At 45.0% G+C, this 256,999-nt stretch overlaps 11 protein-coding genes, 1 long non-coding RNA gene and 1 other non-coding gene across 17 annotated transcripts; 7 read left to right on the top strand and 6 right to left on the bottom strand.

Annotated features, from left to right (window-relative positions):
* The first annotated feature begins 29,084 nt into the window (after window positions 1-29,084).
* LOC133366434 (carbonic anhydrase 4-like) lies at window positions 29,085-48,292 on the top strand. Its single transcript, XM_061589513.1, has 9 exons — window positions 29,085-29,148; window positions 31,108-31,198; window positions 33,957-33,986; window positions 38,075-38,239; window positions 39,769-39,914; window positions 43,596-43,685; window positions 44,723-44,795; window positions 44,895-45,058; window positions 47,919-48,292. The coding sequence occupies exons 2-9, from the start codon at window positions 31,114-31,116 to the stop codon at window positions 48,072-48,074; spliced, it is 909 nt and encodes a 302-aa protein (XP_061445497.1). The 5' UTR covers window positions 29,085-29,148; window positions 31,108-31,113; the 3' UTR covers window positions 48,075-48,292.
* On the bottom strand, window positions 46,326-46,424 carry LOC133368133 (small nucleolar RNA SNORA8). Its single transcript, XR_009758596.1, has one exon. It is a non-coding gene; the product is annotated as a small nucleolar RNA SNORA8 (small nucleolar RNA).
* Window positions 48,293-49,555: 1,263 nt separating the features above from the next.
* LOC133365925 (carbonic anhydrase 4-like) lies at window positions 49,556-62,500 on the bottom strand. 2 transcript variants are annotated; one of them, XM_061588384.1, is made up of 9 exons: window positions 62,434-62,500; window positions 59,988-60,081; window positions 59,712-59,741; window positions 58,813-58,977; window positions 56,453-56,601; window positions 55,135-55,224; window positions 53,992-54,070; window positions 53,344-53,507; window positions 49,556-51,093 (listed from the first exon to the last, which is right to left on the bottom strand). In XM_061588384.1, exons 2-9 carry the CDS (start codon window positions 60,064-60,066, stop codon window positions 50,875-50,877), a joined length of 975 nt encoding a protein of 324 aa, XP_061444368.1. In that variant the 5' UTR covers window positions 60,067-60,081; window positions 62,434-62,500; the 3' UTR covers window positions 49,556-50,874. The 2 variants fall into 2 exon arrangements, with proteins under 2 accessions (XP_061444368.1, XP_061444369.1); XM_061588385.1 differs by lacking the exon at window positions 62,434-62,500 and having other exon boundaries at window positions 59,988-60,850.
* Window positions 62,501-65,821: 3,321 nt separating this feature from the next.
* LOC133365924 (tigger transposable element-derived protein 1-like) lies at window positions 65,822-72,704 on the bottom strand. The gene is made up of 2 exons (XM_061588383.1): window positions 70,467-72,704; window positions 65,822-65,910 (listed from the first exon to the last, which is right to left on the bottom strand). The coding sequence occupies exon 1, from the start codon at window positions 72,300-72,302 to the stop codon at window positions 70,509-70,511; it is 1,794 nt and encodes a 597-aa protein (XP_061444367.1). The 5' UTR covers window positions 72,303-72,704; the 3' UTR covers window positions 65,822-65,910; window positions 70,467-70,508.
* ARMC5 (armadillo repeat containing 5) lies at window positions 72,050-85,709 on the top strand. Of its 2 annotated transcripts, none has more exons than XM_061588382.1 (6): window positions 72,050-72,696; window positions 76,314-76,421; window positions 78,064-78,898; window positions 79,927-81,203; window positions 83,330-83,462; window positions 83,973-85,709. In XM_061588382.1, exons 1-6 carry the CDS (start codon window positions 72,660-72,662, stop codon window positions 84,763-84,765), a joined length of 3,183 nt encoding a protein of 1,060 aa, XP_061444366.1. In that variant the 5' UTR covers window positions 72,050-72,659; the 3' UTR covers window positions 84,766-85,709. The 2 variants fall into 2 exon arrangements, with proteins under 2 accessions (XP_061444366.1, XP_061444365.1); XM_061588381.1 differs by lacking the exon at window positions 72,050-72,696 and adding an exon at window positions 73,504-74,004.
* A 4,418-nt stretch (window positions 85,710-90,127) lies between these two features.
* On the top strand, window positions 90,128-126,784 carry TGFB1I1 (transforming growth factor beta 1 induced transcript 1). Its single transcript, XM_061588751.1, has 11 exons — window positions 90,128-90,348; window positions 98,783-98,940; window positions 100,999-101,078; window positions 103,698-103,840; window positions 106,278-106,374; window positions 107,767-107,866; window positions 109,709-109,963; window positions 112,361-112,534; window positions 115,111-115,192; window positions 119,659-119,807; window positions 125,285-126,784. Exons 1-11 carry the CDS (start codon window positions 90,336-90,338, stop codon window positions 125,549-125,551), a joined length of 1,518 nt encoding a protein of 505 aa, XP_061444735.1. The 5' UTR covers window positions 90,128-90,335; the 3' UTR covers window positions 125,552-126,784.
* On the bottom strand, window positions 126,216-138,626 carry LOC133366069 (zinc finger protein 501-like). Its single transcript, XM_061588753.1, has 2 exons — window positions 138,409-138,626; window positions 126,216-132,339 (listed from the first exon to the last, which is right to left on the bottom strand). The coding sequence occupies exon 2, from the start codon at window positions 132,299-132,301 to the stop codon at window positions 130,937-130,939; it is 1,365 nt and encodes a 454-aa protein (XP_061444737.1). The 5' UTR covers window positions 132,302-132,339; window positions 138,409-138,626; the 3' UTR covers window positions 126,216-130,936.
* Window positions 138,627-139,500: 874 nt separating this feature from the next.
* LOC133365918 (uncharacterized) lies at window positions 139,501-153,330 on the bottom strand. The gene is made up of 3 exons (XR_009758331.1): window positions 153,096-153,330; window positions 145,507-145,645; window positions 139,501-140,012 (listed from the first exon to the last, which is right to left on the bottom strand). It is a non-coding gene; the product is annotated as an uncharacterized LOC133365918 (long non-coding RNA).
* Window positions 153,331-156,985: 3,655 nt separating this feature from the next.
* LOC133365910 (integrin alpha-M-like) lies at window positions 156,986-163,831 on the top strand. The gene is made up of 7 exons (XM_061588364.1): window positions 156,986-157,307; window positions 158,254-158,359; window positions 159,179-159,282; window positions 160,443-160,507; window positions 160,672-160,786; window positions 162,043-162,173; window positions 163,556-163,831. Exons 1-7 carry the CDS (start codon window positions 157,271-157,273, stop codon window positions 163,796-163,798), a joined length of 801 nt encoding a protein of 266 aa, XP_061444348.1. The 5' UTR covers window positions 156,986-157,270; the 3' UTR covers window positions 163,799-163,831.
* Window positions 163,832-165,357: 1,526 nt separating this feature from the next.
* LOC133367499 (integrin alpha-D-like) lies at window positions 165,358-192,439 on the top strand. The gene is made up of 23 exons (XM_061591595.1): window positions 165,358-165,507; window positions 166,884-167,034; window positions 169,627-169,700; window positions 170,345-170,477; window positions 171,627-171,775; window positions 172,858-172,992; window positions 174,295-174,501; window positions 174,908-175,038; window positions 175,691-175,848; window positions 178,300-178,451; window positions 179,552-179,683; window positions 180,651-180,724; window positions 182,031-182,172; window positions 182,303-182,416; window positions 183,909-183,988; window positions 185,815-185,898; window positions 186,064-186,142; window positions 187,892-187,999; window positions 188,222-188,302; window positions 188,930-189,043; window positions 189,607-189,699; window positions 190,578-190,688; window positions 191,801-192,439. The coding sequence occupies exons 1-23, from the start codon at window positions 165,358-165,360 to the stop codon at window positions 191,933-191,935; spliced, it is 2,787 nt and encodes a 928-aa protein (XP_061447579.1). The 3' UTR covers window positions 191,936-192,439.
* A 12,643-nt stretch (window positions 192,440-205,082) lies between these two features.
* Window positions 205,083-206,918, top strand: LOC133365914 (cytochrome c oxidase subunit 6A2, mitochondrial). The gene is made up of 3 exons (XM_061588368.1): window positions 205,083-205,355; window positions 206,122-206,264; window positions 206,744-206,918. Exons 1-3 carry the CDS (start codon window positions 205,259-205,261, stop codon window positions 206,837-206,839), a joined length of 336 nt encoding a protein of 111 aa, XP_061444352.1. The 5' UTR covers window positions 205,083-205,258; the 3' UTR covers window positions 206,840-206,918.
* An 87-nt stretch (window positions 206,919-207,005) lies between these two features.
* Window positions 207,006-214,159, top strand: LOC133365903 (zinc finger protein 501-like). 2 transcript variants are annotated; one of them, XM_061588340.1, is made up of 4 exons: window positions 207,006-209,789; window positions 210,420-210,809; window positions 211,843-211,892; window positions 212,012-214,159. In XM_061588340.1, the coding sequence occupies exon 4, from the start codon at window positions 212,526-212,528 to the stop codon at window positions 214,011-214,013; it is 1,488 nt and encodes a 495-aa protein (XP_061444324.1). In that variant the 5' UTR covers window positions 207,006-209,789; window positions 210,420-210,809; window positions 211,843-211,892; window positions 212,012-212,525; the 3' UTR covers window positions 214,014-214,159. The 2 variants fall into 2 exon arrangements, with proteins under 2 accessions (XP_061444324.1, XP_061444325.1); XM_061588341.1 differs by lacking the exon at window positions 211,843-211,892.
* ITGAX (integrin subunit alpha X) lies at window positions 207,473-256,492 on the bottom strand. Of its 2 annotated transcripts, XM_061588319.1 has the most exons (30): window positions 256,330-256,492; window positions 245,942-246,056; window positions 245,698-245,810; window positions 242,971-243,035; window positions 241,968-242,082; window positions 236,851-236,981; window positions 232,224-232,369; window positions 231,662-231,815; window positions 230,459-230,609; window positions 230,274-230,347; window positions 229,428-229,557; window positions 227,243-227,385; window positions 224,244-224,387; window positions 223,259-223,465; window positions 222,597-222,727; window positions 221,598-221,755; window positions 220,626-220,786; window positions 220,346-220,477; window positions 219,332-219,405; window positions 218,743-218,884; window positions 218,502-218,615; window positions 218,283-218,362; window positions 217,555-217,638; window positions 215,497-215,575; window positions 214,698-214,805; window positions 210,982-211,068; window positions 210,655-210,768; window positions 210,163-210,255; window positions 209,499-209,609; window positions 207,473-209,158 (listed from the first exon to the last, which is right to left on the bottom strand). In XM_061588319.1, exons 1-30 carry the CDS (start codon window positions 256,388-256,390, stop codon window positions 209,039-209,041), a joined length of 3,537 nt encoding a protein of 1,178 aa, XP_061444303.1. In that variant the 5' UTR covers window positions 256,391-256,492; the 3' UTR covers window positions 207,473-209,038. The 2 variants fall into 2 exon arrangements, with proteins under 2 accessions (XP_061444303.1, XP_061444304.1); XM_061588320.1 differs by lacking the exon at window positions 245,942-246,056.
* Window positions 256,493-256,999: the final 507 nt, after the last annotated feature.

The raw sequence follows: 256,999 nt of genomic DNA, 5'->3' as shown, positions 1-256,999 counted from the left end.
ATTCCAGCTCAAGTTAAGCCTTGCCTCTCTCCCTTCCAAAAGAACACAGGAACTTCCCAGGCTTTCTGAGCCACTTATTTATTTAATTAAAACATTGATATACCGCTTTGCATTTCTAAGTGGTGTGTGTGAAAATAAGCCAATCATAAAATAAATAATAAAGTAATAAAAATAATGATAAAACCAAGGAAAAGCAGGGAGAAAAAGCACCCTTAAATACTCAAATGTTCTGTCAGATTTGAGGGGTTTAAACTCCTTCTCAAGGTCTCTCCAGGAAAAGGCTAATATCTCAAGATGAGGGAGACAGAACCACAAAGGTTATTAGGTTTGCTGTATTCATCGTGCTATATTCTGACCTCCTGAGCCACTAGGCCCAGCCAGGCCGGGCTGCCAATAGACATGGGAGAGAAATTAGATCCAGTTTGCATTAAAGGGGGAACCTACCTACTTTCTGAAACAATCCAAGAACCAAAACAGCCATCCTTCTAAATTCATTACTTCTCTCAGCTAGAGAACAATGCCTTTCTCCAGCTAAGTAATGTGTAGGAAAAATGCACACACTGAGGTAAGGTGTGGATAAAAATGTGCCTATGAATAAAAATAGCATTAAAAAGGCATTCTAAGGGAAAATTGCTTAGCAAAAATGTATATGTTAGGCAATATTGCATACAAATGTGTAAATTGGGAGATATTTTTCACTAAAATTCTGATGAATTTTCATCAGGACTTTTAAAAACCCCAAATATTTGCAAACTGATAGGGAAATGTGGAGAACTGAATTTAAGATCAGAAATAATGAGGAACCCAGATTGACAGATTTGCCCACCCCTATCCAGCAGGTGCCACTGTCTGACAACATTAGGCCCAGTTTTATCTCACCAGACGGGGCTGGCCCTGTCATTAGGCTGAGGGAGGCAGCAGATGCTTGGGGGGTGGGGAGAGATTTGCAACGTATTGGAAGACTGAGCTGTGGGTACCACAGAGCCTGCCCTGCACCATCTAATCGAACTTGCCTCTGTCAGGTGTGGTAGTAGAGTAGATGCTGTCCCAACACCAGGACCAAATTAAGATTGAACCACCAATAAATGTTGAAAGCATGGGTACCATCTTGTCCTTTGCCTCTGGAAGCAAAATGTTGTGGATCATGCCTGGTACCCAGCCCCACTCCTGATTCGGGATGGGGGAGAAATGCGATTCCATTTGCATTTAGAGCTGAATCTGTCAAATCCACACTTTCAGAGACAATATGAGAACCAAAACACGGCCATCCTTAACACTTCACATATATCTACATGTCTACAAGTGACATGGAAATAGTTCTCCAACCAGCCAATGTTTACAAAAACGCTTATATTAGGAGAAAGCGTGCATAAAAATGCATATATTAGTGAAAATAATGTACAAAATGCATTTTGTTGGGAACAATTGCTTGCAAAAATGTCTAGATTAGTCAAAACTGCATACAAAATGTGTTTATTAGGAAAAATTCACACTAAAATGCTGGAGATTTTTTTTAATCACTAATTGCTGCAGAAATTGCTAATTGCTGCTGGAGAACTGGATTTAAGACTGGAAAAATTAGAATTAGAAACCAAACTGATATTTACAGATCCTTCCATCCCTACTCCTGACGTGTGAGTCCTTGACTGTTGGCAATTGCGTTGTTATAAATCTAATATCTAGCTTACACTGCACAGGTGCCACCACCAGGGGGTGCTCTATACCCATCTGGTACGGTGCAGCCATTTACTTCTGATAAAATACCAATGAATAATATTTTTAAATGGCTTTTCCTATTGTAAGAAATCAAAATGACATGGAAACAGAGATAAAAAAAGCAAGCAAGCCCCAAAACATTGAAAACATATTAAACCGTTAAAACAACTATAGACAGCTGGTGGCTCTCCAGATGTTGCTGGACCTCACATCATCTGATCATTGCTCATTCTGGCTGGGGCTGGTAGGTGTTGGAGTCCATCAACTTCTGGAGGGCCACAGGTTCCCCATTCTTGTGTTAAAATCTCTGAAAAAGCCAATTTAAAAGGAGTGTAGGAGTCAATAATTAATAAAGGCTTTTAACAATTAAAGTTTATTAAGCTTCTGGTGAAACTAGAGTTTCCTAGCCAATGAATTCCATAGGGGAGGATGTCACAACTGAAAAATCCCAGCCCTTGTTGGAGTTTTTCAGCACTGTAAATGATGTGGGACAGAGGTTGGCCCATAAAGCCATCAGATTCAGCTTAAGTGTGTGCAGTGTTAGGACAGAGAGACACAGCCTTGTAACCATGCATCCCATCATCTGAGTTATGGTCTCCTAATGTGGGGTATATATACTGGTAGTGGTATGCTGTGTGATTGGGTGTTGTGGCAATGTGACCCAGTGTAATGATAAAAAAAAAATCCCATTAATGGATTAATTAATGGAATTTATTGTAAGGGGTCTGGAACTGGCCCAAAGTTCCACTGTTGACAAAGGTGTCCCTGTGATCTGGAGCAATGTAGGATACAGGGTAACGATGTTTCTCCTTTAGGCTGCCTTGTCGTACCCCCAACTCCATCCCGTTTTATTGTTTGTTTATTTGATTGACTGATTAAGGTGCCTCCAGACTGTCAGTATTTTGCAGCGTATGCCAGGAAACTTAGGTTTGTGCAATTAAAGCAGATGAAAGCGCTCTGCTACCGTAGGGCCGCACATCCATTAAAAAAAGGAAACAGGCTTAGGAAAATGCAGGAGAAAGGCACTGTAAGGTGTGGGATGAACAAATGATTAATAGGAAGGTGCATAAACACTCTGCAAGCAAATCAGGATGAATGGCTTATTCCTGCAAACACATCAGAAAAAATGCTCAGTAAAGATTGAATATAATCTAACCTCTGTGCATGTTTTGTGGAAGTAAATTAGCATGACTGCTCGATAAATAGGTCGTCTGGGGGAGCCCTTAAAGTCACAGCCTCAAGGTGACTTACAGTAAAATCAACCAATACACTTCAATGGCATTCAAATATATATTTACATACACATATATTTACACACACACACATATATATATACATACACATTTTTTCTCTTCCCTAGGTTATCTGAGGTGTTCTGCAGGCCTATGAGATGGGGTCACTGGAGGGGAAGTGTGCAAACCTGAAGCATGCTTTGGCTCCTCTTCATAACTCATCTAAACCATGGTTAGCATTCAAATAAATAATGGTTTAATAAGCCACTGTTTAGCTACTAACATACGAGGCAGGCCAATGAGTATAGGAATTATTTGGTTCACTGGAATCTGTATTTGTAAATTATTGGGCAATTAGCCAGGATGTACCCATAGAAATATCTTTTCTCAATCTTCTAGTAGATCATTTCCACCCCTGTCCACTTTTTGTGTGTGTGTGGGGTGGCAGCTATGATTGCTTTGAAATTGCGATGTAAATATTCAAAGACATTCAGAGATAAAGTATTATGGAAAACATTCTTCATTACATCTTTTTGCATTTTATTGTTAAGTGCTAGGTAAATCATATGTGATTACTGTCAGGGAAAACATTGTTTAGATTTATGCTTTAGAAGAAGAATGAGGTAAAGACCCCATTAAAATTTGCCTCTAGGCTGGCAACTGGCTATCGTGGATATGGACCCAATGGTCTGGACTCCCTTCAAGGTAGGAGAAGATTAACTGTTCTTGGGACTCTGAACTCAGAGTGGTTTAACAGTCGATCCCTTTTCCCGGGGAACTCTGGGAATTGTAGCACTGTAAGGGGAATAGGGGTCTCCTAATCGCTGTCTGCACCCGTAACAAACTACAGCTCCTAGGATTCTTTGGGAGAAGCCATGGCTGTTGAAAGTGGTATGATACCGCTTTAAATGTATAGTGTGGCTGGGGCCTTTGTGTCTTTACAAAAAATGGCACAGCCAAAGTGGGGCGAAAGTGATGCTAAACAGGTGTGGCTCAAGAAAGACGAGCGGGTACCCCTCAAGACCAACAGTAGAGGTCTGCCTTTTTATTTTTTGTGGTGCTTACCCAACTAGCTAGGGACAGGCAGCACTCTGCAATGCCATCTCTTTGGTGATTAAAGATCAGCCTTTGTTTTGGGGTGTGTGGAAAATGCAGAGCTTGGAAAAGTTACTTTTTTAAAACTACCACTCCCATCAGCCCCAGCCAGCGTGGCCACTGGAGTGGGCTGATGGGAGTTGTAGTCCAAAAAAAGTAACTTTTCCAAGCTCTGGAAGTGGGTGGAGATGTAAAACAAAGCGACTGCGAGGCTGGCCTTGTCAGCCAGATGGAATGAAGCCCAAGAGATAGTGCAAGGTGTGGGCTACTGCTGTGAGGACCAGTAAAATTCTTGAAATCAACCCTGGACCCTCACCCTTGCATGGACCCTCAGATCATTTACTTTCTCTGCTGCCATCTTCAGGCAAAACCAGTTCAGCCTATTCCACCTCAGCCGGATTGTACAAACATTTTCAAAGATCTCTTGGCCTTTCAGGCTCCAAATCCAACTAGGAAATTGCCCCAGATCCTCAATTCTTCCCTCCACAGACAGTGCACACATCTAGACAGAAATTGCCATGCCTACATGTCTTGAATAGGTAATAGCCAGAGGCCAGAGAGGTCTTACTTTAAACTGATCTATACTCCCAAAATAAGCATTGGGACACTTCTGCAAGGACATACGCCCGTTGTGTCAGGAGACTGACATTGGTTTATTTTGGAGTGCAGAAGTATAAATGCATTGTGTTTCTGAACCAAATAAGGAATAAGAGAGCCACTGTGGTGTAAGAGTGTTAGACTAGGACCTGGGAGACCAGGGTTTAAATCCTCAGCCATGAAGCTCTATGGGTCACAGTCTCTCAGCCTGACCTGCCTCAAAGGGTTGTTGTGAGGATAATGTGGAGGAGAGAACCATGTATGTCACCTTGAGCTCCTTAGAGGAAAAGTGGGACACAAATGTAATAATAATACTAATAAATAAAAATAAATAGAGAAACCAAGAACCAGCATCCCAGGCTTTAAAACAAGGGTAGGGAACCTTTTTCAGTCTCTGGGCAGCTTTCTCTTCTTGACAACCTTCTGGGGGCCACATGCTAGTGGTGGGCAGGGCCAGAGGCAAAAGTGGGCAGAGCAGCAAATGTGAATTTTACCTATGTAATATCAGGCTTGCTTACACACGCACAGAGCACATGGCCTTATCAGAGTTCAAGGATGCATTCCAGCCAGGCAATACCATTTAAAGAGGGTGTGTAACATGGCCAGTGACGGGTGTGGCCTGAGGAGAGAAGGGCCATATTTGCCTCCGGGGCCTGAGGTTCCCCATCCTTGCTTTAATAGCTAAGTGCTGCAGTTCAGGGGTGAACACACTTGAGGTGGCAAAATGTCTCGTGCCAGCCCTGGCTGGACCCTGCATTCTTCCAGGACAGCTCACCCTTCTATTTGTGATTCAGAAGGTCCCTTCCTACGCTGAGAGCAGCGATAACCTTTTGCTAACAGCGGGCAACCAAGGCAGGCTCCCTCTGGGCAATTTTCCTGTCATCATCAGCTTTGCCAGGTAGCTCCTTCTGTCTCCCGGCTCTTTCCCCCGAATGTAATTAACATACTGATAAATTATGAAGAGCTCAACACACCACACCGATGAATAATGCAGAAAGCCTGTTGGCCTCGAGTCAGGGATCCCGAGTCCCTCCTGCACGCCCCGACTGGCCTGACATCAGGTAGCTTTGGCAGAGAGATGAAAAGGGAGGCAAAGGCAAGGAGTTGTGAGGAGAGAAAAGGAGTTGGCAACCAGAGTGGAATTAAAAGTTATTCCCCCCCCTCCCATTCTTTCTCTTCCTTTTCGTAATGGAGAGATGTAGCTGATAGGACCCCTCCCTGTTAATTCTTAGGAAAAGATGTCAGGAACAAGATTTTCAAGGGGCCTTTTGGAGAACAATAAGAGAGCCAGTGTGGTGTAGTGGGTAAGGTGCTGGACTACGAGACCAGGGTTCAAATCCCCACACAGCCATGAAGCTCACTGGGTGACCTTCGGCCAGTCACTGCCTCTCAGCCTCAGAGGGAGGCAATGGTAAACACCCTCTGAATACCGTTTACCATGAAAACCCTATTCATAGGATTGCCATAAATCGGGATTGACTTGAAGGCAGTCCATCTCCATTTTTTTTTGAGAATAATAGATGGTCAATTTATTCTGGTTTAATGCTCTCAATGTTTGCTTATTTTTCTTTATATCCCATCCTTATGTTGGGGAGCTCATACAGGTTTTATCAAGGGCTCTCGTGGCCTGATTAAAGTTTTTTTGTGTGCTGATTAATTGAATGTTAGTTGATTCATTAATAAATCATCTTGCATACAAAGACAACAATTGTTTTGAAGAAAAAAAGTATACACAGGCTGTGTACACACCATACATTTAAAGCACGTTTAAAGTACACTCTCCCCCAAAGGATCCTGGGAACTGTAGTTTGTTAAGGGTGCTGGGAATAGTAGCTCAGGGAGGGGTATGGTGTGGAAGTGACCTTGGTCTAACCATTGTGTAAGCTTCATGCAAACAAATCAGGATGAATGCTCAATAAACAGGTTGTATCTGAAGAAGCCCAGAGGAAACATAATGCTGTCTTCTCTTGCCATAGGACTGAAGATGTGGGTACCCAAAACCCAAATAACCCAATAGAGATGATAAAGGGTTTATTCATGCTTTGATGCCATCTTTTTTCTCCAGCCACCACTTATCCATGACAAATTATTTGTGTTTCCAACTCTACTGTTCAATGGTTCTGTGATTCTATGATCCCCTTACCAGTTGATTTTCACGTTTTATGTGATCTTTCACATGACATAAAAGACACTTCTAGGAATCTAGTGAAAGTTTAGCGCTCATTTCTGTATGCAGAAAAAAATTGAAACCTTGAATATTGGGGGGGGGAAATGTGTTGTAAGTTTCCCAGTTTTCTTTTTTTTTATCATTAATTTTTATTCAGATTTTCAAAAACAAAACAAAACAAAAATACAAATTAAACAATAAAATAAAATGTTGACTTCCAATTTGTCGCAGATCAGTTATAGGTCTACAATATATAACAAACCTGTCTCTTAAATTATATTACAAAATCACTTTCCTCCAGTAGTTATCTTAATTAATCATCAAATCTCATAAACATCACCTTATTCTTTCCACAAAAAGTCAAACAGAGATTTCAACTCCTTGAGAAATATATCTATCAATTTTTCTCCAAATAAACATGTCAATTAATCCATCTTATCAAATCTGTTAGGTCCAATAATTTCAATAGCCATTCTTCCATTATCAATGCTAATTCCATCTTCCATCTTCCATCCTTGCACCCATAATAATCCTGTTAGGTCCAATAATTTAAGTAGCCATTCTTCCATTATCAGTGTCCCATAATAATCTTGCTGTCATAGCCATAGTCATATAATAAGAGTCTGATATGAATTTCCTTTATCACAAATATTTCCTTGCCATCAATTCTGAATGTGTTGCTGAAATATTGTTGTAAAGTCATATCTCTATTCTTTTTTTTTTAATAATTTTTATTCAAATTTTTCAAAAAACAAACAAAACAAAGTCAAACAACAAAAACCTAACAATACAACAAAATAAAAAAAAATAAAATAGTTGACTTCCGATTTGTCGCAGATCAGCTATAAGTATATAATATACATCAAACCTGTCCCTTAATATATACATACAGGATCACTTTTCTCCATAGGCTATCTTAGTTAATCGTCAAATCCCAATATCATCATTTTATTTTGATCTTTCAAATATCTCTATTCTTCTTTTTTACGAAATGCACTGGCACATCTCTTGAAAGTTTTTCCATTGTCACATATCTGTAATTAATTCTATAGATTTTTTCTATGTCAAACTCCATCACATCATTCCAGTCCAGAAATTTATCCAAGACATTGATAACTTTATCTCTGATATCTTCATTAATTTCTTCGGAGACAACGCTGAATTCCAAACAGTAAACTTTATCTCTAATATCCATAAACTCCAAGTCTTTTTCCAGTTCCACATTTGTTCCAATCTCCAGGGCTTGCATCTTCCCTTTAATTTTTCTTTTTTTCATCTTCTAATGCTTGACCATTTGTATCTCTGATCTCATCAACCTCCTCTCTCACAAAATCCCCTATTTGTTTAAGCTCCTGCTTCATTTTGCCAAATTCAATTTTCATCTCCTGTCTACCCTGTCTCAGGGTTTGTTTCATTATCTCAATCTCATCCATTATTTTCTGAAACATAGTTACTTCCAGATTCTCAGTCACTTTCTTGATTGCCATTCTTAAGACCACGAAGAAAAAAACCCCACTTCTTATTCCAGCAACAAAGGGGTTAATATTCCAAGCCTGATGACATCACAGTGTAGCCAACACAGCCTTATCTCTTATATGCTCAGGAATGCAAAACAAATTTAGTTCACAGCATCAAAACAGTTAGTGGCATCCAGAACAAGCAGATTCGTCAGAATGAAATAGACCAGAAAAAATAGTCCCAGACATATAATACTCAAAAGCTCATAAATCAGATTTATTATTATTTTTTTTCTCCTCGGAATAGAAATCCCTCATCCATTTGTATCTTTAAAATGTACAATTCCAGGCCAGCTTTTTGCAATAAAAAACAAAGATAAGCTATTACGATTTCTTTCCTCCTTAATTTCGTGAATGAAAGAGAAGAGTTATAACTCACCCAGAGATTCTTTATAGCTGATTCATTGACAAATCTCTTTTTGTTGCAACAATTTAAGCCAGATGATAAAAATAGAAAGAAGGATGCTTGCCTGTTAAAATCCGTTTATCTTTAAAGAAAAGATAAACGTCTCACTTAATCAGTTAGAGCTTGGTTGGAAGTCCGTCCGGCGTTGCTGGCTGAACCTTCTTTCATAAACTAATGAAATCCAGTCCCCCCAACAAACACAAGCTTTTGTGGTTAATCTCTAGGTTTCTCCCTGCCCGGGAGAAAGTCTTTACCAGTCAAAAAAAAAAAACGTTCTGACTGATTTTAAAACTGAAAAAGCTTCTTCTGAGACGAGAGCTCATCTCAAAGGCAGGCACAGGCGAAGTCACCCTTCCCAGAAGTCGTAAGTTTCCCAGTTTTCATGGATGACACCCTCACTGCTCACGTAATGAAATTTTGGGCAATATTTTGGCATACCACATGATGAATCATGAGGGAACAGAAGCGCACATGCATGGAGAATGGTGGGGGAGTGGAAACAGGTCTGACCAGAGCTTGGAAGATTACTTTAAAAAAAGTAATAAATTACAGTTACAGTTACATGGCCCCCCAAAAGTAGTAATTACTGTTACAATTACAATTGCTCTGAAAGTAACTGATTACTTTACTTTTACTCAAAAGTAATTGCTACAATTACATTTTAGTTACTTTTAAAAAAGATTGCCTACAAGGTGCTGGCCTTGGCTGCTGCACATCTAGGTAGCCTAAAACAACATTAAAAATAAGCACACACACAGAGAGGGTAGTAGAATATTTTTTTTATCCATAAGATTAACAGAATGGCATAACAGAATCTTACATCCCCTCACCCCACCCCCAGCAATGATGATACCCCAACACACATTTTTTTGTATATATATATTGCCTCCAGCTCTTTTCTCCTTCCGCTCCTGTCAATTTTTAAACAATTGTTTTCTCCACGCCGTCTCGCTCTCCACCTCCTCCCTCGTTGCCTCTTAAGCACCCATACAGCATGAAGGAAGAACAATGCTGCACAGAAGCCCAATTTGAAGCACATGAATTTTATTCACAAATCAGAGGAACAGAAGACTTCCCCTGCTCCCCCCCCCAAGTAATGCACAAAAGTAATGCTGGAAACATTACAATTACTCCTCAAAAGTAATGAAGTTACTACTCATTCTATTACCAGCAAAATGTAATGAAGTTACCCACTCATTACTCAAAAAAGTAATAAATTACAAGTAATTCGTAACTTGTAACTAGTTACTTCCAAGCTCTGGGTCCGATGAATGTGTTGTTGTGTCGCACCATGCCCACTGGTGTGAATGAAATTAAGCATGACATGGGAGTACACTGATGAGAAAGCCACAGTTCCATAACACAACAGGTACTGCAATCTAAAGTGAGCGTCAGAAATCTGGACAGAAGTGCTAATATTATAACCAGTAAAAGTAATGCAATAAACCCCATGTCTGAATGCAGCCTAAGTCAGACCATCTAGACTATTTATTATTATTATTATTATTATTATTATTATTATTATTATTATTATTATTATTATTATTAAACTTTATATCCTGCCCTTCCTCCCAATGGGAGCCCAGGGCAGCAAACAAAACCACTAAAAACATTCCAAAACATCTTTAAAAACATCTTTTTGACATGGAAAGAGTGAGTATCTTTTTACAAGAATCCAGAGGTCTTCCATTTTTGATTCATATAAACAAAAAACTACATACTATAACTAACTCATTTCTGAAAAGCAGCTTAACAATTTGGAAAAATATGAACTCAAAATTAACACACACCCCCGACCTCACTTTTGATCCCTATTCTCAACCATTCCGTTTATGAAGGTAATAAATTTCAGCAATTCAAAGAATGGAAACATGCGGGTCTTTACCTCATTAGGGATTTTTACATAGGTAGCAATCCCAAAACAGCTGACTAATTAAAAACCCAGCTCAAGGAATTAAAACATCTTGTTGATAGCTGCTACCTGGAAAACACTTGACTCACATATGATTCATAAATGGTATCAGGAAGTATGGGAATTAGCACTTATGGAAAAACTAACACACAGTTTAAAAGCAATGAGACAAGGAACAGAAGCAGATAAGTTTTATGAACAATGATATAGCTTTTTTGTATTTGTTTGTCAAAGTGATGCGGCTTGCAAGCCTCCAGCCTCGCATGGTCAGATTTGGTGCTCCACATTGGGATAATCTCTGTAAAATAAAACAGGACAATAATTAATTTAATTCATACTTACCTCCCTAGAACATTACATGTATAATGACTCTTATTGATTACTATACTATTTTCTCTCACTGTTGTATAAGTTATGTTACATTTGTTTTGTATTATTCAAAACCAATAAAAACATTATTTAAAAAAACTTTTTTAAAAATAGCATTAAAAACATCTTAAAAAGCAACTCCAGCACAGACGCAGACTGGGATAAGGTCTCAACTTACAAGGATTGTTGAAAGAGGAAGTCGCTATCTATTTCCACCAAGCAGGAGATCTCCACGGTCCCAGGCTGAGGTCTAAAGTGTTTTTAACTGAAGATCTTGGGGACAACCAAGCATGTGCTCCACTACCTGAAAACAAAATTTGTAAAAGTCCATCCATCCATCCATCCATCCATCCATCCACCAACAGTAGTTCCATCATAATTTGAACCTGCAACAACTGAACGAAAAAGTAAGGAACTGCCAAGGGCCACTGATTCTGCTGTTGCCTGATCTGTGAAGCTTCTTGTTTGAGCCTTGTGGTCCCTGACCCAGAATTTTATAATCAAACTCAGGGCCGTCCAATGGAGCCAAATGTTGGAAGATTCCGGACAGACAAAGGAAAGTAATTATTCACGCAGCCCAGAGTTAAACTATGGAATTCTCTCCCCCAAGATGTGATGATGGCCACCAACTTGCATGGCTTTAAAAGAGGATTAGACAAATTCATAGAAAATAAGGCTGTCAGTGGCTACTGATCCTGATGGCTACTATATGTTCTACCTCCTTTGTGAGAGGCCTCTGAATACCCATTGCTGGGAGTCACAAGTGGGAAGAGTTGCTGCTTGCAGGCTTCCTAATATGTGTCTGGTTGGCTACTGTGAGAAAAAGAAGCTGGACTAAATGTTATTTATTTATTAAATTGATATGCCTCCTTTCTTCCCAAAGGACATACAGGGCAGCAAACAAGTGATAATAAAAACATATTAAAAATGATTCCAGTACAAATTCAGACTGGGAAAGATCTGTATTTGAAAGGCTTAAGTAGAAAAAACTCTACTTAAAATGTTCTTATGTCTTGATCTCATCACATTGGGGATTACCAAGGAACTGTCTCAGGTCGGTATATACCCCTGAGGTTTTGCCTTCTACTGCAGAAACTAGAATACTCCTGGTCTCTTCCACTTTCTTCAGTGGGTGCTTGTAGACGGTTTCTATTTTCAGGTGGGATTCAATCACATATCAGCAGATTCAGGCTGGCAATTAAAGTTGATTTGGAGCTCTTGCATAACAAACTTGCTTCTCTCCCAAAGTGGACTTTCTTTGTGATAAGGGAAATGATGGAAAAATGCACTGGAAAGTGTAGGATAACCTTTCCTTAATGCAACAGCATCTAATCTCCCTGCAAACAAATCAGGATGAATGCTCAATAAATGGCTGATGTCTAACCGCCACGCAAAGAAATCAGGATGAATGCTCTATAAACAGGTCATCTGGAAGTAGGGATGGAAGGATCTGCCAGTTTCGATTATGTCCGTTTCTCATTTTTTCAGTCTTTTATTCAGTTCTCCATATTTCTGCAACGATTTGTGAACTTTGTTTTTAAAAATCCTAACGAAAATTCTTCTAGTGCGAATTTCTCCTAAAAAACACGTTATTGTATGCAGTTTTGACTCATGTACTCATTTTTGCAAAGTATTTCTCCTAATAATGCATTTTGTGCGTGTAGTGTATATTTAGTGAAAATAATATATTCAGTTTTATGCACAATTTCCCCCTTTTTGTGTGTGTGCCCATGTGAATATTATTTGGCTGGAGAACTGCATCACAAAATGTAGATAAGTGTGAATTTCGAAGGATGTGTGTTTTTTGGTTCTCACAGTCTTTTGGAAAGTGTACATTGGATAGATTGGGCTTTAAATGTGAACTTAATTGGATTTCTCCCGCAACCCCTATCTGGAAACAACCAGCATCCCTGCCTTTTCTTTGTGGCATGATTGCAGCCTGGATTGTATTAGACAGAGATTGCCTCCTGGCCACCTGGCCTTCTTCACAATGACAACCCTTTTCTTCTCCAAGTTTCTCCATGCCGGCAAGTTCACACTTCCCCAGCAAGAAAGGGCAGATTTAATTAACATATGGTTGGCTATATGCCCTAAGATTAATTATTCACTACTAGTTCCAAACTAAATAAAGCCCCACAGGGCAGGTATAGAAGGTGCAACCTATAACTTTGGCGATCACATCAATAACTTCTGCTTAAGAATAATTATGGTTCTGGATGTAACTTCAACAATCATAGGCTGTTATAACCTCCTGTACCTACCTTATTAGGGCATTTATATTGTTTGGCAAGTAGATTTGATTAAAACTGAAAGAATAATGAGAACTAGAAGAGTTAAAAACGGAATATTAATGAGTTTTTAAATAGCAGCTGTGAGGAGGGGATCTAGACTGGGATGGTAGTGTGGCAGAAGGTGGGCTTTAACCCCTTGCCCTCACCATGGTCCCAACTGGAGTCCCCACCACTCCGCCTGCTGTTCACCAATGGGTGCTTTCCCCACATTGCAAATAGCAGGCAGAAGGTACCATGGGGGAGGGAGCTTAAAGCCCTCTTTCTCTGCAGCCCACTCCCACCAGCTGGACTTACCCTCCCTCACTAGCTGTTTATTTAGAGGAAGAGGTGCAAGTGCAACTCAGAGGCAGAACACCTGCTTTGCATTCAGAAGGCCTCAAATTCAATCCCAGGCATCTCCATGTATGTCTGAGAATGTCCCTAGCAGTCTGAAGTCCTGGAGATGCGCTGCCACTCAGTCAATATAGACAATACTAAGCTAGATGGACCAATGGTCTGAATCAGAATAAGGCATATCTGGTGTTCCTACTTTTAAAAAACAACAATGCAAGGGCAAACAATGTGACAACTCTCATCTCTAATTTGGCCATAAGACTCAGAATAAATATACTTCAATAAATTGGGTTGTATTCAGAAGAAATTACTCACTCTTTAGTCCCATTGGATTCAGTGTAACCTAAGTTAATTATGAATGCATCCCATGAATTTCGGTAAGACTGCCTTCCCCTCCATCCAGCCCACCTTGTTTAATCTGACCTTGAGGGAAAGTATACTTCACTTTTCTGAGGAAATTTTGAGGAGAGTATGAGAACAGTTAATTTGGGGTTCACTATATAGCAAATCTACAAAGGTTATATCATTTACTCTTGTCTTCTACAATCCTTTGTTTTGAAATTTATTTTTAAATGAAATCACGGATATCCTGTGAGGAAATGTAGGGTTTTGGTTTGGGGAGGAAAAAGCAGTCAAGTCACATGTAGTAAAAAGCTCTGGCTGCAGCTTCTCAGGGTGTAATGTATCAGATTTGAAACGTGTGCCATTGTCAGAGGCAATGATCTACGTACGCCCCTTGTGCTTTTTCCCCACACAGAATGTCTGTTTGTGTAGAAAATGTATATGAAGGTGCCCCTCAGCACCTCTCATTTTAGAAACCAATCACTGGAGCCAGCCAGTTGCCTGACATTGCTTTGGTCCCTTTGTTGTTTTGCCCAGGGGCCAAAACCCAGGTTGGAACTGGCTTCCATTTACATCCTGCTTCTTACTGAGTTTGAGCCAACTCCTCTGGGTGACAAAATGATGCCTTGAGGTAGTAAAGAGGAGAATCCCTGATTCTCTGAGGTGTGGAGTGGTGGAAGAAAGAAACCTAGCAATAGTCAGAACAAAGGACAGTAAGGGCTGGTGTCAGAGAGGTAGGCATCGTTGGGCACTTGCTGAGGCCCACACACCTGTACAAAGGGGCCAGTGTTGACCCCCAGAGCCTCCTTGCTGTCACTCCCTGTTCACCTGCCCTCTTTGAGCATGCAAGTAGTGACAAGAGTGAGGAGATGGGGCAACATCATTCACTTGCCTTGCGCTCTTCTTCTGGGTAGTTATATGGACTGGGCCAAGACAGCAAATGAATAGGCAATAGGGACATCAGTGAGAAGGCAGGGGAGACATTCAGGGAGGGAGCTTCACTAAGGGTATCTTGCCCAAGGGTCTTCAAAACCTGGAGCTGGCACTGAGGACTGTAATTCCATCTGTACCACAGGATGGTTGTAGGAGTGGTTTCTTCTTCCTAACACATGCTGGGAATTGTAGTTATGTGCAGAAGCTAAGGATCTGAAACACGGAATTCTTAGCACCTTCTCCAGGTACTATTCCCAAGATTCTTTGAGGGAGGCTATGTAAGCTTGTAGTCAGTGTTTTTTTGGTAAAAAAATTAGGTGCTAGTACTAATATCTTGATAAAAGGCCCATGGGTGCCAGCACAAAATGGCTGCTATGGGCAGCAAAAAAAAGGTACTGGTACTCTATGCTGATGAGTACTGTCACCAAAAAAGCCCTGCTTATAGTATGGATAATATGCCTAGGGCGATCTAATGTGGCAGTCTCCCACCTTTTCAGACCCAGAAGCCACATTTAACCCCAACATGAATTTGGGGAACTATTTCTTATTTGTTTACCATATATTCCTATGGTGATAGTGCTGCTGTTTCAACCCATGTTAGATCAATCTGCAACCGAGTAGTAGGTCCACCCACCAGCAGAAGACCAATTATCTAATGCAACAGAGCAATATGTTTTCGGCTCAGTTCTGAAGGTTCCTCAGAAGCTTATTAGCAGTTCCTCAGAATCTGTGATGACACATAACAAGATTCTCTAAAAGCAGTGGTGGGAAAACTGGCCCTTCAGATGATGTTGGGCTACAACTCCCATCATCCCATACTGGCTGGGGTCCAACAGTGTCAGGAAGGTCACAGACGACCCTGTCCCCACCTAAAAGACAACTCACTCGCCAGAACCAACATTTCCTTGCATAGAACAGCAAGGAGAGTAGTGGGTGCGTTCTAGGGGCAATCTCAGATCATATAAGGCAGTGGTGATGATAAGGCCCAACAGACCCAACCAGTGCCCTGAGTGAACCAAATGTAGTCTTTAGGACATGGCCCAGAATCCTTTGTGCCATGCAACGACTCTGTGGCAGGCAAGTTGGTGTAGAATGTGTTCCCTGAAGGCAGAAAGTTTGAAAGCCATTGCAATAGAGTAAAGGGCTCTGCTATTTTAAATAGGTTGTGAAAAGGAGGACATTTCTGCAAGTGTAGCTTATCACCTTAACGAGGTGCACTAATTGGTTCCATGGATGAGTCTCATTGGGCCTCTGGGTGAGCCCAATTGATTCTGTGAAGGGAAAAGACAAACCTTGATAAAGGAATAAGAAAGCCGTGAGAGAAGGAAGGGCAAACAAGAGGCAGGTGGCTCAAGAGCTGGTCTTGTAAAACATTGACATGGGGGATGTTGATTGACAGCCCTATTTTAAATGTAATGGGATGAATCCTAGACAAATTTGTGCTGGACCAAGGTTGCTTCCACAACAGGGCCCTTTAGCACTGTTGAGGCATTGCTTTTTCTGCAATCTGCTGGAAGCAATGTTAAAATCAGTGGTGGGTGGTGGCTCCCTCTCAGTGGGGCAGTGGAATCTGCTCTGGGTGGCTGGAAGCACCTCGGATGGCTCCTTGAAAGTTCAGACGAAAACCCAGAGTGGATTCCACTGCTCCACTGACATGGAGCCACCAACTGCCACTGATTAAAATGGTGATTCCACATGACTCTTAGCACAGTGCTAAATCCCCTGTAAACTCTTAACAATGCCCATCCATGCTGGCAAGATCCTAATATATGTGTACTCAGTAGTAAGTCCTATTTGGCAAAGGTTATGCTTTCCCTTCCAAATGGCCCTTAAATTAGCAGTTTGCTCCTTGCTTCTACAGCAGCTTTTGCACCTTTAATCAGTTTAAAAGAAAGGGGCCAGGGGGGAAACCACTAATTAAAGGGCTAGTTGCTGGGAGAAGCCTTAATAGCACTTTGCCATGCCACACTGGGCATTGCAATTGTATTTTAAGTACAATAAACCCCAATAAATTAAGTCTGAAAAAAAGATGGGTGGATAACACCCATCAGAAACACCAGAATGTAATCCTGAGCTATGATTATGTCAACTGATCCGTTTTTTCCTCGCTTTGTAGACAAATGGACAAATGCAAGATGCTCTGGAAAGTTGACATGGTCTTTGTAGTCCTTGGTATTCCTTTCCAGTTGGAAATGTGGTCTGGTTCAAAATTGCGGAACATAATTTTGTCTGGAATTTGCTCAGCCACGCCTCTTGGTGTCCCATCAGGAAGCTACCTTCCTCCTGGCACTTCCTCCCCAAAGGGAAATTTAAAAGGTCGATGGAGCAACTCTGGACTGCAAATTGCAATGCTGAAATTGCACTTGAGGGTTCAGGGTGTAAATTCTTGAGGAAGGTAATGTGACAGTGTGACCTACTCTGGAGACAAATTAGGAGAATTGGGGAACCAAGACATGCTCCCCTCCAAGCTGCTTGCATCCAGCAGATCAGTGGTTCTTAGCCTTTTTTGGGTCACTGACCCCTTTGAGAATCTGATGAAAACTATGGACCCCCTCCCCAGAAAAACACACACACACACACACACACACACTTGCATACAATTAATTTTATTGCACTGAAAATTGGTATTTATTTTGTTGCGCCTGGTTCACCATGAACCCCCAAGGGGTCCATTGGCCACAGTTTAGCAACCTCTGCACTAGATCCCTGCCCATGCTAGATGTGGGGTTATCCCAGAGTTGTTTGGTTTCCTCCATGTAGGGATGGACAGATATGCCAGTTTCGGTTTCTCCCAGTTTCTTATTTTTCCAGTCTGAAGTTTATCTCTCCACATTTTTACATCAGTTTGCAATTTAAGGCCTCATGAAAATTTGCCAGCATTTTAGTGCAACTTTCTCCTAGTGAGTACATTTTTGTATGTAATTTTGCCTGATGTACACTTTTTTTTTTTACACATGTATCACTGAACACTAAAGTCAGGATCATTCAGACCACGGAATCACAGAATAGTAGAATTGGAAGGGGCCTATAAGGCCATCAAGTCCAACCCCCTGCGCAATGCAGGAATCCAAATCAAAGCATTCCTGACAGATGGCTGTCCAGCTGCTTCTTGAATGCCTCCAATGTCGGAGACCCCACTACCTCTCTAGGTAATTGATTCCATTGTCGTATGGCTCTAACAGTTAGGAAGTTTTTCCTGATGTTTAGTCGAAATCTGGCTTCCTGCAACTTGAGCCCATTATTACGTGTCCTGCACTCTGGGACGATCAAGAAGAGATCTCGGCCCTCCTCTATGTGACAACCTTTCATGTACTTGAAGAGTGCTATCATATCTCCCCTCAGTCTTCTCTTCTCCAGGCTAAACATGGCCAGTTCTTTTAGTCTCTCCTCATAGGGCTTTGTTTCCAGTCCCCTGACCATCCTTGTTGCCCTCCTCTGAACCTGTACCAGTTTGTCTGCATCCTTCTTGAAGTGCGGAGACCAGAACTGGATGCAGTATTCAAGATGAGGCCTAACCAGTGCTGAATAGAGGGGAACTAATACTTCACGCGATTTGGAAACTACCATATTCCCGATCTCTATGTATGGATGTGAAAGTTGGACAGTGAAAAAAGCGGATAAGAGAGAAATCAACTCATTTGAAATGTGGTGTTGGAGGAGAGCTTTGCGCATACCATGGACTGCAAAAAAGACAAATAATGGAGTGTTAGAACAAATTAAACCAGAATGATCCCTAGAAGCTAAAATGATGAAACAGGTTATCATACTTTGGACACATCATGAGAAGACATGATCCACTAGAAAAGACAATAATGCTTGGAAAAATAGAAGGAAGTAGACAAAGAGGAAGGCCAAACAAGAGATGGATTGATTCCATAAGGGAAGCCACAGACCTGAACTTACAATGTCTGAACAGGGTGGGTCACAACAGATGCTATTGGAGGTCACTGATTCATAGAGTCGCCATAAGTTGTGATCAACTTGAAGGCACATAACAACAACACATTTTTTCAATTTCCCATACTATAATCTGTTTTTTATGTTATTTTAACAGATCTATGCATTTTTATGCACACTTTCTCCTTATGCATTTTTGTGCAAATTATTTAGTTGGGGATTGGGAACTGCATCACAAAATTTGGAGAAGTGCAAATTATGCAGGATAGCTATGTTTCAGCTTGCATCTTATTTTGGAATGTCTGAATTCAACAGCTTCGCATTCAGATCTGAATCAAACTATGTTTCTCCCCCATCCCTGCCTCTGTGCAAACTCGCTTCACTGCAGTTCTCTTCCTGATCTTCTGACCAAACCCAGCGGTTGTGATTATGCCCAGTAACCTCTGGTGTGACCAAGAGAACTCCCTGTCCCTCCTTGAAGATGCATGGACTCTCTGCCCCCTCCTGTTCTAACCCTCAGAGGCACAAGATTAATTGGAACCAGAGCCTGCTGGGTAGGCCTCATCCCAGATGTCAGTGCCAGAAGACCTGAAGTGATGATAAAGTGTAAACATTAACACAAAGCCTGTGCAACAATTTGTGCAGTTTTGGTCTCAAACTTTCCTGGAACCCTTGACTTTTAATAGCTATCTGGAGGATTGATTAGAGTGGATGACATTTTTACCCTCCTTTTCTCACTGAGACTCCAGAGCCAATAAAATATCCCTGCTGCAAACGAATGCTCTGAAACTCTATATTGTCTTCTGAGGGTGCGCAGTGTTATTTTTTAAGACGTAGCGTGTTTCTTCTTTCATTGATGTTGCTGCCAGCTTTGTTTGCTGTTATCTGAGTGCCTTTGCAGAGGCTCCCATAGACAGAACTACCTGTTGGTTAAGATGGACAGCCTCCAGGCTGGTGAGGGCAGAGGGGTAAGGCAGAATCAGGGTAGCTATTGGGGCTGACCCCAGGGGCAACTGGAATGGCAGCAATTGCCCCCAATTTCCTGGAACTCAGCAGTAATGGGCTAAGCACACTTTGCTCACCCTCAAAGGTAGCCTTCTCCAGCCAGAGCAGAAAGGTTGAATGAGTGTTCCAGTGATTGCACCATCTTACAAGCTCTGTTTTGTAGCCTCATCATGAATCCACCCCTGGACTGCAGACCAGCCCTACCATTAGGCAGAGTGAAGTGGCTGCCTTAAGCAGCAGTTGGTGGGTGGCAAGGAGTCGCAAGGTGTTGGAGGCCAAAGGTATGTGTGCCACATAGCTCTCCTGTGCCTCCTAAGCTAGCCTCCTGCCTTCAGTTGCTGGGAAGGAAGTTGTCCTGCTGCTGGGATTGGAAGATGAAGATACAATTTTGAGAACAATACCAGACACACCTAGGCAGCACTTCCTCAGTCTTCCTATAAGCAGAAACTGATACCCTTCTGGTTCATATGAGGGTCTCTCTTTTCCTTAACACCGGGGTTAAGTATTGGTTTATTCCAGAGGAAAAGTTGCCAAAAAATTATTTAATGGAACAATCTGATGTTCCAACTGAGTTTAGCAAATGCTGCCACTTGGCACTGCCAGTGTTAGTTGCAGATAATCCATTCTGGACTCTTCCTCTTTCTTTCTTTCACTGTTTTGATGGATCCAGGATGCCTGTGTGGAATTCAGAACCAGACTGAATGAGCTTTATATACACACCATACATTTAAAGCACATCCCTAAAGCATATGGCTTCCCACAAAGAATCCCGGGAACTGTAGTTTACTCCTCACAGAGCTACAATTCTCAGGATTCTTGGGGGGGGATGTGCTTTAAAATATGGTGGGTATACAGTGATCTACTGTCTCTCTGGGCTAGGTATGGGGAGCACTTTGATTCAGTTTGCATTTAAAACCAAATCTATCAAATTCCCACTTTCCAAACAGAAATTTGCAATGCAGTTCTCCAGCCAAGTAATGTGTACAAAAATGCATATACTGGGGTAGAGTGTGCTTATTATGAATGCATGTACTAGTGAAAAATAACATCCAAAAATGCCTCCGCTATTAAGGAAAATTGCCTTGCAAAAATGTGTATACTAGGGAAAATTGCATAGAAAAAATATGCATATGGGGAGAAATTTGCATTACAATACAGATCAATGTTCATGGGGACTTTTCCCCCCAGTGCCAACTGATGTGGAAATGTGGAGTATGAATTTAAGATTGGAAAAATAAGCAACTGAAATTGACAGATTCGCCCATTCCTACCCCTAGATTCATGACAGGACTTGGTGGACTTGATTTAGACCAGGGAGGAGGAATCTGTGAGCCTCCAAATGTTGCTGACAGCTCCCATCAGCCTTGACCATTGGCCGTGGTGGCAGAGGCTGATGGGAGCTGGGGTCCCAACAACATTTGGAGGGCCCCAGGTTCCCCATCCTTGATTTAGACAGTGAGAAACAGTGGTTTCATGCTTTTGGGAAAGCCATGCCCTCTAACCTGGAAGCTGTTCTTTCTCCTCTAGATCACTGGTCTTCAACTGCTGGGTTGGGGCCTGCTACTGGGTCACAGCATGACCTAAAGTGGATCACACAACAGCATGTGTGGGCTAAAAGGTGTGTCCTTGCTTTGAAAAAATGGAAGACTCCCATTCTATTTTTTTTATTGTACCTTGTGTATTCTATTGTAAACCGTTTTGAGATCTTTTAGATATTGCGGTCTATAAATGGAAATAACAACAGCAACAACAACAATAATAATATGTATAGGTCTCGTATGGGAAAGACACAGCACGTGCTCAAGAAAACCACCCGTCTTATTGAATTTCACATCTACCACGTAACTTAGAAAACAGGTTCAAGGTTCTAATCCTTAATCTTTAATACTCCCTGCTGATAAACCTTTGCAGTTGCCGGGAAGGGCATAACACAACCTCAGCCAGGATTTCCTGGATACTTTCTTCCCCCTTGGGTACTCTGCAGAAACCAGCCGTTTTCTGGCAGTGTCACTGTGTGTGCAAACATGGGTGTTTTTCTGTGGGTGGCTTGTACTCAAGGACAATTTTGGGATTGCAGTTTCTCCTCCAGTCTTTTCTGCAAAGCCCAGGGGATTAAAGATTAACGCATTGTCTTTGAATGACGATGCCCTGAGGTTTCAGGGTTCTCTTTTGTTTTAAACGAATGACCTTGGGATTCCGGCTGATTCTTGAGGGCTGGTTTTTAAGGAAAGAGGGGGAAAGGAAACAGCCATGGTGCTTTTTTTCTTTGAAACAATGGGTAAGATACAGAAGCATTTCTAAATCTCACAAATTTCAGTAAAGAAAGTTAAAGCAATCGCTTGCCATGGCTCCAAGGCATTTTGGTGCTTGAGGCAGAAAAACTCAAAAGGCATCCCCCTTCCCACCAATTAACATGTGCCTAGTTTCCAGTCCTCTGTTGGAAGGGCTGCCCAGTTCTGCTGAAAGGCAAAGAAGTAAGAGCTGGGACCTTGAAGGTGCCCATAATGACCTAACACCAGAGCAGCAGCCTGAGTAGGTTCACATGTTGCCCTGTCCTGGCCACAGTCTTCTGCGCTATGGTGAGACACATTGCATTTCTTGACAGGGCTGTGGAGTCGGTACGCCAAACCTTCGACTCCGACTCCTCTATTTTTCTATTGTCCGACTCCGACTCCTTCATAAATGGCAAATGTATATTAACTAGTAATAACAAATTTACTGTAGTAAAATGGTAGCACAAGGCATTTCATCACCACCATGTGAACCATCAGGCTGTCAGCCTTTCCCAACGAGTGTGCCTCCAGATGTTGTTGGACTACAACTCCCATCAGCCTCAGCCAGCATTGCCAATGGCCAGGAAAGATGGGAATTGTGGTCCAGCAACACCTGGAGGCACACTGGTTGGGAAAGGCTGGGCTAGATTGATAGAACATAAAATATATTTATTTGATTAACATTTCTGAACAAGAAAACTTTCCTAAATTCCTATGAAAGTTTTTATTTTGAAGCCAGAGTCGGAGTCGGTACATTTCTACCAACTCCGACTCCACCCAAAATTGCTTCTGACTCCGACTCCACGACTCTGACCCCGACTCCATAGCCCTGTTTCTTGATGAACCACAATGATTTCTGAATGTACAGATCAGCAGGTGCAATTGGTATACACATTTTTGCCCTTCTTTTTTGGTGTCGCAGTTCTTCTTTGCTGGTGGCACGCTATGATTTAGCTCATTTATGAATCGTCTCTGATGAGGCACCCCAAAGCGATTTTTGATATAATAAAAACATTTTATATGTAAAGCAGTTACATGTATAAAAACACTTAAAATAATTGCATATAAAGTAACCCTCCACACACAACTGCATATATAAAAACAATTAAAAAAAACAAACCATTTAAAACAACAACAGCAATGCATAAAATCAATACAGACACCAACTGGGATAAATATCTCAATTTAGAAGGAAACGGAAAGCCAATAGAGAATTATTTAATCACCCTGCGTGGAGCACAGTGTAGTTCTCCTGTGCAAACCCAATTGAAATTAATGGGAGTTACACTTCAGCGGCATTGTAACAGGGCTTGCTTGCACTGGAGAACTTCACTGTAGAACGTGTCCCATGTTAATTAGTAGTATGGGGGTGCCATTTGGATCTTCTCCCTCAAGCGCTTCCCTGTGGATTATGCCCTATGTGCAGTGGTGTAGTCGTCCAGGGACTCAGGGGGTCTTAGACTCCTTACTTTTTTAGGAGCTGGGTCCCACTAGGGTCCCTATGTCTCCAGCGTCCTGTGAGCCAATCACCAAGAAAGGAGAGTGGGCTAGCCACTGAGAAGAGTCTTCTAACATACTACCTTGTCCTTTCCTGATGATTTGGAGCCAATCAGAGTGAAAGGAGGTGAGTAAGCCACTGAGAAGACTCTTCTCAGCAGCTAACTCTCTTTCTTTTCATGCTTTTTGGCCCCTAGGGACACCTGCATTAACAAAGATCTCATTCTCAGGCAAAAAAAGGTGGAAGAGGGCATGGCTATGACTATCATGAAGGGACCCTGCACTTTCGAATTTGCCACTACACTACTGCCTATATGTCCGATATTTCTGTCTCTCCTCTGTGGTCCTCCTTTATGGTGTCCAAATCTGCCTTTATGCATGAGCCACCTTATCTCATTGTTGGCCCACGTCTGCCCTTGGTTAACGCTCTCCTACATAGTGACACGGCCTTACATCAAGGCAGACCATTGGTCCATTGAGCTCTGCATTACCTATATAGACCAACAGTGGATCACCATGAGTTCAGGCGAGGTCTTTCCCAGCCCCACTGGGAGACCCTGGGAATTGAACTGGGATTTTCTGCATGCAAAGCTGATGCTTTAACCTTTTCCGGCCTGAGGGCCACATTCTCTTCTGGGTTGCCTTCTGAGGGTCACGTGCAGGGCTGGCCCTAGGATAAATAGCGCCCTGAGCAAGGAGTGCCTTAAGCTATGCAGGGCCACCCAGAGGGTTCTTGGGGCCTGGTGCTGGTGTGATGTTGGGGGCCCTGCTACTGCCCCCTATAAGGACCCATGCATGTGCGTAGAAAGCTGGGGGCCACACACAAGAATTATTGCATGGCCTACATGTGAGAATTCTCACCTGCAGCTCCTCCTTGCCCTGGGATCAAGCAGAATGACAGATGTGCTTCATTTTTTCTTACATGGAGGTAAGGGAATAGGGCTGTGCTTCTCGTTAGTTGCTCCTCCAAATTCCAGAGCTTCTTTCTGCTTCCTGGGGCTCAGTCTCACAGTCACTGTCAGTCTCTTCTGGCCCTGGCCTGCTGCTGGGCCTCTCCACTACGGAATGATGAAAGATTCCTCCCTTAAGGTCTGGCCTCACACCCCTTCTATGCTTTTTCCTGTGGTAGCTGCCACAGAAAATTACTCTCCAGTGGCACCTTGCCTGGAAATCTTTGGTGGTGTTCACTCACTCACTCATTCCTTGAATTCTTTCCCCGGCAGACCTGGAGTTCTTTCCGTGACAAGAACAGGTCGCCTGCTCTGCCACAAACTCCCTTCTTAAAGCCTTTCCTGTTCCTTATCTCTGTACAACAAACTTTGCAACTAGGGCTCATTGCTGTGTTCCACTTTATCTTTACCTAGTGTAAAATGACATCAAAGCAAAAATTGAGAAAGTAACATACTTTAAAGCTAACTGAAGGAATATCGTTTTTGTAGTTAGAACCCAAACCTGTGGAACCTTGGGAAAAAAAGTGTACAGATGCTTTTTGCCACCCTACCTCCCTATAGACAGCACATTTAAGAAAACACAGCCACTGAACTCAGCTCGGTGCCCCAGGCGACCCCCCCCCCAGCTCGCCCACCCCTAAGGCTGGCCCTGGTCACATGCTATTGGTAGGCAGGGCTAGATACAAAAGTAACCAGAAATTCTAAATTTTACTTTTCTATAATAGGCTAGTTTTTACACACACACACACACACGTCTCTGTCTTCCATCCAGACAAACGAGAGGCATATCAGAAATCAAGGACATGCTCCAGCCAGGGGAAAACATGTGGGGCGTGAAGCAGGGCCAGTGAGGGGCATGGCCTTGATAGAATTTGAAGGGCAAGACAAGAGACTTGGAGGACCGCATTTGGCCCCTGGGCCTGAGGTTCCGCACCCCTGCTGTAACCAATGAGCTTATAACACTTCCCCAAGAAACGACATGTGTAAAAGGGCTGTACTCAAATTAGCTGGATCTTACACATTTTTAATGAACAACCACTTAACACATACTCTATTTTATCTCAAAATGTCAGCTTCCTGAACTAAAAAAGTCAAAATGAAACTCCACTGCTCTGAACCGTAAGTGGAGAAGAAGAACAGGGAAAATGAACTCTTCTCTGGATTCTGTTGCCCCAAACTGTTGTTTCACAGTACTTCATGGTAAACCCGGACCTGCCTTCATATTATTACCACCAGCTCCCTAGTCTGCCAATAAGAACATAAGAAGAGCCTGCTGGATCAGGCCAGTGGCCCATCTAGTCCAGCATCCTGTTCTCACAGTGGCCAACCAGGTGCCTGGAGGAAGCCCGCAAGCAGGACCCGAGTGCAAGAACACTCTCCCCTCCTGAGGCTTCCGGCAACTGGTTTTCAGAAGCATGCTGCCTCTGACTAGGGTGGCAGAGCACAGCCATCATGGCTAGTAGCCAGAACAACATCTCACCTGCACCTAGTAGATGGTCTTAACAGGGAATGCTGTATATCTCAGAGTCTCACCCTGATTAAAAGTAAAATATCAAAGATGACTTTATATCCCCTCTTCTTCCATTCCTAGATCACCCCAAATTTTGTCACATTGACAAATATAGGCAATTTGAAGGTTGGTAGCAGAGGAGATTGCTAACGATGCAAGTTCTGTTTGATCAAGGACATCCTTTACAAATTTCTCAATTAGAAACAAGCTTCTCTGGGATAAGAGTCAACTGGTATAGAATCTTACAAGTATCTCCTTTATAAACACAATTTACAACGCAGCAGGTTTGCCATGTTCTTTGCTATTGTATGAAGCCCTGTGTAAACAGGGAACTTCTAGCCAAAAAGGCACTATCTCTGTAATTTATAGTCTCCTATTAGAGGACGTATCCCCACAGGAGTCTAACCTCGTACTAAAGAAGCTGCTTTTACCATCGCAATAGCTTTTGAAGGTCCACACTTCTTGCTCAATGGTAGCTTCCAATCCGCTGTTTTCCTTTCACACAAGTAGGCGTTCCTCTGGAAAGGTTTAGTATCGCTGTTTCCTTGTGGCCCAATCCCAATTTTCCATGTTTACTCCCTCTGGAGTATCCATATTGCTAATGGAGAAGGGGAGGATTTTTTTGTCAGTTTCATTGTTTCTTGTCAATTGCATGCTTCTCCAGGCAGGAGAGCCCTTGGGATGCAATTGACACAAAACTATATGAAACTGATTAGAGGAGAGAGTGAATGAAAGGCAAAGTAGGCAGCGGCTGCGGGGGGTTTTGTGGGCAGCAGAGAGAGGGAGCAGGCGATGGGGCATAAGGGAGTCTGCCCACTAAAAGAAATCAAAGCAAAGCGCCTACACAGAGGAGTGTAGCGAAGCTGAGACGGTTTTTCCTTTCCTTTTTGCATTATAATTGGATTGGGTTGATACGGGTGTTAGGGATAAATTGAAACCCCCAGTGCCTGTAAAACTATAATTCACTTGTCTTACCTAAACCAGCTTGGGCTTCATGGGAAATAGAACCAAAGTGGCCTTTATATGACTCTTAATATAAAATGTCGGTTTATTTCCTGGTGACCTGACCCTTACCTACATTCCAGTGGCTCGCATAATAAAAGCCGGTTTAAGCTGGAAACTTCCCTACTATGCATTTCTGTATCACATTTATGCTTATGGCCTTGCTTATTGTTACAATGCTCCTTGCATAGAAATGTCAAACGCTATTCCAATGCCCCTCATATCCTTGACTTGTGATACTCCTTTTGATATGTAAGCAGAGTAATATCATGTCTGTCTCCAGTTTAGGGGGCGCCCGGTTGCAGCTGGGCCTCCCTCAATAGTTGCCTTTGTCTGTTCCTGCATAGTGCTTATCTCAAGGACATGCGAAATATGCAGACATAGAGTCTGAGAGATAGTCTTGATGTTTCTACTTTGTCCTTCTCCCGGTACCCCTTTACCTCCTTACATATGCCCCAAAGCTATGACAGTTGGCAATTGCTTCTTTTGTATTTTATGATGTGAACCCGATATTGTAAACTTCGGGGTAAGCCTATATAAACCATTGAACACCAATAAACGAGGTTCCCATGCTGGCCTGCTTCGGCTTGTAAGTATTGGGTCCCCTTTGCAAAGGTTTTTGTCTCGTGTTACTTGATCTCTGATAGTGGGTTCATTTGCACTCAACTCCGCACTCTTCCCGGGTGTAATAAGCGAGTTGGGGTTGACAGGGCGGCTTGCGTGTTGGGTTTGGACCTAACACAGGTTTAAAGGGGAAAACTCCGTTATAGCTTCTACTTGCCTGCAATGTCATGTGAACCATGCAAATTACAAAGGGATGCAAGTAGCACCACACACACACTAAATTGCCGTGTGAATGAGCCCAGAGTTTAAATACAGAAAATAAAATTCTGCACGTAAATCTTGGGCTAAAGATCTGGGGAAGGAAATCACAGAAGAGGAATGGAGTGATATATGGGTTGGCCCACACTCAAGAGCCACCTCAGCCCTCATCAAAGAAAATGCTTTGAAAGTTATACATCGGTGGCACCTCACTCTGGTCAAACTGAGCTATATCAACTCCTCCCTCTCCCCCCAGTGCTGGAGGGGATGCCTAATCTGTAGCTCTCATCTACATTTCTGGTGGGACTGTAGTAACGTGAGACAATTCTGGAGTGATGTTTTTCAAATTGCTAGTAAAGTTCTTAAAGCTACAATTATCCTGGATCTGGCCTTGGCACTTCTTTTAAGGGGGTTCCATTGTTCCTAAAACTCAGATGTCTCTCCTATCCAGATTCTACTTGCAGCGAAGCTTGAAATAGCCAAAAATTGGAAGGGGGCAGAACATTTATTGATAAAAAATTGGTTTACCAGACTTTGGCAACTTGCACTAGATGAAAAATTAACTCAAGAGTGAAAAAAAGCTTTGGGGGGGGGAAAACATCCTCCGATAAATTTACTTCAATATGGTATTCCTTTATATGTTATGCTATCGACAATGGGGCAGAAGCTAGACCACCCTCATAATTAATTTCCTTTTGGTGGGATGTGTACCCTGCTTTTTAATTCTATTCTGCTTTCTGGTATTCTTTCTATTTTATATATAAAGCTTCTGTTGCTGAATGTACTCTTTTTCTATTTTATATAGAGTGACATGTTTATTGTACGTTGATTGTTTTTGTTGTTACATTTACTAGAAATCCCAATAAAACACTATTCATAAAAAGATCTCTCTCTTTCTCTCTCTCTCTCTCATACACACACACACACACACACAGATTTTGTTTCCCAATTAAAAGTCAGATGATCAATAACCTAATTTTTTAAAATTAGTTGGATGCCCAAATGACTTCCTTGTGGTATGCAAAGTACATAAATAATACATTGTCAACCTGTTCATCACCAGACATTGGCACCTCCCCTGGTGGGTGCCTGTTTGTCTGGTCCAGGTCCCTCTTGTGCTGCAGGGTGTGTCCAATTGCCACCTTTGAACAGCCCATCCTTCTCACCCATTGCTCCCCTCCTCCTTGGGGAGGTGGCCCATAAAAAGTGTAATACACTCTTGCAAAGAGGCAGCTCCAAGAGGCTTCAGCAACAACAGTCCAGGGTGATTCTGATACAGAAGGTAAGAAAGGGGAGGCATTCCTCCAGAGCAGAGATCAAAGGCAGGAGGATCTAGGCATCTTCTTCCCTGGATGAGGTGGGGGTGGGGGTTGCTAAATTTCTATAGAACCTCCTTACTCTCCTCTTTTGTCTGTCATGAGTAATCTTCTCCAATTCTTTGCTTTGCAAGGACCTCTCTGCAATCACCTGCTCTCACCTTGAGACACAATGAGGTCTAGAACCATGGCCAGCCTGATTGTGTGTGTGTTGGGGGTGGGTATATGATTCTGACCTTGGGTAAGTGTAGGACTAGACTAGAGGACCTTTTGATACCTTCCAAAGGTATTTATCTGGCTAGAAGCCACACAAGACAAGTCGAGGGATGGGAGATCTGTGTCACTCCAGATGTTGGCTGTGTACATTTGAAGCACATTCCCCTCCCCAAAGAATCGTTGAACTGTAGATTATCCCTAACAGACCTATAATTCCCAGCACCCTTAACAAACTACAGTTCTTTGGATTCTTTGCAGGGATGTGCTTTAAAAATGCTTTCAGTGTATTATGTGTATGCAGACATTGTTGGACTTCAAGTCTCATCAGCCCCAGCCAGCATGATTAATGGTCAGGGATGATGGGAGTTCAAATTCACCAACATCTGGAGGGCCACAGGTTTCCTATGTCTGCTGTAGATCGATGGAGGGGTTGTGTCTGGGTTAGGGATGGGGGAGAATATAAGCTAAATGGGATTTAGTACCTGATTTTAACTGAATCCAACAGTCTGCTGTCTTTTCGGATCAGCACTGATTTCTTGTGGCGGGCTGCAGCTGTAATTGGCACAGGGATTTTCCCCCGAATTCCCCCCTATTTTATGTAATTATCTTCATAATTACAATCGCTATTATTCCATGGAAGCATTTATGTTAAAATTACATAAAAAAAGTTTGCTGCCCAAAACCCCCAAAACAGAGGCAAGCGCCAAAGCAAGGGGGAACAAAAATAAAGGTGGATTGGGACTGAAGGACCGACTACCGGGATACAAGCAGATCAGAACTACGCACCGAACCCCATCCCTAGTCTAGGTGGGTTGGCATCTTAATCTTCATCCAGCCCCGCAGTCTATCTGTGTCTCCTTTCCTCCCTTCCCTCTGAAGAAAAGGATCAGGAACCTAGACTAGGTCATCATCAGAAAATACACTCACCTGGGTGCCCTTATTATTTTGTACTGGACATCTTTTGAGGTGTTGTTTAATTGCTATAGGCCACTTTGGGAACCAATCATGGCTGAAAAGCAAGGATTATTATTATGGTTGTGTTGGTTGTTGTGGTTGTTCTGTGGTGTCCAGATCTACCAGAATCACTTAGGCGGTTCACCCAAGGATCCTGCCAAAACTTCCCCTCAGCCTGCTGCAAGTTATATAATGGCATATGGGAAGGTTTAGCTAATACATTTCTTTCCCCTTAACCGGCAGTGTTTGAAATGTGGTTTTGTGAAGCTTACGCAGCCTTTGAAGTTGCATACTTAATTAGTTAGGCTAATTAGCATGCAGCAAGGTAAGCGGACAAGAGACTTAAGCACGGAAGGCATGGCAACACCCAGTGCATAGATGGGCATCAGATTTGTAGAAATTTCAGGGGGAGGTAGGAGACAGTCCCACCTTCGCTGTTAGTGGCAGTGTGCCAATGAGTCTGTAGATGGGCTCTGGGAATCACCCATAAGGAGAGCGCGGTTACACTCAGGGCGTGCTTGCGGGCTTCCCATGGGCATCCGGTTGGCCACTGTGAGAACAGGTGACCTTTGGCCTGATCCAGCAGGAGTCTTCTTATGTTCTTATGATAAATTGTTATACTAATCACAAAGCCAAGGAAAGGGAAGGGGCTGTGACCATGAACAATTTCACACATACTGTTTTGGCACTGAAGGAGGGATGAGGTTGAGTGGGATGGGTCTTTGGCCCTCTGCTAATATGCCCCTTCTGTGCAGGTGGCAATGGAAAGCGTGGCCCCCACACTGAAACCAGCAATACATCTATGGGTGCTGCTGCTATTGGGAGGATTCTACGTTAGCTGCGAAGGTAAGACTCCACACCAAGGTCAGCAGTGCGCTGGTAAATTAGGAAGTGCAGGCACTTTTCTTCACAGCCCCCATAGTCTGGCCCCTTCTAAGACTACACAACAAAAATGGATCTTTGGCCAATGCAGAAATTATGGCCTTAATACCAAGCCAGCTTTTTTTTGTGCTCACCCCACCTCCTGCTTTGCTTAACACCCAGTCTGATGAAGACTTCTGTTGAACACAAAAGCTTGCCCCCTATTTGGTGAAAGTGTAATTGGTCATAATTAGGAATAGAGGAGAAATTTGCTATAATTCACATTTAAAGGCAAACCTACTGAATTTACACTTTCCGATGCAATATGGGAACTGAAACAAATTCAAAAAAATTCAAAATTCACTCTTTTCCAAATTTCGCAATGCAGTTCTCCAGCCAAGTAATGTGGTACTAGGTAAAGTGTGTGTACAAGTGCATATATCCGTGGAAATAACATACACATGCATTATATTAGTGGCCAGCGCTGTGCAAAAATGTGTATACAAATTGCATACAAACACGTGTATGTCAAGAGAAATTTGCACTAAAATGCTAAAGACATGATAACTTTTATAATTGTTTTCTGCAAGCTGATGTGGAAATGTAGAGAACTGAATTTAAGGCTGGAAAAATGAGAGAAACCAAAACTAACAGATTCGCACAACCTTAGTCATAATAAAGGGACGTTGGGATTTTTCAGAATAAAAGTGGGTGCTTAACCTTGAGCCCTGCATGCTCATATAATCTACCTCTTCGTCTGCTTCGCTTATTTGGTGGGTTTCTCCCTCAGACAAGCTTATTTATCTGGCTTGCTGAGATGATTACAGCTCCAGGAGATTACATCATCATCCCTGATGTGAAATTAGTGGTGGTGCTTCCTGCTTGTCCGTCCCTGCTCCACTGTGCACCATATCATAAATAGCTTAATTAAAAATAATATAGAGAAAAGAACCTACCCCAGGGGTGGAGAAACCTTTGCCCTCCAGATTTTGCTGTTCAACAACTCCTGTCCAGTAGTGGATGGTGTGATGGCAGAGGCAGGGCCAACACCAGAGGGCGGCCAGGTTGGGCCTTGGCTAAGGGCCCCTGTGGCCCAGAGAGGCCTCTGAAGGGTCCCTCCTTAGGGTGGGAGGGTGGCACTCCCGTTCCACGATCCGTGGCAGCGTCGGGTCCTGCAACCTAACCCTGCTGCAGATCACGGAGAGGGAGTTCTCAGGCACTGCCCCAATACAGAGTTAATCTAAATAAGCCCACCCACCCCACCTACCTCTCCCATCAGTGTGAATGCCATGTGCACTGTGCATGCAAGCCTGCCATCACCTAACATGGTGGCCAGGGCTTCCCTAAGGGGCTGATGACCCTGCTGCCATCTTGGTTGAGGCAGACATATGTGTCATTCACACAACACGAGGTAAGGTGGGGCACATGGGAGGGCTTATTAGCCCCTTGTTGCCTGTATCGGAGAGGTGTTGAGTTATAGTGGTGCAGGCCTGGGGCAGGCTGGTGCCCAAGGGCCCAGACATTCCTGGCCCTGGCCCTGGGCAGCGGCACTCACCTGACTCTTCCTCTTGGTAAGCAGCAGCAACTACACTGCCAGGAGGTCAGGGGAGTGCCATTGCACCACCACGTCATCTGCTACTGCTTCTGTCATTCCTGATCATTGGCTGTGTTGGCTGGGGCTGATGCGTGGTTAGAGCCCAACAACATCTGGAGGACCACCCATTCCCCATCCCTCATCTACACCCACTCTCAGGGACATGGAGAACTTTGATGTTAGTTGGCTCTGGCTGGAGAGTCATGGCTCACTATTTCTAGGTCTGCCACAGGCTAGTCATTAGGGCCACTAGGCCAGAGAACTGGGTTAGTTTCCTGGAAGAAAGTGTTGCATTAGTCCTTAGGAATTTACTGAGTTGTGTAATCTATCATCTCATGTTAATCCGGATCCAGAAAAAGGAAAAAGGAAAAACAGCCTGCAATGAGATATATTCAGTTGAACTCCTATGATTTAAAGGAAATGCTGAGATTAAAAATATCTGCATTCTTTTTGCTAAAAGCTAGCTTTCTAGTGATTTGTGAGAATGAGTCGTAGGGATGGACAATGTATCAGCTTGTTTTCTCTTAGTTTCTCATTTTTTCCAGTCTTAAGTTTGATTCTCCACTTTTCTGAATCAGTTTGCAATTTTTTTAAAAAAGAGCCCTCATGAAATTTGTGCAAATTTATCCTAATATACAAATTTTACATGAAAGTTTGTCTAATATACAAATGTTTGCAAGCAGATGTTCCTAGTATAATGCATGTTATGTTGTTTTCATGTGTGCATACTTTTTATGCACATTTCCCCCTAATGTACACATTTTTGCACACATTATTTGGTTGGAGAACAGTATCACAAAATCCTGAGAAGTGCAAACTTAGAAAGCTAGCTGTGTTTTGGTTCATGTACTGTTTCAGAAAGTGAAAAATAGGTAGGTTCACATTAAGATTCTAACCAAACCAAATTTCTCCCTGACCCCTGTGTGTGCCTGTGTAGGTATAGACCAGGAAAAGTGGAGGCATGAAATGGCCATACTGGGTCCCCAGAAAGATGCATGAGATGGACTGTTCTCATTTGATGCTGGGGCAACCATGGGCACCCCCAGTCTTCCCTTGCCTAGGGGAAGGAAATAAGGCAGATGGGGGGTATTTGTAAGTTTCTTACATAATATAATACAAACTTCTTGTCCTTGTCTCTTTCTCTTACAGAGAGCTGGTGCTACGACAAACCAAGCTGTGGTAAGCAAAACAGGCATTCCCTGGTTTCGCTTGCAAGGTCACGGGTACCTCCCAAAGTGGAAGGCAAAGACTTTTTATCTCCAGTAGGGTGATCAGATAATTGGGGCACAGAAAGGGCATCAGACTTGTCTAATGGAGCTCCTGATGGCCACATACCTGGCTCTTTGCTAGAAAAGGAAGATTAGGTGGCAGCTCTGAGCCATATTATTCAGCCTGAGAGATTCCATAATGCCTGCTGGGCCACCCAATCCAAATAATACCAGTTGGAAGTTCCTTATTGGTTCTTAGTTCCTTGTTGGTGATTCCATGTCCTTCATACTGAAGAACGGCAGCTGAACAGGAATCTGAGCAGGTCTTCAATCTAAATGAATGTTTAGGGCATGGGTGGAGAACTTCTGGTTTATGGGACAATCTTGCCCAATCAGGGGGCCTACATTGACCCATGAGTCCATTTTCCCCCAAACCATGCGCACCTGCCCATCAGCTGATATCATTTGTGATGTTATCAAATGGACAGGAGGGCAAAGATGCAGAGCCAAAGCAGCAGGGTTTAACCCCCTGCTCATCAGCTGATGAGGAAGGGGTTTGCATCAAAATCTCCTGCTAAAACAAAGGCGAAAAGACCTTGTTTCAGCAGCACCCTGCAAAGTGCTTTGAAACCCCGACTTTGGGACTTCCAAGTCCCTTGCACCCGATAACATTGTGAAGTCAGGTGATTGACAGGTGGGTGGCCCCACCCCGTCAAATTTGGCCTGTGAGGCCGGTAATGATAAGGATTTGGCCTGCAGCACCAAAAAGATTCTCTACCCCTGGTTTAGGCCATCCCAAATCATGTATCCAGCCTCACAATGCTGCCTGAGGGTCCCTTTTGCTTGTCCGTATAGCACAAAGGCGGGGAAGACTTTTCAGTCCAGGGGCCACATTCCCTCACTGGCAACCTTCTGGGGGCCACATGCTGGTGGTGGGCAGGGCCAGTCAAAAGTGAGTGTGGCCAGAGGCAAAAAGTGGGTGGAGCAACAGATATGACTCTTACCTTTGTACTGTAGGTTACATTCCTGACCCACAAAAGTCAGAGGTTTCTACAGATACAAACATCCCCTTTCCATCCTCTCTTCATGCCAATACAAGGCGTTATCACATTTCAGTGACACAATCTAGCCAGGCAAAAGCACGAGGAGGGCACAGAGCGGAGTTGGTGTAAGCTGTAACATAGGGAGAGTCTTGAGGGCCAGATTGAGAAGCCCAGAGGGCCACATTTGACCCCCAGACTGAGGTTCCCACTGTTGGTATAGCAGTTGCTGCTGTTAACATGACAACATTAAAGGGGACTTATTTGCGGAAAAGTGGCAGGGGAAACTGGGGGAGTTTTCAAGGCAAGTCTCTGCTCAGTACTTCCTGTTACACATCAGAGACAACAAGAGATATCTGTATGGTTGCTAGGTAACTACCCATGCAACCCCCCCAAGGTACTATCTCCCATTTGTTTCCTATGAATGGCCCTCATTTACATTCATGGCAGGTAGCCATGAGAAAGCAGAAGTGGGGGAGAGTTTGTTTGGCTTTTTATTGGTCAGTGCTGGCTCCAGGTTTTGCTGGGCCTTGGGGAAGATGCCTTCAGTGGAGCCCCCTCCCCCCCCTGCTGTGACTGCTGCTGATTTGCTTGCCCTCTTCCTCTCTGGGCCCAACCCAGAGGGAAAGGCGGATGCTTTTCCTTGCTCCTCATGCTGCTCCAAGGGTTGGCAGTGGGCTCACGTCTGGGCTGTGGGCATCACAGGCAAGGGTATAGTGTTCCAGGGTCTCGGGGGGTCTTAGACCCGTTACTTTTTTGGGAGCAGGGTCCCAGCAGGGTCCCTATGCCTCCAGCATCCCATGAGCTAAGCAGCATGAAAGGGGAGTGTGTTGGCCGCTGAGAAGAGTCTTCTAACGTGCTTCCTGGTCCTTTCCTGTGATTGGAAGCAATCAGAGTGAATGGAGGAGAGTCAGCCACAGAGGAGACTCTTTTCAGTAGCTAACACTAAGGAATGGTGGTGGTAGCTCTGACCATCATGAACAGACCTTGCACTTCTGAATTTGCCACTATGCTACTGGTCACAGGGGCCCAGAGATACTAACTCCTGGTGCCGGCACTGATTTTTGGTACTCTTAATAACCTCACAATGCATCTTAAAGCAGAGGTAAGGAACCTCAGGCCCAGGGGCCAAATGTGGCCCTCCAGGCCCCTTTCTCTGGCCTTTGGGTTTTTGCCTAGGCCACCTCCACTTCCCCAGCCACCCCATCTCTGCCTAAGCCATACCCCTCACCAGCTTTGCTTTCCACCCTCCTTGAATGTTTTTGTTTGGCTGGAATGGGCCCTTACTGGGAATTACTCTCACATCTGGATGGAGGATAGAGAAAGGATGTGAGAGGGTGTAGAAACTAACTTACTGTACAAAGGTGAAATTAAAATGTGTTGCTCCACCCACTTCCTCTGTCACGTGGACTGCCACGTGGACCCCCAAAAGGTTGCCCTTGGATTGAAAAAGGTTCCTCACCCCTTCCTTAGAGCCAGCCTTCCAGATTCATATTTCATAGAAGGGTGAATTCCTCTCCACCCACAGAGTTAGCGTGTCTCTGTGTCTCAAAGGTTGCTTTCAAGAAAAGTAGGGATGGGATCCGTTTCTTGGTGCCTGTTTGATTGCATTCTGACAAACTGGCAGGCGGATCCATTTTGTGTTAGTTATTCTTCTGCTATACTTTGCTTTTACCATTCCGATTTTTTTCCTCTTGAAAAATAATATTGTTAACAATGTTTTCTTTTTGGAAATGAAAACAGCTTTCCCTCTGTCCTGTGTCCGCCCACCCATTCCCCCTTTCTCCTCCTCTCCAGTCATACTGGATTCTCCTCTCCCTCCTAGCCCTGTGAGAAAGTGAGATCCTGGCTACTTACCATCAGAGAAAGCAAGAGATTATCTGGTTAGTTTCACAGGTAGCAAAGCAAAGATGCAGGCTGGCCAGTTTAACATGAGCAATGCAAAGACACAGGCTGATCAGTTTCGTTCTCAAAGCAAAGAGCAGGCTGGTCAGTTTCACATTAGCAAAGCAAAGAGCGGGCTGGTCAGTTTAATGTTAGCAAAGACATAGGCTGAACTAAGCAAAGATGGGCTGAGCAAAGCAAAGAGCAGGCTGCTCAGTCTAACCTTAGCAAAGCAAAGAAAAGACACAGGCTGCAAAGCAAAGAGCAGTGTGGTCAATTTTACTTAGCAAAGCAAAGGCATAGGCTGGTCAGTTTAACTTTAGCAAAGCAAAGCAAACACACAGGCTTGTCAGTTTCACTTAGCAAATCATAGGCACAAGCTGGTAAGTAAAGAGAACATGTGGACTATCAGGAAGTCTGCTGCCAAGTTCTATTTGAGTGAAATTCTCACCCATCCCTACAGAGAAGAGAGCTTCTGGCTTCACAACTATGCTTTGGTGCAAAGGATAGTCAGGAGGTGTTATAGGTACCAGCAAGTGATGATCACTGAGATCATCTGGAGGAGTGCTGTTAGGTTCCCCCCATGTTACAGAGGCCCGACTGGCTTCAACAAGAAGTTGGGCATTTAGTGTCACCGATCCCATGCTGCGGAATTCTTTTCCAGCAGAGTCATCAGGCATCTTTGCTTTTGACTTTTAGACATCACTTGAACACTTTATTTGTGCCAAGAGGCCTATGCAGTTGTTTAAAATGTCTCCTGAGTGGCTAGTCATTTTAATGTTTGTTTGGCATTGCATTTAAATGTTTTTATGTTGCCATACACTGTCCTGATGTTTTGCGAGAGAGCAGTACATTAATATTTTTATAGATAAATAAATAAACCAATTAGTGAAAATGTTGACTGCTGCTGGTAATTAGATGTGCAGAATCAGGAAATAGCTGTGACTCCACATGAATGAATGTGGCTATGGTATTATTTGTATATGGCACCGGAAAGTTGACAGCCACTTTTTCTTTTGATAAGCCCAACCTTATCTCCACCCAGAAAGAATCAATTGAAAACAATTGTCAATATTGCCTCTGGCTCATCTCCTTCCTCATTGGCTTCACATCCCCTTTCCCTTCATCTTCCCAGGCCCTGCAACATGGAAATCCCTTGGTTACTGTGGTGGCACAGAGCAGTCTCCCATCAACATTAACACAGAGAAAACAGTAGCCGATCCATGTCTGGGTCCTTTACATTTTGTTGGATATGAGGACCGCTTGAGGCCACAGGCCCTTAAGAACACAGGGCACTACCGTAAGTACTGACGACTTCAGCAACTGCAAGTAATATGTAAGGCAGCAAGGTTCTCCGCAAGGTTCTCCTCTGTAGAGTGATCAGATGAGGCAGGGTGGAGAGTCATATGACAAGCACATTTATCATGCCATAGTTCAGTCCATCTTCAGCAGGCAGGAGTTTTCTGGTGGCACAGTAAACAACAGCCATGTTCAGAGCTGAACTCAGAATCAAGGAATTGCACGATCACTGTGAGCCCAACCAGATTTGCTTAATTAATGTGTTGGTAAAATACCTGTCATTATGACAGACAGTGCTGTAAGAAGGCATGCACATTGCAAGAATCCCTTGTGTTGAGATGCACTGGATGCACTCCATGGGGTTTCTTTCAGGGGAGGGAGATAGCAAAGGTGTGCACTGAGGGTCACCTTTGGGAGATAAATCTGCCTCCATCCCCTAATGACCCCAGTTTCTCACTCCTTCCCTGAAAATCCTCTTCTCCATTGCCTGTTGCAGTTTTTATTTTGTGCCTGAGAATAAGAGACCCATTGACCATCAAGCCAGCTCCTGTCTGCATAGCCTCGCCCCTTCATCTCCACAGCTCCGCCATGCTTGTGTTTCTTAGTCATGTTAGCATGTGCTACTATAGTGTGATGGGAGCGGGGGGGAGAGATGCGTGTGTGACTATACAGATTCCTGTCTCTCTCATTTATGTCCTGCCATCAGATAAAGAGTTCAGGTCGGTGAACAACCAGTCTTACTGCCTGTATATGCATATTCTAAGATGCAGATAAAATCATATGCTGCTGACACGAGTTTGGCCCTGCATAGGATACAAGTACAACTTCACTATTGCTGATACAAATTCACAATTAGAAATTTGTGAGTCTTGAAAAATAAGCTTCAGACTTCCAGATGATTTCCTAAACGGGAACACATTTCAGCACGGCCTAAACAGCTGCAGGATAGGCCTAAGGGCAGAACACTCTATCTCTCCCAGTTTCTGTTTTACCAACATATAGAAAGCTAAGCTGGGGAGAAGTAGCTGGATAAGGGAAGTGCAGGGGGCATGTGGTGAATGAAGGGGTTAGCTCCCTAACTCTTCCCCCTCCCCCCACTTCTTCCCTCCAAATTACACCCTTCCAAGATGCATTTTAGATATTCATTGGCAAGCAGAGACCTATTTTTCCAGACATCTGGAATATATCCACACCATGCTTTAAAGCACTCTTATGCCACTTTAACAGTCATGGCTTTCCCACAAAGAGTCCTAGAAACTTTAGTTTGTTAAGGATCTTCTAACAACTCTCACTGGTAAAGTGGTACAGAGTACTTTAAATGTATGGTGTGGATGTAGCCCTAATTTGATCCTGACCACACAGTTTTCACTTGATGATGGACCAGTCCCAATGCCAACTTGCCTCAGCTTTGGGACATGGGCTCCACAGGATGAGTTCCTCTAATGTTTTGTCTCTGTGATGGTGGTAGTGGGGTATCCTGGAAAAGACTCATCAAAACATATTCTCATTTCTTTTTTCCCCCAATTGCAGCCGAGATTGAAATGAAGACTGGAGCCACCATTTCTGGTCAAGGCCTTCCGGCAAGGTATTACCTGAAGTCTTTCCACTTTCACTATGGCACCAACCATCATCAAGGTTCAGAGCATGCAATTGATCTCAAGCGCTACTCCATGGAGGTGAGCCAGTCAAGGAATAGGGGAAGCAGTGATGGGAGTGAGCAACTAATGCTAAGACTAGGGTAGCCAACCCAGGGGGTGGTGGTGTCCTCCAGCTGTGGACTGCAACTCTCATTATCCTTGACAATTGACCATGCTGGCTGGGGCTGATGGGAGCTGTAGTCCACACCATCTGGAGAGCATCATGTTGGCTACCTCTGTGCTAAGAGATGGAGTTTGCCTGGGATGTTAAGAAAACAATATACCCCCATATTACCACTCTGATGGCCTGGACTGATAAAAATATTCACTGTTCCCCTCATTCTGGCAGCCCTCTTTTTTTCAAATATTGGTCACTCCCAGATGACTTGTTTACTGAGCATTCATCTTGATTTGTTTACACTAAGTATATGGGGAGATTAGATTACATTGGCTCTTTATTGAGCATTTATTCTGATTTGTTTGTGGGGAAATTAAATGATGTCGCATCTAGCAAATGTTATCCCATACATTCCAATGCATTTAAAGGCTCACCAACCCATCTCTTCTTTTTAATAATCCCACTGAGGCTGCAACTGAGGCTGCATATTATGCACCATACTTTTAAAGTACCCCCCCAAACAATCCTGGGAACTGTTGTTTACCCCCCACAGTGTTACAATTCCCAGCACCCTTAACAAACTACCATTCCCAGGATTCTTGGGGCTGTGTGTGTTTTAAAGGTATAGTGTGTACACAGTTCAAGATTTATGGAAATCTTGATCCTCCGCTTGTTTATAGGCTGATTGAAGATGGAGAAAATTGTTTTCATCTCCCCTGCTAATGCCTCATCCCTCCCATGTCGAGAAACACTGAGCAAAAGGCAAACGTTCTAGGGCAGACCTTCCTCCTCAGTAGTCAGCAGCATGTTTGTAAATGTATGATATCACAGCAGTGCAGCCAGTGGCTGGATGGGGAAGTGAGGGTGCCTGTCATTATTTTGCAGGAACACTTAATGGGAAATTGAGGTTTGTGCAGTTGAAGTGGATTGAAGCTCTGTTGCTTTGGCACAACAAATCTAATTTTTTAAAAATATCCCAGACTTTCTGCATTTTGGAAAGTGATGGGGAAATGCATTGAAAAGTGTGGGATGGATGAATGATGAATGGAAAGATGTATCAGCACCATGCAAGCAAATCAGGATGAATGCTCATTGTCATATAACTGCCTCATAAACAAAATCCGAACCAGTGTTTAATAAAGACTAACCACCATGTAAGCTCTGGGTAGCAAACCAGGAAGAATGCTCAATATACCGGTAATCTCAAGGAGCCCTTACAGATAGGCAAGAGACAACAACTATATTTTCTTTATATACACATAGCTACTTATTTTTCAAGGGCTTAGGGCAAGATACTGAAATAGTCTGGACTACCTCATTCTAGTGAATGCGCAGGATCGAGGGTTCACAAATTCTTTTAATCTTGCAGCCTGCAGAGCTCCACTTGCCAAACACTATGCTGACCTAAGTGCACACTGGCTCTGAACATAGGAGACGTTGACAGGGGCAGATCAAAAGAGGAAAATCCCACCAAAGATTCTCTCATGGCTAGGGATATATCAGCAAAATAATGGGGTCTTCACAGCAAAATAACTAATAATGTTTATATTACACATTTAATTCTTAGTTACATGGGTAATGTATATTCCTGGCTCTAGCCAGTAAACAAAGTTAAATTCTCAAGGTAAAGCAATATAATGCAATATGTCAGGCTGTTACACAAAATCTGTTCAGTTAAACTTTAGCATTATTCAAACTTTAAAGCATACTGTTATATATGATATAGTCATATAAGTCCAGACATCCAGTAAAAACTAAGAGTGAATACTTCCTCACCAACTAATTTTCAATGCAAAGCAAGCCTTGGACTTTCCAGCAGTGATTGTCAAATGAATGACCATGTCCAAAAAGACTGGTAAATTAGGGGTCTTGACACTCTTCTTTTATAGGATAAATGAAGGACAAATGACAGGGAATGACACGGTACAAAGAACAAGTGACAATGTATCTTGGGAATTTCTCATACTTATCAGTCTGGCCATCTCTCAATTCACATGGAGATACCTCATTCTAGTATAACAGGGATCAGTCAGGCTTCAGTCGGGAACAGGAAAAGCCGTAAGAGGAACTGAAGCAGGAAAAGCCATATATGGGTTGTCAGCCTCATCTTCTTAATGTTACATGCTGAGCTTGGCTGACTTCCCATAACTGAACGAAAAAAACGGTATAGTTAAACTGAAGAAAGGGGGGAAATGGATAAAATGGCCTCTTTAAACTTATGTAGAACTCTGATGAGAAAATCTATCCCTAATCAATATTCTATAAGGGCAGGTAGCCCACAACAATGTTTATTTTATTTTATCCTGTTTTTAAAAAATTATCAACTGCCTTCCCAGGCACAGTGGTACTAAGTTTTCCCCACAGCAGTGAGAAATCCAGGGGCAATGCTGAAGAGTGCAGCTGCCTTTGGATGAGAGTGCACCACGGAGACTTATGGGTTTCCTTGTAATATTTGGTGCCCCCCCCCATACAAGTACAGCACTTTGGGAGTAGACCAACTACTGAAGAAGGCAGCATATCTGATAGTCCTGACTCAGGTTGCCAAAGAGAGCAACTTCACTCCAAGGATGCTTCAGTTTAAGGGGAAGGGCTGTTGCTTAGTGGTTAGAGCATCTGCTTTGTATGCAGAAGGTCCCAGATTCAATCCTTGACATTTTCAGGTAGGTCTGGGAGACACTCCCTGTCTGAAACCTTAGAGAGCCGCTGCCAGTCAGTGTAGACAACAGTGAACTAGAAGGACTGATGCTCTGTCTCAGCTTCCTGTGTTCCTCGTTTCAGCCAGCTCCCAGCTCCTGTTCCTGTGTCCAAATTCAAACTTCCAGATGCCTCCTCCTCCCTCACATACACATCACACCGTACAGCAGAGTTGGGGAACCTAAGGCACTGTGGGCTTGCTTGGTCCCTATCCTGAAGTCAAATTGTCCATTCGGGGGAAGAAATCTGGTCAAATATCTCCTGCTGAGTAAACATCAGCCAATCATCTATGAACATTAGCAGGTTGGGGAACCTGTGGCCGTCCAGATCTTGTTGGACCTGAATTCCCATCAGCCTCAGCCAGCCTGGCTAACAGTCAGGAATGATGGGAGTTGGAGTCCCACAATGTTTGCAAAGCAACAGGTTCCCGGCTCTGCTACTGCTCATAGATGCTTGGCTGACATTTCCTCAGCAGGAGCTATTTGACCAGCCATTTCCCCCCTTGAATGGACAGTTTAACTTCAGGAGAGGGGCCAAGACCAGTTCCGTGCAGGGCAAGCTCCATCCCTTGTATAACAAACAATCAGTTTAACAAAGGATGGTTATCCAACAACCACGGTAAGTGGATCATTGTCATTTGGCCCTCAGATCAGCCAATCAGTAAGTTTTATGGGTGGACAGGGGTGTGGACCTAGGTCTCCCACGACAGATGAAGATCCTGGCTGGATCTGACCAAAGACCCACCTAGTCTAGTCCAGCACCCTCTTTCTCAGAGTGGCCAGCCAGATGACTCACAGTGGCCATCGAACTAAACCCAAGAGTCTTTTTATGATGCTGCTGTCCCACTGGCATAATTTAGGAACATTGTTCTCAATTTTAATCCTCTGTCTCTCATTTTCTTGCATTAGCTCCACATAGTGCATACTAAAGACAACATGAGTTTGGAAGAAGCGAAAAAGGACCCTCAAGGATTTGTTGTCTTGGCATTCTTCATAGAGGTGAGGAACAGCATAGACTTGCCAGTGCCTGTGTTGTCAAAGGCTGGATTGGTTCAGGATCCCCTAAACCCACTGGGGCTATTGTGGGCTGCCTAGGGCCTAATCTTCCAGAAGGGAGGGGGGCAGGAAGCTTGTATTGACAATGGCTCTACAATGACTACTAGCCATGATGACTGTGTTCTATCTCCACTGTCAGAGGCAATATGTTTTTGAGTACCAATAGCTAGAAACTACAGGAGGGGAAAGTACTGTTGTGCTAAGTTCTGCCTTGTGGGCTTCCCTTGGGCATCTGGTGGACCACTGTGAGAAAAGGATGCCAGACTAGATGGGTCACTGGCCTGATCCGGCGGGGCTATAACTAGGGACGGAAGGTTCTTTCAATTTTGGTTCTCCCAGTTTCTCATGGTTCTAATCTTAAATTCAGTTCTCCATGTTTCTGCAGTGATTTGTGATTTTTTTAAAACAAAAAATGCTCATAAAATTCAACATTTGAGTGTGAAGTTCTTCTAATAAACACATTTTTGTATGCAGTTTTAACTAATGTACACATTTTTGCAAGCCGCTTCTCCTAATAGAATGCATTTTTGTAAGTTATTTCCACTAATGTATTAATTTTTATGTATCCTTTCCTCTTTGAGAGAGCCAGTGTGGTGTAGTGGTTAAGGTGTTGGTCTACAGCCTGGGAGGCCAGGGTTCGAATCCCCACACACAGCCATGAAGCTCACTGGGTGACCTTGGGCCAGTCACTGCCTCTCAGCCTCATGAAAACCCTGTTCGTAGGGTCGCCATAAGTCGGAATCGACTTGAAGGCAGTACACATCCTTTCCAAAAATATGAATTTTTGTAAACATTCTTTGGTTGGAGAACTCCACTGCAAAATTAGGATAAGTGTGAATTTCGAAGGATGGTGGTGTTTCAGTTTTCCTATTGTTTTGTAAAGTGCAAATTTGATAGATTTGGCTTTAAATGCAAAGTGAATTGAATTTCTCACCTGTCCCTACCTATAAGAGATGCCCCTTCCTTTCATTTCCCTGTAGAAATCTATAAAGGCTCCCATTGTCAGTGCGTGGAAGACTCTGGCCAGCCTCCTGGAAGCAATCCCAGAAAAGGGTGAGATCCGCCACTCCATCCCCAATTTCCTAGAAAATGACGTGATTTTTCTAGTACAGTCCCTGTAACTGGGTTTTCACTTTTCTTCTCTTTCCCCAGGAAACTCTGTGGGTCTGAGTGGGCAATTGTCTCTCGGGGGCTTATTGAGCACGGCAGATCTAAGCACGTATTACCGCTACCAGGGCTCCCTTACCACCCCATATTGCAATGAGGCTGTGATCTGGATCGTCTACCCTGAGCCCATCAAGGTGCCTCACCATGTGGTAAGTGGGTAACATCGACCTCTTCTCTCTGAAGAAGGGTGGTTGGTGTGTGTTGCTGCAGGACAAAATCTTTAGGTTCGCTAGAATGGAGCTTGCTGGGGTCAGAGCCCGATGAGGTCTAGGAGTTTAGATTCCTGGATTCTTTGGAAACAGACATGCCCCAGAACAAATGACAACTTCATATTCAGATCTCCCCCTGCCCCTGTGCCAATCCAGAATGTACCATTCCAAAGTCCCTTGCAATGGAGCACAATCTTTCAGGTCCTATAGGAAGTTTGGCCCCAAGCAATCTGGTTTCCCTGTCCAGGGAGAGCCAGCTCTCAGTCCAATGGTCCAGGGTGGGAGAGGGGCAAGGTCTAAAAGCAGGAGCCAGAGATATCAGATAGGCCAAAGGAGGAGAGTGTAACCCAAGACAGCCAGGTGAGTGGTCAAGTTCCAAAGGGAACCATGTGGAGGTAGAGGGCCTATCAGGATCCTTAGACAGCAAGACAGGCTGTTCAGAGTTGGCCTCCTTATTTCAGATCTTGCCTTTATTGGGCCTGGTGGAACCTGATTTTTCTGTAGGGTCAGCTGACTGAGTGTTCCATCTGGTAGGTGGTAGGGCAGCCATGTAAGGGTCACCCTTGAGAAACACACCTTAGCCTGCAAGGCTTGTGAGGGAAACATGGTGCTAAAGAGCACACAGGGCAAGGGGACAGAGCCCTGCTGCTAGGAACCTTGGTTTGAGATCCCCCCTCCACTACCCCAGCGTCTCACACAATCTCAGTTCAACTGATGCCCAGATTTTTTGTGACCTCATTGAACCACTTGCTCCACAGAGCAAGCATGGTCCCCAGAAAAGTCCCCTGGTGAGGTTGGTGTAAGGGATTCTTGGGTGTACTCTTCTGGGTTGCAGTGGATAGTGGGTGTTTAACCAGTTTGCGCAGCTGGGGTGGCCTGGGTGTTTTTTGTGTGTGTGTGTGTGTGTGTGCTGCTTTTTTTTTTTGGTGGGATTAAGGAGGATTAATTTTATGATGTTTTAATTGGAAATTGGTTTTAAATTGTTTAGGACTGTGGTTTGTTTTTGTATATGTATATTATGTATAGCTTTTTGTTATTGTAAGTCGCCTAGAGTGTCCACTAACCTGGACAGATAGGCGACCAATAAATAAAATATTATTATTATTATTATTAGCTGTGAAAAAGGAGAATCCCATGCTTGGGATCTTTTTTTAAACACCAGAATCAAGCCATTGTGCCTTTATAAATCCTTTAGTTAACTGGTGCTATTTGTTTCAACAAAATTATCAGGTTTAGCAGGCATAACAGCTTGAGAACCAACAATACCATATGCTGAGCTAATGTTGCACTGTTTTTTGGCCATGCTAGGGATCATTAGGGAAGGATTTGAAAATAAAACTGCTGGTATCATAATGCCATTATACAAATCTATGGTGCAACCACACCTGGAATACAATTCTGATCCCCTCACCTGAAAAAAGATGTTGTAGAGTTGGAAAAGGGCAACCAAAATGATCAAGAGGCTGGAGTAACTGCCCTATGAGGAAAGACTGGGGCTTTTTTGTTTAGAGAAAAGATGAGCAAGAGGTGACATGATAGAAGTGTATACAATTATGCATGGCATTGAGAAAATGGATAGAGATGTTTTCTCCCTCTTGCATAACACTAGAACTCATGGATGTCACCAAATGAAGCAGAAGATTCAGGACAGACAAAATAAAATATTTCTTCACACAACACATAGTTAAACTTGTTTGGCATTTAAAAAAATATGTGTGAAATAGGAATAGTTTCGTGGTCCTATTTCTTAGCAAAGATATAAATGCAAGCAGTGGGATGAGAATCAACCAGTCCACCCTTTCCCTCAGACACAAATAATTACAGACACAATCTTCTTAAGTAAAAGATAAATAATGTTTACTCACGACCTCTCATATGTTCAGAAAACATAGGCTTTAGCTTAGATGGAAAGATTAGGAGTCCATTAGTCTTTGGTAATGGTCATCTTGGAAGAGAAGCCATGTGGATGCCTCTCTCTCAAGCTTAATGGAGAATATGCAAAGCCCCAGACAAAGGAGGAGAAAGAGAAAATCAGGTAACTCCACCCTTTAGGAAGTTACATCACTGGTAAACAGGTACATGGGATATTAAAGATGGCTTTAAAAGAGGATTAGACAGATTCATGGCTATGAATGGCTACTAGCCATGATGGCTATGCTCTACTTCCACTGTCAAGGACAGTATGCTTCTGAATACCGGTAGCTAGAATCTGCAGGAGGGGAGAGTCCTCCTGCACTCATATCCTGCTTGCGGGCTTCCAAAAGGCATCTGTTTGGTGAGAACAGAATGCTGGATTAGACAGGGTACTGGCCTAATCCAGCAGGATCTTTTTATGGATTGTATTCAGTGCTAATCTTACTCAGAATAAATCCATTAGAATTGATGGACAGGAATTACTTCAGTTCATTAATTTCAGTGGGTCTACTCCGAGGAGAACTTAGTTGACTACAAGCCTATGTTCTCTCAGTTTGCACACCTTGAACTTTTCACAAACAGTGCCTTTGTGAGCAGGCCAAGATGGGGCCATTTTGGAGGAGCTTTACCTTAGCTTTAACGGCCAAGAAGGCCACACAAAATTCCTGTGGATGTGGGCTTGGCAACAGCTAATGAAACTTTTAGGTCAGTAGGTGGTGTCCGTTCAGAGAGGGTATCCATGGCAGAAGGCAACCTCGATTCCAGACTCTAAAGTTTTATTTGGAAATTTAACACTAGCCTTGCTGGTGCATGGATTTCCTGAGCTTGTTCGTGCTACCACTTTTTCTCTTTTGTCCTCCCATCCCACTGTTTTTCTTCCTTCTAGGTGAAGAAATTCACCACCTCGCTATATTTTACCACCAAAGAAGAAAACAGGAGGATGCAGAAGAATTACCGTCCCCTACAACCACTGAACAACCGACAGGTCCTTTCCTTCCACGAAGATATATATGACCCGAAACGCTGCTCTTCCCAGGTTTGAGCAAAGGAGTGTATATGTGCATTATGGGTGCAAATAGTAATGGCTTCCCTCTGCTTGGATGATCTAAAGCTAAACATGGAGTTCCTTCTCCTGACCAGAATATTAATAATTTCTCAAGTCCATGGAAAGAAGCACATTCCAGCAGGGAGATGGCCTTCTCCTCACCCCCTTTTTTGATGCTGAGAAATACTATGTTTTTACAAAAATTAAAACTACTACTGTTACCACAAACACACGCTTGGCTGGTTTTCTTTAATAAGACTTGCATTTATTCAGTCGCACTCCTATTCAGTAGATACAAACGCATGAGATTTGGTTCAAAGAGCAGTTGTACCTTGGTGTGTTTCAGGAACTGAACCCAGAATTCCTTTTGAGAGTTGACCATGACTTGTCCCCCTGCCCCTCCCCCCACAAAACAGCAATTCCGAGCCCCACCAGCACGAGGAAGGCAGCTCATTCTTTTCTTTAAATGCAGATGTTAAAACATTCCGTTAAAACATTATGTATACAAACACTTGCTTCAATTTTACAAGATATTAATTCCTGTTTGGTTTGCATGAGGGTCTGGTCCAGTCTTCTCAGGGTGCATCTGCCCACCAGAGAGAGGAGAATTACCTCAGGTCTAGGAAGGACAGCTGAAGAAAACCTGGGGATGGCCTTACAGAACTTCCCTAGACACTGTTCTCCTTGTGTGGAAAATGTGGGGGATGTAGTCCTATACGTTAAGCCCATGTGGTTAGAGATATAGTGGTTAGAGTGATGGAGGTAGGATCAAGGAGTTCAAAACCAGGGCCAGCCCTGTTGCAAGGCAAAATGAGGCAATTGTATCAGGCGGCAGGGCTCGGAAGCAGTACTTTCCCAGCCCCTGCTTACTTGCCTTGACACCAGCCCACCTGTCAAGGGTCCTACCACTCTGAGGGTTGTCCAGAGTGTCTGCTGCATCCCCATGCTTCACTTTAAGGAAGGGGGTCCTTCCTCAGAGTGAGGCATTCTCAATGAGGTGACTGGAAAAGTGCCTGCACTGGGTGCCTTGCCACAGAAGCTAGACATTCTGTTTTAATGATATGGCACCATATCAGCAAAAGAGTGATAAAGTAAGGAATACTTAACATTGCTTGCTTCTCTTCACGCAAATGCAACCTGCCCTGACACACAAACCACTTAATTTAATTTCCACACACATTTATCCTTTAAGTCACAGCTTATTCATTAGTTCATGGCAAAACTATTTTCACATTAGAGGTCCCCAAGGAGTGATCGGTAAGTAACATTCCATGCTTCTCTTGCCCTGAAAGTTTCCGCTTATAATAATTATGTTTTTTAAAATAAGTGCTTTTCCACCATTGGGGGTTGGTGGCTTGTAGCTTAACAAGTTAGATCAATGGTTACCCCAATATCATTCCTCATGGACCACTTAAATCGTTCATGGCGGACGACTTAATGATTTTTGTGCTGCTTGTAATAATTGTAATGCACCATGCTAGATACAGTATGATTTTTAATGGAATTTTTGTTGCTTTTAAAAATTCCTATATATTGTATTTTATCAAGTTACAATGTGAATTCCATAGAATTCGAGTGTAATACAATAAAAGCCAAAAGACAAAATAAAAGAAACAATAAAATACAATGAAAAATCAATATAAATATTTAAGGCAAAGGATGTCCTGTCTCCATTCTTCAACCACAAATCCACAAACATGTCACGAACCACCTGAATGAAGCTTGTGGATCACTGGTGATCCGTGGACCACAGTTGGGAACCCCTGAATTAGAGGCCTTTATAATAGGGGATTACAGAAGTCCTTTCCGCTATGGAAGAATTAAGTCTTATAACGTCAAGAAGAAACAAATCTGCCACTTTCATGAGAGGATGTGAGGTAGTTAAAGAGTGGTTGTTTGTCCCAGTTTTTCAGCAAAGGAGAAATCTTACTATGCAAACCTGTAATCCCAAGTGCTGTTTTATAGCATGATGGGAAAAGATTTAAGGGTTGTATCACACGTGCATGTGCATCACTCAACACCTGGCACCTCAATGGCAGCTGAATGTGTGAACAGACTCCACTGAAAATGTGTTGCTTTTGAGGTGTCAACAGTGTTGGAGATGTAAGTGAATGAGCCATATATACTCATGACATGATGTACATGTTTGTGTGAGCAAGTCTGAAGAGGCACAGCCTCTGCCAACGTCTGCTAAAACTAGAGCTGAAACTAATTTTGATTTTTAAAAAAATTAAAAGTTTTAGCACAGAGAAATCTGAAACTCCAAATCCACACTGAAAATGTCAAACAATTTTTTCCACACTTCTTTTTGTGTGTATCTTAGGTTTTGTTGTGCAATGTATCAAAATGCACGTGTCATTGTTGTTCAAATATGGGTGAAAGGTCTACCGAGTTTAAGCCCAAATATGAATTTGAAACTCAAATATCATTTAGAAACAAAACCACAATCTAAGATTGGGAAATGTCAAAAACCAGCTCATTTTGAATGGAAAGTTTTATTTCAGCTCTAGCTCTAGCAGTAGGGGATTGAACAGCACCTCCTTCCCCATCACTGGGCATAGAAGCACTGGCTCCCATCAGTCTCTTCTCTGTGCTCCTGTCCCCGCTGGAATGTGCACCTCCTACCCTTGCAGTGTCATTTGCCAGTGCTTATGTTCTGGATACGCTGGTTGTTGAGAGGTAGAAGGAGGTAAACTGGAGTTTCTGGGGGGACAGGAAGAGTTATGGCCTGGCTTGGACCTCTTTGGAGATGTTGCCAACTCCTCTTCAACGTGGTTCTGCCCACCCACCCCTGTCCTTACACAGGCAAGAAAGATGCAAGAGTAGCCACAAAAATGAAGAGGAGGAACTCTACTGGCTGAGAGACTATAGAAGCAGCAGAACGTCCATCTTCCTTCAAAGCAGCAGATGATTCCACTTTCCGGTCCCCAATCTTCTGCAGGGGGCGGAAGTTGTTTTCAATATGAGGCCCATTGGAGGACTCTGTAGTATGGAGTGCATATGGAAAAGCATGCACCTGTTGGAAGGGAGAAGGAAAAGGTCAGGTGGGGGACAGTAGAAAAGGCTGAAATTCTGTGTCGGGCAGGGGAGTCCTGCGTGACACAGAATGAACTATGGCAATAATGTAGGGCTGATCCAAGATTTTTCAGGAACAAGAAAATTCTGACAAACTTTTTGAATATTTTTTTTAGCTTCTATTGTTTGTTGTTGTTGTTGTTATTGTTAACAACAACAACAACAACAACAATAATAGCATTTATATACTGCCCCATAGCCAAAGCTCTCTGGGTGGTTTATAACAATCAAAACATTAAAAACAAATATACAAATTTAAAAACACATTTTAAAAAGCAATTTAAAAACACATGCTAAAATGACTGGGAGAAGAGGAAACTCTTGAGCTGGCGCTGAAAATATAACAGTGCTGGCACCAGGCGCACCTCATCAGGAAGATCATTTCATAATTTGGGGCCACCATTGAGAAGGCCCTCTCCCTTGTTGCCATCCTCCGAGCATGAATTGCTGGAGAACTTCAGTCCACCCCTGGAGAACATTCAGCAAAATGCACCCCTCCAATTTCACTGTCCACAAATAGCATGGAGAATTTTGGGAGGCCATTTTTTGTTCAGCCCTACAGTACCACTTTTGACAGAACAGGGTGAGCAGAATACCATAATGGGACAAATACACAACTGAACATCATAGCGTACGGCTGAAAAACAGCCCCATCCTTTCTGTTCATCCAGCTGATGTTTTTTCAAGATCACTTTCTCTTGCAAAGTCTCTCCTGCACAATCCTCGCTGGGTGCAGTAACTATTCGCCCACTGCTATTTGACCCTCCCTAGCCCAGTAACTCATATCTCCCAGATCTCTAACCCATGTAATACTCACCCTCCAGTTATCACATCTACAATTTGAACAGGCAGGGTTAAATGAAAATAGGCAGGGTTGTGTGCATTTTGCAGTTCTGCTGAAGCCCGGGCAGGTCAGTGGGGAGAATTTGGTATTGACTGCTTCCTGTGAATTCAGCTTGGCTTCCTGAGAAGTCTAAGCTCTGTCTCATTCTCCCTCCTGCTCCCACTTGTCTTTCAAAGACATGGGCTGCATACACACCATACATTTAAAGCACATGACTTCCCCCAAAGAATTCTGGGAACTGTAGTTTACCCCTCACAGAGCTGCAGTTCTCGGTACCCTTAACAGACTACATTTCCCAGGATTCCTTGCAGGAAGCAATGTGCTTTCAATGTCAGCAGTGTATGCAGCCATGGTTGAAAGTATACATGTATATTGCCTGGGGGATTCTTGCAGTACAGTGCTATACATGTCTACTCAGAAGTAAGTCCCACTGAATTCAGTGGGACTTAACTTAGTGAGCATAAGAGTACAGTCTGAGAAACCAGAAAGGGGGCCAACTGTGAGGCCATATGGACATGATACAGGAGACAAGGAAAATGGTTCCCAATCTAGGGGTACATTTTACTTGAATGCAAATGTAGGGCTCCAGTTTTAATGTGAACAGGGGGGAGGGAGGGCAATTAATGAAGGCGGCAGGATGCAAAAGAGGACATGGCTCTTGCGTCTTTGAGGATTGTGTAGAAGAGGGCATTCCAGCAGGTGTTGCTTGCACGACAAACAAGACGGGTGTCTGTGATGTGAGGCAGTGAATCACCTTTCAGCACCTCGGACAGCTCCTTGACAGTTCAGACTAAGGCCCAGTGTGGATTCACTGTCCCAGTGATATCGGAGCCATCAGTTTCCACTGATGACAAATGACACCTGCTCAAACTCCCTTTTTCTGCAACTGTTAAAGGTGCAGGAGCCCTCTTCTGTGCAGCTATCTGTTGCAGCCATTTTTACACAAGCAGCAAGAAGAGTTGAGCCTTGATCATAACTGTAAGTGGAGTCCATATGTACAAAACTGCTTTCTCAAATGTCCACATGTATCCCATCTCAGAGTTGGATCCAGCGTTAGTCCTACTTAGAGTAGATCCATTGAAATCAATGGCCATAACTTAAGTTTAGTTCATTTAAGTGGGTCTACTTGAGTAGGACTTAGCTGGATACAGCCCTCAGTTTCCCCCAACCTGCTGCCTCCCAGCTGGTTGGGGTTGATGGGAGTTGCAGTCCAAAAGCTCCAGAGGGCAAAAAGTTCATAGTAGCCATTATAGTCCTGTGGCTCCTGTTCCTTTAACCTAGCTAAACCCGCTTGCCTGCCTTGGCATTCCACACGCATACACACAGAGGCAAGATTGCTGCCCTCACCACTTCATCTGGCACCAGAATCGGGTCAGCAAAGACAGTCCAGAGTACAACCTCCTCGCAGCCAGGGGTGGTGAGGGACCCAGGATAGCGGTAATAGCGGGTCAGGTCCGTGGAGCCCAACAAGTCCAGGAGAGAGATGCTGCTATCGAGATCTGAGACTTCACCTGTACAGATGGAGGCGAGTTGGTTACATCCATGCTCCAAAATTTAATCAGTGTCAAGGCAGTTATGTTCATGATTAAAGCGGAAAAATTAAGAGCCAATTAAAATGGACAGCCAATATGGTGTAGTGGTTAGATTGTCAGGCTAGGACTGAAGTTACCCAGGTTCAAATCCTCATAGTCAGCCACGACACTTATTGGGCAAGTTACCATCTCTTATCCCAACCTACCTCACGGGGTTGTTGCCTTGCTCTCATTACAGGAAAGGTGGGATATAAATGTGTTAAATAATATACAGATTAATAAATAACTATGACTGCCTCCTCCCCACCACAAGTGATTCTGAATATTCCAGTGCTTTGTAAGGGTTAGTGAATTCCAAGGGACTCTCATGAAATGACCATTTTCAGGACTCATCAGGGAGGAAATTGGAACTATTCTTCCAATTTATGTCCTTCCTGGCTTCGCCATTCACCAGTGGACTCACCTTTTTCAGCAACTTTCTCCAGGTTCTTTGTAAATGATTCCCAGGCTTCAGCTGTCTTGCCCTTTGCCTTCTCATAGGCCTGCAGAGAAAAAAGGGGAAATGCCACATTACTCAAAATAAGGCCCAGAGCCTCAGAGTCCTAGCACCCAGCATTTCCTTATTTGACCAATGATGCTTCCTCCTCTGCCAGGTTGGAAAGCATGGGGAAGGGAAGACGGGAATAGGTGTGCTCGCTGCTGGTGATGTCATTGGCATTATTCAATAGGCACACACTTTTTTGGAACTGCAATTCCAAATGAAACTTACAGTTGTAGTACTACACAGAACTACCTTTCCCTAGTGGCAAAGTATTGTAATTTGAATGCTGGGAGAATGTAATATTTCCTCAAAAGAAATGCTTCTTCAGAAACAACATTGTACATTTATTGTCCAGAACAGTCTATCACTTGTACATAGCATTCGCTCTAGGGTTGCCAGGTTCATGGCCTGAGACTGATCCTGTATCTTTAGGAGAAGAGAAAGTCAGCCAAGTGCAGGTGTTCTTCCAACCCTGTAATGGGAAAAACCACAAGGTGGAATGCTCCCTCCCCCCTGCACAACTTTTAAAGATATAGAAGACCTCTTGGTTGCCAGGCCCAGCCTCCAAAAGGTCTTCTGTATCTTTAAAAGTTGTGCAGGGGGAAGGGAGAATTCCACCGTGTGGTTTTTCCCATTACAGGGTTGCAAGAACACCTGCACTTGGCTGATTTTCTCTTCTCCTAAAGATACAGGATCAGTCTCAGGCCCTGAACCTGGCAATCCTAATTCGCTCCTTCCAGTCCTTCTATTTGCATAACAGACTTGTGTGTTTTAACAATGATACCCTCTTCCCTGGGAACTCTGGGAATTGTAGTTCATTCAGTGGCCAAGTTTGCATGTCACATTAAACCACAGGTAAAAATAAACTATGGTTTAATGTGACATTCAAACCCGACTCGTGAGAGAGAGAGAGAGAGAGAGAGAGAGAGAGAGAGAGAGAGAGAGAGATCCTTTTACTGCCGTTCCTTGAATCATCTGGGAGAAGTCATAATAATTAAAATGCTACAAAACTGATATATGCTGGTAATATAGGTGTGCACAAATCTTTATCTCCTTGTCCCTCACCTCAACAAAGAATGCCAGCACAGCAATGCCTTGTGGGTCCTTCACAGCATCTGATACATTCATGTTGTTTTTGGTATGCACAATGTGTAACTGAGGGGAGAAAAAGAAGATCAGTTTGGAATATATCTCTGCTGATCCACCTGGCTGCTCTTTTTGGAGAAACCTGAGTGAGCAAAGATCTAGACTGCTGTACATAAAAGCCATTATATATTGGAAGTCATTGTATCTTTCTCCTTTACTCCCCTTAGACCGGCCATTTCTAATTTCTAAAAAGCTCTCTGGCTTGGAAGCCCTGCATATAGCAATCTAAAACATGTAGAGTTTATGTTAGTGTTATGCAGAGGTAAAAGAAATGTACTTTGTGCATGCTCAGGAGAATGTTGCCCTTAAAAAAATGCTTTACACATTCCAGGGTAGAATTCGGGCTCAAAATAGGGATTTTAGAAGTTACAATGATTCATGGCTTGGGGTATTGGGCCCCATCTGCACTCTACATTTAAAGCAGCATTATATAACTTTAAACAGTCATGGCTTCCCCCAAAGAATCCTGGGAACTGTAGTTTGTTAAGGGTGCTGAATATTGTTAGGTGATCCTTATTCCCCTCACAGAGCTACAATTTTCAGAGTGGTTTAACAATAAATCTCTCTTCCCAGGGAACTCTGGAATCATAGCTCTGTGAGGGCAATGGGGAGATCTCTTAACAACTCTAAGCATCCTTAACAAACTACAGTTCCCAGGATTCTTTGGGGGAAGCCATGACTGTTTAATAGTACTGATAATAGTGCTTTAAATGTGGGGGTGTAGTCCAGGGTCTTGTGGGATCTTACACCCCTCGCTTTTTGGGGAGCTGGGTCCCAGCAGGGTCCCAGTGTCTCCAGCATCCTATGAGCCAATCAGCATGAAAGTGTAATTTAGCCACTGATAAGAGTCTTCTAACATGCTTCCTTGTCCTTCCTGCTGATTGGAGCCAATCAGAGTGAAAGGAAGTGAGTTAGGCACTGAGAAGACTCTTTTGAGTAGGTAACACTTTCCCCTTTCACACTTATTGGCTCCTCGGGATCTCTGTTGTTGTGGGAGAAGGCATTAACAAGGATCTTCTCAACCCAGCAGCAAAAAATAAGAAGGTTGTTGTTGTTGGTGGTGGCTGTGACTATCATGAAGGGACCCTGCCACTACATTTGCCACTACATTAATGTTCAAATTATAGCACAGATGGGGCCTGACTGAAAACTCTTCCGCACAAGTCTAAAAGACATTGGAACCCTCACAGGCTCCTCCAGATAAGAGAGGGACAGGGAATGGGAAATATATCCTCACCTCCATGGAGTACCGTTCGCCATTTATATAGTGCTCAGATCCTGGCTTGGAGGGGCCATCTCCCCAATGGAAGTGAAAGGCTTTGGCTGTGTATGTCGCTGGAAGCCCATGACCAGTGAGCTGCAGGCCATTGGCCAGTTCTATGTCAACTGCAAGGAAGAACCAGACACGTGTCCCTTGATGCTAAGAGCTCTAGAATTCAAAAACCTTTGATTGCTTTTGTAATCACCAGCTAAGCAGTGTGACTTGCAATCAATGAGGTGACAGAATTGCGCTTTTTGGTTCATGCAACTGAGGAAGTAAGAACAGGGTAAAAGGTTTCTGTTCTGGAGATGTTGAAAGGATTGCAGGATAAAGGAATTTTTTGAGAACACTTGTGGTAGTGTTCAGTGGGGCCTCAGGATAAAATTATATTCTGGGAGCCGGGGAGACACAGGTGTGCATATTCTCGGGTGGGGGCAAATTTTGCCCATATATTAGATTTCTGAAATATCAATATAGCTCACATTAATGTTCCCATCCTAAAAATACTTTCTCTGAAGTACATCCTATTGATTTTGATGGAGTAAGCATAATAATGACTTTGATTTTCAGCTAAACATAATAAAGATTTTGACTTTTTCACATAGATTTTGATAGAGTTAATGTTTGTCAGGAAACATAACAGTGCTTAGGATTGCATCCTCACTTTAATTTCCAGTTTAAAGATTCAGTTAAAATTTAGTATGTGAAAAGGGCCTTTTTTCAAGTAGCCACAGGAGTTCAGAAAAAAGGGGGGCAGAGCTACTTGTGTGGGAGGAGGCACCTGCCCCCCTCTCCCTTCCCTCTCAGGCACCCCCTTCTGTCTATCCCAGCCTTTGCCAACCTGGTGCTCTCCGGATGTTTTGAACTACAATTCCTGTGCTGGCTAGGGCAGATGGGAGTTGTAGTCCATAACTTACAGAGGGCATCAGGTTGGCAAAGGCTGGGTTCTATTGAAGCACATGTAACAGCACAATAACAAAGAGCAAACAACAATGACCTTGATCGCACTAAACTCATGATAGTCATCATGGCTAGTATAGCCACCCTGAAAACTTACATTGAACACTGAGAAACATTTTTGAGGCCCCATTGAAACTATCAAGACCGCAGTTAGTTGTGATTTACTCCACTTGTGGAACTTGATCCACAATTAACTTTAGCTGGATCAGGGCCTATATCACTAATACACAAGAAATTTATTTATTTATTTATTATTTGATTTATATCCCGCTCTTCCTCCCAGCAGGAGCCCAGGGCGGCAAACAGAAATGCTAAAAACACTTTAAAACATCATAAAAAGACCTTGAAATACATTAAAACAAAACAGCGTTAAAAACATTTTTTTAAAAAGCTTTAAAAACATCTTTTTTTAAAAAAGGGCTAAAAACATATTATTAAAGAAAACATATTAAAAGCAATTCTAACACAGACGCAGAAATAAATCCATCAAAAGTTTCCATAGCAGCCTCAACTAGCACTGCAGACTGCCTCCTATGTATGAGTTACTGCACCAGCCTTGCCCGCTTCCAATAATCAGCCCTCTGTTGGAGCCTGTCTCTGTGTCAGGTGTGATTGGGGGCATTCAAGCATCCCCATCAGAGAGATGCAGAATTACTTAGAGGCAGTGGTCTGTTGTGATTCTGCATCAGTCAGGATCAGGAGGCGTGTTTGGCAAAACGAAACACACATATAAATGCAAGGGGTGGGCTACCTTGAGGGAAGCAATCTTAGTCTGAAAAGGATTGTTCCCTCTAATAGCCGATAGGTGGCCCTGTGCCAATTGGTTTGGAGCTGAAAGATGGGGGCACCCACATATTAAGGGAGGTCTCTGCATACCTGGAGAAACACCCACGCCATGCAGAAGTATAAACCTTTGACTGCTGATTGCCTGAGAGGGTACAGAATCCCAGCCCCACCCCAAAACTGGAAGGAAGTGCAGGGCAGAGGGGAGGGTGCAAGCTCTTGATCTGCCTGATGCCTGTTAAAATGATAGGAAGTAAATGGATTTCCACACATTTCCCTTCAGAAAAAAAAAAGAAAAAAAAGGCTGCCTTTACAAGCCTGTCCCAGGCTGGGGGCCAAGTTGGGACATTTTCTCACGCTCCTCCTGGCTTCTCCATGTTTTCATCATGGGAAAGGTAAGGAACATCCACCTTTTTGCTGGAAGCTTGGCCCAAACAGGAAGGGATGAAGAGCTATAAAAGGTACAGGAAGTTTGACAGCTTCCCCTACCAGGCACTCCCCTCTTGCAGTTTTGTGAATTTCTTTTCATATTTTCTTACTATGTTAAGGACTAGAAGCGTAGCGGTTTAAAAAGGAAATGATAGCACACTTGCCTGTTTTCCCAGTGTTCTTAATTTCTCGCAGTTTTTTGCTGTCGCCGTAGCCAGTGAGAGTCACGGCACCCAATTTGGGGTTATATTTGACTTCTTTAGCGATTATATTGATGGGGGACTGTCTCTTGCCACCGCAGTGACCAAGGGACGACCATGTGTCAGGACCTAGTCATAGAAGGAAGAGCCAAGAACAAAACGCATGGTCATTAGACATGTGGCGCTGGGTTAAATAAATAAACGCAGCAGCAGCAGGATTGTAGCCTTCCTGAAGGTGATCTCCTCTATTATGTCGCCCACCCATTTAGTCCTGGATCTCTCTGAGTAGGCTGAGAGAAAAATACACTTTGCACATGTTCAGAGACATGTTTAGTCAATTACAGAACATGTTTACTCCATTACACAACAAAGCCTCAGAAATGAAGGTAGGCTTTGGTCTCACTAGGACAAGGAGCAGTACACACCATTATTTGTGCTGCACCCCAAAATCCACAGCTGTAGCCCAGCAGTTCTGTGTCGTCCCCCCTCAAGTCATATTCATAAACTTTTATCATTCACAAACTCCTTGGGGTCTTTTCTGTCCCTCTCTTGCTATAAGCAGAACTTAAAAGTTACAGGTGTATGTAGGTATTTGATGCTGTATAATTGTGACATATCTAGGTATCCTTTTATGCTTTTTGTCTAAGAATTACCTCAGTGTTCACTGTATATTTGTAAGGGAGGAGTTGGGAAGAAAATCAGAGTAAGTTGACTCTGCCCGCAGTGACTCCCTGCTCCACCTTCCATTAGCTGCCCAGCCCACCGCCCCATCAGCCACCACTGGTCTGGAGCTTTGGCTCAAAAGCAAGCCTCGTTTGGAATCAGCGGGTAAAAAGAAGCCAAGGGGCTGGTATTTTTCTTACCACATTGTAATGCATCATAGCACCAAGAACCTATAAGGAAAGAGAAGCAGAGAGGTCATAAGTTTATGGGACCAAATCCATGCAGCACCTTGGACAGCTCCTTGGAAGTTTGGACTAAAACCTGGAGCAGATTTCGCTGCCCCACTGACATGGAGCCACCAACCGCCACTGAATCCATGCAAGGGGAGGATTTGATTCCATCCCTGAGGAATTCTCCTTTACCCCTCACACTGCAAGATGGAGACACTTAAGATCTGGGGGTGGCAATGGTGTTACCTTCAGAACTGGCGTAGCATCCTCCCAAAAGCAAAAGGACCACAGTGAGGGCCCCTGGTACAACCCAGACAGGAGCCATAGTATGCCACGTCAGCTAGGGAGAAAGATGCAGGAAATTAGATGGGTAAATGAGACAATTCATGAACAAGAGGCTGTCTGTTAGCAGCAATAGATAGAATTTACCAGTGTCTATTTGGTGGGAGAGGTGAGGGATCTTACAAGGTTACACCTGCAAAAAATCCCAAAACATTATGATCTTCCCTCGCAACCACGAGGTCTAGAAACTTAAATTTCTTTTTTGAGGGAGGAAAATAAATTTGGCTTCATATGGACTTCCACAAGGTAAGTGGAGTTACAATATAAAGGTGGATTAATGGAGGGTGATGGAATAACTCGGAACTACAAAGCACGTCTATAAATGAAGCAAGAGGAAACACGCTCAGAACCTCACAGCCCAAAGTTTAACCTTGGCTGCCAAAAGCCCAGATAAACAGGTCTTACAAGGATTGCAGAAGAGGCGAAAACCTTAGCAAGTCTTGGAGTGGATGTCAAAGGAGTCATATAGCCTATGGGCAGCTACTATCAGCAACACCTTTTTGCGTGCCCCTCTTTGAACCTGGTACACTGGCGGTATAAAAGGTGTTTCTCCATTATATCAATCCATGGTTTTGTGAGTGAGAAGGGAGAGAGGGTTGCACTGCGGCAAAATAGTTCAAAGTTGTGTTAAAAGGATTGCTTTAGATGTTTCCATTTTTCCTACACACTGGAAATTTTGGGGTGTGAGAATGCATGGAAGTTATATGAAGATCATGTGTAAGTGATCGCACACACATTTTTCTCCCTGCACATGCACATATTTATGTGGAAAAGGCATGTTGTGATCGCTGCATGTAGGATCTCCCCCCCCCCATTTCTTGCATATACATCCTGCTTTATTTCCATCATGAAACCCAAGGTGGTGTACGTGTGGTTCCTAGGTGGTCATCCATCCAGGCACTCACCAGACCTGCTTAACTTCAGCAAGATGATGGCTTCATGCATCTTTAAACCATACCCTAGAACCCTATGAAGCTGCCTCATCACAGAGTCAGACCATTAGTCCATCTAGCTCAGATAGGGGCCTTCCCCAGCCCTATCTGGAGATGCTGGGGACTGAATCAGGGATCTTCCGCATGCAAGACAGATGCCCTGCCACTGACCCACGGTCCTTCCTACATGGCCATCTACATGCCACTGTCATGCCTCCTCACTCAAATAAGTATTTTATACACATAAGAAAGTCAACACGACATTTTACTTTTTAAAAAATGACAGGGCTAAGTCCTAGCACAAGAGAAGCAGTCATAGTAATACATGATTTCCTTGTGGACCTCACTGTCACAAGACCTGGAGATGGTCACTAGCAGTGATGGCTTAAAAAAACAACAGATTAGACAATCTATTAGACTGGAGTCTCTCCATTAGATAGGGGTCTCTCCGTAGCTGCTACCTACGATAAATGGATCCTCCATGATCAGTGGCAGTGTACCTCTGAACACCAGTTGTTGGGAATCAACAACAGGGAAAGGCTATCACCTTCCTGCCCTGCTTGGGTACAAAGGTATCTCACCTTTGTTTCTCCACATTTCTGAAGTAATTTGTGGGTGTTTTTTTTTAAAAAAGTCCTCATGAAAAAGTCCTCATCACCATTTTAGTACAAATTTCTCCTAATAAACACATTTGTAGGTAGTTTTGATTAATGTACACATCTTTGCAAGCAATTTCCCCTTTATAATGCATTTTTGTATGTTATTTTCACTAGTATATTCATTTATATATACAGTTTCTTCTAATGTATGCCTTTTTGGAAACATTGGTTTCAGAACTGCATTGCAAAATTCAGATCATGTGAATTTTGAAGGATAATTGCTTTTCAGTTCTCCTATTGTTTTGGAAAGTGCAAATTTGGTGGTTTCAGATTAAATACCAACAGAATCAAATTTCTCCCTCCTCCTTACTCCTCCCTAGCCTCAGTGCATCACACATGCATTTCTGATTAGGCTGCAATGTGTCTGTGCCTGAAGAGCTTTCTACTGCATCATCTAACAACTACTGTAGAACTAATATTGTTTTGTATACTGCCTTGTGGTATTTTATATGAAAGTGCAGGGTTGTAGTCAACTAAGTCCTACTCAGAGCAGACCCATTTAAATTAATGAACCTAAATTAGTCATGTCTATTAACTTCAACGGGTCTGCTCTGGGCAGTTCTCGTATTCAATACCATCCACGGCTTATAAATATTGAAATAAACTAACAATCCGCATTTCTGACTTTACCCTCTAAGCCTGCCAGCTTCTTCCTACTCCGACTTCTTTGAAGATGCTCCTCTAGAGGCAAAAGGTGCTGCTTCCAATTCTGCGGGTTGAGTCCCCCTTGTTTCCCTGCCCAACCTTAGTAAAGCTCACCTGTCAAGTGTGTGTCTCTCTCCGTCCTGCCAGACAAGGTGACACTGTTGTGATGGTGAGAAAGCATCCTGGCCATATATATATGCATATAAATATATCTGCATTAAGGTCACCGCCCAGCCTACTTCTGGGGCGGGTGGAATTACAGAGAACAGGAGGGTAGATTACCAGGGAGGAGGGGAAAGGAGAAGATAAAAGGAGTGAGCAGGCAGGCGAACTGTAGAGAAAAGGGCAGGCCTTGGAGACCATGTAAGCTTAGTCTTCCTTGCACCTATCCCTGGAGAGAGCAGCGATTTCATGTCAAAGGGATGTGAGCAAGCAAGTTACACAATTAGGAAATGACTCTCAGAAGGATCCAGCCTTTCAACATGAGGAAGAACACATCGACATTTCTCAAAAGCACCCCCTTCCTCCCCATCTATAGAACCCAGGGGCCGACCTGACCACTAGAGTTCCTTCCCTTCTGAGAAGTAAGGTCCCTAACTCCTGCCCAGTGAGCTCACTTTGCCTTTTGGGGGATTAAGGATCCACCTGACATCCAGATCTCTCCACTTCTCTGTCTTATTCCAAACCCCTAGGAAACCCAGAAAAAATCCTAGGGAATCCAGAAAAACTGGTTTTTGTCCCAACAGCAGCTAGGGTTGCCAATGTTTTCTCCGGGAGGGTTCAAGGCAAGGGGAAATTCCCTTACCCGCCTGGATTTACAGACTGTATCCTTTTCACCTCCGAGAACCCAGGAAGGAGAATGAGGGCCAAGGCTTTGGGAGAGATGGAAGGGGACTTAGCAAGTCTACCTAATGCTCATCAAGAGGTGTATGTCAGCATGGCTGTGCTGGCTAGGGCTGATGGGAGTTTTAGTCCAACACATCTAGAAGGTACCAGCTTGGCAAAGGTTTTCCTATATGGTAGTACAGTGGCAAATTCAGAAGTGCAGGGTCCCTTCATGATAGCCACACCACACACCCCATTTTTGCTGCTGAGTTGAGGAGATCCTTGTTAATGCCTTCTCCCACAACAACAGACGTCCCTAGGAGCTGATAAGCATGAAAGGGGAGAGTGTTAGCTACTGAAGAGTCTTCTCAGTGGTTGACTCACCTCCTTTCACTCTGATTGGCTCCAATCAGCAGGAAAGGAAAAGAAAGCATGTTAGAAGACACTTTTCAGTGGCTAACACACTCCCCTTTCATGCTGATTGGTTTTTGATGCTAGAGACATAGGGACGCTGCTGGGACCCAGCTCCCAAGAAAGTAAGGGGTCTAAGACCCCCCCCCCGAGACCCTGTATGACTACACCCCTGGTCCTATGTAGTCTTCCTCCAAATACTCTCACAATGCAAGGGTTTTCCTCCTGAGCAAGGAACCCAGGAATCCTCCCATTTCCCCCATACATACACTTTTAAAGCAAACATTAATCTGTTGAGATCAGACAAATCTCAGCCCTGTGCTGTAGAGGTACACTCACACTTAGTCAGGGAAGCACGCTTTCTCAGTGTATTTGGGGGTCACAGCTTTGTCATCACAATAAACCTCTTTCTGACTGCCAGTTTCAAGAGAACCGGTTAGGGCAGGGGCAAGTGGACAGACCAGCTTCGACCCACGTCCTGCTCACCCTGGACAACGTTTCGTATTAGTAATGTAGGAAGCTGCCTTCTACTGAGTCACACCCTTGGTCCATCTAGCTCAGTATTGTTTTCTGTGACTGGCAGTGGCTCTCCAAGGTTTCAGAGAGGGAACATGCCCAGCCCCACTTGGAGATGCCACTGGGGATCGAACCTGGGACCTCCTGCATGCAAAGCGGATGCTCTACCCCCGAGCTACGGCTCTTAATCCTAGGAGGGAGAATAGAGTGGTTCAGAATGGGAGGGGCTACTTGGGGCGGGTGGGTGCTGTCTATTCCCACTTTGGCCTAGCCTAGAGGAAAGGAAAAGAGATGAGATGGATTCGGGGGTGGGTGCCAGGACTCCTGGGTCCTCTAGAAGTGGAGTGAGTTGTGCTGGGGAAAGCAATGAAGAGGCCTAGAGGCAGGGTGGTTTTTCAACGGGGTGTGGAGGACTGAAAGGAGAGAGCTGGGTTGTGTGTCAGGATTTCTGGCTCTGGGCTAGGGATGGAAAAATCGGTCTGTTTAGGTTCTCTCTGTTTCTCATTTTTCGTGTTAAATTCAGTTCTCTACATTTGTACAGCGATCTGCAAATAAAAAAAAAATCTGCATGAAAAGTCTCCACATTTCTTATTTCTCCAAATAAACATATTTTTGCAGGCAGTTTTGACAAAGGGACACATTTTTACAAGCCATTTCTCATCACTTCATGCCTTTTTGTATGTTATTTTCACTCAGGTGTTCATTTTTATACCCACTTTCCCCTAATATATGCATTTTTGTAAATGTTGTTTAGTTAGCAAACTGCATCCCAAAATTGTAATGAATGCAAATTTCAAAGGATGGCTGAGTTTTGGTTCTCATATTGTTTCAGAAATTGTGAATTTGATAAATCCTCCTTGAAATGCGAACTGAATCAAAATTCTCACCCATCCCTACTCCGGGCTGGCCTGTGAGGTCAAATGTGTTGGGGAGGGATATAGGATGGGAACTAGGACTGCTGGGGTATCAGAAGAGGAAGTAAGGTTTTTCTCAGTAACAGTGGAGGAAGGGGAGGGATGGACTTGAGGTAACATACTTCTTGGGTGGAAGGTGATGATGTGTGTGTGTGCAGTGCACAGAGAAGCTGTTCAGCTACCTGAGTAGGAAGGACAAGCTACGCTTAGCATAAGTCTCAGGCTAAAAATAAGTGAATTGGGTAGGATCTGTGAAGGAAACACATCTGACCCTACCCATCAAGGGTTAAGGGAAAGGGTTTTGAATCGCATCAGACGGCTTCTAAGTAGGCTTGTTTGTTTATTTGTTCATTCAGCTGGCCCACATGACTCACTCCATCATCATCATCATCTCAGTACCTAAAGTTTTCTAGGCACTGTATGAGGGTAAAAAAACAAGACTTTCCCTGCCCACAGCCTTACAAGCTTGCAGACACAATACAAAAGGAAGGAAGACACAAGGAGGGAAAAGGAAAACAAGCATATTCCAGCCCTAATTCTTCGTAAAGTTACACAGACGTTATAGTGGCCTGGGGAGAGGAGAGGCCACGTGCCAGCTGATCTCAGCTGGTCCGACGGAGCGGGCAGTGGTGGCCACTGTGGGATCTCATGGAAGCAGAGAGGCCATGGAATGGGCAAGGGGAAACTTGACAGCCTGAATGCCAGGCTTTTAGAACTCAGGAAGAAATCCTGACAGGGAATTGAGGAGCCAAGGGTTTTTTCCCATATATCTCAATCAACCCTGTATTCTCTTTGTGTTGTTGTGAGTCAGCCAAACAGCCCGGAGACAGAGAGGGAAAGAAACTGTTGAGGGTGTTTTGCATGCGGCAGCTCGGAGGTGGCAATCCCTTTCATCATCCTTCCGCCTGCCAGGCCAGAGTTTCATCTGATGAAGAAACAAAGACAGGTAGCAACAATTAGCATGGAAAGATAAGGCAAGAAGCCTGCGTGCCCTGGATCATGTACTCAGCTGCTGACTGCCAAACAGATGCCTGCTTTTCAAACTACCCTTGATCCTGGGTGTCAACAGTGACTGTGCCATAGTTCTCCCAGAAACAACCAGGATTTCATGAGTGTTTTCCATTCCATTCTAAGGATGCCTCACCCCAATAAAAACCGAAAGGGTAGAATGCAGTGTGATGACTCGAGTTTGTGATTTCAGGACTTCTGGGTTCATCTGAGGCAGTGGAGATTGTGGTCTAGAACCTCTCCTCCCTCAGATTATTCTCAGAACTCTTTCCTAAGCCACCAAAGCTTCAATCTTATACCACTTAATCATATCCTGCTAACTATTTTGGCTACTCCTTCAGATGCTATCTGCCTTTCCCTGCTGCCAGTGAAAACCAGTGCAAATTGGACCCAGAAGGACTTGGTAGAAAATAATACTCCTTTGTACACATGAAGGTCACTGCATGGACTTGGCCAACCATCTCTTAGCTGGGAAGTTACCTCAGGGTTGTGGTGAGGATTAAAATGGGATAATGCTGTCTACACCGCCTCAAGCTTCTTGGAAGACGAGCAAGTTGCCTTCAAATAAACCAGTGTTATGTTGTGGTTGGGCTACGTGACCAGCAAGCTCAGTTGGTTCTTAAGCAAGAGGTTCTTAATCTCAATACTGTGGGTTTGAGCCCTGCGCTGGGCGCATTTGTTTTAAAAGGACACACTTCTTTCAGTTGTGTAGTGGCCAGTTCAGAAGTGCAGGGTGCCTTCATGTTAGTCACAGTCATACCCCTCTCTCATTTTTGCTACTGTGTTGAGAATGAGATCCTTGTTAATGTCTTCTCCCACAAACATCATCTCTAGGAACCAAGAAGCATGAAAGGGGAGAGTGTTAGCTACTGAGAAGAGTCTTCTCAGTCACTCTGGCTCCAATCAGCAGGAAAAAACAAGGAAGCATGTTAGAAGACTCTTCTCAGTGGCTAACATACTCTCTTTTAATGCTGATTGACTTGCAGGATGCTGGAGATGGTGCTGGGACCCTGTTCCCAAAAAAAGTAAAGGGTCTAAGACCCCCCTGAGACCCCAGATGACTACATCCTTGACTTCTTCACACATTATAGTTAATATATGGCAAGGATGGGGAGCCTTTGGCTTGCTGGGTGTTGCTGAACTACAATTCCCATCAGCCCTAGCAAGCATAATCAATGGCCAGGGATGATGGGAGTTATAATCAGCAGCATCTGGAAGGCCAAAGGTTCCCCACACCTGATCTATGGAATTCATTCCATAGTGCCCACAGGATTTGTGATCACCAACTTGGATGGCTTTAAAAGAGTATTAAACTTTCCTCTTTCAGCAAGCCTTTTAAGTTGAGACCTATCCCAGTCTGCATCTGTGTCAGAACTGTTTAATATGTTTTTAATAATGTTTTTAACTCTTTTTTAAAGTTGTTTTTTTAAAAATGTTTTTAACGCTGTTTTATTTTATTATCTTTTTTTATGATGTTTTAAAGTGTTTTTAGTGTTTTGTTTGCCGTCCTGGGCTCCTGCTGGGAGGAAGGGCGGGATATTAATTAATTAATTATTCATTCAGGATAAAGCTATCTGTGGGGACTGGCCACAATGGCTATGTTCTCCCTCCAATGTCGGAGGTAGGATGCCTCTGAATATCAGTTGTTGGGGATCACGTGGGGAAAGTTGCTGGAGCGCTCAGGTCCTGCTTGAGAGCTTCCCATGGGTGTGGCCACTGTGAGAACAGGATGATGGATTATAATGGGCCTTTGGCCTGATCCAGCAGGCTCTTCTTTTTCTTATCAGAATGTAGTAACAAGATGCAGTGTACTTGCGCCTGGTGAAGCAAGGGACAGCACTTTTGAATGTTCCCCTCATTAAAAAATAATAATCTGAAAATGGAAGTTAATACATCAGGGAAACGAAGGGGTAAACAAGAGAGACAAGTAGCCTGCAGTGTCTGCAATACCAGCCCCACATGTGAGAAGGCAGCTGGCAAAATGCCCTCTCTGATATCAGTAGGCCCCACAACCAGGTGGGCTTACTGGCAGTGGTGACAAGCGACACGATCTACCGTGATGTTGACAACCATCTGCCATTTAAATGTTTCCACAATGCCACAACGCAGCATCACTCTGGGGCTTTGTGGGGCTGTGAAAATGGCAGCTTCCCAATTACCCAGTGCAACTGCTTGGTGGATCTGAGCCCAGGGAGGAAGGGAGATGAGATGGGAGGCAGCCCTGCCGTTAGGCAGAGTGAGGCGTCTGCTTTAGATAGCTGATTTTGGGTGAGATGAATGTTAAGCCATTTTTGAAATGATGGTTGCATTTTAACTGCCAGGGAGAGGGGCAGGTGCATCTGGGATTTTTTTTTGTCTCAGGTACCAACATGATATTGACTGGTCTTGGGTACTATGTGTCTTGATTAAGGAGGGGGCATTTGGGGTCAGCAAGGATGCTGGAGCCCCAGCTCTTCCCTGAGTACGACAAGTGTTGTTGCCAGCCCAGAGGAACTGCTTCCCTGTATGTTTGCCTAAGAAGATCACCCCCCGTTTTCTCTTCCTGTCTCTGGGGCAGTATGCAGAGGAGGGGGAGCTTCAGAGCCTAAGGTCTCATCTGCACTGTATATTTAAAGCAGTATCATGCCACTTTAAGCAGTCATGGCTTCCCCCCAAGAATCCTGCAAACTGTGGTTTGTTAAAGGTGCTGAGAATTGTTAGGAGACCCCCTATTCCCCTCGTAGAGCTACCAGTTCCCTGGGAAGAGGGATTGGTTGTTAAACCACTCTGGGAATGATGTAATATTGCCTTAAATGCAATGGAGGCTGGCCCACTGGGGCTAGTGGGGCACTGCCTCACCAACCCGTCTGCCCTCAGCTAGCCCAAATCTGCCTGTAATTCCTTCTGACATGACCAGTCCAAGGGGTGGCCCTGGCTGTCTGCTTCCTCCTCTTCTTCAGTCTCAGTGTTGCCCTTGCAAAACTCTACAGGGTAGAGGATGGAGATAAAACTAGAATTAGTTGGCTCTGCCTGTCATTGGCCCTGTCATCACCTACTGTTGGGCTTCCTGCCTTCTGCCCCACCGGGCTTAAAAGTGTAATGCAGCTGGGACCTAAATTACGTAAGGCTACTTTTGATGTAATGATGAATGTCAGTGTTAACACATACCCAGGCTGTGACCACTTCTGACCCTAGCTATTGCCACATCTGAAGTGGAGACGTCAAAATGATCCTCCTCCCTCTGCTCATGTTTCCATGACACACAGAATGAGTCAGAATTAACTTCGGAGGAACAGACAGTGGGGAAACAAGATCCAGCCTGCTCACTCTGCCCTTAAGATGTATCCAACAAGCCTCCAGAGTTATAGGACATCACAGACATAATTTTACACAAGGGGTTGATGTGTGTAAAACTCCAATGAACATAGGCTCATATTGAGCTACTCTTTTCAAGATTCTGTGTATGTTAAGAAATACATGGTTTGGGCCAATGTGTGCATACGATATAAAAAAAACTATTATGTCCTTGTAACATGTGAGGCAGCAAGACATAGGCATGTCTGGCAAGTGGGGTGGTCATGATCACGCTCCTCCATCGTGCACTTTTGTCTGAACTGGGTCACAGAGATGGAGGTTTGAAGGTTGAAAAACAATGCTCCTCAACTCTGTCCATCTTTTGTGTTTAGCCAACACTTGTTCAGATTGTCCAATCGATAAAGGTGACTAGATCAGACAGATCAACCGATGTGTATGCTTCGTGCCTTCCCTCCCCGATAATCTTTCTACTCCAAACAACTACATTAGTGGCTGCAGGTAGTTTTAAGTTTACACTGTCATCAGCATTCTTTTTACAAGTTCCCTCAAATCTCCCCCATCCCTATTACCATGAAGGTGAAGAGGCTTCTAAGTCCAGCTGAGGCCAGTTCTTTAGGAGATACCCAGGGTGATCCTTTCAAAGGGGTTGTGTCCTCCACCAAGGAGACTATCTTGGGCTTCTAGCATCTTCAAGTTGTTGTTAGGAGACCACTATTCCTTTTATAGAGCTACAATTCTCAGATTTTTCTGGGATGAGGGAATAGTTATTGTCTGAAAATTGTGTCTTTGTGAGGGGAATAGGAGTCTCTTTTTGACTCTCTGCATCCTTGACAAACTACACTTCCCAGGATTCTTTGGGGGAAGCCACGACTATTTAGTTGAATAATAGTGGGATAAATGTATGGTGTGAATGTGGCATTACTTGGATCCAATGGACACTTTTTAAAAATATAATTTTGCTTTCTTTTTATTCTGCTGATACCAGGAATATCCCACATTAACGTACGCTATGGGTCCAGAGCGAGTACGTAAACCGAAAATGTACTTAAAGTGAAGCACTACCTTTTTTCACTTATCGATGCATATACTGCACTGCAATCGCCATAACTGATGTAAATAAAGCATTTATAACTAAAATAAACACAGTAGGCCTTATTTTAAGAAAAAGGGTACGCTTACCTTTAATGTCGGCTGATTTTTGTGAAATGGATGAACGAAAATTTATTGTAGGAAGGATGAAGGAGAGGGCATATCTTCTATTTTGTAAGTCGAGTCATCAAGGGATAGACGCTTTCTTGCTGGCGATTTGGATGGAGTAGGGCTTGGGGCTGATGTCGATACTAGAGATGGACTTGCAGTGGATGTTGATGGTTTGGGAGATTGACTGGGTGCTGCTGGCCTTTTAAGAAAGTAGGTGTCTAAGGAGGTTTGAACTGTAGCTCTTTTCTTTTCCCTGTAGATTTCTTTGTAACAGGCATAACCCCCCGAAATAATAGCATTGACTTTGGAACTTCTTTCAAAGTCCCTATCATGCTTTTCAAAAAGAGCCATGGCGGTATCAAGATGACGGAAAGCTTCCAAGAGAATTTTTGAAGTTAGGCCTTCAGGCTGTTCAGTGGTCTCAACCTCATCCCACACATCTTCTTCTTCTCTCTCCTCTTCAAGTTCCAGAAGATCTTCATTGCTGAGGGGCTCAGTATGGGACGCCAGAAGTTCAGCAACATCTTCTGGCTGCACTTCCAGCTCTAACTGCCTTGCCATCTCTACAATATTTTCAATAACATCAGCTACAGGATCTTCAAAGCCTTCAAAATCATCAACTAACTGTGGGCATAATTCTTTCCAGGCCCCTTTCATTGTTGTTTCCTTTATGTCATTCCAAGCATCTCTTATAGTTTCGATGCAATCCAAGATGTCGTAGCTTTTCCAGAATTTCTTTAGGACTTCTTGCCTTGTTCCCTCTTCATTGTCTATTGCTGCAATACACTTACTGAATGTTCTTTTTAAGTAGTTCAACTTGAAGGTGGCTATGACACATTGATCCATGGGCTGCAGTATTGAGGTGGTATTCGGTGGTAGGAATTCCACTCGAATGTTAGGGTTCAGCTCATCTAACGTTCGAGGGTGGCCAGGAGCATTTACAAGGAGTAAAATTTTGAAAGGGATATTGTTGTCCTTGCAATAGGCTTTCACCTCTGGTATAAAGCAGGTGTCAAACCATTCTTCGAAAATGGCTGCAGTCACCCATGTGTTTCTATTAGACCTCCAATGCACTGGAAGTCTAGTTTTAATGTAGTTCTTCAAAGCTCTAGGGTTTTGCCAACGATAAATTAGCATAGGCTTTAGCTTTAAGGTACCAGAAGCATTGCCACCTAACAGAAGGGTTATTCTATCTTTAGCTGCCTTGTGGCCTGGTATTGTTTGCTCCTCTCTTGCGATGAAGGTTCTTGCAGGCATCTTTTTCCAGAACAGCCCAGTCTCATCCACATTAAAAATTTGATCCTTGGAGTAGCCTCCGTCTTCAATAATTTTGGCAAGGTAGCATGGATAGCTTTCTACAGCAGCTGCCTCTCGTTGCACTTTGATGTTATGTAGGTTAGACCTCTTCTTGAACCTATCAAACCATCCACGGCTTGCAACAAATTTGGCATCCTTTGCTGCCTCACCTTTCTTAGCCTTCAGGTAATTGAATAGGCTTAAGGCTTTATTTTGAATCATTGCCTGGTTTACAGGAACCTGGCGTGTTGTCTGATTTTCTATCCAGAGTATTAAGAGTCTCTCCATATCTGCAACAACGCTATCCCTTTTTCTAATTTTTGTTGTGTTCACTGGAGTAGCACTCTTAACTTCCGCAAGAATTTTTTCTTTGATCCTCATGACTGTGCTAACTGTCGTTGGAGTGAAGCCTAGCCTTCGGCCTATCTCAGCTTGAGAAACACCTTCTTCAGACAGTTTAATCATTTTAAGCTTCATATGTAAGGTAATGGATTTACGACTTTTCTTTTTATCTGCCATTATGTATTACTGCACTGTACAGTACTGTATTAAATTGCAAAGCCAAACGAGTTTGAAGACAGTACCAAGAGGCACCCCCACACACACGCAAAACCACCCGACCAACCGAACGGACGGCAAGAGGATAAGCAGGAGGCGCTCCCTCCCCACACACTAAGTCACAGCCGCCGCTGCCCGGCCGCCCTGGGCCACGTGGGACGGCAGAACCAGCACCTGCTGGCTAGGCTCGGATCGCTGCGGATACGGCCGCAGAGAACCGGCTCGCACCAAGGAACTTAAACGTAAAGAACTCTAACGAAGTAGCAGTGCAGGAAACCAAGCAAGTCGTTTCACGTAACAAACAAATGAGTTGCTCAGATGCCAACGGAGAAGATGCTGCTGCCACCGCCGCCAGGTATGTACTGTACAGTACGGAAGTTTGTAGTTAGAAACTGAAACGGGAATGGTGCAACTGTAAATATGTCCGTACTTGCAAGTGTCTGTAAAGTGAAGGTCCGTATAGCTGGGTATTCCTGTACTATTTAATCGCTGTTGCTATACAGTTTTGACATATGTGAGGATTTCCAGATTATGATATATTATAGTGAATTGTGTTTTAATATATTGCGAGGCACTTTCGGAAGGGTAATCTTGAAAAATGGCCTATAACTAATGAAACAAGTAAAAACCCCGTTGACGACAGTGGGACTTGCTGTTGAGTAAACACGCCTAGAATTGAATTGCGGGGCTCTCTTCTTTCCCTTTGCTGTCTTCCCTCCTATGTAAAGTTAGATTATAGATACTTCCAGGGACAAGACCTGCCTCCTTTTTTTAACCCCCACCCCCTTCTTTCTTTCTTTTTCTTTCTTTTCTCTGCTTACGTTACTCTGTGCAGAAATGATGCAATCCTCATCACCTTGATTTAAAATTGATAACTAACGAGCAAACGCTACAGTGTTCCTAGCCAACCATTAACAGTTTATTTTATTTTATTTGAGGTTCAGAACGATCACCCAAAATATGCTTTTGGGTCTTTCTCCCAGGCAAAATAACAACAACTGATTATAAACACACAGCTTAGTCCAGGCTTGGTTATGTTCCCATCGTGCCTTGCTCCATTCTTCCTCGCCGGCCATGTGGTGGCGCACGCCCCTATGGGAGATGCAGTCCTTCCTCTTGACGTTTCTTATATAGTCGTCAGAAAAGGAACTACGGCTACCGTCATGCAACAGGCCTTCCTCTCCCGAAGGGGGGGCGTGAGCTATATTTCGGGACTTGTAGTCTTTTCCTCCTTTGTCTTTATGGAAAAAGAACTACAATTCCCACAGTGCCCTAGGGCCTGGTTGCTTTGAGGTCTCAGCAGCCCCCCCCCCCGCTTTGGTAGGGGCTTCTCCCAAGATGGCCGCTCCTGGTCCTAGGGGTACGGGGGTGGGGGTCAGCTCCCCCCCGGGATCCCTGGGCTATTGCCTGGCCCAGCTGCAGAAGGGGACCGAGCCGGGGCTTGGCAAGGCTCTGCTGGCCCTCAGGACCCAACACATCAAGGAGGCGGGAGGCATTGCCCGCTTCAGGAGCCGCGGGGGGCTGGCGCCCCTCTTAGGGGTCCTCGCCGGCGCCCTGCGGCCGCGTCGCACCTTGGACCTTGCCCTCAGCATACTGGGCAACTGCTGCACCGACGGGGGCAGCCGCACCCAGGTGCGCGAGCTCGGGGGGATTCCGCCCCTTGGTGAGTGAGCTCTGCTTATGGGGTGTAGCGTGTAGGGGGGCATCATTCGCAATGGCCAGGGAGGAGGGTGGGAGCCCCTCCGTGAGTAGGGAGTGCTGAATGGGGCACTCCTGATTTTGGAGTGATGGTGAGATTTTAACCGTCACTTTTGGGGGGTTGGGTGGGATTCGAACCCTCAATCCCACCATTTTTGGGGAGATGCGGGTTATAGTTCATTCAAAGATGCGGGTTATAGTTCATTCAAACATTCAAAGAAGCTGAATGTTGGAAGATTCAGGACAGACAAAAGGAAGTACTTCTTTACTCAGCGCATAGTTAAACTATGGAATTTGCTCCCACAAGATGCAGTAATGGCCACCAGCTTGGATGGCTTTAAAAGAAGATTAGACAAATTCATGGAGGACAGGGCTATCAATGGCTACTAGCCATGATGGCTGTGCTGTGCCACCCTAGTCAGAGGCAGCATGCTTCTGAAAACCAGTTGCTGGAAGCCTCAGGAGGGGAGAGTGTTCTTGCACTCGGGTCCTGCTTGCGGGCTTCCCCCAGGCACCTGGTTGGCCACTGTGAGAACAGGATGCTGGACTAGATGGGCCACTGGCCTGATCCAGCAGGCTGTTCTTATGTTCTTATGTTCTTATAGTGTTCTCTCTCCCCCCGCCCCCAAATGCGAGGCCTCCACTCAGGTGGTTGTGTTGCTTGTACTGTATTGGATATGCTGTAGAGGGCGCCTTGCCTTATCAAAAATAGGGGGAAGTGTCTCTCCAGAGTTATTAAGGAAAGCCATGTCTGTGCCTCTGGGGGTGAGGTGGGTTTTTTGGGGTCTTTCAGCGGGAGTATTGGAGCACTACCTGTCACTTTCACCCTTGGGGGGTTTCTGCGTTCTCAAATACGGGGTACCTGTATGTTTGGGTGTCATGCATAATACCTGCCTAGTGTAGTCTGGATTTCCTTAAGCTTTTTACTATGTGCTTCAGGGTATTTAGCGTTGTCAGGTGGAAAAGTTAGACTTTGCCCTGTGGGGCTGGAGAGGGTTGGAGTTATGTGTATGTTTGAAGGGTTTTGAGCTTAGGGCCATGTTAAAGGGAGTGTGGTGTAGTGGCTAGAATGTTGGATTAGGATCTGAGAGACCAGGGTTCAAATCCCCGCTCAGCCATGAATCTCACTGGGCAGCCTTGGGACAGACACAGTCTCCCAGCCTTCCTGTGAGGATGAAATGGGGAGGGAGACAACCGTATATGCCCTTTTGAGCTCCTTGGAGGAAAGGTGGGATTTAAATGTAATAATAAAAAATAAAAAAAACCTTGGAATATTCTACACTTGTGGCATTCTGAGCTACTCAGGTTGGACTTACAACCCTTTGAATGGGGTTGTGCTCTGAGATGCCTGCCTCAGCCTTTCAGGGGTGTCGCTTGAGGATATGCCCATACTTGAAATTTGCTTTCTGCTGTTTCTGCAGCAGGCACGCCACCTCTCTGTTAATGTACAAAATGCCACAGCCTCATCCTTTAAATGGGCTAATGAAGAAAAAGGCAAGCTGCTCACAGTCTTAAACCAACACAAACCTGTTTAAGTTCAGTATTTTTGACATTCCCCTTCCTCCTCTTGGTTCCTCATTGATGCTAGGTTGTGGGGCTGTTTTCAACAAGCCCATATTTAGATAAGTAAACAACATACAAGTTAGCAATGGTTGGTTTTTTCTGTCTAGGAGAAATTGGTGGCAATCTTAAGGATTTGAGATTATATTGAGGCTCCCCCTAGCAGCAGCAAGACCTCCTGCATATGTGTAATGGAGAAGTAATGTGTGCCCCAGCTATCAAGAGAGACATACAGCTTTTCACAAATGTTTAGCATTATGCATCATATATAGGCATTGTAGCATAGAGAATGCAGAAATGTGATGAGTCTTGGCTTGGAGGGCATACATCAGGTGTGGGGAACCTTTGTCCCTCCGGACTACAACTCCCATCATTCCTGGCTGTTGGTCATGCTTGCTGGTGCTAATGGAACTTGTAATTCAGCCAACAGCTGGAGGGCTAAATTTGACTTCCATTCTATATTAGATGGACAAGCTGGGTGCAGAATCAGCCAGCAAATGCAGTCCTCTTTAAAGAGCTGTTCCACCCAAGGACTGTGTTTTTAGCAAAGAGTAATCAAAAGACAGCTAAATCTGCTAGCCTTTAATATGCCCTAAGACTTGTCTTGTTTTTCACTGTAACTGACTAACACAGCTATTCGTCTGGAAGGTATTTGTGGTTTTACAGCTAGATTATTCTCCCTAACTCCCCCCCTTACATTCTATGTGTTTGTAGTTACTATTCTGAAATCGCTTGCTGCAGAAAGCATCCAGAATCGGACGGCGCGGGCTCTCGGCAACTTGGCTGTGGACACTGAGAACTGCCAAGCCATCCACGAAGCAGGTTGAATATGGGATGGTGTGCCTGGGTGGGGATGGAGGGTGGGCTTGTTTGTGTGGGGCTGTGCGGGTATAGGATTGGGGGGCGTCTACATTTTGTGTATATATAAAGGGCTCAGATAATATGACTTCTTGCCGCTTTGAAATCAGAAGGAATGGCAACCCTTTTCACCTGCTTTCCATTAAAGGTGGGTGGAGCGCTCTTTTCCAGTTCCACAGTGAGATGTTCCCCATTTCCACATGTTAGACTAACGTACTGTTTATATATACATCCAGCCCTGCCTATGCTTAACAACTGGTAGCTTACTGGTGAGAGGCAGTGTAGCACAGTGGCTCTGAGCTGAACTATCCTCATTGTATTCCAGTTATAGCCTCGCTAGGTGGCCTGAGGCAAGCATCTGTTCTCCCCTGGAATACCAGAATTGTGCTAGCCTACCTTATTGGGCTATTGTAAAGATTATTAAGATAATGTCTGTGAAGTACTTTGAACACTTGAAATGCACTATATATAAATGTGAAGCATTCCTCTTCTCTTTATTAAAAGTGTTTAATCTGAAGGCTGCTTCACATATTACGCAATTCCCACATGGAATGTACAGGGATTTAGGAATGAACAGGGAATAGGTGTGGGCAATTTTGTCACCTATTATGACCTACAAACAGGTTGAATGTTAAATGTGGTAACATGTGAAGCATACAAGGGGACTAGAATATTGTATTTTCTTTGGTAACCTAGATGATTGAACGAGGGGATATGTGTTCCTCCATACCAGGGACTCATTTTAATTGTGCATGTATTGCTCCCCCTTTGCCCCCACTTGACCTGGTGCAAAAAACAGGGATGGGGTGGGAATTGTTCAACATGATTTGGGTGCAAATTCTATACAACTTTGTGTTGGGACTCAAGGGCAGACTTTCATATAATCTTCTAAAATTTGCAGGAGTCGCTTTGAAATCTGTAGCAATCCCTCTCAAAAGAAAGGGATGTAGGTATAGGAATCCTTTTCTTCTTGGTCGCTTTTCGCTTGGAAAGTAAGGTGGACACCTTGGCCATGTTTGTCTATGAGCCAGTGTGCTGTAATGGTTAAGGTGCTAGCCTATGACCTGGGAGACCAGGGTTTGAATCCCCACTGAGCCATGAAGCTCGCTGAGTGACCTTGGGCCAGTCGCTGTCTCTCAGCTTAACGTACCTCATGGGGTTGTTGTGAGGATAAAATGGGGAGGAGAGAACCATGTACTCCATTTTAAGCCTTGGAGGAAAGGTGGGATATAAATGTTAGAAATAAAATAAATAATAATAGTGATATCCCTCCCATAGCTTCCAAGGGGTGTATAGCAAGGATATTTGATAAAATTGCCAGGTGAGTTGGCAGTTTCCCAATGCCATACCTTTGAAGGCCTCTACGCCTGCCGTTCCCAATGCTCTCATCACAGTAGCTGTTGGGAGTAGCAGAGAAAGATGGAGCAGTTATGGGAAGAGAAGGTGCAGAGACTTGGCAGGCTGATTTGAGAGGTATGGAATTTTGGCCACCTCCCTGTGGAGGAATGGGAATGTAGGAGATTTTACAACTTGGCTGACTGTCTTTTTCTTCCATTTCTTTCTCCCTCCCTCCCTCCCCCCTCCCCTCCCCAAATCTCCACTGCAGGAGCAGTGCCCCCACTGGTTCAGGTCCTCACCACCTCCCAGGACAGTGAGTGTTTGCAGAGCGTGATCAGGGCAGTGCGATACCTCGCCGACACTCCTGCCCATCGCCTTGTGTTGGCACAGCAGGGGGTTGTCCGCCCGATTGCAGAGCGTTTGGCTTCCTCCTTGGATGACGCTGCCCTGGTAGCAGCTGCTGTGCGTGCCCTCCTTGAGCTGACCAAGGGTTGCAGCCGCGACTGTGCTGAACAGCTGAGCTTGGGGGGTGGGGTGGCAACCCTCGTGGCCTTGGCCAGCCATGACAAACGGGCAGTGCGGGAGACGGCGCTTGCCGCCCTTGCCAACCTCTGCCTGCAGGGCATGCTGAGGCCAGCTGTAGGCAACGCTGGTGGGGTGGAAGTGCTGGTGGGGGAGATCCGGCGAAGGCAGGGAGCTGGGACACCCGGCACATCCCTCCATCCTTTGGTGAAAGCCTTGTGCCTGCTATGCCGGGAGGCAGTCAATAGAAGCCGGGTACGGGAAGCCGGGGGGTTAGAGCTGCTGTTGTCCCTGTTGCGGGACCAATGCCAGAGTTCTTCCCACACACGTGTGGTGGTGGCCTTTGTGGCCTTTTTCTATGACGAGGAGGCCCTGGAGATGCTGCAGGCTGGAGGGCTGGTGCCCTTGCTAGTTGGGAGGCTGGCAGCGCTGGGCCAGTGGGGAGGCCGTAAGCAAGAGGAAGAAGAGGAGGAAGAACGGGAAGACGAGAAGGATGCAGCTTCTTTTGACTTCCCTGCAGACGGGCGCCGTGGGGAGCAGGCCACGCCTGGAGCCGAATCTTCCAGCTTTCAGAGTCTCAGGTAAACGATGTCTTGAGCTAGGTGCCTTCTTGGCTTGGGAATCGGGAAGAGCTGAGGTGCTTTCAAAAGACTGTTGACTGAGGGCTCTTACACTAAGAAGTCTGTAAACATTCTGTACCCAGAACATACAGATTTTGGACCAGCAAAACAGGAAACCCCAAACCTTCTGTTTGCATTTGGAATATTCTGTGCAAATTGTTCACACACATTTGCATAGTTTCCCCCCCTGATTTTCCAGTTCTTTGGCATTTTGGCAAGGCCATGGAAAACAGAAGGAGGCAAAGTCATCAAGACTGGGGACAGGTGGGCTGTAGGTGTTGGAGGTGGGGGTGAGAGGAGCTGGGTAGGGATGTTGCCCCACCCCTGACAATTGCCAGCTCTGCAGAATCACTTTTGGCTTGTTTTCAAAGTTTTCTCTACTGACAATATTGGTTGGAAAATTAAGCGATAGTTTTGCTTTCTAAATGGTACTTGAGTTTCTCAGGGTTCTATGTCATGTGTGTGCTTCATTCCCCAAGATTGTCCTGCTACAAAGAGTGGGTGTAGCTGATGGCATCAGATGTCCTTCCTTTGTATTTTGCCTCCAGTCCTGTTTAATGCCATCATTTGGCCATTTGTTTTGTTTATTCGATATATATCCTGCCCTTCCTCTCAGAAGGAGCCCAGGGCGGCCATGCGGTAGCAGTTGGGAATAGCTACATGCAGTAGCAGTAGGAGGAACCTGTAGTGTTCACTGCTAGGCCCTGGCAAACATACGCCACCACACACCCAAATGCAGATGCCTATAACACTTTACAGCTGGGTGCCAAAAACAGAGTTCATGCATGTGATGGCAGATGCCTGTAGTCACAGGCTGGGAACAAATACCTTCTTTTCCAATACTTCCCCCCACCCCCACCCGTCATGTGTCATGTGATTAGGCCCTCGGTTTTTGTTCTTGCAATCTCTCTCCCACCTCCCAACCTCTACAGTCACTTTTATATTTCATAGCTTGTTTCTGTCTCTCACCTTCTACCCGCCTTATGCAGATCCTGGCTTCTTTCTGAAGGCTACATTGCTAGTCCAGGGGACCTTTCTCCACAGTGGTCCCCCGATACCACCCTTTCCGAACTGGATGCCCAGGGATGTGTCAGCCCCAATCAGGAGCTACAAGATGAACCCCTGGGGCCCTGCCATGCTACATCTGGAGTCAAAGGCCAGTCTAGGGCTGGATCCCCTGATTTTTTAAACTCTCCATTATTGGATTTGCCCCTTATGGGGCAGCCAAGTTCTTCTGAGACATTAAACCCAGCTGAGGGTGATGGAACAAATCCACAGCAGAGCCTGTGCCCAGTGGCATTACCTATGTTGGATAAATCTGAAAGTCTCCATTCAAAGGTGCCAGATTCAGATGGGACCAAGGAGCTGGAAACGGTTGAGGCCAATAAGAAGGGGCTTTTGATGACAACAGAAGAGGCAAGTTTAGCCAGTTCTAAGAGAGGACTTCCTGGACAGAATGTACGGAAGTTGCCATGTTCATTGTCTTCAGGGGCAGCATCAAATTCAATGCTGATAAATTCAGCAAAATTGGGTGAAAACATGGAGCAGTCAACCTGCGTTGCTTTGGCAACAGACCAAAATGAGCCTGGGACCAGTAACTCTCACTTGGCTCCATCAATGTTGATTCTGAGCAAGAGCAACCAAATCCAGCTGTCACCCAGGCCTGTTTCCAAATCAGTAGTCACAGAGGAGGCCTGTCTGGTGACCCCAAAGCTGAGCATTCAGAGTTTCCCAAGTTCTCCTGATGAGTACAGGACACCTACCTTCTGCTGGAAACGTCGTGCAAAGTTTCGGTCAACACCTGAGCAAACTACACCTCCTCTAGTGTCTCGCCCCGTTGGCGAGACTTCATCCCCGTTGCTCTCCTTAGCCCTGCCACTCTCCTTCTCTTCACATGGGGGCGACAGAGAGCTACATGCCCCTGAAGCGCCAGTCCTACTGCTCCTTTCACGGTTTTCTCAAGCTGAGGATCCCAGCCGCACTTTGGTGACGCCAGCCACATTGCAAGGGTTGCTGCGCTATGTCACTGGGAGCCCTGTCCCCTCCTCTCGCTGCCTTCGGTTGCTGCATCGTCTCACCTGCAACCCCACCTGCCTGGAAGCCTTTGTACGTTCCTATGGGGCCTCGCTCATCCGCGGATGGCTAATATTGGGTGTGTCTCCTGAGCAGGCTGCGGCTGCAGCTACTGGTGAACAAGAGGAGGAGGAAGAGGAGCCAAGAAGCCTAGATGCCAGGGAGCAGGATGCCAGAAGATTCAAGGAACTTGGTGTGTGTTTTCTTTGTCTTCTCTGCATTCCAGGACAGCGGTTCTCAAACTTTCCCCTTGTGGCACTTAAAAAAATTACTAGGCATATCAGTAGTCCGCTTAGTAAACTTTTTTGGTTTGTTCAACAAATCAAATGACATACATAATTCATATTTTAATTGCCATTTAATCTTGCCTTTCTAATGCAATTAATGTGTTGGGTTTTATGAGCAAAATTCTGTAAAGGCCCTGTGCTCAATTTTTTCCCGATGGCCAAGCTCAACAAGTACGGATACTCTAGACCAGGTTCGGGGAACCTTTGGCCTTCCAGATGTTTCTGAACTACATCTCTCACCATCCTTGACCATTGGCCGTGGTTGCTGGGGCTGATGGGAGTTGGAGTTGAGCAACATCTGGAGGGCCATATATTTTACAGAGTGTTCTGCAACCTTTCCATGGAACACCTGAATGGAGCTTGCAGACCAGCAGTGGTCCACGTATCGCAGTTTGATAACCTAGCATATTGGGATTCAAGCCTATATTGGGTGTAATGATAAGGAGGGTTCCTATACTGGAATGGTCATGTTGAAGTTCCTACTTTCCTACTTCATGCTTTGGTGTCTCAGTTCAGTGGGTAAGAACGTAAGTGCCTGCTGGATCAGATCCATGACCCATCTACTCCAGCACCCTTGTCTTACAGTGGCCAACCAGTTGCCCATGGGAAACCTGCAAGCAGGACCCAAGTGCAAAGAGCACTCTCCTCTCTTCCAGCAACATATCTGGAAGCATACTGCCTCTGCCTATGGAGGCAGAGCACAGCCATCATAGCTCATAGCCATTTGTAGCCTTTTCCTCCATGGATTTGTCTAATCCTCTTTTAAATCCATCCAAGTTGGTGGCCATCACTGCCTCTAGTGGGAGTAAATTCCATAGTTTAACTATGTGCTATGTGGGCCATTGGAAAGCTCACTGATTTAGTCTGCGATTCCTGAACTCTCTTCACCGCCAGGTGTACCGTTAGTTGTTGCTCAGCAGACCATAGCCTCAGAAGTGGTTTTCAGTGCCAGGGCTCAGCCCTGGAACATGTAAAGGAACATTAATGAGAGCCGTTGTGATGGTGTACGGAACAACTTTTCCACTCACCACCGAGTAATTTGCAGTCCTCATGTAGCTGACGTTGGTTGGGGTTAAGGCTTCAGATCAGAGAGAACTTCTTTGTTTCCCACATGGTTAGCAGAACAGGACTCTAAGGCAGGCATAAAACAGAGCGTGAAGTAAGTTGTGGGGGAGTACAGCTATTTTTTTTTTTTGCTTTTATCAAATATTTCTTTATTGAATGTAAAAGGAATACAGGAAAACGGTAAAAAAGGGTGGGAAACAAAGGTAACAGCAATTGTGTTCAGTGGAATCAAAAAGACAAAAATCAGCCTTCCAGAAGAAAAATAAAATAACCACAATCGAGTCTAGATACCAAAAATAATCCTTCCAATAAAACCAATCACTTTAAGCCTGAACCAAGTCCCTCCAAAAGTTAGTTTTGATGCAGGAGGTTGAATGGTAGAAGGCCTTTGTCCCACAAATGTTATGAGAGGCCACCATATACCTTTAAAATTATCTGTTTTGGTTGTACGCCTATACTGCTAGATTTGTGTGTCGCCCTTCCATGAGCGCAAGATGCCATACTTTGCCCCACCAGCCCTGTATTGTACAGGAGGACTGAGAGCGCCAGCAGTGAGCGATTTCTAGTTTGGCTGCTAGCAAATATAAAATAAGATCTTTTCAAACCACCTTATGCATTTGAACTGGAGAGACAGATATTAGTGCCAGTTGAGGGTCAGAGGCAACGAGCTGTGATAACATTGCTGAAACTTCCTGGAAAACGTGAGTCCAGAATGTTGAGGCCACTGGGCACATCCACCACATGGGATAGTATGTGCCAAATTGACCACAACCCCTCCAACATTTCATAGACAAAGCTGGATTCAGGGAATACAGCTTTTGTGACAGAGAAAAGGCTGATGGGGCAGAGTGGTGGAGGGATTCCAAAAGTGGGTTGCCTCCCTTCAGAGTTGATGCAGACACCAAAGCAAATGGGGGCACTGTGTGCTGCATGCAGTTTCTGACACGTTTTCTCCCCCCTCCACCAGGAGAAACGCTGCTGCTGAACCTTTGTGTGCAAGCAGAGTCCCCCTTTGGCGTGGGTGTTCTCACCCATATGCTGCTGTCGGGCTCCGAATCGGACCAGGTGGCCTGTGCTCTTGCCCTTCCCCTTATCTGCAGGTAAGTCTGATACTGCTCCATGGACCTGAGAAGGATCCAAACTGGGCAGGGGTAGAGAGAGAGAGGATTTGCTTACGGTGGGTGCTGCTTCCCCATGTGGCTATGAAGACAGTGGCAACCATTTTGAATGAGGGGCAGCCACTGGGCTGAGACAGAGTTACTTCATGGCTTTATTCATTCCCATAGTCAGAGACAATGGAACTGCAGGTAAATGTTTTATTCCTCACCCCCATATAGACAAAGGTACTGGCAAGAGTATATGAGAGAGATTTAAAGACAAACTGTGGAGAGTGTGAGAGGAAATTACGTATTAATGCTTTGAGTCTGATTTTCTTTTTTATTCTGGGGAAGCTGGGCTGAAATGTACTTCTGGACAATGGAATTACATTGGTCTTTCCCTAAAGTTATGGTACAGATTTTTTCAGGGGCTGTAATGGGGAGAGTTGGGGATTTAACTGAAGGTCATGGGTATGACGCTTTTCTTTTGCTCTGCCTTCTTTTCCGCTGCAGGAAGGATTCCCTTTGCCACAAACTTCTCCTGGACCACTCTGGCCTGCGTCTCCTGTTAGGTGCCCTGGTGCGGGACCCTGATCCCCATTTTGCCTTCTATGCCTTGGATTCCCTCTCCCTCCTCCTTGGCTCCCAAGCTCCAGGTTCTGCCCCGTTGTCCTCTCCTGCCCTGAAGCGACCGCGTTTGGACCCCTCACCACCCTGCTCTTACTGCCGTCTCATGGATGAAGGCAAGGCTGACGTGCACTTTCAGCTGGATTCTGGCGCCACAGTACCAGCCTTGCGTCGGGCAGTCAGCGAAGCCTCCGAGGTCTTTTGTGCCATGTTGAGAGGCGGGTTTGCCGAGTCGTGCCGTACCACTGTGACGCTTTGTGGTGTGTCACCGGATCCCTTCCTGACTCTTATGCATTTCCTCCATGGCTGCCGCGACAAACCTTGCTCAGTGTTGGGGGTTCCATTCCCCCTTGCTTTAGCGGAAGAAATCCTCATGGTTGCCGAACAGTATCTCCTCCCTGAGCTCCAGTCCCTGGTTGATGATGCTGTATGCCGGGACTTTCTATGCCCTGACACTATAGACAAGGTGTACTGCTTAGGTGAGCAACAGAACCGCCCCCATCTGCTTCGGCGATGTGCTGCTTACACCCTCCAGGAGGTGGCAAAGCCCACCTGCCAAGCTGCTGTGTTGGCCAAGTTGCTCCAGTCAACTACAAATCCCAACCGGTTGGCTGAGGAGCTGCTTGGGGTGGTGATGGAGTCCCCATGGGGCTCTGGTTCTGAGGTCCAGCTCAGCTGATAGATTTATACCTCTGTCTCCTCTTGCCCTATTCTCATGCTCACACCTACATGACTGAAATATTGGTGTTGTAATGGAACACATTGTCAAGTGTGATGACAGCAGAAATGCTAGGAGAATAAATGGGATGATACTCAAAAGAAGGGTAGTCCAAGTAAGTGAATGGTGCCACAGCGGTCAGAGGTTCAACCTCCAACTGGACAAACCAGTGGAACGATGACGTAGCAGTGAGCACCCCTTGATGATAAAGTGGGTTTTGTGTGTAAGGTTGGTGAAGGTGGAAAAGAATGGGGGAAGATGTGGGTAGGGATAGGATTTAAATGAAAGGTGGAGGAACCCAATACAAAATATGGCTTCAAAACCTTGTTTGGAAGCTACAATACAGCCCTATTAAGGAGAGATTCTATCCTGTCAAGAACTTTTTTTTTTAAAAAAAGCTAGCCTCACCGTCAATCTGGAGATGGCAGAAATTGAAAGTGGGCAGGATCCCTTTCCAGGTAGTGAGCATATTGGAAGGGATCCCAGGCTGAGAATGTAGCATGTGTGGGAATGCATTCTGATGCAGCAACTCCCGGAATGAATCCTAGTCTTGAGTGTAGATTTGGAGGAATTCTTTTGGCACCACGAAAGGGAGTGGCTTTCAGGAGGAGCCATTAAAAGGGCACGAATGTATCATTGAAAGGAAGCTGGATCATCACATAGGGTGGGGTGGGGTGGGGCAGGCACCAAAAGACCGAAGGCTCATGTGACACTACCAAGCAGCAGATGAAACAGGCAGGATGTCAAGATGCTTCTCTCCTTCCTGGACACGTGGAAACATCCGACAGGAGCAACCTGTAGGTGGTGCTAGAGGGGGCCTGTTTGTATAGATGAAACTATATTGCATATATAAGCTATTGTACATAGAGAAATACAGACATCAAAGAGGTATTCAAAATGTCTCCGTGGCCTCACTTTATTTCTGTGAATCAACAGAGAGATGACCAATGGTGTAAAAAAAAAAAAAAAGTTGCTGCAAAAGTGGTTGCAATGCAATTTTGAGGCAGCTTTCTGCAAATGAACCAGCAGATTCAGAGCCCCACAGTGAGGTTATGTCTCTCCTGCCAACCCAGGTCCTTTTTTAAATACATGGACTGGATTTTACGGTGTTGTCTAATTGGGGGCTCCTGGCGTGAACCTGGCCAGTCACCTGGTGGTCATCCGGGTAAGGTCTTAAGGGGCAAGATCTTGGATTTACACTTGCATGGCCTGTCATGCCAATCAAGTATCTTTGAATTGAATTGGGAGGCCTCCTAGCCTCCCCCACCCTGTTCCTCTGCCCCCCCACCTCCTTTCCATGCCAAGAACAGGAAACGCCTGTTTCTAACTGCATCCAGATGGTCTGGAGAACTGGCGAAGGGGAGGGAGGAACCACTTCCTGAGAGCCTGATTACTGTGGAGCCTGTTCATCTGGGATGAGGTGGCAGGGGGTTTCTTCTCTGCTGTGTTCTCTCCTGGTCCCATTTTCTGTCCCTTAATTTTTTTTGAGGGGTTGACTGTCCATCTCTTTTCCCCCATGGCATTTATTGGGTGCTGGAAACTGACTGGTTTACTGCTCTGTTGTAGCTGCTGAGGGTTTGGTGTCAAATTGCAGCTGGAAGATCCAGCCGAGGTATAGTGTGTGTCCCCCCTCCTTGGGATACTTGAAAGAAGAGCATATGGATGATTTGAAGTTGCATAACTACTCTTTTCTCTTTCTGGTTGTGCTCTAGTTCCTGAGTATGCAAGAAGCATTTCCTACAATTTTATCTCTGTGCTAGGAAAATAGTCACCTGCTTAATTTCTACACAATTGGAAAAGAAAGCAGAGGAGCAGGGGTCAGCACAAATGGTGGCAGCCCTTCTTGGTCACACAGCCATTATGCAGTCAACATATTTGGCTCAGAAGCAAACCAGGCCAATGATGGTATTCAATGCTAGTCCTACTCAGAGGAGACCCATTGATATTAGTCATGCTTAGCCGAGGTTAATTTTCAATGGGTCTCCTCTGAGTAGAACTCGGTTGAATGCAGCCATGAGTGTTCCAGTGCACAGCCCGTTTTTGTTCCTGAACTCCCTGAGTGCCTGTATCTTGGGTTAATGTCAGTCAGTTTGCTCGTATGACTGTGCTAACCTAGGTAGAAAGTTTTATGATTGTGCTCTAAAGTGGTGTGACCAAGCTACTTTCATGAGAGCTGGTGCCATGCCTTGCCAAAGATTCTTGCAAAGTCTTCACTTCAAAAGAGTTCCTTGCATGTTCTTAGAAAATTCAGAAAGTTCTGAATCTGATGCCTGGTCCCGAAATAAACAATTAAAAAAAAACTCAGTGCAATGCCAAATCTTGCAGGATTGTGGCAACCCATTTTAATATACATCCTTACAATTCATATGGTGCTTTAAAGTACTTCACATACATTAATGGTCCTTGGAGATGAAGATTTTTAAATCATATTGCAAATTAGTGGGACTCAGATAATGTGGCTTGTGTAAGAGTGATGCTTGATGTGACATAGAAGGTCTGTGAGCAGGCATATTTTTTTAAAAAAGTTATAACCTCAGTAGTCTTACAAATTCATAACTACACAGGATGCTGTCTTATACCAGATCACTCTTATTTGTTCTTCTAGCTCAGTATTTTCTACTCTGACTGCAGCGTTTGGAACAGAGGCCTTTCCCACCCTTTGCTACCTGATCCTTTTTAATGAGATGCCAGAGACTGATCCTGGGACCTTCTGCATGCAAAGCATGTGCTCTTACCACTGTCCTATGGTCCTGGCCATGAACTGTATGGAAAGGTGGGTTAGCCCTCCCCCACCCTGCTGCTATTTGCTCTTCAGGGGAAAAGGCTAAGAATTAAGACTGCATATACACCAGACTTTTAAAGCCCCCTCACAAGAATCCTGGGAACTGTAGTTTAAGGGTGCTGGGAATTGTAGCTTTGTGAGGGGTAAGCTACAATTTGCAGGATTCTTGGGGGGACGTCATGTGCTTTCAATGTTTGCTGTGTACATAGCCTGAGATGACATGAACCCAAGCCTTCTTGGTTCAGATCTCCCAGTTCTAACCACTACCCTACCTCTCACTAGCAGTATGGTCCATTCTTGCCTTTTCTCTGCCTGAGGGTGGGGGGACTTAGGTGTAATCCTTGCTTCCCAAACCATCAAATCTCAGCAATTATCCAAAATCATTGTGGCCAAAAGCCTGTTACCCCACACTTAACCACCCAGCCCTCATTTAACATTCAGATATATTCATTACATATCTGAATATTCTCATTCGCCTCCCTTTCCACAACTTTTTCTGGCTCACACCATTTCTATTGTGCATTTTCTCCATCCCATAAACATCCTCTGAATCAAATAACCTCATTTGGCTACCGATTAAATTCCATGTCTCTGACACCCCCACATGCTGCGCTTTCCAGCTGTAGCTCAGCCAAGACACATCTCTGTCCAAAGACCTCGTGACCTCAGCTGGATTCAGATCTCTTTCCCCCAGTATGGCACCTGGCATCCATGAACTCCTGGACCTCATTGGAACAGATGTGATATAAAAGAGTTTGCAAAGTAAGAGGATAGACCTGTGCGTATGTATTTATATGTATTCACACATAAATATGGATCTTATGCGTACTTGGCTGCCACAGGCTTTCTTGCACTCAGAATCCAATTCGAAACTTTTCTCCTTAATTCACACCTTTTCCTGTCAGTAGTGTAATGGCAAATACAGAAGCCACACCCTCTTCTAAGTTTATACAACCTTCTAAGATTATAGAAGGCAATGGTAAACCCCTTCTGAATACCGCTTACCATGAAAACCCTATTCATAGGGTAGCCATAAGTCGGAATCGACTTGAAGGCAGTCCATTTTTTTCAGGATTATAGAATAATCTGGCCAGGCTTGAATACTGTACTGCTTTATGCTTCTCTGTCACTCTCACCCTTTGACTGTTCTTTCTCTCAGAGATGCTGCTTAGGTACTGAATTCAGTGTCTACATGTTTATCTCCTCCCACTACCAAACTGCTTGCTGATGTAGAGGAGATGCTATCATCAGGATTCACGGTCTCTTCTGCAGTTACACAATCCTCAGTCTTGACAACGTGGCTTTTAAAAGTAGGAACTAATAGGAACTCCTTTTACTCTGGCTCTGAAAAACAAGGAAGCAAGTTAGAAGACTCTTGTCAGTGGCTAACACACGCCCCTTTCATGTTGATTGGCTCACAGGATGCTAGAGACATAGGGACTCTGCTGGGCCCTGGCTCCTAAATAAATAAGGGGTCTAAGACCCTGGAGGATGCCATTCTTGTAGATTTATTACTGTTTATATAATATCCATACTGTGCAGGGTTTTGCACAACCCTAATCTCACTCAGCTCGCTAAAGAAGGGAGTCTTATGATCAGTCTTGCCAATAGGAGAAATACACCAAATTTCTCCAGAAGAAAGAACCTAGGTTTCCTACTCCTTATCTACCAGATCTGATAGTTCTAGCTCGTACAGCGCCTGTCATTCTCTCCCCCCCTTTTTCCAAACACACCAGCGGAGCTGGCCTAAGACATTTTGCCGCCTGAGGCAGAGCAGCAAGTGCCCCTCCCCCAAAGCAAGGATAGGGGGATCCTTTGGCCCTCCAGATGTTGCTGGACTACAACTCCCCTCACCCCTCACTTATTTCCCATGCTGGCAGGGGCTGATGAGACCTGGAGTCTAAGAACATGCAGAGGGCCACAGGCTAAAATATCCCTGGGCAGTCAAGTTATTTTATCATTGAAGCCCAGGAACACTTCTCCCCCCCCCACCTGTCCCAAGCAGTAAAAATGCCATAATAATGAATTAAATAACTAATAATTTACTGCCTTTTCACAACATCCAAAATCTGCTGCCTGAGGCGCCTGCCTCATGCTGCCTGATGGTAGGGCCAGTCCAGAGCACCAGTACCGTACCTGGCAATTCCCTCCGCCCACTAGACTTTACTTCCTTTCCACAGAAGGGACTCAGAATTTCTGAGCCCATTCTCTTTTGCCCACGACCCCGTGCTGATCTAACTCGCTATTCACTTTCCTGCAAGAGATCCTGGCTCCCAGCGCACACACCCCTTTGCTGTAGTCCACTAATCCCTCCACCCCACTTTAAAAAATGAGAATAGAACCCAGGCGTCCTAGCTGGGGAGATCCGGAGATTTCTATGGGCTGCTTGCTTTATTGCCCTATGTAACTCCCCCTATCCTATGGGGGGATTGGATGGTGAAGTGGAGGTGGCGGGGAGTGTTTTGGGGGCAAATTCCAACGTGGTTCCCCCCCCCCCGCGCGATGCGCTGTGGGGCGAGCGCGCGCGGCGGGGAGGCACGTCTCCATCCTTCCTGCCCGAGCCTCGGATCCCCTTTGCCATAAATGGTCACCACCGCCAGCAGCAGCAGCAGCAGCAAAGACGACGAAGCGCGGGCGGCGCAGCACTCGAGCGGGGTTGCGCTCCGGCAAGGCGCGTCACCGGGGCGGGGGCCGCCCAGCAGCCAGCTACCGGCCCCGGAGTCCGGGACCCAGCCCGCGCCCGCCCGGGATGGACGATCTGGGTAAGAAGAGCAGCGGGAGCCCCCAGTTCTCTGCCGCCACCGCGTCCTCCTCTTGCCTCCCTCGCCCTCTTTCTGGGGATTCCTTCTTTCTCTCTCCCCGCCCCCCCGGCTCTTTTCCATGCTCTCTCCAGTCTCAATCTTTGACAATCTTTTCTCTCCTTTTCATAGACTGGCGGCAATTTTTGACCGAATCGATCTTTCTTTCTTTCCTCCCCCCCCCCTTTTTTGTTTTAATCTCCTCCTTCATTCATCTTCTTGCCACATTTCCTTTTGGCGCCCCTTCTGCCTGACTGTCTTGCTCTCCCTTTTTGTCCAACCCGCCCTCCTTACTTTCTTCTTTTCCCGCTTGTTTTGTGCCGGGCGCTGTACATGGCCTCTTTCTCCTTCTCTCACCCCCTCCCTCTCTTTAAAAGTTGCATACTTGTGCAGCCGCTTGTGTTTCGCTCGCTTTCTTCAGCGGACCCTCTCCATTTTTATGCCTTTTTCGCCCTTCGATCTGTGGGCCTTTTCACACATGACGCCAGGCTGTCCCCTGAAATTGCACTCGCAGCCATTCCTGGCTCTCCCGAGGATGAGCGCGTGGATCTGTGTATGATACACGTGTTTGCAAGCACAGACATCGCCCCCCCCCCGCACACACACACTGCTGCCACCATCTGTGGTCCAGATTTCACATTTTTCAAGTGTGCCCTTTGCAAAAGTAATATGTGAATCGGCTCTGTATTTCTTGTGCTTGTCTTCCCATGCGGGTGTTCCTCCTCCCTGACTCCTCTTATCCTATTCTCTCTGCCTCTCCCCCCGAATGCCCCTCCTTGTCTCTCCTTCTCTCCCCATCTCCTTATAGCTGGCAGGGCGGGTGTCGCCGGGGGAGGGGAAGGGGGGGAGAGGGTGCGTTTCCTCAGCCCTTCCCATCCGGAGAAGGAATGTATTTCTCAGCGTATTCCTGTGGCTTTGCGGAAGAGCTGAACAGCGGCGCGACGCCAGGGGCAGAACAAGGGTGCTTTGCAGGCTTCTCTTGCTTGTTCAACACCCCCCCTTGCACCCTGCAGTTGTCTCAGCTAGTCAGGAAAATTGGGTCTCCCCCCCACTTTGGTACCTCAATGTTCTGGGTAGAAAAGAGTTATGGGAAGAGAACCCAGAAATCTGGGATCCTTCACCCTTTCCCTTACTCTAAACTAGATCAAATCCATAGCCGCATCTATGCTAAACATTTAATACACTATTATACCACTTTAATAATCTTGGCTCCCCCCCCCTCAAGAATCCTGGAAGGTGTAGCTTGTTAAGGGTGCCCAGAGTTGTTAGGAGAATCTCAATTCCCAACATTCCTTGGAAAGAAGGATTGACTATTAAACCACACTGGGAGAGGAATAGGGGTCTCCTAAAAACTCTTAGCACCCTTAGCAGACTACAGTTCCCAGGATTCTTTTGGGGAAGCCATGACTGCTAAAGTGGTATGAAAAATGAAATGGACTGCCTTCAAGTCAATCCTGACATATGGTGACCCTATGAACAGAGTTTTCGTGGTAAGCGGTATTTAGAGGGGGTTTACCACTGCCTTCCTCTGGGGCTGAGAGGTAGTGACTGGCCCAAAGTCACCCAGTGAGCTTCATGGCTGTGTGGGGATTCGAACCATCATCTCTCAGGTCGTAGTCTAACACTCTAACCACTACACCACAATAGTGCTTTAAATGTAAGGTGCAGATGGGCCCTGGAACGCATGGGAGTCCTAGTTAGGACTCCAGACTAGTGGAAATGTTTCGCTATCTTGGGCAAAGGACAAGATATTTTCAGGCCCATCCCGCAACTACTCCATTCCACATACCGAAGCTCACCAAACAGGCACTTGAATCTTACACTGGTGAAGGGATAGGTCCCTCCACTGCTCCTGAGGGCGGCAGGGCAGCTTAGGGGGCACAGGGCAGGCTTTGTGGTGTGGTGCACACAGCTCTGTCCTCTTAACAGCTGGCAGCTGCTTCCAGCTTACCAGAGGCTACCGCCTCACTGTGTAATGGCAGGGCCAGCCCTCCTCAGAGCAGCCTGCTGTACATACTCTTCTAGCCTCCAGTTTCCTTGTGACACTGGGAAGAGAAGCCCCCAAGACATATATGGTGAACAGACAAATAGATGCCTCTAAGACTTAAGGATAGAGACACACTTACTGTTCTGCCAGTTCCAGTGCATTTCCACCTCTCTTTTCTGAAAAAAGGGGCACGCCATGCTAGTCAAATCTTCCCCTTTTTACTGTAAAACCTGGTGGGATCAGCTTGAGTGGTTTTTTTTTTTTAAATCCAGCTTTAAACAGATTTCACAGCCGATTGGCAGATCAACCCATTGCTCCTCCAAGTGTGGCCAATGGGAATGCTTTGCTGTAGGCAACTAGTGTGCTCAGAGCCTTAGCCTACTAAAACACACACCTCAGAGAACTCAGGAGTTCTGGTGCCCAGCCCCCTATATCTTCTCCCCAAACCTTTCCTCCATCGTTCCTTAGATGAAGTCAACATGTGGTTTATTCTCCAACTGGGCATGCTCAAGGGGCAGCTGCAAATGTGTGGAGGAATCCATCCTTTGTGCCACTTGGCGGAGGGACACAAAAGATAGGGTGAGAGAACTTGTCCTAGGACGGTTCCATTCTCTTGTGTGGGGCGGGCTCAAGGAGATAGGCTAAGTGTGGCCAATCCATTTTAGATTATCAAGTTTTTGGATTTACGTGGGTGGGGGTGTTGTATAAAGGCTGCTAAAAAGAAGGATGAACAAACTTTCCTGGACCCCTGTTTTTTCCAAGCATGCTCGTGAACAGGGAGAGAGGTTATCTTCTAATCTCTACACATCTCTTACAAGGATGGAGTCTGAGAGGGGGATGCCCAGGTTAGATACAACCTTTTGGTGCTGTTAAGATTTTGGGTGCCCCTCTGCTGCGGAGTAGGAGGCAGTCAGATTTGACCCACGTGGAGCACAATCTGCCAGGAGGTTCTCCTAAGCCAGCCTCGGAAGATCACTAGATGGCCTTGGGCCAGTCCTTGTCTCTTAGCCTGGCCTGCCTCGCAGGATTGTTGAACAGATTCATTGTGGTGCGGTGGAGGGAGACCGGGAAGAATAATGTACACCACCCAAAGCTTCTTGGAGGAAGGGTGGGATAAAAATGTAAGGAATACATAAACCGAAATGAACAGCAGTTTTGTGAGAGCACATTAGCGGATAGACTCCTTGTTCGTATCTGTGTTTAGATTTTTCAGCTTCAGGCACAAAAATGTCTTGTTGTGGATTACTGAGTGGTTAGGATGAGGCTGTGTTCTCGTGCCTGTGCCCTCTTGGAGTCCATCGACAGGTTCTGGCAATGGGGTAAAGCGTCAATGCTTTGGGGGAGGTTATGGCTGTGTGTGTCAACTCCCAGTCCTCTCTGCTCTACCCAGTCCCCCCGGTCTCTTATATTCCCTTCTTGTGTGTTACATTCCTGCGTCTCTCCCTCAGTGGTTTCTTTCTCAGCTTTAGACACATTTCTACCCTGTGACATCAGCCAGAAAGAAGCGGGAGGCAGAGCACAGAGAAAGAGAGAGAAAGAAAGAAAAGGGGGAAAGACAGATTTCCTCCTGTCTCTTCCTTCTGTGCTCACCCATTCCAGTAAACAGCTGGGATAACAGCTAAATAATCCCTCTTCCTAACTGTGCTCTCCAAATCCCTCTCCTCCCCACACCCCCTCCCCTTTTTGGCCTGGAATGACCTATGAAGGGGAGGCATGATCCAGCTGTGTGTGAGCAGCTGTATTGGGTGAATTTGCTGGAGAGGGAATGGGATCAGTGTGCGTGTGTGTGTTTCCTGGTTTGGCAAGGGGAGCAAGAGAGCTGTGTCTCAAGGCAAGGGGTGGGAGGGAACGGATGATAAAAATGTGACCGTCCAGCTGGGGAGTGTTACTGGACAAGGAAGGATCTGAAGGTAGCCTGGACTCCTCCTAGTAGTAGACAATCCACTTCATAGAATTAATGGATCGGGAGATTTGCTGGCTTGGGAAGGATCTTTGCATCCTACTCCAAATATGCATGAACATGGATAACTTTGGATATAGAGCTGGGATGTCAGAAGGTGGGGATCCATTGAGCAGAGGTCAACTACCGATACGGAAAAAGATCAGAACTCTACAGGGGGAGGGAGGTTGATTATTTTGGAGGTTTATTTCAAACCAGGATCAAGGAAGGCCCGAGGTGAACTTGCCCTGTAAAGGACCGTTCTTCCAGAAATGTTGGCTTGGAAAAGATCCATTATAATTATAGCTGTGTGGTCAAAACTGAATGCCAGCTAGGAGCAATCAGGAATCCACAGGGTCAGACTAGAATGGATCCCTGGGACTCAGTTGCTTGGGGAGTTGAGGCAAAGAGTCTGGTGGGCAAATATTTGTGTGTTGTGTTGTATATTGATGAATACATTTGGGCTGCATGTGTGGATTTTATTACAGAATGGGGACTCTTAGTACCACTGGAACATTTAAGTAAAAGGGAACATTAAAAAAGACAATTTGCCTGCCCGTTCTGGCCTGGTGGTCTTGTAATAATTACTATGTGGTCATTATAGGCCCAATCGCTGCTAACATTTATTCCGAAGCATTCACACTGTGTGCTGGGCCCAGGAGTGGTACGGCCCCTGCCTTAGATAGAGCTTACAAGTTAAATGAGATGGACTGGACGGATAGAACGGATGGGACTTCAAAAGGCTGTGGTGGATATTTAGGAGGTGTTAACGTGAGCTGTGTATGGCCTGGTGGGTGATGGCGTATTCTCTTTTGCGTGAATGGCCTCATGGGCTTCTGTAGGCATCCAACGGCCTCCCCCAGCCTGGTGTCCTCCAGATGCAGTATTTTGGACTACAACTCCAGCTGGTTGTGGCTCCTGAAAGTGTACTGTAGTCCAAAACATCTGGAAGGCAGCAGGCTGTGCCTGGGGCACTTGTCAATATCTTTATTATTCTAGATTGGCTTTGGGAGCACATTGGAATGATGTCAGCGACTTGTTTTTATAGACTCTCTCCTGGCATCTTGGCAGAAGCTGGCTGAGGCCTGAATGATTGACAGATTGGTTGTCCCAGATGCCCATATGATCTGCTGCGTGTGGACCATTGTGTTTGGGGAACCCGAAAAGGTCTCTGGGGACAACAACTCGCTCTGGGTGGGAAAAAAAGGAGGGCTTGCACAAAAGGGTGATTGTGTGGAAGACTTTGCCTGCAGCTGAAATGGAAAGTTTAAGTCTCTGTGGGCAAAGACTGAGGTTTGCAGAAAACCAGCAAACTTGTACGCCCATGCAGGGAGAATTAAATCTGAAGTCAAAATTTCCTGGGCATAGGCCAAGAACTTGTTTGAAATTTATTTATTTATTATTTATTTAATTAATTTGTATCCCACCCTTCCTCCCAGCAGGAGCCCAGGGTGGCAAACAAGGCACTAAAAACACTTTAAAACATCATAAAAACAAATCTTAAAATACATTAAGACAAAACAGCATTAAAAACATTTTAAAAACTTTTTTAAAAGGGTTAAAAACATTATTAAAAACATATTAAATGCTAGGGTTTTGATCCTTTGAAGGGGAAAAGGGACCCTCTGAGCCTGTGCAGAGCACCATCACCTCAACTCTAAATAATACACCAGTCTACCGCACAAGGTTGTTGTGATAATAAAATGGGGGGGAAGGGCCATGAATGCTACCTTGAGCTCCTGGGAGGAAGGTGGGATATAAGGGAAATGTTTATTTATTTAATTTATTTATTAAATTATTTTAACCTGTTCCTCATTGTTCACACAATGAGAGAGAGAGAGAGAGAGAGATGCACCATTAAAATACAATAAAGCAGTATTTCATTTAAATACAACTTAAATAAAAGCAACACTACACTGACAACAACTACGCTGCCCAGGTGAAGAACGCCATTTAGTCATGCTTGGACGAATAGCCAAGGGGTGGTATTCAACGCTGGTCTTACTCAGAGTAGGCCCATTTAAGTTAACGGACATGATTAACTTAGGTTCATTTATTTCAACGGGTTTACTCTGAGCAGGACTTAATTGAACTCCACTGATGCTGATACTGCTCATGCCTTGGGGGGGGCATCCCAAATTTGGGGTGCTGCTATCGAAAATGCCCTCTCTGCGTACTGTATCTCAGAAAGCTGTGGCACCCTAGGAAAGGAACTCCCCAATGATCTCAAAGTCTGGTCAGGTGTACAAGGGAGTAGGTGGTCTTTCAGACATCTGGGCCCTGACTGAGCCATCTAGGGCAGGCTTTCCCAACCGGTGTGCCTCCAGATGTTGTTGGACCACAACTCCCATCAGCCTCAGCCACTGGCAATGCTGGCTGAGGCTGATGTGAGTTGCGGTCCAACAACATCTGGAGGCACACCGGTTGGGAAAGGCTGCTCTAGGGCTTTACATGTCAAAACAAGCACTTTAAATCTGGCTTGGCAGCACAGTGGCTGCCAGTGCAAAGCTTTCAACACCGGCGTTGTATGTTGGTGGTGAGCTGTCGTGACAAGCAGTCTTGCTGTAGCACTAGTTTCCGTTTCCAAACCAGATCCAAAGGCAGCCCTGTGAATTGCTATCATCCGGCTGCAAGATAATCCAGCTATTATTTAATAAATGAAATAAATGAAGCCAGTGGCGGATGGTCAGTGGGGCAGTGGAATCTGCTCCAGGTCTTAGCTTGAACTTTCAAGGTGCTGTCCAAGGTGCTTCAGCCCCACTGACATGGAACCATCAGCCACCACTGAATGAAGCCTATACTGACCACCAAAGGGCACCTGTAAGGATATGAGGCTGCCTGTTAACCCAAATGGGATGTTCTCTGTTTGTCCTGCCTCCCTCTGTGCAATGTCCTGTAGTGCCGCCTCCCCTTCTTTCCCGCTTGCTCCCCATGTTGTCATATTTGGTATGTCCCCTCTTATCGGCCCTCATCAGTTCCTCTCTCTGCAGATTAATAACAATAAATACGGAATAGTTCCTGGGTTCTTTGGTAGTTGTTGTCAGGGGGAATGGCATGCAGCCAGGATGTTTGAGTTCTGTGGGATGAATGAGGACTAGTGACTTTGGTAATATAAGCACTGGACACATCTGCACCTCAGGTGAAAAGACCTTGATTCATTTCTTTAACGGCATCCAGCGATAGAGGGTTGCAGACAAGAAAACGACCCCTCACACTGAAATCTGCTGCATGATAAGGATAGTCCTTGACTTTGAGCTTCTCTGTGCACTTCATTGCATAAAAATGTGCAATTATAAATAAATGGATCTCAGCGCATTAACTTAAGTCACCTTGGTTTTCGTGGGATTAAAGTGTGACTTACTTCCTTTGGATCCAAGGCACGGTCTAAAGGCAGGGGGAGGGAGGTACAGAATTGGGCTCAGCCTGCCCTATGTGTAGAAACGACCAGTTTTCTTGGTCCTCTGCAAGTAGGTGGCCAAGGCTCCTGTGTTCTTCTTGCAGGGCCTGCTAGATTAGAAGAGGACAATGGGTTGGCTTTAAAAGAGGATTAGACAAATTTATGGAGGATATGGCTGTCAGTGGTTACTAGGTTACTAGGAGGTAGGATGCCTTTGAATGCCAGTTGCTGGGAATCACAAGTGGAGAGAGCTGCTGTTGCACTTGGGTCCTGCTTGTGGGCTTCCGAGAGGCATCTGGCTGGCCATCGTGAGAACAGCATGCTGGACTAGATGGCATGGATGTGGGAGAAATTCAATTCAGTTTGCATTTAAAGGGGAACCTATTGAATTACGAAACAATATGTGAACCGAAACGCAGCCATCCTTTGAATTTTGCACTTTCTGAATTTTGCAATGCAATTCTCCAATCAAGCGATATATGCAAAACTGCCTATGTTTGGGTGACGGCTGCACAGAAATGCATCCATTAGTGACAGTAACATACACAAATTAATATCGTAGGGAACAGCTCTGCAAAAATGTGCATACTGGGCAGAACTTCATACTAAGCGATGTATATTGGGCCACGCTCTCACTAAAACGCTGGTGAACTTTCATGACTTAAAAAAAGAAATCCACAAACTGATTGGGAAATGTGAAGAACTGAACTTAAGAATGGAAGAAATGAGAAACCGAAACAGACGGGTTCAGGCATCCCTGTTAGGTGGGCCTTTGGCCAGATCCATCCGGCAGGGCACTTCTTAGGTCATTATGTGTGTGTTTGTGGAGGGTGGGGGAATAGGGGTGTTGCTTAGAACAGGGATCCTTGTCTTTTCTGCTTAGTGACAGCAACAGAGAGCTGGAATTAGAAGTGCTTCTCCACCTGCCCTTTCCTCTCGCCTGCTCTGTCCCTCGCATTCCCACCAAAGGCTTTTTGTCCCTGGCTCTCCCCTTGCCCTTCAGGTGCCCCCTTCCTGCCTCCCTTTCCCTTCCATTTATCCCGTTGTCAAGCTGCCTCACCTCTTTCCGTTCCAGACGCTCTCCTGGCCGATCTGGAGACGACAACCTCCCATATCTCCAAACGCCCGGTTCTGCTCACCGATTCTGGAGGAGCCCACCCCAACGGGCTGAAGCAAGACGGGACCCCGGATCCCAAGCCAGCTCCCCCATCTTACGGCACCCCTCAACCGCAGGTAGGCACTTGGGGTGGGGAAGAAGCTCCATGGGGCAGTTGGCTTGCTCAGGGAGTGGCTTCCTTCCGCTAGTGTCAGGGCTATCCATAACCTGTTCGAACGGAGGTGAAAGGGATTATGGGAGGAAAGGGAACAACTGGGCCAGCTGTGCATTGCATTATATGCATAGCTACTTCTCTCTGCTTTGGGTGTGAATGTGGAGGCTGAGTCTTTAAAAGAAACAGAGCCTCTGTCCAGAAAAATGATGGTGCTACAGGCAGAAATCAACAGGAAAAGCTTTGCCAGGCACAAAGATGAAGTGAGAAGTTTTGGCGCTTCCTCATTCCTGCCTGTTTGGCAGCTGTCCCTAGTAGCAGAGTTTTGGTCTGGTTGGAGGAAAATGTAGCTACTGACATTTTTGGCACAGTATAATTGATCCCCATCTATTTGGGTGGCTATTAGACCAGAGTCTGCTGCCTGCAGGCACTGAGTGAATGAGTGAGGGATAAAAGGCAGCGCCCTCATATCATAGGCAGCTCGCTCTTATGTAAGGATTCCTCCTGGGAGGCTCTAGCCCAGGTGTGGAGAAGTGCTGGACTCCAGCTCCCATCAGCCTCAGGAAGCATGGCCAAAGGCCAGGGATGATGGGAGTTGTAGTTCAGCATCATCTGGAGAGCCACAGGTCCCTAAACCTTCTCTAGAGTCTGGGCCAGTGATTCTTAACCTTTTCCTGAGTCATGGACCCCTTTAAGATTCTGATGAAAGCTATGGGGACCCCCATAAATAAATATATAAATAAAATTAATTATATTGATTTTTGTTTCTGCCTTCACGGACCCCTGAGGTCCATCCACGGAACCCCGTAACAAACCATGAGTTGTACAAGTTTTACTCTTGGCTTACTGATTGCAGTTTGTTGGAGCAAAACAAGCCACGATCCTTGGTGTGGCCATAATGCTAAGCCAGGGATCGTGGTTTGTTTCCTAAGTGTGCCATCATGATAAATCATTAAGTATGGTTTACCACAACAGGAGAATAAGGCCTCTTTTTACCTTCTCTCCCAGAGAGAACTCAGGATGGAATTTAAGTATGGTTTACCACAAGAATGGGAAAACTTTTTCAGGCTGAGGGCCACGTTCCCTTCTGTGCAACCTTCCAGGGGCCACATGCGAGTGGTGGGCAGAACCAGAGGCAAACGTAGGCAGAGGAACAAATGTAAATGTGATCTTTGTACAGTAGGCTAGTTAGAACGTAAGAAGAGCCCTGCTGGATCAGGCCAATGCCCATCTAGTTCAGCATCCTGCTGTCGCAGTGGCCAACCAGATGCCCATGGGAAACCCGTGAGCAGGACCTGAGCGCAAGAGCACTCTTCCCTCCAGCAGTCTCCAGCAACTGTTTTTCAGAAGCATGCTGCCTCTGACTGTGGTTGTGCACACACCCACACACTCCTCCATCCAGGCAGACAAGAGGCATGATCAGAATTCAAGGACACATTCCAGCCAGGAGCAAACACTCCAGGAAGGTGCAAAGTAAGGCTGGACAGGGGTGTGGCCTGGGGAGAGGAGGCGTGGCTTGGAGAAAGTCCCAAGAGTCGCATAGAGAGTCCAGGAGGGCCACGTTTGGCCTCTAAACCATAACTTTCCATAACGTGTGAGCTGGACCGATATGTCTAAATGAAATGCAGCGATTGCACTTCTGCTACGAGCTCACCACTGGGAAGATGTACATTGCAAGCACCTAAAGATTTGAGATGGGCTTTACTCTCCAAATACTTTCATTTTGTCCCCTTGTCGCTTTTGGTCAGTCCAAGTTTTGCAGGGTTTTGGAACAACACAAAAACCTGCAGAATCTTTATCAGAGGTGGTAGCTGGATGAGCAGTGATCCCTCTTTTACACTACTTCCGAAAGTCCAGATAGATGCAGAGAAAGAATTGTCCCTCTCCAGACCTTTTGCTGTGGCATGCATATTATTCAGGCACATAATGTTCTTCTAGCTTGCCAGTGTTTGCATCTTGCTGTGCTGGACAGGCAATCTCTTTGCTCTTATAATGTCCATCTCCATCTCTCTTTTTATCTCAGGCTGGGACCACAGCCATGCCTGTAGACCCCTTCCCAGCATCTACCATGCAAGGTGGGAGTGACAAGGAACACCTGTACAGGTAAGCCACGGGCTATTTTGTGGGCCCCTCTGCATGTGCTGAAGAGGGGATTATGCATTTGAACTTATTTCAGGAGCCATTAGGAAAACTTTTCTGCCAGTTCCTCAGCCATTGCCCCAAATACTGGGAAAGCCAGACTTCTAAATACAAGGAAGGGAAAAAGTCTGGCCATGTGGTGATGAGAGGGGCGGCAGATCTAAGGTGAGGGGGGAATAAGCTGCGAAAGGAAGAAGGTGGCTTTTTTTTAAAGGGGAGGAAGGCAAACCCACAAACTACAGTGTCTCCATTGTGGTGTCCTCCAGATGCTGTTGGGCTGCTACAACTGCCATCATTGAAAGCCAGTGCGGTGTACTGGTTAGAGTGTTGGACTGGGCAACCAGGGTTCAAATCCCTGCTCGGCCATGAAGCTGTCTCTCAGCCTAACCTACCTCACAAGCAGAGCTTGGAAGATTACTTTTAAAAAGTAATAAATTACAGTTACAGTTACATGGCCAAAAAAAGGAGTAATTACCATTACAATTACAATTGCTCTGAAAGTAACTGATTACTTTAGTTTTCCTCCAAAGTAATCACTACAATTACATTTCAGTTACTTAAAAAAAACGCCTACAAGGTGCTGGCCTTGGCTGCTGCACGTCTAAGTAGCTTAAAACAACATTAAAAATAAACAAACACATACAGAGGTAGTAGAATAATTATTTCTATTCATAAGATAGCAATGGTGGTCTCTCCGCTGGTAAGGGTGGTGGGAAGGGAGGCTGAGGCCACTACTCAGATCTTTGCATATCAAACCAAGTGCAACACCCCCCCACTCAGCCAGCCAGCATAATTTCTCTCACCTTACCACCTCCCAGACCCTGCCCTTCCACCAATTCAGGGACACTCACTCAGCAAACATTTTCCCCTGGGATGCAAAAAAGTTAAAATACTGCAAATGCAGCACAGTAGCCAGAGAGGGTGGTGGAGGCCACTTTGTGTGCCAAGTGCAAACACAGTATTCACACACAGACACATGCTTTGTCATCTTTCACCTCCACAGTTCTTTATCTCCATTCTGCTGTTGCCTCCTTCTCCTCCTTTATCCATGTTCTTGACCTCCGGCTCCTTTTTCCCTCCACTCCATTCTTCACCACCACTATCTGTTTGTTTAAATAATTGTTTTCTCCACTCCACCCCGTCTCACTCTCTGCCTCCTCCCTCATCGCCTCCTACCCACCGACAGAGCACGAGGGAAGAAGCCCAGTTTGAGGCACATGGTTTTCATCCACAAATCAGAGGAGCAGAAGACTTCCCTTGCTTCCCCCCCTCCAAGTAATGCCCCAAAGTAATGCTGGAAACATTACAATTACTCCACAAAAGTAGTTTGAATTACAATCAAAATGTAAAGGATTTACCCACTCGTTACTCAAAAAAGTAATCAATTACAAGTAACTTGTTACTTGTAACTAGTTACTTCAAGGCTCTGCTCACAAGGTTGTTGTGACGATAAAATTGGGAGGGGGAGAACCATGTTTATACGCTACCTTGAGCTCCTTGGAGGAAAGGTGGGATAAACATGTAATAAATCAATCAATCCTGACCATTCGCCTTGCTGGCAGAGGCTGATGGGAGTTTTATTTATTTACTTATTTATTAGATTTACAGCCCGTCCGTCCAAGCACCTCTGGAGGGAACAGCAATGACTGCCCCTGGTCTGCAGCTGCAGTGCCTCACAGCCACAAAGGAATTTAATTTGTCAGGGTGGTATCCAATACTAGCCCTACTTAGAGTAGACCCACTGAAGATGCTAGACATGACTAGATTAGGTCCATCCATTTCAGTGGGTTTGCTCTGAGCAGGATTTGGGTGAGTACATCCCTCTGCTTCCATCAGGCATTGGGATGCTCTCTTCCATTAATACTTGTATTAGGGAGAATTTTAGGGTGGAGAAAGTTCTCCCTCCTCTGTCGGAGGCAGGATGCCTCTGAATGCCAGTTGCCGGGAATCATGAGCAGAGAGAGGGGCTGTTGTGCTCAGGCCCTGCTTGTGGGCTTCGTGTTGGGGCATCTGGTTGGCCACTGAGAACAGGAAGCTGGACGAGATGGGCCTTGGGTGTGATCCCGCTGCAGGGCTCTTCTGATGGTTTGCAGTCCACGCTGTTTCTCCCCTCGGTGCAGCTCTTTGATGGGTGAAGCGGCAAGTGCTAAAATCCCTCTCCTGCCAATATTAGAAACTCAGAAGCCTTGGACTAGGCATCCCCATGAAAGTAGCCCCCTTACTTGGCCCTTACCCTGGGCACAAGTACCAGAGGGGGTTGGGGAGCAGGGAGGAGCAAGGAAGATGACTGCGGAGGAGTTTGGCCTCCCTGGGAGCTGTGCCCAGCTCCGCTGGCCTCGGTCCAGAGCGTCCATTAAGCAGAGGGATCCTATAAATAGCTGCCACCCCTCTGCCTCCCCTCCTTACTGCTCTCTCTTTCCCTGGAGTGGATGGATGCTGCGTCTGTCTCCTTGGGGTGTGGCGGGAGTACTGAGCGCGCTCTCGCTCTCCTCCCCCCACCCTTGCAAATGATGTTTGCCTGGCGTGGCTGCCCCACACTCTGACAACGTGTTCCATCTCTGTCACTGTGGGTGCCTCTTCCAGCACAGTCTGCAAACCTCGCTCGCCCAAGCCCAAGGAAGGAGCACCTCCGCCCTTCTCCTCCTCCAGTGGGGTGCTGGGAGCTGGACTCTGCGAACTGGACCGGCTCCTCCAGGAACTGAATGCAACCCAGTTCAACATCACAGGTATGGGGAGTGAATGGGGAACGCTGCGTGGGGAGTGATTTCCACACAAAGAGATGCCAAGGCGCTAGCATTACCATGAAAGGAATTATTTGTGTGTCTAAATGCATATTCTCTCTCTAATATGCGTAGAATTTGCTGTCACATGAACATGCTAGAGTAGGTTTATTTATTTGTAAATACTCAGTTGGGGAGTCCACGGAGGACTTGGGAACAGAGGAAGCTGCTTTATCCTGAGGGAGAGCATTGGTCCATCTAGCTCAGTATTGTCTACACTGACCGACAGTGGCTCTCCAGGGTTTTAGGCAAGGGACAACATTCCCAGCCCTACCTGGAGTTGCTGAAGATTGAACCTGGGACCTCCTGCATGCAGAACCGATGCTGTATTGCCCTTCCCTGTTCCCCATTGATAGCTAGAAATAGAGCCTCCATGTACAGTTGCCATATACTTCTGACTAGTGCACCTCTGCTGCGGATGGAAAACGGAGTAACTGATGTTATCTGTGGGGGACTTTCTCAGGCTGGCCACTGTTTGCTGGACCAGAAGGATTTTGTTGTTGTTGTTGTTCTGGTCCAGCAAGGCAACTCTTAGGTTCTGAAGCATCCCTGGAGCCTGCTTTCTCATCGCTGCAAAGGTTTCTTTCCAGTCTCAGGTGGCTGAGAGCAAGCAGCGTTTGCACTAGTTGAGAGGCATTGCCTTGCTGTTGATTAATGATAAGGTCACACATTCTAGGCCTTGGCACTGGCACAGGTCTGGATGCTGAGCCTGGATAAGTTGTTGTGACTCACATGAAGTCAAAGAGGATGGCGCTCCCTGCTTGGTACTTATGCCAACTTCTGGGAGTTGCATCTGTTCTCTCCCATGAAGCTCTCACCTGTCTACTCCATTTCAGGCCAGGCTATTGGTACAATTGGGGAAGCCACCCTGTTTTCTACAAACAGCCCACAGTTTTTTTGGGGGGGTGTTGCATGTTCTTTAAGTCAGTCTTGGGTTTCCAGATGTTGCTGGACTACAACTCCCACCATCCCTGACCATTGGTTAAGCAGGCTGGGATTTGTAGTCCCGACAACATCTGGGGACCCAAGCCCGAAGAATACTGCTGTAGATGACGTCTCTTGCACTCTGTATTTGGGAGCAGCAGGGATTGGCCACATGAGCTGCGTCTTCCTGTGTGGCTTTTGTAGTTTCCTGCAATGGAGCACGGTGTACTTTTCTTTTCCCTGGTGCTTAATTTCCAAAATTAGATATCATTAGCTCATGAGCTTGCACAGAAGTTGCAGGACGTAACCTGAAGAAGTTGCTTCTACCTTCAGAAGCTCCATAGGAAAATGCATTAGTTAGGGATGGGGGGAAATGGACTCAGTTTGCCTTTAAAGATGACCTCATTGGCACTGTCTGAAATAATATGCAAATCAAAACACAGCCATCCTTCTGAAATTCGCACTTCTCCGAATCTAGCAGGGCAGTTCTCCAGCCCAGTAATGTGTACCGAAATGCATGGGGGACAGTGTGCGTAGAAATGCATATATTAGTGAAAATAACATGCAAAAATGCATTATACGAGGGAAAATTGCTTTTCAAAATTGAATATGAATATGTGCTTATTTGGAGAAATTTGCAATAAAATGCTGACAAATTTTCATGAGGACATTTAAAAAATAATAATTTGCAAACTGATGTGGATATGTAGGAAACTGAACTTAATAATGGAAAAAATGGGAAACGGAGAGAAACTGAAAAGGACATGCTCACCCATCCCTGGGTTCAGCTACCCTCTCCTTCCACTGACCCTTTTGCCCACCCTCCTCGCCCACACGCTGCAAAGCAAAACTAGACTCCTGCTTGCTATAGCAGGAGCCCGGCAGGGGATGGGTGGGGGCAGAGGCTGCATCTTCTACCTCTGCCTAGACATTTTTAAAGATTTCATCAGCAGAAACTCCTGGTGATGCCAGTTGTTGTTAATTTATTTAATATATTAATTACTTGCTTTGTAAAAGTCTCTAAGCGGTTTACAAAGCTTTAAAAACATAAGAGCATAACATAAAATCAAAAAGGGGAAGAAAGAACAATACAATTTTTAAAAAATACAACATTCACTGAATAGAGCAAAATTGCAGAAGAGTACTTGGGCAGAAAGAAGTATCATCCGGCAAATAATCAGTTCTAACTCCCATAGTCCTTTATGTCTCATCCCAGACATGCTTGTGCCGCATACTGGTGAGAGAGGGGCACTCTGCATATTCTCAGAGGCACTGCCACCATGTTAAATGTTTCCCTGTGTTCCATGGCTAAACTCTGGCACAGAAAGATATGCAGGGCAAAGTGCTGCTGAAGTGTCCTCCTTGCTCTTAAAAGCGTAGCAGGTGCTGCCCTCCCATGGTGAGCATCTGTAATGGCAAGTGATTAAAAGAGATTTTTAAAATTTCTCTCCCCCCGTAGATGAAATAATGTCACAGTTCCCATCCAGCAAAAGCCCAAGTGCGGACAAGGGCAAAGACAGGCCGGAAGATTCTATAGACGCCAGCTCCCTGTCCCGGTAAGCAGATGGCTGTTGGACTGAAGAGGACGAATAATAAGCAAGCGGTGCCCCAGAAGTAGCTGCGTTTTGGGTCTTGGCAAAGAGGTTTTTGTTACAAGCTGCCACTTGCATCCCAGACCGATTTGCCACAGAGCAGGGATGGGGAGCCTCTGGCTCTCCAGGTGTTGTTGGACTCCAACTCCCATCAGGCCCACTAGCATGACCAATGATCAGGGATGATGGGAACTGTAGCTCAAAAGATATCAGGTGTGCCACAGGTTCCCCACCCTTGCCATAGAGCAGAGGTGGGGAACTGGATCCAGACAGTGAATTCCCTGGGCTGAACTCCCCAGGACTGCCCATCTATCAATCGCTTGATACTCAAAGGGTTCAAAGGGGCTGAAGTGATTGTGGATGCTCGTTGAAGTCCATTTGCATTTTCCCTCTGCAGATGGCTACAGCAAGCTGCTTTGAAGGCACGCTCCCAGCGCTGGCGGGCCTCCCTCTCATCGCCCGTCAGCTGAGTGGCTCTGACTGGGAGTCCTGCTTGCAAAGAAACAACTGAGAACTCACTTTAAGCTCTTGCAGCCTCGTCCATACCTGCCTCACACCTAAAGTCACAGATAGCGGGCATGGTTTGAATGGAACAGTGTCGTGGGCCAAATTGGGATCTGCGCCGGCCCTAATTAAGTCTGCGAAATGTGGCAACTGGTGGCTCCATGTCAGTGGGGCAGGGGAGTCTACTCTGGGTTTTAGTCTGAGCTTTCAAGGAGCTGTCCTTGGACAATTCAGACTAAAACCCAGAGTGGATTCTATTGCCACAGTGACATGGAGCCACCAGCCGCCACTGCCAGCAAAACAGAGATTCCCAACTGCTGCCACAGAGCTTGCCTCCACCCTTGATGTTTGTAAGGGCTTAACGTTGTCTTCTGTGTGCCAAGTTCAAATGCAAACACTTTTGAGTCCCCTTCACAACAACACAGCGAGGATGGGCTGAGAGTTTTTCCATTTACAGGCTAGAGAACTGAGAGAAGGCTGCCTAAGGAGCCGACGGCAGAGGTGGCACTTAGTGTGGCCAGCTCCTACACCATGGAGAGCTTCTGTATCTCTGAGAGTTTTATCGAAAGGGGAGAATTTTCCCAGCTTGCAGCTTTTCATATCACAGTGCTGCTGGAGCAGGGGAAGCTGCACGGGTGGAGTTTTTCCATCAGTGCTACTTTTGAGCCACGGAAGTCATCGTTGTTTCTGTAGATGGCTCCCAAAGTGGGGGTTGAACTCGTAACTCGCATCTCCTGAACCTGGTCTGTTACTGCAAGGAAGTGCACAGAATGTGTCTCAGAATCAAGCTGCAATTGAGAGAACCACATTGCGGTCCCCTTCCTCTCTTTGATGCTATGTTCTTATTCCCAGGTCAGCAGCTCCTCCACCCGCAAAGCCGTCTGCCACGTCTGCCACCTTGGAGCTGGACAAGCTCATGGCCTCTCTGTCAGATTTCCGGGTCCAAAGCAATGTGAGTGTGGGGCTCATGCTGCACTGGGACTGATAAATAGCGGTTTGGGGTGGGGGGGAAGAAGCACATTATTTCCAGGGCTGTGTGTGATTTGACAGGAGCAACCTACATATGCAGGAATTGGGTGCAGAATTAGGTACCCTGAAAACCCCAAGAGCATTATTTGAAAAAGCAAGTGTCTAGTCCTTATGGCTGCAGAGAGGCAGCAAAACCTGGCAAAATTGCAGAAGAATGCGTGTGTGTGTGAACAGGATTTCTAGGAGCCACAGTTTAGGACACGGTTCTTTGCACACATATGTTCGAGCCATCAAGCTTCCTCGGAGTTTAGGAAAGTCAGGGTAGAAATTATTTGTCTGAGAAATTATGCAAAAATCTGTTTTGTACTTGCAGAATTCTGCTTCTTCAGTGCAAAATTTGCATAGAAGATTGATTTCTCTTTTTTAGTACAAATTATACACAGTTGTGGCTCTCTTCCATCTGAATGAGGATAGAATGGCTCTGGATAGACACAAGATCTTTTGGCCTGGTGCGGAGCTGTGCAGAAAGTCTCTGAAAAGTTTTGCTAGGTGTTCTTCTCGCCTGTTAGCCATGAACTTCCTCAGAGAAATTGGCAAATTGCACCCAGTTCCAGAACCTGTGGCCTTCCAGATATTGCTGGACGATGATGATTTGAACTTGTTCATTGCTTGTTACACAAAAAGGTCACTGAATAACATACAACCTATTTAAGAGCATAAGTAAAAATACCTTACAATAAAAGCATATTTACACAGCAACAGATGGGATTCACTAAAAACAAATCACAAAGCAGTCCCCAATAACAGCAGCAGAAAGCTTCCACAGCACAGCTAACATCATCGTAGTCCATCAAAAGACTGCAACTCCCATTTTCCCTGACTCTTGGCCATGCCAACTGGGGCTGATGGGGCTGGAGTCCAACCACATCTGGAGGGCCACTGGTTCTCCACCCCTGCTTTAGATATTATTATAATGATTTAACTTGATTCTTGTTTCAAAAGCGTATTGTCAATTCACCCAAATCCCACATGTTGCAGAAAGGACAAATCCTGCTTCATCATAATAAGAGGAGGAAGACAGTCTACCTCCCTCCCTGCAGGTTTGGGGGTGTTAGTCATTTGCTCTATAGTTGTGGAAAATTCATCCCAAAATCATGTATGAGCTTCCACAGACTGACTCCTTTCCCCCCCCCCAACATTTTCTGCTGCCATTGGTTGATGATAAAGATTGACTGCTTGATTCTAGAAAGAAACCAAATGTGGAGAGCACATTGATGCCAGCAGTGTAAGGTAATAAATCCAGAGTTGGCTCTTTACTAGGACTAAGTGAAAATGACTCTTTAAACTTCAGCACCGTATTTGCAGGCAGCAGCGTTGAAGGAGGGGAATTCCTCTAAATATTCTGGTGGGGGAGGTGAAATTTTCTAAGTTTTTTCCCCTCAGAATATTCTCTTTTGAGGACCTCCAGCTCACTCAGTGTTGAATGACATTCTGTAGCTAGTTCTTATTGGTGGGTTAAGGATGCGAAAGAGAGGAGGATTGGAAGGGTTAGGAGCTAGGCCCTTTGCTTCCTTCAACAATAATAAAATAATATCAAACAATATTAAAACTGGAGCCATGGTTTCCCCAGATTCACAGATGATGAAACTGGAGAGCCTGTTTTGCCAAAACAGTCTTCAGGGGACAACTGAAATTCTTCCCTCAGTTCAGGTGGTGCTGAAAAAAAGGAAATGTTGAAAAATTCATCTGGAAATTTCTTTTCTGAGAAATCTATCCTCAGCCCTACTCTTAACAGTCTCTTCCTTGTGGCTCCCTGATATTCTAGCTCCCAGGAGCCTCCTCTACCACCACAACGGTGTCGCCACCACCAGCCCCCACTCGAGTGTCCTCAGCACAGCTGCCGGTGGTCTCCTCTGTCTGCCCCAGCCTCCCTGCTGCGCCCCCACAGACGTCCCCAGCCCAGCCGAGTGGGAACCTGGATAGCATGCTTGTGATGCTGGAATCGGATCTCAGCCGCCAAGGGATCTCCACCACTGCCAAGGGGCTGTGCGCTTCCTGTCAGAAACCCATCGCAGGGCAGGTGAGCGCCTTCTGGCAGAGAGCAGGCTTCTACATGGAGGGGTTAGAGGGCAGACACATGGGTAGGTGATAACCAAAGGTAGGAAAACTTGAAAGTTCAAACTAAAACCTAGAGCAGATTCTGCTGCCCCGCTGACATGGAGCCACGAGCAGCCATGGGCTGTTGGTAATTCCTGGATGCTGTGAAACCTGCCAAATCCTCCAGCCATTCACAACTTACCCTGGTTGGAACCCACCTAGCTGCTTTCAGGTGTTTCCAGGGATCAATCTCTCCCTCCCTCCCTCCCTCCCTCCCTCCGTGTGTGTTAGGGTTGCCAGGTTCTTGGCCTGAGACTGATCCTGTATCTTTAGGAGAAGAGAAAGTCAGCCAAGTGCAGGTGTTCTTACAACACTGTAATGGGAAAAACCACATGGTGGAATTCTCCCTTCCCCCTGCACAACTTTTAAAGATACAGAAGACCTTTTGGAGGCTGGGCCTGGCAACAAAGAGGTCTTCTATATCTTTAAAAGTTGTGCAGGGGGGAGGGAGCATTCCGCCTTGTGGTTTTTCCCATTACAGGGTTGGAAGAACACCTGCACTTGGCTGACTTTCTCTTCTCCTAAAGATACAGGATCAGTCTCAGGCCCTGAACCTGGCAACCCTAGTGTGTGTGAGAGTGAGTGAGTGAGTGAGACAGAGAGAGAGGGGAGGGAGGGAGAGAGAGAGAGTACATTTTCCTGTGGCTCAATCAACCCAGCCTAGAAGCTGAGGATCTTGAGGGGGGGGTGTGGAACTGAAGCTGAAATGCAGACCCTGGTTGGCAATGTGGTACCTTCTAGACCAGGGGTGGGGAACCCGTGGCCCTCCAGATACTATTGGACTACAACTCTGCATCATCCCTTCCCACTGGTCATGCTGGCTGGGGCTGATGGGAGCCATAGTCCAGGAACTTCTGGAAGCACCACACTGCCTCCCCCCTCATATAGTTAATGCTGATGGGGGAGAAATTCAATTCAGTTCACATTTAAAGGAGAACTTACCTATTTTGCACTTTCCAAAACAACACACAAACTGAAACACAGCCATTCTTCGAAATACACTTTACCAAATTTTGCCCTGCAGTTCTCCAGCCAATTAATGTGTACAAAAATGCATGTTTGTTGTTATGTACCTTCAAGTCGACCGTGACCTACGGCGACCCTATGAATCAGTGACCTCCAAGAGCATCTGTCATGAACCACCCTGTTCAGATCTTGGAAATTCAGGTCTGTGGCTTCCTTTATGGAATCAATCCATCTCTTGTTTGGCCTTCCTTTTTTTCTGCTTCCTTCAAGCATTATTATCTTTTCTAGTGAATCATGTCTTCTCATGATGTGTCCAAAGTATGATAACCTCAGTTTCATCATTCTAGCTTCTAGTGATAGTTCTGGTTTAATTTGTTCTAACACCCAATTATTTGTCTTTTTCGCAGTCCAAAGCCCTTCTCCAACACCACATTTCACATGCGTTGATTTTTCTCTTATCAGCTTTTTTCACTGTCCAATTTTCACATCCATACATAGAGATTGGGAATACCATGGTCTGAATGATCCTGACTTTGGTGTGCAGTGATACATCTTTGCATTTGAGGACCTTTTCCAGTTCTCTCACAGCTGCCCTCCCCAGTCCTAGCCGTCTTCTGATTTCTTGACTATTGTCTCCATTTTGGTTAATGACTGTGCCAAGGTATTGATAATCCTTGACAAGTTCAATGTCCTCATTGTCAACTTTAAAGTTACATAAATCTTCTGTTGTCATTACTTTAGTCTTTTTGATGTTCAGCTGTAGTCCTGCTTTTGTGCTTTCCTCTTTAACTTTCATCAGCATTCGTTTCAGTTTATATGCCACTTTACACTAGTATATGCATTTTTCTACACATTGTTATTGAAAATAACACACAAAAATTGCATGAGGAAATTGCAGAAACCTGTATATTAGGCAGAATTGGATACAAATGTGTGTGTTAGGAGAAATTCATGTTAAATGCTGATTAATTTTCATGAGGACCTTTTTTTTTTAATTGGAAGCTGATGTAGAGATCTGAATTTAAGGCTGGGAAAATGAGAAATGGAGAGAAACTGAAACATTGTCACCCATCTTATGCAAAACATAAGATATGCGTAAAAGTGGGGGGGTCTAGATCTTGTGAGATCTGCTGACGTCAACCTTGTGAACAGTGGACTGCTGACTTAGGCTCTCCTCTGTAAGAGGACGCTGTAGGATGTATAGTGTGATCAGATGTGTGCCACCTTGTGTGTGTGTGTGTGTGTGTGTGTGTGTATGACATGTTCCCAAAGTCCTCTGTCACTACCTAAAGTCAAATGTATCTTCCCTTCCTTTGCAACCCTGGCTTCCTGCTTCTTCTTTTTCTTTGCCCAGGTGGTAACAGCACTGGGGAGCACCTGGCACCCAGAGCATTTTGTCTGTACCCACTGTCAGAAGGAGATGGGGGGCAGCAATTTCTTTGAGAAGGACGGTGCCCCGTACTGCGAGAAGGATTACTTCCAGCTCTTCTCGCCCCGCTGTGGACTCTGCAATGAACCCATCCTGGATGTGAGTTGCCCCAACCCCTCGGCTGCTCCCTATTGCCCAGTGCAGTTGACTGGTTGATTGATTTGCAGTACTTACACCCTGTTTTAGAGCCCTAAGAGGCTCTCAAAGGGGCTTACAAAAGAGTCTCTCTCTCTCTCTCTCTCTCTCACACACACACACAAATCACGTGTTTTATTTTATACAGGGAAATAAAAACTTTGCCCCCGAAACCGAAAATGGCTAGAGGCAGTTGAATATTGAACAGTTTTGTGAGGCAACAGTTTTTGAGTGCAGACTGTTGATTTGTTCATTTGTTTTGGGGGTAGCCAACGTGGTACCCTCCAGGGGTTATTAGCACCAGCCAGCATAGACAATGGCCAAGGATGATAGGAACTGTACTCCAACAACATCTGGAAGACAGGCTAGCTACCCCTGATTTATTTCCTTTGGTTTCATGCCATGAGAGATATTGCCCAGGGGCATCATTTTTTATTTATTTATTGTGAGAAGGGTACAGTTCTTCTTCCCTGTGATTCAGACCACTGCTCACAAACTCCTAGATCTCTGGTCATTAAATCTTTTGTAAGCCATCTGCTGGACTAGATGGACCACTGGCTTGATCCAGCAGACTTTTCTTACGTTCTTTCTACAAAAAATATTCACATTGAATGCTCTTAAAATAAAACAGCAGCTACTTTTTGCCCTTTACCCTTTGAATATATCCAAGACAGTGCTTTGAACCTGCTGTCAGTATTTCTCCCGAAACTGAAACTCCCCTCGCCCCCAAAACTGAAAATGGCACTCCTGCAGCTCAAGGCATGGTTGTAGCATACAGTGAATAATTGCAGTGTGACACCACAGTGCACAGTAGAACTGCGGTAGTGTTTTGAGGTGTGACCTGCCTCAGTGCACAGCAGTAGCTTGCAGTGTTTGAAGTAGTGGCGAGATACAAGTGACTGCATGGGGAGAGGACATGGGTATACTACTCAGAGGTACACTATGATTGTTCATGGAGGCTCTACTTCAAGGTGTCAATAGCTATCAGGGAACAGCTGTAGCTGAGTGGCAGAGAATCAGTTTTGCATGCAGAAGATCCAGGTTCAGTCCTCAGCATCTCTAGACAGGACTGGGTATGTCCCCTCTCTGAACCTTGAAGACCCGATGCCAGTCAATGAAGACAATACTGAGCTGGATACAGTAATGGTCTGACTCGGCACAAGGCAGCTTCCTCTGTTCTGGAATCGGAGATAAAAGAATGTCCTGTGGTGTTGTCCAAGTTGGAAAATGCAGCATTTTGAACTGCAGTGTGCCATTTTGTGGTACAGGGGTAGTCAAAGCGGTGTCCTCCATACGTTGTTATAATCTCTGACCCATTGGACATGCTGGCTGGAGGTGAACAACATCCAGGATGGCTCCAGATTTGCTTCCCCTGGTGTAGCACATGGTAACTTTGTTTTATTGAGCTGATTTTACTGTGATCTTTTGTTGTTTTATTTGTCGGCAAACTGCCTTTGTATTTCTTTTCTAAACAAATGGCGACGTAAATTATTCTAAGAAATTTTTAACATGGCACTTGAAAATATAGTCCAGGAGCAGCGTAATATGATGTCTGAGGAACTGCATTTAAATTCAGATTTCTGTTTGAAAATGCAGTCTAATGCAGTGAAGTTCACCACAGTGTATGATGTTCCAAGCATGCACAGTGTGTCAGAGTTCAGTGTAATCCGGAGCAGCCTCCTGTATTTGGAAATGTAGTTGAATACACTAACAGCACACAGGACTCTCCAACCTCTTAGGGCCAATTGGCACATTTGGAATTTTGAGATAGTGCCGTGAGCGCCAGTCAGAAAATGGCTGTCATGGGGGCATGGCATAACACAAAATGGCTGCCACATCCAAAAGAGCCCAAGAAGAGACAGGACCACACAATGGTACCGGCATGGCCTCCATCAATGGGAAAAAGGAACCGACATCAGCCACCATCCTACTTGCTCACAGAGAGAAGCTCTTTGCACTTCTTAGAACCGAAGGGAGGGTGGGTGTCCAACACTGGCATCCAATGAGGCTTGAGCATGTTTAAGGGGAAATGTACCAGTGCAAATAGGAACTGAGCAGGAAGAGCAAACAGCTTCTTGTGCACTGTGGCTTTTTTCAGGGGATATTTATTGAGATCTTTTGTGGGAGCCATAGGAGGTACTGGCAGGCACACTGGTGCCCGTGGTCACCATACTGGTGACCCTCAGATACAGAGCAACAGTGCAGTAGTGTGTAGTGTCCGAATATTGCTGCTGTGCTGGGCCACACTGTACAAACACAATGAAGTGTGTGAGGCTGCAGAGAGTGTAGTCTAGCCCCAGAACATGCAACTGGAGGCTGAGGAATGCAGTCTCGTGTCACAAAATTCAGCACTATACCAACCCATTGCAGAGAGTTGTCATAATGAAAAAGCACCGGGGGGAGGGGAGGCAGAAATAACAGGGAGTGAGCCTGGTAGATGCAGAGTTGTCACCTCCTGTTTGATGCATTGCTAGCAAGTTGTTACTTCCTCACAGACGTTGTCATTTCTCTCCCCACCCCCGCCCATCTGACTCATTTAGAAAATGGTGACCGCCCTGGATAAGAACTGGCACCCGGAGCACTTCTGCTGCGTCAAGTGTGGGCGGCCCTTTGGGGAGGAAGGTAAGTGACTGGCCCCTGAAATGGTGGGCGGGAAAGACATAATATAGCAAAAATCACCACATACACAGGGGCACAGTTAGCCTTTCTAAAGAATTGCGGGGCCACTTATGGCTTGAGTAAAATCTACCCTAATATTAGTTATTGTAGCTGACATGTTATAGTGGTTAGAGCGCAGATGGGGAACCCTTTTCAGCCCAAGGGCCAGATTCCTTCTGGGCATCCTCCCAGGGGCTGCATATTAATGGTAAGTGTGGCAAAAGTGTGTCAGGCCAGACAGACACACACACACCACTCTGTCTCTGCAGGCAAGCAAGAGCTATTATCTCAGTTCAAGGACATATTTCAGGTGAAGCTAGAGGAAGGTGCGAGGCAGAACCAGTAAGGGGTATGGCCTGGGCAAGGGTCATGCCTGGGCAGAGTTGTGAGGGCTGTATAGAGAGGCCTGGAAGGCCACATTTGGCCCCTGAGCCTGAGATGCCCCATCCCTAGGCTAAAGGAGAGAGGGTCAGGCTAGGAGCAGGGAGCTCAAAACCCTACTTAGCCATGTAGCCGACAGTGTGATCTTAAGCTAGTGAATTTCTCTCAACCTAACCTACTTCACAGGGTTGTTGTGAGGCTACAAGGGTGGTGACGGAACCATGTACTCTTTCCTGAGCTCCTTGGGGCAGGGCATAAATGCTATAAATAAATACATAGAGCGGTATCCAAATATCACCAGTATGACATAGCAGTTAGAGTGTTGGACTAGGACCTGGGAGACCCAGGTTCAAACCCCCACTCAGCCATGAAGCTAACTGGGTGGCCTTGGGCCAGTCACAGTCTCTCTGCCTAACCTACCTCACAGGGCCGTTGTGAGGATAGAATGGAGAGGGAGGGGAACCATGTACACCACCTTGACTGCCTTGGAGGTAAGGTGGGATAGAAATGTAATGATACATAAATAAAAAAAATAATCAGTTCTGCTAGAGCAAGGACTTTAAGCAGCGCAACAGAACTTCCCTGCCCTCTCCTTGCACAACCCTAAATCTGGTCCAGGGGGTTCCAACCCTCCAGGGCAAGTCTTATGGAAAGAGGAGAGGTTGGGGAAGTTCCATTACACCAACAGAACCGTTTAGCTGGATTTTCCCATTATTCTTTCTCATATATAGCCATGTAACAGCAGGGTGACAAGAACTTCATAAGAACATAAGAAGAGCCTGCTGGATCAGGCCAGTGGCCCATCTAGTCCAGCATCCTGTTCTCACAGTGGCCAACCAGGTGCCTGGGGGAAGCCCACAAGCAGGACCCGAGTGCAAGAACACTCTCCCCTCCTGAGGCTTCCGGCAACTGGTTTTCAGAAGCATGCTGCCTCTGACTAGGGTGGCACAACACAGCCATCACGGCTAGTAGCCATTGATAGCCCTGTCCTCCATGAATTTGTCTAATCTTCTTTTAAAGCCATCCAAGCTGGTGGCCATTACTGCATCTTGTGGGAGCACATTCCATAGTTTAACTATGCGCTGAGTAAAGAAGTACTTCCTTTTGTCTGTCCTGAATCTTCCAACATTCAGCTTCTTTGAATGTCCACGAGTTCTAGTATTATGAGAGAGGGAGAAGAACTTTTCTCTATCCACTTTCTCAATGCCATGCATAATTTTATACACTTCTATCATGTCTCCTCTGACCCGCCTTTTCTCTAAACTAAAAAGCCCCAAATGCTGCAACCTTTCCTCGTAAGGGAGTTGCTCCATCCCCTTGATCATTCTGGTTGCCCTCTTCTGAACCTTTTCCAACTCTATAATATCCTTTTTGAGATGAGGCAACCAGAACTGTACACAGTATTCCAAATGCGGCCGCACCATAGATTTATACAACGGCATGATGATATCGGCTGTTTTATTTTCAATACCTTTCCTAATTATTGCTAGCATGGAATTTGCCTTTTTCACAGCTGCCGCACACTGGGTCGACGTTTTCATCGTGCTGTCCACCACAACCCGAGGTCTCTCTCCTGGTCGGTCACCGCCAGTTCAGACCCCATGAGCGTATATGTGAAATTAAGATTTTTTGCTCCAATATGCATAATTTTACACTTGTTTATATTGAATTGCATTTGCCATTTTTCCGCCCATTCACTCAGTTTGGAGAGGTCTTTTTGGAGCTCTTCGCAATCCCTTTTTGTTTTAACAACCCTGAACAATTTAGTGTCGTCAGCAAACTTGGCCAATTCACTGCTCACTCCTAATTCTAGGTCATTAATGAACAAGTTGAAAAGGACAGGTCCCAATACCGATCCTTGAGGGACTCCACTTTCTACAGCCCTCCATTGGGAGAACTGTCAGTTTATTCCTTCTCTCTGCTTTCTGCTTCTTAACCAATTCCTTATCCACAAGAGGACCTCTCCTCTTATTCCATGACTGCTAAGCTTCCTCAGAAGTCTTTGGTGAGGTACCTTGTCAAACGCTTTTTGAAAGTCTAAGTACACTGTGTCCACTGGATCACCTCTATCTATATGCTTGTTGACACTCTCAAAGAATTCTAATAGGTTACTGAGACAGGACTTTCCCTTGCAGAAGCCATGCTGGCTCTGCTTCAGCAAGGCTTGTTCTTCTATGTGCTTAGTTAATCTAGCTTTAATAATACTTTCTACCAGTTTTCCAGGGACAGAAGTTAAGCTAACTGGCCTGTAATTTCCAGGATCCCCTCTGGATCCCTTTTTGAAGATTGGCGTTACATTTGCCACTTTCTAGTCCTCAGGCACAGAGGAGGACCCGAGGGACAAGTTACATATTTTAGTTAGCAGATCAGCAATTTCACCTTTGAGTTCTTTGAGAACTCTCGGGTGGATGTCATCCGGGCCCGGTGATTTGTCAGTTTTTATATTGTCCATTAAGCCTAGAACTTCCTCTCTCGTTACCACTATTTGTCTCAGTTCCTCAGAATCCCTTCCTGCAAATGTTAGTTCAGGTTCAGGGATCTGCCCTATATCTTCCACTGTGAAGACAGATGCAAAGAATTCATTTAGCTTCTCTGCAATTTCCTTATCGTTCTTTAGTACACCTTTGACTCCCTTATCATCCAAGGGTCCAATTGCCTCCCTAGATGGTCTCCTGCTTTGAATGTATTTATAGAATTTTTTGTTGTTGGTTTTTATGTTCTTAGCAATGTGCTCCTCAAATTCTTTTTTAGCATCCCTTATTGTCTTCTTGCATTTCTTTTGCCAGAGTTTGTGTTCTTTTTTATTTTCTTCATTCGGACAAGACTTCCATTTTCTGAAGGAAGACTTTTTGCCTCTTAAGAGCTTCCTTGACTTTGCTCGTTAACCATGCTGGCATCTTCTTGGCCGTGGCGGTACCTTTTCTGATCTGCGGTATGCACTCCAGTTGAGCTTCCAATATAGTGTTTTTAAACAACTTCCAAGCATTTTCGAGTGATGTGACCCTCTGGACTTTGTTTTTCAGCTTTCTTTTTACCAATCCCCTCATTTTTGTGAAGTTTCCTCTTTTGAAGTCAAATGTGACCGTGTTGGATTTTCTTGGCAATTGGCCATTTACATGTATGTTTAATTTAATAGCACTATGGTCACTGCTCCCAATTGGTTCCACAACACTTACATCCCGCACCAGGTCCCAGTCCCCACTGAGGATTAAGTCCAGGGTTGCCATCCCTCTGGTCGGTTCCATGACCAACTGGTCTAGGGAATAGTCATTTAGAATATCTAGAAATTTTGCTTCTTTGTCATGACTGGAGAAACTTCAATTTCTTTAATCCTCCTCACAAATCTTTGTGATGATTTACGGCCCAGCCAATTTAACAGACCCTTGACATGTTTTCAGCTCCTGTCCTTTTCTCACTCAGGTGGTTGGTCACAGCGCTTCAGTGTCACAGCCGCTGCCAAACATGTCACAGCCAAACACCCCAAACTGTATGAATGGGCTTACCTGCTGTAACAATTGCCAGCCGTGGGATTTGGGCTGATATGGCAGGAGTGGAAGGGTTAAACTCCCTCTCCTTGCCCTCTGGAGTCCCAAGGATGACCAGGTCCCCTTAACGATGCATATTTTCATTTTTAAAAAAGAGCCATGCAACTTCCAACAGATGCAACCAGCATCACATTTGGCTTGGCTCTGAAATCTTTTAAGGGGAAAGTGGCTCTGCCTATACAGTATGTGTAAATGGTGCTCTTCAGAAGTATATAATTCTCGTTGATATGAACATAGCATTTAGCATACTGCAGTTAGGCTGATGATGTTGATGATACCTCAGTTAGGGCAAACTAGCCTTGTAAAAAAAACCCCTACAGGCTCTCTTTCCAGATGCCCACTGACTTTACCAAGAGTGCTTAAGGCCACATCTGGATGAGGCCTCTGTTTTGAGTAGGATCCTCAGGCACTATTGTTCACCCAACCTCATCCAATTACTAGCTCCATCCTTCCCCCCCTACCCCTTGCCTCAATTCCTTGTTGCCTCCACATTGCCCCCTGCAGGTTTCCATGAGAAGGACGGGAAGCAGTACTGCCGCCAAGACTTCTACGAGCTCTTCTCCACCCGCTGCCAGGGATGCAGCCAGGCTATCCTGGAGAACTACATCTCGGCCCTGAATGCCCTGTGGCATCCAGAATGCTTTGTCTGCCGAGTAAGTGTGCCTGGATTGGAGCACTGTCGCTGGTGGGGCTCTGTGGGGGGTGCGGGAAAGCAAATCGGGGAGGTGCCCAAAGGGGAAAACACTGGAGGAATACAAGTCGCGGCGCTGAGCCAAAAGTTCTGCATGGAGTTTTTCCTTCAAAAGTCAGAGGGGTTGGGGATCAGTGAAAGAAAATCTAGGGCCTTACTGGGAAAAATAGTGGCAGCAACAGGCTCCTCCTCCCGTTTCTCACATTAAATTTTATTTATTAAACAACATTTTTATACTGCCTTGTATTAAAGAAAAATATTCAAAGCTGTATACAACGTAATATAATAAAATTACAACACAATAAAGGCAACAACACATAAAGTCATACAGTAATCAATCTGACGGTTTTATCTGCAGGTCAGGAAACGCCTGTTTTAAAAAAATATTTTTTGAGCAAGTGGCAAAAAGATAGTAGAATTTTATGCGCCCAGTCTCCAAAGGGAAGCTGTTCCAAAGGGCGGGCGTTACTACTGAGAGGGACCTCTTCAGGGTGGATGCAAGACGAAGGGCTGATGGCAGTAGCACCACCAAGAGGGCTTCATCTGCTGATATTGGTGGGCCAATTGATCTATATGGGAGAATGTCATTTTGCCACCCCTGCAAGTGGTGATGGAGCTCCTATCAGCTGCTGGCGGCTGCCATTTCTCCCTTTGGATGTACCATCATCCATGATGTACCATCATCCCAAGGGAAGAATTGTTACAATGCCGCTAGGAGCACTCCTGTCACTTGTGTTTGCAGCAGTCGCCTTCTAAAGCAAGAAAGCGAAGAAGAAGGGGAGAAAAACAAAGCTGCTTTTCCTGGTACTCCCCTGCACATTTGGCAGCTGGTTGCTCCATGTCAGTGGAATCCGTTCCAGGTTTTACTGCCCCACTGACATGAAGCCACCAGCTCCTACTGCTAGAATGTCTTCTCTCTCCCCCCCCCCCACACACCGCATTGGCAAAATGGCAAGTACTTTCATTGCCTGCGAAATGAGGCTGTGAAAACACAAGTGGGATTTTTGGTTTGACACAGAGGATTTGTCCAACTACTCTCACGGTGATTGGGTTTGAAGGCACATAAGGCCAGCTCCTTGCTGAAGCTAATCAGGGTCAGGTCTGGTCAGTGCCTGGATGGGAGACCGCCTGGGAACTATATGTAAGCCGCCTTGGGTTTCAATCATGAAAAGAAAGGCGGGGTATAAATGTAATAAATAAAATAATAAATAAATGTTGGCCGTGCTGTGGAACAGTTCGTCATGGAACATAAGAGCCAAAGGCCTTCTCTAGCCCAGCATCCTTTTTCTCACAGAGGCCAACCTGATGCCTCTGGGAAGGCCATAAGCAGGACTTGCGCGCAATAGTCCTCTCCCATTGTTGTTCCCCAGCAACTGGTATTCTGAGACATTAGGAACAGAGGAAGCTGCTTTATTCCGAGTGAGATCCTCTGGTCCATCTAGCTCAGTATTATGTACACTGACTGGCAGAGGCTGTCCAGGGTTTCAGGCAAGGATCCTGTCCCAGCTGTTCCTGGAGATGTCAGGGATTGAACCTGGGACCTTCTACATGCAAGACAGATGCTCTGCCACTGAGCTACGGCCCTTACCCTAATGCTGTCTCTCATCCGGAGGAAGTAATCAGAGGAGAGTGTACCAAATGGGCCAGAGAGAAGGTGACCCTTGACCTATTACTGAATAGTTTTAAATTCCAGTTCTAATTTTTCCATCCTGTTTTGTTTTGTTCTGCCTATGGTTGTGTTTGTAATTTTCAATATTTTGTATATTGCTGCATCTTTTAACATGTGCACCACCTTGAGATTTGGGTGCAAAAGCTGTATAGAAATGTTTTTAAATGAATAAATAGTACCCAAGACCGGGTGCACCGGGTGAGATATAAATGGGATGACAGAGGAGCTGAATGAATTCTTTGCATTGGTCTTCACTGATCCCCCCCATGCACAGTGTCTGAAAACCCAAATCAAATAGAGGTGATATGTTTTTGAGCTTATTGACAAACTAGAAGTTAACAAGTCATCAGGCCCAGATGGGATCCACACCAGAAAGAATTCAAATGCTGCTGATTGTCCAACATAAATATGTAACTTGTCACTGAAATCAGCGCCCTTACCAGAGGACTGGAAAGCAGGCAAAATCACATTGATTTTTTTTTAAAAGAAGGGATCTAGGGTTGTGGGGAGTCTTAGGGGCATGGGCATCTGCAGGAATTTTTCTGCAGGGGGGAATGCAAAGTAAAACACTGAAAGGGATAGAATGGCGCCTGTCAATTTCTACAAATGCTAGAAAATTACTCTGGAGATTATGCTTCATTCCAGGGGTGGGAGGGGGTCAACTGTTCCCTTCCTTTCCCTCCCCTTCCCTCCCCTCCCCTCCCCTGTGGACACCCATGACTAAGCCCTAGATGAGTTGCTAGCAACTGGCGCCTTAGGCAAACCATGCAATCAGCACCCTCACCCCCGGACCTCAAGGGCAAATCTAGGCTGAATTTTGGGAAATGTTTTGCCCCTATATTTCGTTTAATGTGTTTTAAGCTTATTTAAACAGAGGCAGAATTACTCTGTCTGTCCAACCAGTGTTTCTGAGATCAGATACAATAGACACACAAAATGTTCACAATAGGTTTGTACACAACAGCTAGATGCTATTTCAGACCGATTAAAAAAATACATTAAAATTTTAATTATTATTTTTGTTATTACAAATCCAAAACCATCCATTATGCTATCCTGCTGTAACTGCCATTACCACCACATCCAATACAGAAAGAACTAAGAAAATTCTTCAATGAACTTTAACCTGTAATTACAAAATACTCTCAATCAAAAACACTTATGTGCTCTTAAAACATGAACTTTCTTGCCTTTAAGTTTTGAATATTCAGTCACTAGTTCTTTTAGAGCCAGTTTTCCAGCTGCTTCATTTCTATTGACTTTGCGGTAAGTCCAACAAGTCTCTCTTGCATCATTGATGAATGCTGATATGTTTTTATCAATTTTGAGAAGCTACGTTCCCCACTAGCTATCCGTAGAGCTCTAAAAATGTTTGGAAAACCGTCGTGTCAGTTTATTTTCACAAACTTCATTACTTCTCCAGTATAAATCAACCATCTCTCTTAAAGGCACACGTTTAGAGAGGGAGGTGGCTGGCTTGCTGAATTCTATATATGCTTTTGAAACAGTAAAAGCAAAACGTAAGTCAATAATAACTACGTATGGCACGGGCTCCACCCTTTTGGGCCCACAGGCCCATTTGGGATCTTGAGAGAGTGCCACGGACCCTAAACGACCCCAATATTTGCCACTGCAAACAAAACACTCCTTTCATGGAAGGGCTAAAGACAAGCAACTTGCCCAAGAAGTGGGGCATATGAGCCCCAAAACAGAAAGCCACTCCTCTGAGCCCACCACAGCCGCCTGCTCCAACACAATCTGTTTCACAGAAGGCGAGTCATTTCCCCAAATCCCCTGTGAATAAAACCACTGCCCACACATACCCCTACACTCCCTTTCCCTCCCACACAGGCCCTAGACCCTCCATTTTTTGTCTCCCTCCTCTCCCCTTAACTACCTGTCTTTCTTCCACTGGGACTTGAATTACAGGGGCTCCCTGGCTATCTCCTCTATTCCTCCCCTCAGGATCCTACATGTCCTGCTACTGAGAATGTAGAGTTAGAACTGATCTCTTTCTTCTCTCTGCTGGTCCTGTTCATTCACAATAGTTCTCTCAGTCCTAATTCGTGTTCTCATTGGAGGAGAAAGGGAAGAGTCTTACCTGGTTCTGTGGCCAATTTTAATTGAGGCCCTAGTAAAAAAACCTGTGCCAGTGAGAGTCAAGAGAAGCCGATGGCCATTATCATTTGCAATTGTGCCATGAAGGGAGCAGAGACCTTGGAGTCCTCCGTTCTAGTAGACCTCTGTACACAGGCAGGTGCCTTTAGCACGCTTTGCATGGAGGATCGTTGGCCTGCCGTGGATGTGGGGTTCGTGTGGTGTAGTGATTAGACTGGGGAAAGCTGGTTCGAGTCCCCGCTCAGCCATGAAGGTCACAGGTTGTTGTGAGGATAAATAAAATGGAGAGGAGGAGGGGCGTGAAAGCTGCCTTGGGTTCTTTGGAGGAAAAAATGGCAGATAAAAATGTATTTTTGTTTAAATGCTTGACTGTGGTTGGGATGGGTTGCCACTATTAGTCCTCGCTGTGTGGCTGCCGCCATCTTGCTCATGCTGTCATGATGAAAGGACACAGCCACCAGTAGAGTTTGTTTTGTGATTTCCCACCTCCCCCCCTCCACTTATGATGCTCAAGTTAGAGGAATTCTGAAAGAAAAGAGCTGGCAGTGATGCAGCAATGCCAACATTTATGTGACCCCCTCCATGTGCGAGGCGCAGGGCAATTGCCCTTTGTACCCCCCTCCAAAAGGCCCAGGTTAACACTGTTATTTTTTTTATCAACCAGCTTATTTATTATATTTCATATATAATTAATATAACCGCCTAGTTTGCCTATAGGGATGGGCAAAGTACGAAAGAGGGTTATAAAATTATGCTTGGTGTGGAAAAAGTGGATAGAGACAAGTTTTTCTTCCTCTTTCATCATACTAGAGCTTGGGGTCACCAATGAAATCGATTATCGGGAGATCTAGGACAGAACGCAATCTTCAGCTACCACTCTGATTAATCTATAGCTTGAATAATTTTTAAAGGGGATTGGCCAACTTCATGGGGGGAAGAGGACCATCAGCAGCTGTTAAACAAGTTGGCTAAATCGCACCTCTGTGTTCAGAAGTAGTATACCAGTTGCTAGAGAGCAACAGTGAGAAAGAGATTTTGCTCATGGGCCTCCCAGACACATCTGGTTGACAACTGTGGGAAATGCAATACTAGATTTAATGGACCATTGGTCTAATTCAGTAGGGTCCTTATAGTCTTCTTATGAGTTGTCAGTTGCTGAGCATTAGGTAGAAACTTACCTGGCTTTTCTTTAGATCCCTGAGGACTAGAAACTTGAGGAGCTAACAAAAGCTCACGTTCTCAGGGTATTGCTTACCAGATTTTGCATGATGGGCCATGTACTGTGATGACACCTGTCACTGTTTGTCTAGAGGGCTGTCTGTATTCTATGCCAACAATAAATGAATATTTAAATTCTGCAATTATAATTAATCATGGGTTAATTCTTGATTGCAAGAAAGTAGGGGGAGACAGGGCTGAACAGGGAGGAGAGGTTGGAGATGTGAAGCAAATGTTGAAGACATGAGGCCCAGAAGCTTGCTGCGATTTTCAAGATGTGAAATTCTGGTCTTGGTATTGGAATCGGCACTTGTGCAGCAACCAATCCTGTCAGCATACAGAACAAATCCATCCTTATAGATCTCTACGAAGGTGTGTGTGTGGGGGGGTGCATGCTTAGTTCTATTAATTTTCTCTTTTTCTCCCTCCTGCAGGAATGCTACACGCCATTTGTGAATGGGAGTTTCTTTGAGCACGCAGGCCGCCCCTTCTGCGAGATCCACTATCACAAGCAGCGCGGCTCACTCTGCTCGGGCTGTGAGAAGCCCATCACCGGCCGCTGTATCACGGCCATGGCGCGCAAGTTCCACCCTGAGCATTTTGTCTGTGCCTTCTGCCTCAAGCAGCTCAACAAGGGCACCTTCAAGGAGCAGAATGACAAGCCTTACTGCCACCCTTGCTTTATCAAGCTCTTTGGGTGACCAGAAGGTGCCGGAGCCCCACCACGGCCAAGCCACGCCTGCTACCAGCCTGGGAAAGGGGAGGAGGGTCCACAGATCTCAGCCTTTGACCGAGCCACACCCACTGCTATGCATGGGAGAGGCCTGTGCCTTATGTGTTCCACCCCACATCCCTGGAACCACTACACTGTTGCCAAAACCACGCCTCTAGATAAGAGCCACACGCAAAAACAAGCAACAGGAGAAGCAGGATTTATCTGCTTCTCCCACTCTACTCAGGAGCCAGTCCCCTCACAGCCACAGCTAATCATTAGCCCCTACCCCATCACATGCTACTTTAAGCCACACCCATACAATGCCAGCACTTCAGACAGGAGGCAGTGTCTTAAGCCACACCCACAAGGCTAGCTGGCAATGTCATCCAGGTAGGCGGGATCTTAAAGAAGCCACACCTCTGCTCCCTGTTAACTCCCTTCTCACAAATTTGTCCAGTAGCGTGGGATTGGAAGCCCTTGAACCCCTCTCCTTTAACATTCATCCTCTAAGCCATAAAAGCCATTCGCTTCCAGGTTCTTTGGGAGATTTGGGGCTGTTATTGTACTAATATAGTTTGTGCGCAGGAAGTGGGGGGACTCTGCTTCAGGGTTGCCTTAAAGCACTTATGGTCTTGATCACTTGTGATCTAAAATGGTTCAGCTGCAAGAGGGGAGAGATAGTAACTCGTTGACCCCATCCTTCAGTGGAAAAGATTTAGGGCGAGTTTACATGTAACCAGCTTTGATACCACCCCCAGTGATATAGGAGTGGTTAGCAGGATTTGGGATAAGCCTCTCTGCCTTAGGGGCTCATAGTCCTAAGGAGGTTAGTGGTAGGGGAAGAGGCAAGCCTTCACGTAAGGGCTTTGGGTAGCTGACCGGCTGGTGTTGAGGAAAGGAAGCGGCATTTCCTCATCCCCTTGCATGTTGTGGTTGGTAAAAGTCCTGGACTGCAAATGATTGAAACACTTCCTGTTTGTTTTTTGAAATGCAGGGAAGAAGGGAATAGGGGAAATATGCCTGAGCTTGCAGATTTATTCGTCTTTTTTTTTTTTTAATCTTGCCATGTAAACCCAAATTGAGGCTTTTATTATGATGAAACTTAAGTCGGGAGTCCAAGGAGCATGTGGTCTTCCTTCTGCTGCCAGATTTCTATGCCAACTTTTTACCCTCACACTGCTGTATATTATATAATAAAATTCACGAATATGAAAAAAAAGATCCAGTTGTCATGTGTGGAGGCCCATGTTGAGGGTATGCACAGATCTTTGTACATGTGCAGTTGAAGTATACCTAAGCAACTCAATGTTAGGGGTGCCTTTTTTTTTTTTAAAGAGCAGTATCTCAACAACTGTTTAGGAAGCTGAAATCAACGAGGCCGAAGCCAATCCCTTATGCAGCTTGGGAACTGAGATTAGATATTGAAGAGTTTTGCATCCCAAAATAAGCTCTAGCCCACCCCGAATCATATATTCATGCTACCAGGAGGCTTTTCTGTAGGTCAGGGGTTGCCAAACATTTTAGACCTGTGGGTGCCACCCCCTTTGGTCACTTCTCTTCACCCGAGAGAAAGCATATAACACACTACACTCTTCCAAGGGAGCTGGCTAAAAATCAGATCCAGCAGAATTAATCCAAGCCTTGAGAAGCACAGACACAAAAGAGGAATTGGTGAAGAGTGAAACTCTTCTACCTCCTTTAGCTTTATGTACTTTACAAAGGAAGAAAAGAACCTTTTTTACCACAAAGGGAGCAACGTGGGGGTGTGTCAGAGGCTCCATGGGCACCATGTTGGCAATTCCTGCTCTAGGACTCTTGACGGTCCAAAGCATAGTTTGGATGCAGCTTCTTTTGGGATGAAGATCTGCACAGCTTCCACACTAGTTGGGACTTTCCCAGACAAATGGGATAAATTATTTTCTGGTTTGATGCCATGGCTAAAATTGGCCCTGAGAAAGCTGCCATCAGGTGAAGTTTTTGTCCATACTACCTGGTCAACCCATCGCACACATGCCTCATCCATAAATCAAATGTGCTGAATCCAAGTTAGTTGCACTTCGCTTTCACTGAAATCAAGGGGACATTGTAGCCATAACTTTGTTCCCACTGATTTCCATAGGAACTACATGTAGCTGTCTTGGTTTGGACATGAGCCAGTATCTATCTATCTATATTATACTTCTAGCTTGTCCTTCACCAAATGATCGTAGGGTGGGTTAGAAAAACATCACATCGCTTCAGCTCTCTGTAGGACCCTGGTCAGGAATTCATTTTCTTGGAAGGGTAAATTCAGGAGCTTCCCCAAGCCTCCCCACAATCACCATGGAAGTGCCGTGTTAGCAAGATCTGTTGCCACAGAATTGCAACATCTCTTTTGCTTCTAAGTTGGGGGCAAGTCAGCATCTTTTGGGAGACTGGATTTGGCCCAGGGAACTCTAGTTGCTAACCCCCTCTAGGAGCTGGTATACACGAAAATATGGGCCGTTTTATTCAGTAGCCTGTTACTTTTATTATTTCCCACTTCTGATTTCCAGATAGTGGTGTTAGAAATGGGACTTATCAAACAAAGACATCTTGGTCTGTTCATTGCATAAGTCTGCATAAACTTGCATGTGAATTAGGAAAAAAATTCTCACTTGTTTAATGCATAGAAGCGACATGATAGGAACTTGCTTAGAAGCAGCATTTTTCTCCTAAGAGAGGGAAAGGAAGGCTTGCCTCTCCTAAAGCAGTACCTATCTATCACAATTTTTGTAAAAATTTGTATTAAAAATTAACAATTTAAAAAAATCTGTTTCCCAATTAATGGGGGGTATCAAAGTTTTTAATCAAATAGTTGACTAAATATTGCAATCCTAGTTGGAAGGATTTTAAGGCAATTAAGACAAAATCATCATTGTCCATATTTGATTGTTTCAGAGCTGACACAGACCATCTTGGAATAGTGTCCAGTCTGGTTTTGGACCCTTTTGACCACCACTTTCCCCCAAAGACAGAACAAAACCCTCCTGCAAGATACAGTGCTGTAACATTTCCTTGAACTGTTGGAGGAGCAACTGGAAGGAGCTTTCATTAAATCAAGTACTCCGCTCTCACATAACTTCACTTGATCAATTTCCGCTGCTGAGGAAGAAACAAACATTTTGCAGATGAAACACACAAGAGATCAGAGGGTAGAAATGTACAGTAACCACTTCAACAATAGAGTGTTTTAGAGAAAGAAATGTTTGGATTACCTTTGTACGTGGCGTCAGGTTAGAAACAGGCCTGGCTTACGTGCAAAGCTTAATCATGGGTTAGCATGAGGGCAACTAACCTTTTTCTGGTCCGAGGACTGCATTGAGGGAGGGTCAACCCTGAGGCCTGCATACCTTGTACACACACTTAGGCCCCATCTGCACTATATGTTTAAAGCAGTATTATACCACTTTAAACCATGGCCTCCCCCAAAGAATCCCGGGAATTATAGTTAAAGGATGCTGAGGGTTGTTAGGAGTCCCTTGTTCCCCTCACAGCGCTACCATTCCCAGAGTGGCTTAACAATCAATCCCTCTTCTCAGGGAAGTCAAGGAATTGTTGCTCTGTGAGGGGAACAGGAGGTATCCTAACAACTCTCAACACCCTTAATAAACTACAGCTCCCAGGGTTCTTTGGGGAAAGCCATGGCCGTTTAAAGTGGTATGCTACTGCTTTAAGTGTATAGTACAGATGGGGCCACATTCAGGCACATGCGCACACACATACAGAAATAGCACCCTGCTTCTGTCAATCAGTGGAGAGGGGGTTCCTCCTTGCAGCACTGGGCTGGGGGTGGAAAAACAGTGAAGAAAGTTGCCTACAAAACTGGCCTCTTCTTTCTCTGCTGAGGTACCACTGCAAGAAGGAAGCAAGAAGGAGGTTCTGAGCAATAAGGCCTACTTGTAACGGAGCCACAGCAAGAGGAGAAAACTATTTTTTTAAAAGGTAAGAGGAGGCTACGGGGGAGAGGGGCTAGTAGAAACAGCTGGATGGGCTGAATCGGGCTTGTGGGTTTGCCGTCTCTGGTATAGTGTTAAGAGGACAAGCTTTAGGCTTGAATGTTCCCCCCTCCTGTGTGCTTGTATAGAAAGTGGAGGGTTTTCCTTCTGTTTTAGATTAACCACAGTTTAGTGTTCCACCCAAACCCTATTAACTGTGATTAACTATGGTTTGTTGAAAATGGGTCAGCTTATCAAACTATTATTTGAAGCTGGCTTCTTTCAACAAGCCATAGCTAATCTTAACTACATTTTGTCCAGGTTCCAACAACACAGCAAGCTTTGTATAATCTAAAACGGGGCCAAAGGCTTCTGTGCTGCTCCTTGCCTCTGGCCCTGAGGAAGTGGGGAAGGGGGAGTGTGCTGTTAGTTTTGCAATATATCCAAAGTCTAATTCAAAACTGGCATTTTAAAAAGACAATTTAAAAAACATTTTTATGGACACACACTGGATTAGGGTTTTGGACAAAGCACTTTGGGTCTCTTCCATGAAATCCATGGATTAAGGGATATTCCTTTCACAAAGAGAAAAAAGATTTTGCAGCATTAAGTGGAATGCAGGGAAAAATAGCAGCTATAGTACTTATTAACCCTTAATAATAGTACTATGCTAGAGAAACTACTGTTCTTACATTCTCAAACTCTTACATTGAGAAAGAACAGAGGAAAGGTCTTCAGCTGGTTTCTTCTTTGAAGTCTCAAGAGTTGATCTTTGCTGATCCTCAATAAAACACCTCAACGTTCCATACTTAGTGAGTTTGTCTACTTTCTCCACCAGAACTGTTCTGCCGGTCTAGGTGGGATATGCATTCTCTGAAAGCCAAGAGTAAGGGGAAGGCAATAATCCATGTTTGGGAAAGGAGCCCCCACAGATATCCCCATTGGTAGGAACCAATGAGAGGAATATCTCTTCTTTCCCTTGCTTCCAAGAGGCATCAATGCCTATGTGACATTACCAGCCATCTCTTCAATGTCCACCTGCATCTCAGACCTATTTGCATGCCCAGTAACCAACTCACCTCACATTAAGGAAAGAGATAAAGATTGCCATGCTTACTGACGCTGGAAGCAAAGGGTCAAGAATGAATGTGGACATACAGAGGGGACCAACAGTCTGCAGAACTATTCCACACATTTTCCAATTGATGGGCATTTCGGAAGGGAAGAAACTCGTATAGAAAGACAGCAGTGACTAGCCTGTGCTTCTCTAGATGTTGTTGGACAACTCCCACCATCCCTGACCACTGGCCGTAGCAGAAGGGGCTGATGGGAACCAGACTCCAATGACATCTGAGGGCCACAGAACAGCCACCCCTGATATAAAAGGTAAGGTTGTAAATGCCCCTCGCCCCAGCCTACAGGATGGCCATAGCAGATGCCTCTTCCCCATGAAGTGTCTGATGTTCCACAAGCAGCGTTTTTGAGCCAAAGCTGAGCCCACATTCTGCGCATGTGTTAGGTTTCTCTCCGGTATGGGTTCTTTTGTGTTTTGTCAGGGTGGAGCTGTCACAGAACCCCTTGTCACAATAGGGACACTTGTAGGGCCGCTCCCCTGTATGGAGTCTCCGATGAATGACCAGCTGTGACCACTGGCGGAAGGCTCGGCCACAATCTGGGCACCCAAAAGGTTTCTCTCCAGTGTGAGTCCGGTGGTGGTTCAGATAAACAGAGCTCAGGACAAACCCCTTCCCACAGACATCGCACTTGTAGGGTTTTTCCCCCGTGTGGCTTCGCCGGTGAATAATGAGAGAGGATGTATCAGTGAACCCCTTCCCGCAATCTTCACATTTGTAGGGCCGCTCTCCAGTGTGGCTTCTCTGGTGCGTCACCAGGTGAGAGCTGAGGCTGAAACTTTTCCCACATTCCACGCACCGGTGGGGCTTCTCTCCAGTATGGATTCTCTGGTGCTTTTTCAGAGTGGAGTTCTCAATAAAGCTCTTGCCACAATCAGGGCATTTGTGAGGGCGTTCACCGGTGTGGATTCTTTGGTGCTGAATGAGGTGTGAACTCTGGCCAAAGCTCTTCTGGCACATGGGGCATTTGTAGGGTTTGTCCCGTGCATGATACCTCTGGTGCCGAATCAGATTGGAGGCCTCGCTGAAATTGATCCCACACTGGGTGCACCGGTACGGCTTCTCCCCTGTGTGAATTCTTTGGTGTTTAATAAGATTGGAATATAGGCTAAATGTTTTGCCACAGTCAGAGCAGCTATGAGCCACTCCGCTGGTATCAATGGTGGTGGCCTCCCCATTGCTGTCAATGAGGTAGGCCATCTCCGTCACATGGGTCCTCTGGTGTACCCGGAGCCTTGCACTCTCATCAAAACTCTTCCCACATTTGGGGCACTTGTAGGGCTTGTCGCCCGTGTGGATTCTCCGGTGCCTAAGTAGAATTGAGCTACGGTTGAAGGTCTTCCCGCACTCAGGACACTTATAAGGTTTTTCTCCTGTGTGAATCCTCTCATGCTCGGCAAGGTTGTTGCTCCGGGTAAACCTTTTGCCACACTGTGAGCATTTGTAGGGCTTTTCACCAGTGTGGATCTTCTCATGTTGGACAAGGTTGGAAGTCTTTCTGAACCTCTTTCTGCAGACTGAGCACTTGTAGGGGGCCGCCTCCCCCATAATCTTCTCCATACCAGAGTCACCATCTGCTTTATGTCCTCTAGGAGTCTCAGATATATCCCTCGAAGGATGGATAATCAAATCCTCTTTCTGCTCCATTCCAGGAGCCTGGGGGACAAGAAATCCTAGATTAAAGGCTGGAGAGAGAATGAACAGGGTTATTGATTGTACAAACTTTGTAAAGATGTTTATTTCCTCCTCACAATTATTTATGTATATATTTATTTAAAACAATGGGTTTAAATGAAAAATTGTTAAAGAAAAAAGAAAAAAGGAGGGGGAAGGAAAGAGGGAAATAAAAAGATAAAAAATAAAAAACTAACAAGTGTCAGCTCATTAACAATGCAGTAAACATCAGTACATCCATCTTAGTTTATACATACAGATCAATACATGCCATCCAAATGTCCGAATAGGTATCGAGACACAGCTGGTGCTTATAAAAAGTACATACAAAATGTAGCAAGGGCATTAAGGTCTTTGGACTGTTGGGTAATAGTTGGTGGGTATTTATCCTTCCAGGCTCTAAGTCTTTACAAGACATGCAAAGCAACTGATGGTTGCTGTTTCACACATAACAGTGGGAAGAGAATTGCTGAGGGACAACAGCAGAAAATGCCCCTTTTCGGGTCACTGTCCTATGACATTCTGTAGAGTGTTCATTAATGACCTAGAATTAGGAGTGAGCAGTGAAGTGGCCAAGTTTGCTGATGACACTAAATTGTTCAGGGTTGTTAAAACAAAAAGGGATTGCGAAGAGCTCCAAAAAGACTTCTCCAAACTGAGTGAATGGGCGGAAAAATGGCAAATGCAATTCAATATAAACAAGTGTAAAATTATGCATATTGGAGCAAAAAATCTTAATTTCACATATACGCTCATGGGGTCTGAACTGGTGGTGACCGACCAGGAGAGAGACCTCGGGGTTGTAGTGGACAGCACGATGAAAATGTCGACCCAGTGTGCGGCACCTGTGAAAAAGGCAAATTCCATGCTAGCGATAATTAGGAAAGGTATTGAAAATAAAACAGCCGATATCATCATGCCGTTGTATAAATCTATGGTGCGGCCGCATTTGGAATACTGTGTACAGTTCTGGTCGCCTCATCTCAAAAAGGATATTCTAGAGTTGGAAAAGGTTCAGAAGAGGGCAACCAGAATGATCAAGGGGATGGAGCGACTCCCTTACGAGGAAAGGTTGCAGCATTTGGGGCTTTTTAGTTTAGAGAAAAGGCAGGTCAGAGGAGACATGATAGAAGTGTATAAAATTATGCATGGCATTGAGAAAGTGGATAGAGAAAAGTTTTTCTCCCTCATAATACTAGAACTCGTGGACATTCAAAGAAGCTGAATGTTGGAAGATTCAGGACAGACAAAAGGAAGTACTTCTTTACTCAGCGCATAGTTAAACTATGGCATTTGCTCCCACAAGATGCAGTAATGGCCACCAGCTTGGATGGCTTTAAAAGAAGATTAGACAAATTCATGGAGGACAGGGCTATCAATGGCTACTAGCCATGATGGCTGTGCTGTGCCACCCTAGTCAGAGGCAGCATGCTTCTGAAAACCAGTTGCCGGAAGCCTCAGGAGGGGAGAGTGTTCTTGCACTCGGGTCCTGCTTGCGGGCTTCCCCCAGGCACCTGGTTGGCCACTGTGAGAACAGGATGCTGGACTAGATGGGCCACTGGCCTGATCCAGCAGGCTCTTCTTATGTTCTTAGAGTGTGGTACCACAACTTGAATTCTCCCAGATGATCTACAGGATCATATAGGTCTACACAGGGGCAAACAGTCCTTCCAAGGACCTCAGAGTAGCATACATGGATGGGATTACACCCCCCCCTTAATCCTCACAACACACTATTTAACTACTATGTAAAACCACTGAATGAGGTCATCTGGGGATTTGCGGATTAACACTTCTCTTTTTCATCAAAACCAGGTGAGACAGGGTAAGTGTTAAATCAGTGACTTACTGCAGCCAATAAAGTTGAGGCTTAATCCAGACAAAATGGAGGTACTGTGAATGGATGGCTCCTCTGCTCAGGCATGTTATGTTCAACCTGCCCTGAATGAGGCTGCACTCCCCCTCAAGGACCAGGTTTCTAATTTGGAGGTCTTGTCAACCCATCTAGAGGCACAAATTGCTCACAGTGCCTCTTACCAGCTTAGGCTGGAACACCAGCTACACCATGACCTAGACAAAAATGCTCCAGTGATCCATCCCATGGTAGCCCCCCATCTAGTTTATTCCAATGTGTTGTATTTGGGGCTGTCTTTCAAACCTATCCAGAAACTTTGGCCGGTATGGAATACAGCAGCAAGATTGCTAACTGGGACTGGGTGTTACGAACATATTACACCAAGTGTGGGAAACCTTTGGCCCTCCACATGTCGCTGAATTACAACTCCCTTCATCCATGGCTATTTGCCATGCTTGCCAGGGCTGATAGGAATTGTAGTTCAGCAATATCTGGAGGGCCAAATGCTCCTCACTCCTGTATTACACCAATATTTTTATCATCTTCACTAGCTCACAGTCTGTTTCTGGGCCTGATTCAAAATGCTGTTTTTAATCTTTCAAGGCCCTTTGTGGCTTGGGACCATGGGACTTGAAGGGTTGCCTCTCCCCACATGTACCTACCTAGACCATGACATCACAGTTGGAGGATCTTCTCCATTTGTCTTCACCAGGGGAGATAAGGCAGATGAATTAAAAGGAACTTTTTAATAGTGGCACCCCAGTTGTGGAATGTTCTTCCCAGAGAGGCTTGCTTGTCACCTACTTTAATTTCTTTTTGATGCCAGGCAGAGATGTTTTATTTTTCCAGGGCTTTTAAATCGTGCTGTGAGTTCTAAAAGAATTTTCAGTTTTATTACTCTCCCCTTTTTGTTTTTTATCTTAATTTGGAGTTTTATTGCAGCCGAAGCTCTGCTCACAGCCGGAGTTTGATTCCAACGAAAGGAGGAAGTCGAATCTCCGGTAAAAGGGGTCAAGGTCCACTCAGCCTTCCATCCATCCATGGTCAGTAAAATGAGTCACGGCATATGCTGGGGGGTAAAGAAAGGCCGGGGACGGAACTGGCAATCCCACCCCACATATATGGTCTGCCTAGTAAACGTCGCAAGACTTCACCCTAAGAGTCGGAAATGACTCGCACTACAAGTGCGGGGACACCTTTACATTTTTTTCATGTAATTTTATTTATTTTTCTAATTTTGACCAATGTTTTTGTTTAACTCAGTTGCCCTGAGAACATTTTTATACAGAAAGACCTATAAATATTTTTAAAAGAAACAAACAGGTGAGGTAGGTTTGGTTTGGCCAAGATTGTGTGAATGGTAAGATCCCAAGTAAGTTTAATAGCCCAAATGAGGATTTTTATTTATTATTTGGTTTATATCTTGCCCTTCCTCCCAGCATGAGCCCAGGGTGGCAATTTATTACTCATATATGTCCAATACTCTGACCAGTAAAGTACACTGGCATTTATATTTGTGAGGCTCATGTTGCACTTTTGTTCATTTTTTTAAATGGTATTTATACTTGGTAACTAATTTTTGTTTTGTTTTGTTTATTTATTTATATTTTAGACATGTATTTGGAAGCATGTGTAGTTCATAAAGCTGACCTGTTTTGTTTAGGCAGATAGATAAAATTCTGAACTTTTGGAATATTAAGAAACACAATACAAAAATGGTAACAACGGTTCTAGTGTAATGTCAACTCATAACTTTGCTTATTTTATTGTAAAATGCAATGTGTGTAAAAAATGTTGATTCCCTAATGCAGATCTTATCATATCTACATAGTACTATCAGTGTGCATGGCACTTTACATAGTACAAGAAAACAGGTCCCTGCCCTGAGATGTTTACAGTCTAAAAATTGATACAGGAAAATGACAGAGGGAGGGGAGAGGAGGAGGAAAGAGCTAAACAGTTCTATGTATTTAGGCTTATTTACACAGGCTGAGTTATACTAGGGTAGCCTTCGCTAGTGCCTTCTAGATGTTGCTGGGCTACAACTCCCATCAGCTGATGAGAGCTGTAGTCCAACAAGATCTAGAGAGCACCACATTGGCAAAGGCTGCACTAGGGCATGGGAACTAGAGGACTGTGCAAAAACCTTTGCCGAAAAAGTGTTTTGAGGATGGATTTGAATATTGACTTCTTAATATAGTCCAGTATGTAGAAAGCAGGGATCTTGGGAGATCTGTATTCAAGCTGTATGTACACAACGGACTCATTGCATAGCCTCAGTCAAACTGCATTCTGCATCAGGATATAATCCTCTTATCTGTAAAATGGGAGCTGCAGGGGCATATAACTCACAGGGCTGTCACAAGGGTGAGTCCATAAAGAAGTTGAAGCATTTTTTTAAAAAAAATAAGGTTACTCTTACACTCTCTACTATGCTTCAGTCTCAGTCCCCTCCCTTCCCTGCCCCCCCAGCTCAATATGAGGGCAATAATATTGACCTACTTTACAGAGTTGTTGCAAACGTTGCTGGGATCATTGCACATGAAGGATTTTGAACACTCAGAAACACTATATAAACTTAGTTGCTTTAAACACCTATAGGAAGGAAACTGAATGTACCACAAACTCAGAGAGAAATTACCACTGTTTATCTAATACTGGAATAAAGGGAGGCTGGAGGGCAATGGCAGGCAGGCAGCTGCTGGTACTACTGAAAAAAAACTGGAATACAAATATCCTAATGAGGTGATATGCAAGAGAAAAAAAGGTCAAAGGTAGAATGGCCTATAGTACATTAGGAATTCAGTAGGACTGAATTCTGACAAGATCTGGTTAGGACTGCACTGTAAGCAAAACAGAGTTTCTTGATAAATGTTTAGTGGATTTTGCCATTGTAATATTTATTTATTAAATTTATATCCCACCCTTCCTCCCAGAAGGAGCCCAGGCTGACAAACAAAAAATGCACTTTAAAACATCTTAAAAACAAAAGACTTTAAAACATATCGAAGCAAAACATCTTTTAAAACACCTTAAAACAAAACATTTAAAATCATCTTTAAAAAACGTTAAAAACATATTAAAAAGCAATTCCAGTAGAGATGCAGACTGCTATAAGGTCTCTACTTAAATGGCTTGTTGAAAGAGGAAGGTCTTCAATAGGTGCCGAAAAGATAAAAGAGATGGCGCCTATCTAATATTTATGGGGAAGGAATTCCAGTGTTGCTGCCACAACACTAAAGGTTTGCTTCCTATGTTGTGCAGAGTGGACCTCCTGATAAGACAGTATCTGCAGGAGACCCTCACCTGCAGAGCGTAGTGATCGACTGGGTATATATGGGGTAAGATGATCTTTCAAGTATCCTGGTCCCAAGCTGCATAGGACTTTGTACACCAAAACCAGAACCTTGAACTTGGCCAGGTAGCTAAAGGGCAGCCAATGCAATTCTTTCAGCAGTGGGGTAACATGTTGGCAATACCCTGCCCCAGTGAGCAGTTGTGCTGCCGCATTTTGCACCAGCTGCAGCTTCCAGACCAACCTCAAGGGCAGCCCCACATAGAGCACATTACAGTAATCCAGCCTGGAGTTTACCAGTGCATGGACAACAGTGGTCAGGCTATCCCAGTCCAGAAACTGCTGCAGCTGTCTACCAGCCAAAGCTGGTAAAAGGCACTTCTAGCCACTGTATCCTGGAACATCCCCAGACTATGAACCTGCTCTTTCAGAGGGAGCATGACCCCATTCAAAGCAGGCAGCTGACCAATTATTCGAACTCTGGAACCACCAACCCACAGCGACTAAGTCTTGCTAGGATTTCAGACTCAGTTTATTGGCCCTAATCCAGCCCACCAACAAGTTCAGGCAGCGGTCCAGGGCTTGCACGGCGTCTCCCGAATCAGATGTTCAGTTTTAGGGGAAACTACCATGTTTCCAACAGAGCGAGATGTGCATTTTTTTTTCTTCTGGTCTCCCATTGTTTGGCTTGCTTTTGATGTAAAACGTAAATTTAAACTTATGTTAATTAAGTTGCATTATATTTCCCTACTAAGCATTATAATAGAACGCGCAATCATCCTCTCTTCCCCCACTTCATTATACCACCCTCTCCCCCCATCTTCATCTCTGATTTCTGCCCGCCTGTCTCTGCAACAGGACTGCACAGATCTGCTGCAACCTTACCACAGTGAATTTCATTTCTCTTTCTCCTACTCCCGGCTAACTTACCCAACTCAGGGAGTGATATTTACGTCCCTGACATCATCGCCGCCGCCAGACCCTCCAGGATGGCTCCTCGCAAAAGCCGCCTCCCCAGGTGGCTGAAAGCATCCACCAGCTGGCAAAGAACATCTGGAGGGAGGGACCGAAAGGAAGGAAAGTGCACCCTTTATTAGGGCTCCCCCTCTCTTTTCCTGCCCACACCTCCAACATCTTCAGGAGCAACAAGCGGGCTGACAGAGAGCTGGGAATACCAGGGATGCTCTGTGGTTTTAACTCTTTGCTCTCCACCTTTGCTACGGGTGATGCTGAGGCTGAGCACTCTTAGCATGTCGTTTTGCAGCCAGTATCAGAAGGTGATACTTTCACTGAAAGGCCCTCAGCCTCAAAAGAGCCCTGCTGGGTCAGGCCACAGGGCATCATAGTCCAGCATCCTGTTTTCACAGTGGCCAACCAGATGCCTTTGGGAAGCCCCCAAGCACCAACTGAGTGCAACAGCAACACTCCCCACTCACAATTCCCAGCAACTGGTATAAAAGAAGTAAACAGGGTCCTTTGAAAAGAGTAGCGCACACGCACAATACCAATGGGCTGACTTCACCAACACTAGCCTACTTAAAGAAAACTTAGCTGTGGGGAAGAAATTTGAGGACATCACCTGAAAGCATCCATCCTCTGAAGCCAAATCTCTCCCCTTCTTAGGACAGAGCCAAATAAATAGCTGTCTGCTTGCTTCCTTTTGCCCTAAGTTCAGCTGAAGCAGACCAATTTCCCCTCTCCTCTCTCTATTTCCCCTTCCCACCTTCAACATTCTATGGTCACATCCACAACACTAAACATTTAAAGCACATGGCTTTCCCCTAAAAATCTTGAAAACTGTAGTTTACCCCTCACAGAACTACAATCCCAAGGATCCTTAACAACCGACAGTTCCCAGGATTCTTTGGGGGAGCCATGTGCTTTAAGTGTATGTTGTGGATGTGACCATCTGCTGCTCTCAATATTCCATAGGTCCTAGAAGTCACCAGGCATAGGTCTTTCTCAGACTGTTTTTGTTTTGAATATTTTTCTTTTTATTTACAAATGAACATACTTCTCCATATGTATCTTCAGAGCGTAGAAACTGCACTGATGTGCCCCGTTTTGCTTCCACACTGATGGACACTCAACCACTCTGGTCAGCTCTTAGTGGGGATGTGACAATGACAGTATATCCCATAACACACCTGTCCCTATAGTATGAAAACATATGACATACATTGTAGAAAATTATACTTCCTCACACATCATCCACTAAGACAAGCTGGTGTAAAAACGTGGAGCCTGTGGAAATGGGTCTGGATGGCAGACTCCTTCGGGTAAGGGGTGACAGTTTGGCCTGGCACATTTTGTCCTCTGCTCAAATAAACTATGACACCTCCAACCCCTATTGACCAGAGAGGAAAAGCTAACAAAAACTATATATAGCCTGTTGTGGATTTCGTTGTTTGCTTTTGAGTCAAGTGCCAGGAACGCTCGGCTATTTCTCTCCTCCACCATGTCCCCCTGGGCTTTTCCACTTTCCAGGGGTTCCCAAACTGTGATGAGCTTCATTCAGGTGATCCACAACACATCTGTAAAAATAAATTTAAAAATCATACAGCATCTAGCATAGCACATTACAATAGCTATAACAGGCAGAAAAATCATTAAGTGATCTGCCAACAGGGGAATGTAATTTAAAAGTACTTGGACATCTGCAAAATTCAAATTCCTGTTATATGGGGATCAACAGCATGGCAACTTTATGTGCCCTAATGGTTGCTAAGAGACTCATACCGCAAGCCTGGATGGACAAATGCCTGCCAACAACTATGCAGCCATGAGAGTGGCTGTATACTATAGCCAGCGTGGATTTTTCACATTCCCCAATGTGAAGTTGAAAATATCCCCCATGCCATTCTGATGCTTCCCATAAGCTCATTTCAAAACAAAACCTTACAAAACATATATTCCTGAACTCAGAAATGCTTGAGTTCTCATAATTTGTTGAAATTAATTAAAAATCAGCCATGTTCACTGAGTACCTGTAATCCTATTACTGACCTTGCCCCATACTTTGACCTTCATCTTCTGCTGTTTAAGTTTTTAAAAGCCTGGCTGATTTTTAATTAGTTTTAAAAAATTATCATCGAAGTCTATCATAACGTCAGGCATGCTCAGTAAGAACCAACTGTCAATGTTCTTAAAGCCAGACTCATAGCTGCTGGGCTTGCCTAATCAGGGGGCCACACCCACGCCAGACCTTTATTTTACTTGAGACAGTCATGGCTTCCCCCAAATAATCCTGGGAAGTGTAGTTTGTGATGGTTGCTGAGTTGTTAGGAGACTCCTATTCCCCTGACAGAGCTCCAGTGGCAAGAGTGGTTAAACAGTCAGCCACTCTGATTGAAGTTCTGTGAGGGAACATGGCATCTCCTAGCAACTCTCAGCACCCTTCACTAACTACACTTCCCAGGATTCTTTGGGGGAAGCCATGAAGTGAAATAAAGGTCTGATGTGGATGTGGCCAGGGACAGCTTTGGTTTAAATTTGTGTGGGAGACTACATGTGCCTGCTGTAGAATAAAAAGGTGGGAGAAATGCTGAAAAATAATGATACTGTTCACAATGTTTTCCTTTTGGAAAGGAGAGGGGCTTCCCCTCTGCCCACTGCCCACCTATCCAATCTCTTCCCCTTCCTCTCCCCCACATTACCAAATTCTTCCAAGCTACACAGGAAGTGGATTGGACTGTGAAAGACCAACCCAAATTGTGTTTGCATTTTGACAAATTTGTAGGGCAGTACAATATCTCAGAGATATTGAGAGGTCAGGTCTCCTGCTCCCCTGGTGCATTCACTATAGCTGCCCAATTTCCCAGCTTTTTAAAGTTTGATAGAAATATCTGTGGGCTATAGGTACATTCTTAAACCGAAGGTTTTTTTTCCTATTAGTGAATTATGCAATAGTTTAATGACCTAAATGCCTTTGCTACATTTGAGCATACCTTCTTGTAAATATCAACTTTGTCTGGATACATATTTGGACATTTGGAAGGCATATATTGATATATAGGTATAAACTGAATGGATGTATAGACATCTAAATGTTTTGTTAATGCGAGTGGACAGTTTTGTTTTGTTTTTCCTTCCCTTTTTTCTTAATGAAATTGCAATTAAAAAATCCATTTTTTAAAAAAGTGATCCGCCAACACCCTCAGCAATTTTCAAGTGGTCCATGGGGGAAAATATTTGGGAACCACTGCCTTAGGTAAAGATGCAGCTTTTGTGTGGCTCTGCCTGCAGAGTACACACCAGAAAACCCACAGGGCTCTATCCCCAGTTTCATCCACCCATCCTCACTCCTTCAGGCTTCATCCCGCCCCTCCCCACCCCAGCCCAACCACGATACCAGAATTTCTCATTGTGAGAGCTGTGCAGCTCTACAACAAAGCTTCCTCAGGTCTAATCCCAATACTGTTGGGGTTTTGTTTGTTTGTTTTGTCTGTCTAATGACAAGGCAAACAAACAGGATTCCATGTTGTAGTTGATGATGATGATGATGGTATTTTAATTTAGAACTTTTCTTTTTCCCCCCCTTTTCCTGTCTATCTCCGGGGAACAGAACAGAACAGAATAATTTTATTTCAGTCAACCGACCACAATACAATATAAAAATATTAACATGAGACTACTTGGTAACAGAGCTATGGCAGACATCAAAACAATATGATAAAATTTAATTGCAATTCACAATCTTGCAAGGTCTGGTCACAATGGCCAAGTTCAGAAATTTGGCTACTTGGACGGTAATTGCCTTGTCAGAGCCCTCCAGTAAAACAGGCAAAAGAGACTCAAGGGGGCGGCCTGGAAGGGACTGCATAATGGGGTATAAGAGATCTTTTCTGGCCCCTACATAATACCTACAATTAAACAAAACATGTAAAACAGACTCCACTTCGGCGTTATCACACGGGCAGCATCTATTATTCCTTGAAGTTTTATCGTATCTACCCTCCAAGAGTTTAGAAGGTAGCGCATTGAATTGTGCCAAAGAAAATGCCCTTCTGTACTTAGGTATAGATAGCCAACTTAGATAAAGCATCCTGTCTTTACAAGGCAAACCTGTTAGACCCAGTGATCGAGGGGAACAGGGCCCCGAAGCAGCTACAAGAAGCTCTTGGATGTCAATGTCTGCTAGCTGCTGTTTAACAATCGCCTTGGCCCTACCCAGCTCCATCGAGAGCAAGTCAGAAGGAGAAAGGCCAACTGAAACAACTTTATCCACAACCACCTTGCTCCAAGATGGCTTAAAAGGGTCTCTCATTACCTGAGATGTAAGTGAGCTTTGAGTGAACATAAGACAGCAGCGTAGCCAGAATTGCATGACATAGGTCCAAGCTAAGCATTTTAAAGAGTTAAGGCCAGCCTCCAAATTAAGGGTAGCTCCAGAAACACATCTTGGGACACCAAAATAGATCTAAGAAAGAAGGATTGAATTCCTTCAAGTGATTCTTTGAGGTAGGGATACCAAATTGGTGCCCCATAGAGTATCATCGGGACTATTTTAGTTCTTAAAACACGTACTGCTGCTGGCAAAAATTTCCCGCCCTTTGTGAAAAAGAAGTGAGTCATTGGGCCCAAGTTTTTCTCAGCTTTGGCCTTAACATATTTGCCTTGGATACTCCAGCTGACTGTTTCATGAAACCAGATACCCAGGTATTTGTAGGAGTCAACCTGTTCGATTCTGTCGTTCCCCATGAACCAAGGGTACCTGACCTTTCTCCTGGAAAAGACTATTACTTTAGATTTAGAATCGTTAATTGTAAGGTAATTATCTTTACAATATTCCACAAAGCCACTGAGTAGTCTCTTGAGACCCAGCCGAGTTTGGGAGATTAGAACCGCATCGTCTGCGTAAAGCAGAATGAATACTTTTGTGTGCCCAATCTTGGGTGGATGGGATTGTGTCGTTCCCAGGACAGAAGGAAGATCAGCCAAATATAGGCTAAATAGGGTGGGGGCGAGAACACACCCTTGTCTGACACCTCATGAGGAGGAGATCTCCTTCGAGAAGTGACCTCGAAAGCTACACCGTACCTGGATAGATGTATTTTGGTACAATAAGCGAATCAGGGACAATAGCCTTTTCTCAACAGAAAGCAGTTCTAATTTGCTCCACAGACGGTCATATATCTCCAGGGAGAAGAGAGACACAATGTCAGCTTGCAAATGCTCTAAGTACACAGCCCAAACATGACTTCACAATGGACTCAGACATATGTAATCCCATACTGTTGTTGCTGTACTGCTATCATTTCTCCACATCACATCTTCACTGATAGCCAAAGCACAAGAGATAAGTTTTTTTTTTAAATTAAGTAGCAAGGGGGTTTACCGCATACATAGGTATGATCAAGCTGTCAAGTGACAAATTTGGTTTCTGGGGCTATATTTGGTGCGTTTCAGACGAATTGTCTCACTTCTGTTTCTTTTGGGGAAGAGGAGAACGTTTCTTGCTTTCGCTGATGTGCCACTCATATCAATTTTATATTATAGGTCCATGACAGAAATGAGCCCAGATATTTCTTTAAATGTTTAAGTACTGGAGGAATACGATAAATGTTTCCATTGTTCCTGTTTATTGGAGACAGTTCCTATTTTCTCATTCCTGTCTGTGGTAGATCAGTGTCCCTGATTGGGCGCCCCCTTTTTTTCCTATGCTTTTTGAGAATGTCTTCTTAAATGTTTGTGACCACGAGTTGCTAGTATTTATTCTTCAAGTCAGCTCCCTTTCCAGAATCCTCTTAGAAGTTAAATGGAGGGGGGCATAAATGTGATATATAAATAGGGACATTTTGCATAACTGTGCAGATGTTTGCCCCAGTTTTGGAGTGTGGGCAGCAAAGGGAAGCAACCGTTTCCAAATATTCTGGGTTATGGGAAGCAGAGGTTACTCTGAAGAAAATAGCTTTGCTGTTACCTGTTTACTCCATCCACACGATACATTTAAAGTACTATTAACCACTCTAACAATCTTGGAAAATCCTGGGATCTTAACCAACTACAATTCCCAGGATTCTCCATGACTGTTAATGTGATATAACAGCGCTTTAAACATATGGGGTGGTTCCAATGTGACCCTGATCTCTCAACCTGACCCCCCGTTTCAATTGCTGTGTTGTTTTAATAGGATTGCTCTATTCATATTTTATTTATTTATACTTATAGTCTAATGTTGTTGCAAACCACCTAGAAGCCCATTTTGGCATTATGGACTGCCTGCAAGTCAATTCTGACTTATGGCGACCCTATGAATAGGGTTTTCATGGTAAGTAGTATTCTGAGGTGGTTTGCCACTGCCTCCCTCTGAGGGCAACATTGAGACTAAGGAAGAGGACGCTGACAAGCAGTGCCATCCCCTGGTCTAGCTGTCCAGTAGGAAGGCAGGCAGGTGGACGCTGGCTGAGGTTGGTAGGGCAGCGCCCCACTCACCTTAATAGACCAGCTTCCGCTGGTCCTCCTGACTGACATGGGAATCATGGTGACTACCAATGTGCCCATATTTTCATCTGTAAAATGTTGGAAGGCGTAATACTTTTGAAAAATAATGTACAGAAACAAGACACTAGATAATTAGAACTTTAAGAAAGAACAACTATCACAGGCTCCCTCAACACCAGGTAAGACAAATTAAAGAGAGCATTCAAAAATACAAAAGCTGTTAGAAGGTCAGGGATGTGCCATAGAAATGAACCTAAAGCTCAGTATCCTTCCATGGGGGGGGATCCAGGGAATGGCAAATAAGCCATTGAGTCACAGATACCCCCAAACAAAGTCACGTTCAGTCGGTACAAAGGCGTAATTTTTTTCATGCACCAGTGTTCTCTGGCTTTTCATGGGTGCAGTACCCTGGGTTGGTTTCCTTTGAATGAGGCCACTGGGGACTTAAGGCATTATGCAATATATGATTTATTTACACATAAATTCACAGCACCCCAACATACATTGTCCTCCATCAGATTTCGTCGGTGTGGGCTTTTACTGAAGTAATGCTTCCAGAACTGAATTTTACATTTACTCTCTCACCTGGCCTGCAGCCTGACTCTTGCCTAAACCTCTCCTTGCTGCAATGACTCAAGATGTTTTCTTTGTTCACAGCTCGGAGGAGTGAGGCAGAAGGTTAAGTACCCTTTCCAAAATGCTCTCCTCTTCTGAAAGAATCCACCTGGAGAGAAAGAGAGAGCGCCATCTTGGGAAGAAAGGTATTGCACCACTTTGCCAGGCCAGCAAAGTAATTGAAAGCAGTCCTCTTGGTTCGCTCTCATCCAAACCCCAGTCTCCAACCATCAGAGGCTGGAAAGGATCCGAAGAGATCATCCAGCTCAACCCCCTATCCCATATAGATCACGATGTCACACATGAAGAGGAAAAGGGGTAGCATAGCAAGGTCGAGACAGAAAGGAGGGATTGGGAGGGCACTGAGTGAAATGGGGTAACTGTGACCGTGGGAGAAAGGGACACCAAACTGCCTTTGAAAAGTGTGACATATTTAATGGATGGTCTGAGAAGCAACTTCCCCCCCTCTCCTGTTGGACTATGATATGGGAGACCAGGGTTCGAATCCCCACACAGCCATGAAGCTCACTGGGCGACCTTGGGCCAGTCACTGCCTCTCAGCCTCAGAGGAAGGCAATGGTAAACCCCCTCTGAATACCGCTTACCATGAAATCCCTATTCACAGGGTCGCCATAAGTCAGAATCGACTTGAAGGCAGTCCATTTTCCTTCCAATAGTTAGCAGACTATGAAGCAAGGAAGTGGGTATGAAAGCAGCCAAACCACCGTGATGTGGCTTCTAACAACCTAAATGTGTGTATATAAGTTACAGCCACCTGACGCCATCAGCAAACCCACAACAGCAAGATGTGTGTGAGAGAGGCAAAAGAATGATTGTCAGGGTGGGGGGAGCGAGAATTGAGCAATGTTTTAAAAAGAAAACATTGTTTTCTGCATGCAAGGATCTTTTTTGCAATCTAAGTAAGGATATTTTTTTATCTAACAAAGAATGCTCAGTCCTTACTCTGTTGCTGCAAGAGATGGAAGCATGTACTGTGCTTCCATTACAATGAAAGCACATTTCCCTGGTATCTTTTGTTGCAGGGAGGGCCATGTTAGTTCTTCCCCTAGGTGGTATTGCCTCTGGCAACTGCCTTGGTTAGTATACTGTTACGAGTGCTCCGGCTAACCCCCACTTTGGTCCATTTGGAGTCGGGGTGGCAAGGCCCTGGAGTATTCTGGACTACATTTCCCAACACACATCCCGTTTTCTGACTTGTTGTGCCTTCCTAAGTATTGTGAAAGAGGACAGAAGCAAGACCATTCTGTTGGCAACCAAAGAGGAACAAGAAGACATTGAATTAAATGTTCTCTTCTTCCCTGGCAGGCTTCCCTCAAGCCTAGCAGAACGATCCCATTGTTTAACATTAGCATTAGAAAGTAGCCTTAGTTTCTCTTAGTGTCAGCAAGAAACTCACACACACACACACAACATGAGATCACCTCATACCCAGACCCCTCTTTTTCACGTTGATTTGTAAGAGGGAAGGTGTATTTAAGAGCAGGGTTTGAGACCCAAGATGAGTGATCTCATGAGTAATCTGAGCTCCAACATGTTTAACTACGCTCTCAGGGAATGCAGCTCAGGACTGCAGGCCACAGACTGGGAAGGGTGTCTGTGTCTCGGTGCAAACCTTGAGGCAAAGCGATTCCTTCCTGCTTTTTTGGGCAGAGCTCCTTCACATTACTTTAGCTGTATTCCACTGCCCACTCCTGGGCCTAGGATACGTAATCTCTGCTACCTGTCATTCTTATAGCAATAAGGACCTTTTATTTCTTTAGCTTAAATTTATGAATGGGTTAGGATTAGGGTTGGCAGGCTCAGGGCCTGAGAATGATTCTGTATCTTTAAGAGAAGAGAAAATTCAGCAGATTTTCATGCAACACTGTAATGGGAAGGAATTCTCCCTTCCCCCTGCACAACTTTTAAAGATACAGAAAACCTCTTGGAGGCCGCAACCTGCACAACCCAGCCCTATCCTTGGCCGCAACTGCCAGCTGGGGGGCAACTGGGCTCCTTGGGACTATGCAGCTTGCCCACAGCTACATAGGTGTCAGGGCATGTAACCCCTGAGCCACTCACTGTGGAGGTGATCTTTAGCTGGCCCTTGACACCCAGAAGACAAGAGCGGGGATTTGAACTCATAGTCTCTGGACTCCCAGCCAGGCTCTCCTCCCCACTGTGCTATACCAGTTAAGAACATAAGAACATAAGAAGAGCCTGCTGGATCAGGCCAGTGGCCCATCTAGTCCAGCATCCTGTTCTCACAGTGGCCAACCAGGTGTCCGGGGGAAGCCCGCAAGCAGGACCCGAGTGCAAGAACACTCTCCCCTCCTGAGGCTTCCAGCAACTGGTTTTCAGAAGCATGCTGCCTCTGACTAGGGTGGCACAGCACAGCCATCACGGCTAGTAGCCATTGATAGCCCTGTCCTCCATGAATTTGTCTAATCTTCTTTTAAAGCCATCCAAGCTGGTGGCCATTACTGCATCTTGTGGGAGCAAATTTCATAGTTTAACTATGCGCCGAGTAAAGAAGTACTTCCTTTTGTCTGTCCTGAATCTTCCAACATTCAGCTTCTTTGAATGTCCACAAGTTCTAGTATTATGAGAGAGGGAGAAGAACTTTTCTCTATCCACTTTCTCAATGCCATGCATAATTTTATACACTTCTATCATGTCTCCTCTGACCCGCCTTTTCTCTAAACTAAAAAGCCCCAAATGCTGCAACCTTTCCTCGTAAGGGAGTCGCTCCATCCCCTTGATCATTCTGGTTGCCCTCTTCTGAACCTTTTCCAACTCTAGAATATCCTTTTTGAGATGAGGCGACCAGAACTGTACACAGTATTCCAAATGCGGCCGCACCATAGATTTATACAACGGCATTATGATATCGGCTGTTTTATTTTTTATTGCGCTCTACGTAGGGCTGCCCTTGAAGACAGTTTGGAAGCTTCAGCTGGTGCAGAACGCAGCTGCCAGATTATTGACGAGGACCAGTCGGTCTTCGCATATAACACCTGTCCTGGCACGTCTGCACTGGCTTCCTATTTGCTTCCGGGCGAGATTCAAGGTGCTGGTTTTGACCTATAAAGCCTTACACGGCGTGGGACCTCAATACCTTGTGGAACGCCTCTCTCGCTATGAACCTACCCGTTCACTTCGTTCAGAATCTAAGGCTCTCCTCCGGGTACCAACCCATCGGGAAGCCCGGAGGGTGGTTACAAGATCTAGGGCCTTTTCTGTGGTGGCCCCTGAGTTGTGGAACAGCCTCCCCGAAGAGGTACGCCTGGCGCCTACACTTCCATCTTTTCGGCGCCAGGTAAAGACCTTTTTATGCTCCCAGGCATTTTAATCTTCTTAACTTTTTTAATCTTTTAATCTGTATTTTAATTTTTGTAGTATTTAATTTGTTTTTGCTGTGCTTTTCGTTGTTTGTTTGTATATGTTTTTGCATTTTTATTATGATATATTGTATTTTATTTTGTTTGTTCACCGCCCTGAGAGCTATTTCGCTAAGGGCGGTATATAAATTGAAATAATAAATAATAAATAAATAAATAAATTTTCAATACCTTTCCTAATTATCGCTAGCATGGAATTTGCCTTTTTCACAGCTGCCGCACACTGGGTCAACATTTTCATCATGCTGTCCACTACAACCCCGAGGTCTCTCTCCTGGTCGGTCACCGCCAGTTCAGACCCCATGAGCGTATATGTGAAATTCAGATTTTTTGCTCCAATATGCATAATTTTACACTTGTTTATATTGAATTGCATTTGCCATTTTTCCGTCCATTCACTCAGTTTGGAGAGGTCTTATTCTATGGCTGCTAAGCTTCCTCAGAAGTCTTTGGTGAGGTACCTTGTCAAATGCTTTTTGAAAGTCTAAGTACACTATGTCCACTGGATCACCTCTATCTATATGCTTGTTGACACTCTCAAAGAATTCTAATAGGTTACTGAGACAGGACTTTCCCTTGCAGAAGCCATGCTGGCTCTGCTTCAGCAAGGCTTGTTCTTCTATGTGCTTAGTTAATCTAGCTTTAATAATACTTTCTACCAGTTTTCCAGGGACAGAAGTTAAGCTAACTGGCCTGTAATTTCCGGGATCCCCTCTGGATCCCTTTTTGAAGATTGGCGTTACATTTGCCACTTTCCAGTCCTCAGGCATGGAGGAGGACCCGAGGGACAAGTTACATATTTTAGTTAGCAGATCAGCAATTTCACCTTTGAGTTCTTTGAGAACTCTCGGGTGGATGCCATCCGGGCCTGGTGATTTGTCAGTTTTTATATTGTCCATTAAGCCTAGAACTTCCTCTCTCGTTACCACTATTTGTCTCAGTTCCTCAGAATCCCTTCCTGCAAATGTTAGTTCAGGTTCAGGGATCTGCCCTATATCTTCCACTGTGAAGACAGATGCAAAGAATTCATTTAGCTTCTCTGCAATCTCCTTATCGTTCTTTAGTACACCTTTGACTCCCTTATCATCCAAGGGTCCAATTGCCTCCCTAGATGGTCTCCTGCTTTGAATGTATTTATAGAATTTTTTGTTGTTGGTTTTTATGTTCTTAGCAATGTGCTCCTCAAATTCTTTTTTAGCATCCCTTATTGTCTTCTTGCATTTCTTTTGCCAGAGTTTATGTTCTTTTTTATTTTCTTCATTCGGACAAGACTTCCATTTTCTGAAGGAAGACTTTTTGCCTCTAAGAGCTTCCTTGACTTTGCTCGTTAACCATGCTGGCATCTTCTTGGCCCTGGCGGTACCTTTTCTGATCTGCGGTATGCACTCCAGTTGAGCTTCTAATATAGTGTTTTTAAACAACTTCCAAGCATTTTCGAGTGATGTGACCCTCTGGACTTTGTTTTTCAGCTTTCTTTTTACCAATCCCCTCATTTTTGTGAAGTTTCCTCTTTTGAAGTCAAATGTGACCGTGTTGGATTTTCTTGGCAATTGGCCATTTACATGTATGTTTAATTTAATAGCACTGTGGTCACTGCTCCCAATTGGTTCAGCAACACTTACATCTCGCACCAGGTCCCGGTCCCCACTGAGGATTAAGTCCAGGGTTGCCATCCCTCTGGTCGGTTCCATGACCAACTGGTCTAGGGAATAGTCATTTAGAATATCTAGAAACTTTGCTTCTTTGTCATGACTGAAACACATATGTGGCCAGTCTATGTCCGGGTAGTTGAAGTCACCCATTACTACCACATTTCCTCGTTTGGATGCTTCCTCAATTTCATATCTCATCTCAAGGTCTCCCTGAGCATTTTGATCAGGGGGACGATAGATCGTTCCCAGTATTAAGTCCCTCCTGGGGCATGGTATCACCACCCACAATTATTCTGTGGAGGAGTCTGCCTCTTTTGGGGTTTCGAGCTTGCTGGATTCAATGCCTTCTTTCACGTATAGAGCGACTCCGCCACCAATACATCCTTCCCTGTCCTTCCGATATAGTTTATATCCAGGGATAACCGTATCCCACTGGTTTTCTCCATTCCACCAGGTCTCCGTTATGCTCACTATATCAATGCTCTCCTCTAAGACCAAGCACTCCAGTTCTCCCATCTTGGTTCGCAGGCTCCTAGCATTAGCGTACAGGCACTTGTAAGCAGTGTCTCTCTTCAAGTATCTTTGGCACTTGTGGTTTGGCCTGTGGTAATTTTGCTCTTCTGAATTTATATCCTGTGCCCCTGCTCTCACAATGCCTACTTCTAGGCCTACCCCTTTTAAAATTTCATCATTTCTTTGGTTTTTATCCCAGGGGGGAGGTTTATTCCGAACCGGACCTTTCTCAGCTCCTGTCGGGTTTCCCCCCTCAGTCAGTTTAAAAGCTGCTCTGCTACCTTTTTAATTTTAAGTGCCAGCAGTCTGGTTCCATTCTGGTTCAAGTGGAGCCCATCCCTTTTGTACAGGCCCGGCTTGTCCCAAAATGTTCCCCAGTGCCTAACAAATCCGAACCCTTCTACCCAACACCATCGTCTCATCCACGCATTGAGACTGCAAAGCTGGGCCTGTCTGGCTGGTCCTGCACGTGGAACCGGTAGCATTTCAGAGAAAGCCACCTTGGAGGTCCTGGCTTTCAGCATCCTACCTAGCAACCTAAATTTTGCTTCCAGGACCTCACGGCTGCATTTCCCCATGTCGTTGGTGCCAACGTGCACCACGACCACTGACTCCTTCCCAGCACTGTCTACCAAACTATCTAAATGACGGGCGATATCTGCAACCTTCGCACCAGGCAGGCAAAACACCTTGCGGTCTACACACCCATCACACACCTCACTGTCTATGTTCCTAATGATCGAATCACCCACTACAAGGATCCCTCCACCCCCTGGAGATATATCCTTGGCACAAGAGGATAGCTGCTCATCCCCCAAGGAATGGGTCCCTTCTAAGGGATCGTTTCCCTCTTCCTCAGTTGGATGCTCTCCTTCCCCGAGACCATCGTTCTCCATGATAGCAGGAGAGCTATCATCGTTGGAGTGGGACATAGCTATAACGTCCCTGAAGGCCTCCTCCACACACCTCTCTGCCTCTCTCAGCTTTTCCAGGTCCGCCACCTTGGCCTCAAGGAAATGAAGTCGTTCCCGGAGAGCCAGGAGCTCATTGCACCGAGAGCACACCCACGACTTCTGTCCAACAGGCAGATAGTCGTACATGCTGCAGGCGGTGCAAAACACTGGAAAGCCCCCACACCCCTGCTGGCTTCTTACCTGCATAGTTTTGTTTAAGGTTTATTATGTCAATGGGTTGGAGACTGCGGTTTAGTTGAGGTCAGGGAACAAACGGGCAGAGTGGGGGGCCCTGGCCTCCTCGCCCTGCTGCCGAACTCGCTCTGCTGCTTAACTTGCCTTGACGCTTTGTCGCCTTGACGCTTCATCAGCTGGGGCTCCCTCTAGCTCGTGGAGCAGGCTCCCTCGCTAGGGTGCTCTGACTTTATATGTGTGGCTGGTTCCTCCCAGCTACTGCTGCCAGCCAATGATGTGTTACTTGAGGCTGATGGCTCAACTATCAGCTGGGGCTTAACTCTTTAGTATTATCTCAGGCTTCCTTCCTTTGAAGGCAGGAAGGCAGGCTTCCTTCCTGAGTGAGGGGTGGGGCTGTTTAAGCTTTTGGCTGCTTTTAATCTAAGCAAGGGGCTGCGACTTCCAGGCAAGTCTTTTTTGTTTGTTGTTTTCCCACCTAGAACAGCCTGACCTTTCTTTAACCTAGGGAAACAGAGCCTGTGGTTGTGTTTCAGGAAGGCTAAAGCTGCCCTTTTTAGCAAGGACTGAGCTGACTCTCTCCCTGTATGTATCAGTGGAGTTTCCTTTTTCCCCTTCTCTCCGACTGGAATTTAGCCTTGTTTACAGTGTCCCCTGAAGCTTTCCTGCTAGGGTGGTGTTGAACACTAGCTTTCTATAGGCTTCCTTCTCCTAAGATCTGTCTCCTAAGATATAGGTTCTTTCAGGATTTGGCTCCTAGCTCAGGGTGACCTTAGGCTGCCCTTATTATTTATTCCTCTGAGCTGTTTTAATTCAATTAAATAATGGAATAAATGGGAGTTACTTACCCTCTTTTCGCTCTGCTGCTTAACTCGCCTTGACGCTTTGTCAGCTGGGGCCTTGACACTTTGTCAGCTGGGGCTCCCTCTAGCTCATGGAGCAGGCTCTTCATAGAGTGCTCTTAATCTGTACCTTATTTCCACCTTGTGAATCTGGGATAAGTGAAGAAAAATATCGGCAATGGGCAGCTCTTTGGTTTCCACTTTCCTGGGCCAGCTTCTTTTAAGTAGGGAGACAAGTATTTGTATCCTGAGAGAGAAAACAACAAAGATGAATAGGTTTTGTGATATTTGAACAGGGTTAGCTCCAGGGCCGGCTCCAAAGTGTGGCCAGGTGGGGCCCTGGCCAAGGGCCCCATGGCCCACAGGGCCCCCTGAAGGGCCCCTCATTATCGTGGGGGAGTAGTGCTCCCCTTCCGTGGCAGGCTCCCTGCTGCAGATTGCAGGGAGGGAGCTGCCTGCCTGACCTCCCGTCCCCCCCCACCTGCATGGTAGGTAGGTAGGTGGGGCATGCATGCGGGTGCCAGGGCCCAGGGGAGGCTGGTGCCCAAGGGCTCTGGCATGCCTGGGTCCGGCCCTGGTTAGCTTTTTTACTCAGGAAGGATATTCAGAATAAATTTGACTTTGATAAAATCAGATGGTACTAATATCTGCAAGTTTCACATCTGATAAATAAATATTAGACAAGCACCATCTCTATTATCTTTTCGGTGCCTACTGAAGACCTTCCTCTTTCAACAAGCCTTTTAAGTTGAGACCTTATCCCAGTCTGCGTCTGTGTTGGAATTGCTTTTTAAGATGTTTTCAAAGCTTTTTTAAAAAGATGTTTTAAAAGAAGTTTTGTTTTAATATATTGTAAAGTCTGTTTTTAAGATGTTTTAGAGTGTTTTTAGTGTTTTTGTTTGCTGTCCTGGGCTCCTGCTGGGAGGAAGGGTGGGATACAAATTTAACAAATAATAATAATAATCTGATGGATCCAAAAATATCAAACCACATTAACAGGAACATCACAGGTCTTTAGAATATAATTAGGGATGGAGGAGAAATTCAATTCACTTTGCATTTAAAGCTGAATTTATCAAACGTGCACTTTCGGAAACAACATGAGAACTGAAAGACAGACAGCCTTCCAAATTCGCACTTATGCAAATTTTGCAATGCAGTTCTGCAACTAAGCAGTGTTTGCAAAAATAAATATATTAAGGGCAAGCGTCCATAAAAATGAATACATTCGTGAAAACAAGATACACAGTTACACTATATGCTTGCAAAAATGTGTACATTAGCCAAAACTGCATACAGAAATGTATTTAGTGGGAGAAATTCTCACTAAAATGTTTGAGAATTTTCATGAGGATTTTTCCCCCCGATTACAAATTGCTGCAGAAATGTGGAGTGCTGAATTTAAGATTGGAAAAATTAGAAACGGAGAGAACCAAAACTGACAGATCCTTCCATCCCTAAATTTAATAGCAGACTTTCTTTCACATCATGTGCTATTGGGCTGAAACGTCTGGGGAGAAAAAACTGGCGTATGTCCACAAATGGGGAAAAGACTTAAAGGAAAGGATTAGACAAAGAAAGATGGAGTGACGTTCAGAACCGAGTCCTTTGCCAATCTAAGACACAGGCAAAGGGCTCGTGAACTCCCTTCCTAGGGAGGCACGAATGGCCCCCTCCTTGCCATCCTTCCGTCGGCAAGTAAAGACTTTTTTATTCCGACAGGCTTTTGGGATAGAAGCTTTACAAGGCTTGCTTTATTGTTTTATATTATTATTTGTATTATTTTAAATTGCTTTTAGATTTTTAAGTGCCTTTTACGGTTTTAAGGTTGTGCATAGTTTAATTGTATTTTAATTGTATGTTTTTAACTATACATAGTTCTATTTGTAAGCTGCCCTGAGTTCCAGTTTGGAAAAAGGGCGGGGTAGAAATAAAGTTTCAATTCAATTCAATTCAATCCCTTTTCTCTTCGCAAAAGAGGCTTTGGCCAAACCCTTCGTATATCACTTGGGATGGATGAATCTGCCAATGCCGGTTTTCTACATTTCTCATTGTTCCAGTCTTAAATTCAGTTCTCCACTGTCAGAGGCAGTATGCGCCTGAATACCAGTTGCTGGAAACAGGTGGGGAGAGTGCTGTTGCACTCAGGTCCAGCTTGTGGGCATCCCATTGAAGCGTCTGGTTGGCCCCTGTGAGAACAGGATGCTGGATTATGATGGGCCACTGGTCTGATCCAGCAGTGTTCTTCTTAGGTTGTTATATTCTGCAGTGCTTGGAGAGAGAAGGTGAATGAACCGTTTGGCTCATGTGGACAGAATCGCTGCTCCCGGCTGGCCCTTCACCACCACCCCGCCCAGTCAAAAATATGACCTCTATATCCACTCATTTGAAATGTGGTGTTGGAGGAGAGCTTTGCACTTCCCATGGACTGTGAAAAAGACCAAGAATTGGGTGTTAGAACAAATTAAACCAGAACTGTCACTAGAAACTAAAATGATGAAACGGAGGTTATCATACTTTGGACAGGAGAAGACAGGATTCACTAGAAAAGACAATAATGCTGGGAAAAACAGAAGGGAGTAGAAAAAGAGGAAGGCCAAACAAGCAATGGATTGATTCCATCAAGGAAACCACAGACCTGAACGTACAAGATCTGAACAGGGTGGTTCACAACAGATGCTCTTGGAGGTCGCCGATTCATAGGATCGCCATAAGTTGTAATCGACTTGAAGGCACATAACAACAACAATTAGAAAATGAATCACTGACCTGAGCTTTTAAGATGACTATGCACAAACAGGTCAGGGCCTCTTGGCCTTTAAACAATTGCACGTGGCACGTCCAGTAACGTTTTCTTTTTGGTCTGAAGTTCTTGTCCGCGTTAATTTTGTACTGGAGAAATCTTTGATATTTGCAGATGTCTGTGCATGTTAAAATTATATCCCTGCAGTATGGGGAACTTTCAGAACAACACAAGTGGATTTTGTGAGCCCTGATAGTCGTGAAGAGACTTGCACTTCAAGCCTGGAAGAGCAAACACCTACCATCTCGCATGCAATTTGAATGGCACATACTGACTTACTGTATATGTTTACAATGAGATGGATGTCCTGATGGTCCGTATATTATTCATGTGAGCTGACGTTTTTAGGAGAAGGGCCAGATAGCTCAGAGGTAGCACATCTGCTTTGCATGCAGAAAGTCCCAGGTGCAATCCCCGGCATCTCCAGGTACGGCTAGGAGAGACTCCCTGTCTGGAACACGGGAGAGCCTCTGCCAGTCAGTGCAGACAATACTGAGCTAGGTGGGCCACTGGGTGTGACTTAGAAGTAAGCAGCTTCCTATCTTTTTAAGATTACAGCTGGTATAGGACAGTGGGGAGGAGAGCCTGGCTGGGAATCTAGAGTCTGTGAGTTCAAATCCCTGCTCCTGTCTCCTGGGTGTCAAGGGCCAGGTGAAGATCACCCCCACAGTGAGTGGCTCAGGGGTTACGTGCCCTGCCACCTGGGCAGCCATGGCAAGCTATATAGTCCCAAGGAGCCCAGTTGCCCCCCAGCTGGCATTTGCGGACAAGAAAGGGGCTGGCTTGTGCAGCTGTGGCAAGCTGAGCAGGCCCTAGCCAGCTGGGGAGGACTAGCCTCAGAGGGAGGCAATGGTAAACCCCCTCTGAATACCGCTTACCATGAAAACCCTATTCATAGGGTAGCCATAAGTTGGGATCAACTTGAAGGCAGTCCATTTCCATTTTATGCTTTTATGTTTTATAGAATTATAGAATTTTCTCACCCTGGTGTAAACTGCACATACTTTTAAAAAGCCTCCTTCCAGCTACACAACAGTTAGGGGCCTTCTCGTCTCTCGCTGCTGCGCTCACCGACCTTCCACCTTACGTTTGAGAGCCAGCTGGTTCATTTCTCTTTTCTTTTTCTCATTTCTTTGCAGAAGCTGCTCTGTCTGAGTCACATTCTCTCTTCTAGCCTGTCCATCCCTCCCCCGCCTCTTTGAGGGCTGGACTTTCTTTTCAGTCCCTGCGTGAGATAAAGCCTCACTTCTCTACTTTAACCACTCAGCTGTTAAGCTGCAAGTTCCCCTTCAAAGCTACCCCTTTGCCTGCTGGTCTCCTGGCCTCTCAGCTCTCTTCTCCACTGGATTATCTCATCCCAGTCTGAGCTTTCCCAGGCATGGATCTTCTTCCACTGCTTTTTTACCTGGGCACAGGTGAGTAGCAACAGCAAGGGAGTCGGAGGGTGGCGTTGAATGCTCATCCAAATCTTTGTGGGCCTGGCTCTCTGAAGAAGCAAGCCGCTCAGCCCAAATCAAGATCAGAGAAAAAGAAAATCATTTTCTTGTCAAGCCCAGCTGCAAAAGAGCAGCCCGGTACAGAGGGCAAAAGTATTGCTTTTCCCCCAGCAGTCTCCACTCATTGTACAGGAGCAGCATTTTAAAAGAGCTTCCTGTTACCCCTTTGCACCTGCCTGAAAAGGCTTCATTGTTTGGGATAAATTGGCGGCACATACACTCACTCCACAAACACCCATTCACACAGTGACTGGTGCTTCAGGGTAGATACAGTCCTGATGTTAACTCTGTCCTTCCAAGGTGCATGTTCTTCCCATTGCAGAGAAAAGCCAGGGTTTCACATCCAATCAAAGGAATAAAAAGTGAGGCAAAATGGGAAGAGTTTTTATGTGAATCAGGCAGTTTGTGGTTGTTTTTCAAACAAGACCTGTTTGGCCAGCAACCTTTTGTGGCATTTTTTGGAATGCAAATTTAAATTTCAGCAAACAAATCTGAATAAGGATAATTTCCTTCAGAATCCATTCCCCCAAACCAGTTGCTTTCAGCTCCATGAGTACATGCCCTCATCTTTATTGCTTCACACATGTTCCATGGCTTAAGCCAGGGATGTCCAATGTGATGCCCTCCAAATGTAGTTGGACTCCAACTTCCATCAGCCTAACCCATCATGGACAAAGGTCAGGGATGCTGGGGGTTGCAGCCAGCAACATCTGGAGCGCATCACATTGTCTACCCTTGGCTTAAGCTCTTGCCTTAAGAAGTCTTGATCTGAGCTTTGGCTCAAACTCAACCATGAGCAACAATGGTTAACTGTGTTAGTTAATTAACCAGGAGTGGTGTTCATGTGCCCATTAAATTCCTGCAGTGATGGTATCGTGGTGCAGTGGATTCAGCGTGGATGTGGATACACCAACCATCTTCAGGAAGCAAACTCAGAGCTTTGGGAGCAGTGTGGCACAGACAAGGAATGAGTAAGAGAAAGCTGATTTGGGTTCAGGGACAGGTTCCTGGGAAGTGGGAGTGGGGAGAGGGAAGGCTGGAAGAAAGATGCAGAAATGAAATGGGAACTGGGTACAAAACCAGCAAGGCCCTTAATTGCACTATTGGCGACCCTTTTTGCATCCATCACAAAACTGTTTGTAGCCTGACCTGACCCTAACTTCCTGTCCTAATATTTTCCCCTGCATGCCACCTATATTCCTCCAACTCTACCACCCATGGAGGCTTAAAGGTTTCCATGTTCTCTTAAGCAACTCTTCAGATTCTCCAGTGCTGTCCTATTTTGTAGTTCAAAAAAAGTAACTTTTCCAAGCTCTGCCCCAGAGCACTGCGTGGTGGTGCCACCCATTCCTCCCTCTCCAAAGCCCACCTTTTCCGAGAAGCCTTTTCCTTAACTCCTTAGTGCTCCTCCCTATCTGAAACAAAGTGGAAGTTGAAATAACTGGGCTGGCTCATGTTCGTTCTTTGTTTCTGGCGCCTGTCCCTGCTCTCCCATTGTTTTCTCTTAAACTCCTTTTGGCAAGGACCTGTCTTTTTTTATTATTATTATTGCTTAGGGCAGGTGTGGGGAAGCTTTGGCTCTCTAGATGTTGCTGAACTACAACTCCCATCAGCCCCAGCAAGCATGGCCATTGCCAGGGATGATGGGAGTTGTAGGTCAGCAACATCTGGAGTGCCACAGGTTCCCCACACCTGGCTTAGGTCTTACATTGTACAGCGTCATGAATGTTGGAGGTGCTGTATAAATATTAGTCATATTAATCATCTGCCTGTTCTCCCCTTTGCCTCAGGGTGCTTGTCGGGGCTCCCCTTCAGATGGGACAAGGGAATGAAATGGGTAAACTCTACCGGTGCACTTACCGTGCACATGTTTGTGAAGAGATTAGCATCCAATGTAGGTAACTTCTATGTTTCTGAAGAAATCGTCCAACCTGGACAAAACTGAAAGGAGGTCCAGGTTCTCTCAGAGAGGGGAGGAGGCAGGGGGGTCAGGGAGCCGGGGTTTCTGGGTGCTGTTGCGGGTGGGAATGAAGTTTTTGCAGAATGTAGGACTGGATTGTTTGAGAGGCACAGGATGTCTCAGTTTAGTTCTGTGTGAAAGAAGTGAGATCTTGTGGGAAGCAACAAAGAGGAGGCGGCGAGACCAGTTTCCCAGCATCTACGAGAAGGGTTAAGTGGGCTAAGGCTTGGAGCAAAGCCTTCTGGGCTTTCCCCAAAGATTTGAAATTACTACTAGACCACCTTTGTCAACCTAGTGCCCTCCAGATGTTTTGGACTGCAACATCCATCAGCACCAGCCAACACAGCCCATGCTGGCAAAGGCTGCAATAAGATTTAGTACAGGCTTCCCCAACCTGGTGCCTTCTGGATATTGTTGGACTCTGATCAGTCCCAACCAGCATGGCCAGTGGCCAGAGATGATAGGAGTCGTAGTTCAACAACAACAACTAGAAGGCACCAGGTTGGAGAAGGCTGCTCTCGTGACTGGGGAGAAGGTGTACTTAGAACCAGCCCACCTGAGTAATAGTAATAGTAATAATGTAATTGTTGTTATCATATTTATTTATTTAGCACCATCCATGGACATGGCACTTTACAAAGAGCAAGTCTGAGAGGTCTCCACCCCAGGGGCTTACAATCTAAAAATAGATGCAGGGAAATAAAAGAGGAAATGAGGGGAGTAGAAACTGGAACAAACAGTAGAAGAATATACTATTATTTCAATTATCCATATTTATATTGTAGGCTTATTTGGGCAGGGATCTTGTTTTGTTGTTGTTGCTTATGTTATAATGCACCGAGTACATTAAAGGCACTATATACTGTCAATATACTTATAGCCTGCCCTTCACCAAATGGTCCCAGGGCGAGTTCCAAAAATGTCACAATTAAAATAATAAAATAAAACCACAAAAGAACCAAGAACAAAGTAACAGAACAGCAGGTCAGAACAGCAAGTGCAGGAAGTGGGCAGATACCCATTAATTAATTATTCCAGTTTGTATATAACATAACAAGGAATAATCTCATCATGTATTATCTTTTTTCTTTCAGTACCAGCAGATGCTGTCAACATGTCCCTTGGTTTGTCCTTAGTTGCCAGGGACTCTCGAGTCTTGGTAAATACATCAATGTTTTGCACATTAGTGGGGAATTGGCGGTGTAGGAGAGAAAGTCTTGGATGTGAATGTGGGAGGGCCGGATTCAAATCCTTGCTTGGTCAAATAGCTCACTGAGTGGATTTGAACATGTCATGACAACTCCCTCTTTGTTCACTGGAAAGGTGTGCGGTCCCACAGTACACCGGGCCTGTGGAACAAACATGTATGTGAATGGCTACTGCTTCCTTCTGGATCAAAAGCTCCAAAAGCTCCAGCAGTTTCCAGAGATTTTACCAGGTGAGATCTTGGGATGGGTGAATCTGTTAATTTCAGTTTATCTCAGTCTCTCATTTTTCAAATCTTAAATTCTGATAACCCCTGGGTGGAGGATAGAGAGGTACGCGAGTATAAAAACTAGCCTACTGCACAAAAGTAATTTACACATGTTGCTCTGCTCTCTTTGTCTACCGCTCCGCCCACTACTACATGTGGCCCTCAGAAGGTTGCCCAGGATGGGTGGGGCCTTCCGGCTGAAAAATGTTCCCCACCCCTGACTTAAAGGAATTGTAGTAATTCTGGAAAAGGCAGGACCCCCTGTCTGTGACTTTGGGGAGCTGCTGTAAGTCAGAGTAGGCAGTTCTGGGTTTGATAGACTAGTGGTCTAACATGATATTAGCAGTGGTGTAGTTGAGAGGGATCCAGGGAAATGCAACTCAAGCCTTCCTTTTTCCAGAGAGGAGCAGCAATGTCATCTGCTGGAGGGCCAGAATAATGTAGCAGACCTTCCTTGCTGTGGCCAGTGAATGCGGTGATAATGTTTGAAGTTTGTTCGTGACACATTAGCATACAGGAAGTCAGAGTATTGGGGGAAATGATCAAGCAGAGGTTGAATACATCTTTCCTTTTCTTTGATGGGTTCCTGCTTTACACTAGTAATTTACCCGGATCATAGGAAGCTGCCTTATATTGAGTCATCTAGCTCAGTATTGTCTACACACTGACTGGCAGTGGCTCTCTAGGATTTCAGACAAGGAATCTTCCCAGCTTTATCTGGAGATGCCAAGGATTAAACCTGGGACCTGCAGATGCTCCGTTGCTGAGCTGTGGTCCTGTCATCATTAGTTCAAGTGGTAACACTTCTTTGCATTTCTGATTAAAAGCTAATGGTTGCATTACATGATGTGCCTGAAGATAATGTTGTTAAAGCTCAATGTGCTTTACAAGCTGAAGCTATGCACTCAGATGTGAGCACCGTTACTTCCAGGGAACTGTGCCTAGGATTGCATAACGGAGCTTGCTCCCAGGAATTGGTGCACAGGATTGCAGTCATGCTCACTGTAATGAAGTGGGCATTTTGCTGTGTATTGTTGATCTTTGGTGTATGTGTGTGTAATAATGGATTAACGCAGCTGCCTGCGTTTTGGACTATGGCTATGGACTATCCTTGGGGGTGTGGCTGTGGGGGATGTCCTAATGAGCTCTTCCGTTTCAAAATTTCCCACTACACCACTGGATATAAGGCAGATTCATATGTTCCTGTCTCTTTCCCCCAGAATGCACTGCCCACCCAACAGATATTGTGTTCTTGATCGATGGCTCAGGCAGCATCAATGCACGGGACTTCAAAATGATGAAGGCATTTGTCTCTGCGGTCATCAAGAGACTCTCCGGCAGAAACACACGGGTAACAGTCATGATGGGGGAGGACACTATAATCCAATGTTATTGCAGTCTGGGAGGTCAGTCTTCTCCCTTTGCTGGGGCAAGGGAGACTATTTTTTTAAACTGCCCTTCGTTCTTATGGATAACAAAGTGGTATCCTAAGGGCACGGCCAACTAATCATATAAATAAATAAATAAATAAATAAATAAATAAATAAATAAACAAACAATACTTCCCCTAAAAGCAAGCAAGCAAGCACAACATCTTTTGAAAGAGGTAAAACAACAGAGCACCTAACAGGCCAACGTTTGAAATGCCTGGGCAAAGAGAAGAGTTTTTAACCTAGTGTCAAAAAAGATTGCAGTGTTGGCATTAGCCATCCCTCTGGGCAGAGAGAATATTCCACAGCGTCACCAGAGAAAAAGCTCTCACACTGAAAAAATTGTATGATTTCAGCCCCTTTCTCAGGGTTTCAAGTGGGGGTGCCGTGAGAGACATGGCGACATCTGAACGGAAAATAAGCCAGGGAGGCAGGATATTTCCACTGGGCCCCAACTCCATCCTGAAGCTTCAGGTGCCACCTCTGCTCCCTCTTCATAATAGTTCCACTGAATAGGTGTCCTGCCCAAAGTCCTGGGATTCAGACTCAGACGCAGTTGTGGCTTTTTCTCTTTTTATTAAAGTAATAGATACATCAAAAGCAGTGTGTCTCATTCACCTAACTACACTTTCTAGGAACTTCACTACTCTCTCACTCTGACTAAGCATGACTTTGCTGCTATAAAATGTTGACTCCGCAACTGGATTCCCCCGAGTCAGTTTAAGTAGGCTTGGATCTCGCATGCAAACAAAGGCCTCAGCTCCGACTATTGCACTTCCCACCTGGAGCACCTAGGGGAGCGGGGCGAAGGTGGTTTGGTCTCGACTTCCCCCTTGGACGTGGGGGGCTGCTAACAGTCACTTCAGGTGGAGGAAGCTGGGCAGTGCCTGGCTGGGAAAAGTCCGATGTGCTAGCCTGTGCCTCAGGCGCAGGTTGAGAGTCTGCATCCAATTGGAGAGTGTCTGACAAGCCAGGTGGAGCATCCTCTGAAGAATCAGGAGCGGAGGGGGCTGAACTGTCAAGGACAGGGGCTGGGGCACCCTGAGAGTCCTCCCTGCTGCCAACCCCCTCTTCTGGTTCCTGTGTCACCTGTGTCTAGCTCCTCCCTGCCTGCATGGCTCATGACAGTAGGCTAAGAAGAGATGTCTCGAATGCACCTACCACCCAGGTGACCTTCCACACATGAAGGGTCTGACAGTGCACTCCTTGAGGTCTCATTGAGTTCAGTGGGGCTTACTTCTAGGTAAGGGGATTGCAGCCTGGGAAACCCTAGTCACTAATTCTCTTTTCTTTCCCTTGTCAGTTTGCCCTTGCACAGTTTTCCAGCACCTTTGCAGAACACTTTGATTTCAGTACGCCAGATCCGGCTGAGCACGTCTTGGATGTCATTCAAAAAGGGGGCATGACCCACACAGCCACCGCCATCAGAAATGTCGTGTATGTCTCAGGACCTCATGGCTTTGCACTGCAGAAACAGCTTGCTTCTGTTGTACCTATCTCTTTGGGCCCTCCTTTGAAATCCAATCTGTGTATTAAGAATATTTAAATTCTGTGATCAGAATAAATAACTTGAAGTAAATTCATTTGTACCTGGTCAGGAGACCTGGGAAGCGTTTTTGAGGTGGTCCAACATCAAATGGAAAAATTAAATTAAAAACGGATGGCAACTGAATTTAAGAAAACACACATTTCATTAGTATTAAAGAATGCGGAAAGAACCAAAAGCTTGCTGTTCAGGGCTCATCCTCATCACTCTCTCAACCTCAACTCTGTCTTCCACCCTCTGTCTGTCTGTCTGTCTCTTTCTCCCCAGACATTAGCTCTCTGCTGATTCCAGTCACTCTGGGTCCTCCCTCCACAGCAAAACTCTGCTTCCAAGGCATAGCAAGCAAGAGGGTGCGGTTGGTAGCTAGGTCCTAGGCAGAGCTTGGAAAAGTTACTTTTTTGAACTACAACTCCCATCAGCCCAATCCAGTAGCCATGCTGGCTGGGCCTGATGGGAGTTGTAGTTCAAAAAAATAACTTTTCCAAGCTCTGGTCCTAGGAAACCAGTTGCACTTCTCCCATTATCAAGTAGTCTTGACCTTTGCCTGAACATCCCTGGGAGGGGCGGAGCTCAGGCTCCGCCCCAAATCAGGAGGGGCTCTTTAGAGCAGCCCAAGGGCCACAATCCCTTCTGGGCAGCCTTCCAGAGGCCAAATGTCAATGGCGAGCAAAACCAGAGGCAAAAGTGCTATTTGCTTGCCAGGATGGACGATAAATAAGGATGTCTGAGTGTATGTAGAAACTAGACTACTGTACAAAGGTAACATTGACATTAGTTGTTTTGCCCCCTTTTGCCTCTGGTTCTGTCCACCATTGGCATGTGGCCCCTGGAAGGTTTCCCAGAAGAGAAATGTGGCCCTTGGGCTGCAAAAGGTCCCCTACCTCTGATTTCATGAATGTGTGCTGAGCTCTGATAGGATCGTTTTCACGATAAGTCACTGCCCGTGTCAAAACCCTGCCCTTTTAGAAAGGTGGAAGAATGGCGCGAAAGGCATCTACGCTTGTGGGGGTTGCCTTACTCTTCTGCAGCCTCAGAAAAGATGGAAGAACTGCAGGGAAAATGCAGGGAGGCAATGACTGGATGATGGCGTTGTGTGGATGCACCATCGAAAGTTAGTGGCGGAACCATGCCAATTCCACACAGTATGTCTAGTGTGGATGAAGCTCTGTAAGCTTATGCCATCATCAGTCAGCATGTGGAAGAGAAGGATGAGGAGAGGCATCTCAGCATTTTCAACTAGGCTTTCATATTTGCATTACAAAGCAGTTTTCAGCAAGACCCCCGTTCCGTTAAGCTTTATGTGTGAAACCCATTTTCAGAGAGGCTGCTTTACTTCAGAGGTGGAGAACCCATGGCTCTCCAGATATTATTAGACATCAGCTCCCATCAGCCTCAGCCAACATGGCCATTGGTGAGGAATTATGGGAGTTGCAGTCTAGCAACACTTGGAGGGCCACAGGTTCCCTGACCCTGCGCTACTTCTTCACTTCTACTCCTCTGGGCTTCTTTAGGAAAATGCAAACAGAGTCCTTATCTGCTTCCCCCCTTTCTTTTCAAGGATGGAGATTTTTGTCCCAGGGAAAGGATCCCGAAATGGAGCTACCAAGATTCTTGTTGTGATAACAGATGGGCAGAAGAATGAGCGGCTCTCCTATAGTCATGTGGTGGAGGAGGCTGCACAAGCAGGGATAATCCGTTATGCCATTGGGGTGAGGATTTTTCAAGGAGTCATTGGTTTGGTAAACTGCAAGTGGACAGAAGCAGGTCTTGAAATGTGTGTGTGTGTGTGCACTTGTGTATGTGCTTTCCATGTAATCAGTTTATTGATTATTCAAAGCACATTTGCTTTTGTTTTATTGTGTGGTTTATAGCCTTTCCTGTTGGCTAGGGATGGGGGAGAAATTCGGTTCAGTCCACATGTAAAGCCAAATTATCAAATTTGCACTTTCTGAAACAATGAGAAGTGAAACACAGCCATCCTTCAAAAATTCGCACTTACCTGAAGTTTGCAATGTAGTTCTCCAACCAATGTTTACAAAAATGCATATATTAGGGTGAAATGCATAAAAATAAATATATTAGTGGAAACAACATGCAACAATTTGTTAGGAGAATTTGCTTGCAAAAATGTGTACACTAGTCAGTACTGCATACAAAAACGTGTTTATTAGGAGAAATCCACACTAATAATAATAATAAATTTAATTTCTTCGTCGCCTATCTGGCCAATGGCCACTCTAGGCGACTTACAAAATTATTAAAATACAATTAATAAAATACAGTAATACAATAAAAACAATAGATCTACAACAACAATATTAAAACTGGGTAGGAGGCATTACAATTATATCGATTAACCCTCCCCGGATACCCCGAAGGCCTGCTGAAAAAGCCAGGTCTTTAAGGCTTTCCGAAATACATTTAGGGAAGAGGCATGCCGGAGATCTTGTGGGAGGGAGTTCCAAAGAGTGGGGGCCGCCACTGAGAATGCCCTCTCTCTTGTACCCGCCAATCTGGCTGTTTTTGTTGGCGGGATTGAGAGAAGGCCCTGTGTGGCCGATCTTGTCGGGCGGCATAATTGGTGGCGTTGAAGGCGCTCCATGAGATAAACTGGGCCGAAACCGTATAGGGATTTAAAGGTCAATACCAACACCTTGAATTGGGCTCGGAAAACAACTGGAAGCCAGTGTAGGTCGAACAACACTGGTGTGATGTGATCTCGGCGGCGACTATTCGTAAGTAGTCGAGCCGCCGCATTTTGTATCAGTTGTAATTTCCGGACCGTTTTCAAGGGTAACCCCACGTAGAGCGCATTACAGTAGTCCAAACAAGAGGTGATCAGGGCGTGTACTAAAATTCTGAAGAATTTTCATGAGGATTTTAAAATATACAATCATCCCAAATTGCTGCAGAAAGATGAAGAACCAAATTTAAGACTGGAAAAATGAGAGGGGGAAAAAGGACAGATACTTCTATCCTTAGTGCTAATTCACTTAGCTGGCCTCCTCCCTAGTGGATCCTTCACCTTTACAAGTAACAAATGCTCACATCCTTTGTGCCCTTTTCCCTGTTCCATCCAATGAAGGTTGGCAATGCTTTCTCAACCAGCGCAGCCAGGAAAGAACTGGATGAAATCGCCTCTGAGCCTGATCATGAGCATGTCTTCACTGTGCACAATTTCGACGCCCTGAAAGGCATCCAGGATCAACTAAAGGATAAAATCTTTGCCATAGAAGGTACCAGATGGGCCCTTAAAAGAGTGACTTTGGCAGGCAGAGTAAAGCCTTGAAGTCCTTTTCTCCAATCCTTGTCTAGAACTGTGTATCACTGAAAATGTTCTATTCCTTGATCGTATGACATTTCTAACTTGCAAAGCGTTTTGTGGTCCTTACCTTGTTTGGCCTCAGAGTTCCTCTGTGTGGTAAGTCCCCATTATGCCCATTTTCCCCATTATGCCCATTTTCCAGATGAGGAACTGAGGTTGAGATAAATGACCTGTCTGCTGCCAAGTTGGAACTTGAACCTAGATCTCCTAGGGTTGAAGCTCAGCAGCTAGAACACCACTTTTCAACATAAGATGCAGAAGGCAAGCCCTCTAAACTTGCAGTGGGGAACCTGGGACCCTCCAGATGTTGCTGTTGGACTACTAACTCCCATCATCCCTGATCCCTTGCCCATGCTGGCTAGGGCTGATGGGAGTTAAGAACCTAGGAAGACCTCTGCTGGCTCATACCAAAGGCCCATCTAATCCAGCATCCTGCTTTCTTAGTGCTACCCAGTTACCTGTGAGCAGCCCATATGCAAAACCTGGAATCCAGCAGCATGTAGGGAGGACCACCGATTGCCCACACAGCAGCAGACACACAATCTGAAGTGTTGGTGTGTCTGCTGCTAAATCTGGGAAAAGCATCGGCCTATAAACTTTGTAGGAAACCATGTGAAGTGGTTTGAACTGATTTGACCACACCAGGAAAACTCTTCTTCTTTTGGGTGCACATGTATGTGAAGGCAATTCTGATGTTGCGATTTAAATCAGTTTGAAGCAGGTGGGAGATGCTTCATGCACGTGGCTTTCCATTTGGTTTTGGTTTTGGTAGTGCCATGAAGATGTTGCCTGAAGCAAACCTGAAGCAAATCTTTGTAATGGATCTTTGGGAGCAAAATGCTTTCATTTCACTTCAGATTTTCAACAAAGCACTTCATTCAAGAGCTGCGGGCGTTTTGGGCTGAGATGTGAAGAGACTGTAGCTGAATGCATACTGTACAGTTTCAGATTAATTTAACAATAATTGGTGCAAAAGTCACAGTTAAAGATGGTCACTCATTTCTCTTCATCCAGGAAGTCAACTTGAATTAAGGTTGTTGAAGTTCATGTTAACAGTGCTTTGATTTCTGAAATGAGCGATAGCAAGGGCTCAGGATTGCCTGGTTAGGGCAACCTCTGCCCTGAAAGTCCTCCCTCTCAATTCCACATGTGAGTGTGTGTGTGTAGCTTCTATATGACAGGAACCATCAATTTTGTTGCGCAATTTTTGTTGCGGCATATTTGGAATTGTAAGAATGTGCTGTGGTGCCAGTCACAGAATGGCTCACAGAGAGAAGCTCTTTGCACCTCTCCTCTGTTCTGAGTGGATGGGAGGGTGGGTGTCCAGTCCTGCCATCCAATAACACATTGACATGTTCAATGTAGGAGAGGCTGAGGCAATGCAAACAGGAACTGAAGAGGAAGAACCAACTGTCTTTCATGCACTGTGGATTTTTGAGGGGAATATTTACCAAGACCATTTGCAGATGCCATAGGAGGTACTGGCAAGCACACTGGCACCCATGGGTGCCATGTTGGTGATGCCTGCTTTTTGCTTAGGAAAAGGCGCTCTGCACATGCTCAACAGCACCCTCTTTACTCCACATAGTTAATGGCTGTGTTCTAATAGTGAAAACAGGTTCTGGGTATAAATTCTGGTGAACCCTGATTCAAATGATTCCCTGCACTAGATCCACAACGAGCTCAGGCCAAGGTAACACCTATTGTTATAGGATTGGGGGTAGTCTAGATGACATCTTCAGGGTTCCCTCCCAGCCTGTGGTTTTATATCTGTTAGATGGGATTCTGTAGAGAAAGAGACTGCTAAAGTGGTTAAACCAGTCTCTTTGTTAACTGCATGGCTCTGGCCAAGTCTGTTAAGTATCTCTTTGCATGACAAAGGAGTACAACAGAGACTGGCTGCCACAGAAACTACTATCTGGAGATGCTTCCAGAAGGTGGCTGGATGTGACTGGTGAGTGGAGTGGAGGCGATACCAGGGACCAGCTGTGTCTTGGACTGGGCTGGGAAGAGACACAGAGGCTTGACTTGTTCTGTGTGCTGAACCCAAGGGTATGGTTTTGTTCCCTGCTAGAAATTGAATGGGGGAGCAGGATCCATTGGAGTGTTAATCCTGCGGGCCCTTTTATTTTATGCTTAACCTGTATAGATGTGTAAATAAACAGAGCTTAGAAAAGTTACTTTTTTGAACTACATCTCCCATCAACCCAATCCAGTGGCCATGCTGGCTGGGGCTGATGGGAGTTGTAGTTTTAAAAAAGTAACTTTTCCAAGCCCTGTAAATAAAACCATATGTTACACAAAAGACACCATCATCTCCAGTGGCCTTCGTTCTAAGGAAACCAACCCTGAGTTATGCCTTGCACCCCAAAATCTCTCACTGCACCGATACTGGGGATGTGCATAGCATTATCATTTGGCGATTCAAATGTGGGCTTTTCTTACAGCCTCTCCTGTGTGCTCTTCCTGTTTGTCTGTGTCCTGGCTTTACCCTTCCCTGCAGGTACCCAATCCCAGAGCACCAGTTCCTTCCAGATGGAAATGTCCCAGGAAGGATTCAGTGCCTCGTTGACTCCGGTGAGTCGAGCCCCCAGATTATGTGAGGAGTCCAGTCTCAGATATTCTGAAGAAGCCAGGAGATTCCTAAATTCCTACAGCCAGAATGAATTTTGTTAATGAGAAGTATATCCATAGATTAGCTGAGGGTTGCATGAACCTGTTTGTGTGATTCATTTGCTCCATCAATGTTGGAATTTTTTTTTTCCTCAATGAAGGGAATGACAAAGGGTAATGATGGACGGAGGACATGGCCATTAGAGAAATTTCTAAATTTTTACTCTACAACCATAAGGGCCAGAAATTTGCTTTTAAAACAGAAAGTGAACATTCTCAGGATGCTGAATTCAACACCAATTAGCAACAACCTTAAAGTCGATTGGAATTTGCAGTACTAATTATACCTGTAAGATCTCACACAACCATGTCATTTCTGAATGGATGAGTCCCTTAGGCTGAAAGGAGTAAGGATGGTTGGCTCTGCAGGGTTGGCGCTGCTTATTATAATGCTCAGTTGCAGGTGTAGGGGGTGCTATGCTGCAAAATACCTATGGTATTGTATGTATTTTTCGTTTTTCATCTTTCCCTAATTCCTCCTTTACATTTTTCCCATTGATGCTGGTTTGGGGCCAACTCTTCCTGCTTTGCTGCGTGCCACGATTTAGGATGGCTCAGTCTTGGGAGCAGTCGGTGCAAATGACTGGTCCGGAGGGGTCTTTCTGTATCACAACAGCGAAAGAGACACAAGCTTTATTAAAGCCTCCAGCACCACTGAGGATATGAAGAATGCTTATCTTGGTAAGTAGTAAAACCAATCCCACACCCCAGTTTACCATGTCTGAGTGCAGTGCGTTTCCGCCCCAGAGGCAGCTGCATTGTGACAGATCCCACGCTCTCGCCAGTGAGGGACATAGAAATCTCCACCTAGCTACTATTAAATCACACAGTCGTCCCCCGTGTTACAGAGGCCTCAACGAGGTCGGGCATTTAGTGTTGTCAGTCCGATGCTGTAAAAACACTCTTGCAGCATTTCAGGCGTCTCTTGAAGACGTTCTGATGCTGACAGGCCTTTGCAGTGGTTTAAAATGTTTCTTGAGTAGCCAGTCTTGTTCATGAGTGTTTTGCACTGCTATTAATGTTTTTTAATATGCCACTCTGATATTTTATGAGGGGGCGGTATATAATTACTTTGATAAATAATATATATTGTAGAGGGTGCTATGTTGGCTCCCACTGGCATATTCCTGTCTATCAGCACACCCTGCCCACACACAAACTTCTAGGCCAGGGCTGGGCTGACTTCAGCCTTGTTAGATCTACTTTGTTTTTACTAGAATCAGGGCCGGTACCAAAAGGCGGCCAGGTGGGGCCCTGGCCAAGGGCTCTCTGGCCCACAGGGGCCCCTGAAGGGCCCCTCATTAGAGTGGGGGAGTAGCGCTTCCCTGCTGAGATCCACGGCTCAGCAGCAGGACACAGGAGAGAGGTAGGTGGAACAGGCAGGAGCCGCACGTCCAAGGCAGACTGTTGCCCACGGTCCCAGTCATGCATGGCTGCATGCATCCGTGCGTGTGCTGGGGCCCAGGGCAGTCTGGTGCACAAGGGCCTCGGCATGCCTGGGGCCAGCCCTGACTAAAATGCCAAGATCTACTAAACAGAGCCAGGAGCAAAAGACATAGAATGAAAGAGCAGAGAGTATATTCTGAGCCTAGAGGTTTGTTTTCAGTATCAGGACTGTACTACTCACAACCCTTTCACACAGAAGTCTGCTCCTGGACTTTTATTCCGGCAGCTTAATCTAAGTGGAAAAAGTTGTTTTTATTTTCTGGCTGCTGTTGTCAATCCATGGGAAGCTGAGAGACTCTTGCTGATCTACTGCAAATCAGCCAGAGATCTACCAGTAAATCCTGATCTCCCTTCTGCACACACCCCTATTATTGTTATTATTAGGCTATTCTTCTCAGCCTGTCCAGCTCAATGGGAGAAGCGGCTTTGTAGTTGGAGCCCCCCGCTACAACTACATTGGCAAAGTTGTCCTCTTGCAGAGGCGTGCCGGGAGCAGGGAGTGGCAGCTGATGACAGAGGCTGTTGGAGAACAGGTATGGGCTGGGATGGGATGGGGCTGCTGAAGAAGTTGAGAGACTGTGTGGAAGACCTCTGAACCTGGAAGGGGGAAGAGGATGCTGTGGAGGCCACGGTGAGTTATGATAAGGAATGGTAGAGAGTTTTGTCAAAAATGGGAACGGGAGCAGAAACTGCCAACGTGCGCTTGTTCGTCCTACATCCGGAACGGAAATCAATCCAGTGAATATGATTGGTATTCACTGTTGTTGTTGCTTTTAGTCTGCAGACAATGCCGAATTGATTGCATCCCCCACGCTGTCTGCATTGTGTTTCCTTTGCATTGAAATGAATGGGGTGGAATAATGTAGCGACAATGTAATTCATGCAGTTACTTACGTGAATTACGTAATGTTGCCACAGTGGACAGTGAGATGAATGACGTAGTTTCTGGTGGAAGATGAACTGCGGCAGAACAGAAACAGTGCTGATTGTGACGAATACAGGGCAGGACAGAAAACGATGCCTCCTTACATAGTAGCGCAGTGGCAAAATCAGAAGTGCAGGGTCTCTTCATGATCGTAATGCCCCTCGCAACCATGCCTCCTTTCCCTCCTCTCCCTTGCTCTCCCTGTTGTCTCCTGAGTCCACACTCTACCCTAGGAGCCAATCAGCATGAAAGGGGAGACTGTGTGTTACCTCATGAGAAGACCAGCTCTACAATTTGATGATTCTAAGAGTCTTCTCAGTGTCTGACTCACCCCCTTTTACTCTGATTGGCTCCAATCAGCATGGAAGGACAAGGACTCTTCTCACACTCCCTTTACATGCTGATTGGCTCACTCATAGGGACCTGCTGGGACCCTGCTCCCCAAAAAGTAAGGGGTCTATGACCCTCCATGACTCCAGATGACCACACCTGTGTTCTTACATCCATAACCCCAAGATATAAGCTGGAAGTGGGGAACATTCTTTTCTCCCCTGTTAAGAGCTGGATTTCCTTTGGAGTACTCAGCTAGGGGGCACATGCTGGCTGTGGCTGTGTCATAAAGGGCAGCACACACATCTGGGAATGGAAAGTAGGAATGAAACTCAAAGGGACATTTGTCTGATGCCATAGGTTGGTTCCTATTTTGGAGCGACGCTCTGCTCTGTGGACCTGAATCAAGACACCAACACAGACTTGGTACTGGTTGGAGCCCCCATGTACTATGATGCTATTACGGGAGGAAGGGTTTACATCTGTCGTTTTAAGGTAAGAGAGAAGATGGTTGGCCAGAATGGAAGACTGATAAGGATGGATGGGCCTTTATCAGGGACAGGGAACCTGTGACCCTTCAGATGTTGTTGGACTCCACTCCAATCAGCCCCAGTCAGCATAGCCAAGGGTCAGGAATGATGGGAGTTATAGTCCAGTAGGTTCCCTATCCCTGGTCTGCACTTTGGGTGAGAAAGGGTGTTGCCTGAAAGTTTGGTAGCCAAGGAAAGAGATTTGGGGCTCAAACATGCCTCAAAGTTGTACCCTTTGATCTAGAAGCCCTGCCACGAATACCCAGTTTTATGGGGGCTGGATGTGATTATTCAGAGGAGGGGAGAGAGCGCTTTGCGTGTGCTCAAAATTGGCATGCTTTTTGTTTTTATTTCTTATATGTGCTGCTGGATTTCAGGGTTTTAGGAAAGCAGAGCCAGCAATGTTGAATTTGGCAAATAAATCCTTAACGTTGCTGCTTGTTGGAGTAGTGACCAACAGGGATAGTGAATATCTCAATGCCATTTTTTTCTTAGTTTCTCATTTTTCCAGTCATCAGTTCTCCAAAATTCCATGTCAATTTGCAATTTTTTGGGGGAAAAAAGTCCTTGTGAAAATTCATCAGCATTTTAGTGCAAATTTCTCACACACATTTTGCAGTTTTGCCTCTGTACAAGTATTTGCAAAGCATATTTTTCCTAATATTTTTATTTTTCTAATATAATGCATTCTTGTATATTATTTTGTATGTTATTTTCACAAGCATATGCATTTTTGTACATATTACTTGGCTGAAGAATTGCATCGCAAACTTCTGAGAACTGCAAATTTTCAATGATGGCCTGTTTCAGTTTGCATCGCGGTTTGGAATGCGTATTAGGTTGATTCGCCTTTAAGTGCGAACTGATTTGCATTTCTCCTAGCGACCCTCTGTCTTGTGCATTGGTGCTGGACTTCATCTGTGTTTTCAAGAGAGGGAGAAATGCACCTGGGTGCTTGCCTCAGGAAATAACCAGGAGAGTGAAACACTGGAGATGTACCCAAGTTGCAAATCCAGCCTTTCCTTCTTATAGTCCTGTGTGGGGTGAGATGGGATGTCTCTAACAGGATTTTCACAACCCCCAACAAATGAAAACTCTTGGGGAATTCTGACAGTTCTCACTAGTATAAATCCTATGTAATGTAGCGTAGATATACCCTGAGATGTTTGGTGAAGGATGTCTTAGACGTAGGCCATGAGGTGGGGTTGCTTGCATGTTTTCTTTTGCTCTGCTCCATTCAAATGTTTTCTTTGACTACGCCTTCTAGGAGGGAGAACTTCACTGCAGCGCATCTTTGAAAGGAAAGGCAGGGCATGTTTTTGGTCGCTTTGGTGCCAGCATGGCGGAAACGGGTGACATCACTGGGGATGGATGGACGGATGTAGCGATTGGGGCCCCCATGGAGGATGAGAATGTAGGAGCGTTGTATATATTTGGGGGGAAACAGACATCTATCAACCCTGAGTACCTCCAGGTGAGCTCCACGTCACTTCCTGCCTTCAAAGGACTTTTACCACTTGCGCTGCCTCACAAAGGCCCCTGCAAAATATGGCTGCCCCCTTTCTCCTGTTTTTTATTGACACTGAGAGCTTGCTTGATCAGAGACATATCTAGAGTTGCTTCTATATTGGTCCTTTATCCTGGAATATTTTGTTTAGAATGTTTTTAGAATGCATTTCTCTTTTTGTTATTAAATAGTATTGGCGATGTGTTTGCCACCTTGGGCTCCTTCAGGAGGAGGGGCACGATATAAATTCAACCAATACTTATATAATAATAATAGCAACCTTATTTTTTGTGGGCCAGAGTCTTTGTGGTCGTGAGGGCACTCTGGTCCTCAGGTTACCCTTTTTCTTTTTGAATCCCTCATTTTTTTTCAGCGCATTGAAGGATTGAAGTTTTCCGGGGGGTTCCTGTATTTTGGCCAAGCTGTCAGTGGAGGAACAGACCTTACAGGGGATGGCCTAAAAGACATAGCTGTTGGACAACAAGGACAGGTCCTGCTCATGAGGTGAGGCGTGTGTGTATGTGGGGGAAGGATCCTTGCTAGAAACTAGAGCCAGCTCTGCTCATCCAGACACTGCCCCTCCCCCATTTTACAACCACTTTCCCCCTATTATCATAGGGGCTAGAAATGTGTGTTTTTTTAAATTGAGAAGATGCTCAGGAGTTCTTCTCCCAGTTGCCAGACTGTGTGCTTGGTTTGCAGCCACATGGAATATGCGATCCCTGATTGGAGGGTGTGTGTGTGTGATTGGCAGTAGTGTAGTGGTAAATTCAGAAGGGCAAGGTCCCTTTAGGATGATCACAGCCACACTCCCTCCCATAATTTTTTTTTTTGGTGCTGGGTTGAGAATGAGGTCCTTATTAATGCCTTCTCCCACAACAACAGATGTCCCAAGGAGCCAATAGGCATGAAAGGGGAGAGCTGCTGAGAAGAGTCTTCTCAGTGGCTGACTCACTTCCTTTCACTCTGATTGGCTCCAATCAGCAGGAAAGGGCAAGGAAGCATGTTTGAAAACTCTTCTCAGTGGCTCATAGGATGCTGGAGACACAGGGACCCTGCTCCTAAAAAATGAAGGGGTCTAAGACCCCCTGAGACCCTGGATGACTACACCCTTGGTGATTGGGTGCTGAACCTGCCCTGCTCTCCTTCCTTGTAGGTCCCGTCCTGTTCTTCGAGTGGAGGTCACCATCAAGTTCCTCCCGCCATTGATCCCCACTTTGGATTTCCAATGTCAGGAGCAGGAGCCTCTCAGGAAGGCAGCCAGCATGGCTAATGTGTGTTTCACTGTTGCCAAAGCCACTCAGGATAAACTAGGTGAGGCTGCAATGCTTGTTCAGGCATGAGCCTGTGGGGGATGTAGGATTGTGGGAGGAAACCACTGGAGCAGTCCTGTCCATACCCAGGGACTTTTGCGTTCCACAATAGGCTGCACCTCTCAAACGTGTGCGGATGTACCATTGATGCAAATGTGCTGGGGGACTGGTGGTACGGCCCTCTCACTAGCCTCTACCATCTCAGAATGCACAGCTGATGGTGACGGGAGAATGCCCCTCCTCCCAATTTCCAACGTCCTCTCCCCGATGTGCTTTCTGCATGCTGCAATTTTTTTTTAACATGGGATGCGTTCAAGCATACCACCACATTCATTGAGGGGACTGTACCACGTGCCTCCCTGCAGGCTGAAAGGATGATCAGATCTCCATCCCCTCTGCCTTAGAATGGCCCAGGATTCTAGGCCTCATTAGGCCTTGCAAGGAGGAACCAAACAATAGTCTGACACCAACTGGGTATTCCCCAACAGCCCCTTCTGAAGAAAGCCTCTCCTTGGCCTTCACAATTATGCCAATGGAGTCCATTCCTTATGTGGACATTTTGTCCAGAAATCCAGGGTTGCCTGGGGTGGGATGGGGATTCTTGCTGTCCTCCCTCCCCGGGCATGGCCCCAAATCCAAACACTGCTTTCAGTTTTTCTAACAGACAGAATCTGTGCCTTTAAGGCAGAAATCAGTAAGTGGAGCTTTCCCCAGAAGGAAGCTAGTCCAGGGAAAAGTTTTGCTGCTGACTTCTACCTGTTGCTTAAATATACAGAACTTCTGTCCGTTGAAAAAAAAAACCTGCGCTGCTGTGTTTTCTGTCTTTCTCTAATGCTGAGTCAGCCGGATTCCTTGGCCTGCCTAAGGTTTATTTGGAGCCAGTTCAGGGCAAAAGGGGAAGAGAATCCTGTGCCTTGACTTCCCCACTCCCACAGCTGCCATTGACTAATCATCCTAACACAAATACAAACGGTGTGTGCATGCCTACTTTTTTGGAGCCTGCTGTGGAAGCACTTTTGCCACATTTTGGCCGCACATGCCTTCTTCCCTAGATCAAGTCCTGGGGAGCCCTTTCCTAGTTACCAGTTTGTTGTGGAAGAGTCTGTGCACAGCACAGATTGGTTTGCTCTTGTGTCGCTCACAAAGCCGCTCCCCTCCCCCTCTGCGGAGCATTTTTTCAACTGTAAAAAAAAAAAAAACCAACGGGGTTTTGTCAGAGCTGAACAAATGTTTAAGTCGATAGATTACTAGAGACGCTTGAAAAAAACAAGCACACAGTGAAATAATAAGTCACAGTAAACAAATGCAAGGCAAATAGCTTCCCTGAAGCATGGTGTCGTGGGGAAGAGAAAGAGGCACTGAGGCTTGTGTGTTGTTTGACAAGCTCCTCAGGAAAAAAAGCCGTCACCCACTGCTGTCTGTCTGTAGCCTGAAACTGGCCACTTCTGAAGGGGAGAGTTTCGGGACTGGGGGAAGCTTCCCTTTCACCCTGCCCAACTCCCTTACATCAGGGGAGGGGCACCTTTTTTGTTCTGAGGGCCACATTCCTTTCTGTGCAATCTTCTAAGGGCCAAAGGCAAAAATGGGGGTGGGGAGCAATGCATGTAAATTTTACCTTTGTACAGTAGACTAGTCTCTACACCCACTCACCCTCCCTCCAGATAAGCAAGAGACATTACCACAGTTCAAGGACACATTCCAACCACCGGGCAAAAATACTGTTGTGAATTTGGGGGTTGGAATGGATGATCCCTGTGAGTCCCCTTCCAGCCTTTGATTTGGAATCCTGTGCCTTGGGGGAGGGGCTGGTTCTGCTGGCTAGATGAGTTTCTTTTGTTAAGCTAACAGAGTGGCCAGTTTGCTAATGGGTCTTTCAAGTGCCCAGCAACTGGTGAATGGGCCAGGAAGATCCTTTTGTCATTGAAACTCTTCAGGAGAGCCTCCTCCCCCCCTCTTGGCAGCTAGCAGAAGTTTGTGCTTTGAGTGTGTGTAGAGAGTGTCTGGAGAAAGGCTGGGAACTGGAGGCAGGCAGAGAGGCTATCCCTCTGCATCATGGCTTTAGGATGCCTCCTGCAACCCAGATGGAAAAGCTGGATATTGGACTGCTGATGCCTTGAACCCTTCCATCCTAAGCTCAGGTTGGAATGTGTGTAAATAAACAAACCATATTTCATAAAGACACCACAGTCTCTGCTGGTCTTCTTTCCAAAGGAAACCAAACCCTGGATGACTGCAGGGACCCCTGAAATCTCACCGCTCAGAGATTGGGGAGGCCCGCAATAATACTCTTAGCCCCAAGCAGCCTGGGGAGAGTTCCGAGGGCCAGACAGAGAAGTCTGGAGGGTCACATTTTTGCCCTTGGGCTTGAGGTTCTCCGTTCCAGCCTTACTGACTTCCTCTTTGTTTCTTTTCTCATGCCAACCCCAATCCTTTTTTTCTGCCCTTCACCCAGGTGAAATCTTTACTGACCTTCACTACAGTTTGGCCCTGGACTATGAGAGAACGAAATTCCGAGCCACCTTCCCCTCGGAATCCCCCATCCTGACTACAACCATCCAGATGCGCCTTGAGCGTAAATGCCAGGATCATCGGATTGAGCTGCCTGTGAGTTTGGCACTGTGCCCCACCCATGTGACTTCCTTTAGAGATTTGGTGCAATGTCAGGGGTCCTTCTAGACTGTCACTGTTTTGCAGGTGGGATTCAAGCGCATACTGGCAAATCCAGGTGGGTTTGGTACTCTTGCACAACAAACCCGCTCCCTAAGTAAATAAATCTGGGCTTTTTCGGTAAGGGAAGTGATGGGAAAATGTACTGGAAAGCGGCCGGTAACAGTGGCTTGAGGTGACGCCATATAATCTCCCTACAAACAAAAATCAGAATAGATGCTCAATAAACAGCCGACATCGTATAATCTCCCTGCAAACTTTGTGCAAACAAATGAGGATGAATGCTCAATCAACAGGTCCTCTGGAGGAAGTGACCAACATCTGAGAAAGTCAAAGCCTTCTGCCTTTCGTCTTCCCAAATCAATCTGTCTGAGAATTGATTGGGGAGAGCACTGTTGTGTTCAGTACCTGCTTGTGGGCTTCCCGCTGATATCTGATTGGTCACTGTGAGATGCTGCACTATATGGGCCTTAGGTATTCTTATGTTCTTAGGATTTGTGTGGCCTGGTTTCACCAGTAGAGTGCGCTATCTTCCTTGTGGCCAAGGGTATCCCATAGAGCCATTCCTCCTTTCTTTGTAGAATTTGTCTTTATAGAATAGTTTCTATGACTATTTAAGCATATATCAGTACAGAACTAGAATTGCACTTTTATACCCTATTGGGGGGGGCAGCATAAGCCTCATATGTGTGTCACTGGTGCAGATTTGTTCTAGCCTGCAATGACGCTGCAGAGAGAAGTAAAAGCTTGTGAAATCTGAAGCCACCAGAAAAAAAACCCCAGTTATTTTCAGTTAGGAGGGGGAAAAAAGACAGTAAAATTTTGAAATATTTTTAGTATTTGTAGATAGATATATATATATATATATATATATATTTGGTTCAGGAGCAATATGTAAAATAGACCTCCCTGGATATCACTATGCAGCTAAAAGAGAAACTCACTTTTTGTGTGCAGAAGCTCTGTTTTTGTGCAGAATGTATGTGCACTCATGATGAATTTTGAAAAATTCTCTCTTTCTCTGCCCCATCTTTCAGATCTGCATAGAGGATACCCTGACGCCTGTCACCTTGCGACTCAGTTTCAGCCTCGTGGGGAAGCCCATCGCAAAAGGTTACAATCTCCAGCCCATCCTGAGCAAAGATTCTGAAAAGAATTACACAGCACAGGTGAGTGAGTCCTTTGATTGCAAAATGAGAACTGGCAACATTATAGCAGTATTCCTAATTAGGAATGGGGGAGAAAATTATTATTGTTATTGTTGTTGTTGTTGTTGTTGTTGTTGTTATTTATTACCCACCCTTCACCCAAAGGTCCCAGAACGGGTTACAATAGTTTTAAAACATAATTAAAAATAATTAAAAGCAACCTAAACAGTTCGGTTTTGTTAGCATTTAAATGTGAATCTACCTAATTTGCACGTCCTGAAACAATACATAAATGGACATGCAGGCCGTCCTTTGAAATTTTCACTTCTCCAAGGTTTGCAGTGCAGTTCTTCAGCCAAATAACATGTAAAAAAATGCATATACTAGGTAATGCGTGCAGAAAAATGCATACATTAGTGAAAATGACATACAAACAAGCATTATGTTGGGGAAAATTGCTTGCATAATTGTGTATACTAGGCAAAATTGCCTATGAAAACAGGAGAAAAATGCTGACAAATCTTTAGGAGGACTTTAAAAAAAGAAAGAAAGAAATTGCAAACTTATGTCGAAATGTGAAGAACCAAACTTAAGTTTGGAAAAATGAAAGACTGAGTGAAACTGGAATGGCCAGATTTGCCCATCCCTGTTCCTAGCTGAGCGGGCCTGTGGCCCTCCCCTTTCTATCTTCTCTGGTCATTGTTCCTAGTTGTAGCTGACCCCATCACTGAGACAACCTTATGGCCTTGAGCTTCTGTGCCAGCACAGTGGGTAGCAAATGGCTTACCACGGGTAAATGAACATTATAAAAGAGACGGGGATTATCAGGATGGGGCAAAGTAAAGGCTTGGTTGAGCCCAGTTACAGGTCATCCATTAAGAAACTGGGCCCTACCCTTAGTATTTGGTGTTTAATTCTCCCCCTCCCCCCAAAACCCCTCTGTGCCCACAAAAATTGACCTGCGTGGTTTTTATGCACACCTTTGCAGCTCCCCTTTCAGCAGAACTGTGGCAACGACGGGAAATGTGAAGATGCTTTGCGAACTTCATTTACTTTTTCAGGGTAGGAAAATCATTTGCTCTTCTTTCTATTTTGCCTGACATCAGGTGTGGGGCAGGTAAAGACCCTGCGTGTCTAAAAGGGGTGTTGCAGGCACCTAGGCAGAGCTTCTTGCACAGGCCTGCGCAAGATGGTCACCTGCTTGTTGGGCCTTGCCCAGCCCCTTGCAAAGCACCTTACAAAGCGCTCTGCAAGACCCACAAGGGCATAAAAGGGTTACCTGATGATCATTGTAATCTCAGGTGATTGACAGGTGGGCAGCTTGGCCCACACGTGGTGGAGGAGATCACGATCTGGCCCACTGGCCAGAGCTAGGTCCCTCCCCATGCTTTTGGGGTCTCAGCTACTCTTCAAATCGTTAAAGAGAATGGGTTGGTTCCAGACAGACAGCTGGACGTGGGTCTCATTGAAAGGAATGTGGAAAAGTTAGTCATGACTAAGTTTAGACCTATTGATTTCATTGGGAATTATGTTTCACTAACTTACAGCTCAATCGTATGCATATATAAGAAGTAAGTCCCACTTATTTCACTGGGGCTTATCCCAGGTCAGTGGTTCCAGGGCTGCAGTCTTAGTCTGGATCTACCCCCAAATTTTCAACTAAATAGCTCAGATCTAAAGTCAGAAGCCTAAGTCAGAAGTTGCAAATGAAATAGAACACATACATCCGGTATTCACCCATGAAATGTGGCAGTATGAAGTCTTCTAGTATTTTTGCTTAAATTTGATGAATGTAAACATTAAAGCATGTACTCTGAGTTTTAAGGTTTTATTTTCTTCATTGTTCAAATAGTGTGGGCTAAATATGAGGGTCACCTCCAGTCTTTTGAGGGAGAGGTTGAAGCGTATACCAGAAATGTAGGTTTGTGCAGTTAAAGTCAATTAAAGCACTCTAGTGCAGCAAACACACTTTAAAAATCCCAGACTTTTTGTGGTTAGAAAAGTGATGGGGACATGCCCTGAAATGCGTGGGATTGATGAAGGATAAGTGGAAAGACGTATAAACACCCCACAAGCAAACCAGGATGAATGCATGAATGAATGCTCATTGTTGTATAACCTCCCAGCAAACAAATCGGGACGAATGCTCAATAAAGACCCAACATAGTCTAACCTCCTAGCAAACAAATCAGGATGAATGCTCAATAAATATGTCATCTGGATGAGCCCAATGACTTCAGGGTCAGAAGGAGGGGTCTACATCAATCTCTTGGATATTTCTAAATCTCTAAAATTCTTGGGTATTTGAAAAGCTCCATGTATCTAATCAGACAAGCTCCCACTTTTTTGTTTTTTGCTTTATGCACAGGCTGGGCACCCTCATAGTAGGCCTGACTGGTGAACTCAACATCACAGCTTCCATCCAGAACCATGGAGAGGACTCCTACAGCACCACTTTGAGCTTCTTCTACCCTGCAGGGTTATCTTACCGCAAGGTTACCTTACCACAGGTAGGCAGAAGCAGAGGGATGCAGGCCTGTGGAAGAGCAGGCATATTGCCAGGATGGGGTGGTGGATGCTGCTTGGGAATGATGTTGTCTTGTTCCATTCATACACTGTGGATGCCCCCCCCTTTCTCAGCCCAGCAGGAAGGTTGTGAGCATTAAGTGCCATTCGGCTGTTGCCTCTGAAGAGGATGCTGGCAGGAATGCCACCTGCAATGTCAACCACCCAATTTTCTACAGTGGGGCAGAGGTATGTTGTACTCTTGGAATTAATTGCCAGCTACAAGATGTGATGATGTTGTTGTTATGTGCCTTCAAGTCGACTATGACTTATGAATCGGTGACCTCCAACAGCATCTGTCATGAACCACCCTGTTCAGATCTGGTAAGTTCAGGTCTGTGGCTTCCTTTATGGAATCAATCCATCTCTTGTTTGGCCTTCCTCTTTTTCTACTCCCTCCTGTTTTTCCCAGCATTATTGTCTTTTCTAGTGAATCATGTCTTCTCATAATGTCATGTCTTCTCATGATGTCTTCTCATGATGTGTCCAAAGTATGATAACCTCAGTTTCATCATTTTAGCTTTTAGTGATAGTTCTGGTTTAATTTGTCCTAACACCCAATTATTTGTCTTTTTCGCAGTCCATGGTATGAGCAAAGATCTCCTCCAACACCCCATTTCAAATGAGTTGATTTTTCTCTTATCCACTTTTTTCACTGTCCAACCTTCACATCCATACATAGAGATTGGGAATACCCTGGTCTGAATGATCCTGACTTTGGTGTTCTGTGATACATCTTTGCATTTGAGGACCTTTTCTAGTTCTCTCATAGCTGCCCTCCCCAGTCCTAGTCTTCTTCTGATTTCTTGACTATTGTCTCCATTTTGGTGAATGACTGTGCCGAGGTATTGATAATCCTTGACAAGTTCAATGTCCTCATTGTCAACTTTAAAGTTAATTGTTGGCTGATATATTGGGGGGTGGGGGAGGAGAACAGGTGTCAGAGCATTCCAGTAACTATGCCATTTCAAGAGAGCATTACATAGTTAAGTGCTCCCCCTAAGTCAACCCTCCTTGCCTGTGAAAAGTTAGCATGTTAAGGGGAAGGGTTCTACCCTAATCTTTGTGTTGATGTACTAGTCTTCTACATGTAGGGAGCTGCTTTTGGGTTTTTTTGCTTCTGATGTGGAGAGAGTTTAAATACATTGCCTCCACCTTTATTTTGAAGTTATATGGCCTGATTTCTCTTAACAAAGAGATTAACTCTGAAATAGCATTAAAAATGATTTGTTCTCCCCTCCCCCCCAAAAAAATGAGGGGCAAAAAATAAAAGAAAGGAAATGTGTTTAACATCTTATTGCTTATCCCTCCTGCAAAGCCTTCAAATTGCAAATCAGATCAAGTAAAGAATACCGCTCTTGCTGCTTGAAAAAGTAGAGGTGAATGAAGGCTATGGAATTGTGCCATAACTTAGTGGTAGGACACATGAAATGCTTGCAAAAAGTCTCAGGTTCAGTCTTCAGCATCCACAGGCAGCAGGGCAAGGGGGAAAATCTCCACCTGGGAAACTGCTGCCCATATTAGGGTAGATAGCTCAGTGGTCTGACTCAATACAATGCCATTTCTTATGCTAGGTGGAGTCAGGGTATAGTCTCCCTTTGCTAAGCAGATCCCTGCAGATGTAAGCTTCACACATAGAAATATGAACCCATATTAGTCTCCATGTGTTTGTGTATTGCAGGTTATCTTCGTTGCCACATTTGACGTCGACCGGGACAGCGATCTAGGGGACACTTTGCAGATCATGGCCAGAGCCAACAGGTGACATTCAGACTTTTCTGGCTTTATGGGGCCTCATGTGGTGCAGCGTTTCTGATGATGCAATGGGGCCTGGTTAGCAGTGAGGGACAGATTTGATCCAATTTACACTTTAGAGCAAACTTACCTAATTCACACTTTCTGAAAAGATGTGGGAACCAAAACAGAGCCATCCTTTGAAAGTTGTATTTCTCTGAATGCAGTTCTCCAGCCAAGTAACGTGTACAAAAATGCACATACCAGGGTAAAAGCTTACATAAAAATGCTTATTTTTGTGAAAATAATGTACAAAAATGCATCTGAGAAAATTGCTTTGCAAAAATGTGTATATTAGTATAAATCCTCACTAAAGTGCTGATGAATTTTCATGAGGACCTTTTTTGGGGGGGGGAGCAAAATGATGTGAAATGTGGAGAGCTGAACTAAAGAATAAGAAAGTGAAATGGACTGCCTTCAAGTCGATTCCGACTTATGGTGACCTTATGAATGGGTTTTCATGGTAAGGGGTATTCAGAAGTGGTTTACCATTGCCCTCCTCTGAGGCTGAGAGGCAGTGACTGGCCCAAGGTCACCCAGTGAGCTTCATGGCTGTGTGGGGATTCGAACCCTGGTCTCCCAGGTCATAGTCCAACACTCTAACCACTATGCCACACTGGCTCTCGAGAGAAAGCAAAATGGACAGATTTGCCCCTCCCTAGGCCTTCCAGGGCAAAACAAAGCCCAATTTTTTGGGGGGAGGGCTGCAGAGGAGTGTGGAACAGATCTGATAAGTGCGTCAAAGTGTGATTTGATTCCGCTGGACCCTGACTTGTTTAAAAATATGGGCTCAGTCCTGTAATGTGTGATGCTCGGCTGCAGTGACTTTCAAACTGTGTTCCAAGAGGATCTTTCCTTGGAAAGCTTGCCAAGAGTTCCTTGAAGGGAACATCAGCAAGGGCAGAAAAGACAGTTTACTCACCAGTAATGATCATCCCCTGAAGCATGACGCTACAAGCGGTGGGGTGGTGGCAGCAGCCTTGGGTGTGTGGAGAGTACACATTCCGTTCATATGGGGCAATGGTGAAGCCTAAGAAGGCCCCGTGTGAATTGAATGTGTGCCCAAGAACATGCTCTGGAGCAGGGATGGCTAACCTGTGGCCCTCCAGATGATTCTGAAGTTCAGCTCCCATCAGCCCCAGGCAGCATGCTCAGGACATACGGGAGTTGCAGTCCAGCAGCATTTACAGGGTTAGCCACCCTCCTCTAGAACTCTCTGTAATGTACACTGGTTCTGTGCAGACAGGTCCAAGCAGAAGGTAGTGCTGTGCCCTGGATTCAGCTGAATCCTGAACAAAATAGGGCTGTTTTTTTTTTGAGGGGGGAGGAATCTGGGTTTTGGCTGTTTTGGGTAGTGACAGCCCTGGGTCAGGTTGAGTTGTTTGGAGTGATCTGGGGCTGTCACTGGTTATCGTGTTTGGTGGGAAGGCTGCAGAGCTTCTTGTAGGGAACGTGTTGGAGAACCAGACTCCAGCAGGATTGAATCCTTTGCTCAACAGCTGGCGAGTGGAGGATTTGGTCCTGTGGGGTATGGGTGTTTCTTCACAAGTCTTTTTCCCTTAGAGAAGTGGCTAGCGAAAGAGTGCTCTGCAGGATCAAATTCTCCACTCACCCCGCTGGATCGAATCCTCTGCTCACTCCAAAGGTTTTTGCTATGTGTTGTGACACAGCAGTGGTGTTTGATGTAGTACATGATAGAAAGAGTGATGTATGAAGCAGAGCATGATGGAATAATGCATGATGTTCACGTTCTTTAAAAAAATTAATGTATTTGTTCTCTCCCACTCACCCAGTAACAATGGTGGCATCGTCACCAAGGATATGGTTCACCAAGCGGAGTTGCCTGTCAAATATGCTGTGTACATCATTGCTACTGGGTAAGTGACTATGGGTGTTTCAGGGAGAAAGCTGAGTTTGTAGAGTGCCCTCTAAATAGAGTTCCCCCATCCCACTTCCAAGGATTGGGGAAATCTCTTTTTTCCATCTTCATCTATGCCTCACCCTGTTTCCCACGGATGTTCATTTCTCTCTTGTTCTCCCAGCACTGAAGAGTCAACCAAGTATGTCAACTTCACAGGAGGCCAGGAGGAAGCAAGCAAGAGTGTGGAACATCGCTATGAGGTGAAAGGCAAAGGGGATGGCAGTGTGGCTGGGGATTGGTTGGAAGAGCAGAATTATAGATTACTTGGAGGTCTCGCAAAACAAACCCTCTTCCTCAAAATATCTGTCTTTTTGCAATCAGGAAAGTCATGGGAAAATGCAACGGAAAGTGTGGGAGAACATTTGGACGATACAATATTGTCTAACCTCCTGGCAAACAAACCAGCATGAATGCTTAGTAAATAGCTGGTGTCTAACCTTCCTGCAAACTTTGTGCAAACAAATCAGTATCAGCTGAATGAACATGTTGCTGGGAAGCGACCTTGGTTTGGGGTACTGAGATTTTTTGTCAGGGATCCCTCACTATCCTGTATCCCATTCCAAACAACGGTTCCCAGTAGTCCCCGGTTAGCGGGAATGGAAGTCTGTACTGTAGTGAGAGTGCTGCCACACAGATGAGCATGTTGTTGTCTTGTAGGTAAGAGTTGAGTTGGAGAATGGGCTCTGTTCTTAGACCTGGGAAAGAGGTGGTCATCTTCTGAAGTGGTAGAATGGATTGTACCACTCCAGGTTACGGGTCAGGGCTCACAATTTTCAGTGCTCCCCTATGTTAAGGACTCACCGCAAGTAGAAATCTAGACTAGCAGAGAGATTGCTGGGCTAGAACCTGCCCCTGCCCCCATATGCTGTTGCTGTTTTTACTTGTATTCAAAATGATATGCCCTGTCTGTGGTGGTGCTGTCCGTTTTAACGCCTCATCCTGCTGCATGCATAGACCAGACTTTGGACTACGTCTGCACAAGCAGCAGAATGAGGTGGTAGAATGATGAGGCAGACTGTACCATTTAGGACTACAGGTGAGAGATACTACTTTTGAATGCTCCCGTATGTAAAAAAAAGGTTTTTTTAAAAAGTACCTTTGTAACTTTAAGAAAAGATGGCTTTGTTTTCCTATTCCCACCCCATCACTTTTTCCTTTTGTGCTGCATCTTTTAATTTGTAATCCTGAGGACAGGGATTGCCTGCTGCTCTGGGAGTCTTTTTGAGTGAAAAGCAGGGTAAAGAATGCTTAAATGAAAGACTAAACATATAAACCTTCCCAGGGAAAAAGGTTTTAACCCAATTCTTTTCCTGCTATGCTGGTTATCTAATTGCGTTAAAATATGATCCTCCTACTCTGCAATTTCAGGTGGTATAGTTCACTCTGTTTCCACCTTTTGTTGCATGTGTAGATCAGACCTTAGTGCTGGGACAGGGAGAGGACTAGGATTGGGGGAGACATCATGTTCAGTTTGCATTTTAATGTGAACTTACCTACTTCACACTGAAAACAATATGTGAACCAAAACACGGCTCTCCTTTGAGATTTACACTTTGCCCAATTTGGAAATGCATTTCTCCTGCCAAATAAAGTGTACATAAATGGATATACAAGGGGAAACTTTGCATAAAAATGCCTGCATGAGTGAAAATAACATAAATATGCATTGTATTAGGGGCAATTGCTTGCAAAATATGTATATTGGGAGAAATTTGTGAGACAATGTTGATGAATTTTCAAGAGGACTATTTTTAAAAAAGTCCACAAAACTGTTGCAGAACTGCAAACTGAATTTGAACTGAAAAAATGAAAAACGAAGAGAAACTAAAGTTGACAGATTTGTCCATCCTTAGGGCACATTTCATATGGCTCAGAGTGAGGTGGAAGCAGAAATCCAGGACCCATGAAGCGTCCTGTCTGTCTTGAGCAGAATCCATTTTCTCTTTCAGGTGAAGAACCTCCTTCAACGAAGCGTCCCCATCTCTGTGAAGTTTCAGCTCCCTGTAAAACTGAAAGGGATGCAGGTGTGGGACGTCTCTCAGGTTGTCCCCTCCCAGGTATCAGGATCTGCTCTTGTTCTCTATCTCTGTTCACCCCCAATGCAATCCCCTTCATCGGCTCACCCATTTCTCTGCCTGGGGAAAATAGGAACTATGGATGAAAAAGGCACCATGTCCCACTTCCAGCTCCTGTTCTTGCCTGTGGGCCTGGCTTGGAGCTGGGACCTCTGAGGAGAAAAGCTACCAATGCATTTTTGAAACTCTCTTTTCCCCCCACAGCCTCAGGTGGCTAAGTGTGTCTTGGAGACAGAAAGGGCAGGCACCAAGGAATTTCCAGCAGCAGAGGAACTCCCCCTGCTGGTGAGTGCACCATACTGCAGCCTTGTCCCTGGATCAGCTGCATGGTTGATATAGGTCTGGCTGAGAGGGGTCGCCATATAAAAGACCATAAGAACTCATTGAAAGAAAAATGATGCTCCAGGATAATTCTGCCATTTGTTGATTCTACAAATGCATGCAAATACTGGAGCTCTTTTACAGGGGATCATCAGAGAAGCAAAGCACTTCTTACTTGTTGATTGATTCTCTCTTACAAATGTCCTCTCCACTTATGCATTCCTCCTCTGCAAACACTGAGGAGACCTGGGTTCAAATCCCCACTCACCTATGACGCTTACTGTATTATTTTTGGCCAGCCACCCTACCTTACAGAACTGTTGTGATGACAAAAGGAGAGGGGAAGCAACCTGAGCTCCTTGGAGGAAGAACGAGATTATATAACAACTGAAAAGATCATCCTCTAAACCATGATGCCTAGAAACTTTGTTTTGTTTTTAATAAAAAAGAAGTGGGTATATTTTCAGGATGTTGATTTCTGCAGCCAATACTGGAATCACCAAGCCGCATGCAGCCCTGGCTGAAGATATTTCTTGCTCAGCAGTAAGTTCCCTTTGGCCTCACCCTGGATTATCTTTCCACTTCCTTCAGGACTGCTCTGTAGCCTCCTGCAAGTTAATCCATTGTGACATTTTGTCATTGAAGATACGGGAGCCGCTGGAGTTCAGGATCAAGGGGAACGTCAGCTTCCAGTGGGCATCTCAGGTATAGAGGTTGCTGCTGGGGCATTGCAGCAAGGAGGGAAGGAACCTTTTCTGATCTGCAAGGTGTTAATAAACAAGGCATTCTTGTGTTGTTTGGGGTAATTCACACAATTTGGTTCTTGACTGGCTGGTGGGAGCTCTCATGGGCAAATAAGATCCACCTCTCAGGTAGAGATGCATTTGCGGTTATGCTGACTTCACTGTATTTCCACCTTGAGCGTGAGGGCACATGGTGCTAGTCAAACTCTGGCGCCTTTTGCTCCAAAACCTTGGAAGTTGCAACTCAAGCATGTTTTACCTTGAAGTCAGCATCACACAGACTTCAAAGCTGATTGGCCATCAACCCCATTGCCACTCCAGGTGTGTCCAATGAAAATGCTTTGCTGTAGGCTCAGTCAGAGACCGTGATTGGCCCGACGCTTTGCTGTGGGCAGTCCTAATCAGCAGTTGGGAAGGGAGACGTGCCCAGCCATCGGCAGAGTCATTTCAAAATGCAGCCAGAGAAAATGGTCTGGCTGCTTTTGAGGCAACAAGTGTGTCTGCAGGCTTTTTTTTCTCCCCCAGATCCAACAGAAGAAAGTTGCCTTGGTGAGCTCTGCACAGATTTCCTATGATGAGAAGAAATATACACAGACAGAGGGCTTTGCACAGACCCAGGTAATGGGCAGTGGGGCACTTAGGGCTCCTCTAGATAACCTTTTTAGGACTCCTCTAGATGACCTTTTGTCCTGATTTGCTTCCACAAAGCTAACACAGTGGGTAGACTATGCCCAATCTTTTACGGAGCAATTGTTCTAATTTGTTTACTTTCATCCTGATTTGCTGTTGGGGTGATTACATGTCTTCCCAGTAATCATCCTGCCCTTTTTAATGCATTTTTCCATACAAATTTTCAAACGGCAAAGTGTCTTGTTAAAAGTGAATTTGCCCCTTTAATGGGGCAAACCTCAAGTTCCGGTATGTGCTTCAATCCCTCCTGACAGTTTAGCTGCACCCTTAGACTCTGAATTTAATTATGTTACTGGGGTTAGATGGTAATGTGTAATACTTCAAAATGTGATAAACCAGCCCTTCTCCTTTTGGGGCCCCACCTGATCATTCTGCTGGGGGTCCCTTGGATTTCTGCCCCAAAGTCCTGCCGTAATGGTACCACTTGGGAGGAGGCAGAGGTTGGAAAAGTTACTTTTTTGAACTACAACTCCCATCAGCCCAATCCAGTGGCCATGCTGGCTGGGGCTGATGGGAGTTGTAGTTCAAAAAAGTAAATTTTCCAAGCTCGGGGAGGGGGGGAGGGGGAGAGCATCAGCATCATCCATTGCTTATAGCTGGGGTCTAAACTCGGGTTTCCTGCAAGAGACGTGCAGTCTAGGGTTAAAATGGATTGGGGGAGGGGGAGGGCAGAAGATGGACAGCTGTCTGTCTGGCCTCCCTTCCCCAGCACTTGGAGAGAAGTGGGTTCTATTGGGTTAGAGCTGGAGAATGACTTTGGGATGCCTGGGTTACGTCTGGCTCCGCCCACTTTCTTCCCACTCCAGGTGCAGACTGTGGTGGAGCATCTAGAGAGCTACAACTTCCTGCCTGTGATAATCGGCAGCACTGTTGGAGGACTTGTTCTTCTTGCTCTCATTGCTGCAGCCCTTTACAAGGTGAGGTGGTGCTTGGGAGGGAGTCTAAAGGGAAGGGAAGGAGGGTTACAGTCAAGGATGGGGAACCTTTGTCTTGCAAGGCCTCTGAATTTGGCCCACAAGCTCATTTTGGGCAAACCACCATGCCACTTGCCAGTTACCCAGCATGATGTCAGGTACAGAGACCTGTTCTTTTTGACCTGAGCACAAAGTGCTTAGATCAGAGAGAAATGATCCATGATCTTTGTGCTAAGTACCGCAGTGCTAAGTCCGAGATAAACCTCTGCCTGCTTTTTGACAGGTAAGTTCGGAGGGAAGCCCCCTCTGCCTGCGCCTTTTACCATTACAGGCTGCCGCCCTGGGCTCCTGCTGGGAGGAAGGGCGGGATATAAATCAAATAATAAATAAATAAAAGGCAGCAGCAGAGACTACAGCTCTAAGTTCTGAGAGAAGCCTGTGCCTGCTCCCAGCATGACATTTGAATCACTTGATGTCATATGATATGTGGAGATAGTCAGGTGGGTGGCCCTGCCCAAGCGTCAAAAATGGTCTGTGGCGCATCTGACTCTCAGGCTGAATAAGTTTCCCGTAGTTGGTTAAATCCTAGCAGGCCCCACCCAAGCCTCTTAATGGGTGGATCAGGAGTGTGGCATCCACAGGTGTATGTGTGACTACAGAGACCCTCCTTGGCACCCACAGGGACTCTTCTGCCTGCCTGGTCCCAGCTAGAATTAGCCTCGAAAGAAGTATGCTGCTGTAGCTAATAGTATAGGTTGCGGTGTGTGCTTGATTGTGGTGTTCTTTTTGTGTGTGGTGCCCATGACAGTTTCTTGGCCTTGTAAAGGTGCCCACAGCTCCCAAAAGGCTGGTGACCCCTGCCTTAGTATATGAAGCGAGAAAGGAAAGAGGGTGTCTCTTGAGCATGTTCAGAGTACTTTTCTATCACCACTGAAGTAATCCTAGCTGGCTACAAGATCTGGGTTGGGGGCGAAGGGCTTCTGGCGTGTGTGATTTCTACTCTCCTCAGAAATTAAACACTGAAGTCCTTTGCTTTGGGGATGCCAGCGTCTAGAAATAGAACATTGTTCATTGCTTTCACTTGCTTACCCTTCCCCCCCCCCGGCTCTCTCTAGGTTGGGTTCTTCAAGCGCCAATATAAACAGATGCTGAACAATGCTGGGCCTGGTGATGAAGCTGAAGATCCCGCCTCACAACCCACCCCACAAGACACAGACTCCTCTCCTCCCAGCAAAGACACTGTCTACTAATATGTCTCTTGGTCCTCCGAGACTCTTTGGTAGGCTGGGGAAGGTACCTTTCACAAGCCTGTTTTGAGGACATAAGAAGAGTCCTCCTGGATCAGACGAAAGGTCCGTCTAGTCCAGAATCCAGTTTCCTATAGTGGCCCACCAGATGCTTCGGGGTAGGCAGACCTTAAGGGCAACAGACATCCTCCACTGATGCTTCCTAGTGACTGGTATTCAGATGAACTTGGAGGATCCATCATATCTCTGTAGGGATGGGATCCATTGGCTAGTGCCAGTTCGACAGCATTCTGTCGACCTAACAGGCTGGCGTTGATTCAGGTTTGTTCTTTATCTGCTAGCCGCTGCCTTTATGATTTTTTTTTCACTCAGAAAAATATCAATATTTTAAAGGAAACTTTGATATTTTAAAGGAATTTCTTTTAAAATATTGATATTTTGAAGGAAATATCAATACTTTAAAGGAAATATTGATAATTTATCATTCTTAAAATTGATATTTTAGAGGTGGTTTTTTTTAAAAAAAGTTCATTTTCAAAATTAAGTGTGGAAATTTGCTACATTAAAATCCAATCCTCAACGAGTCAGAATAAGCGAATAAATGGAAAATTTGGTACCAAATCCGAATTGGGTGGAATTCTAGCACATCCCTATATCTCATTGATAGCATGATTCTTCATGGACATATTTAATCCCCTTTAAAAGCTATCTTACTTACTTTGTTTATTTACGGTCAATGACCAGTCAAGGAAAATACATAAAAACAGGTAAACAGTATTCAAACAATATATATATATATACAGATACAGCATAGGGCTTATATAAGGGAGGATGTCTTTACCAACTGCTTCCTTATGTCACACGCTCTTGCACAAAATTTTGCAACTGCTAGCGTAATTTCCCTCCTACAGTCTGATAAGAGGAAGGAAGCAAGTTGCAGATCAGAATTAAAGGGCAAGGACTGCATCATGGGGAGAGTATATAGCTTACGGATATCTTTGTAAAATGGACAGTGGAGAAGTACATGAGTGGAAGTTTCAATCCCCCCCCAGCTCACATGGACAGCTACGTTGAGGGTATGGTATTTTGAAGTATCTACCCTCCAAAATGGTTGAGGGTAGGGCATTTAGGCGTGCCAAAGTGAAAGCTCTTCGTAATCTATGGATGTCCAAATCATAAAGGTAGGTTTCCGGGGCAAAGTTGTTGTTGTGATTTATAAAGAATCTGTAGTTTGCCATTTGAGCTCTGTCGACTTGTAAGGCGACATCTTTTACCCTATTTTGAATTACTTCTTTGGCTTTGATAGGGCCCAACTGTATCAAAATTGTAGGGGAAAGCCCATAATAATGTAGTTTTTCTTCAACTTGGGTCACCCACCCGTGAGTCTGGCGATCTAACAGGGTTAGCGAAGTTATTCCCGGTGGATTGGCATTTAATTTGATCCAATAATTGAATACATTTATCCACATTCGGGATTCAAGGGGAATAAGCCCGACTTCTAATCTAAGAATAGCATTAGGGATACCACGAGGGGCGCCAAGGATAGAACGTACAAATTTTGATTGTATTGCCTCAAGAGGGCGTATATCTTTATAGATACAAACTTGGGAGCCATATAACAGTTGGGCGACCACTTTGCCTTGGAGGACTTTAATAGCCGATGGTATGTAGGCACCTCCCTTCATGTGGAAGAACCTGAGTATAGCTGTGACCACTTTACGAGAGTTGTCTACTAAATGGATAAGTTGGGCTTTCCAAATACCAGTAGAGGCAAAGACTATGCCCAAGTACTTATAGCTCTTGACTTGCTCTATATCAAACCCATTTATGGTCCATCTGCGTTTGATGTACTTTTTTGAAAAGACCAGGATTTTGGTCTTTTCATAGTTAATTTGGAGTCGCTCCTCCTTGCAGTATGCCATGAAAGCAACAAGAGCTCTTCTAAGACCCACCTCCGAATACGATAATATTACCGTATCATCCGCATATAACAGTGCGGGGATCGGTCTATTCATTAGATTAGGAGGATGGGAGTTAATTTTCAAAAGTGTAGGGACTAAGGCATTAATATAAAGATTAAAGAGGAGGGGTGCCAGAATACAGCCCTGTTTTATTCCCTTGTTTTGTGGGACAGAGGCGGAGAGATGACCCTGTGGGTTACATCTTACTCTCAGCTGATTCTGGTCGTACAAGGCTTGAATTAATATAAGTAATCTGTGGTCCAGAGAGGAGGCTTGCAGCTTTTGCCATAATTTGTTCCGTGGAATACTATCAAAAGCGGATTTAAAATCCACAAATGCTGCATATAGTGCTCCTCTTGGTCTGCGGGTGTATTTCCTAATCAGATGGTGCAAGATTAAACATTGATCAATCGTAGAACGGCCCGATCTAAATCCCGCTTGTTCCTCAACAAGTATGTGTTCCCTATCTGCCCAGTCCCAGAGTTTCCATGAAAGGTGCCTCGCATAAAGCTTACTTACTATGCTCAGTAAGCTAATTGGGCGGTAGCTGGAAAGGACGTCTTTTCGGCCCTTTTTGTAAATTGGGACAATGACTGCTAGTCCCCAATCTTTTGGGATCTGAGCTGTCTGATCGATGTATGTGAAAAGTGAAGCCAATAAGGGGGCCCACCAATCTTTATTTTCTTTGATTAATTCGGGGGGGATACCATCAAACCCAGGCGCTTTTCCTATTTTAAGGGATGTTATTAGTTTTTTAACTTCTGCTACCGAGACTGGTGGCCAAGTAGGAGTATCCGTTAAGGAAATGGCTATAGTTGCTGGAGGATCTAAATCCTTAGCATATAGTGCACAGAAGTAAGATTCCCATAGCTTAGATGGTACCGTGCATGTCAGCCTTGAAGGCTCGTGGTGGAGACCGCTTTGCACCGTTCGCCAGAAAAGGATGGAATCATTGGTTTTAATTGCCTGTCTCAGCTGTTCCCAGGCTTTAGCTACCGACTCTTTTTTTTTTCCTTTTAAGTAATTCCTTATATTGCTTTTTTTGAAAGCGTAAGGAATTTGGGATTAAAGTTGCTTCACTTTGCTTATGATGTTGATAGGATGCTGCCAGCAATTTCTTGGCTTTCACACACTGTAAGTCAAACCAGGATTTTGAGTTGGTTGTTACACTACGGACAGTCGGGGGACGAGGTTTTCTTAATATAGCCTGTGATAGTTCATATGCCAAGTTTTGGTAAGTCATTATTGCCTTAGTTGGTGATTCTGCAGTAATAATTTCCCTAGAAAGTTCGAGAACCTTTCCAGATCTGAGAAGGAGTGAAGTGCATTCCGCTTGTTTAACTGACCATCTCACTCTCCTATAACTAGTCTCAGGTGTAAGGTCAATTTCAAACTTATCCGTTAGCTGTATAGAAGACGCCTTAGCATTGAGTTCCAACACAATAGGGAAGTGATCGCTTTCTTGGCAGGTTTCGACTTTTAGAGAGGCCAGGCTCTCCTGGAGATTCTGCGAGACCAGCACGTAATCAACTGTGCTGGAACCACGTTCAGACCAGAAGGTGTGCTCTCCTGGGATGTCACCCTGTAGTGCTCCATTTAAAATAGTAAAATCAAGCCTATGGGCTAGCTGAACTAAATGGAAGCCTCGTCGATTTAGCTTATTATCTTTGGTGTGCCGGGGAAAAGATTGAAGCCCAATTTCCTGTGATGGAGGAATCATATCATAATGGGCGTATAGAATGTCATCCGATGGTTAAAGTCTCCTGCCATTACCACATATGCCTTAAGGAACATATCATGAAGTTTGGTCAGATATTCTTCGAAAGAGGGCCACAAGCTGTTCATTTTAAAATGTGATTCCAAGAAAGGGGGAAAATAAACATTTATAATTAAAATACAATAAGAGTTAAAATTAATAATAACAGCCAAAGCCCATCGATCAAACGGCTCTAGTTCTGTAATTATAACTTTACATTTTGTAGTCATTAACAGGGCGAGACCCCCTTTAGGTCTTCCCTTATGTTCCCCGATGGAGGCTTCAAGATTAACTGAAGTGTAACCATCTAGTTCGACTGGTTTCCGCGCCCAGGTCTCTTGTAAAAGAATTAAGTCAAAAAGGGACATAAATTCTATAAATTCAGGATCTACTTTTTTAGATGCCCATCCCGCAACATTCCATGAGAGCAGTTTTAGACGAAGATGTTGCATAGGTTCTCGGGCAAGGAGAGTCTTTGAAGTCTTTTCATAGAGGCGATAATTGGGCTGTGCTGTCTCTTCTGGTATGTCAGGTAAGTCTAGTCAGTCCAGTTTCCTCTATTGCGTGTATGTCCTCTTGGTCTGAGGGTAAGACACAACCGTTAGATGTAATTCTGGGAAGATTATTTTGTTCTTCCGCGCTCTGAGCTTGGATATTGATTGGTTGAACTCCAAGTTCATGAGGCTCTAGATATTGAAAGGCAAGCCACTCACTTGGACTGTAATTTTGTGGTTTATATTTAGTTGTAAGAGCTTTTGGTTCTAACTCAATATTAGGGCTGTTGCTATTTACAGCTATAAGATTTGTTAAATTATCACTGTTTGTTGGTTCAAAAAGGTCAGGATATTTAGACAGATTTGGTATCAGCATTTCAGCCCTTGAGATGTTGTCCTTCTCCTTAAAAGGAGATGTATTGCCAGTTAAATTCTTGGAATCATTCAGGCATTGTTGGCGGTGTTTTTTCCTTAGTACCGAACCCAGGGTATCAAGTCGTGTCATAATCTCGTTTCGTTCTTGGAAGGGTAAAGATCCAAAGCTGTCAATAAGTAACAGTTCCTCCAGCGTGAATATCACTGGACCAGTCCATGATTCAAATGTTGTTATCTTCTTGTCTAGGTCTGTGTTCTTCCTCGTAGTTTGAGGGTAAGTAGATTCCGGTGTCTGTCGGGATGATGCCGGGGAGGGGATCTCCGGGGACTCCAGATCTATCAAGTTTCCAAGAAGGAGAGGTTTAATAGGAGGAGTAAAAATTGGAGTTTTCTTAATCCACAGGAGACCTAGAGTTGGCATAGAGGATATATCCTGGAAGTGCCTCCAGACTTTCATACCCCTTGTTTGAAAAAGATGTTTTAATTGGTATACTCTGGCTGCTGTTTCCAAGGAGGCGAATGTTGTAATGGCACGGGCTGAATGGTAGTTGTAATAAAGATATTCAATTTTCTGTATCGCTTTTGTTTTGAGAAAGGTAATGCCATAATCTCTTGCCAATTGTACAAAGTGCTGTATGCGATCAGGTTGTGATTGAAGGCCCTTGGGTTTGGGATATCCAGAAAAAACAAGATTTAGCCTTTGTAGCTGTAACTTCCGGTGAGAGGATATCCCTGGCCGGCAGTGAGATTCCGTCCATTTCAAATCCCTTTTATGGGGAGTCGTGAGTCTGTTGTTGTTATTAGGTTGTCTTCTCGGCTGGAGATCCTGTGTGGTCTTTTGACTTTCAGGATGTAAGTAGATAGTAGACTGGGCCAACTTCAGTAGGGGATCTGTTGGAGGCAATGGGCCATCCTGTCGAGCTTTGTTACATTTTACAATGCGGGAACTCGAATGTTGCTTCTTTTCTTTTCGTTTCAGAATTTTAAACAGCCTGTTAAAGTTCATCCCAGTTGAATTTTTTTTCTTTACTGGATTTTTTGTGTTTTTGTGTTTTTTTGTTGGTTTCTTTTCCACCTTAACACTATTTTTATTTATTCTTGTTTGTCCCTTGCCCTCTGAAGTTGTTGCTGGTCGTTTGGGCTGGGTTTTCTGGGTGGCTTGAAACTCGCCCCTGGAATTTGGAGGTGAGCTTATGGGCGAGGGGACTGATTCGGCATCGTTAGAGGTGATTGGTAGAGACCTGGCTTGCCGTGCTTGATGGACTTGGTGAGCAGAATTCTCATTAGGGTAGTTATCTATTTGTTTTGACTGATGTGCTACCAGGTCTACTATAATTTGGAGGATCGCCTTGCATTCTGAGAGGAATGTTTTAATATGAGTGATGTCATCTGTCCAGCTAGAAAATAGCCTCTGGATCATCTCGTGTTGGTAGGAGAGCAATTTGACTGTATGGTGAAAATCAATATCATTGTTGTCATTAGCCTTACCCTTGTCCATGTCAGTTTGTATAGCATAGCCTGAGGGAGGAACATCTATTTCAGCCTTCTTACCGTTGGAAGAATACCGAGGTCCCCCCCCCCGTAAGGTTGTTGGGACCTATGATTTGGAATCTCTCTTTCATCTTCTGCGAATGCGATTTCTTCTGCTATACTGCGCCTGCCCTCTTCGTGTAGTAGCCGGTTGAAGTTTTTAGGTTTACTCGGTAGACCAAGTGACCAGTCTAAAATAGAAGCAGTATCTTCAGCTGTAGTAGTAAAGTTCTGGGGGGTTTGTTGTTTAGGAGTCATAAATTCCGTGATTTTCTGCTGTCGTGAAGCCTTAACGGCAATGAAAACATCTTCAGTCGAAGGAATTAACCCCAAGTTCTTGTAGGTCTCCCTGGTGTAAACCATTATTTAGTAGCTTTACTGCTGTCCTAGCTGCTTCTCTCTCGTGGTTATTTTAAGAAGGGCAATTACGTTGTTAGCCCTTGGGTTGTTTAATTCTTCCCTGGCTGTAAGTTCAAATCAACATCGGTGTTGAGCCTTCTGTTGGAGATTTATTGTTTTACTGTCTCTTATCTCAGCAACGACGTTTTAAGGTGTAGTAGGACAGATAAGGAAGTAAAGCCTTCTTATTGCTGACAGCGAGGGCGCAGCAGATAATTCCATACAGAATGCTGGCGAGATATAAATTTGTTCTAGGTTCTTTAAAACTGCACCATAACAAAGATAAAGTAAAATAAAACTGTTAAAAGGTCACGGGCCAGGAGCTCAGAAAAAACAAACCTCCTCCGTCACCATCTTGGTTCGTTAAAAGCTATCTAAGCTCTTGACCATCATCACATCTTGTGACATTTCTTCTTCATCAGATCCATCCAGCAGGATGGGAATTAATAAAAAGAACATAGTATTACATTTTATCCCCAGCACAATGTGCTACATATTTGCAGCACAAATGTACCTCTATTTTATTTTATTTAACAAAATTTATCTAATGCTCAATTACAAAAAAAAGCCTTTAAGTCGTTTACAACTAATTCTGCAGTTCGATAGGGGAGTTGGAAGGTGACTTCAGTTATGTTGCAAAAAGCTCTTGAGGATGTCAGTCATAGCAACAGAGGAAGCTGCCTGTCAGACCATTGATCCATCTAACTCAGTGCTTACACGGACTGGCAGCAGCTCTGCAGGGTTTCAGACACAGAATCTTTCCGAGGCCTACCTTGAGATGCTGGGAACTGAACCTGGGACCTTCTGCATGCAAAGCACATGCTCTACCTCTGAGCTATGGCCTTTCCCCTCAAACTAGGCTTATCTGAAATGAGTTTTGATCCAGGGCCTATTGAAGGAGGGAAGAAGAATCTGCTCTTCCTGGTCTTCCTTGGCAGGAGTTTTTCATTGAAGCAATTGTGGGAAGGGAAAGGAGCCTATAGCAGGGTGTGCCTGCGGGTATGATGTCACTACTGCAGGTTTTAGAGGGGGAACCGAAGCGAGGCAACTGGGGACGGGGGAGAAGTTCATTTTGCTTTGCCTTTGTCATGTGGCCCTATCTAATTCACAGTTGCTAAAACAATATGCAAACCTGAAACGCAGTTATCCTTCACCACATGCCCTTCTCCGAATGTTGCGATGCAATTCTCCCACCAAACAATATGTACAGACATGGGGAAAGTGTGCATAAAAAGGCATCTTTAATGTAAATAGCCTATGCAAATGTGTTATAATAGGAAAAACTTGCTTGCAAAAATGTACTGTATAGTGGGAGAAATGCACACAGAAATGCTGATGAATTTTCGTGTGGACAGTAAAAATATATCCGCAAACGGACGTGGAAATGTGGCGAACTGAACTTAAGGACTGGAATTATGAAAAAAGAAGAGAAGCTGAAATGGACAGATTTGTCCATTTGGGGAGGAGTCAGTGGTCGTGGTGCACGTTGGCACCAACGACATGGGGAAATGCAGCCGTGAGGTCCTGGAAGCAAAATTTAGGTTGCTAGGTAGGATGCTGAAAGCCAGGACCTCCAAGGTGGCTTTCTCTGAAATGCTACCGGTTCCACGCGCAGGACCAGCCAGACAGGCCCAGCTTTGCAGTCTCAATGCGTGGATGAGACGATGGTGTCGGGTGGAAGGGTTTAGATTTGTTAGGCACTGGGGAACATTTTGGGACAAGCCGGGCCTGTACAAAAGGGACGGGCTCCACTTGAACCAGAATGGAACCAGACTGCTGGCACTTAAAATTAAAAAGGTAGCAGAGCAGCTTTTAAACTGACTGAGGGGGGAAACCCGACAGGAGCTGAGAAAGGTCCGGTTCGGAATAAACCTCCCCCCTGGGATAAAAACCAAAGAAATGATGAAATTTTAAAAGGGGTAGGCCTAGAAGTAGGCATTGTGAGAGCAGGGGCACAGGATATAAATTCAGAAGAGCAAAATTACCACAGGCCTAACCACAAGTGCCAAAGACACTTGAAGAGAGACACTGCTTACAAGTGCCTGTACGCTAATGCTAGGAGCCTGCGAACCAAGATGGGAGAACTGGAGTGCTTGGTCTTAGAGGAGAGCATTGATATAGTGAGCATAATGGAGACCTGGTGGAATGGAGAAAACCAGTGGGATACGGTTATCCCTGGATATAAACTATATCAGAAGGACAGGGAAGGACGTATTGGTGGCGGAGTCGCTCTATACGTGAAAGAAGGCATTGAATCCAGCAAGCTCGAAACCCCAAAAGAGGCAGACTCCTCCACAGAATCGTTGTGGGTGGTGATACCATGCCCCAGGAGGGACTTAATACTGGGAACGATCTATCGTCCCCCTGATCAAAATGCTCAGGGAGACCTTGAGATGAGATATGAAATTGAGGAAGCATCCAAACTAGGAAATGTGGTAGTAATGGGTGACTTCAACTACCCGGACATAGACTGGCCGCATATGTGTTCCAGTCATGACAAAGAAGCAAAGTTTCTAGATATTCTAAATGACTATTCCCTAGACCAGTTGGTCATGGAACCGACCAGAGGGACGGCAACCCTGGACTTAATCCTCAGTGGGGACCGGGACCTGGTGCGAGATGTAAGTGTTGTTGAACCGATTGGGAGCAGTGACCACAGTGCTATTAAATTAAACATACATGTAACTGGCCAATTGCCAAGAAAATCCAACACGGTCACATTTGACTTCAAAAGAGGAAACTTCACAAAAATGAGGGGATTGGTAAAAAGAAAGCTGAAAAACAAAGTCCAGAGGGTCAAATCACTCGAAAATGCTTGGAAGTTGTTTAAAAACACTATATTAGAAGCTCAACTGGAGTGCATACCGCAGATCAGAAAAGGTACCGCTAGGGCCAAGAAGATGCCAGCATGGTTAACGAGCAAAGTCAAGGAAGCTCTTAGAGGCAAAAAGTCTTCCTTCAGAAAATGGAAGTCTTGTCCGAATGAAGAAAATAAAAAAGAACACAAACTCTGGCAAAAGAAATGCAAGAAGACAATAAGGAATGCTAAAAAAGAATTTGAGGAGCACATTGCTAAGAACATAAAAACCAACAACAAAAAATTCTATAAATACATTCAAAGCAGGAGACCATCTAGGGAGGCAATTGGACCCTTGGATGATAAGGGAGTCAAAGGTGTACTAAAGAACGATAAGGAGATTGCAGAGAAGCTAAATGAATTCTTTGCATCTGTCTTCACAGTGGAAGATATAGGGCAGATCCCTGAACCTGAACTAACATTTGCAGGAAGGGATTCTGAGGAACTGAGACAAATAGTGGTAACGAGAGAGGAAGTTCTAGGCTTAATGGACAATATAAAAACTGACAAATCACCGGGCCCGGATGACATCCACCCGAGAGTTCTCAAAGAACTCAAAGGTGAAATTGCTGATCTGCTAACTAAAATATGTAACTTGTCCCTCGGGTCCTCCTCCGTGCCTGAGGACTGGAAAGTGGCAAATGTAACGCCAATCTTCAAAAAGGGATCCAGAGGGGATCCCGGAAATTACAGGCCAGTTAGCTTAACTTCTGTCCCTGGAAAACTGGTAGAAAGTATTATTAAAGCTAGATTAACTAAGCACATAGAAGAACAAGCCTTGCTGAAGCAGAGCCAGCATGGCTTCTGCAAGGGAAAGTCCTGTCTCAGTAACCTATTAGAATTCTTTGAGAGTGTCAACAAGCATATAGATAGAGGTGATCCAGTGGACATAGTGTACTTAGACTTTCAAAAAGCGTTTGACAAGGTACCTCACGAAAGACTTCTGAGGAAGCTTAGCAGTCATGGAATAAGAGGAGAGGTCCTCTTGTGGATAAGGAATTGGTTAAGAAGCAGAAAGCAGAGAGTAGGAATAAACGGACAGTTCTCCCAATGAAGGGCTGTAGAAAGTGGAGTCCCTCAAGGATCGATATTGGGACCTGTCCTTTTCAACTTGTTCATTAATGACCTAGAATTAGGAGTGAGCAGTGAATTGGCCAAGTTTGCTGACGACACTAAATTGTTCAGGGTTGATAAAACAAAAAGGGATTGTGAAGTACTCCAAAAAGACCTCTCCAAACTGAGTGAATGGGCGGAAAAATGGCAAATGCAATTCAATATAAACAAGTGTAAAATTATGCATATTGGAGCAAAAAATCTTAATTTCACATATACGCTCATGGGGTCTGAACTGGCGGTGACCGACCAGGAGAGAGACCTCGGGTTGTGGTGGACAGCACGATGAAAATGTCGACCCAGTGTGCGGCAGCTGTGAAAAAGGCAAATTCCATGCTAGCAATAATTAGGAAAGGTATTGAAAATAAAACAGCCGATATCATAATGCCGTTGTATAAATCTATGGTGCGGCTGCATTTGGAATACTGTGTACAGTTCTGGTCGCCTCATCTCAAAAAGGATATTCTAGAGTTGGAAAAGGTTCAGAAGAGGGCAACCAGAATGATCAAGGGGATGGAGCGACTCCCTTACGAGGAAAGGTTGCAGCATTTGGGGCTTTTTAGTTTAGAGAAAAGGCGGGTCAGAGGAGACATGATAGAAGTGTATAAAATTATGCACGGCATTGAGAAAGTGGATAGAGAAAAGTTCTTCTCCCTCTCTCATAATACTAGAACTCGTGGACATTCAAAGAAGCTGAATGTTGGAAGATTCAGGACAGACAAAAGGAAGTACTTCTTTACTCAGCGCATAGTTAAACTATGGCATTTGCTCCCACAAGATGCAGTAATGGCCACCAGCTTGGATGGCTTTAAAAGAAGATTAGACAAATTCATGGAGGACAGGGCTATCAATGGCTTCTAGCCATAGTGGCTGTGCTCTGCCACCCTAGTCAGAGGCAGCATGCTTCTGAAAACCAGTTGCCAGAAGCCTCAGGAGGGGAGAGTGTTCTTGCACTCGGGTCCTGCTTGCGGGCTTCCCCCAGGCACCTGGTTGGCCACTGTGAGAACAGGATGCTGGACTAGATGGGCCACTGGCCTGATCCAGCAGGCTCTTCTTATGTTCTTATGTTCTTATATCCATCCCTAGAGACAACCCTGTAGTGTAGTACCCTTGGTGGTATTACTGTATTTCAGGTGGGCTGGTCTGTTGCAACAGAAACATCTTTGGCACCTTAAATACTAACACATTTGTGACGATGTAAACTTTTGTGGACTAGAGTCCAATAAAACCAGAAACTACTAGGGGTGGGAGTGCTTCTCCAGTCTTTTTTAATTTGTATTCTGGTCTTTAATTATCTTGTTTCTGCTCAAAATATTTGGAAGTCCTCAAGGACGGTTCGTCTGTAACATGTCATGAGTTTTATTTGTATATCTCATGGATCCTTTTGGTTTATAGAAGCAACTGCTGTTTAAGAGAAATATTTCCTCCCCTTCGGTACCTGCCAGGAAGGTAATAAATTACATTGTTACAGGGAAATATATTATAAATGGGGACTGGTCCTGCATTTGCTTGATTCTCGCACTCTCCCTGACCACAGCAGAGCTTGAACCTCAACTTTTCATATATACAGGAGCTATGAAGAGGTCATAAATGTGAACAGTTTTGCCTAGCAGGGATGATGGTTGGTTTCCAAACTATATTCTTCTTTTGGGTGTGGATGCAGGCCAGAGGTCAACTGGTCTCTTATAAGCCAGGCCTGCTCAATCGCTTCCCCTGTTGACTTTTTTTTTTAAGGTCATGCTTAATGCAAAAGGCTGATCATTTCAAAATGTTCATTTATTTAGATGAATTAGGTGAGTTTTATTGTGGAAGCTTGAGGGGCTTTTAATTCACAGGAGTTCCCTTCCCATGACCGTTAGCAGAGCAGCGTTACTTGTTCAGGCATGAGGATGGAATCGGAGTTCGGGGAGCAGGGTATGGTGGGGGTGAGCTGTCACCAAGGTAAGAGGAGGGCATTCTTCGGAACTGAGAAGGTTGTGGATGAGTTGACATGATGAACGTGATGCACCATCACTGTGGAAGGTGCACTAACTCTGATTGCCCAGTACTGCACACTGGATGCTCTTTACTGATGCAAAAGCCACAGAGACTGTGGTGGTGAGAGATCTGGAGCAAACATTAAGTTAAGTCTGGGTTCTTACAGTCTTAGAAAAAAGGAGAGCCAGGTTCTAATGAACAACTAAGAGCAAAGCGTATTAGGAAAATAAACATGAAAGGAGCACAGAGCACCAAAGTGAGGAAACTCATGCCAAAACCAGCTTAGATGGAAGTGTCAACATTTTTGTATGGCTTATTGTCTCAAACACTAATTTCAATTTGATATAAGACGCAGTGAAATTTCAGCACAGGTTATATCATATGCTGCTTGCAACAGGTTCTAGGAGCCTCATTCTTGTCTTATTAATGTATCTACTAGACTCTAATAATTATTCCATGCTAGATACCCCCCCCGCAAAGACTGGGCATTCTGCATCTGGTTTGAGTCTAGCTATAAATAGATCCCAGGAATCCAAGGGAGGGGAGGGGAGGGTGGTTGGACCCTGGGCTTCAAGCCAAACATACTGAGACCTTGGTCTTTTCAACATGTGTTGGTCAACAGCCTGCCTGGATGACACCCAAGCTGGGTTATGTTTATCTCTCCAATCTATTGGCCAAGCATGGTCAGATGGGCATAACTGTCAGGTCTGGGGAAAGGGGAGAAGAGGGTGGTGGTGTAGAGATTGTACAGGAAGGCCTGGACACAGGAGAGCAAAGCCAGAGACCAACCAGCCTGACGAGGAGAGGCCTCCAGTGTAGACACCCACTGACTGTCAGGGCTGCGTGACACCCTTGGCTTCAAGCATGATTCCCTGGTGGAGGGCCACTCGACTGGTGGCCCGGGGACGAAATCTAGCAACGGCAGCTACTAGTGGGCACCACGGTGATGCATCAAGTGGAGGTTAGTGAATTCAATAATAGACAGGACCAATACCATACTGACTAAAAAAAATATTGAGCTATGTGGCCCCATTTTCTTACAACATGTTTGCTAATTGTCTATTTCCCCCCTTTCTACTTGGATCCTAATGGCTCAGAGGAAAGTATGCACTTAATTTCCCCCCCAAAACTTTGTTTGAACTTGGGGGACATAAATGATGCCTGGGATATCATTTGCTCCCTGCTCCCTCTCCCCTGCCAAATTTTTGTTTCAAAGGATCTTTGCTTCCTTTCATACAATCTGTTCCCGGAACATTGGGAACGTGACAATGTATTTACAGATGCCTTTCTGAGGAGGCCTCTATGGGGTGCGGAGCAGTGTCTGTCTTGTTTTGAAAGTGTCTTTTTCTCCCCGCTGCCTTCTGCCCCCAGCCAATTAGCTGAAAGCCATTGCTTTCCCTCTAAGTTTGTGCCCAGGGAAAGATGCCGCTGTTTTGGTGTCTGATCTATTTCCCATAGAAAAAGGACAGCAAAGAAAGGCCCCATCAGCATGACCTTCTTGGGCCATTAGAGGGCACCGTGCAACAAGGACTCACAGAGTGGGTACTTGGCAGAGGGTCCTGGCTCCTTGAGAGTCAAAAGGTGCCAGTGGCTCAGGATAACACTGGAAGGCACTGTGCGGCCCCAAGGAAGCCACTTCCTTCAGGTAACACAGCCCTCCCCGTGCCGTCTGTTGTGGTTTATGCTCTGCATTCGGGATTATCCTGACTTTCCTCTCTGCGGTGCAGCCCGGACATGGAAGATCCTGACCTTTGTTGTGGCCCTTCCCAGCGTGGCTGTCTGCATGCTGAATGTCTGGCTGACACAGGCAAACCACCCGCACAAACCACCTGAGTTTGTCCCCTACCATCACCTGCGCGTGCGCACAAAGGTAAGAGTTAAGCAGAAGAGTTCTGGGGCATCATTGCCCTGATCTGATAGGGAAGGCTATTATGTGGCGCAGGACCCGGAAACTCGAGGAATCCCTGCTCCCACATATTTAGCATATTCCTCCTCAGAGGGCCTCCCTTTGGGGCTCCAGATCTCTGACATGAGGCAGGGGGTGACTAGGGAGGGCTTTTTGATAGTGGCTTCCCAAGGAGGTCCATCTGGCATGCCTAGTTGGGTTGGGGTTTTTTGGCACCAGGCAAATTATTGTTCCAGGTATTTTAATGTTGATGTTATTCTGGGTTTTTCTGCTGTTTTATGTCTTGCTGTGCTAGATGCTTTAAAAATTATAATTGTATCGATTATCTTAATTATTTTTAAGGGGGTACGCAATTTAAAATAAGGTCTGGAAGGGAAGGGGAGGCACCAATGAGTGGATTTCTGGCATCTCCTGTTTCTCAATTTTCTCTCTCTCCTTTTCAGCCTTTCCCCTGGGGTGATGGAAATCATAGCCTCTTCCACAACCCTCACACCAACCCACTGCCCACAGGTTATGAAGAAACAGGCAGCCACCACTGAATCATTGCTATGCTCTCTCTCTACTTTAAGACAGGTTTCCCTACACCCAGGGATAATAAAAACGCTTTTTGATGATGGAGCACCTTTTTGGTATTTCAAATTGGATTGTACTGGAGGTGGTTTTAGGGAACAGGAAAAGAACTGTCCCTCTTCTGCCAAATTTTCAGGGGGATGACATCAGCTGGGAGACTGTTGAGGGCTAGTGGATTAGAGAATAAAGATTTCAGCCAGGGCTGCTGAGGTGAGGTTCACCTAGAGATATACAAACCCTCCCCCCAAAAGGAAGTCCTTTATCCCAGATAACCAACTGCCACTGAACAATCTGTCTTCACTGTCATTTTATCTGGTCCTGTTTGCATTGCCATGTTCCCTATGTTTACAGTTTGTAAGATCCCAGATTACCAAATGTGCACTTTACTCAAGTTTGCGCTGCTTATTTTTTAAAAAAATGTTAGTATGTGGATGCAAACTTACAACTACAAAGTCCAAGACGCAGCATAACTGTATGTGAAATAAATAACCCTGAGACTTATTCTGGCAGGAACTGTTTGTGCAGTAGATTAGGTTGCAGGAAGAATAATCTAGTAATAATAATAATAATAAAAATTTATTTAGCAGACGCCCATCTGTCCGACTGAACGGGCACTCTGGGCGACGTACAATATAAAATACAATATAAAATACAATCTGCTCATATACATAATCATCACATTATTAATATCATAACATCTCATCTGAAGACCATCTTACATTAATACAGTGTAAAACCTAACCCACCCCAGAGATCCCATAGGTCTGCCTGAAGAGCCAGGTCTTCAAGGCTCGGCGAAAAGTCAACAGGGAGGGGGCATGCCGAAGGTCAAAGGGAAGTAAGTTCCAGAGGGTGGGGGCCACAATTGAAAAAGCCCTCTCCCTGGTCCGCACCAACCTAGCTGTCTTAGTTGGTGGGACCGAGAGAAGGTCCTGTGAGGCTGATCTTGTTTGGCGGCATATTTGGTGATACTGGAGGCGCTCCTTCAGATAAACTGGGCCGGAACCGTATAGAGTTTTAAAGGTTAAAACCAACACCTTGAATTGGGCCCGGTATACAACTGGCAACCAGTGTAATTCAATCAACACTGGGGTGATATGATCGCGGTGGCGGGTCTGCTTTATTAAGCGTCTATCTTCTATCTATCTTCAGCAAAACAAGTGCTAGGCAGTAGAATTTTAACATTTCACCTAAAGGTATTTCATCCAAATTTTGTGACTGAAATATTAAATCCCAAAACCTGGGTTAATTTATGGAAAATAAATATATTTGCTATTTTTTGCTTCCATGATCTAGATATTTGAAAACCATTTTCTTTTTGCCAGAACTGGCGGAATTAGAGAATGGAGATAGTGGCATCTAGACTATAGGGGCAGGGACCAGTGAATAATTGTCCTTGAGGACTGAGAGGAACTGTGCAAGACACACATGCCTCAGCCCTTGACCACTTAAGCAGCTAAGGTGACACTGCCTACATTCTTTTTTCAGGTTGCTACATCCATAAGGACAAGAAACTTAAAAAAAATTTTAATTTTTTTACACCAGGATGAAATTCCACATTACTGCAGGAAACAAAATATGCAGAGTACAAATATGCACTTGCCTGTTCCTGACCCTGGATACAAAGATAAGACACTCGTTCTTGCACTAATATATTTCTTCAACATATGATTGATCTTTACCAGCCCAAAGGCCTGGGGCTTAGAAGCCATGATACTGAGCTTTCAGAGCCATGATATGCATATTTTCCTGCATAAAAAGCACTTCTTTGTAGGAAATGATCTGCTGATTTCTTTGTAGGTCAGGATCAGGAAACCTGTAGCTGTTGTTGGACATCATCTCTATCGATTGGCCACACTGGGTGGTGATAATGGGAGGGAGTCAAACAACAACACCTGGAGGGCCACAGGTTCCCTATTCCTGATTTAGGTGATCACCTGTGACAATCCCACATGTACATACTGTATTTCATTGTGTGGATGGTTCATACACACAGATGGTCATTCCCTGCCATCAAAGCCCTTCCTATTTAAGGAAACTGCAGTCTATGAAGCAGACCTCAGCTACCCTCTGGAGCAGTCCTCTCTTCTTGTTCCATCCATTTGAGTATTGTGGGAGGGCCAGAAGACACACCCTACAGAAGGAATGGAGTGGGTGGGTGGGTGGTGTTATCCTTTCGTCGCAGCAGCAGGGCTGATGTCAGCGCCACTGTCTTGCGGGGGTCCAGCCACCTCACCATCTGCAGCCTCATCCATCATCTGCTTGTACTGTCGCTTGAAGAAGCCAACCTGGAAGGAAAGAGAGATAATTCTGATGAGTATCCTGTTCATGTTTGGGGGATAAGGGTTAAACAGAAACAGATCATTCTGGGGAGAATGCATAAATGGCAAATGGCACCAGCAGAGTCAACGAAGGAAGAACAGACTAAGGAGGTACTCTGGGTATCCCTGCTTAGGGTGGTGGCTTCCCCCCCCCCCCGCTGCCCCAGCCAGCTCCCTCCTTGTGGGCCCTGATTTGTTTGTTGAGGGGGAAAGCTACAACTCTGCACGCTGTAGCAGAAGAAGGTGGCACCCAAAAAGTCCCTCCCAACTCCCTGGCAGGCCTCCCTCTCCATATCTCTGCCCTCACCTTGTACAGAACTGCAGCAATCAGAGCAAGGAGGATGAGTCCTCCCACGCTGCTCCCAATGATGATGGGAAGGTAGTTGTAGGGCTCCAAGAATTCCACCACAGTCTTCCCCTACAGGGTAGGAGGGATCAAATGGAGAGAGGAAGAGTGGACCTGATCTCATTCACTGGAACCGTTCCTCGTCCACAGCTATGAAAGATAGCCAGGAACCACGACTCCCTCCCACCTCCTTCTAACCCTAGACCACATCCTTCGACCAAAGAAGCCAGGAGTCCAGGCTAGGATTGCCAGGTCAGAAGCATTGCAAACCCTATGATTTTAGGGGCGGGTCCCCAGTGATGTCACAGGGTGGGCCCCCAGTGATATCACTCTCAGGCTTTGCCTACCCCCCACTTCTTTCATCAGTACCCTGCATTGGGTGCTTACAGGCCTCCTTTCTGCTCAACCTTTGAGGAGGCCTGGGCTCGCTCACTGCAGCTGCTGCCGCCACTGCCTCTGGCACAACCTTGCAGCCTCTCCTGCCCAGAGATTGGGGTGAATCCCCCAGAGACCTGGGGAAGACCCCCCAAAACCCAGGGCCTCCAGATAGAAGCGCAAGAGTGGGCAAAGCTAGTCCAGGCTCCCAGCTATAACCAGTGGGTGGCACTCCCCCACCCCTCCTTACCTGGCTCTGAACAAAGCCCTCTTTCTGGGAATATTTTTTCTCATCATAGGAAATCCTTGCTGAGCTCACAAGGGTCACTTTCTTCTGCTGGGTCTGGAAGACAGACAAGAAGCCCTCTCAGAGGTGGGAGGGTGGGTTTCCTACAAGAATTCACCAAGGAAGGGTCTATGTGGAGTCCTTGGCTCTTTACGCAAACATTCTTTTGTAAGCATAGAGATGCAGCTGACTTGGGCATGTCTTATTTTTTTTATACACAGTTCTGACTCTCATAGTGTCCTCCTAAAGAATCCTAGGAACAGAAATTTGATGGCAGTGCTGAGAATTCCAGTCTTCCCTGCAGAAGTACAGTTCCTGGGTTTCATAGTGTAGATGTGCCCTAAGAAGCAAGGGATTCTGGATGTGCAGCATAGGAGCATGTTAATATCCTACCAAGGAAAGGTTCATGTCCTTCCCACCTTTGGACCAATAAAGACCCAGCAGCAGCCTCCATACCTGGGAGACCCATTTGAAGCTGATGTTCCCCTTGATCCTGAACTCCAAAGGTTGCTGCAGCTCCAGGGATGGAATGTTGCAAAGGATCGTTTTACAAGCAGCCACAGAGCAGTCCTAGAAGGAGGCAGAAGGATATCCTCAGATAAAAATCACAGGTAGTGCTGAGGTTGAGTATGGATACTTCGTGACTTAAAGGGTTGTACACCACCCTGATGTTTTACAATACAGTGGTATAGAAATACTTTTATAAATAGAGGCACCCAGAGGCACCCAGTCCAGCTACTTCTAAATTAAGGCTGCAAACATAACAGTTGGTTATATACTCACCACAATGGGATACTTCTTTAGTTGGTTCACAAAATCCTTGGACCCTGGAGTCTGTCTTTCAAGGGCACACTGAGCCAGGTGGTGCAACTGGGGAGGGAGAGAGCATCTCAGATTTGTAAGGGGCTAAAATGGAAATGGACTGCCTTCAAGTTGATTCCATCTTATGGAGACCCTATGAATAGGGTTTTCATGGTAAGCGGTATTCAGAGGGGTTTTTACCATTGCCTCCCTCTGAGACTGAGAGGCAGTAACTGGTCCAAGGTCACCCAGTGAGCTTCATGGCTGTGTGGGATTCGAACCCTGGTCTCCCAGGTTGTAGGCCAACACTCTAACCACTATGCCACACTGACTAAGTGGGGTCTTTCCCCTTAGCCGTGGGAGCCTTCTGCTTGTAATTCATAACTTCCCACAAGGGAGCACTGTGCAACTAAACAAGGAAGTTGGTTCAATGCTGAAGGCACAGGCAGAAGATCACTTAACACAGTTTAACTGCACTGAGAATGAATGATGGGAAATGGGATGCAAAACAGCCATGGAAGTCTGGCATCTGCCATGCTTATGGGTAGAATGTAGATTCTAATTTTGTTATTGTGAACAGTGAACCGGCAAGGTGGGATGAACATAAGCATTGTTCTGCTGGATCAGACCAAAGGGCCAACTGGGCCAGTAGTGGCCAGCCAAATGCTCCTGGAAAACTCACAAGCAGAGCATGATGGAGACAGTTGTTTGTCTGTAGCACCTGGTAGTCAGAACACTGCTTCTGAGCATGGAGGTTCTATTCTCTGCTCATGGCCAACAGCCATGGATAGACTTATTCTCCATGAATTTGTCTTAACACCCTTTTGTTTCATTGATTTATAGCACGGGTATCCCGCTTTATAGCTCAGAGGGGCTTACAAAAGATTCTCAAGGTAAAATCGCATTCAAATCTAATACAGGCGTAGAAATTACAGAGTGAGTGTCTATATGGAAGCAGGTTTGTTCAGACAGCCTTTCTTGCCATCATCCTCACTCTTCCCTTCTGTCATAGGCAGCGGCTTCCACCAAAAGCTCTCTGAGGCAAGAGCGTGGCGATGGGCAGTTGGATCTCCCTCATCCTTCCCTTGCTTGACAGTTGGCAGTTGCCAGGCAACAGATCAGGCCTCCTCCTCCTGTGAGGATTCTAAGTGCCATCCCGTCAGCTGTCTCTGCAGCAGGAGCTGCCGTGTCCTCCTCGCCTGGACATTGTCACCCTGGATCAGAACCTGGAGGCAGCGCTTCAGGAGAGGGACTGCTCTGTACCAAAGGCTAGTCAACCAGAATCTATACAACTGCCTTATACTTATTTAACAAAATTTAGGTACTGCTTGATTGTGGGAAACCTCTAAGCGATTTACAAGGAACGATAACTTGAAGAACGTGTGCTTGAGCTTGCTTTCCTCTCCCATTCCTTTCTCCTTTTGTGTCAAGTCTTTTTAGATTGTTAGCCCAAGTATAGAGACCATCTTCGTACTGATTTTTGTAAGCTGCTCTGAGAGTCTTTTTGGCTAAAAGGTGGGGTATAAATGTATAAATGTCATATAAACAAACAATGCTGTCTGAGGCAAGGAGATGTTGCTGAGCAGCTAGAGAGAACAGCGGAGAGGCTGTGCTTCCGGGGTAGGTGGGGTAGGTGTGTCAGGGTGCTGCGTTTGGAAGCTTTCCCGCTGCGAGAAGTCTCTCGCTTGAAGGCAACGTCTGAATGGAGCTATTGGCCCGCACATGCTGTGCACAGAATGACACCCACGTTGAAATCTGGATTGTCCCATCCATGGAGGGGAAGAGAGAGAGTTGCCTCAGAGCCAACTCAGGGGCTGGTGACTTTTGAAGACGTGGCTGTTTACTTCACAAAGGAGGAATGGGCTCTCCTAGACCCAAAGCAAAGAGCCCTGTATAGTAGCATCATGCTGGAAAATTATGGGAATATAGCCTCACTGGGATGCTCCATCCCGAAGCCTGATCTCATCTGCTGGCTGGAGAGTGCAGAAGAGCTGTGGGTGTTGGGCTCTCAGACGCCGGGTGAAAAAGAGATCTCTAGCACCAATTCAGATGACTTGAATAAAAAGAATGTGTGCCCTGAGTGTAGGAAATGTTTTACTAAGAAATGTAACCTTGTCAGACACCAGCAAATCCACGCAGCAGGGAGACCTTATGAATGCTTGGAGTGTGGGAAATGCTTTGCTCAACAACCTGTGTTTCTGAAACACCAGAAAGTCCATTTATGGGGAGAGAAACCCCACAAATGCCTGGACTGTGGAAAAAGTTTTGCTCACCTCTCTGTCCTTGTGACCCACCAGAGGGTCCACACAGGAGAGAAACCCTATAAATGCATGGAATGTGGGAAGTGTTTGGCATTGCATGGAGACCTTGTGAGACACCAGAGACTCCATACAGGAGAGAAACCCTATAAATGCTTGGAATGTGGGAAAGGTTTTGCTCGCCAGTCAAATCTTGTGAACCACCAGAGAGTCCACACAGGGGAGAAGCCCTATAAATGCTTGGAATGTGGGAAAGGTTTTGCTTGTCATTCACAACTTGTCAGCCACCACAGAATCCACACAGGAGATAAACCCTATCAGTGTTTGTTGTGCAGGAAAAGTTTTGCTGAGAGATCAACCTTTGTGACACACCAGAGAGTCCATACAGGAGAAAAACCCTACAAATGCCTGGAGTGCGGGAAATGTTTTGCTCAACATTCGAATATTGTGAAACACCAGAGAATTCATACAGGGGAGAAGCCCTATAAATGCCTGGAGTGTGAGAAATGTTTTACTCGCCAATCGTACCTTGTGGCCCACCAGAAAATCCATACAGGAGAGAAGCCCTATACATGCCTAGAGTGTGGGAAATGTTTTGCTCAGAACTCAACTCTGATACAACATAAGAGAATTCACACAGGAGAGAAGCCCTATAAATGCCTTGAGTGTGGGAAAGGTTTTGCTGATAACTCGGGTCTTGTGAAACACACACGAGTCCACATGGGAGAGAAGCCGTATCAATCCCAGGCATTTTAAACTGTATCTTATGTGTATTTTATAGTGTATTTTAACAGTATTGCATTATTGTTGTATTTTGGTGTAGTTTGGTTCCTTGCTTGTTTGTTTTTTTATTCTGTTATATCTATTGTATTTATATATTGTGCTTGTTTTATTTCTGATGTACACCGCCCAGAGAGCCTTTTTGGCTTAGGGCAGTATATAAATAAAATAAAATAAATAATAAAAATAAATAAATAGATCTGTCAGCCCATGAGGGAAGTTGCCTTCTCTTGATTTAAACCCACCTAAGCCCACTGACTAAAAGCTGAAATAGGCAGGAACTCTGAATTAAGACCCCAGTCTCTGAACAGGCAGGACTGATGCTGAGAGGGGCTTCATCCACACAAAAGGGACGCTTGCTTACATTTGCATAAACCTTGCCTCTAGAATATGGAAGAGGAGATAAGCCACTCTCGGTATGCCCTCCTGTGATGGTAGAGAGAATAAATGAATTATGTGGGGTGTGTGAATAGGTATTTTATTTTGTCCGTCTTGAATCTCCAGCCAGTCAGTTTCACCGGGTGACCGAAGTTCTAGTATTATGAGAAAGGTTGAAGAATTTTGGTTTGTAAAGTTTTGCCACACTAGTTCTTATTCCAGTTCTAATAACCCAGAGTAAATAAAGATAATCCCATCATATGTGGTCACAGAGGGATATACCTCAGGAGGCATGTCCACGGATGCGTCCCAAACCCTGGTCCCATTTAGTTGTACGGGAAACTGAAACGTCACTGAGACAGGAACATTTCGCCAGTAGGTGTTCTTCACCTGAACAAGAAGAAGATCCTGTGTAAGCATGAACAGGAGCCCAGCACTCTGTCCGTTGCTGGTACTAACCAAAAGACATTTCTCCCATTCACAATTATAGGGACGGGGGAGAAATTCAATGTAGTTCGCATTTAAAGGCGAATCGACCTAATTTGCACTTTTTGAAACAATATTTGAACCGAAGCACAGCCGTCCTTCAAAATTTGCCCTGCTCCAAATTTTGAGATGCAGTTCTCCAGCCAAATAATGTGTACAAAAATGTGTATACTAGGGTAAAGTGTGTATAAAGATATTCATGAAAACAACATCCAAAAATGCATTATATATGGGAACATTGCTTTGCTAAAATGTATATATTAAGCAAAACTGCATACAAATGTATGCAAGGAGAAATTCGCACTAAAATGTCCATGAATTTCCATTCCCTGCAAACTGAAGACGACATCATGTGATTGCCAAGAGGCTTGCCTGCTCACTTGTCAGAGTTGGTCCCTAGAGCTGAAAAGGGTTCCCGCCTCTGATGTCTGATCTAAGGTAAGAATGTGAGCAGCCAGGAGGCCGGGAAGCAGAATGGCTGCAGCCCCCTTAACACTGGCAGTGCCTGTGGACATACAGGCCTGAACATCTTCCTGACTCTTGACCTCTTGCTTTTTCCAACTTCTTAATCCCACTGTGCTCCACATCCCCTCACCTCATATCGGTGTTCCACAGTCTGACTGCCATCTTCCTGACCAGCAGAAAAATCGACATACTTGGTTGACTCATCAATACTGGAAGGAAAGAGGTGAGGACTTGAGAAAAATCTCTATGTGATAAAGCAATCATTCTGGATTTAATTGATGCATCCTAATGACCATATGGAAATCTGGTGCTTTCCTATAGCAATTCAGATAGATCCCATATTATCCAGTGGCCAACGCCATTCATTTTAGTATGTCCCCTTGAGATGTGTACATTCTGTCTGACCCCAACACAAGTAAGTGATTGATATTAGTAATGCACACTGACCTAGAGGTAAGCCCTAATCTAATTCAGTGGGACTTTCTGTATAGATGTGCTTAGTTCTGCACTGTAAGGCAATGGCCAACAAAAAAAAATTGCCTAGTTTTTTTTTGGGGGGGGGAGGGAGGTCAAATAACTCAGAAGTGGCAGATTATGTCCAAAAGATTTAAATCTAGAATCCATCCCACATAATCCATTAAACAGAAAAAATGAGAAAGACGAGAATATCAAATATGCATTAAGACAGAAATGGAGCTTTAAATATAAAGAGAAAAAATATACACTAGATCAATCCTAACAAATTTGTTAAGGAAATATGATGCATTGGATGCGAGAACGGAAGTAGTGAGCTCTTCTTCCCTCCCTTCCAAAGGATCTAAACCAGGGCAGAAAATACCCCGCCTCTCAGGCAGGCAAAAGGAGCAGGTGCTGCAGACAAACTACATTGCTGTGATGGAGATAAGACCAGAAGGGGGTGAGGTCTCCTCCCATGTTTGCATTGATCAAGACGGCCTTGTCTTTGGAGCGAGGACTTGCGGAGTAACCTGTCTCAGGACAACCTCCTTCACAGAGGGGCAGTGGGGCCGTGGGGCCTCTCCCACTCCCACTGGTTGACTATACGATGAGATGAGACGGTTTACCCAGGTGGCAGGTTTTTTTAAGTGTCATCAAGCGCAGCAGTGAGACCATTCTGACTGTAGGGGCACAGCCCATAGGGAAAGTCTGCTGTGGAGGCTTCATTAAAACAAAGCGAAGCTGCACGACAGCATGGTAGTTCTGTAGTAGGATGCTGTTTCAGCTCTCTGCCCCAGGTACCAGAGTGTCTTGGGCCAATCCTTCTCAGCCTGACCTTTTTTCACTTGATCAGTTTTTCTGTGGTATAAACCCTTGAATCTTCTTCTGACTGTTTGCAGCAGGGGTGTGGAACCTCAGGCCCAGAGGCCAAATGTGGCTCTTTCCTAGGCCATGCCCCCTCTGCAGGCCACACTCCTTAGCAGCTCTGCTCTGCACCCTTCCCAAGAGTTTGTGCCTGGTTGGAATGTGTCCTTAAGCTATGATAATGCCTCTTGCTTGCTTGCCTGGATGGAGGACAGAGAGCTGTGTGTAGGAATCTCTGACTTTTACATGACTGGACTATAACCAACTGTAGAAAGGGAAGCGTCATGACCATGGCAACACCCATTTCCCCCTATGGCCACACCTACTAATGGCATGTGGCCCCTGGAAAGTTGTGTATGAGGGAGTGTGGCCCTTGGAATGCAAAAAGTTCCCTACCCCTGTTTTATAGGTGTAGGAGGTGAATCAGAAGTTGAAATGAGCTGGAAGACAGTCAACAATCCTAGAAAACCCAGCAAGTCCTGTCTTGCTTAGGTCTTTCAGCTCATGAAACAGAGACGGGGATTCCTTTTTGGTGGCTGGAAATGTACAGGTCCACCATGAAACCCAGACCCAAGATAAATTTTTAAAAAGTGTGTGGCTATCACCCTAAGACAGCCTTTCCCAACTAGTGGGCCTCCAGGTGTTGTTGGACCACAACTCCCATCAGCCTCAGCCAGCATTGCCAATGGTCAGGAAAGATGGGGATTGTGGTCCAACAACTTCTGGTGGCCCACTAGTTGGGAAAGGCTGCCCTAAGACAACAATCCTAAGAAAAAAACATTGGTTGTAATGTGAAACAAGCTTTCTGACAGTCAATAGTAAGTTGTGATTGTGAGAGTGGCGCCCTACAATACTTGCAGCTACATACGTGTTAACAAAGATGTATACAGCGTATTTGACAGGCAGCTTTGCTTGGCGAACCATGTCCTCAGTGAGGGGGGTGTTGTTTTCACTGGGAGAAAGAGAGAGAGAGGCAGAGTGAAGATCGCAACATCAAATCACACAAGTCACCGCCCCATCATGTGCTACTAAGTACGACATGGTCTTACACCCTCCCCACCAGAGTGTATGAGGGATGCTTGAGGATTTCACTTGACCTGATTTGCACTTCTTGGACTAATATGAAAATTGGAACCCACTTAGTCTTCAGCTTTCACACTTCTCTGAATTTTGCAGTACTGTCCTTAGCTCAAAAACTGTGAGAAAGTGCATGTAAAATGATATTTTAGGTTAAAATGCATACAAAAATGTGTATATTGTGGAAAAATACATTCAAAAAGAATTCAATTGTTGTATGTTTTTTTTTAATCACATGGAAACAGGACAGAAGGGATATATGAATGAACATTTACAAAACTCACATGGACCTGAAACCACAGATCCATCCACCCCATGAGGTCTATTCTGTTATCAAAACTGAGAACCTCACTGCTGAGATGCTGTGCTTCTCCAAGTCCCAGGAGACACCTACACTGTACATTTAAGACTGCAATACCTACCTGAGAGGAGGCCTCATTGAACTCATGGCTGCTGATTTTACTTGGATTTACATTTGTCCTGTAGGAACACCCCCAAGCCAGGCCCCGCAAGCCTCACCTGCCAGCTGTGGCATTGATCTGCACCTCACTCCCCAGATCTGCATCCTGGGAGATGGAAAAGGTGGCAATGAAAATAACCTGGAACAGAAGATGACACAAGACGTGCATGAGAGGGCAGCCAGATGTTATTTGAAGGGAGCTTGTCTACTCCATGAAAATGAAGCTATTAACCAGATGGCCAAGGTCCCCTGCCCACATGCTAGTGGAAGGACTTTACCTCAGCCCCACTCCGGAAAATGGGGTGGTTGATGTTACAGGTGGTGTTCCTCACGGGGTCCTCCTCTGCAGCACGGGTGGAGGCACATTTAATGACAATGTATTTCCTGTTGGACTGAAGAGTGAGGGACCAGATTGAGGAACCAGATTGAGGAAGTGGTTAATATGGTGAGTGGAAAACTGTTAGGCCAACCCCCAACTCTGGTTCCGTGATACCTATAGCTCCCCTCTGCCCCTTATACCTGCAAAACAATGAACCGGCGGTAGGACAGGGCTGAAGGGTAGGAGAAGGTCAGGGTGGTGCTATAGGAATCCTCGCCATCATTCCGGATAAAGACTGTAGCATTGAGCTCAGAGGTCAGACCCACCACCAGAGTGTCCAGGCTGAAGAAAAAGGAGAAGAGAACCTCTTCTAAGACTAGAAATCTTGGGACTCAGTCCTGCTTGGAAGCCATTCCCTCTATCTTGGAGACCCTGACCCAGCCCACAGAAGCTCTCTGTGAGGGAGGGGGAAACACCTCCTCCTTTATTACTGCTTTATGTGTTTCAGAGATGAGCCCTGGAAGTCTATGTTCTATACTCTGGCTCAAATTAAGCCTTGAAGAGAGGAAATTAACCAAGAAATGGCTTCAAGATGAGATCTAGGCCCTGTTGTTGTGAGCTTCCTAGTGTGGTGTCCTGCGAATGTCACAAGAGTTCTGTCCTGAAGCTCTCTAATAATTGAAGCCACAAGCATCAGAAGTGCACCAGGCTATTGCCAAATGGGGCTTTGGTGAGTCCGGGTAAATTCCACTGGGTTAGAGGAAGATGAAGAAGAAAATCATATTTTACCCTGAGAAATTGAAGGAGGTTTTTAGTCGGTCTTTACAGACTCCATCTGTGCCACAATTCTTTTCAAAGTGTAGCTGTGAAGAGAAGAGGGGAGGGGTACAGAGAGAATGTCAGAGTCTGAGGGTGGGTGAAACAAGTCACATTTTATTGCTCAGAGGAGGTGGGAAACCCTTTTTGCATTCCCTCTGAGTGCTGCACGCCAGCGGCAAACAGGGTCAAAGCCAAAATCGTCTAGGCCACCCCACGCGCTCTCCTACATACATGAGCATACATGCACATACGCCACACACGTACAGACTCCCCTCCCTTGCTTTCACTGCTGTTTACCCCTGCTGTTCAGCTGATTGAGAAGAGAGGATGACAGAGGAGGCCACCTGTCCTTCCCTTGCTTTCCCTCCAGGACAGGGCTTCAGAAAGGCGGTGGAGCCTTGGCCAGGGCCTTAGTGGCCATGGGGGCCAGAACAAATCTGTGGGCCATAGTTTCCACACCTGCTTTAGAGCTTTAATGAATCATAGATTCTCTATGATTTCAAATCGTTCTCTGAAAATTTTGATAAATGAAATCATCACCTTGGTAACTTGCACTTCCCCTGGGGAACTTCCTTCTCTATTTTATGCTCACCACAACCCTGCCAGGTAACTTAGGTGCTTGAGAGAGAGTGACTGGCCAAAAGGTCACACACATAAGCATACATGCACACACGCATACCACACACACCATGGCTGAGTGGAAATTTGAACCCAGGTCTTCCTAATACAATATTATCCACTGCGCCATAGTGACAGCCAATTGCATTTAATAGTAGAATCAGAACCCTTTCATACAGGATTGCTTTACGCTGCTGAAGGAGAGCATCAGGTAAGACAATTTCTCCATGAAAAGGTGAAATGGGAAATGGGAAAGGGAAATGGGAAAGGGTAAGAAAATAAACTTGTGAGAGACCATTGGCCACTTCCAGGTGCTAAAATTCAACCTGACAAAGGTACCGAGAAACAGAGAGGGGACGGACTCACCGATGCTGTAAATGGCTGGGATTCATCTTTGTTTAGGATGGCTCGCAGGTTGTCAGCACGAGGAATGGGATCTCCCATCAGGGTATAATTCAACCGGAGGTTTATGGGCATGAGGCTGTCTTCTATGCAGGTCTTGCGTCACGGAAGTGGGTGTGGGGAGGAGGGAAAGAAATCAGAATGAAAGGGGATCTGCCTGCTGTCATGATAACACCCATCTTGTGCGCCCAAAGGCCAGTATCCCATCTCTGCTTTTAAACATCCACTGGAGCTCTGAACTCACCGGTAACTTTATGCGATAGTCCTTGCATTGTGTCGTCAAGCCCATTTTTATCTCATTGCTGATGGTGGAGGAGCCTGAACCTTCATTAAAAATGGCCCGAACCTTCAATCGACCAGGGTCCAAGGTCAAGGTGTATTGAATGGTGTTCGAAATGCTGCTGCCTGAGGGAGAGGAATCAAAAAGCAAACACAGAGAACCCAGTCCCTAGAATCCTAGTGACTTTCTGGTATGCAGCATTGCAGGATGAAACGTCTACAGAGTTAAGAGGAAGCCTGCAACATAACCTCCTGTTGTGGGGAGGCACCTCCTTGCTAACTCCTTTCCTTCTGGGCTTTCGAGGGGCACTGGACCTAATGAAAGGCTCACAGCAGAATCTGGCAGCGACTTTCAAAAGTGAGAGTAGGGTATGTTCTAGGGGTGAAATATTCAGTGCATGTGGGGGGCTGATTAGGCCTTCGGGGCTTCACACAAACAAAAAATGCACCCTAGAATGTGTCCATTAGTACCAATACTGTAAGCAAGTTATCTTGATGGGAAGCTGTCCACAGTTAGGCATCTTCTCATTGAAGAACAACTGAAGGGCCATAGCCCAGTGGTAGAGCATCTGCCTTGGAGGCAGAATGCCCCAGATTCAATCCCCGGCATCTCCAGGTAGGACTGGGAATGTCTTTTGCCTGAAACCCTGGAGAGCAGCTGCCAGTCGTGTAGACAGTACTGAGCTAGATGGACCAATGGTCTGACTCAGCATCGGGCAGTTCTTACGATAAGCTTCTCAGGGACCGAAAGGATCCAAGGAACACAGTTGGAAAAGCCACAAGGATATGGTAATGATGTGTAACGAAACTGTGGGGTAAGCCATCTTATCTGTTGTCCTGCTGCTCGTGGCAAGGGGGGGGCTGTCCTCAGCATCCTCCGTGCACTCTCTGCTAGCACCCAAGCCCCACACGCGCCCTCCAAGTGCTTACGGCCTACCTAGTGTAAACCGAGGGTCCGACTTGATGGTGAGGCAAACAGTTGCCTTGCTGACCTCCTTGTTCAGCTCGGACTGGTCCTGGCACTCGAAGGCAGCGATGGGGATCACAGACGGGGTGAAGGTGATCCTGGGCACTACTTGGACCACGGGGCGAGCCCTGTGGCAGACAGAATGGGGTTTGAGTTGGGGGCGGGGAGGGTGGGAGACATGGGATTATTTTGTAGCGCCACAGAGAACATGTGCTCACTGGGGGAGATGCCGCCTGGGCCATACAACCATGCATTATATTTGCAAAGTGCAAGGCAAGAGCTTTCCAAACAATTGGTCACAAATGCCATTTGCACATTTTGGACTGTATTCAATGGAGTCCTACCCAGAGTAGACCAATTTAAATTAATGAACATAAGTTAGTTGTGTCTATTAACATTAATGGGTCTACTCTAGGGATAAAGAGATCTCTCAGCTTCTCATTTTTCCAATCTTAAATTCAGTTCTACAGCAATTTGCAATTTGCAATTAAAAAAACTTGTGCAAATTCTTCAGCATTTGAGTGTGAATTTAAGAACTGAATTTAAGATTGGAAAAATGAGAAACAGAGGCCACATTCACACCAGACATTTATTCCACTATTATTCCACTTCCCCCAAAGAATCCTGGGAAATGACGTTTGTGAAGCGTGCTGAGAGTTGTTAGGAAACACTTATTCCCCTCACAGTGCTCCAGTGGCCAGAGTGGTTTAACAGGCAGCCCCTCTTCCCAGAGAACTCTGGAAACTGTATCTCTATGAGGGGACTAGAGGTCTCCTAACAGCTCTCAGCACTCTTCACAAACGACACTTCCTTGGAAGCCATGACTTTTAAAAGTGGGAAAATATTGGAATAAATGAATGGTGTGAATGTGGCCGGAGAGCACCAAAACTGACAGATCTTTCCATCCCTAGTGTCCATGCAGGTAGCCTTCCCCCCCCCTTTAAAAAGTGAATCACAAGAGTTCCTCACCTCAGCAGCAGCACTTGCCCCTGAGCCCCCACTGCTACATCTGGGAGTCCATCTCCAGTCAGATCTGCTCCAGCACCAATAGCCTGGCCAAAGTAATGAAGCCTATTGGCAAACAGAGAGCCTTGGATGCGCTGTGGAGAGGAGAAACAGAGGAAGAGGGAGAGATTGAGTGTCCAGAGTTCAGCCCTGCCCAGACCTGGAGCCTGAGGTCTCCTCAGAAGAGAAGCAGAACACCCACCCTAGCAGATCTTCACATCATTAGTGACCCTGATGAACCTTTACATCTGGGCATCCCTGCCACATTACTGGAGGTCACCCTCCCCAGCCGCCTGGGTTCCTGGTTGGCTCTCATATCCCCCCTTGTTTCATCAGGGCCACAGACACAGCAGAGACAGCAAGTCAGGACCGTCAGGGCTGCTGCAAGTGCCCAGCTAGCCGCACATGAGACCACTCCGGGAAAATGGCATGGAAACATCTGCCTGGATCAGTAGAGAGCCAGGAGGAGGTGGAGCTTGAGGTCCTAGGTAAGCTTCCGGTATGAGCTGCTTTAGTGCTGAAAAAATAGCTCCAAGCTCCAGTCTAGACAGTGTACCACCAGGAAGAGCAAGGCTGCCTGTGCTTCTGGTCACGGGATGAAAGGGGTGGAGGGGCTGTGGGCTCACCTGGCTGTACGTTGGGTTGATGGAACCGCTGTTCCCACGGAATATGTAGACGGCTCCTCGATTCTCATCCTCCATTGGAGCCCCAATGGCCACATCTGTCCATCGGTCCCCGGTTATTTCACCAACGTCCACTATGCTGGCCCCAAAGCGGCCCAGGGGCTGTTTGGTGTCCCCCTGCAATTTCTTGTTGCAGAAAAAGGTCTCCCCCTGGCAACGGATGAAAAGGGAAACCTGACGGGTTGAAGCCAAATAAGCTCTGCCTCTGGTGAAGGGGTTCCCTCTGGAATCCAGGTACTGTTTGTTCTGTGGTGCCCCCAGACTCCAAGGAAAGAAGCTGTTTCAGCAGCGGGTGATACGTAACAGAAGCGTTGCCTTCTGACTTGTATTGTGCTCTTCCCCTTTTGCCACCTGGCACTTTGGAGCCCTTGATGAAAAGAGAGCTATTTCCGTCCCCACCCCCCCATACACATTGGACTCTGGTCTTTCTCATTGAGCCTTGGCGGGGCCCCAAGCGTACAAGTAATATTGCTCTTTGCTGGGATATCCCAGTTCTCTTCTCCCTTGCTATCAGGGCTGGGGAAATGCATGGCTGCTGTTGAAAAAAAATGGCAGTCAAACACCTACTCCCTGATCCTTCCAACCTGCAATGCCCAGAGGAAACGTGTGTCATCTCAACATCCCATGCATCCTTTCCTGACTTCAACAAAAACCATTAGCTGCCAATAGCCAGGAGTAGAGAAACCCTGAACAATGTGATGTCATGATACAAGGGGCCTGCGCCATTGTTTCATGCACACTGCTCTGTAATATGTGTATCATCCTTCCTTCGGCCCTCTCCCTCTTTGGCAACTGAAACCAAAGCACCAAACAGGCTCGAGAAAGGGGAAGTCCTTTTGATCTTCCATTGCAGCAAACAGAGTTTGCTCTTGGGAGCTGCCTTGTGCCACCTAGGAGACAGGCCAGGCCAGTATTCTCCATCACCTACCCGCCTCTGGCAGATGTAGACCATCCCTCCTGCCACGCCGTCGTAGTACATGGGAGCCCCAATGAGAACCAGATCCGTGTTTTTGTCTCTGTCAAGGTCCACGGAGCAAAGTGTGGCACCAAAGTATGAGCCAATCTGGAGGGACTAAAAGTGAATCATTGTTAAACACTCTCCATTTCTTCATCTCCCTGACCCCAGGCATCTGCTGGGGGCTCCCATCCATCCGTGCATCACTTGGAGCTGAAACAAAGGGAGATTTCTACTTAGCTGAAAATATAGCCTTTGGTTCTACAGGCAAACATGGTGCAGCTGCCAATCTATGTTACACTTTTTAGCCATTCTGAGACAGGTGTAGCTGTCATGGCTTCCCCCAAAGGACACCAGAGGCTAAAGTTATATAAGGATGCTAGAGGTTTCATAGGACAACAGTGCCCAGAGCTCCCTAGCTGGGAGTCATGCCAGTTGAACTGATTTGAAATTGCAGCCAGTTGGTTGTTTGCAATGATTACACTCCCGGGATCAAATGTGCTGTCCATTCTGCAGACATTTGAAAAATAACTTTTGTTGTGGTGCCTGCAAAGCAGGGGTGGGGAACCTTTTTCAGCTCAAGGGCCACATTCGCTTCTGGACAACCTTCCAGGGACAACATGCCAGTGGTGGGCAGGGTCAGAGGCAAAAGCAGTCAGAGAAACAAATGTGAATTTTACCTTTGTTTTTTGTTGTTGTTATGTGCCTTCAAGTCGATCGCAACTTATGGCGACCCTACGAACCAGCTACCTCCAACAGCATCTGTCATGAACCACGCTGTTCAGATCTGGTAAGTTCAGGTCTGTGGCTTCCTTTATGGAATCAATCCATCTCTTGTTTGGCCTTCCTCTTTTTCTACTCCCTTCTGTTTTTCCCAGCACGATTGTCTTTTCTAGTAAAAACCTTTGTACAGCAGGCTAATTTCTTCACGCTCACCCATCCCTCTCTATCCTCATCCAGGCAAGTAAGAAGCATGATCAGAGTTCAAAGGCATAGTCCAGTCAGGCAAAAACACTCCAGGAGGGGGTCAAACAGAGCTGGTGAGGGTTGAGGGTCATGAGGGGGTGTGGCCTGGGGAGAGCCTTGAGGGCCAGAGAGAGAAGCCTGGAGGGCCACATTTGGCTCCCTGCCTGGGAGGCTCTGTGCAGTTATTCAAATGTGCGCTTGTGAGGCGTCCTTCCCTGGCTCTCCCTGTCAGGTTCCTACCTGCGCGTGGCTACTGCCTGTCACTAGGCACCACCAGGGACTCCACCAGTCCGGACCGCACTCTCTTATTGTTTCTCTCCCCGCTCTAGCACAGATCTCAACAGATCCCCCTGCTAGGCAACCACCAGTAACGTCCTAATACTAGTATTCCCAGAGACTCTGAATACTGGTATTGTTATTCTCTTCACCGCTGCCACCATTTGTTACAGTTCCCCTTCAGCCTTGGTCATTACCTTACCCTCCCTTCTGGTCTGTGAAACCCCAGTCAAGGATCAGGCCTTTGGTAAACCAAATTAAGTATTTATTAAAGATAACAAAGCTAACAAGATTAACAAGATTTCTTCTTAAGGCACATAAGCATATGGTTTTACTCAATACTAGTCCAAACTCCACCTCCCTCCTTCTCCACTCTCTCCTGGCAAAACAACTCTCTCAAACCCCACCAAACAACCCACTCTTTCTCTTCTTCCCCCCAGATTCACCACAATTCACCACCCAGATTTACCTGTCATCCTTTCATTTATACTGTCAGCCATTTTAAACATTCAGCCAATCATCAAGCATTCTATTGCCCATTCACTCCCCCTCCTCTTTCACTACTTACCATGTATCTTCTAAACAACCAACACTTACCATATATACATTAATATAGGAACATCACAGCGCTGCCTGAGAATTTAAAATGATTTGCCGGCAATTAAGAGCTGTAATTTCACTGGGAGAAGAGATTCTAGTTTGTGGGCCTTGTGGTCAGTTTTAAGGACCACAAGATAAGGAAACACACCCAGACAGTGGAGGCTGAACCATGAAGGCGAATGGGGCTCTGCCCCACCAATCTCAGTCTACCCTCAGCCAGCCCTCACCTGTCTGCCTTGTTCCTTACAACCAATCAAAGGGATGGCCCTGCCTATCAGCTTCCTGCTCCTCAGCTTCAGGGTTGCCCTTGGGGAACTCAGCAGAGAAAAGGATGGGGCCAAAAGTAGAATGAGCCGCCTCTGTCATTGGTTCTGGCTCCGCCTACTGTTGGGCTCATTGTCTTCTGGCTAGGGATGTGCTAGAATTCTGCCCAATTTGGATTTGGTACTGACTTATCCATTCATTAACTTATTTGCTATCGTTGTGGACTCTATTTTTATGTAGTGATTTTCTGGTCTATTTTCAGAAATGGATTTTTTTAAAATCCGTGTCTAAAATATTGATATTAATATTAATATTTTATTGATGTTTCCTTCAATTCATCAATATTTCCTTTAATTTATTGAGATACTTTTAAAAAATTGATATTAACATCAATGTTTTTCCCAAGGGGAAGAGAGCCAGTGTGGCGTAGTGGTTAGAGTGTTGAATCACGACCTGGGAGACCAGGGTTCGAATCCCCACACAGCCATGAAGCTCACTGGGTGACCTTGGGCCAGTCACTGCCTCTCAGCCTCAGAGGGAGGCAATGGTAAACCCCCTCTGAATACCAATTACCATGAAGACCCTGTTCATAGGGTTGCCATAAGTCGGGATCGATTTGAAGGCAGTCCATTTCAATTTTGCCAAGGGGAAAAAAGTGGATAGATAAAAGCAGCAGCTTGCAGACAAAGAACGAACTCAAATTGATACTAGCCTGTTAGATATCAATTGCTTTCGAACGCTTTTAAACCAGCACTGGCCAGCGGAGGCTATCTCTACTTCTGCCCCATTGGTCCCAATGAGACCAGCCTTCCCTGCACCCAGATATGCACTAATGCAACCTGCAGCTCATCCTGAAGTCTTTTTACCTCCTTTGGAGACAGCTCTGATTTCAGCTTCCACTCCAAATTTTGCTGGCTGAACAAGACGACCCGGCCAGCATGCTGGTAGCGAGGGGCCCCAACCACATAGCTGCTCCGACCGTTCACTTGTACCATCTGAACTGAATAACCTGGTAGGGTAGGGGCACAACAAGGCAGTCAGACAGGTGACAGGAGACAGTGTCGCTGCACCTGGTGAGGACAGAATCTTCTCATCCTTTCATCCAGGAAACCCTCAGCTCAGATCCAGCAGTGAGATCAGCGGTGTCACTAGTGGGAGTGCGGGGGGCTGCGGACCTCCGGTGCGTGCCCTCCCAGGGGCATGGACGAGGTGGCTGGGCTTGCATGCGCACGCATGTGCGTGCAAGGCCAGCCACCCCATCCATGCCCCTGGGAGGGCGCACGCCGGAGGGGCACCCAGCCGGAGAAGGCCTGGGAACGTTGGCGTGCCTTCCTCGCCCCGCCGACACTGCTCCTGGTCTCGCCCGCCTCCGAGGAGGAGTTGGTGCAGCCTTGCCGGGTAACGGTGCGGGGCGGCTCTGGGTGTCACCCCCCTCATGGTGACACCCGGGTGTGGGCCGCACCCTCCGCACCCCGGTAGTGATGCCCCTGAGTGAGATGCAGCTGCTTCTCGGATGGGCCTGGGGCAACAGAAAATCTACCTGCACAAGTCAACCCGCCATGTGCCATAAACAAAGGTGTATGGCAGTGCACACTGTCCTGGGAACTTCCCTCTTTGCACACAATGGAATGATGGAAGTGCTGGGATTCATGCTCTTGTGCTGCGCAAAGTGAAGAAATAGCCCCTTCAGACTGTGGCTTGGCCGGGTTATTGATGGAGAGCAACGGACCTGACAAGTAGTTGCCTTTCCAACAAGTAACAGCCGTGGGTCCAAATGGACCCCTAGTCCTAGCTTTTGGACACCCAGTGGATGCAAATGGACACATAAAAGTTAATCAATGAACCAAGAACACAAATTCAGATTGGACGCCACTGAAACACTGACCAGAGGTATGACATTTTAGTCAAATTGAATAGAAGCAGCAACTTAGGGACACTTTATACAATAATTCTTAGAGTTATTACAAACTTTCTGAAAAACTTCTCAACAAAATCTCTCTCCATGTACACTGGGATGTCTGATTCTCTGTATGTTTGCTCCTTTTCCCATAAGAATTCTGCTACAGCACAGCTTAGATCATAAGCAGCAGTTTCTAATTTTAATTTGCTTTTTTATTCATGTATTTACTGGTGGATAGTAAGAGTTTTGCTAGACTAGTGACTTGTGTAAATGCATTTGCAAGGCTGTATTCACCCCTGTTTTTTTGTTTTGTTTTTTGGTTTGATCCACTTTCACCTCAGTTGTCAGGACTTGTACATGGTACAGAGGCCACCACGTGCAAGCCATTTGAATGAAAAAATGGACACCCAGTAACAATCAAGGATTAAGGCCAGTTTGGTCTGGCCAGAGGGTATGTGAGAGTGCAGGAAATGAGCAGTTTGGCTTTAGGAAGCCACTCCCAGAGCCATCCCAAGATATTTTGCAGCCTGCAGTGGAGCTCAAATGCACCTCTCCTCATCCCCTAACTGCAGCACAGTCAGGACAAGGAAGGATTTTTATTGTGACTATGGTGGGGAAAAGGTTAAACCTCCCCCTGTGCTGTGTTCCCAATTAAAATTGCCCCTGCTGCATCTGTAATTCAAATTTTTTAAAATGAAACATGCTCAGGAGCGATACAATTAATGTCCCGTGTAGCTGGGCTGTAATGTTGCCATAAAGATGACATTGCTTGAGGGCTGGCTTCTGCATTCTTGTTGGCATCCTTTCATCCTGAACCTTTACATTTTGAAATAATCAAAGACACCACCCCAGAAGTCTTCAATGCTCTTTCTGCCAAAGGAGACAGATTCTATAAGCAGGGATAGCTAACCTGTGCCCCTTCTCCAGGTGTTGTCAGACTCCAACTCTTGTCAGCACCATCTGGCATCGCCAATGGTCAAGGATGACGGGGTTTGCACTCCAGCAACATCTGGAGGGCCACAGGTTAGCCACCCCTGTTGCAAAGGGGCGGAGTCTCTGAACTTCCCACCAGTAACTAAGCAAACACTTCCAAAAGCTCAGCCACAGCCCTAGAACACAGGAAAGAAATAATATTTGTTTTGGACTCTTACCAAGATAAGCATCATTCATGTCCTTAGTGGTGCTGGACACATTGATAAAGGCTGCATTACCCAAGATCCCATATAGGAAGATTCCTCCAGACCAGTCATAGGCTCCTACTGCCCCCAACATGGGACCATCCTAAACCATCACAAGGGGTGGAAGAGATGATAGCACCAAACCAGCAAAGAAGGGACAGTGTTAACCAAGGGGGTGGGGGGGAAATCCCCAAATGGAGGTTGCATGGCTACCCCCCCCCTTATTATTTCACTAGGATATTAAAAAAACATATTTACTCTCTGGGAAGCCAGTTCTATGGCCGCATTTGCACTAACCTTGTTTGGACATATCAAGTCATCAGGATTGGGCAGACCAAATCATGGACCAATCTGTCCTTGGGTCAGGCCTCCAGGGGGATTTACTGTAACTCTGCAAGCTTCCTTTCTACCTAGCCCTTTGAACACTGGAGTCCTATACAGAGGTGTGAAGGCCCAGGAAAAAGACCACAGAAAAAATCAGGGGAAACCCCCCCCATTTCCCTCCCAATTTTTCAGAAAAAGAAAAAAACGTTTACTCTGTTTTTTCCCCCAGGCCTTACATCTCTAGTCCTATATATTCTGATTTGTGTAGCAGGACAGGAGTTCATTCTGCCAGTGATTTGCCCACAGCCATTTACTGATTTTCCTAACCAAGTGGACATTTGAACCTGTTGTCCCATCTAAACCTAATTTTCATTCAGTGGATCAGACTGGGCCTCTACGTGTCCAAATTTAGCTTCTTGTTTTGGAGGGGGGGACTGAGATGTATTAACCCTCAAAAGAGGGAGAAGAGGTAGCCTGGGGACTGAAGTGACTCACCGGGGTCAGCAAGGCACTGAATCCCTCCTGGGACATCTCTAACTGGAAGGAGCTGCCACTTTGGGATTGTGTACCTGCAAAGGAAAGAAAGACAGAGATGCAGGAGCTAAGAGACAATGCCTAGCAAACTAAGGATAGCATTATTTCTACAAACACACCCCCAGACCACCTGCTGGATTTGGTACCTTCAATGGCAAAAATTTTATCCTGAAGTCGGCTCTGGATGTCCTTGAGAGCATCAAAGTTGTCCACTGAGAAAACATGGTCTGAGACTGGTTTAGAGGCAATATCATTGAGCTCTTCCCTGCCAGCACCGGCTCCAAACGCTCTTCCAACCTTTAACAGCACGGCAAAGAGGAGGGTGAGCACCAGACAAAGTAGAGAATGAAACTATTGAAGGTAACGATGCTGCCAAACGTCATAATTGCACAGTAATTTGGCACAGTAATAATGTGCACCTCAGGTTTGAACTGTGTCAATTTCCTCCATAGTTCTTCTCTACTTTGGCTTGAAATTCGAGCTGAAAAACGTCTTCCTCATACTCCAGTGTACTTATCTGGCGATGGTGGTACGTTTTTGATCTTACTCTTTTGCAGCACTTTCTTCAACCCCTGTTTTTTCCACCCTGGAAGAACCTCTACTGTAGTAGCATCCCAGAGAGAGAGGGGAGAGGGGGGGGAGAGGGGAGAGGGGAGAGAGAGAGAGAGAGAGAGAGAGAGAATATGTTTCCCTCCATTCACTCTCTTCCAATTTATGGTTGCCAATGGGCCAGATGATAATGGCCCACCCTGCTTTTAACACCAGGTTGATTCCCAAAACAAACAGGTAGGGATAGAAGGATCTGTCAGTTCTGATTCTCTCAGTTTTTTATTTTCCCAGTATTCAATTCAGTTCTTCACATTTCTGTAACATTTTTTTAAATCCTCATTTTTGTATACATTTTGACTTACACATTTTTGCATTCAATTTCTCTTGATAAAATGCATTTTTGTATGTTTTTTAATTAAAAACATTTTTATTTCATTAAGAAATGTCATTTTTATGCACACTTTCTCCAAATATATACAGCTTTGTAAACATTGGTTGGTTGGAGAACTGCATCACAAAATTTGGATACGTACAAATTGCAAAGGATGGTTGTTTTGATTCTCATATGTTTTGGAAAGTACAGATGTGATAGATTTGGCTTTAAATGTGAACTGAATCAAATTTCTCCCCCAGCCCTACAAACAGATGGAGATTTTCACAGCATTGAAATAGTCATGACCACCCTGTTAACGGGAGTCGTTGGCTTTTGTAACTGTAGTCTTCTAATCTTTTCTTTATGTTTAAAGTTGTACTCTGACTTCTTTGTAAAGTTTAGAGGATTTCCTTGCTAGCTTTCTCACCCCAATGGCAAAGCGGATGATGCCAGCTTGCTCAGCTTCTGGGATCACATCTCTGTACTCCAGGGGATCTCCAGATTTCTCCCCATCTGTTATCACAATAAGAATCTTCGAGGCACCATGGCGGGATCCTTTTCTGGGGACAAAGAGCTCATGCCTGGAAAAAATGTGAAGGTGAAGCAACAGGCAAAACTTTCTTTTCTTCTTTCCCAAATACTTCACTGAGTTCTAAAAACATGACACACAAATCAAAGCTGAATAAAGAAGGGGGGGAAGTGAAAATGGTCTAAGCAGCAAGGCAAGTAAGTATTAACTACAAATAAAACATGAAAATATGAAAAAAGAACACTAGCTAAATCTGTTCTAGGTATTATTAGACATGCAAATATCTCTGTACAAAAGATCTCCCCAGAGGTAAGGAAAATAATTTGGAATGCAGTGATTTAGAAATTACATCATATGGATTCTCCTTAAAAAGTGAATGAATGAACTATGGTAATTTTAGACAAAATGGAATCACACAGCATCTCGTGTGGAAACAGAAAAATGTAAAGGAGATACTCACACCACTTTCTGTATATATGTAGCTGTGTGAGTTGCCCCATGCAGCTGTTTTACTGGTATAACAAGGTTATTGGGATCTGCAGCATTTTTGAACTGAAGAAAGTTGAAGTGCTCTTCATATTTGTTCGAGTACTGGGACAAAGCGAACTAAAATGAGAGTGAGAGCGAACTGTTAGATGCAGCAGCTGAGCAGAAACTGAGGAAAGGATCTGGATATAAGGGAAATAACGCATGTAAACTGTACCCATCTAGCTCCTTTTTGAGCTACGATCAAAGAGTTACAACCAAAGCTGTGTAAATTCTCATCTGACACCCCCTTCTTGAATCAAACTGGAATCCAAATTCTGTGGCAAAAGAACTGAACTCTGCAGCCATATAAAGTATGCCTATTAAGCAAAGTTGCCTCAATTTGCATTCTAAATGGATAGTCATGTGGAAGTGTATAAAGCTATTCAAGACACAAAAGACCTGCCCAGCTGGCCACTGGAGGTCCTAATTTTTGTTTGGCTTCTCAGATTTCCATAGGCCTTGTCAACAGGGATGTAAAGAAACCAACTTTTAAAGAAAAGCTCTCAGGATGGTATACCATGCCCAGATCTGATGTATGTGCTTCTTTAGGGCCTCAAAATTTACTGAATTACTAGCAACTTATGACCTCACCCTAGACAAATTCTCAAACTTTAATCCATCTGAGTTACTCAATTGGATCTTTAATCATGATGCCTATCAAGATAGAGCATCAATTGTGGCAGCCTCCTTTTACCTCTGGTTCCCTCAAATTAAACTTAACCACGCCCCGGCCGCTTATCTTACCAGTTTGACCTGCGCTCAGTTGCGCAGAGCCTTTACAGAATTGCGGTTTCAAACCATGCCCTCAGCTATTCTAGAGGGCAGATATAAGGGCACCCCGATCGCTGAACGCCTCTGTATTTTTGGTTGTAAAGTCCCTGAAGATTTAGCCCGTTATATGCTTTTATGTCCCTTATATCAGCATCCCAGAGAAAAATTCTTCGCTTCTTGTTTGAGTTCCACCAGGGGGTCTCCCAATGCAAAATTAGGAAGGCGGTGAGGGCAGCGAAGAAGCAGTACTTTGCTGCCTCCATTCAGTCAAGTTCCGCCCACCGGAACTTTATAAGGTTGTTCGGGGACTTTTACACTCTGGTCCTCAGAATGCAATAATACCATCAATAGCCCACTGTAATGAGTTTGCGAGACACTTCCAAGATAAGATCACAAACATCCGCCAGGACCTTGACTCCAATATTGTAGCAGTTGAGCCTAATGAGGTGTCCGGAGCACAGTCCTGTCCTGTTTTATTGGATGAATTTCAGTTGGTTCAGCTCGAGGACGTGGACAAGGTGCTTGGACAGGTGCGGGCGACCACTTCTGCTCTGGATCCTTGCCCCTCATGGCTAATAAAAGCTAGCAGGAACGGAACAGCCGGATGGGCCAAGGAGGTGATCAATGCCTCTTTACGAGAGGGAGTGGTACCACCCTGCCTGAAACAGGCGGTGGTGAGACCGCTCCTAAAGAAACCCTCCTTGGACCCTGAAAATCTTGACAACTATAGACCGGTAGCAAATGTTCCGTTCCTGGGCAGGGTTTTAGAGCGTGTGGTTGCTCACCAGCTCCAGGCTCTCTTGGATGAAACTGATTATCTGGATCCATGTCAATCGGGCTTTCAGCCGGGGTTTGGTACAGAAACAGCCTTGGTCGCCCTGTATGATGACCTCTGTCGGGAGAAAGACAGAGGGAGTGTAACTCTGTTGGTTCTCCTTGATCTCTCAGCGGCTTTTGATACCATTGACCATGGTATCCTTCTGGGACGTCTTGCGGACTTAGGAGTTGGAGGCACTGCTTGGCGGTGGCTGTGCTCCTACCTCGAGAATCGTCTCCAGAAGTTGGTGCTTGGGGAGCATTACTCGAGTCCCTGGATACTCCAATATGGGGTCCCACAGGGTTCAGTTCTGTCCCCCATGCTCTTTAATATCTATATGAAGCCGCTGGGCGAGGTCATTAGGAGATTTGGAGTGCGTTTCCAGCAATATGCTGATGATACGCAGCTCTACTTCTCCTTTTCATCTTCTTCAGGTGAGGCTGTTAATGTACTAAACCACTGCCTGGCCGCGATAATGGACTGGATGAGAGCTAATAAACTGACTCAATCCTGACAAGACTGAGATGCTGTTGGTGGGGGGGCTCTCTGCCCAGATGGTTGATGTCCGACCTGCCCTAGATGGGGTTACACTCCCCCTAAAGGAGCAGGTCCGTAGTTTGGGGGTCTTATTAGATCCGCTCCTGTCACTGGAGGCTCAAGTAGCCTCGGTGGCACGGAATGCGTTCTACCAGCTTCGGCTGGTAGCCCAACTACGACCCTATCTGGATAGGGAGAACCTTGCCACAGTTATCCATGCTCTGGTAACCTCTAGATTGGACTACTGTAATGCACTCTATGTAGGGTTACCTCTGAAGACGGTTCGGAAACTTCAGCTGGTGCAGAATGCTGCGGCCAGAGTTCTTACTGGGACAAAAAAAAATGATCATATAACACCTGTCCTGGCCCAGCTGCACTGGCTACCAATATGTTTCCGGGCCAGATTCAAAGTGTTGGTTCTTACCTATAAAGCCCTTAACGGCATCGGACCGCAATACCTGGCGGAACGCCTCTCCCGCTATGTACCTACCCGGTCGCTGCGCTCGACGTCGAAGGCCCTTCTCCATGTCCCAACACATAGGGAGGCACGGAGAACGATAACTAGAGCTAGGGCCTTCTCAGTGGTGGCCCCTGACCTATGGAACGCCCTCCCTGATGAGATACGCCTGGCGCCTTCTTTGTTATCTTTTCGGCGCCAGGTAAAGACCTACCTCTTCGCCCAGGCATTTTAAAAATTTAAAATTTGAATTTAAAATTTTTAATTATGTTTTATTGTGTATTGTATTTACATCCACTTGTATTTTAACCTGTTTTATTATGCTGTACACCGCCCTGGGAGCTTATTGCTATAGGGCAGTCTAAAAATGTAATAAAATAAATAATAAATAAATAATAGAGTTATTAATGGACAGTAACAAGCAGGTCACAATTGCAGTGGCTAATTTTGCTTTCGCTGCTAAAAAGCTTAGAGCAGCATACGTAAACTCCCTATGAAACCAAATTGGTGACGTACTCAAGTCTTAAGTCTTCTGATTTTAAAACATTTTCTTGTAACCCGTTGTGCCAAATCATGTTTGATTGTTTTTATTCTGTTATTTTTATGATGCAATGGCCTATGGCTATATGCAAATAAAGGAAATTGATTGATGTGCTTCTTTGGCTAAACTGCTGACTCACAGAATACAACCAGGCGATAGACCTAAGAATTTGCCCCACTCAACACAACCCTGAATATATTCGAGAATATTTATTTATTTATTTAGACTTTCATTCATTGAAAATAGCAAGGCAGTTTACAACACCATAGTACAACCTCTACATAAAAAATAAAATACTGCCCACCCCCCATTTACAGTATCTACAGCAGATAAGAGAAACAAGACTTTTTTGAACTGGCTTCTGATGAGAGCATTACAGAGAAGTAAGGTAATTTTAATTCATATATGAAAATGTCGTTTTAAAAAATGGTTCTGTGGTGCTACAGTTTTTAAATTTAAATAAGACATTTCATTTATATATAATTGCATAATGAACCTTTAATTATGTCAGGATCTGCTGACCACTGCCCTGTGTCATGAGCTGTGTACTTTCAGCCTCTAGGGATCAGGATCAGGGAGAAAATCAGTTGAGTTCACATTTTAATATGAATCTAAATTCACATCTTCCATAACAGTATGGGAACTGAAATGCAGTTCTGCTTTGAAATTTGCATTCTTCCAAATCTTGTGATGCGGTTCTGTAACCTAAATGTTGAAAGCCAGGACCTGGAAAATGGTGTTGAGGGGACTGCTGCTTTTCCATCTGGCAGGTGACTTATGGGGTTCTGCAAGATCCCATCTTGTCCCCCATGCTGTTTAATTTACATTGACATGGATCTCCTGAAAGAGGTCATCCGGAGATTTAGGCTATAGAATTATCATATCCTAGGGGGACAGACTGAGCAGCTATTTGGGACCTGTGAAGGAATGGGTAGGGTGGAATAAACTAAGGTTGAGGGCCCATTTCACATTAAGCATACTGTTGGCACCCATAACTCAGAATAAGCTCTGATAGCAGAGTGTGGGATCGGGTCCTGAATCGGATCAAGGAGCCTATACAAGCCCTAATCCGTACTACCCTCCACTACTTCTGCCCTGATGATCACTTGCCCACATGTCTTAAAAAAAGATGGGGGAAGAGGGGTAGACCACAGATTTTTCACAAGCAATAAGCCACATAACTGTCTTTGCCATGGAGAAGCAAGTTGCAGAAAGTGAGAGCGGTCACTATCAAATGGGTAAGTGGTGTGTGGAAATCAGGAAAAAGATATTTTGTAATGGATTTTGGAAAAATATTGCATAAAGAATCCTAAGGGGCCACTTGTTTAAGAAACTGAATCATAATTGTGCTGCCAGATCTTTAGTGATGGAATCAAATATTTCTCTCAGGATATTATAATCTCACCCCATGCCTGACCTCACTACCCCAATGTTACCTGAGTGTCGGTATTTTGGAAACGCTTCATGACCTCGGATAAAAATGTCTTCATCTGCGAAAACTGATGGCGTCGAATGCTTCCCGAGCCATCTATCAGGAGAACGATGTCGGTGAGCCGTTTTGCACATTCTAGGAGATGAAACACCAGTTGAAAGGGGGGGGAGAGCTAGGGGCAAGTAATCAAGGAGATCGCTTAACACCACGTTATCTCACTATACAATTGCAATAGGTGGGGAAAAACACCCTGACTTCTTTCAACTTTTCAGTGCATGTTTATGAGTGGAAGAGGCAGCCAACATTTTTTTCCTGTCCCTGACTCATTGAAATCAATAGTCCTTCTTTCCAAATACACATGGTTAGGATTATGCCGTAACGCAGCAAGATATGCATGCTTGCATATCTTTGTGTTGGTATTTATTTATTAATCATTTGTATCGTGTATGTATTTTTTGTATTACTGTTTTATTGTGCATTTTTATAATACGTACTTGTTTTATTTCTCTGTACACCGCTTAGAGATCTTTTTATATATTAAGCGGTATAGAAATAGTCTAAATAAATAAAAATAAATAAATTGCATGCATGCTTATGGGGGAGGGAAGCCCCAGTGAACTTATTCTTCTGAGTATATACGCAGATTATTGGGATGACATACTGGGAAAATCAACAAGGCTCCCTTAGGAGAATTATATGGCGGATTTGTGTCAAAAGGAGTAGAGGATTGTCTCCCTCCATTCAGTAACTAGGAGCTGTCAACTTTTCAACCAGTAATTATAGTGACAGTAGCTTGATCGGCAGGCAGGCACTTTCCCCCTCTGCTTATTCATGCAGAGTAAGTTGCTGTTTCAGGCATAGGAGCATGCTTTTATCTGGTCATTTGGTAGACCAGAGGGATTCATGTTAGGACCATACCGGATGTGGCACTGGGTGATTCTAGATCAGATCTCCTGTTTTGTTTTAAGCGTATCTCACACAGGGGGTAGGAAGGAAGGTTACTCTGTTTCACCTGCACCATTTCCCCAACTAACACTCTCAAGCTGCTATTCTTGTGTATTCTGCCCCCACCCAGGGCACATAGCAGCTTTTTCTGGGTGGTTTAGGGGAGTGAAAGTCCTAACATCCCTTTCCCAGTGATGCAACAATGCTGGTTCAGCTCTGTTTCCCACAGGGCTGGGGAGTCTGTGGCTTTCTAGATGTTGCCAGACTCCAACTCCCATCAGCCCCAGCTAGCATGGACAGCGATCAGGGATGATGGAAGCTGCAGTCCAACAACATCTGGAGGGCCACAGGTCCTATCCCTGTGGCTGATTATACGTTAAAATAATCAAAACATGATAATAGATTTCCTGGTATTTGCTCCCTAGTTTGCATGAATGAAGAATCAGTGTGTGCTAATTCTTCCACTTTACCACATCATACGTTGAGGCTACATGGGCACTACTGGTGAGAAGACCAGCTACTATTTCCAAGCTGGTTAGCCTATAAGAACCTTTTAAAAAATGAAACTCTGACCAAAGGGTGAATGAATCCAGTGCCTTCCCTTAGTCATTATGCCTCTGAAAGAAAACATCCAGACTGTCTTGGGTTGCCACCTTTTTGCCACAAAGGTTTTCTGTGCTTTAAGAGATACTGCAACAGACATAAATTCAACAGGAGAAACCTCTCCATCACTGCACCTCCATGCTTGGGAAAAAAACATATCCAGCTGAATTTGTACATGCTAAAAGCAGAAGAGCACTGTCAGAACATAGGTTGCAGGCATTTACATAGGCACATTGCTACTACATCTGATAGGATGATGGCAGCGATCAGGGATGATGGAAGCTGACTTCCGGGAAGGGTGACTTAGCCTGTGCCTGCTTTTGAGACGGGCTCCTGCCTCAAAAGAAGCTTATTCAGATATATCAGTCAGTTTTTTCTTTTTTTTTGACTGATTAAACTTCTCCCGGGTAGGGAGAAACGAAGAGATTAACCTCAAAGCCTATTTTTGTTGGGACGACCAGATCTCATTAATTTATGGGACGAGGTCCAGCCGACGAAGGTGGGACGGATTTTTAACAGCAAGCTCTATCTGATAAAGCGAACGTTCACCTTATCTTCTAAGAGAGAACGCACTAACAGGCAAGCACCCTTCTTTCTATATTTTTCTTTTACTTGACTTAAATTGTTGCTGTTTAAAAGAGATTTGCCAGATTGATCAGTTTTTGACATCTCACTGGGGAGCCGTAACTTCTCTCTGCTACGCACTAATTAATAGCTTATCTCTGTTTTTGTTGCAAAAAGCTGTCCTGGATTTGCATTCTAAAGATATACACAGAAGAGGGATTTCTATTCCAGATTTTTATTTTGAAAAATATTATACTGTTTTGAGACTACTCTCTTTTTGGTCTATTTTATTTTGACGAATCTGTTTCTTGACGATTGCCATTAATTGTTTCGATCCTGGGAACTGCATTTTGTTTACTTAACTATTGGAGAGATAAGGCTGTCTGCTCTGTTTATACTGTGATGTCACCAAGTTTGGAGTATTAACCCAATTGTTGCTGAAATAAGAAGTGGTTTTCCTATATTTTTCTTTTAAAATGGCAATTAAGAAAGTGGCTGAAAATCTGGAAATAACTATGTTTCAGAGAATAATGGATGAGATTGAGATAATGAAAATTGATTTGAGTAAAATGAAGCAGGAGATTAAAGATATAAGGGTCCCTGTGAGAGAGGTGACCCTGGAAGGGGTCCCTGTGAGAGAGGAGATCCCGGAGATTGGAACAGGGGTCCCTGTGAGAGAGGTGACCCTGGAGACTGGAATAGGGGTCCCTGTGAGAGAGGAGATCCCGGAGATTGGAACCAACGTGGAACAGGAACAAGATTTGGAGTCTATGGACTTTAGAAATAAAATCTATTGTTTGGAACTCAATGTTATCTCTGAAGAAATGAATGAAGATTCTAGAGATAAAGTTATCAATGGCATGGATAATCTTCTGGACTGGAATGATGTGATGGAGCCCAATATAGAGAAAATCTATGGAATTAACTGCAGCCATGTGACAATGGAAAAACTTTTAAGAGATGACCCAGTGTATTTTGAAAAAAAGAACAGAGATATGATTTTACAGCAGTATTTCAGCAACCTATTCAGAATGGATGGCAAGAAAATATTTGGGATAGAGGTAATCCCCATCAGACTCTTACTATATGACTATGGCTTTGACAGCAAGATTATTATGGAATACTGATAATGGAAGATTGGATATTGAAATTACTGGACTTAACAAGACTACTGAAGATGGAAGATGGAAAATGGAACTAATAGAGATAATAGAACAATGGCTACTGAAATTATTGAACCTAACAGATTCTGATGTGATGGATTAATTGAAATGTTTATTTTGACTATGGTTATGACAATAAGATTATCATAATTAGTAATGAGATGGATTAATCGATATGCTTATCTGGAAAAAAAAATTGATAGATATATTTCTTAAAGAATTGAAACCTCTCTTTGACTTTTTGTGGAAAGAATAAAGTAATGTTTATGAGATTTGATGATTAAGTAAGATAACTACTGGAGGAAAGTGATTTTATAATATGACTTAAGAGACAGGATTGTTATATATTATAGACTTATAACTGATTTGATCTTTGACAAATGGGAAGTCAATATTTTACTCTTTATTTTTTATTTATTTTTTTTTCTTTTTTTCTTTTTGTTTAACTATTTTTGATTTTGTTTTTTGTCTTTGAATGTTTTATGATTTTGTCTTGTATGTTTTATGAAAATCTGAATAAAAATTATTGAAAAAAAAAAAAGGGATGATGGAAGCTGCAGTCCAACAACATCTGGAGGGCCACAGGTCCTATCCCTGTGGCTGATTATACGTTAAAATAATCAAAACATGATAATAGATTTCCTGGTATTTGCTCCCTAGTTTGCATGAATGAAGAATCAGTGTGTGCTAATTCTTCCACTTTACCACATCATACGTTGAGGCTACATGGGCACTACTGGTGAGAAGACCAGCTACTATTTCCAAGCTGGTTAGCCTATAAGAACCTTTTAAAAAATGAAACTCTGACCAAAGGGTGAATGAATCCAGTGCCTTCCCTTAGTCATTATGCCTCTGAAAGAAAACATCCAGACTGTCTTGGGTTGCCACCTTTTTGCCACAAAGGTTTTCTGTGCTTTAAGAGATACTGCAACAGACATAAATTCAACAGGAGAAACCTCTCCATCACTGCACCTCCATGCTTGGGAAAAAAACATATCCAGCTGAATTTGTACATGCTAAAAGCAGAAGAGCACTGTCAGAACATAGGTTGCAGGCATTTACATAGGCACATTGCTACTACATCTGATATCTTCCTCCCAACAATCACACAGAGAATAGACCTGTATATCCTGCTTCCCATCTCTGTTTCCTCCCCCAGTCTCTAGACCAAGGTTTTCTAAAGTGGTCAGTGTTGACCCCCTGGGGTCCATGGGCCTGTGCAGGGGTTGAATAAAGACCTAGGAATTGGAAGGGACTTGAAAAGGGCCTAGGGGTGGAAAAGAGGTTTAAGAAGTATAGTGCAAAAAAAAAATTAATTAGGAATGATGAGCCTCAGAAATAAAAGATATGGGCACTTAGTGCACCTGCCTTGCCAATGAGGAACCTCTTGATTCCACAATACAAGTACAATGAGTACCCAGCGTATGCTGGGGGGTAAAGAAAGGCCGGGGAAGGAACTGGCAAACCCACCCCATATATACGGTCTGGCTAGTAAATGTTGCAAGGCGTCACCCTAAGAGTCGGAAATGACTCGCACCTTTACCTTTACAATACAAGAGCATTCTTTATTTTTTACATTTTATGATTGCTGATTAATAAACATTAATTTTTTATTGATATTCCTTGACTTTATTTCATTTACATTCCTAAGAATTTGAACTGGGGTCATTGTCAGCTTTATACGCTCATCAAGGAGTCAGTGAATTCAGAAGTCTGGGAAACCCTGCTGTAGACATTTAGGCCAGTGTGTTGTTTGACCTCAGTATCTCTGGTCCCTGTCCTGTCACCCCACAGGTGGTTTCTGACTTTGGTATGTGCTCATTCCTTCCTTGTATCTGGGTCTCACCAGGCAGCTTCTCAGGAAAGCGTTGTGTCTCCCTCAGATTTTGGTCCAGGTGAAAGCAGTAGCCCTTGAGGTATATGTTTTCCCCACAGGTCTGATGAACTGTGGGACCACACACCTGTGGAACCGAAGGAGAGTGGTCAGCAGTAATCACACACAGGGGATGGTTAGCAGTAGCTTATTCTTTCTTTTTTAAAAGTTATGGGTTTCAAACCTGTACTGTTGCCACACACTTATTTAACTTGAAAAACATGTACAGTAGTGCTCAGATGTGTGGAGAGGGTGACTGATTACTCAGCTAGGATAAAAAGGCATTCTGCACATGCTCAAAGACACTTTCTTCTTAAACTAAACTCTGACATTAAATAAGGTCCTGGGGGTTGAGCCCCGGGCTGAACCTAACCCTGGCTTGGTGAGGGTCATTTGGGGGGGAGGGGCTGTACCACAGGGCAGGCAGCAAGACCTCCACAGGGCAATTCCAAACCCCGTTATCTGAGGTAGTAGTGTGCTCATGATGTTTCCTTGCACCAGCATTTCACCACCACTATAGCCAAAGCTGTATCACCCTGTTGCCACCTTCCTTTCCACAGGTCATCAGGGTTGCCATAGAAACAGCAGGGCTAATTTGATTTTTTTTTTAACTTCCTCAGGGAATTAAGGAATCCTTAAGGGATCTTAAGGAAAGATTAGATGCAGGGCTGTGGAATAACGGAATGGGTTCCATTATTACTCACTTTAAGGGCATAAGAACATAAGAGGAGCCCTGCTGGATCGGACCAAAGGCCTACCCAGTCCAGCATCCTGTTCTCACAGTGGCCAACTGGATGCCTATGGAAAGACTGCAAACAGGATATGAGCGGGAAAGCAACTCTCCCCATTTGTGATTCCCAGCAACTGGTATTCACTTTGTAATTCCATGATATACCAACAAATAGGATGGTGCAGAACTGAGAATTAGCATCTCAGACAGAAAGAAAAAAAGCCAGTTCAGGGCATTGCTGCTTACCAGCAACTGGGAATTGTGTGCAGAGAGAGACATACCAAGAGACATGTTCACAGCATCAGTGGGTCCTGAAAGGAAATATACACTATGGTGATGGCTAAAATTAATATTAATAGAGCATAATGATCATTATAGCATTTCTATCACCATTTATTGTCATTTATAGAGCATTTATATGGAGTCTTAGGCTGCAATTCTACACACATTTTTTGGGTCTTAAACAAATAAATGATTGACTTGACTACTTGGGAGTAAGCCCCATCGAGTAGTGTGGGATTGACTTCTGAGTAAATATGCATTGGCTTGGCCTGGCTTGTCTTCAAAGGGTTTGGCTTATATTATTTCAATAATCTTTATTCTCTGCCCTGGCAGAGCGAGGATCTAAGTGGAAATGACACTTCAGACTCCTGGAAAAGGCAGAGCAATTGTTGTGAAAGAAACCTGTCAATAATTTGGAAAAAAAAAAGGCTCCAAGAGATGTTATCCTGTTAACCCATGACATATTCACAGCCAACTGTAAATCCTGAGCCTATAAACAACTGGAAAGCTTTTTTCTAAATTCTCTTTCTCCTTGCATCTGCTCTGACTTATCTTCCCTCATTGACTAGCCTCGCACCCTCTAACAGCCCTTCTCTCCAGTTGCTGACTGACTCTCAATATCTTTCAGCTGCTGTGGAAATGCTCTTGCCAATCAAAAGCAGCTCAGCAGCAATGTTCTGAAATGGCAAATGTGGCCCTTCAAGCCTCTCTGTCTGGCCCTCAGGACTCTCCCCAGGCCAAGCCCCCTCCTCAGCCACACCTCTCACTGGCCCTGCTCTGTGCCCTCCCCAAGTGCTTTTGCCTGTCTAGAATGTGTTCCTGAACATCATAATTCCTCTTGCTTGTACACTATCATGAATACATCTTTAAAACATACCCCAGCACACAAAAGAGGGATAAAACCAGGGATGTTGCTTTATCAGGGAGAGGTACTGCCAAACAGACACTGGCTGCTTTCACACCGCACTTTATTCTGTTATTCTGATGATTTCTTGCCTGGTAATTTGAGCATTATATTTGTTCTTTCACACGACGTACAAGCTAGCTCTAGAATTCTAGTGGAATGTAGTGCAAGTTTAGTGCAAATTTCCGTGATAAATGATACCAGAAATAATCCATTAGCAAGGCTGGGAACCCAGAAGATCATGGGAGTTTTTCGCTAGCTGCAGCTGCTCACATGACAAGCATCCCAGCATGCAGTGCGTTCCTGCCCTTTAGTCGAGTGGGTTTTTTGCCTAATGAAAATTGTACAAATATTCCAGCATCGGTGCAGATAGCAGTAGCATTTCCCACACACACCTGTGTTTATACAACTAAAATTATTTTAAAAGTCAGGTCCTAAATGGAGAGGGCTTGCATGGTGATAGGACGAGGTTTCAGACCTCCTACACAGTGGGGAACAGTGCGTATGTGTATAATGAGTAAGGGACAAAAACAAGCCGTGTAAAAGACAATTGCGCGAAATGCTGGTATACTGGCTGAAAAAACCTGTTCTTCCTTAATGCAACAGGTACTGCAGCGTGAAAGGGATTTTAGAAATCAGAACAGGAGCGCTACCTTTTTAATCCGTTAAACTAACACAATCAGCCCCATGTGTGAAAGCAGCCACTGTCTCTGGACAACTGGGCTGTTGAAAGCAGAGCTTGGAAAAGTTACTTTTTTGAACTACAACTCCCATCAGCCCCAGCCAGCATGGCCACTGGATTGGGCTGATGGGCGTTGTAGTTCAAAAAAGTAACTTTTCCAAGCTCTGGTTGAAAGGTATACATCCAAGGAATTCTGACTTCTCCTAATATCCTGACTTTAAGCTATGGTCAGACTAGATGATACACTAATGCACCATCACATTTCTTTTTTCTTTCTTTCAAACAGAAGCTGTGGGGAACCTCAGTCCAGATAGAGACTGCAGTGTGTGGAGGAAGGGTTTTAACTTTTTCCTATAGTGCCATTGTCCCAACAAAAATCATTCCCCAAAGTTGTACTTTCTGAGTTTAAGGTGCCCAGTAGTGCTGTTGGGTAATTTTAGACTCTAAATTTAATAGGTTTACAGAGGAATCTCCAGATGGCAAGCACTAGATGTATTACTTGACCTACTTAAAAATGTAGTAGCCTCACTGCGTCTATGGGCCCTGCTCATACTACTGAATGGGATGCTGGACTTCTGCTCCATATTCCTGCCCTGATCCCCCAAAGAATCCTGGGAACTGTAGTTTGTGAAGGATAAACTGTAGCTCTATAAGAGGAAACTACAGTTTCCGGATTCTCTGGGGAAAGTCATGTGCTTTAAGGGTATGGTGTGGCTGTGCCCTATAACAGCTTCTGGGCCAAATAGTAGCTGGGAATGGAGATTATTGTTGGAACAACAGCAGAGGAACAAAGGGTTGATCACCCACGCATCATAGTCCTGATCTGGATCAAGACCTCAATGGCTGCTGTTTTATTTTTTAAAATGTGACAGATATAGAAATGTGATCACACATTGAATGTATTGTTCAAGTTTGGCCTTTTCTGATTCAACATGATTCTCAGGACCAATTCCTGTTCTTGCCCAATGGACAGTGTGGCTGCAGAATCACTGAGGACAGACATTGGATGTGTGCCCTAGAGGAAAGCCACAAGTCTTGGTTCCCAATTCTTTTCCTCTGTCGCAACTCCAACAGAAAAACAGCCACCACCCAGTTAAGTACTTACTTTGCAAAAGGACCTCCTGGCAACGGCCTGATTTGCTTGGCACTGGCTGGCATTTGTAGAGCTTACCCATTTCGTTCACCTCCCCCTTCTGGAGTGGGGCACCAACCAACACCCTGTGGGAATGAGAACACACGTAGAGAATTCAGGGGTGTCTCCTCTGCTGCCCCTGGTGGTGATGGTATTTGGGGCCAGGATGATGGGACAGATTGCTCCCCAAGGATCCAGTGGGACAGTCGTTGCATACCCTCCATTTGTTCCGCTTCCGAACTGCACTACACTCTGCCCAAAGCCCGCTGCTGTTTCCTGGAAGGTGATTGGCTGTTCGGTATCCAGACTGAATCCATGGCACACCTTCACCACTACAGGGGATGATCAAAGAATTTCTTCAGTTTTTTATACAGCAAGTGGGAACAGACCTCCCCAAAAAAGGTCAACGTAGTCTGGCAACCAGCCAGTATGGTCAATAGTAGGGAAGGAAGGGTCTGTCAATTTCACTTCTCCCAATTTCTCATTTTTCCAATCTTAAATTCCGTTATCCACATGTCTGCAGAAATTGGTAGGTTTTTTAATCCTCATGAAAATTCTTCAGCATTATATTGTGACTTATCTCCTAGCACATACAGAAATGTATGCAGTTTTGATTAATGTACTCATTTTTGCAAGAAATTTCTCCTAATAGAAGGCATTTTTGTATGTTTTTTTCACTAATATATTATTTTTCTGAACACTCTCCCATAATATATGCATTTTTGTAAACATTGTTGGGTTAGGGAACTGCGTCACAAAATTTGGATAAGGGTGAATTTTGAAGAATGGCTGTGCTTCAGTTCTCATATTGTTTCAGAAAGTGAAAAATTGATAAATTTCGCTTTAAATGTGAACTGAATTTCTCCCCCATCACTAGTCAGTAGTCAAGATGGCGAGAGTTCAACAAGATCTGGAGGGCACCATATTAGCTGCCCCTGTTCTGGATTGTCAAACTGTGGGCCAGGTGACCCACAGTTGAGGGTCATCATGAGTAGGGATGGAAAGATCTGTCAATTTCAGTTCTCTCCACTTCTCATTTTTCCAGTCTTAAATTCAGTTCTCCATATTTCTGCAGCAATTTTTAAAAGAAATCCTCATGAAAATTCTCCAGCATTTTAATACAAATTTCTTCTAATACACACATTTTTGTAAGCAGCTTTGCTTAATGTACACATTTTTGCAAGCAATTTCTTGTCATATAATGCATTTTTGCATGCTATTTTCACTCATATATTCTTTTTTTTAATGCACAGTTCCCCCTAATAAATGCATTTTCGTAAACATTGTTTGATTGGGGAACTGCATTTCAAAATTCGAATATGTGTGAATTTCAAAGGATGGCTGTGTTTCGATTCTCATATTGTTTCGGAAAGTGCAGATTTGATAGGTGTGGCTTGAAATGCGAACTGAATCGAAATTCTTGCCCATCCCTAATCATGAGACACTTGCAGGGAGGTGCCTTGCATTCTGGGCGGCTGGGTGTGATCTGCTACCACCAGAAGACAAAGGCAGCCGAGGTCTCCTCTCTGAGACCCTGGATGGGAATTCTGCTAGGAGCAGTTCCTTCCTCACTTCCTGGCCTTTGAGTTGTTGCCTACAGCAGCCAGACAAGGCATATTGCCAGGCAAGAGAAGGGGTGGTGAGGTGGCATAGTGGAGAAGGGGCAACACTCCTGCTAAAATGGGGTGGGGGAGCCTGTGAGCCAGAGACTATGACTGTTGTAAGCCAATGTGTGGCGTGGATGTGACTGAAGGGGCAGAGGTGAAAGGCTGAAAGCTCAGGAGAGGTGGCATGCTTGTTGTCTGCAGGGTTGCAAGGATGGGGAAGTGCAGAGGTCAGGCTGAAAGTGTTGGCTATCATAGAGCCAGCAGTTGCCCTCACAAACAAGGTAGGAAAGGGTTAAGCTACTCTTGGGCAGAGCCAGGGAGATAACAAGACTCAGGTTACTGCTATCAGGCAGCTGTAACCACTAATGAGCCCAAGGCCCTATAAAGCAAGCAGGAGGGAATGTGTTGGGGGGGGGGCGGGGGCGGGGGCGGGGGCGGTTGGATGGAGTTAACAGTGAGCTACGTATATCAAGACTGTATGCTGTCGGGGACTGCTGCTGCTGCCGTGTATCCTGTATTCTGTAACCAGTATGCTGTTTGCTGTATGCTGAATGCACAAGTAAAGTATTCTTGCACATAGACTGCTGTATATTGTTGCTACCTCCCTCTGTGTCTTACACAACTACATTTTTGCCAGCTTCCAACAAAGGGTTATGGGCCCAGAGCTCACACTGTAGTCTGTGCATGCTCAGAGGTGAAAGTGTAAGCAAGTGCAGTGTGCTAGAACGAAGGCAGTAAGAAGCAATGATGTTGTCATATGTATCTTTGTTGCCCCTGGAGAGGCTCAACGACTCCAATTATGCCACCTGGAAGGTCCAAATGGAGATTTACCTATGCAGAGAAGGAGTGTGGTGTGTTATAGAAAGTCTTCCTCCCACAGCTCCACCCTCCGCTGAATGGCTTTGTATGGACGAGAAAGCCAAAGCCTGCGTTATCTTAGGACTACAGGACAGCCAGCTGCTCCACGTAAGAAATCAACAAACTGCGAAAAATGTTTGGGAAACCCTCAAGGACGTTCATGTTAAGAAAACAGCAGGGAGCAAGATAAGAATTGCTAGAAGGCTGTTTCAATTGCGTCTCGAGAAAGGGGTTTCAATGCATGAACATTTACATACCTTAAGTAGCCTGTTTTCGGAGCTGCAGGAGAGGGACGTTATTTACTCTCCCCAGCAACAGGTGTACTTATTATTGTCAACACTGAATGACTCCTGGAATTCGTTGGTCTGCGCATTAGAGACTATTGATGAGACTACTCTTACTCTAGAGTATGTAAAAGGAAAACTTCTTGAAGAATGGGAAAGGAGAGAAGAAAAGAACCAGAAGCAAGACACCAGCTATCCATAGCCAAAAGAAGCAAGAGGGAAAGTGCCTGCTGTGAGACTATGCTACACATGCGGCTCAAATCAACATCTACGTAAAGATTGCACCCGGAAGAAGAACAAACAGCCGAAGGAACTCAACCAAGTGCGTGTAGTAAGAGCAGGAAAGGACTCCAATCAAGCTGAAGAAGAAACGTTATGGGCGATAGACTCTGGAGCAAGCCATTGTATTGCAACACGAAAGACTCTCTTTCAAACGTTAAATCCTGCAAGTGAAAGCATCACCTTGGCAGATGGGAAAACTATAGAGGTAAAAGGGAGGGGCACGTTGTATATGCCATGTCTAAATACGTTGTTAACAAACGTTCTATTCGTGCCTCAGCTTGACTCAAATATATTATCTGTTATAAGGTTAAACAACATGGGCTATGATGTAAACTTTTCTAAAGGGATTTGTGAAATAAGGAAATATGGGAATATTGTTGCTAAAGGCACTATAAGAAATTCCCTGTATGTAATTGCTAAAACCCCAGAGAGAACTGCTAATGTTATAAGCAACAAGCCACCCCATAATGGATGCATTCACATGTACCATAAAAGACTGGGGCATGCATGCTACGCAACCTTACAAGCAACACCCAAGCACAGCTTAGACGTAACCTACAAAAGCTGTAACCATTATGTAGACTGCCATGTATGTAAAGAACATAAATCTGTTGCAGCGCCTGTAGAGAAAACAAGTAACATAAAAGTGTCAAGGGAGTTTGAGTTACTCCACATGGATTTAGCCGGTCCGTTCTGGAAATCAAAAGGCGGAGCCAGGTTTTATTTAATACTGGTTGACGCTTATACAAGATATGGTTTTGTATATTTATTGAAAAACAAAGCAGAAGCTGCTGCGCAAATTAAATATTTCATTAAATGGGTTGAAAACAAGTTTGGTAAAAAGATAGCACAGCTATACTCAGACCGAGGAGGTGAATTCTTATCTCAAGGGCTGCAAAACTTCTTTAAAGAACAAGGGATAAAACATTCCCTGACAGCCCCCTTTTCACCCTCTCAGAACGGCTTGGCGGAACGCCGAAATCAATACCTGCAGGACATGTCACGTGCTATGCTTAAAGACTCTGTATTACCCTCAGTGTTCTGAGCTGAAAGCCTTATGTATGCAAATTATGTTCAAAATAGGCTCTATGCAAAGGCAGTAAATTGCAGCCCATATGAAATGTTGTATAAATGTAAGCCAAAGCTAAACCACATTCGAACTTTTGGAACCACCTGTTGGGCTAATATACCTAAAGCGCAAAGGAAAGGTGAATTAGCTGCAAGAGCATTACAGGGAAACATCATAGGCTATGAATGCGGTTCGTATAGAATATGGGTGCCTGGCAAACAAAGAGTTATTCTCAGTAGGAGTGTTTATGCAAATGATGAAAGAGTTATTGTCAGTAGGAGTGTTTATGCAAATGATGAAAGAGTTATTGTCAGTAGGAGTGTTAAAGCAAATGATAAAGCATGGGAAGAAACAGCACTTTGACATGGTATATTTAGAAAGCACGGCTTCACAAGAAAGCGCAGTAAAACCTCAAGTGCTCAGTGAAGCAGGACAAGAAAGTAAACCTGCTGGAATGAAACAGGAATGTGCAGAGGCTGACTCGGCTGATGATGAAGAGCCGACAAGCAGCACAGTAGCTAGAGCAGAACAGAGCAGTAAGGAGCCAGAAAGCTCAGAGCAAGAAAGTGCAGAGGCTGACTCGGCTGATGATAAAGAGCCGACAAGCAGCACAGTAGGAAGAGCAGAACAGAGCAGTGAAGATTCAGAAAGCTCAGAGCAAGAAACTGGACCACGCCGGTCACAAAGGTCCAATTTTGGACAACCACCAGAAAGATTTACAGTGTCTATTATAACAGAGAGTGAAGAAAAGATAAAACCCAAAACCAAAGCAGACATTACCAAGTGTAGACAAAAGAAAAAGGCAAGCAGCAACACAGAAAATAGTACCTACCCCTGTAACAAAGGAAACACCAGAAAAGATGACTGGACAGAACGAGACTATAGGAATTGGTTCATAATGTTGGATGGGGGAAGGGATTGGATTGACCACTTAGAATATGATGAAACCTAATGTACTTGAACCTGAATATATAGATATGTAAACCTATATATTAATGTATGTGAAAATGTACCCCATGTTATAAAAATATATCATGTATTATGTATAGCATAGTAACCACACCCTGCAAAAATATGGATTGTTATGTTTGTGATGCCAAGTGGGGAATGTTGGCTATCATAGAGCCAGCAGTTGCCCTCACAAACAAGGTAGGAAAGGGTTAAGCTACTCTTAGGCAGAGCCAGGGAGATAACAAGACTCAGGTTACTGCTATCAGGCAGCTGTAACCACTAATGAGCCCAAGGCCCTATAAAGCAAGCAGGAGGGAATGTGTTGAGTGTGGGGGGGAAAGTTGGATGGAGTTAACAGTGAGCTATGTATATCGAGACTGTATGCTGTCGGGGACTGCTGCTGCCGCCAGGGACTGCTGCTGCCGCCGCCATGTATCCTGTATTCTGTATTCTGTAACCAGTATGCTGTTTGCTGTATGCTGAACGCACAAGTAAAGTATTCTTGCACATAGACTGCTGTATATTGTTGCTACCTCCCTCTGTGTCTTACACGACTACATTTTCGCCAGCTTCCAACAGAAAGAGAGTTCTAGAGAAAAAGGGCAGCAAAAAAAAGAGAGGAAGGATGAAAATAGAGGAAGTAACCTCATAGCCAAGGGGAGACGCCAAATAAAAAATAAAGGGTGTGTGTCAAAGAGTGAAAGGATTTCAAATTGAAAAGGAGTTGCTTAAACTGGATCTAATAAGGTGGCAGAAGCCAGTGAATGGAGTATGACAAAGGAGACAAAAGAAGATGCGGAAAAAGGAGACAAAAGAAGATGCGGAAAAAATACATACCCACATGAATATATGAGTAAGAGGCAAACTGAAAAGAAAAGCATTGTAAGGAGGTTCAGCCAGCGGGTGAGGGTGAGGGTGAGGGTGAGGGTGAGGGCAGAGCTTGGAAAAGTTACTTTTTTGAACTACAACTCCCATCAGCCCTAGGCAACATGGCCACTGGATTAGGCTGATGGGAGCTGTAGTTCAAAAAAGTAACTTTTCCAAGCTCTGGGTGAGGGTGAGGGTGAGGGTGAGGGTGAGGGTGAGGGAGCAGGCAGCTCTACTGTTCAATAAATCTTTTAGGGGCCCTTCTTCAGAAACAGCCAAACTTACAGAGCCCTTCCCCAAGCCTACTTCAGTACCTTTCAATGCCATCATTATGGCAACACTGGTGAATAGAACAGCCAGTATTCGTTCAACATAGAGATGGGGAGAAATTGGATTCAGTTCACATTTAAAGGCAAACTTACCAAATTCTCACTTTCCAAAAGAAAGTGCAAACTGAAACACAGCTATCTTTTAAAATTCACACCTCTCCAAATTTTGAAATCTAGTTCTTCAGCCAAGTAAAGTGTACAAAAATGCAGAGGCTAGTCTAAGGTGTGCATAGAAATGCACATATTAGTGTGTGTGGGGGGGGAACATGCAAAAATGCATTATATTAGGGGAAATTGCTTTGCAAAATGTGCATATTACGCAAAATTGCATACAGAATACGTATATTAGGAGAAATTTGAACTAAAATGCTGATGAATTTTAATGAGGAGTCTTTTTTTAAAATGCAAAGAGATGTGGAGAATTGCACTTAAGATTGGAAAAATGAGTAACTGAGATAAACCAAAACTGACATATTTGCCCTGCCCATCCCTAGTACAACAGACCCACTTTTACTCCGATAGCTGGAGCAAAGTTGGCTTGAGGCTGTCACATTTTTCCTGATTCTGAGGGAGATGCTGTGCCTTTGATACTGCATCACAGGCAATGGCCAGTTCAACAGGTGTTCCTTTCTCCCAGCACAGGACAAATGCAGGGAAGGAGACACTCAACCTGTTGAACTTCTGCGCATCAGTAATCTGTGAAAAACACTGAGGCCCTAATCAGAGAAAAGGGTAGCTCCCCTATGAGGGCTATATCACAATTACTGGAAACTGGATGGATACAACAGCAGACATAAACTTATAAGTTAAAATGAGCAGACTTTTTCTTCTATAGGCGGCAGGCTTCCTGACTTCAGACTCTGCTTTGGCCGGAACCGTGCAACTTAGTCACTTCCCCTTCCAATTGCTCCACCTTCTCCCACTGCCAAGGATCTTTCTTCTCTATTTATTTCACAGGAGGGCCCATGCTCTGAGGAAATGGCATGAAGACAGGGTTTGCAAATACTAGCTGTGTGGGTTTATGGTGTGACCCAGTGCAAACAAATAGACAGGTCTCCAAGACCAGCTAGCATGTGCGGAGATGATCATACAGTTACTTCTTGAATTGCATTTCTGGATAAATATGCTTTCAGCATCTTTTTTCTTTTTGCAACACCCTCACATTGCTGTGCAATGTTCTCTTTCACATTCATCCATTTCTAGTAATTATGATATAAACCTCATAGGGATGTCACAATTTTTTTCTGATTAGGGCTTCTGTGCTTTTAACAGATCAATGATGGGCAGAAGTTCAACAGGTCTAGCTTCCTCAAGCATTTGGAGGTTAAAATCACTTCCATCTACCAGGATTTGGATTCCATCATTGATACTGATGGTCCTGGAGAGGTGTCTGGCGTGCTTTCTTGCTGGATGAGTTTCAGTTGCTGCAGCTTGAGGATGTGGACAAAGTACTTGGCCAGGTTCTCACAATTGCTTATGTCTCGGACCTTTGCCCTCCTTGGCTTATAAAATCTGATAGGCCAAGGAGGTAATTAATGCTTCTCTTCAAGAAGAAGTGAACCCAGGTTGCCTGAAGAAGATGGTAGTAAGACCATTTCTGAAGAAGGGAAGGTTGCAGCATTTGGGGCTTTTTAGTTTAGAGAAAAGGTGGGTAAGAAGCCAGATGATAGATGCCTACAGAATTATGCATGGCATGGAGACAGTAGTCAGAGAAAGATTTTTCTCCCTCTCTCACTAGAACTCATGGACATTCAACGAAGCGGAATATTGGAAGAGTCAAGACAGGCAAAAGGAAGTATTTCTTTATGCAGTGCATAGTTGAACTATGGGATTCACTCTCATAAGAGGCAGTGATGGCCATCAACTTGGATGGCTTGCAAAGAGGCTTAGATAAATACAGTATATGGAAATTAACACTATCACTGACTACTAGCCATGATGGCTATGCTCTTCCTCCTGTGCCAGAGGAGCATGCTTCTGATAACCAGTTCCTGGAAACTGCAGGAGGGGAGAGTGCTGTGGCGCTCGGGTCCTGCTTGCAGGCTTCCCATAAGCATCTAGGCTGCCACTATGATAACAGGATGCTGGCCTGATTCAGCACGGCTTTTCTGATGTTCTTAGAAGCCTTCCCTTAACCCAGAAGATCTTAATAACTCAAGAGAGTGATTGCCAACCAGATCCAATTACTCTTTGAGGAAACAGATTTTCTAGTTCCATTTCAATTTTCTAGATCTGTTCCATCATCTTCAATTGCCTCTTAGGTAGGGCTTTGGTATATTGGTGGACCTAGGGAATGGAGCTAAGGGTTGGGAAGAAATTTGATTTTGTTTGCATTTTAATGGGAAACTTTCACATTCATGCTTCCCAAAACAATACACAAACCAAAGTGCAACTGTCCTTTGAAATGTGCAGTTCTCTGAATTTTGCAATGCACTTCTCCAACCAGCATTTACAAAAATGCATATATTACAGGGAAGTGGGCATAAAAATAAATATATTAGTGAAAATAATGTACACAAGTGCATTATATCAGGGGAAATTGCTTGCAAAAATGTGTACATTAGTCAAAACGGCATACAAAAATGTATTTAAATTCACATTAAAATACTGATGAATTTTCATGAGGATTTTTAAACACATGCACAAATTGCTGTAGAAATGTAGAGAACTGAATTTAAAACAGGAAAAATGAGAAACTGAGAGAGGTGAAATTGACAGCTGTCTCCATCCCTAAATGGAGCTTTGACCAGTAAGCCCAACTATTGACACAAACACATCTCACTTGTCCAGCAACCAGCCTCTATCTCAGAAACGGGCTCCATGCTGTTTTCATCTGTTCAGTTCTTGCAGTCCTGTCACTTTCCTTCTAGGCTGTGCTTTTTACGTGTGCATTTTCTGAGCTGGTTTCTTTTGCAACTGTGACCCTTCTTCAAATGGCACATACATTGCTAATTTAGATATGTCCACATTAAAATGTGAACCAGACAGAATTACTCCCCTATTGCTAGGATCTCACAACATAATTGGGGCCCTGAATTTTGTATGGTTCCCTTCCCAGTCAAGTAAATGGAATTTACAGACATACATTTGCCAGCAGGTTGAGGGCCGGTGGAAGAAGCCTGCTTTCCTCGCCACAGGCTAATAGCAACAGATATGGTTGTGTGAATGCAGTTAGTGTATCTCTAGGTACCAGAGAGGTTTGGCACAAGAACTTTAGAGTCGTCAGGCTATTAAATAATTTTTAACTGATTAATTATCTGCATTTTAGCCAACTGTTTGCAGTTCTGTATGCTTATGGATCATATATGAAGCTGCCTTATACCCAGTCAGACCATTGGCCCATCTAGCTCAGTACTGTCTACACTGACTGGCAGTAGCCCTCCAGGGTTTTGGACAGGGAGCCTCTCCCAGCCCTACCTGGAGATGCTGAGGATTGAACCTGGGATCGTCTGCATGCAAGGCAGAGGCTCTGCCACCCAGCTGCAACCCTTCCCCATGTTACCTTGCATGATATAACTGAAGGAAATATAAGAACACTCAACACTTTCATACATAAACGCTACCACAATGCAAGAACTAGAAGGGAAGCCCCCGTTCATGTTTTCTTTTTTATCCCCTGGAACAGTAACACACTAAGAGCAACCACAGGAGCAAGTAGCCCCCAAGGAGTAATCAACCTACTCTTTGATTAGTCTGCTGGCTAAAGCTAGCATTGGAAAATGGAAATGGAAATGGACTGCCTTCAGGTCGATCCTGACTTATGGCTACCCTATGAATAGGGATTTCACAGTAAGCGGTATTCAGAGGGGGTTTACCACGGCCTTCCTCCAAGGCTAGTCCTCACCAGCTGGCTAGGACCTGCTCAGCTTGCCACAGTTGCACAAGCCAGCCCCTTCCTTGTCCACAACTGCCAGCTGGGGGGCAACTGGGCTCCTTGGGACTATGCAGCTTGCCCATGGCTGCCCAGGTGGCAGGGCACGTAATCCCTGAGCCACTCACTGTGGGGGTGATCTTTAGCTGTCCCTTGATGCCCAGGAGACACGAGTGGGGATTTGAACTCTCAGACTCTGGACTCACATACTCTGAACTCCCAGCCAGGCTCTCCTCCCCACTGTGCTATACCAGCTGGCAAAGCTAGCATTAGCAGATCCAATTCTGCAGCAAAAAAACCCCATGTCCATCACAATACATTCTCTTGCAAGGGTGAGAGACTTGTTATGCTGAATCTCCAAAACTCTTCTGCTCTGCTCCAATGCTCTGAACTTCTATTAATAAGCGGCTCAGCTGGCCTTACTCCAACACCTCTGTTCTAGCTTGGGCTCTCCTACTTTCCCCAATAATAATAAACAGGCACTTACTGGTGGCACAGAAATAGATGAGGACTGACAGAGAGTCCATCCTTGGTCGAGTACTGGCCATGCAGAAGTCTTGGGGAGGCTGGGTGGTGATGAGGAGGACTGGTGTCACCACACCCTTAGGAAGAAGTGATTGTTTAAGCAATGGGACTGTCTGAAGCAGCTGGCAGGTGAAGCAAGCAATGACCTTGCAAAACAGAAGGATGGGGAGCAGGAGCTCGAAGGGGAAGCTGAGTCAGAAGTAGCAGAGGGAAGTACATGGAAAGTGTGGTTTTGAACCACAGAAGAGGGCAAAAAGAGATATACTCATACTCTTATCAGTCCCATACCACTAAAACAAATGAAATGTTTCCTCTTCTTTCTACGCTATTATCAATGTGTACATTCATGATGTGAGATGATGTTGACAATGATGGCAGCCATTCTTGGGCCGTATCAAAGTCCCTTGAGATACACCAGAGGCACAGCATTGGCATCTTAAATATGCTTGCCTGGCATAGCTGCAGGCCCCGAGAACTAGTATGCGCCAATGACAATGTCCTCTTCTCAGTTCTGGCCAAGGTGTCCTGCAGTGTTCTTCTGAATACCAGTTGCTGGAAAACCTGTTCTTGCGCTCAGGTCCTGCTTGTGGGCAACCTGTGGGTATCTGGTTGGCCACTGGGAGAACAGGAAG

The sequence above is a fragment of the Rhineura floridana genome, chromosome 11 (assembly GCF_030035675.1).
Source record: "Rhineura floridana isolate rRhiFlo1 chromosome 11, rRhiFlo1.hap2, whole genome shotgun sequence".
NCBI classification, from domain to species: Eukaryota; Metazoa; Chordata; class Lepidosauria; order Squamata; family Rhineuridae; genus Rhineura; species Rhineura floridana.
This window is presented reverse-complemented; position numbering and strand designations above follow the sequence as displayed.

Coding starts and splice junctions, on each gene's coding strand:
- LOC133365924 (XM_061588383.1), bottom strand. CDS start 72,302: ATGGCAGATAAAAAGAAAAGTCGTAAATCCATTACCTTACATATGAAG.
- TGFB1I1 (XM_061588751.1), top strand. Junction 106,375..107,766: donor GACGCCAGCTCCCTGTCCCG/GTAAGCAGATGG, acceptor TCTTATTCCCAG/GTCAGCAGCTCCTCCACCCG. Junction 112,535..115,110: donor GCAATGAACCCATCCTGGAT/GTGAGTTGCCCC, acceptor TGACTCATTTAG/AAAATGGTGACCGCCCTGGA.
- LOC133367499 (XM_061591595.1), top strand. CDS start 165,358: ATGGAGATTTTTGTCCCAGGGAAAGGATCCCGAAATGGAGCTACCAAG. Junction 182,173..182,302: donor GCAAGGTTACCTTACCACAG/GTAGGCAGAAGC, acceptor CCCCTTTCTCAG/CCCAGCAGGAAGGTTGTGAG. Junction 188,303..188,929: donor CAGAGGAACTCCCCCTGCTG/GTGAGTGCACCA, acceptor CACTTCCTTCAG/GACTGCTCTGTAGCCTCCTG.
- LOC133366434 (XM_061589513.1), top strand. CDS start 31,114: ATGGAAAGCGTGGCCCCCACACTGAAACCAGCAATACATCTATGGGTG. Junction 33,987..38,074: donor CTACGACAAACCAAGCTGTG/GTAAGCAAAACA, acceptor TCATCTTCCCAG/GCCCTGCAACATGGAAATCC. Junction 38,240..39,768: donor TAAGAACACAGGGCACTACC/GTAAGTACTGAC, acceptor CCCCAATTGCAG/CCGAGATTGAAATGAAGACT.
- ITGAX (XM_061588319.1), bottom strand. CDS start 256,390: ATGGCCAGTACTCGACCAAGGATGGACTCTCTGTCAGTCCTCATCTAT. Junction 230,348..230,458: donor TAAAATTTTTGCCATTGAAG/GTACCAAATCCA, acceptor TTTCCTTTGCAG/GTACACAATCCCAAAGTGGC. Junction 218,885..219,331: donor ACCTCCTTCAATTTCTCAGG/GTAAAATATGAT, acceptor CTTTTTCTTCAG/CCTGGACACTCTGGTGGTGG.
- LOC133365910 (XM_061588364.1), top strand. CDS start 157,271: ATGGATCTTCTTCCACTGCTTTTTTACCTGGGCACAG. Junction 157,308..158,253: donor GCTTTTTTACCTGGGCACAG/GTGAGTAGCAAC, acceptor AAATTCCTGCAG/TGATGGTATCGTGGTGCAGT. Junction 160,508..160,671: donor CCAGGGACTCTCGAGTCTTG/GTAAATACATCA, acceptor TTCACTGGAAAG/GTGTGCGGTCCCACAGTACA.
- LOC133365903 (XM_061588341.1), top strand. CDS start 212,526: ATGTATAAATGTCATATAAACAAACAATGCTGTCTGAGGCAAGGAGAT.
- LOC133365914 (XM_061588368.1), top strand. CDS start 205,259: ATGATTCCCTGGTGGAGGGCCACTCGACTGGTGGCCCGGGGACGAAAT. Junction 205,356..206,121: donor CGGTGATGCATCAAGTGGAG/GTTAGTGAATTC, acceptor TCTGCGGTGCAG/CCCGGACATGGAAGATCCTG. Junction 206,265..206,743: donor ACCTGCGCGTGCGCACAAAG/GTAAGAGTTAAG, acceptor TCTCCTTTTCAG/CCTTTCCCCTGGGGTGATGG.
- LOC133366069 (XM_061588753.1), bottom strand. CDS start 132,301: ATGGAGCAGAAAGAGGATTTGATTATCCATCCTTCGAGGGATATATCT.
- ARMC5 (XM_061588381.1), top strand. CDS start 73,680: ATGGCCGCTCCTGGTCCTAGGGGTACGGGGGTGGGGGTCAGCTCCCCC. Junction 74,005..76,313: donor CGGGGGGATTCCGCCCCTTG/GTGAGTGAGCTC, acceptor ATGTGTTTGTAG/TTACTATTCTGAAATCGCTT. Junction 78,899..79,926: donor TCCAGCTTTCAGAGTCTCAG/GTAAACGATGTC, acceptor CGCCTTATGCAG/ATCCTGGCTTCTTTCTGAAG.
- LOC133365925 (XM_061588384.1), bottom strand. CDS start 60,066: ATGGCTCCTGTCTGGGTTGTACCAGGGGCCCTCACTGTGGTCCTTTTG. Junction 55,225..56,452: donor GCGAACGGTACTCCATGGAG/GTGAGGATATAT, acceptor TTCTCCCCTCAG/TTACACATTGTGCATACCAA. Junction 53,508..53,991: donor GGAGAAAGTTGCTGAAAAAG/GTGAGTCCACTG, acceptor CCATCTGTACAG/GTGAAGTCTCAGATCTCGAT.